General features: G+C 35.4%; 2 protein-coding genes and 2 non-coding genes across 6 annotated transcripts; 3 read left to right on the top strand and 1 right to left on the bottom strand.

Moving 5' to 3' along the window:
- Positions 1-75,359: 75,359 nt before the first annotated feature.
- Positions 75,360-168,599, bottom strand: Orco (odorant receptor co-receptor). 3 transcript variants are annotated; one of them, XM_069835281.1, is made up of 8 exons: positions 161,819-161,963; positions 151,396-152,004; positions 134,053-134,263; positions 129,222-129,405; positions 98,650-98,749; positions 91,880-91,984; positions 88,212-88,367; positions 75,360-82,168 (listed from the first exon to the last, which is right to left on the bottom strand). In XM_069835281.1, exons 2-8 carry the CDS (start codon positions 152,002-152,004, stop codon positions 82,118-82,120), a joined length of 1,416 nt encoding a protein of 471 aa, XP_069691382.1. In that variant the 5' UTR covers positions 161,819-161,963; the 3' UTR covers positions 75,360-82,117. The 3 variants fall into 3 exon arrangements, with proteins under 3 accessions (XP_069691382.1, XP_069691380.1, XP_069691379.1); XM_069835279.1 differs by lacking the exons at positions 75,360-82,168; positions 161,819-161,963 and adding an exon at positions 168,466-168,599 and having other exon boundaries at positions 88,158-88,367; XM_069835278.1 differs by lacking the exon at positions 75,360-82,168 and having other exon boundaries at positions 88,158-88,367.
- TRNAS-GGA (transfer RNA serine (anticodon GGA)) lies at positions 132,323-132,394 on the top strand. The gene has a single exon. It is a non-coding gene; the product is annotated as a tRNA-Ser (tRNA).
- A 3,769-nt stretch (positions 168,600-172,368) lies between the features above and the next one.
- Positions 172,369-199,655, top strand: LOC138705679 (serine-rich adhesin for platelets-like). Its single transcript, XM_069834260.1, has 10 exons — positions 172,369-172,464; positions 172,544-172,625; positions 178,187-178,308; positions 180,113-180,272; positions 183,702-183,817; positions 184,698-184,806; positions 188,711-188,835; positions 191,624-191,801; positions 197,174-197,269; positions 197,661-199,655. The coding sequence occupies exons 2-10, from the start codon at positions 172,547-172,549 to the stop codon at positions 199,427-199,429; spliced, it is 2,754 nt and encodes a 917-aa protein (XP_069690361.1). The 5' UTR covers positions 172,369-172,464; positions 172,544-172,546; the 3' UTR covers positions 199,430-199,655.
- Positions 175,335-175,407, top strand: TRNAT-CGU (transfer RNA threonine (anticodon CGU)). Its single transcript has one exon. It is a non-coding gene; the product is annotated as a tRNA-Thr (tRNA).
- Positions 199,656-203,903: the final 4,248 nt, after the last annotated feature.

Below are 203,903 nucleotides of genomic sequence, written 5' to 3' on the forward strand. Positions count from 1 at the left end.
TCTTGTTTAATGCATATACGCAATGCGTTGTATCTGGAACTCAGGCGGCCCATTTATTTTTTCTGGAACTGCACTAAAGTAAAATTAGTCGGCCTATTTATTCTTTTCTGGAACTATAGTCTACAAAAGTAAAATTAGGCTGCCCATTTATTTTTTATGGAACTGCATGAAGTAAAATTAGTCGACCTATTTATTTTTTTCTGGAACTATAGCCTATAAAAGTAAAATTAGGCTGCCCATTTATTTTTTATGGAATTGGACTGAAGTAAAATTAGTCGGCCTATTTATTTTTTTCTGGAACTATAGCCTACAACAGTAAAATTAGTCAGTCCATTTATTTTTTCTGGAACTGCACCAAAGTAAAATTAGTCGGCCTATTTATTTTTTTCTGGTACTATAGCCTAGAAAAGTAAAATTAGTCAGCCCATTTATTTTTTCTAGAACTGCACTACCGGTAAAGTAAAATTAGGCGGCCCATTTATTTTTTTTTTGGAACTGTACTAAAGTAAAATTAGTCCGCCCATTTATTTTTTCTGGAACTGTACTAAAGTAAAATTAGGCGGCCCATTTATTTTTTCTGGAACACTACTAAAGTAAAATTAGTCGGCCCATTAAGTTTTTTCTGGAACTATACTACCGGTAAAGTAAAATTAGGCGGCCCATTTATTTTTTCTGGAAATGTACTGAAGCAAAATTAGTCGGCCCATTTATTTTTTCTGGAACTGTACTACCGGTAAAGTAAAATTAGGCGGCCCATTAATTTTTTCTGGAACTGTACTAAAGTAAAATTAGTCCGCCTATTAATTTTTTCTGGAATTGTACTGAAGTAAAATTAATCGGCCATTAATTTTTTCTGGAACTGTACTAAAGTAAAATTAGTCGGCCCAATAATTTTTTTTGGAACTGTTCTAAAGTAAAATTAGTCGGCCTATTAAATTTTTCTGGAACTGTACTAAAGTAAAATTAATCAGCCTATTTATTTTTTCTGCGTCTGTACTTAACTTAGTTGGCCCATTTATTTTTTCTGAAACTCTACTAAAGTGAAATTAGTCGGCCTATTTATTTTTTTCTGAAACTCTGCTAAAGTGAAATTAGTCGGCCTATTTATTTTTTCTGAAACTCTACTAAAGTGAAATTAGTCGGCCCATTGATTTTTTCTGGAACTGTACTAAACAAACCATTTCACAATTTTCCTGTAAACACCACGACCCAGCGCAGTCATAAAATATTTTCTACTATTCTTTCACTTGATACAGCACATGAGAAGCCAATTTTCTCACAATAGGTCTGTTCCACATGGAAGGCAAATTCAGAAGTACTAAAATTTTATGCTCCCATTTAAATGAAACCTCGCATCATGTAACAAAAATGATTATCGCGAATGTTCACACTGCTACGAACGATATTCTGAGACTTTCTGCAGCAATTTAAACGGATGGCAGCGTCTGATAACTTTATTTCCTACACCTTCCTTCAACTCGATACTTGCGTAACTTCACACATTTTGTAGCTCTGTGCACTGATCCAAGTAGTGCTGCAACATCCTACGATAAACGCCTAAAGATTCCGTGGAGATTTAGCAGTCGAGCAGTCTTCTGAAAATCTGGAGTAATACACTATGTACCTCCCATTTCCCACCCTGTCTTTCACAAACCCAACGTATCGGCATACAACTAATACAACTATTTGGTATTAGAATATTATGATTTTTTTAAATTAAATGTTAACTCTCTTGCATCTCTTAGTACTTTCTGGTTGAGCTCATGTTTGGCGCTAATTGTTAAGAATGTGACTTCCCAGTTACAGTCCGACATATTGTATTTTATTATCAGACTAGTTAATTAATAACCTGGCACAGTCACATCCATACAAACTTCCAGACTCTAGATAACCAGAAAATTCGCCGAGAACCGAGCCCCAGAATCGAACCCGGACTTCTCGATCTGGAAACCAGCATCCTGACCATCAGATCATGGAGGCAGTTATCACGATATTTGAAGTGTCAAATATCTTATAAGAATTAGGCCAATATACTGTAAGAGTGAGAGCAGAAATATACTTGCAATAAATATACAGAGTGGACCGTAAATAATATCACTAATTTCAGAAGATTATTCTTAGACATTTTTCAAACAAAAAACTTTCGTACAATTTTGTTCGTTTTTTACTCCCTTTTCGAGATAAAAGCTTGTTTCATGTGAAATATTACACAGCGTGTTTTGGAAAAGCGATTGATTTGAATTCCCAATATGCTCAGTCAATTTAAGAGAACAGTGTATTATGATGATAAATGATTGAAAGAATGGTATCTCCTTAGTACAGGCTGTCGGAAGGAAATAAATGCCTTCTCCTATCCGCGCGTTTGGTAAAACCCGAGCAGAACATGGTACGCGCAGTACACCATTCATAATTCTTGTGTTCGCTTCGTCTGCGATGTCCGTCGCGCTGACCACATTACCCCATCCTTTCAAACTCTAAACTGGCTACGGCTTAACTAACGTAGAAATTTTCATTCCCTTGTTCTCCTTTTCCAAGTCCTTCACACCTCTACGCCTACCTACCTTGCCTCTAGTTTGAGTTACCTGTCATTATACCATATTCTGTTCACACGCACGCAAAATAGCCGCATACTAGCCATACCAACATACAAGACATCATCATATTTATCATCATGCACAATCTCGCTATCGCGCATGTGGAATACCCTACTCAGTGACATCAGAGACTGTCGGAATTTAGCAGTGTTCAAAAACAAACATACTAAGCATTTTCTTAACTTCTACAATAAACTCTCTAGCCTTTATTAATCAGTTAATCTTTTAGTACTTTGATTTTTATTGCTTTTAAATTTAATATTAATTGTAATTATAATTGTAATTGTATTCTTAATATTGTAGTTGTAGTACCCTGCTAGAGGGAAAGAGAAGGCCTGATAGCCTTATCTCTGCTAGGATAAATAAATAAATAAATAAATAAATAAATAAATAAATAAATAAATAAATAAATAAATAAATAAATAATATTTCTTGTGTAACGGCTGGTGGAAGGGAGGAAGAGCCTTCCTCTCTGCGCGTGTTTGGCTCAAGTCTAATCTTCCCACTTAAACATAAGAGTTTTGTTACGAAGAATTGTACATGTAATAGATATCACTATTTAACTATTCTATTATCTATTTAACATACGCAATTCTTGTTAATGTTCATGGTATTGTATTGGTTATGGCACTATACAAAAAAAAAGGGGGGGGGGAAGTTACAAGTTCGATTCTATATTTTTCCAATTAGCATAACCCTTCCTGCCGTTCTATAGCTAATTATAGGATCCTTCAGTCTCGAACACAATGAATTACAAAGGGATTTTGGTGGAGCTGAAGATGGCACGTACGTAGGATCGAGGTCCCACTACTACTAATGCTGACTGTTGAAAAAGATGCAACTCTTTACCTTATACTACTCTGTGGACCTGCAATAATGTTATATTTAACTTCCTTCTGTTGATTTAAATTACAAAAACACATTCCAGTTTCATTCTGACTAATGAATAGTAGAATAGTTGGCGCAAGAAACGATTACCGAAAAGCAATGACGGCGTTGCTGTCTGTTTTGACGTGTGTATGTAGGCACGCCGAGGGAGGAGAGGTGCGAGCCGATGGAAGTACTGTCTCTTCCAAGAAGATGAACATATGAGGACATCGCAGTGGAAATAAAGGACGTAGCAAGAGAACAACTCGAAGCTAATTAAACGCGCAACATATGTTTACGAATGAAATAATAATACCGTGCGATACAAGACACGTATTCGCATGGAATGGAGCAAACTGAAGTCGTAATGTAACAATCACAACGCTAGACTGATTATATCGATGTCATTTCTCTTCCGACTGTACTCTTGAATATCATTCAAATTATCTCGTGACCTTTCCTGTCGCCCGCTCTTCCTTATCGCAGTGTTTGATTCGCATTCCTACCTCCGGTAATCCGTATTTGCGAGACCTATAGTAGTACTGTACTCCAACCAAGAAAAGTCTCAGAGGAATGAGACGCAGCGGGGTAATGCTGTGAATGAATGTTGATGTCATAAGATGTCATAAGGTCACACATGTGGTTACACGCATCTCCACTGGCTAACTCTCTAAGCACGAACGATAACACTGATACACATATGCTTGTACTACCCTAGTTACAAAATTAGATCACGGTTAATCTCCTGGTCTTATAATCCCTCCATACAGAAAATAACATATGCAGGAGAGCGCATGTTTCTAAACTGACGTTATAACGATAATATTATCTATCTACTGAGGTCCAACAGATGACGCAATAGCAAGCACATTCCTTTCACGGTTAATCACCTGCTTGGAGAACAGTAGTAGTAGTAGTAGTAGTAGTAGTAGTAGTAGTAGTAGTAGTAGTAGTAGTAGTAGTAGTAGTAGTAGTAGTAGTAGTAGTAGTAGTAGTACTGTTCTTTACTCAGTAGAAGACGAGCGGAAAGAATGTGACCTTCTTGACTATCGCTGCTGATTATTATAAACATCGCTCAGATAAGCATCCCAGTAGCCAGGTTATTACTCGTACAGGAAACATAAGTAACAATGCGTATGGAAATTAAAGCTAAGTTGAACAGAAGGAGACCTAATGTTTCCGCTTACTGCAGTACAAATATTGCACGTGTTGTATGTTATCTGTTCACATCCCTTCCTCTTAAGTCCGCTCTCGTATTCTCCTGAGTCACCGACAGTAGTAGTAGTAGTAGTAGTAGTAGTAGTAGTAGTAGTAGTAGTAGTAGTAGTAGTAGTAGTAGTAGTAGTAGTAGTAGTAGTAGTGGTAATGATAATAGTAGTAGTAGTAGTAGTAGTAGTAGTAGTATCAGTAGCAGTAGTAGTAGTAGTAGTAGTAGTAGTAGTGGTAATGATAATAGTAGTAGTAGTTCTAATAAAAATAGTAACAGTACGGTAGCAGTAATTTTTATTTCTTTCGTTTTAATATTAATGTGTTTCACTCATATGACATTTCTTTATTTTCGTACTATGATCTTTTGTTTCATCACAATTTCATTACTGCATGTCCCATATTATATAAATTAAATTATTTATATATTTAATTTAATTACTAAATAATAATAATAATAATAATAATAATAATAATAATAACAACAATAATTCTACGCCTTATTCCAAGTTTCACTGTGCAAAATAATACTAAAAAGAATGCAAGTGAAAAATCCTTTGCAGAGAGTTATGTAGCGGAACTCTCCATGACATCCAGAACTCGAGGTTGTAAATATTCAGTAGAAAGTAGGCGGAAAGCTCGGAACGTGACACAAATCGAGATTCTCATAGCGGTTGGAAGTTTAAGAGCTTATGAGAACAGCATTTACACTTGTTCTGATAAGCAAACAAGTCGGACGTGCAGTATGGAGTTTATGATCTTTCCTCTTTTAATTCAGTACTTTTTAAGAACCTCAGATTTATATTAGCTCTAAAAAACGAGACATGAATTCTTAAATCAAGCTCAATGCTACTGGAATATAAATGAAGCATTAATATACTACCTACATAACAACATTTATTTACCGAAATATATTATGCGCTATTCACACTAACGACTGAGAGTTGTTACACCATGGTATCTCCTGCAGTCTACTGTTGAACTATTTCTATTTCACAAGGGAATTTATCTGTGTTTTATACAGGGACATCATTTTATTTTTACTTCAATTTTTATTGTACCTGATTTTTTGAATGCATTTCACTCCCACCCCTTCTACTAATGAAGTTCAACCGTCCTCCACACAGATCCAAAACCGCATATACAGTCATAGTACTCTTATGGTCATAGTAAACAGTACGTTTCAAAAATATGTTCGCGTTTCCCAGTGAGCTTTCAATATTGCATCATTTTCGCACAGGTACTGTCGTCCATTTGCCTACGTCACATTCCGGTTTTCCACACCTGCTTCTATTCGCCTCTCTGTAAAGGCTAGTGGCTGGACTGTCTTAGCTCTTTTCTGAGAACATTAATTTCTGTTACGAATTGGACGTCTATGTAACATTATACCCATACAACTTTTTAAAATAACTTAAATAAAAGGGCCTTGTTAAGTAATTAACTGTCACGTGATTTCCCCCCTTTCTACGATCCTGCGACATAACCACTTGGACGGACAGTAGATAGCATGTCTGAGTAAGTTTATCTTTTCGGATCGAGGAGAAGTGAAGATTGAATTTACAGTACGTAAGGTACTCTTTTACAGAGTAGGTACAGAATTATTTCAACATGAGTTACTGATACGAAGTACGAAACTGGTAATTGGAATTACACACATTAGAACTGAAGTCTGTATCGAAATGAACGGCCACCATTTTGAAAAATGTGTTTAAATACCCATATTATGATTATTTTTCGTTTTAACTTCATTCTCTATATTGTACGCTAATGTGCTGTAGACAGTATAATATACACTACATAACGAATACTTCCGCATGGACAGCTCAGTTCGTCAGTAAAAACACTCATTGTTAATACTGTACTGTATTTTTATTAAACAAAAACCTAATGAAAATTATCAAACGCAAAAGGGTGATATTTCCTAGTTTACGTACATGGATGCACTACTTTTCTTCCCTCCTATACCTAGTAAAGTGATTTGTTTGTATATTACGCCAGTATCATCGAACTCCAGTCGTGGAAGGGGGTAGCAACATTGATCCAAAGGTAGGCCTATAGCCAGGTTAATATTAGAAATGTTAGTAAAAATAAAATGATGTCCCTGTATAATGTTATCATGCAGGCTAATGATTATTTACGTGAAGTAATTTTTATCTCATTATATTACATGCCATGACCTCATGAGAGAATTATAAAATTTCCATGTTTTAACTCTCAAATCTCAAACCTCAATCGGTTCAGTCATAGACTGATTTTCGAATGATTATTAATGTTGTTGTTGAATCAACTGTCCAAAGATAGGTCTGAACCTCACAAGCGGTACCAACAAGGCACCGTTCATGCTGCAACTAAGCCAGGAGATAATTAGGTTGACTAGTTCCTTTTCCTCTCCATTGCATAAATCGTCGACTCGCTACATATTACACTATTTAGACTTCAGATGCCTACAAACATTATTATTAGGAGGCGGATTCATATACACTTACTTACTTACTTACAAATGGCTTTTAAGGAATCCGGAGGTTCTCTGCCGCCCTTATATAAGCCCGCCATCGGTCCCTATCCTGAGCAAGATTAATCCAGTCTCTATCATCATATCCCACCTCCCTCAAATCCATTTTAATATTATATTCTCATCTACGTCTCGGCCTCCCCAAAGGTCCTTTTCCCTCCGGCCTCCCAACTAACACTCTATATGCATTTCTGAATTTGCCCATACGTGTTACATGCCCTGCCCATTTCAAACGTTTGGATTTAATGTTCCTAATTATGTCAGGTGAAGAATACAGTGCATGAAGTTCTGCGTTGTGTAACTTTCTCCATTCTCCTGTAACTTCATTCCTCTTAGCCTCAAATATTTTCCTAAGAATCTTATTCTCAAACACCCTTAATCTCTGTTCCTCTCTCAAAGTGAGAGTCCAAGTTTCACAACCATAAATAACAACCGGTAATATAATTGTTTTATAAATTCTAACTTTCAGATTTTTGACAGCAGACTAGATGACAAAAGCTTCTCAACCGAATAATAACACGCATTTCCCATATTTATTCTGTGTTTAATTTTCCCCCGAGTATCATTTATATTTGTTACTGTTGCTCCAAGATATTTGAATTTTTCCACCTCTTAGAAGGATAAGTTACAATTTTTATATTTCCATTTCGTACAATTTTCTGGTCACGAGACATAATCATATACTTCGTATTTTCGGTGTTCACTTCTAAACCTATGCACTAAAAAAGGCAAAATTGGCATGGACGTTTGCATCTAAAACCAAGAAAAAAAGCACTAAAAATAACGAAATATGCACTATTAAAATTTAAATATATAAATATATATTGAGCAATTTACTATCACTGATGGTTTTCCTGTTATACATAAGAATGCTGAGACAACATCAGTTGCTGAAGTTCTTTGCGCTTCAATCCACTGTTTAAAAAGTCTTGGTTTTTTTGAACCGACCCATGCAAGGGCCTCACACAAATTCGGACTACACAAGAGACAGCGAGTGGTAGCCTATCTATAGTTGCGAGGTGCGAGGTCTGCGCTTGTGGTCCTTCTTAGAGACATGGGGTGCTGTCTCTACCAAAATTTTTGTGTGTTTGGTCCTAGGAGAGTTCGCAATCCTTCATAGAACTTCTTAGTGCCATTTTTCCGTCTATCTGTTTTTCTCTCAGTATGTGTGGGTGCATATATGAAACTACTCTTCTTCCATTGAACCAATCTTAATTGTATTTTATATTTTAACTTTATTTCATATCGAAAGAATATGAAAAGGCACAACTCTCGATACAAATATGAAAGGTCAATTAGTTCGGCATATCCTTCGCCTTGATTCTTAAGGCTATATTGATTAAGAATTAATGACGTCAGAGAATTGACATCCTGGCATACTGCAGGATAACATGGTTGAGTACGACCTGTTCTAGCCGAAAATTGATGTGAAATTCGCGTTGATTAAGGTATTACCACTCCCCAAGAACACTGCAGACACCATCTGCACAAGGACATTTAGGCTTGCCTAATTCCTCACCTATGATACTTCCTTCGAAGAACTGTCACCAGTTCCACTGTTGACACTTCCATCTGGTGGTAAAATAACAAGAAAACTGCAAGATTCAGACTTAATGACGTCTGAGAACTATGGGCAACAGGTGAAGGAAACTAAACAGCAAAAAAGTCAGGCTTTCCTACTACAGAAGGAAGTCATCTAAAGCTCGGAGTGTAGGAGGAGGGAGCTAATTCATCAGACAATTTGGACAAACCAAAAAAATTACCAATTGTGCCGCGGGTATTACTACGATGACAAAGGTAGAGAACTTTATGTTCAGTGTGTTGGAGGATACCAGAAATGGTTTCACGGGGCATGTGTAAAAAATTGCACAGATGAAGAATTTACATGTGACCAACTTTAATAAGAATGTTATAAAATATTTATATTTTGTAAATGTTTGATTTCAAAGTGTTTCCTATGTTTGTCATACTATGTCAAAATCTCCCCCATTATGGGAAACGTCTACACTTCGGCATCAATTTGTATTTTTTTAATGTAGTGATATAAAATGATCACATTGGCATCAGATTTGCGAAATGTACGGAAAACATAGCATATATACTAGGGAAAAGATTTGAATAAAATAATAATTATCATTAATTGGTCCCAAAATTAACATTTTTCCTTAGAGAATCGAAATGTCCCTAAACGACCCTAATTGTTTCCTGTATGAAAATAGATGATTTACAAATAATGTATACAATGCTTACAACTTACATCTCGAAAACCAGACGGCCGCAACCGTGCTGCCACTGCTACCTCTGTTACTCTCTGCAATTATGTTATGTTCTCACAGGAGACTCATCTTTTAAGTGGCTTTCCCGCTTATGTATTTCATGTAGAATGATATTTTAGAACATCTCTTGGGATTTCTCTACCCGTTCGTGACGGCTTGATGGCTTGGTATTAATAGAAATAATTGATTTGAACCTGGGTACTGCAATAGCCAGACAACGAGACCTTTTCTTCCGTATATTATTCAAGGAAACAGATAAAAATATGTAGAACTGCTACCAAAAGTTTGGGAAGCTGGTTTTGCAATTAATGACTACAGGAAATGTCCCAGACACAACTGCAATAATTACAGAGGAATATTATTGCTCTTGACCATCTCAGAATTATATGCAAATATTTTGAAATACAGATTAAATAATAAAGTATTTTTGTGAAACTTTTAAGAAGAAGATAAATATGGCTTTAAGAAAGGAAGAAGCACCACGGATGCTACTTTTATCCTGAAACAATTCTTAGAAAAGAGACGTGAATTCACTCTCCCTGCATATTACTGTTTATTGATTTCGAAAAACTATACAATAGCACGAATCTTAAGAAGCCATGGAAAATTCTGTATGTTGAAAGTGCCACTCTAAAATTAATCTAAGGGGAGTGGGTAGCGATGCCTGTGCGATTGAAGATTTTCAGTACAAAAGTTTAGTTCAATATATCTAAGCTTTTAGGGTTCTAAGTGGAATAGAAATTTCCATGGTTATACGTACAATCAATCATTCTGAATTCTGGTATAAAATACAACTAATTATTAGTTTCTTATCCAAGTGCAAGAAAAAAGTCTTAGCTGATAATGTGTTTTTACACTTCGCTAAATATACCTCAAACTTCCGGTGCACATTACTTACTACCAGTGGCGCCAACTTATATGGGCCCGTGGGGCCTCAGCTCATCCAATAATTTGTCGTCTTATTAATTTATTATCATCATCACCATCATCATAATTTCCTTTTTCATTCTTTCCTGGCTTAGTTACCTCATGAATGATGCCTTACTGGTGTCATTTATGAGATACAAACCTGTCTTCGGACAGTTGACTAAACAAGAACATATGCGACGGTTGCTTAATGAAATCAGTAAATTACAATAAGTAAAATTTCATTAAGTAAGGATACATTACTGTGCACTTTATTCACCTCTCCTGCCGATAGTCAGGTGCCACGTAAGGATAGAAAATGTTTGTGGCGAATTTGTAGGGAGAAAAACATTTTCATCACTCCGTGCTATATAATAGTGAGTCCACTTCCGTATTATCAAATTATAGTTAGAAAGAATTCAAATCCCTAAGTTAAAATGTTTATATAATTTGTAAAGTTCTATTTAATTACTAAAAACAGATAATTGAGGCACTCAGAAGCAAAGTAATATAAGTGACATTTTTTTACAAAGTGAGATAAGTATATATTCTAAATCTTTAACGTCACTTCTGTTCAGAGAAAAAGTAATATAAGTGCAGTTCCAGTCAGTGCTGCTCCATGTTGGCCTTACACTTGTATTACAATGCATACAGAGTTTTGACTGAGAGGCAAACTAATACAAGTGCGTTGTTTACATATTGTTGTTGCGTTTCTTCTGTGTATGACTAATTCATTTGCCATAATGGAGAGAGGTAATAGATTACATATTCGAAACATTTTCGTGGAAAGGCTGCACACATTGAGCTGGACCAACTATACAGTGATCCAATAAGGATAACTTTTGCTAAGTGGAGCAACTTGCAATAGCTAATGAAATTCATCCCACTCATACACCTCTCTTTCTTTGATGACCTGAATCATTAGGATGGGCCTATAATAAGGACTGTAGGACGTGGAAAAGTGCGTGGAAGAGGAAGTTGAAGGAATATTCGCTGTAGGAGCACTACAGATGCACTTCCTGACAGAAACATAGATGTTTCAGCAGAGAGAGATGTGACTTCATTAGATGAGGCTAGTGACGTAATGATCAGCGACTAAGGCTGAATTTCATTTGAAATTTGCTTAGCCCTCTTCTTTCGGAGTACCAAAAACCACAGTAACTGTTGCCCTAGAAATTGAATATAATATTCAACCAATCAGACACTATGTATTAAAAAAGGATCTAAAAATACATTTAAAATTGCAAGCCTCATCCAGACCTCAGATATTCTTCAAAACTGTCAGATAATACCCTATGTAATTTCTACAAAAGAAACAAAGAAGAAATACCAGTCTATATTACAGACACACTCATTGCTAAAACTCCAGTTGTAAATGAAATTCCTCCACGAAAATGGATAATTCCAGAACATAGCCTACAAATTCCACGAAATTATTTCAAAAATGATTCTTCGTACATTCTTAAGTTAGATGCCACGGAACTACTCTGCAGACATATAAGGATTTCCTTCAACTTTATACAGATGGATCTCTAAACCTTGATGATGGAACATCAGGAGCAGGGTATTATATTCCAAAATATGAAGAAAATTACTTCATACCATATTCAGCCTCCTCCAATCTTGACACTGAATTGCTAACTATTGATGCTGCTCTTTAGTGTGTTAGTCAAATTTCTGAAAGATCTATTTGAATACTTACCGACTCCAAGGGGGCTATATTTAATATAATCAAATATGTACCACACCTATACGCACATAGAATTTATTACAATTCAGAAACAAGTAAGTGAACTAAAAAAAAAACTCCAAAATAAAATAAAATTTCAATGGATACCTAGTCATTGTGGTCTACCTGGCAACATATTTGCAACCAAGATCTCTTCAAGTGATATCTATATCCAATGCCTTTACTTCAGTAAAGTTTCATTTTATAAACTTATGGATCAACAATTGGCTCTCTTCTGACAAAGGAAACATTTTACAGTCCGTTAAAAAGAAACCGAATGACCTGGAAATTTACAAAAACTTGCCCAGACTTGTTCAAACATTTTTAACAAGAGCCAGAAGGTCACATTGTCACATAATTGTACCTACACCTAGAGATGGGGGAAATAATTTAAATACCCATATATTGATATTGCAATATATAGCAAACCTAATTTCGATAAACGATATATATTGCAGAAAACATATCGGTATATCGAAACGATTCGATATATCGCTATCTCGTAAGCAAATTAATAGATAAGCCTACTAATGCAATTACATTTGTAGGCGTACATTTATTAGAATAAACTTAAATTTTAATAGCCTATTCCTTATTAGAATTGAAATTAACATCATAACAATCAAAAGTTTAAATGTAAAATTGCAACAATAAACAATACATTTTCAATATCATAATTTTATTATTATGTAGTTCCTAACCTAAATCAAAATTATGGTGGAGGTAAGATGAGATCAAATGATACAATGGGAAAGTGTTAAGTGAACTCTATATGGGTCAGTATTTGACAATGAAACATTTATTCATTCATAGTGTTCTGCCCAAGGGCAGATCTTTCACTGCAAATAGAGCATTCTCCAGCCTTTCCTATTTTCTGCCTTCCTCTTTGTCGCCTCATATGGTCCATATATCTTAATGTCGTCTATCGTCTGATATCTTCTTCTACCCCGAACTCTTCTCTCGTTCACCATTCCTTCTAGTACATCCTTCAGTAGGTAGTTTCTTCTCAGCCAATTCCTTTTCCTCCTCCTGATCAGTTTCAGCATCTTTTTTCTTCATCCACTCTTTCCAACACAGCTTCGTTTCTTACTCTGTCTGTCCAAATTACACGCTCCAGCCGTCTCCATATCCACATTCCAAATGCTTCTATTTGCTTCTTAGTAATGTCCATGTTTCTGCCACATACAATGCTACACTCCACACAAAGCACTTCACTAGTCTCTTACTTAGTTCTTTCTCCAGAGATCCGCAGAAGACGCTCCTTTTTCTATTAAAGCTTCCTTTGCCATTGCTATTCTCCTTTTTACTTCTTGGCAGCAGTTCATGTTACTGCTTATAGTACACCCCAAGTATTTGAAGCTGTCCACTTGCTCTACTGCCTCATTTAGAATTCACAAGTCCACCTTCTTTACTTCTCTTCCTATGACCACGGTTTGCGTCTTGTTGGCAATTATCTTCATTCCATATTGCTCACAGCTGTCATTTAGTTCCAATAGCTTATCCTTTAGTATTGTCTAACAATGCCATATCAGCAAATCTTAAACACTTTATTCTCATTCCTCCTACTATCACTCCTCCCATGTTCTGAAAACAGTTCTTCAAGTAGATGTTGAACAGGGTACGTGATAAAGGGCATCCTTGTCGTACTCTTCTTCCTATTTCACTTGCTTCTGACATTTCTTCTCCTTTGACTCGTTTCATTTGTAGGTTACTGAAAAATCTTCTCTCTTTCCAATCCACTCCAATTTTCTTTAGGATCCCCATCAGTTTTTCCCAATCCACGATTCAATTATTCTAATTTTATATAGGATTCAATCGAGGATACAAATATAATGCTCTTTTCTATATAACAACGTCATTTTAAATGTAAGTAAACAGTACTTAGAATGTTACAAGTTTTAACAAACTTCACAATTGATTTGATACAATCCTTCTATAGTAAGTTCCCATTGCAAGTTATTGTTACACTCCAACATTCAAAATCTGAATGGTGATGGTGGTGATGATAATGATGATGGTGATTATAATAATGATGATGATGATAATGATGATGGTGATTATGGGGATAAAATGTTTATGTACTAAAATATAGGCTATAATAAGAAAACAATGTCAGTACTACGTTGTGCATAGAAATCCTAGCCGTAAACAAATCTCAAACCATATTACATCCTTGTTTCTCTTTCCATTTAAAAACACAGAAATAAAAGTTTTGAAGTCAAACGATTGCTTTTCAGAGTGGCAGTTGCTCCTGCCTTGGATAAATTAATATTAAAACAGCAGTAGGTAAAGCTCCCGTCTCAGTCTCACGTTCGCACACGTTGGATTTTGAATTTGGTACTGCATATTAAATAGTTTGAATTCGAATTCTAGACCAGCCAATCAGAGAAAGGCATTGATTGGATTGGATATTTCAAGATTGCACAATTATGTAACTACCCATTTTCATTAACGCTATCTCTCAGGGAATTATCGGAGTTAACTAGTGTGGACTTTGTTGTTCATAATAATTCCACAAAAACAAAAACAAATATAAAAAAACGATAAATTTATGAGAAAACCGATATATTATATGATATATTGAATCAAAATTTCGATATCGATATATCGATATATCAAAACGAAAATATCGGTATTTCGTAAAAACCGATATATCGTTCCCATCTCTACCTACACCGATTTCATCTTTCTGATACTCCTACTTGTCTGTGGTGTAATAATCATGGTGAAGATCTGGAACACATTCTTCTATACTGTCCATCCATAAACCAGAAAAGAAGTAAATTAAAATCATCAGTACCAGTTGCAGAAGACACATCTCTGCAGTATATATTGACTATACCCCAACTCTGGCTATTAGGAACAGGCGTCTATAATGAACACCGATCAAAATACCCCTAATTTACTATGAAAAATAAGAACTGAAAATACTACAGTGGACTATAGTTGACTTTATGTTGTCTGCAAACAACTGGACACATTAAGAAGATTGATTGATTGATTGATTGATTGATTGATTGATTCTTTCGGTTATACAGATACATGTTTTGTTATAATATGATAATAAGAAAGCTCAAGTGCTGTTAAGACAGAAATGTTTCAATGTTGTAAGCAATGTCCTTGTTCTTGTTTTAAATAATATACAAATACTGAAAACCCTTGCACTTATATTACTTTTCCACAAAAATATTTTCGTGGCAAAATAATACAAGTGACTTTAGGACCCTATTTTACCTAAACTGTTTAGAATAGATAATTTCTATTTAGAAGTTCAAAAATATAGGTACCAACATATACAACTATAAATTTACAGCAACATATTCCTGTAACAGAATTTTTAATTTCCGTTTCAACTTCAAAGTCACTTATCTCAAAACTTACTCAATGTCACTTGTATCACTTTGCTTCTGAGTGCCTCAATTGTGCAGAAGAGCTACGCACAAGATAATGCGCATATTTTTTTTTGTATATAGTTACTATTATGGGGGACCAAATTGATATTCACATAAAATCCAAAAGAATGTTTCCTACAAGTAAATGGAACATAGCTCCTGGACCTTACACTAACTACATACATTATAAAATCGTTCTTAGATCTCCATTTTGTTATTTTTAGAATTCTACAGTATAATATTGTACAGACTTATACTATCCGTAGTTACATCAATATTACGAAAAATAATATTATTAAAGGGAGGATTTATGACATTCTTTTGGGAAATTATGATAAAGTTTTTGAGTCTACCCAATATTTTTAAAAAGTTAGCGCCACTGCTTTCTACCATCTTTACTCATATGCCTTGTATTTTTTTAGTTATCAAGTAATAAATATTGTAAATTCTAAAGAAAAATTTAGTTAAATAACTTTTTTTAATGTAAGAGAAAACTAGAAGCTGTACGTACGAAATTTTTACTACCCTTACTGGGGTACATCAGGCTGTACAGGAAAAGAAATGAACATAAGTTATTCGAAATATATTACGTACTTAAAGTTCATGACATAATTCAATATTAGAAAAACTGGAAAGACCTATCTATAGGATGAACAAAAATCGGCTTCCTTATGCATCTATCCTTTGCTTATCAAGCACAATGGCACCGAGATCTGAGAAAATGACATAGCGTTGGAAAAATTAGGAACATCTTGGTATTCACAGGAACAGGCCGAAACGATCGTAAGTCTGCACATTTCATGATGATGATGATGATGATGATGAGAATTACGAAAATTAAATGAAAGTAGAACAAATAGACATCATATCACAACCTGATGTGTCTAAGAGAAATGAATGTTACCGAGGTATCGCCTGCATAATTAACAGGACAGATGCTTCATTCGTTTTAATATATTTTTATGATCAAGATATCTAGTAAAAGATCTCATTTCCTGTCACCTCCAAGGTGTTTCTGATTACCTCAGAGCTACGGTTGTAATTATTTACAACTTCTGAGATATAGAGTATACTGTTGTCCTGACACGACACATTGCAACCCAGTAAACCAGACTAAATATAAGAAACTAGATTCTTGCACACAGAAGCTGATCCTTTCACTTCCACCGTCGTAGTTAACTGTCATAAACAACATCGTAATAATGTTCACAATCTTCTGCCCTTATAAATTATAATAAGGAAAGCGAAAGTTGAGATAAATCTTCTTGCGAGGCAAATTACATGTCTGTATGACCCGAGTTTCTGACTTTAATTAGAGAGGAGACCGATGTTCGTAACTTGACGGAAATTATAACGCATTACAGGTCGTAACTATCAATTAACGTTTCCTACTTTCGTAATTAGCAGTTTCTTTTAAACAACACAAACTGCGCAATGAAATCAAATACATACTAATTTAACGAACCTGCTTCAATTTTATTCCAGTGAGTGTTAATGAGTCAGCAAGATGAAGAAACCGTTAACAGTGGTATACAGAGTAATAATTTAGAGCACGTTGACCTCGATGGCGCGGTGGTTACAGTAGGGCTACTTCTAATTCTATTGTCAAAGTGGTGATGGGTGTTTAATCCTTCAATGCTCGGGCCATAATTTGTGGCACCAATACTCGCACGGATTACATTTGTAATCCATTTTTAATAAACTAATTTTTTTGCATATATGATTATGGCCCGGTTTCTTCAACCTTTGTTAAATTAGAACTGTAAACTTAACAGTTGAAGCATTTCTTCAACTACTGTTAGTATTATCAGGCTGTTAAAACCCATGTTAATTTAACTCTTCAATTTCATGCAATTAAATCATTTAACTCTCTGTTAGCATAGAAGTATTCAATATGGCTGGTGCGTTAGATGCTGAACTTCTATATCTTGATTATTTAGAAAATGATATCCATGAATACAAAAAACTGAGCGGATGATTTCTGTGATTTGACAGAACAGATGTTCATATAAAGGTATAGGCTACTTTCTGCCAAGCCTCACTTTTCGCTTTCAACGTAGATCCGTTTGTTTATTAGTCTGAATAATTGGTTTATAATGCGAAATTGTTTCCAGCAGAAGAGAAATTAGTCCCATGATTTCTTTCTGTTCTAGTGTTTTCCATTTCACAACAGCAATACCAACACGGCAATACGCCGCTCCATGCTACTGTGATACAGACGATGGAAAGAAGCATAAGTCAAACCTGAGAGAATAGAAAGACTTCTATTCTCTCTGAATCAAACAACGGGAACAAGCGAGAATCGCAACTGTCAGAGTTCAGAAAACATAATTGAGCCTATACTTGGTTATAGGTTATGGTTAAATTCTAGAATCTCTGGTCCCAGCAGAGTGTTAACAAACAGAATGTTAAAATGTGAAATGTAAAGCTGAAGAAACGCAATATTTTTAACAGCTTTTTATATTAAAAACTGACAGTTAATTAACGCTATGTTAGGTGCATTTTAACAAAGGTTGAAGAAACCGGGCCTATGTATTTTTACAACATATGTACAGTAGTAACATTACTTTACTGATTCCTTTAACTGTTTGTGATATAACAGTGTAACTCTATTTGAAATGTAAAATTTAAATCAATGATGTCAATATAATATCATGAGTAGCCTAATATTAAGATGCAAATACTGTAATTAAAAACTCTCTTCTTATTATTGTAGGCCTATATATTTAATTATTAATTATTAAAAAAACACTCCAGATTTATCTCCTACTATTAAATTTCAAGTCGCTATTGAGTTTAAGTACATGCCTATTTCATGCGAGAAGAAGTCATTGTTCTGTATTATAAAATATTTCCATGTAATCATTTATATTGCAGGACAAAATAACCACTGCAATATTAGAAAATACGTGTAAAAAGTCTCATGAATGGCTTATTGGAATAAATCAAATCGAAAATACGCGCTTGTATTCACACCTGTTAAAAAACACTAGCGTCAGCACTCATGCGGATTACAATATTCACCCTAAAAACATATATATTATTACAGATATCAGGGCTAAACTGTAAAAGGAAGGTACTGAAAATTTCACGCCATCAGCATTGAAAGCGGAGATGTGATAACGTAATAAATAGCAGTGGATTACTAAGTATGCCGCGCGAGTACTGGAGAGTTAAATGGGAAGTCTGTAAATTTGAAATTCATCGCTAACGATGTACTGTAATTTGTATGATCTCTCTTCGTCTTCACTTTACTTGTACAGTCTATGTTAACGATGCTGTATCAACTACTAGTTTATTTAGTGTCGATAGAATTTGTGGTAGCGAGATAGTATTTGGAGATATGAGACAGACGATGCTGCATGTGATTACCTGACATTACTCTTACAACTGGGAGAATTTCAGAAAATTCTAATCTGGTAATCACTCCAACCCACGCCAGAGAGCACTCCGTATCAGCAGGTACATGCGCTGCAACAGCCCTGGACACAACAGGGAAGTGAAACAGAACTCAGTAACCCTCGCCCATGTGATTTTCGATTACACTACCTTATAAACAAACGCACAGTAGGCACTGTGCATCATGATTGATTTCAGGTGACCAGTGAGAGACGGAAATTCGTAAAAGCTATGATGCCTGCCTTATACAATCCGTCATTGAGCAATGCTTACCTTCCTGTCTACTCGTCTTAGTGGGGAAGATGTAGTGGGGAGTTTAGGAAAAATCTGCAGTGATTCGATTGTGGTATTAGTGCCCAGGCCTGCGCTACTATTTGAGCTATGCTAGAGGTTCCCTTCGTTCTGAACGCTGGGTAGCAGACATTCCAATGACTAAGAATATGGAGGTCTCTGATGGAAAAGAGCAGGAACACAGATTTAGTGTCTTATTGTTTTGCGGTTTTATGAAATTTCAACGAAGTCACATATGAGACACACGAACTTAAAACTTATACTTACACCACAGTCTAGTATATACAGTCACGAAGCTTGAGTTGATGACGGTATTAGGAATAATAGTATACTAGTATACTATTTCACATTGTATGTGATGAGGCGATAGTAGCGGTCCTAGTGGTTAGTAACTATCTCTGGATGCATATTTCCTATGTATTGAGATTCGTGACTGTGCTTACACGGAACTCGTAATGAGAAACCAATTATTTCAGTTATACATTTTTATAGAGCGCTATTTAACTACTATGTATAAAAAAGGTATCCCCGTAACATGCCATGAAGGCACTTGGGGAGCATGGAAATAGAGCCCCATGCTTTCCATGACCTCGGCACTAGAATGAGGTGATGTGGTCGGCACCACGCTCTGACCGCCTTTTAGCCCCGGGAAAGACCTGGTACTCAATTTTATAGGAGCCTGAGTGAACCTCGGGGCCGTTGTGAAAGTTTGGCAACGAGAAAAAAATCCGGTCACCACCTGGGATCGAACCCCGGACCTTCCAGTCCGTAGCCAGCTGCTCTACCAACTGAGCTACCAGGCCGCAACTACTAAGTATAAACTTAAACTTTTCATTTTGTATGTTTTAATTTGTTATTTTAAAATGTTGTATTGACTATTAGATAATTGGTGAGAGGCAGATGATATTTCATGAGATAAGGCCGAGAATTCGCACTATAATTACCTGACATTCGCCCTACGATAAGACAATATAGATGAAAATACCCACTCAGGTAATCAGTTCAGGCGCAAATCGAACTTATGCCCGAGCGCAGCTTCATCGGCAGATAAACAAGCTATTAACTGAGCTAAACCCAGATTTCAATCTACCGAATCAGTATCTGGGTACCTCGGAAGTTTAGGGACTGAGTCCGTGAATTAGCTGTTCCACCATTTGTAGCGTGGGCAAGAAAGCAAGTACGTACGAGTATTACACATGCAATGGTGGTTTGAGCACACAAAAGCAGCACATGACATCAGTGATTTGTGATTACGTCACACTCAATATGTACTTGAACTTCGTTATACAGACTTCGAATGGACTGAAGAAATGATGCTGGAATAAACGAGCGTCGTTATAAGAGAAAATAAATGAATACAGAAAATAAACTTAAAAGACGATATAGACACAATATTGCATATTCTGTACTCCACTATAATTTAATTTGTAACTTTATACAGACCCACGACTTTTAAATATAGTTAACATCGTTTTCCTTTTTCCCCATTTATGCCCAAGACTTTTTTTGTTGAATATTTTCATAATTTTTCCACCGCCACATGAAATTGAAATGGAAGTTAATTATTGTGCTGCAGGCTCCTTTGATTCTTCTAGTATACACAGCAATGAAATAAAAGTTAATTTTGTAATTCATTCCTTTGCATTTTTGCAGAACAATAGCTAATGCGGACTGTTGCGAAAATGCAACACTAGGCAGATATGGGTTAAAATGGAACTACCGTACTCGATCACTGGAAATAGTGAATTACTTACTTAGTTACAAATGGCTTCTAAGGAACCCGAAGGTTCATTGCCGCCCTCACATAAGCCCGCCATCGGTCCCTATCCTGTGCAAGATTAATCCAGTCTCTATCATCATATCCCACCTCCCTCAAATCCATTTTAATATTATCCTCCCATCTACGTCTCGGCCTCCCCAAAGGTCTTTTTCCCTCCGGCCTCCCAACTAACACTCTATATGCATCTCTGGATTCGCCCATAAGTGCTACATGCCCTGCCCATCTCAAACGTTCGGATTTAATGTTCCTAATTATGTCAGGTGAAGAATACAATGCGTGCAGTTCTGTGTTGTGTAACTTTCTCCATTCTCCTGTAACTTCAACCCTCTTAGCCCCAAATATTTTCCTAAGCACCTTATTCTCAAACACCCTTAACCTATGTTCCTCTCTCAGAGTGAGAGTCCAAGTTTCACAACCATACAGAACAACCGGTAATATAACTGTTTTATAAATTCTAACTTTCAGATTTTTTGACAGCAGACTAGATGTTAAAAGCTTCTCAACCGAATAATAACACGCATGAACATAGTGAATTACGCATTAAAATAATATAGCTAATAAAAATAAATTAAAACCCATACAGTAGGCCTACTCACAATTAAGAACGCAGATTGAAGAAATCTCTAATTTTTGCTTCTTTCGTTTTCAAAAGTACTGCATATCGATGGCTAAAAAGTGGTGACTCGTATTTCTATGTTTGCAAGTGAATAAAAAGCTGTTATGTAATTCATTATTCTTAAAATACACGAACTTTTTCTGTATTTTGTTGCTTTGCAAGTTTTTATACCCGAAGACAAAATATTATAAATTGTACAGAATTGTGAATATAATAAAAATGTAGTTAAACTAAAAGACCATTTCTGCAGATATGAGGTTCACTACTTAGCCATCGATATGTAGTTTAAATCATTATCAATCCTTCTGAACCAAACAAAATTAACGGCATACATCAACTTTTTTTTTTTTATTCTCGATTTGTTTTCCTTCATTGTAACCTACTATATGCAACAATTTTTGCAAACATGATGTTTGAAGTTAGAGTCTAAACCGAATGTCTGGATTACAATACGGTACATGACTTGACCTACTGTTCTTTGTCAAGGAGAAAGTTTGGTCTATCCCATATTTCACCATCTTATCTTCTGTTATAAATCCAGATTCTGGCCCATAAAACGGTTTTGTAACATTAAAAACATTATTTTTCGCTAATGAGATTAACAGCTATCTGCGAATTCCTCTCAACAGTCTATGTATAATGTACGTACGTAAAACATTACTTTTTAAACAACTGGCATTTTGTTCAAAATCCCTACAAATGAGTTGTGTTTTAAAATATGTCGTTACAAAAATAATAAATAATATTTCTTTATTCAAATAAAAAATAATACTTCTCAATGGTTGTAGCTGTAAACAAGATGTCGCAGTAAAAGTGGTCGCTACAAACAAGTTTAACTGTACTGTCTACAACTACTTGTAGACAGTACTTTAACAGAAATCTAAATCTGTGGAGCCAACAAATGTTCTTGCCCGCTATAAATATGGCGACTGCCGGCCTTGCTTTCGGAATGCGAAGTTAGCGAACTAGATAGCACAGAAACCTGTGGCTACGCCAGTGGCCCAAATAGTTGCCTAGTCCTCCATTGAACCATGATTAAGAGTTATGTAGCAAACACAGGTTACACGTCATATTCCGCAACGTACGAAAAGGCGATATTCTTAGAAAATTATAATCTGGAAGATTATTTTAAATGAGTTTCTTTGTATGTGACAAAATTCTGCAAGGTGAACTAGGCTGCTGGTAAAATGAAAGGGATTGGGACAATTCAGGAAAGATTGACATTGACTGAGTGGAGAAACCGTTATTGTGGGAAATGTGTGAACTTTCATCCGTACGTTGTACGGAAAGGAGGAGTTCTGGAGTATTCATTTTTATTCCATAACATCTCCAGTTAAGTTCTCGGAAGTAACTTTCCGACTATAAACATAGAGAAGTTTTGTATGCAAATGTTGCCTTGTTTACTTCTTGGAATCCTCCAAAAATTCTCTATACTGTGTACATGCTTTCTCATGCCTAATTTCATTTTAGATCGGAATATGTATGATAAGACTTTCTTTTGTTAAATTCTAACGTACCTTGTTTATATGTTTCGACCTATTATGGGTCATCTTCAGAACTGGTCGTTGCTGGTCTTGGCGCCTCTTGTCTTCTTTCATTTTAGACTTCAAACTGTTTCCTCTCTCTCTGCAATAAGTCTGTTCTCTGCTATTCTTAAAAATATATAGAAGGCAAACATAGGAAAATTATAGGTAGTCATGGTAACTGTTGTAATTTGTTGAATACATATTTTTGTGTGTACTCTCGCACTTCTAAGTGAGAATGTGATGAGGCGCAACCTTGCTTATAGAAAAAGTCATCCTCGTCATTTGTAGGTTGTCTCTTCAGCCTTTTCGTCACTATGTCAAGATAGGAGGCCCTAGTGAAGCAAAATGATCCGTAATCCTTTTGGTATGACATTACGCAGGATAAAATGAACTTCGTGAATTGCGCTCTACATAAACATGTAGATTGTCAGATAAACTAATACGTTGTGGTGATTGATCTTACCAGTCAGATGAAAGGTCGTCTTGTCATTGAATAAGGGGATTGGGATAATTTGGGTATAAGTTACAATTTACTGAATAAAACTTTATCTAATTTTCAAACACATGCCGATTTAATATTGTCTATTTCACAATTGTCTATCATGGAGAGTTAAAAATTTGTGTTGATCACACTGATACTGCCTGGTAAAAAAAGTGTTTTTTATTTACCATTATATGAAATGACACGTCACATTCAAAGCAATATTGCTGGGGAATCAGCTGCGCTACAGTAACAAAATTCATGCAAGTGTAAGTTATATTACACATGTTTAAAACATGTTTTTAATAATGTAGTAATATCATTAAGAGTTTGTTAGTAAATGCAATTTACAAACATGGGGTAATTTGGGTAGAATTTCTATATTTTATAGTTTCTCTCTTATTTGATGCCTCTTTGTATTCATACTCAGTGTTACGCAGTCATTTGATTTTCGCGTTTTCTACTTGTTCCCTAACATTTTATCGAGATCACGCCTCACATGGATATTAAAAGTCTCAGCTTATCCATTAACTTGTAATTTTTTTCCTGCTTTTCTGTTTTCCTGCTTCACGCCTTTGTGTTGGTCTTGGTATTACTGACGTCCTCGGATCCCTAATAACACAAGTCGCTCTATCCACCCACTCAAGGTCTTGCAGCCGGTCTTTGTTATACCGTTGTATGTATTCCATTGCTCAACGATTTTACTGCTTTTCCCTCATATCTTCTTTACTTCATCCACCGTAACAACGCACTGTCATTCTGTTTTTTGCATGCTCTGCACGTATCCATACTGTTTTGTTTGAATATAATGATTGAATAATTAAAGAGTGAGATTCCAAAACGCGTTAAGCCCATTTTTTAAAGGATTGGGCTAATTTTTTATCCACCGTTCTATGGACAGAGCGAGTTTTCAAGTGACATGCACAATAACATAATCTTTTAGACAAGGATTGACGTTGTTTTGGAAGAAAACACGCATAAAATAAAATGATAGAAGTCTCAAACAGCATATGTAGATTAAAGTTGCCTAATGCCGTGATACCTCTAATCCGTTGATACTTTTTTTTTCAATGAATGTCAGTCAAAGCTTTGCCGTTCGATCATAGCGCCAGACATTTTTCTCGAAAGAGTGCATCTTTCAGCTATTTTTGAGACATCGGTGAACTTACAAGCAAGATACCCAATCCCGAGAGAGTCAGTGAAAAAAACGTATCACGGAATTAAGTGTGTCACGGCATTAGGCAACTTTACCCTACATATGTATGAATCATAAAAATGGTCAAATGGACTGAACGAGTTTCCGAATCACTCTCTTCAATTGTAGTCATTTTGGTTAATTCATTATATACATTTGCAACTTCTTTCATATTCTTAATCTTCTCGTACTCCACACTGTATTTGACATAAACGCAAATTTATCTTCAAATTGTATTACTTAAAACAATTTGTGTTCTTCAGTATGGCCCTATGGATGGCGTATGAGTTTTCCAGTCAAACCATGTCTAGTTCGATTCCAGGAATAGGTTGTGATTTAACTTCAATCCACAGCGGTGAATGCGTATTGCTTGCAGAAAAAAGTCTTGGATTTCAGGAGATATCCGAAATGGTTGTATCACATCCACAGGTATAAAGGAATTTGGAGTAATTTCCCTTTTCTCCTTTCAGACTTATAACTATCAAAGAAAGAAAGAAAGAAAGGAACAAAGAAAGAAAGAAAGAAAGGAAGAAAGAAAGAAAGAGCAAATAAAGTAAAAAGAAAAAAGGAAAACATTGCATCCCTAACGACATATTCTCTTCAAAGCTTGAGATTCATTACCGATACTGATATCGGATTTACAAATGCCCGTCAATACAGCTTTCTTGCACCCTACATATTTTTACAATAGTTTTCGGTCTTCCGTCTATCTGTGGAAAGTGATTTCTTTTAAATTGGTGAACATGTTTTGCTTACACACAGTATCTACCAGTCAGCTTAACTTAGATTAATACACATTAAATATCATTTTCATGCGTAAAATAACTTTTTTATTTCAAAACTGAGGAGGAGGAGGAGGAGGAGGAGAAGTAGGTTATTTTACGATGCTGTGTCAACATCTTAGGTTATTTAGGATCTGAATGAGATGAAGGTGATAATGCCGGTGAAATGAGTCCGGGGTCCAGCAGCAAACGTTACCTAACATTTGCTCAAATTGGGTTGAGGGAAAACATCGGAAAAAACTCAATCAAGTAACTTGCTTCGACCGGGATTTGAACTTTTTCAAGTCTGAAGTAGACTACTGTATAGATTTAAACAGCAAATTAATCCAATTTCTCCAAACTTATATCTTGTACATTACTGATAAATTGTTCACCCTTGTAAATTAATCAATGAGCACGTTATCCACAATATATTTTAATGTGGAACGTTTAAGTGGTCGTCTACTTGGGAAAAGTGTCCGTTACTCTTTCTGTAACATTCGACGCGCATCTTTCTCTATAACGAAAGCGCACCGATGTAACAAGCAACATTTTACAACTCTTTGTGGCAGAGGGGCCGATGCAACCAGCAATATATAATTATAGGGAACAAAACATGAAGTTGAAATATCATCGTATAAATATAATAATTTTATTATTACATTCAAGATATTACTATTGGATTGAGCAATGAATGCAGCATTTATTTTCTTGCACATGGTTACAATAGTCATTAAAAGTTCAAGTTCTTTGTTTTATGATTATGTTAAGACGATACTCACCAAGCGGTGACGTACGATTATTCGAAATAATTCAACCAGCAACAACTTAAAAGCTCCACGCGATTATAGGGATTCTACGAATCACCTGCCTCTTTTTGTATATTGTTTTTCTTGTTTCACATCTCAAAGCTACAATGCTAATGTAAGATCAATAGAATACAATAAATGAAGTGAAATATAAAAAATTCCAATTATGGTTTTGTCTACTAAATCTAATTTTAATTCAATTTAAATTGTCCTTTAAATCGCCACGAATTTCCTTTACCACAGTGTTTTTTTTTATAATTAGGCCTACACCGTATATTGACAACTGAACTTTCGAACAAGCTGCAGCGTGTGCACAATATGTGTGTCAGATTCATCAGTAATGCTCGCAAATTTGACCACATTACACCCTCGTTCATATATATTATCCTGGCTGCGACTCAATAACCGTAGAACACTTCATTCCCTGTCTCTTCTGTTTCGAGTTCTCCACACTTCTATTCCAAATTATTTATCTACGTTCCCGGTTTAATTACTTATCCTCCAATCACCAGGTCACAGAAGATCCGATTCCTAGCAATTCCTCCGCATAGAACATCCCACTATTCATCCTCTTTTACTTTCTCAGTCCCCCGTGAATGGAATTCTGTACCTCAGAAGATGAGGGACTGCCAGGCAATAACTACTTTCAAGAAAAAGCTAAACGATTTCTTACGGACGCAGTCAATTTGAAGTTATAATTATAATCATGATCGAGTTTAACAATTTAATTATATTTAGGTATGACATTATTATTATTATTATTATTATTATTATTATTACATAATTATTTTCTTGGTGTGTTGGGAAGATAATTGTCATTGTATTATATTAATTATGTATTGTATTGTATTAATTATGTTTTGTTTATAGCAATGTAGTAATTTTTTTATCATAATGGTTGAGTGGAAGAGAAGGCCGAATGGCCTTAACTCTGCTAGTTAAAAAACATTATTATTATTATTATTATTATTATTATTATTATTATTATTATTATTACATAATTATTTTCTTGGTGTGTTGGGAAGATAATTGTCATTGTGTTATATTAATTATGTATTGTATTGTATTAATTATGTTTTGTTTATAGCAATGTAGTAATTTTTTTATCATAATGGTTGAGTGGAAGAGAAGGCCGAATGGCCTTAACTCTGCTAGTTAAAAAACATTATTATTATTATTATTATTATTATTATTATTATATTATCTACAAAACTTAATAATTCATAAATATTAGTTACAGTTCTTGCTATTCCGTTCACGTCACGCGAAAGATTGTTTTAAAAGAGCTATTTTACAAACTAATCCTTCAACTTATTTTTTAAATTATTTCCTTTCGTTATTTAATTTACATGCAAATTAGATCAAACTTACGTAAGGCTATAACAGACCTTCACTTCCTAATTTGGTTTCTGTCTAAGTTCTTCTATTTATATTAAAATATTATTTTTGTTTAATTTTTGTACTTTACTTTCATTGTTTCAAGATTTTATTTTACTTAGCTAAATGTGATCATAATCATGTTTAGTATAAATTATCATATAATGTTTTCCAAAGTTAATATACTTTATTCCGAAACAGCCTGTAACAGACACATTGCCTTCATTAAAGCGGCCGCCTATATGCAGAAGGAATTAATGAGATATTAGTCTTGGTTTTAATTTAATTTCATTTCATTTCGATTGCCGGGAGAGGTTTTTGTGGCTTGAACATTTTGACGCAACTACGCTGAACGCGTTAGATTTGCTTCCTCTCTGTTTCATATTGTGTGTATGGCACTGGCAGTACCATGGACACGCTGACAGAGCGCGATAAATGTGTATGGATTTGGCACATTCCTCCTCAGAAATTTTTCTGCTTAAAGCCTTTGAGCTACACCAGACCTACATCTTGTTTCGCCGTAAATGAATAGGATGTTGAGGTATTTCGTGTTCGTAAATTTTGGCATTGCATTGCCCGATACACACCCACACTGAATATCAACAATAGATGTGAAGACTGCCAAGACACTAACACACATTGTACTGATTCTCCTCATAATACTTGCGCAAGGAGGAAATAAACTCTGCTCTATCAGGCAATACAGTAAACATCTCCCCCACTCCCTCTCTGACTGCAATGATGCAACCCCTTCGCACTGTATGCTAAATTCAAATATGTGGTTTTATAAATCAAATTTACACGAAAACCGTATGTTCTATTGAAATATACCAAAGAAATAAATAAAATCTTTATTAGAATTTCTATCGACATGGATAAAATTCACGATCCTACTCCCATTAGATATCGAATTTGAGGGTGTAAACATTTCACAAAAACATATTTTTTACTCAGAAAACTACGAAATTTCCACAAATATGGTGTGAGCTGTTTTTGTTATAAACAGCATGAGGAATTCGCTCTGAAAATTATCGTGGTTATTTCACTTCCACCCTCCATATTATGTTTATTTCTACAATTAGCAAGATTCGACAGGACAGATATTAGTAAATAATAAATTAATTATTCATTTCGCATTATTCGCCATATTTGTAAATAGACACTGCTACGGCTTGTTTTAATTCATCTGGAAAATGCCTTGGAGAAAACATTAATTAAAAATAAAGGCCATAGGCTTAACTATAGTAGATAGAATTTTTAAAGTTTTTCTAGGCCTAAGGATGCCATCTATTTCAAGGACGCTTTTTTACATTTTATTAAATTAATAATTTAATTTTCACATCTAAGAAACACAAACATGTTCGAATACAATTTTGAATTATTGTAATAATTACAAGCATGGAAACGACTTTTTAAAATTTTAAATAAACAGGTAAATATCATTTAATACAGATTGATATTAATTTATGAACCATATAAATTTTCCTGTGCAAAATTGTGCATAGAATGGAAGATTACATTAGTAACGTTTGTCTACGCGGATGACGTGAGTATATTAGGAGAAAATCCACAAATGATGAGGGAAAATACGGGGATTTTACTTCAAGCAAGTAAAGCGATAGGTTTGGAAGTAAATCCCGAAAAAACAAAGTATATGATTATATCTCGTGACCAGAATATTGTACGAAATGTAAATATAAAAACTGTAAATTTATCCTTTGAAGAGGTGGAAAAATTCAAATATCTGGGAGCAACAGCAACAAATATAAATGATACTCGGGAGGAAATTAAACACGAAATAAATATGAGAAATGCCTGTTATTATTCGGTTGAGAAGCTTTTATCATCCAGTCTGCTGTCAAAAAACCTGAAAGTTAGAATTTATAAAAACAGTTACATTACCGGTTGTTTTTATGGTTGTGAAACTTTGACTCTCACTTTGATAGAGGAACAGAGGTTAAGGGTGTTTGAGAATAAGGTGCTTAGGAAAATATTTGGGGCTAAGAGGGATGAAGTTACAGGAGAATGGGGAAAGTTACAGAACGCAGAACTGCACGCAGTGTATTCTTCAGCTGACATAATTAGGAACATTAAATCCAGACATTTGAGATGGGCAGGGCATGTAGCATGTATGGGCGAATCCAGAAATGCATATAGAGTGTTAGTTGGGAGGCCGGAGGGAAAAAGACCTTTGGGGAGGCCGAGACGTAGATGGGAAGATAACATTAAAATGAATTTGAGGGAGGTGGGATATGATGACAGAGACTGGATTAATCTTGCTTAGGATAGAGATCAATGGCGGGTTTATGTGAAGGCAGCAATGAACCTCCGGGTTCCTTAAAAGTCAGTAAGTAAGTAAAGTTTGTTTTAACTTTCTGAACCATTCAATGCCAAAGAAATTTTATACATAATATACACCATTATTGGACTTACAATAATTATAATTAGAATTAGAATGGCAATACTGTATGTATTTTCAAATTTATTAAAATTATTTTTCGAACTTTGCTCGATAATCCTTGATGATTATTTCATGAAATTTAAAGGCATAACACATTCTTCCAAATATTGTCAATCATAGCCTATTTGGGAGCAACATAATGCAATTGTTTTCAGTTTCGTTTTAAACATCAGTCAGTAGTCACAGAACTAATTTCATCACATACTTTAAGGAGCGTTATACGCCAGTATCACAATAAAAATGAATCCCCATTCGTGCAGATATAAATTATTCGAATCCGAAAAACGGTGCTGTATTACATTTTTCTCTCAATAGGCTTTGAGACTTGGCATAATTGTACTTACGATCTTCAGAATTGGACACAGTTCACGGTGGCACTGTTATGTGATGGCTGGATGTCTACCAACCATATTTACTTCATACAGGATTCGATACAGTTACCATGGATACAAGACTGCTTAGGAGACAATACCTTGGAAGAAGGGAATTTCCTGGTAACGAAGTTATTAGTCATTGTGACATGCTAATGAAACGCTTTCTGACTCGAGCTTAAAGCTCTCAGTTGGATGCGTTAAATATTTCTGAGTGACAACAAAGCTGTCTGACAGAACTCGGAGAGACATTAAATTATTACAAATACCTCAATTATTGAACATGTTTAGAATTCGGTCTGCTTTCGAAGCCCACTTCTGCTTACTATCTGATCGAGTTTTCTCCTAAGATATTTCCAATTCATAGATAAATGTCAGGTAAGTCACAGCGAATCCTTGGCCTCATCTCATCAAAATGCCATCTCGCTATTACCAATTAAATCGACACTTCGCAGTTAATACTGCGTCGGTAAGTAAATGATCGGAAATAATGTTAAGGGGACACTCAACTTAAAAATTGCAGAAAAAGTGTCATAGAAATGAAAAATTAAATTTCTACACTAATTTACGTGACACAACTAAATTAATATGCAGAATTCTTCCCCTATTCATCGAGAAGTCACAATCAAATGCACAAAGCCAAAAAATAAAAAATGATAATTAAAAGTGATATTTCAATTAATGATTGATTAAAAATTGAAATATATATATTTTTTTTAATTTTGGAAAGTATTGGATCTAATGAGCTGAGATTTTGCATGTTACTTTCCATGTGTATATTAAACTTTTCCAAATTTGAAAAAGATTGGTCAAATAGGAAAAAAGCTCCAAAATATAGTTGAGTGTCCCCTTAATTCATTTAAATACATTAACATTATTTCCAGGAGAGATAGATAAAACAAGACAGACAATGAAATAATGTAAAATCAATTAGGCCTACATAGCAGAGGAGTTCTCCTGTATTGGAAAAAAAAAACTGGGATAATCAAAGCAAACGAATTTCCCTAAAATAAAAGCAAGTGGGATGAACTGTGTGAAAAAAATAGCTAGTTGCCCTTGCAAAGACCGTAAAATTAACAAAGAGAGCAGGAGAATTTTTTTTTTTTTTGTGGGTTACTTTACGAAGCTTTATCAACATCTTAGGTTATTTAGCGTCTGAATGAGATGAAGATGATAATGCCGGGTGAAATGAGTCCGCGATCCAGCACCGAATGTTACCCAGCATTTACTCATACTGGGATGAGGCAAAACCCCGGAAAAAACTTCAACCAGGTAACTTGCCCCGACCGTGAATCGAACCTGGGCCACCTGGTTTCGCGGTCAGACGCGCTAACCGTTCTCCACAGGTGTGGACGAGGAGAATTATTTATATATATATATATATATATATATATATATATATATATACATGTATATACACACACTGTATTTAGATACAATCGCAGATTATAAACCTAAACGGTGACAATTAGTGGGCCGAATAACAGGAGATAATTATTATTCAATTTCTCATGTTAAAGTCAGTGACTGCAATGATGGTTTCTTTTTCAGGGACAGTGTTCTCAAACGTATCGTAAATTGAAGACCCGGGATCAAATTTCACTTTCCTTTCAAGTCATGTTCAAGTTTGTACCGTCCTTAGTTTAATTTTTTACAACTACTCATTGCTCTGCGGCAATAAAGAAGCAATGTTGGAATACGACTAATAATCCAAACAAGTTCTCAGAGAAAATTTACCATGTCAAAATATATGCATGATGTCTGAGTATGACAAAAACTTCTAGGGTTATTTAGAGAGGAGAAAGATGTATTATCACATTACGAACCTAACTTCGATTTCGCCTTTGTTAACAAATTGTAATGTCAATACCACAAACTGCTATAACACATTTTGGGATAATTATTTAGTAAAATTGAACGTGGTAGCGTGCAACTTCTTTTCTTACAAATAGGCTACTTTCTAATTTACTTATTTTGAGATGACACTTTTATACCAGACATTGCGGTGTCCGTGTCATGATATTCCTGTTGGTTTTTGACCTTGTCAAAAGTGTGGAAACATAAAGTAATGGATATGACTGTGTCGGGAACACATCCATGGGTTTTACGTAAATACATATCGACAGATTTACAAGAGATATTTCGTTTGTCACCAAAATCAGGGAGTTAGTACATCGGAATTGCGAGATATAGACCTACAACCACGAAATTTTCGCGCATGCCAAAAATGGCTGACAGTCACATCAGGCTTTAGGAGCCTCATGCTCGCATCGTAGTAGTGTACCCGATCGAATGAGTCCATATATTATGTAAATAGTGTTATGTAGTTCCGGAACGATGATGTTAAGTTCTAGATCACAGTGGTATGTCCTAATATCTTCTAAATTTAAAGTAGAGCTAAATGCTCAAAACTGCCATCTCCAGCATTTGATGTGAACTATTCCATGTTCTGTACCACTCCTGGTATAATTAGGATGAGTCACAGTTAACTGAGATTATCGCTAGAAGTTTCTCTGTACTGTCTACTTTTAATGCATAGAAGACAGGTTTCCCCAATTACTCTGCAAGGTATTTCTGTCAGTTCGCATTAATTTCCTAACTAAACTAAATTAATTTACTTACATAAATATTTATTTTATCCTTTTTGTTCTACTGTTTCATAATATATTGCATAATTTTCATTGTTACAATTACATTTACTACATGATTCTGTCAAGACCTCTGTGTCACATCGTGACGATTCTGCCGCCAGATGTCAGCTTATTTCCCTGTACCTCTACGATCACGTAGGTCGTAGGCAATGACCAATACTATAATGCTGTTTTCATTTTATACGATGTGGGACATAAAGTCTCCACAGAACGGCATGATTCAATATTACCAACATTAATGTAATAAAGTAACTTACTGTTGTATTGAACTAATGACAACATTTAACATAAAATCACAATAAATTTGATTTACTGTCTTCCATGAACAGAATCCCTTATACTCCTTATCATACCTCATTTTTTATTTGTTTGGGTTAATTTTCTCACCGCTTCGTTGTATTTTTCTAATACTTCTTTTGAAAACTCACATTCCTCTCTTAAACTTGCCGCCATGATTATTCGCAACAATTCTCTCCTTCTTGTCAACTTTTTGTTCAATGACCAGAAATATGGGCCCTGTATTGAGCATATTGTCTATCTATATTTATTGCATCTCCAACATACAATAATTAACAAAATATTAAATATTTTTATATAGTATGAAACAAAATATTGTACGTAACTCCTTAAGAAAGCATTTTAACAATACTCGTCACGATATTAGGGACTCGCCTTACGGCTCGTCACTCGTACCGTAAAGACTCGCATCCTTAAGGAGTTATGTAAATAATAATTATTATATTTTCTATCGATATGGTAGAGGGAAAGAGAAGGCCTGATGGCCTTATCTCTACCAGGCTAAATAAATAAATAGATAATAAATAAATAAATAAATAAAAGTCACGTTGCTACTCGCAGTAGTTATCGAATAAGAGGATGTTAAACATTTGGAAGGAAAAAACGTTTTTTCTGATAAAACTATGAACTTTCCACCAATATGGTGTTAAAACTTTTTTGTTGCATACATCATGAGCTATTAGCTCTGAAAATCTTCAGGGTTATTTCACTCCCATTTTGTACACTTATTTCAGGTAACAGATTGGAAATTCCTGAGGCCTGTTAACTAAAGCGTTGTGAAGGTTGTAATTAAACATTAAAATAAAAAAATAATAATAACAACAATAATAAAGCCAGTAGTTTTAATTTATTTAACGTTGTTTTGAATTACAGAGTTTATTCAGCATGGAAATTCAAATTCGACGAGAAAATGGTGAACAAATTTAGTCCAGAGCCCTTTCTGAGAGAGACAGGATTTCTTTTACGTAGGCCTACTGTAAATATACGACACGGAATTCATAACTTTACGGTCAAAGGAAGCTGTGCTAAAGATTTTATCTTGTTTTAAAAATACCCTTCGCTTCTTCTCGGGTTTGAAGCCATCACCGTCGGATCCAACGGCTAGCATGGTAACTATACCAGCCCTGGGGATTAAGAAGTCGAGAGGAAAGTAAATTTCCTCTTATTTCTTCTCTTTTTCTGACAAGCAAATCCACTTGCAGCATATCACGAGTACATATTTGCAGATGTATCAGTGACGAACTCATACTTTAAATAAAATACAACATTATATACATATTTCTTGCAAAAAATAATGACTAAAAATAACAAAATTTTAAATCTGTAATACAAGTAAGTTTTATTACATTTTAGTAAAAATTGAACAAAATAAATACTAGAATTCTTCTTTTCCTTTCCCAGAAATTAGACCTAACGATTTGTTCTGTCCCCATGTGAACGTGCCGTTCCATCTTGTTTTCGGTGTGCTTAACTTCATTATTCCTTTAAATTACAACTGGAGCACTCTGAAACTGAAAAATAGTTCTTTGTCCCTATCTAAATATAACATTATCCGATGTTGGTCACTTGAAGACAGACACTTTCTGCTTGTTAAAAGCTGAGTATATTTAGTTAGCAAAGGACAGCATTGTTACTTACAGACCTGTTACTAAATCTATGTATTATTCTGTGAAAAGATTCATTAAATCTACATACTTAGACTTCAACAAACAAAATTTGATAACACAATCTCAAGGGAAAAAATGGAACTTTCTGCATCATAATCCACAGTAAATCCCCGATTCATCACGCAAATCGTCTGTAGCTGCATTTAGATTGGAAACAGGCCATGACAGTTTGGCCAAACACCTGCATAGAATTGGAATATATCAGTCCCCTAACTGCCCATTGTGCAACTCAAACCAAGAAATGGATTCGGAACACCTCAAAATCTGCGTTTCAGTGACTGACCATGACAATATCTTTGAAAAATATTGGAGTGCAAGAGGTCAAATGACTTTATTGTCAAACGCCTGGCATTAGAAAACAATAACTCTTTAACTCCACTCTCAAACTTCCCTAACAGAGACAGTAGTTAATATTATGTTTCGAAAAGAATAGAGAGAGAAAAGGAGAATATAAGAAACAGGAGGAAATGAGGAACAAGAGGAGGCTGAGTTGTGAAGGTGAAAGAGAAAAAGGAAGAAAAAAAGAAAGCAGAGGAGGAGAAATAGTGAGATACTGTAGTAATAACCTATCGATAACTTTTACACAAAAATTAATATCAGAATAAAGGGTTTATTGCCGAAGATATAGGATTCGTTTCGTAGCAGATCCTGTAAGATTATATTTTGTGCAGAAGTATACTGTTTCCTTGGTAGAAAATGTTCTCCTCGGAAGCCAATCTAAAACAATACTCAATGAAGTACAGGTACCTGGCAGGATGTGACGTCAAACCGGGAAAAGAACTCCTCTCAAGTCTAGTGATGGTTTTGCCCCTGAATGTCAGATGGGAAGCAAGGCAATTACATAGTACGTCTACTTGGAGGAATGCAATTCAGGCTGGTAATTACTGCCAGAATCCTCACAACACAGTCTGTCTCTCTTCCATGAAAACAATCTTTAAACGTATTCAGTGCGTATACTGAACATGGTTTCAGCAATTACCTGTTTATTCGTTATTATTCACGTGATTATTTACATATTAACCTACTCAGTGGTTCTGCATTTTGATGCAAGCTTTTACAAATATAGCGTATTCGAGTTCGATTTTCGGGAATAGGAGGGAATTTCCTTAAATTTCTTCGAGGCAAAACCATCCTTAATCTAACGAGAGGGTTAAGTCGGTAACGTTTGAAACTCGCATTCGGGAGGTCTCAGGTTCAAACCCCGTCACTGGCCAATGTGACTGGGATTTTTCATGGTTTCCCTCAGTCCCAAAGGCAAATGCTCGATTTATCATCGCCTTAGTTACCAATTTGCCTATCATAAACATGAAAACGAAATCTAAATCAGTTACCTGAAGAACAGCCACCTACAACACACAATAACAGAAACAGAAACTCAACGATAGCCAACGGCCTACTGATATCTCCAAAGATCCTACACACGCAGTATGACCATATGTTAAAGGGTAATAAACTTAAAAAAAATAACCTTGTTCCCTGATTGTCCTGCATTATCTTGACATTGCACTATATTGATCATAGGACTAAGAATTCGCTCTATTTTTAAACGTCTGTACATAATGCTTACTACAATGAAAACAATATAGCCCATAAAAACTAATGCGATGATGATAATGACGAAAACGATTACGTCATTGATGATGACTCTCTTCTACAACGAATGTTTGGATCACTGCTGGGCACAAGATTAAAAGAGCTCACGGGACTGCATTTAATCAATCATTCCGTATGAGATTAATTCTTTGGAAGTAAGGTTACATCTACAGTAAAAATTTTAAAATATTAAATCTAACCTAAACAGAAACATAAGAATTCCCTATGCCCCGCGACCCGAGGTCTATTGTGCGCCCCTGGGATGAGTTGTAAGCGGGGAATCGAACTCTGGCCCGCTGAGTTCGGGAGCGAACACGCTACCACGAGACCACAGCGGTGGACAAATTTACTGTTAGAAATAGTACAATTAAAAAACAATACATTAATTAATTGTGACGGGAATGTAGGACTTCATTTATACAAATCATTCTCAAACAAGTCTTTTCCTGAAATGCATTCATTTGCAAGACGTATATTTTGTACATTTGGCTCAACGTCTTCAAGTGATACAATGAACAGTATCAAAAGCGCGTTGCATGCTACTATAAAAATCTTCATTTGGTTCGTGCTTTGAGACTAACATCCTTTGGTCTTTTACTGGACATTGACAAACTGGTGAAGAGAAAGATATGTCAGAAAGAACATTTAGCACGCCACAAGATTCATTCGTGGCTATTTATTTACTTACAAGGAATCTTTTTCTATTTATTTTCAAGAACAATTGAAATACTATGTTACATTTCATATGAAGTGCAAGTCATACAACAGCAACAATGTCAAGTAAATAATTTATGATATGATCTCAATGTATGTATCATAGTATAATCACGGTCTAGTATATACAGTCACGAAGCTCAATATGTAATAAATATGCATCCATAAATAGTTGCGAATCACTAGGATCGCTACTATCGCCTCATTACAGACAATGCGAAATAGTACCGGCACAGTCTATTGTTCCTAGCACCCTCAACAACTCAAGTTTAGTGACTGTATATAATATTAGACTGTGGTATAATAATATAATTTATGTATTTTGCTGAAATAAAATTACAAAATAATGTAATGTCAATATACAGCAAAGTCCGCTACTGACATAAAACAACAAACAAATATACAAAGTATATCTACTATCTTCCGTTATGTAAGTTTGTTATTCCTGCTCATGAATGGCGATAGCGTGACCTATATTTTGGACGACTTTCTTGAAGAAGAACAAGAAGATGATTGATGATAATGATGACGAGTATGTATTTTTAGCAACGTAATATTATTATCGATACTTCGCAAGGTGAGAATTTATAGGTTTAAGTCCAGCCTTGGATATATCTTCAATAATGGCCAAGACCTTACATAAATATATTCTCGCTTTTTCTAATTATTGTTACTACATAGATAAGCCTTCAACATACATTTTATTACAAATATTTTATTAACATCTAATATATAGAAGAATGGACAAGACATTTAATGTTCCCATACTCCACATAGCTATACAAATCAAGAACATTTTATCACAAAGTAAAAAGTACGAATGATTTACTACGTCACTAATTAAACCAACTGAAGGACAGCGTCTTCATTAAACGATACCTTTCTTCAAATGAGCCCTCATCATTGTTTAGTTAACTGCTTTCTCACACAGATCAAGGTTCTTCCTACAGATACTCTTAGCATTTTTACGATGAAAGGTGTACACCAGTCCAACAAAATCCAGAGCATAAATTTAACTTTGAAATTCTGACGGACAATATATATTTTATTTACTTGGTTATTTAACGACGTTGCATCAACTACTGGATTATTTCAATTACATCTCGGAAATAACCTAACAACCAGAATCCAACCCGCGATCGAGCGCAACTCTGGATCAGCAGGTAAACGCGCTACCGCCTGAACTACGCTGGTGGGTTAATAATCTATTATCAACCAGTACATCTCTCTTTACGATATGCAACAGTGGAAGAACAAATGTTTTTATACGTATGAAGTCTGATTAGTGTAATATGTATTAGTCAGCGATGTATGCAATGGAGGGGGAAAGGAACTGGCCACACTACCCCATTGCCGGACACTGTCACAGTTTAAAAGAAAATCAGAAAATTATGTTTTATCTCACGAAATCAGTTTCTGAGAAGTTGCTAGATTTATGCCGAAGTTTTTATCTTTAGTACTTTGGCAATAATTTTCTTTTGTTAGATTAACCCTTCTCTTGTCTTTGTGCCAAAATACTAGAACAGCTTATTGTCCCTTAGTTAATAAAATGATGCTGAATGACACTGTTATTTTGTGTCTGTATTTTTTGTATATGTTTTTACTTTTTGTTTGTTCTTTTTTCATCATTTAATATGTTAGACTAATTATTATTATTTTCAATTTGTATTTGTATGTTCAGTTGTTTTGTTATGGCATATTCATTCTGTCACTCCTTATACTGTAGATTAATTGCATTGAAGTATAATTTTTCTTGTAGTTTTCTTGTATTTCTGGTAGTGTGGAAGAGAAGGCCTGATGGCCTTAACTCCACCAGAGTAAATAAATAAATAAATAATCTCTTGGTTCAGTTGCCTCATGAGTGGTGCCATTTTGGAGTGATACCAGTCTTCGGGCAGTTGATTAAACAACAAAATTACGTTATTTAATCCAAATTAGATATCGATCTGGGAGGGTTATGTAACCAGAATGAAGTGAACTATCAAATACCGCTACGAGTTAAAATCTAGAGAATAAAAAACTACTGACTTTCAAGGAAGAGACGGATGAATTTATTTTGATTGGCACCAGAAGAGATCTCCTAGCTTAATGAGTAAATATCATGATATGAAAAGAAGCACGCCAATGGAACATGCAGGAAGGAGGAAACTAGTGTTCCCATGTTACCTGGAACTAGACAGAAGAATGAAATGCGACCTCGGGTTTTTAAGCTCGAATAGGATACGTTTCCACAATTTTATGTGACAATCCATAAATGTATGCAACACGAGGAACTCTCGAGCGATGATATTGCCTAAAACTGGGTGCATTAAAGAACGTATATTTCAAGCTACGCTAAAATCCGAGGTCTAGTGATCAGTATCAACAACTCAAGCTTGGAAGGCTTTCTGGTGACTGAAATTCATACTTCTAGACAAAGATCTAAACCGGAAACTGAGATTAGAGGCACTCAACACTTGTGTTCTACCAGTGCTGCTATATACAGATACCCTTGGTCCCTTACAGAAAGATAGCGGAAAAACATGGAAGCATGCCAAGGAAGAATGGAAAGGAAGATATTAAACATAACGCTGAGAGACAGGATCTTCAATAAGGAGCTCCAATTCACAGCTTTGGGGTATACATCGTGCAAAAGGCTGCAACCGTGGAAGTGGAAGTGGGGAGGACATATGGCTAGACAACACCACGACAGATGGGCACAATCAACCACCATGTGAGATTCCTACACGGGCAAGAGAATCCTGGGCAAGCCTTGAAGAATATGAATATTCTTTAACCAACTAGTAGGACAGTGGTCGTTAAAACTCGCTGAAATGGGTAACGGGTAAGGAATGTATCGCAATATGCACCGTCGTGCAGAAGGGAGAGGTAGAAAGCATACCCGCCAGCAGCCACGGTTACACGCTAGAGCCTTTCTTATCCGCGGGTAAAAGACGCTAGCCCGAGGGTGCTCTGTGCTGATGACCGCTGTAGTAGGATCTTTCTGATCTAGGTCGTCCGGTGCAGAAGCATTAGGAAGAAACTAGAGCACAAACTCAAAAATGACAAAAAAAAAGTGAAATATGTTATGTACACTAACAGTAGACTAAAATAGCCTGTATAGTTACTCCACTTTCGTGGAGTGGCTTATCACATGAATTATGTATGTGATCTTATCCTTTTCTTAGGAGGCCATAGCTCTGTATGGAACACAGAGGGCTCATTCATTCATTAATTAATTCATTCATTCATTAAACCTTCTTTTTACATTTATCCAATAGTAACCGCACAAAAACCGAAGGCGATTTCATATCTTATGCGTTGTCTTTTTCCTTATCATAGTCATAATCACGTTTTTTTCTTAATTGTTTTTCTTCAACGTTTTTAATGATCAAGATTATTAGGGTGTTTGAACTTCAATCAAATTAATATTCTAAATAAAAAAGTTTAGCATTTAAACTAATTCCTGTAAGAAATTACCGATCCTCTTCAAGTAGACCTATATGTTTCGCAGTTAATTTAAGACGAAGATGTCCACACCTGTGGAGTAACGGTTAGCGCGGCTGGCGGCAATGAACCTCCTTAAAAGTCAGTAAGTAAAATAATAATAATAATAATAATAATAATAATAATAATAATAATAATAATAATAATAATAATAATTCATACGCTTAGATAGAATATTGTAATCGTACAACGATATACTGTATTGAAGTGGCGATAAGAAAAATTATATAACTCCTCATTCTGAGATTACATCCATTATCCAAACCTGGACACACTGCAACCTAATGGCTACTTGACCTCTTTCTTACAAATTGCTACTACTCTCTTGTTTTGTCCGTGAGAGACCTCTTAACATCCCACGGGAAATTTTTCTGTAGAGGTCTACAGTCTCAATCAAATCTTGGTCTTTTCTTTAGTAGGTTATTTTACGGCGCTTTATCAACAGCTTAGGTTATTTACCGTCTGGATGAGAAGAAGACGCTAATGCCGGTGAAATGAGTCTGGGGTCCAGCACCGAAAGTTACCCAGCATTTGCTCATATTGGGTTGAGGGAAAACCCCGGAGAAAAACCTCAACCAGGTAACTTGCCCCAACCGGGATTCGAACCCGGGCCACCTGGTTTCGCGGCCAGACGCGCTGACTGTTACTCCACAGGTGTGGACTCGTGTACTATGAATTGCTTCCCAGTAATATAACCATAACTGCTGACACAATATTGCCATCAAATCAGACGACTTGTGGCCGCAATTGAAGAAAAACTTCCGGGAAGACTGCATCAAGTGCTGGTGCAACATGATAAATGCACGTCCGCATTTCGCAAACATGAAGAAAGCGCCTGTCCAGGAGTTCGATTGGGAGATGATTCCATATTCCCCATATTCTCCCGACTTTGCGCTCTCAACTTTCCACACTTTCCGTTCTCTATCCAACAATCTTCAAGGGAACTCCTTTGATAACGTAGATGATTTACAAACGTTGCTTGACAACTTCTTTAACTCCAAACCAGCACATTTCTTCAGATGAGGAATCAAAAAACTACCCCAGCATTAATAGAGAGTAATAGATAATGTTGGAGGATATAATAGATACTTATTATTAATTTATATCTTCTATTCACCTCAAATAAAAACTTTTGTCACAGCGAAAAAACGCTACGAACTCTTGCATTAAACCAATAATTGGAGGTATCCTACCAAGGATATTTTCTGAAGTTTGCGTAAAATTTTCAAACAGTATCACAAAGCCTTGGTTTTCCACCGTAGCTCCATGATCTAAGGCAAAGCTGTCAAAGTGCTTGCACTCCGTGCTCATTCTATAATACAAATCCAATAAGGTTCACTTCTTAGTGGGATAAAATACAAACATCACTCTTAAGGAAATGTTGTGTGGATTCTTGCCTGGTCTAAGGCATTATATTCGAGTGTAGGCTTTCACCAAGGTCTCTATATGTCGCTGTCGTACAGCTCCTAGTCAGGTCCTCTCATCCCATTCCACTAATTTCCGCCATCTTTGCGCCATTGGTTGCTGTTATCAAGCAGAACGTTCTCCGAAAGTTATCGAAATGTGTTTTGGAATATTATATTATGAAATATATAAATTTAAACACAAATTCCTTCCACAACCCAATCATAGCGCAATGTAAACAAACCTAAGAGTTGGTGCAAATATGGCAGCGTGGGAAGACCTGACTTATCGACGGATCTTCGGCTTTCACGCCGGCGTCAATAGGAGAAAAGTTTTTCGAGCTATCAGGCCGTGGTCCGTTGGTTGTGTGACCAAACGTTTCGTTCACGATTCTGGTGAACATCTTCAGTGGTGTAAGTACTGGTGCGGCCGCACTTTTCATGCTTAAGACTTGCGTTTCGGAATGCGCGCTGGTTTGAATCCTAATGGGAAGAAATTTTCTCATGAGATTTTGGCCAGTGCATGAGATCGGTGTCCACCTAGCATCGTGATGAATTTGAGGCAATACGGTAAGTAAAGAAATCGATTACGGAAACCAGCTATATCGGCTCAATTCTGACGTGAGGTTTTGTTACTTCATGAGCTGTCGCGCCAAGGATTTATTATTTTTTTATTGTAAGGCATTTACAACCGCTCGTTTAACACATTAGCACTGCTCACTTATAATGAGTTCCTTGTAGATAGATTTTCCTTTCACGAAGAACCTCTGCAACCTGAATATTCAAATGCATTTTTATCTGAAATCTTCCTAATCCGGCAGTGAAGTTTCTATCGCATTTAAAATCACACTGTACCAAACTTATTCTAATTTGAAGATTTAATACTACTTTCTCAAACTTGGAAAATGCGTGTAATAAACAAGCCAAATGGCTAACAAACTTATGTTTAGTTTTCAAATCTTATTTACTATATCATAACGATGGAAATATTTTTAGCACGAAATAACAAAATTCCGATTTCCACATACTCCATAGCTGCTATTTTTACCTTGATTGCTGAACTTGTTTAGAAATTATATTAGTTGTAATTATATTAGTTACTTTATGATAACTCTATATATGAATGGTTGACCATAATAAAGCTGTAACCATTTTTTCGTTAATTAGTTAAGCACAGAACAAGGCATCAGTGTTTTATCACTAGAGGATTTTATTACATTTCACTTTATCCTAGTATATACATTCCAGTAAGTAATAATAATAATAATAATAATAATAATAATAATAATAATAATAATAATAATAATAATAAAATAAGGGTTTCCCAAACCATTAGTCTTGGTTTACCAAAAAACAAACATCTGCTAGTTACAACCTTGTTCTGGCCAACCATTCATATATTAATCTTCCATACAGAGAAACAAATGATTCCATAGAATTTGTAACTACAGGATAAGCGTGTCCGATGGGTGAATTCCAGTGACACCCATGGATTCGATGCTGACAGGCGGACCATCCTGCCTTAGCCCTAACAGATTTAGATCCCATCCCAGAACATTACCTGATAAACCACAGGAACCGAAACACCAAGTCCTTACAACATACATCAGCGTCGTCCTACTCCCAAGACTTTATCATAGACTTTTTTTTTAAATATTGCGAATGATAGATGAAGTAAGGGGGAAGTGAAGAGTGTTTGTCGAATGAAAGACACACGAATGCCAGGGAAAAAAATCCCTACACGTCTTTGTCCACGAGAAATTCCATAGAGATCTATATGTTGAACAAACCCGGATCGTGTAGATGGGAAATCAACGCTCTAGCGTTGATCCACAGACAAAGCTAATATCCAATTTTATACCTACATTCGAAGATAGATTCTACATACTGTACATGTATAGACACATACTTCATTGGCCATGCAACTAGTAGACTCAACGTTATCCCAAAGAATCGAATCTAGGTTCAGTATTATTATTATTATTATTATTATTATTATTATTATTATTATTATTATTATTATTATTATCGCTATTTGTCACTATTAACATTATAATTATTATTGTTATTATTACCTACTACTACTATTGTTAAAGTCATTATTTATAATTAATATTTGTAACTTTTAAAAATAATTCTCTGCTTATATAGCAAATATTAAATATTATAAGATCCTAAAAGGGTGTTGCATTGTGATTCAATTAAATTTAAAACCATTAGCTATGTCTCGCGCCGTGGTGTCGTGGTCTAAGTCATCCTGCCTAGGACTCATGTTACGGAATGCGCGCGCGCTGGTTCGAGTCCACATGGGGGAAGAAATTTTCTCATGAAATTTCGGCCAGTGTATGGGTTCGGTGCCCACCCAGCATCGTGATGCACTTGGGGAGCTACGATAGGTAGCGAAATCCGGTTGCGAAAGCCAGCTGTAACGGCTGGGGGATCATCGTTCTAACCATACGATGCCTCCATTCCGGTTGGATGATCGTTCACCTCTGCTTCGGCATGTGAACGTTTGGCCAGCAGCCGGCTGGTCGGTCTGGGCCCTTCATGGGCTGTGACGCCACGGATTATTATTATTATTATTATTATTATTATTATTATTATTATTATTATTATTATTATTATTATTAGTTTACTATATGAGTTCCATCACTAAAATTTGATCTCGAATTATCAGCTTATACGATATAAATAATTATTTAACTCTTCGCTGTGGAGAAAATTATTTCGTTAAAGATACAATGTCGAAATTTATAAACCATGGCAGGTCCAGTAGTTCCGTATGCAATATTACTGAGACATGGACAATTAAAAGTATAGAAAAGAAACAAATTGCATACAGCAGAAAATAAATGAAATTTCTGAAAACAGTTTTAAGAATTACAAGAAGAGACAGATTCAGGAATGAAGATATAAGAAATAAATTACAGATATTTATCTTAGTCCGTGTAAAGTTGGTATAGTTGTTGTATTTAGTTAGTATAATTTTCGTGTGCAATTTGTATAGGTTTTTGTGTGTTTAGTTTGTGTGAGTTAAGACTGTATATGTGTTCAGTTTGTATATATATATATATATATATATATATATATATATATATATATATATATATATATTTTGTGTTTAGTGTGGATAGTTGTGTGTTCAGATTATAATTTATGTGTCTAGTTTGCATAGTTTTTTTTTTGTGGATGGTTAGTTTGCATAATTTGTGTGTTTAGTCTGTATAGTTTTTCGTGTTTAGCTTATATAGTTTATGTGTTTAGTCTGTATGTATAGTGTAAGCTCTCTTGGACTGGCTCCCCAAGTGTTAGTAAACTTCAGCTCACCCTACACTCCTGTAGGAGGCCGTTGCTCTTATGGGACTTCAGGCTTTTCGTATTTTGTATTTATCTTAAATTAAAAAATGGAATGTTATAAAGGAAACTAGCTTGAACATGTAGATCAAAGGAATGATGAAAGATATCCAAAGAAAATACTCTGTTACATACCCAAAGGAAAACGAAATATTGGCAAACCCAAAAAACGATTGATAAATCAATGAATCTGCCTATTTCGAGCTCCACCATTAAAAAAACCTTATAACCTGAAGCATAAAAAGAAGAAAAATAATTCTTTGACGTTCTAATAGGTTCAAATGTTTTTTTTTTTTATTTTTTTCTTATCTTTCTTTCTCTACCATTATTCTTTCAAACATTTATTTGTCACTGTCTGGAATATTTTCACGCACTTTCAATTTCACACATTTTGCTTACACGTTACGGACTCTCCCTTTGTGAAGTCATAATGCCGGATCTAAACCATAGAAATCACGAAACATGAGGTTTATAACACACTAGGTGGAATTGTGTTTTCCATAAAGTATTCAAAACTATATCTGAACTGTAGTTCAAACTACGCCACAAACAAACTAGTTAAAACACTATTGCCTCGCTTAAAAGTTTCTTCATTTCTCTATGTAGCTTTCACTTTTGTCTACTTCTGATTTTTTGTTTTCTCCAATATATTTCCGTATTACACATTAGACTGCCACACGATGAGTACAACACCGAAGAATCTCCATCTAAGGCAACACAGGACATCAGAATATCAATGGACACACATCACTGTCCTAAAACGTACTGGAAGCCATAACTGCGGCTTCCACGTGTCATGTAACTCTCTCGCTGCTTGCATCAGAGCACGAAAAACAATGAAAGCAGGTTTGATTAAGATTTTCCCGCCAATTCTATAAAATATTACAATTAATAACTTTTCAACAAAGTAACTATGGTAACTGCACAACAGAAACAAACGAAAACCATCCAATAGTATTTCAAATATCTTTGTTAACAAATCCATAACTTGAACAAGCATTGTTGGAGTGGCACATGCCAGACACTAAACGAGACTCTCAACCACACAAATCAGCTGACGAACACGTTTTTGCAATACTCACAGCTGTCCACCTGTCGGCAGCCTGCTTCCTTCCGGACACTGTTTACTTTCACCCCCACCACTACTTCCGGTTCGTCACCATCACGGTCCGCGGCTAGCCTCAACAATATCCCGCGATCGTGTGTTGTCTGAGGCCGCGGCACTACCGCTCCTGGTGGCGGCAGGCTGAAGGAACCCCAATTTGAGCCGGGCCGGGCAGCCAGCTGGATTCCCTGCGTATCGATCCCTTCCCCCAGTAATGAGCGCGGATGCTGCCCTAGTGCCTGCGATATCCAACAATTCACCCCAACACCTGCACACGCATTTCGCGACACTGCTTCAAATCTTGGCGCGTACGTGCCTATAAAATTTAGACGTTTGTTCTTATTCACTAGTCTTTTTAAAATACAGTTTCACTGCTGAAAATAATATATCGTGACAATGATGAAACTAAGGTGAAAAAAGCAGCGACGAAAGCGAGAATGACTGTAGACCTTATCCCATCAAAGATCACAGACATTGTTGGAAATCGAATTCCATTATTAAATATCCATGATTTGGAGAGCTTGGACATATCCTTTGGCAAAATATTAAAGATTAAAACAATATATAATTAAAACAGATTTTTAACGTCATTCATTTATACAAAGAACAAGAGAGTTCACAACACGGGCATAAGCAAGGGGATTTTACCGGGTTTGAACCCCACCTTGAACTTTTTGAAAAAATAGCATATTCAGTTTTGAATATTTTTTATCCATAATCGTCCCTTCTCTAATTTTTCACTGTTAGAGTAACAAATCTTCCTACCCCTCCTTTAATATAATTCCTGTGCTTGATTCTGCGGTACGTTCGAATTATAACAATGCTGTCTTTTTTATAGGGAGACCTACAGCCTAGTATCGACGTTGCAATAAAATGATGCGGACACAATATGAAATTTAACTTGTGAAACATATTGAAAAGGTTGTTTTGACACTTCTGCAGCGAAAATGTAAAATACTGTCCACTGTAGATTTTTAATTCATTTTAAGAACGGTATTCACCCATTTGTTAGATTTCTGACTTCATTGTGAAAAATTCGTTTAACGTCTTCTGTATTTGACAGTTCATGTTTTTACAAATTGTATTTAAAAAAAAAGTCGCGTAGTGGTTCTCGCGAGGTCAGTGACAATTTCACATTGGCAAATTTTTCTTCGCAGCCGCGGCGTATCGATCTTGTCGCCAATGTTCTTTCCGGAACTAATCTTACATCCCTTTGTGAAAACGCAGCTAATGATGGTGGTAATAATGATGATGATGATGATGATGATGATGATGATGATGATGATGATGATAATAATAATAATAATAATAATAATAATAATAATAATAATAATAATAATAATAATCATAATGATACACAAAATTTTAAATACCTGTAATACAAATTTTAAACAATTTTAATAATCACCCCCCTTGACAAAATTCTGCGTACGCTATTGGTTCACAAATTGATAATATTGCTACAATGAAGCAATAGGGAGAATATAATTACTCAGAAAAATCTGACATCGTAACACTCAAATTCGCACGATCCGATTTCTTTGATGAGAGCAAAGGTTTCGAAACGTTTATGCTATGACAGAAAAAAATCATTACATATAAAAGAGGTACAAATGATTATTCAAAATAAAGTCCATCTTTTTCGATTGTTGAGTGGACTCCATCAAAGTTATTGAAGTGCCGCCCACGCAGAAACTGAAGTCTACGACCAAAGTAAATCGTAAGCGGGAGGTGGAATGTCTGGGCTAGATGCAATACGAACACAATGTCTTCCATTTCTTCAATATCGATTGATAGATGGGCTGCAGCGTTATCATGCAGAGTAAGAACTCTGTTTCGATTGAGAATGACGGATAAAAATTACGCAGAACGCCGTTTGTTATTATAATCACGTATTCACCCCTAACTAGCTTTAATATGAAAAATGTCGTATACACGTTTAATTTATTTCGGCAGCTGCATCCTGACATTCTGGACTAATTTAGAAGTGAATTATAATTATGTTGAACATTTCAGCATAATTACACAAAATCTAAACTTGCGCGCAAAGTTGTTTTACTGAAATACGATTTGTTTCTTTTTGTCCCGCGAAACAAAAATGAGAGCGAAAATTTGTCTCACGATCGTGTCAAAAACTGATTGCCTCTGCACGTAATTGCATATCATTATCTTAGATCTGGATACATATTTGGCATTCTACAATTGGATGTATGTATTTAAATAAAACAGTGGTGGCCTATTTTAAACAACTATCGCTGTATGTTACTGTAAAAATGATAGAAAAACAAAAAAAAGTGTCCATGCATTTCGAGTGAAAGGAGTTTATTTAACAATATTATCCCCCATTTAAAAATTAATTCCTTGAATAGTCTAAATCAGCCATTTTTAACCAATGTGCCGCGACATACTAATGTGTCGCGAATAATCAGCTGGTGTGCCGCGAGAAAACGAAAATAGTAAAGGTTCTCGTAGCAAAATTTGGAAAAGTAAATGTGAAAAGAGTAGTAAAAAAGTGAGTACAAAAGAGAAGAGACTGGCTTACACGCAATCAAGGTTTCCAGGTCAGTAAAGTTGGAATATCGTACGATCCTTAAAAAAAAATATATATCGTATTTTACTTGTCTTTATGAAAAAAGAAAATCTTACATTAAATATCTTAGCAAAGCATGTAAAAATATTATATGTTAATACTTTCTTTATTATTTTTTTACTTGGTTATTTAACGACGCTGTATCAAGTATTAGGTTATTTAGCGTCGATGGGATTGGTGATAGTAAGATGATATTTGGCGAGATGAGACAGAGTATTCGCCATAGATTACCTGACATTTGCCTTACGGTTGCGAAAAATCTCGGAAAAAACCAACCAGGTAATCAGCCCAAGCGGGAATCGAACCCGCGCCCGAACGCAACTCCGGATCGGCAGGCAAGCAAATAGATAATAAGAAACATGCATAATACCGTAATATCATACAAATATTGCATTGTAATAAAATTTTACATTTTTCATAAACTTTAAATAAAAATACAAAAGTGTGTTAGGTCTATTTGTAAATAATAAATATTGTGGTTCTCTTTTTTTGAACATTTTTCCTCATGTGCTCTTTTCCCATTCACTATACTATCACACCCTCCTACGTTCACTAAAAACAATGGATATAAAATTGAAAATATTTTATTTTATATGTAAATGCATGCACGTATATCTCACTTGTTTAATTTTCTAATCCTCAGTACATTGTAAACCCTCGAAATTCCCAATTAGTTGGAAACCACAGCTTTAGATTATATGAGTATCAAGGGATTTTTAATAAATTACACTTTTAGTGTGCCACATGTTGAAAGAGGTTGAAAAACTCTGGTCTAGATATTCAATTATTATAGAAAAACTGAATTAATAAAATCACATATATCTAGGAAACGTTAAAGGGGCACTGAAAAATAGTAATATTATGTTTTAGACAACATGGATCTGATGATAGCACTAAAAACAGCAACTCAAAATATCAAGTGGTTCTCAATATACGAAGGGAAGAATTTGTCCACCACTGCTGCTGACGTCAAACTGCCGCACCCGTGGTTTGCGTTGTGTAAGCTCACAGCTGCTTAACACTTTGTTACGAAAAGAACGGTATTCTTCGCAATTTATATATGGATTACAGTGAATGTAACGTGATTAACTACAGCAAGAATGGACTTGCTGCGGTGCGAAGAGGCAGCATGATGTCATGCGAAAGCCAGTATTCACGTTTAGAGATAATGCTATTTGGAAATCATTAGTCGTAGAAAGGTCCAGTTTACGCCTATGTGTGAATTATTATTATTAAATGCATGTTGTTTAGAAGATATCATTCCAGAATGTGATTTTTTTTTTTTTTTTTTTAGTTCAGTGCCCCTTTAAGGAATTTTTAGGAAAAACTATTCGTGTGTGCATATACTGTATACATTCATTATACGTATATTATGAGTATAAGTTTGCCTATATCACATGAATTGTCATACAGGCTAAAGTTTTATCATTCACAAACCATGGAATTTGCATGTCTAAATGTTTTAACCTATAAGACAGTATACAGATCCTAGTATTTTTCCTTTTTTAAGAAATTTGTTCATGATTTTTAGCATCAATGGGCCTATTCATTTTGCAATGTGGAAAAATGATAAGCCTTGAAGCGGTACATTTCAGGTAATGACTCTCCTAAAACAAACCTACATTTACAATATAAATTGGATAAAGTTACGTGAATGAACTAAACTATTCGTCTTTTTTAATGTAGTATTTTCTTTCCACTTCATTCAGTCTTACTTCATAGACTTATTTTTTCTTCAGAGGGACGATTCATAGATTCTGAACATCACTTTCCATACCCTTTAGAGCCATTTCCCGTCAGTTGTAAACAAAATCGCGAAGGTTAAGGCCTATGTGAAATAATGACAGTGATAGTGTATAGTCTGCATACAGTGGTTGCATCGTTATGTACTTGTAAGTAGCGGTACGATGTTAGCAACGTCATGGTTTTGCGAATTACGACATTACGTCATTTTGTAAACTTATTTATTTAACCCACAGAATTAAACGGAAAAGATTTTAAAACGTATCCTAATTGTAAAATATAATAACCATTACGAAATATTGTACACTTGTCTATTTTGCAGTGCTCTAGTTGGAAACAAATTTTAGGGGCTATTGTTGAAATTTCCTTGGTCAGATTAGACTCTGTATGGACTCGTACTGCATTTCTTTTCAAGGTTACTTCTTCGTCATGCATTCGCCTCTGCAGACCTCCTTCCAGATCGCAGCCACAATTTCATATAAGACAAAAAATTAAACTCTGACATTGGTGGCCCAACACGTTTTAGGAACAAAAGCCTAGGAACTCTTTTAATGGAAGAGTATTCCTTTTCTTAGCGCAAATATAGTTTATTATAGTAATGCTCGTTCACATCTCTTAGTTGAAATTGGAATAGAATCTGTAGTATGTAACTGGACTCAAGATTCATGAACGTACCAAAAGTAACAATAAAGCCCTCCTCTAGCAAACTGCTAGCATTACGTCTGAACGAGTTTTAAAATTAGTGAATTAGTGCAGCAGAATTCTTGAGGCGCCACATCATAAAATTAGTGTTATGCGAAGGTATCTACGCAAGTTTTGAAATTAGCGAATCAGTGTAGCAGATTTCTTGAGGCGCCATGTCATGAAGTTAGTGTTAATTATATAAATATACGACGACAGTATACAAGCTTGAAATTAACCAATCATAACTACTCCTAAAGTGCCAGATCATGGTCTTCGATAAAAACAACGAATAGACATGCGTTTAAGCCCAACTACAGCTCTGCTATTTTGCCTCACTTTTTCTGCAATTCGACTGTAAACTGTGATGAAAAATACACCAACCCACGCCAAAGATATTGAGAAAACTGAGGCATCATGGTAATATTCCACAGTTCTCAAATAATGTAAAAAAAATAGCGTATTAACGAACATTTTCATGCACAGTACTGTGATTTAGAATTGTTGCGATTTCGCAGACTTCATCCTGTATGCTACTCCCACTCGAATGTACATTCACTGGCGGTAATGAAACTGGATGACAATGTGAGAGGAAAGCGAATTATTTAAAGGAAATATGCCACAAAAAGCATCCAGCAACTGCACATCCTACAGGATCTGCCCAGAATTAAATCTCGCTTGGTATGCAGAGAAGTCGTAATTAGATACGATCGATCTATTCTGAGAACAAGACATGGCACATTTTAAAGCACTGGTTCCCAACTGACGACACATTTTATTGAACGCCCACGATATCGCGACACAATTATTTGTTTTTATTAATAACAAAAATAGTGTTTTTCTTCTGAAGAAAAAGGTTGTGGAACTCTGTGCAGAATATTTTATAGCGGACGGGGAGATGATTACTATTCACTACACGGGAATTTTGTCGTTTTTAACCTCCTTTTAGTCCAGCTAAAACTTTCAGAGTGCTATTCGTAGACATTTCGCAGCACGCGCTACGAGCGTACTAAGCTAGCCCCGGCTATCCACTGGTTACTTGTACAGAATTCAAATCATATCATATCGCTAACACTGGTTTATGAATACGAAAAACGCTGATCATCCACCGGAAGCCCGCGCTAAAAATGTCTATGAATACGGCCCTATAGATCTTAGCGGTATTCAAAGAAAAATTATATTAAGAACATAGTTATTCACATATATTTTGGTTCCAAGATGAAGAATGCAACGAAAAAGTACCGGAACGCCGTTTCAGCGCGTCCGTCAGAAAGAAGAATTGATGACTTCTATGTAGTGTCGGACATCCACCCAGAACTTGATTCAGATTGTTTTTTTTTTCGAATTAAAAATTTGTCCATGATAAAATATAAATAAAGCACTTTTGATAAAATAACCTAGTCGCGCTCACACGTATATACTGAAAGTAATCGATTTGTTCTGACGATTCTAAACTCTGTTTATTAATAAGTGGGAAGAGTAAACGAATTACTAAGCATTGCCTCAGGTTAAATGGTATTCATTTTCGTTCGAATTATCACCAGGCAGAAAAAATTAAACTGAGTATTGTTTCATTGATAAAGTCTGTCTCAAAAAATTATCATATCAAAGACTTCGTTGTAAATAAAAAATGTGCTCTAAAGAGACTTTCTGGGTGGCATAAAATTTATTTTTCAATTCCAAAATTTCGCGACACACACTGGAAATAGTAAAATAAAATTGGAAATACACTGCAAACCACACAAAGCACGACAAATGTTTATGTTTACACATGAAACAATTCCCCGAGTTTTCTTCTATTTATCGATAGATATATTACCAGGCTGGACACAACACTAAATTTCTCAACATTGAAGCTAAAAATATCTCTACAAAATAATAAACCCGCTATATTCATATGCCTATACACGTAATACTAAACGGCAAGCTTACGTAGCAGGTGACAGAAGACATCACATTTGAAGGGTCTGGAATCATGTGCGCGTGGCTCTTTAAAAAGTCACGTGATGGAGTTTAAATGCGTCATAAATCAAAAAAAAAAAATTGGATTACCAAAGTAGAGGGTCTGAAGTTGGTAAAAATCATGAAAACCAAAAATCGCATTTTTGTCACATTTTTGCCAAAATTTCACCTACGCCTTCCCTTAGGAAAATATTTGGGGCTAAGAGGGATGACGTTACAGGAGAATGGAGCACGCACCACGAGACTACAGCGGTGGACAAAGCTGTATTTACTAGAATTTGTAAGTTGGTCGACGATTTTACGTGCATTTCATGTGCACATAAATCTATATCTGAGCGTGATGATGTTTTACAAGCATATTTTTCGCTCTTAAAAACAGCAAAATATGTAACGCTGACCTGGGTGTAAAGGGAAAGTGAAAAGGAAAGGAAATCCCCCATCCATGTCCTTTTCTCTTACTCCGCTTTTGAAACAAACACATAGTCACGTAGTGTATATCAGTGGTGGATTTTAGGCGACCAGCGAAAGCCGAAAACTATGATGCTTGTCTTTTACAATCCCTCGCCCAGCAATGCTTGCCTATCTGTGTACTTGTATCGGTCCGAAACATAACTGTCTCTGCCGGAGATGGTGGATTGGGGAGTTAAATGGTAGTCTGCAGTGACTCCATTGAGTGAATAATGATTTAATGTTATATCAACTTTCAAAGTTTCGATGTACAGTAGTGGCAAAGAAAACCGGACCGACCCTTATAGCTGATTTCAGAGCCTTGTTCACTCCAGAGCACGATAGACTGGTAACTAAGACTTTCGTGGTTCGAATCCTGCCTGAGAAGGAAACTTTTTTTTGTTCCTTATTCAAATTTATTCCCAATACTTTTCGATTGCAGCGATATTTTACTATTTAATTAACTTATTATTCCCAGAACATGAATTTTACCAGCAATCGAAAAGTATTGGGAATAAATTCGAATAAGGAACAAAAAAAAGTTTCCTTTCCAGACAGGATTCGAACCATGAAAGTCTTGGTTACCAGTCTATCGTGCTCTGGAGTGAACAAGGCTCTGAAATCAGCTACAAGGGTCGGTCCGGGGTTTTTTTTTTTTTTTTTTTTTTTTGCTACTAGTCTACCTATTAAGAATGTGACATTTTATCTTATAGTAATGGATACTCAAACACATTATATTAATCTTTTTTACAATCGTACTGTATTTGAAAGGATTTCGCAGCCATAATTATATTGTTACCATTCCCAATAGTCTGGATATATACAACGTCCTGTCATGTACACAGAAATAATTTTCATTACATTGACAACATTGTTTTACGATAGACTTGCAAGTTTCCTGGCAGGTTTAGTGTTTCTATGAGGATTCCATACGACTGAACCCCTATATGAGGATAATACTCCACTTACGACTCATAAAGCGGCACATCATATTATATCCTTTATATGAGGATAAAATTGATATTGAAAGTGAAATGAACCGGACAATCGGTCGCCTAGAAGCTGCCAGGCACTTGCCATAAAATCAGTGAAAGAAGCTTTTCCCTACTGGGATTTAAACTCGACCCCGTTATTTTCTTGTCATTATTTCATAGTGATTTATAGGCTTATTATGTACTAACTTATGTGAAATTAATGCAACTCCCAAAGAAAATAAGCAAGCAATCATTATTGACTAAGTGGTTATGGAATGTGCTAAGAATGGGATTTAGTATGTGAATGTTGATTTGCTGTTGTCATATTCTACAATTTGTGAATATTGACTCTACAATTATGAGTAAAGTATGTCTCATCTCTACATAGTATTCGAGATGACCATTCCGGTTCAATTCCCATCTGAGCTAATACATGTAATTGAAAGTTGTACCTCTTTTCATAATCAGCTTCTTTCCATTTACACATCATTCTCAGTTTATAAAGATACAATTCAGAAGTTTACGTACTATTTTCCGAACAGTGATCTACGATATTTTGGAGTGTTTACTTAACATATTGGTACTTCTGACTGGTAACTGCTTTTCTCTAGCTAGATTTAGATTTTTGTAAAAGAGTTTTAGAACCTGAATATCACTAATTAATTATTGGTCTTACAGATTTCGATTGGGATCTAACCATAACTCTCTCTCCCTCTCCCTCCCCTCCTCCTCCCTCTCTCTCTCTCTCTCTCTCTCTCTCTCTCTCTTTAGTACGGAGAAAGGAACCGAAGGCTTGCACTGCAGCCTGAGGTTTATTGTGCTTACCACTCCTATTCTGTGAATGGGTAGCCGAATGCCGCGCTCTTGTACAAGTACAACACACTGCACCGTGAACTGAATCCGGACTATGACATGGATAATGATTATGATGATGATATGTGAATTAATTACGGCGAAATGAGTCTGAGGTTGAACGCCGAAAGTTACCCAGCAATTCTTCAATTGATTGAGGGAAAACTCCGGAAAAATCTCAACCAGGTAACTTGTTCGAACCAGGATTTCAACCAGGGCCCGCTCGTTTATAGTCAGACGCGCTGACCGTTACTACACAGCGATGCACAACCACAACCTTATTTTATTATTTAACTCAACTTATGTAACTATCCGGGTTTCCTTGATGTAGGCCTACTATAATGGTTCTTTCGCTTCACAGCAGTCACTCTAATCGTTACTTCACAGCGGTGGCTTCCGTTATAAATATGAAGAATAGTTGTATGTATTTCTACACAAATTACCACGTTGTAGCTCTTGGGATGTTGTGTTCACTTATAGACTTAACATTATTTGCCTATTTACGAAAAAGTGTATTTAGATTTCAAAGAAATATGAATTCTTGTTTCAAAGTCTATGCTATTATGTTCTGTCCCGATATCAAGAGTTAAATTCATCTTTCCATCTTGTAATGTCTTCTTGGAAGTCTAGTTCCTATTTCATGTAATTTAGGAGGATTTTAGGAATACCATATTTTGACATTCTCAGTACCTGTTGGTACCAGTTGTTCTATACTTGGTCCTCTCTGATTTTTCCCTTAGCAAAAATACATTTAATTCGTCTTTATTTTCCAGTTATCGAACATTCTAGTTGCTCACTTTTATATATACATTCTCTGTCACTCCAAGTTGTTCATCTCTAAGGTTTTTTATTCATTTTCCTCTACTTAGGTACTCAGCCGTTTCAAATCTACTGCACATGTATAGGCTATTTATAACAAATATACACAAATGAACACATTATCCTGCCATCTATACTAGCTCTGCATCTTCCATACACTCGTTTCCATGGAAACTTGCAATGGATAGTGTGTCGTGTTTGCTGGAGGAGTCATAACGTTGTACAGTACTATAAAAACATTTGAATATCTAACGGATTAAAAAAAAAAAAAAAAAAAAGAAAAGAAAGGACGCATCTTTACTCCATTGTGTTTTTCTTATGGCACTTTCATTGATGTATGTATTTTGGTACTATAGCAGATTACTAGGTACAGCCCGGAAATGTTATAATAAACATTCGTCGTTGTTCCTGCAATAACTCCTATGTGCAAAATATAAAATTTTTCAGTAGGAAGAAAAAACACATTTATTCGTCCTATGACAGCCGTACATAGGAGACTGTGAATTCTTACATTTTCAAAGCAAAGAAATATAATTACATATAGGAGACTTTATTATTTGCTGTATCACTATTTATGTTATTTAATAGAGCAAGAATCTGAAAATCGATAAATACGTCACATAGGAGTTATTGCAGGAACGACGAGGATCCTTGTAATAATTGCGTATAATGTTTAGTCTCTCGGTTGAGCGTTACTGTGAAACCAATTTATATCATTAATGAATGTTCTTATTGATAATAATTAAAAAATAATATGATTGAGGGTGAAATAAATTCAATATAATTTATGTGTTGTATTAATTATTATTTTTAATGTAGGCCTAGTTCTTTATTATATATCATTATGATTATTATGATTATTATTATTATTATTATCATCATCATCATCATCCGTTGCTAACTAACTGAAGTCGGAATAGTGTGACGCAACTCGTTGCCACTGCTAAGCACGTGACATCAGATATTGGCATTTTCGTACAATTTTAAACATTTGGCACTCGAGCATTAACGTTTCACGTTAAAATACGAGAGTCATTCATTCATTCATTCATTCATTCATTCATTCATTCATTCATTCATTCATTCATTCATTCATTCATTCATTCATTCATTCATTCACTCATAGTGTTGTGCACAAGGGCAGATCTTTCATTGTACTCCAATCTTTCGTATTTTCTGCATTCCTGTTAGTTTCCGCATAAGATCCATATGTTAAGGTTGTCTATCATATGTTATCTCCTGCCTGAACCTTTCTCCCGTTCACCATTCCTTCCAGTGCATCCTTCAGTGGCAGTTTCTTCCCAGTCAGTGAGTAAGCATTATAAAATGTGACTATAAGAGCCCTTTCAGACGAGGCCACTTAGCAGCTCCACTAGTGGCTCGTTAGTGGCGCTGTGAACTCGCATTAGTGGTGCTACAAACGCGCGTTAGTGGTGCTGCAAATGTGCATTTGAAGAACTGCTTAATACACTAAATTTTTGTAGAGAATTTTTCAGCCTTCCAGTGAACATAGACATAGAGAGAGATATACTTTTGGCAACTTTGCTCATACGGAGAAAGATAAACGTAAAACTAGAAGAAGAGTCTGGATCCATCCATTGGTTTTGGAAAGACAGAATCCAGTACTGTTTCATACTTTAATTATTTACATCAGGAGTATAAAAAGTTTCTTTTTCGCATATTTAACAAATTTTTTCAAGAGCTTCTAGCAGGAATTGCCAATGAAACTCCAAGAAAAAAAAAAAAGACGTCATGGTACAAGGTCTTGGCAGTGTAGGAATTGGTGGCCCAACAGTCGTTCATTAGCAGTGCCACTATTTAGTGGCGTAGTTGTGGCCCCGTCTGAAACCTACAATTTAATTCCATGTATCGCGACGGGAAGTAGTGGCCACCACCAGCGCAGCGGCGAAGCCAACCCCTCAGACCGTCTGCAGCGCCACTATTCTGTGGCTGCGTCTAAAGGCTCTCATTTATATGCATTATTCACAAGCGTCAGCGCTTCAGCAGCACTTCTAAAAGTGGACACGTCTGAAGGGGCTCTAATTATATTATTATTATTATTATTATTATTATTATTATTATTATTATTATTATTATTATTATTATTATTATTATTGGTTTGGATGTTAGCTGAAATGACTTGACCTGCCTGCTCAATTCTGTCTTCGTTCAGAATGTTGGTGTTCTTCCTAATATTATGATCGAGTAGTAGGTATATTTTCGTTTGGTTTGTAAGATGTTAAATTCTAACTTCTAACAGATCCATTTTTGGCAAGGTGGTCCGCAATATTACTGTATTTTCCGTGACGTTACAGTAAGACAGTAACTACTGAAGAGCGATATACTTGCCGATAGCTTGAAGGTAGACCTAATGTTTCTATAGTATTGGTATTTGGCATTTTCTGAATGGGAGCTCTAGAATGACAACTTTAACAAATTTGTCAGTATAGTTCAGCAAGTGTTTTAGAGACTTTTGATGGCAAGAACTTCTCCGTCGAAGTTGGTTGTCTGAGATCCTGTGTGTTGGTAGAATGAAAAGAGATGACATGTCCCAACAGCTACAGCTCTACGTTCAAAGTCAGATATGAAGCCATTCTTCGGATAAACATGTTGCGTAATATGTCTAAAGATGTATGATCTAAGAATGATAGAATTAGTTTCAGACTTTTTGTCGACGCTCTGAGTCAGTTCCAAACTGTAGTTAACGTTGGGAATACATTAAAATGGGTTAACATTAACAGTCACCAAAGTCAAAGTCAAAAGTCGCTCAATTAAATTGATTATGTGCCATTAAAATAGGAGTGTGATACTAGTTTTTCTTCTAACCCACTCGGGGGAAGAAGAGTAAAAAATTAAATTTACATAACTAATTCGCAAACGAAGATTTCCTCATCCTCTTCGTCTCAGAATTCTCTACAGATGTTGAAGTTTGAGATGTACTAGTGGCGTATCATGAATGTTCGAATTCTATACAGTACTTTTTACGCAGTGGCGTATACTGGTTAAAGGGTTTGGGCTACCGCTGACCCTATTATTACACAAAATATATCTAACAATTACTTTAATTTTAATTACTATAGCAAAACTAATAATACAAAATTATTACATTATGTTACATTATAAACTTTTTCTTTTGTAATTTCCTTGGGCTACCGCCGGTAGCCCGCAAAATACGCCCCTGCTTTTTAGGCGTTCATAAGAACAATAATTTTTGTATAAAATCTAAGAGAATTACTAAAATTGTGTATTGCTGCAACGGTTGTATTATTCAGTCGATTTATTTAGCTTTGTTGCTCTGGTACACCATGAATACGGTTTTAAACAATCTGTATAAATTACGTGTTATGCTGTGAATTTTAACTTCTATTTTTCAAATTCATGTGAAAAGAATAAATATTTTCTAAATTAGAATCCGCTAGAATTGTTGCTAAATTAACTATAAATTTCTTAGAAAACTAACTCATCGATTTTATAGAGATTTTAACAACCGATATTCAAAATCCCCTGTCTAGCGACTTGCAGCTAATGTTGGTAACCTCGTTTACCAATAACATTCACTAACTCTCTGTGGACCGTATTCATAGACATTCTTAACGCGGGCTTCGGATGGATGATCAGCGAACTAACATTTTTCATATTCATAAACCAGTGTTAGCGATATGATATGATATGATATGATATGATATGATATGATATGATATGATATGATATGATATATGATATGATATGATATGATATGATATGATATGATATGATATGATATATGATATGATATATGATATGATATACGATACGATACGATACGATACGATACGATACGATACGATACGATACGATACGATACGATATGATATGATATGATATGATATGATATGATATGATATATGATATTATGTTACATGATATGATATATGATATTATGTTACATGATATGATATATGATATGATAGGCTATATAAATGAAGTGTTCGCGTAGGCTTCCGCGGCTGGTGTACATGGTGTGTAGATAAGCTTCAGGGCTTCTACCGCGTTGTCTATTTCCTTATCCAACAACTGCTCTGAAGATGGCCACAACACAGCGGTCGAAACGTCAGCCAATAACACCAAGGCAACGCGGTAGAAGCCCTGAAGCTTATCCACACACCATATATAAATGAATCCTGTACAAGTAACCAGTCGATAGCCGGGGCTAATTTAGCACGCTCGTAGCGCGGGCTAGCGAAATGTCTATGAATAGCAACTTTGTGTGGAATTTTAAGGGACTAAAACTGTATATTTAGAGTTCTAAAATAGTCTTTAAATTATAGAAATAGGCTCACAAAACAATGAAATAGGCAGTTAAAGTATTGGGACACGCCCTCGAAACACTGATTTGTTACTTCTATTGAGGAACATGATACGCCAATTTAAATAATTGATAAAACAATGAACCAATGGATTAATACAATTATTTAGATTAAATTATTAAATCGACAGAAATAACAATGACAAAAATAATACCAATTCATCGATAACAAAATATTTAATTAATAGCTTATTATTATTATTATTATTATTATTATTATTATTATTATTATTATTATTATTATTATTATCTCCAAATTGCAAACTTCAAATCTTTGTCTTTTCTCAGGCAATAGCATTTTTCTGAAGCAGATGAAAAGCTGAAATAGTTGGAACACTTAGAACAGTTGGCACTGATGTTTTAAACATATTCTTATGAAACTGTGTCTTTGAAACTGTTATTTTGGAACAGCTTCGTTCATGAAGCAGTTACAGTCGAAACTGTTTCTTAAAAAGAACAGTTTATCCTATTTCTACAAGTACCATATATAACAGGCAGTTCCTTGTTCCTTTGTATGTACGAAATAGGCCCATATACTGAATATGTTTATTTACTCGTTCTGTTATGGGGTCCTCAAAACATTACAACCAACTTATTAGGTATTACATACTTACGTGGCTACCGTAATTATGTTTAGACTATCGAGAGGATTGGCGAGACCATTTCTCCGAGATATTTGAAAATAAACAAAGGGATGTTTGTCAGCATCATTTTTGAATAGCCACAAGTAGGCCTAATGGTCACTACGTAATTTCTTGTCGCTATAATAATGTTTACCAAAATGAAGTTGTCATGTCACCTGGGCTTCGAGACATAGGAGAGCAATGTTTATGTTTTGCGACAGTCGACTTCTACAGTAATTGTAACGCAGAAGTGCTACATGCAGAAACTACTATAAATGTATAGGCCTAAATGAAATATACCCGTAATACTGGAGAAATGTATATATAAAATTTGATTGTAACAAATATTTAAAATCCTATCCTTTTAACATGTTTTACCCTCTTTGCGGATAAGATCCTACATTTTACGCACTATCCGCGGATCGCACGATCGTACTTGACACCAAATTATCGGACATGCACGATCCATATTGTATGGTTGGCAACACTGCTTCGGAAGTATTTTATACGTAGTGGTAGCATTGTGTGTAATTTTGAAACATGGAAACTCCGTCTAGGAAGTCACCGCGGGGAAAAATACGTTCGCAAAGTAGAAAGATAAAATGTAATGTATTTAAGTTCTGTAACGAAGAAAAAAGAGTGGTCTAGGAACAGCGAAAGCAGTGGGGAAGAGTGAAAAATAAGTGAGAAACATAGCAAAAGAATGCGAGAAAGCATTTCGGGCACGCAATGCATACCTATAACAGCGCATTTTCCCAGCTATGGATAACATTTTGACATGTAATAGTACGTAGTATCTCCCTCCGGGCCCTCTTCTCTGCTACGATTATAATTAGAGCTAGGATTTATATGTAGTAAGAGTTAAGAATGACGCCGAGTATAGTTGAGTCGATGTGATGCCGGTTAAGAAGGTTTTAAGCCTAGTTGACAAGACTCGAAATGCAAGAAAAATCACAAGGACAAGACAATGCAGCTTTTAAACCCCCGCTGTTTTGTAAGTGGTGATTAAGAGGATTAAAAACCCTAAGCGCTAACTAATGGAAGTACTGAATAACAAGAATGGAAAGTATAAGGAGTGGGGGAGGGGCATGGCTTGCATGTTTATAAACTATACCGACTAAAAATATTAGCTTTTATTACATACATACATTAGCTCTAATTATAATATATTCTATTTAAGTTCACGCTCCGAGTTATTCATACGTGTCTCGGGTAGGTAGGCTACTGCATCTTTGCAGGTTGTGTACATGCTTTCTCTCTCTTCCCCTCCACTCCCCGTTTCCGCCTAACATGCATATAAACATGATAGGGCGCCCTCGGAGAGCAGCGGTATTGCTATTTGTCCCTAGTAATATTTGCTTATTTACTTATTTCCTTGTTTATTTACTTAATTATATTAGTGACAAAACAGAATTTCACTCTCAGTAAGAAAGTAGCTAAGGTTTGATCAATAGATATAGTAACAAGATACGATTTCACTAACTGACAATGTTTGAGGAGACAGATTAGCTACAAGATAGGATTAAATTTTTGGTGAGAAGGTTAGGTAAGGTTCGATGTGGAGATTGATTAGTGAGAAGTTATGATGTACTTAAAATAAGCATTTTTTTATAATTGATATTTTCTTGTATTGTATTCTACACTTGGGCAATAGAACTTTGGTGTATTTTACGATACTATGTTTTAAACATTTACATTTTTTCGTATCACAGACTTAATGCGCTCTATATTTTGCGGTGTTATATTTTTAAGTTTTATACTTTTTTGCATCATATTCTACAGTTCACCGTAAAGACTCTGCTGTATTTTGCGAGACTATGCTTTTAAGATTTACATTTTTTTTATCGTATGCTACAGTTGAGAGGAAGGGTTCCACTGTATTTTACGATACCGAATGAATTTTTTTCAATTGAAATTGTCTCCTCCCAGAACCTCTATTTACCATGCTGGTACTACCTGACAAAGCGAACTTCCAACTTCGCCTTGTAAGTCAGGGCGCTGCAGTAGAACAGCTGTCTGATTATATTACGATACGTCGACGTCACAGCGTTGTTGTTGCACATATTTTTCGCGTCAGAAGTTCTCTTTGCCGGATAGTACCACAATGTGTTTTGTTGGCGGGAATATTATAGGTATTATGTCATCAGATGGGTGTAATGCAGCCATTTCGCATTCTTCAGTAATCCCCATCGTACACAATTGACATACCAGTATCCAACTTTCTTACCAATCTATGTCACTGATCATCGTACGCAGTTAACATACACCAATAGGCCTAATTCGTTTTCCCTGTATATATTTTAGTTCTTGATCTCCTAAGCCATATCCTAGGTAGACTCTGACGATATTATGCTACTACTGAATGAAAGCTGCAAACCTCTCCATTTGACGACAAAAAATTTCAAACACATGCAGATAACTACTTTCGCCCGCCCTTTCTATACAGCTTTTAAGGTCTGAAGACTAAACATTTTGAGTAAAACAATAACTACTGTGCCATGAGAGACTTCTACCTCAAAACAAGCATTGGTACGGAAATACTTACCACTAACAACCATAAATAAACTAGCGATGAACTCTGGAACACAGTTTGCTACGCTCACAGTATCTTTCACTCATTTTTACAAGCTCTACACTTCATACAACACGAAAAATTGAGATTCCTGGATCTCTTTCGCCAGCTAATTGTTTTTATTCTACCACACGAAACACTACTCTTCGATTCTTCTTGATAAATAAACCGTTTGTAACACAGTACTCTATATCTCGATCTGTATTTCTAACCGCAGGACATAACCTTATAAAATGCATTATAAACTTTAGTACGGTACATTACTCACCAACACACACGTTTAAAATGACATGGCAGAACAGGTGCTGCCACCATGCGACATATACCCAAATCACATATTCCGTCACAAGTTATGGTACCATATGACACGCGCAACTCCAAGATTGCGGAAGATAGGGAGGTCGGTACGACGATATTCCGAAAAGAAAATAACAGAAATAATATAATTTCGGCATGCCAAAAAATGCACTAATTATATACTGTATGTATCTGTGCTCAAGAACTATGTTACTAAGAACAGAAATCTAACACAAGATATTAATATAAAGTTCTTATGCTGGCTGCAAAAAAAAAAAAAAAAAAAAAACAAACTATTCAGTAACGTTAAATAAACAATCTTTGAAGTTAGTGGGTCACTAAATATTATATAGAGTACTCGGGCCCGTGTCGCGCGCTCATGCGGGAAGAAATTTTCTCATGAAATTTCGGCCCAGTGTATGGGGCCGGTGCTCACCCAGCATCGCGAAGCACTTGGGGTGCAACGATAGGTAGCGAAAATTCGGCTTCGCAAACCAGCTATAACGGCTGGGGGGGATCATCGTGCTAATCACATGATACCTTCATTCTGGTTGGATGATCGTCCACCTCTGCTTCGGCATGTGAACGTGAGGCCAGCAGCCGGCTGGTCGGTCTTGGCCCTTCTTGGGCTGTAGCGCCACAGATTTTTATTCGGACCCGTATTTAGGCTTGGGCCATATGTGCCCTGGTCGAGGACGGCAAATTCGTAGGGGAGGCAATATTTTGAGAAAAGAAAAAAATTAGCTCAAAATAAATGTTCGATATTTGCTACTTCTCAGATGGCGACTGTACATAGTTGCGTATGTTAAATTGTTGTTACATGCTACTTTTTTACATTTTGTTTAGGGCCTAAGATTAGCGTCAGTTGGTTGGAGGGACGCAAAATTGTTTCTGGCCCATTGCCGTTGTACTGCCTAAATAGGGGCTGTCGGTACTTAAGTAACATTTAGCGAACTACGATTTCATTAATACCGATAATTAACTCTGTACTTCGAGATGCCTAGTCGTCGACTGTAGTCACAGAAATTCCATAATAGAGCCGCAGCACCGTAAATTTTCAATTGAATACAAAATATTTACTAAGTAATGTATCCTTCTACAGACTAAACCGATATCTAGAATCTTCGAATATTTCACGAGTTCCTAATAAATTAATCCTGTAGTTCGGACCTGAAAACGGACGACCTCATCTCACTACATCTCGCCAGAAAATTGTAGAAAATTGTGAAGAAATTGTAGAATATTGCAAAATTGTAAAAATTGTAAAATATTGTAAAAAATGTGTAAAAATTGTTATTGTAATCTTGTAAAATTTAGACTTGTTCCATACCTTAAAGCTTCATTGCTAATGTAAGAAATATGGAATATAATAAATGAAACGAAAAAAAATGTCGTGGAGCACGTACTATACTTATGAGATTCGCCACTAGATATCTCTACCCTTTACCGTTGGAATTTTATACGTAGGCCTATACAGTTTGGATATCATTTAACAAAAAAGTAGTCTAATATGCAAGACTCCGCAAGCTGAGTAAGCTATCATATAGAAATGAAAGCTGAACTAGCGTTGAATTAGTTCCTCGTACTCCGCTTGTACACCTTGAACTGTTTAGAGCCATTTCATCAGTCATACCAACTTAACTTTGGTGACTTTACGTTGCGTTGCATATACTAATCTGAGGTAGGTTAGGTTAGTAGGCTATACCTTGCATATACTCTGGGCAAAGGCTGGTGATTTTTTGTTATGTTGTCAGTATTGGTTTCTAGTAAGGTACTGTAATGGCGAGTTTTCACTTTCGAAATCACCAGAACTAGCTGTGCGCTAGTTTAATCGAAACGAATGTTTTCATACAATTTTAAATATTGATTCTATTGAAGATTACTTGATTACTCATAGAAATTACAGAGGTAGTTCAATCTTTCATTTCTAGCCATGGAAATTACTGTTAAATGCAAAATAAAATATCATTACTTCAGCCACAACTATAATAAAGTAGCAACAACGTAAAACGTCCAGTAATATATAGGAATAAAACAATTTAAACGTAACAGATTAGCTTCCAGTAGGATTCAATGCTGTACAGCTTGATTTCTACGATCAAACTCATCAGTGAAAAAGATGCTGGCTGGCTCTTTAAGGGAGTAAATAACCTAAAATATTTTCATAAACATGTATCTCCATACATACGTGTGATGACAAGAACGTAATTAGTTTTCTCGTTTTTGCTGAAATGTCAATTTGATTCCTAACTAACCTTGAACTTCAAGGAATCAAAACTTCATTTTTTTTTTTTCAGAAGCTGGTAGTTCACTTACTTCATTTACTTTAACATCTTACAGGACTAAAATCAGGCCTATATATCAGAAAACTTTTTGCCAATAAATATGTTCTTGTAATCAATTATAATTAGGCCTATAGCTCACTAATTTTTGGAAGAGAAGTGTGCTTACATCACACTGAGGAATTTAACATGTTTTCAGTTTTCATCGTAAGTAACTACTTTGAACGTACCTGTTGATCCCATACATGATGAATTGCTCGTAAATGGCCACATCACGTAATAACTTTATGAAATTTATTATGATTAAAGTTGTTCACTAACTGTAACACAATACCAAATCTGATGCATACATATTTTATTTATATCTCAATTAATGATCAACGCGTACAGTAACAAATAAAACTCCGAACCGCCATGTTAACTCAAGTATAGTTACAAATTCTTCCGGTAGTATCGTTAAAACGGTTATCATTGCTTACATTCCTACAGAAGGCTATGAACAAAATGTTTTTTTTTTTATATTGGTCGACCAGCAAAATTGCTATACAGACCACTGGTGAACAAGATGTACGTTATAAATAAGGAATAGTCACTTCAAAATTACATCACTAGGCTCACAACTTAGGTTCAGGTGCAGCATATTTTAGAATCTTATTATGTGTAAACAGGATGGAGAAGAAATATATACAGAAAATTAAGGGAGTCCCGCCGTATAGCTTATAGTTTTTTTTTTAATTGATGAAAGCTCAAAAATAGGAGGTATAAAATATCGGCATATATAAATAAATAGTACCGACAATAAGGACACATTTAAATAATAGTAAACTGAAATATTTATATTTAAATTTTTCTTATTGATGTATAAGAATTAAACAGGTATTTTTAAATTTCATTTTTGCTCCTAAATTAAGTTACTCTATTTCTCGTAACAACTAAATTAAATTATCTATGACGACAAACTTTTTAAACTTCCTTCATATTGAGGTTTCTGAAGACCTATTGGTTCGCAATTTTACTTTGTTTCTTCCTTTGTCCTTATGTGCAGTTGTCTTTAAGATACAGCTCGCGGTCTCAGCCGATAAAATAACAGCGTATGCGCTGGATTATTTCTCTCAGACTACGTAACAGGAAATGACGTTATGTACTGAACAAACAAATAAGTGTGGGACAATTTCATATCATACGAGGGGAGTATCGTCAAAAATAAATGAAAGCATAGGGGGGGGGGGTCCAATTCATATGTGGGGAGTATTGTGAAAATTGACTTCACTTTCCAATCCAAAATCCAAATAGTGTACATCTAGATTAAACCTACATACTGACATGGTTTTTGCTAGGCGGGAAATATTTTCGTATATGAATTATGTTACATACATGAACTATCATAGACACATAGCCTACCAATAGTTAACAATAAACCAAATTGTGATGAAGACGAAAGTTGTTCAATAACTAAAATATATAATAATCGAATATAGTTAATCTCTACAATTATAACGTACTATCAATAAATGTAATCTATGGTACAACAGGATGTTATATTAGTGTAATTTAATTTTTGTAATCCTGTCATTAAAATTAAATACAATATAAAATCAGTAAAATAATTACTCATAAAATAATGACGTCATGCAACTAACGGCTTTTAAAAATTCCCTGTTATTTTTCCTGCACCAGGATTCTTTAATGATCTTTTAATTTGTTCCAAGGATACAATAATAAAAATTGTTATCACTTTTAAGGGGGAATGTAAGCAAAAATGTAGTCAGTTACAAGTTTTCCATTAATACAGTTTTCATTGTAGAGATTTGCTATTTTCATGTATATTATGCGTTGTGTGGCTTTTATATTATATATATATATTTTTTTCAGGTCACCTTTTCAAGAACCTTTACCCTTTTGGGGTAAATACATTTTAATACACTTAAAAACTCATTCTCGAAAATTATTTAAGGTGAATACTTAAAATGTTGTACACAAATTCCTCTCAGATACATATGTAACTGGTCAGAAAAAATGCATATATATCTTAAAAAATTATTACTATTATTTCAATGTTGAAAAAAATAGTTCTAGAAGTAATGCTGATGACAGATAAAAAATTACTTCTAAGAAAATTATTAAAATATCCTTGTATCATCTTATGCCAATACATCTTGGTTACATTAACATTTATGCAAAATTTCATGACTGTAGCCCCAGTAGTTTTGGAGAAATAGTATCTAAACAGGGACTATTTAACGTTTCAGTAAAGTGACATCAAAGTATACTATGTATGTATAAACCTTCACTTGATTTTTTTTATTAGAAGCCTCAATGTCTGTCAGCATCATCTTCATCTTATTCTCGCCTCTTTATTTTTGCACTTTACTTCACAGTAAATTGTGACATGTTTTTCACAGCTTCTTCTTATTTTGCCAAATGCATGCTATTAATGTTTTATCAGCGATCAAGAAGTAGGCATGGCACTCGCAACTATTCGGTATTTAAATTCAAAGAGCACTTGTGTTTACTTTAGTACCTAGCCTTTGATATCATGACATTTCCTTATCTACGTACAATATAAAACGTTCACCATCAATAACACTTACCGGTATTTATAAACCTCACTTATAATCTGTATGTTAAGATAAGTCATGTCGTTTTCTTATAGTCTCTAATTCAAATATATTTTATTTTGTGAGTTTAAATTCGAGACTTAAGCAATAAATTATATCATTAAATTTCGTGCTTTCTATTACAAAATCTTCCTAAGTTATACATAACTATTAAGAGACTAATCAATATGTTACTCATTTAAGATTTGAAAACTTTATATATTTTATAAAATGTATGATATAAAATTGATAAAATGATTTATTATTATTATTATTATTATTATTGCTGCAAGTTCTTATATAACACCACATGCTTAGTATACTGTTTTATATGAAATGTCACTTATACACATGAGTTTTTCACCGAAAACTTATTTAATATTTTAAACGTTTTCTGATTTACACCACTCATATACGTATTGTAATCTAAATAAAGAGCGAAGGAAGCTTTTCTACGCCGTTAATCTAATATTTTTTTTATTTGCGGGAGGACTATCACAAGATAATATATAAAACCTGTCATTGTACGTTTCTTGTGTTAGTGTATCTACCGATAGAACTATTCCCTCATTAAGGCCCGTAACACACTTGCAGAGTTTTCGCCAGCGAGAAATGTGTTGCGAGAAAGAGGCGAAGAGCCTTCCTCCACACACTTGGAGAGTTCTCGTTATCACAGATCACACCTCGCTATGATCATCTATGCACTGCCTTCATGCAGAAAGCATTTTTCTGATTATAGTAATCACTCGTTGGGGGAAATATTATAGGTTATGTATTTACGTATATTGTCGTACTTAAATATATAACCTGTAAGTAGTATATTGTCGTACTTTACAAATTACGTACGAACGCTATGTTGAATCTGAGTATTCAAATGATGAGGAAATGGAGTTACATGAACATATTTTGTTAATGAAAAGAAGAAGTAGGCCTAAAATTAAGGCCAAAAATATCTGAAAATCACATTGTATCTTACGAAAATAAGGGCGACTTTTGGACACTGGTTTCGATTTGAATGACGATACGTTTAGGCGTTATTTCAGGTTCAATGGACCACAGTTTTTTTTTTTTTTTTTGCCATTCATATGATAGAGAATTCTTTGCTATATTCTGATTAAAATTACGTAAACTGTTAAGATATATAGATACATTATTTCAAATATTTAATTAATACCATTAAATCTCATCAAAATAAAATATAGCCCTATTTATTTTAAGATAATCTGATATTTGTCTCCAGATTTCTTCTTTAAGTTTCGTGTTTTTATAGTTTTCATCCCGTGTATCATATACAGTAAATAGGTCTACGGGTGACATCGTACAAGTTCGATAAGTTTCCGACTGCAATTACCAGCCATATTTCCTCATTTTCAAATAAAATCAATACAATTCATCGCCACCTGTGGTATCTTTTTCTACATTCAATCGTCATAAAGAGTATAAATGTCAAACATCTTTGATAAATGTGTCAAGAAAATTCGCTGAGCTGCCGATTCCAGCGAGAAACTCGCGCGAGGTTTTTGCCTCGAACGAGAATCTCTTCCAGTGTGTGGACGTCCATTTGAACCATGTTACCAATTTTTTAATTTTTTCGCAAGACATTTCTCACTGGCGAAAACTCTGCAAGTGTGTTGCGGGCCTAAGAGTATATAATATGTTCTCTATGATTGATATAAAGCAAATTGAACTTAACAGAAAATCAATAAAAATATGTTATATATATGAAAATAGGACTCATTAATATTAACATTTCTTCAGCGATATTATTTTAACTTACTGTAAACAGGCCAATATTTAAGAATTTTGCATTATTTTCTTGTCTTGGTTTTCACACAAACATAGTCTATTTCGCAAAACTTTTGTGAATGTGAGAAATGTAGCCCTTTTAATATTCTGCTATTCTTAGTCCCTGTAGCTATAAATACCAACAGTGGAATGAGACCTTGTACCCCTATCTATATTGGAATCTACTCTGCATGCATCGAAAGGGCAGGCAACCCTGACTCAGCTGTACTGAAAAGTCAAACAGCCATTCCTCCCTCACATGCTTTCATAACCTCTCTATCCAGTTGATCGATTCTTTCTGATGTGTAGGCACGCACACACACACGTGCACAAGATACAGAACATCACTGTCTACTGTACTATATGAAAAGAAAAGTATTTAAGGTCATGATGTGAAGTCAAGAAACTTTGCAAGTAATTCAGTTCTATCTATAAATCGAAAGACTGCAGACTGACAGACATTTTATTCAAACACATTCGGAGGAGAGAATTTTTATGTTGTCATAACATACAGAAAGACAGTAGGATTCCCTCAAACTCGTATAAGACTAAGTTTCTTAGGCATAAAGATGATTTTGATGAGATGATATTACAGAAAAATGAGTTGATAATAAAAAAGGATAAACATGAAGATCATGATAAAGAGGAGAATGAAAAAAGTACTATGAGATAGATGTGAATATGTTGAAAAGAATTAGGGAGGTGACCACGAAAGTGAAATTTTATTAAAAAGGATTGTCAGGAAAAAGATGAGGACAAAAATGAAAACATCATGATGGGTATGAGCAAGTGGATGAAATTGAAAAGCATAATCAAGAAGAACATTAGAACGAAAATGGAAAAATTGAGAAAGATGAAGAAGAAAATTGAAAGAATGATAAGGTGGATGCGAGTGGGAATACATTTTTAAGTGATTATCAGGAAGAAGATTAGGATAAAAAGGAAAAGGATAATGAGGTCTAGGATAAACATAAAAGAAATGATGTGAGGATAGGAGTGTGACTGAACTTAAAATGATTATCAGGAAGAATATGAGGATGAAAATAAAATGATGATTGGCTTGAGAACAATATGATAAGATGACTGAAATGAGTGTGTAAATGAAATTTATAATAAGGAGAGTGAGAGTGCAAATTAAAAGGATTATGAGTATGAAAATGAATAATTAAAAGGATTATGAGGAGGGTGAGGGTGAAAATATGAAGGACTATGGGAGGGTACAGTGATAATTAAAAGTTTTATGAGGAGGATGATATTCAAAGTAATGAAAAATAAAAGGATTATGAGGAAGGTGAGAGTGAAAATTAAAAGGATTTTGAGGAGGGTGCGGGTGAAAATTAAAAGAATTATTAGTATGGTGTGAACGAAAGTGAAAAGTATGATGAGGAAGGTGAGAATGCACATTAAAAGGAATAAGAGAATGGTTGATATTATGAGCATGAGGCTGTGAATTAAAAGTATTATGAGGAAAGTGAGAGTGAAAATTAAGAGATTTATGATGAGGGCGAGGGTTAAAATTAAAATGATTATGAGGAGAGTGAAAATAAAAAAGTTTATGAATGGGATGAGGATGACAATTAAAAGGAAGATACGAAGGATGAGGGAGAAAATAAAAGTATTATTAAGAACTGTAATTGTGAAAATTAATAGGATTTTTAAGAATGTGGCAGTGAAAATGAAAAAAAAAAAAATATATGGATGGTGAGACTGAACATTAAACGAATTATGAGGAGGGTGAAGGTGAAAATTAAAAGGATGATAACCAAAGTGACAGTAAAAATAAAAGGTTTATGAGGTGGGTGATGATGAAAATTGAAAGGATTATGAGAAGAGTGAGACTGAAAATTAAAAATGTAATGAGAAGGATTAATAGAATGGTTAGTATGAAAATGGAAATGGGCATAAGGAGCTTCAGGGAGAAAATAAAAAGGATAATTAGAAGTGTGAGTGTGAAAATGAAAAGGATAATGGTGAAAATATAGAAATTTACGAGAAGAGTGAGAATGAAACGAAAAATATTAAGAACAGAATGAAGGATAAAACGAAGAAGATTCTGAGGTTGAGAGTGAGAATAAGAAGATTTACGAGGAGAGTGATAGAAAAAACAAAAATGATCAGGAGGAGAACGAGAGCGAAGTTAGGAAAGATTATGCAGATAATAGCAAAATTTGAAATGATTATTATGAGGATGAACCTGAAAATAATGAGGATTACAAGTTAAGTGAGAGTAAAAATTAAAACAATTATGATAAGAACGTGATTGAAAACAACTGTTAAAAACATGAGAATAATATAAAATAATTACGGATGAGAAGCAGTTAGATTGAAAAGAAAAGTTTAAGAAGGATGAGAATGAAAATGAAAGAGGTAAGTATTATAAAAATGAAATGGAGATAAAAATGTTTAAATAAAGATGACAATGATTTCAAAAGGGATGATAGGGAGAATACTCAGTAGTGTGGCTGAAAATAAAATGTGTAATTTTTAGTAGGTTATTTTACGACGCTGTATCAACATCTCAGGTTATATTTTAGCGTCTGAATGAGGTGAAGGTGATAATGCTGATGAAATGAGTCCGGAGTCCAGCATCGATAGTTACCCAGCATTTTCTCATATTGGGTTGAGGGAAAACCCCGGAAAAAATCTCAACCAGGTAACTTATCCCGACCGGAATTCGACCCCGAGCCATTTGGTTTCGCGGCCAGACACGCTAACCGTTACTCCACAGGTGTGGACTAAAACGTGTAATGAGAAGTATTATAAAAAGGATAATTACAAAATAGAGAGGAACTATGTATGTAAGAAAATGAATTAGTAGATGATGAGGATGAAAAAAAAAAAAGAAAATTATGAGAATGAAAATAAAACTGATAAGTAGCAGGATATTACAAAGAGACAATAAAGAATTGGTGATGATGATGATGATGATGATGATGATGATGATGATGATTATGGAGGAGGGAAAGATAATGAGATTAAAGAGGAGAGTCACGAGGAGGATGACGGTTTTAATAAAGAGTTGGAAAATGGAGTTCAAGATGTATACGAATATTTTAAGAATAATGATAGAATGAAACATAAGGATGAAAAATAAAAAGAAGTTAGAGCTAATAATATAAAGAAAAATAATGATGAAAGCTATTATAATGGTAGTGTTTATAACGAAGAGGCCGACGAAAATTATGAGCAATTACTGTAGAAAGAAGAAAGAAAATTGAAAGAAGACAAGAGTGGTTATCAATAGTAATATCATAGAGAATTTTATTTATCTAGAGAAACTCAAAACTGGAGTGGGATTTAATTGACTATTACACGATTAGAAGAAAGTATATAAATATTAGAAGAAATAAAGTACTCTAATACAATAAAATATTAATTGACTTACTAAAATACTAAACTGGCTTCAAATGATTATTGTATCATCTTATCATTACAAATATTTTGCTAGATGTTAGTAATTTCTTATGATGTGCTGTTCTGTTGTTAGCAATTGTGCCAGCTATACAATCTTCGTTGAACTCTATGGGCGATTGAAGGTCAAGAAGGCTTTGTTGATTCAGTTTAATTTTTATTAAAACAGTTGCATTCCACTTCAATTATCAATACACATATATTAAATAATCTCTGATACGTAACTATTCATAATCTCACATAGCAGAAGTTACAACATAACATAAATAATATAAACAAGATAAATAATAGAAAAGTTTTAATTAAGGATGATGAAATAAACATTAATCATTTTAAAATTATTGAAAGTATAATGTTGGCAAACAAAGAAACAAATGCTAGGGAGGTGATAAAAACCAATACATGTTAGAGAGGTGATAAAAAACAAATGCTAGAGAGGTGACAAAAATTTTAGGATAAGCAGCCATGATTGGTTGAAACACATTGTTCCGTACCGTTTTATTGGTCAAAAGTAGTATGACGTAGTAAAAGTGTAATAGTCATAGTAAAATTTTCCGACATTGTATAATAATGTTCTCAAATAGAGTAAACTTTATTTAGTGAGGAACATTACATAAAGTGTATACACATTATAAACTATATATCTTAAAATAGAGTTATAATAAAAGTTAATATTCACACTTCAATTGTCTCAGGCATCCTGAATGCCATCACAAAATATCAAATTTGTGCACGCCTAACCTATACACTTTGCGTCCTTCATATATATATATTTAAAGATATGTTCTATATTTCAATTATAAATGCTTATTAACTGCATTTGTATCTTCTAAATAATTGGACAGCTGAGATAAAATATACCGGTAATGAGTGTTTGCAGTCATAAGAAATTTAATTACGTTATTTAAATCTATTATTCTAGAAACAAGTCACAAAATTTGATATCTATGGAGTTTGTAGTACAATCAATGTGTAGCATCAGATACAGCTATAAACAGATCAATAAGACGTAGATTCTTGAAAATATTTACAAGTTCATCTCTATGTACACATATAAACACTTTACCTGGCCCACTGCACTTAGATCTAACTGTTTAGTAATCTAGGAATAAACTTTGTGCGCGATTTGAACTATAGACATAAGTGGTGTTAATTGTTTTCAACTTTAACCTCATTCTTCCCATCATACTATCTCACACACCATGTTTCCTCAAAGATATTACCTCACAACACGCTCTACTTCATCAACTTTGTCACGCACATCATTCAGAGTGTATTATAACACGTGTGTACTACTTGCGAGGTGGATTAAGGACCCAAAATCAATCAAAGGTATACATGCAAATGATTTGATTTTCTTTCTATACAGATCCAGAAACAAAATTTTTGGGTCTGTAAAAAATTACGCCCATATCTCTGCTCCAGAAACCATTTCATAGGTAGTCAAATTCAAATGTTTACAAAGGATGCTTTATGTGTTATAGGAGGTCTTACTGAGAGTAATGTAAATTATATCTAATCATATATGTTGGCTCTCTTGATAGAAAATTACGAATTAAGCTTACTACTATTTTATAAAAATCAGGGAATTGCAGGTATGCATCTCATCTGTAGGCTTGAATAACAATTACAAGACGTGTCGTCTACCAAACAATAAAACATTTTAAAAAGTATGTCATCAGTCATCTGAGGTCCACCTTGAGACGAAGTCGATCTATGAGCCTACAGTCAACTATTTCAAGCTGAAATATGCCTTAATTCACGTTGAGGTATTCGGCTTGCTCATAGGTGCTCGAGGGACTATACTAGCTTTTTTCGAAGAATTTCGACGGAAATTTGTTCTGCCAACATCTTTGAGGGATGACATTGTGATAATTGTGTTAAAAAAATCCTGCCAAATCCTAATTAATCACATGGTGCCACATTAATAGCAACTGGAATGTTTCACGCCCTTTTCTTTGTTCCCCCCTTTTCTTTTAAATTTAATACCTATGTTTACATATGTATAATAATTTTTTTTAGGATATACTGAGTCCGTAAGGGCTACCCTCAATGGGGGGCAGTTTAGTATTATTATTATTATTATTATTATTATTATTATTATTATTATTATTATTATTATTATTATTATGTACATATTTCAAGTGATTTTTATTACACGCCAATCTGTAAGACTGAATAATTTCTCCAAAGATTTCAACAAAGTTGCATGCGAATTCTATTGATACCTGTTATATTTGAACGAAGGAGGAGTTCTTTCATCAAGTGTTGATGGGCTTGCATTCATGTAGGTCAATCTAAACATTTCTTATACAGATAGAACATAGTGGAACATATATCAATGAAACTTAGAAACAATGGAAGATCATTATGTTTACTTACACCATTTTGATTGCTTCTAGGTTCTGAATCCAATTCATGAGTTATTTCTCTGTCATGATGCAACCAGAAGATGAAAATATACGTAGATCTCCAGCAACTAGGAACTAAGGAACAAGCCACAAGCAGCTACAAGATGTATGAAAATGAAATAAATTGCAATATAATAGAGTACTGTTATATTAAATGTGCTATTATTATGAACTCATCATAAAAATATATTTTAATCTGACCAATTTCATCTGAGGACTTGTTCACGACCAATTCAAATACTAAAATAATACTAGTAATGAAAATACTCTGACAAAATATAGATTAATCAGCCAAATCGAGGCCATTATATATATATATATATATATATATATATTAGTTCTTAAGGTTATGTTTTTCGCTTTCAAAATCAACAATGTACGGTATTTGAGTTAAAAAATATATGCTCATGAAAACATCCAGAAATTACTGTGTTTACGATGTATTTCACAACTTATTAAATGTTTGTAATAAAATATCTCCCCTTCCCATAACTGCCAGGCAATTCTATAATTTTTTTCTGGACTATGGGTAACTCAACGTTTCATGTGATTATTAGCTCCATTTCATGAAAAACTGTATCAATATAAATCTCAATACAAAACCAAATTTTGTGAATAAAACAAAGTTTAATTTTCAAGCATCCTTTGCACAAGTCTTCATAAAAATAAAAATAATGTGAAACACGTAAGACTCTAAAAAGAGAAATAGTAGATAAAATATGATTAACATTAGCCTATTCAATATTAACAGCTGGGCACGAAAATAAATATTGCTGAGGTAAAAAATCACCCAATTAAAACTGTGATGCTCCATGATAACAGCACATTTAACTGACCCGGATTCACTTCAGACTATAGGCTTATTATGAGCAGCTATGTTTTCCACTGCTTTCTACATTGTTTATCAGAAGCTTTTGCGGTTTCATGAGGCTTTCTGAAAAGATATCTTTCTGTAAGCAGGCGACAAACAGACACGTAGGGTTCCCTCTTTAGTTTCTTTCCGAAGGATTTTATTGTCCCTGAAAATTTCATCGCCTTTTGTAATTTAATGTTTTATAGAAGGCCACTTTATATAATTTAAAAAGGGAAGTTAAGTTTTTCTTTACTGTAACAGTCAAAGTTTTCGCCTTGCACTCGGCTACAGTCACATTAAGTCTCCAAAGAATTTATCCCTCTGTCAGGCTATTGCATGTTTTTTGATAATGCATGATTAGTATTGCTTTGTTACACGATTGTTTTTATTTTTTTCCGGAGTGCTGGTACGTACTACAACACAGGTAGCTTGTGAAATTACATATTTAATCTATTATTATCACAGATAGTAAAGATAAGATTATTGATAAATTATTAAGAATATTATCTTATAATTAATATAATAATTTATCTCATATGTTAATAGTTAATTAAGTTAATATATGCTCAAACAGTGTATGTTCACAACAGAATCAGAAAGTATCATAGTGAGAGTATAGGGTCTAACTTATATCTCCTCCCTATTTGTGCTTTCTGTGTATGATATTGTGTGAACTCATTCACTGTTAAATTACAAAACATCCGGTTGTGATATAATAACAATAAAATACTTAAAATTCTAAATTCTTGTGTAACTCATGTTAAATGTTATTAAGTTATAAATAAATTAGTCTAAAATACATAAAACATGTATCTGTAATTAGTTCAGCAAATTTGGAAAGGCAGTGAATACATAATATCTTTATTTATTCATAGTGATTTTTCGTACGCTTTATTACAACAGGGAAATTTTGTAAGAAAATAATTAGCGAATAAATTTTACAAATAAACACAAATGAATAAGTAAGTTAAATCTAATAAAAATAACTTTCTATCAGCTAAAATAAAAGTTTAAATTTTACTTTATTAAATAATTTACTTCCATGGTCAGAACATTATCAGAGTTATCATTAATGTACATTTAACATCTGATTTCATACAATAAGTTCACTATTATGATCACCAAGTGTTTTTGAACTTGCGAACAATAATTCCGTGAACAAGACAGCTGCATTTTTCATCTTGAAATATGTTTCAACAGAAAGTTCTATTCAACGGAGGCAGTAATGAATAATGTTCGATTTAATTTTGGTTCCTCAAAAAATTACTAATTATAAATTTAGACTTTCATGCAAGAAAGTTACATGTTATGGCTTGGAACACTGATTTGTACTTATCAATTTTCATTTTTCAAATTAAAATTATATGTTTAATTAATCTAGATATTTGTAAGGATAATCTCAATTTCCCTCGTCTTTTTGTCAATGGAATGTCTGATCTCTTGCTTGCAATTGTCTGCTTTATAATTACTGTATGTTTTTGTCGTAACACAACTGTACCTGATACTGATATTATAGAATAGCTTGTGGAGTATTGTTTTAGTACCGGTAAAATTTTTTATTCTTTATTATACTGTATATGCTTTGTCGCCAATTGGCTGTAATATTAATTTATTATTTTCAGAGTATGTAGTGCTTAAAATATTGAGAGGTTCTATTATTATTACTATTATTATTATTATTATTATTATTATTATTACTACTACTATTATTATTACTATTGTTATTGTTATTATTAATTACTATTGTTATTATTATTATTATTGTTATCATCATCATCATCATCATCATCATTTTACTGACATATAAAGCCAAGAAATATTTTCCTTGTTGGACTATTAGTTTTATTACATACTGTTCTAAGTGTTTGTTTCGCCAGTAATGTAATAACTATGTAACCAATTATTGTATTTAATTAGAATTAGAGTCTAGCTGGGAGGAAGAGAAAGCCTACTGGCATTAGTTCTGCCAGATTAAATTATTATTATTATTATTATTATTATTATTATTATTATTATTATTATTATTATTATTATTATTATTATTATACAAATCTGACTTTCAGGTATACACGACACCGTCACAATTTATCCTTTGTATCCACACGACTCAAATGAGCTGACAAGACGCCAGAACTCAACTATTAGTGCACACAAATACTTGTGTGACTTAAATTGTGGTTTTCTGTTAACGTACCTCCAGTAACGAATGTATTATACAAATCTGGCTTTCAGGAAAAATTGTGACGGTGTCGTGTATAGTATCTGGGATAGCTCAGTCGGAAGAGCGTTCGCGCGCTAAGCGAAGGGTCCCGGGATCGATACCCGGCCCCGGAACAATTTTTCCTTGAAATTATTATTATTATTATTATTATTAGTATTATTATTATTATTATGCTTAGTAATGTTAGATTTCTTCAACATTATTACGTCAATTATAACCTTGCTTGTTGTCTTTAACTTGAACGCTTTTCTTTCTTCTTGTGATGCTATATTCACATGTTCAATTCTTCTTAATTTAATTTCAAACATATAATAAGGTTGTGAAAGTAAGAGTGATTATTCACTACGTCAATACAATTTATCTTTAATTAAAATAAAGTGATTCTAATTAAAGACTATGGTGACGCAGAGGCGAGAGAAAAGTTAAGGCTCCCAACTTTGCAACAGCACATTAGCATTAAACCTACGTGCTTGCCGCATTTATCACCAAAGAAATTCCCCTGATACCGTATTCAATTTATATTAGAGGCTGACTGAACCTAAGGGCCATACTGAGACCACAATAATTTTATCAAGGGAGAGAATCCAAGCAGAATCGAACCCGCGACCTTCCAACTTGCAGCGCAATGCCTTAACTACAGCGCTATTGAGCGTTCTCTCCTATTTTTAATTCTTCCTATTATTTCAACCTTGACTTATACAAATAAATGACTTATGGCTTATTGTAGTCCTTACATTAGTTATGCTCTCAGGTGACCTAGGAATTAAAAAAAATCACTTATAATGTTGGAGCACCTGTGTGCAGAATTTCATTAACCTCTGAAATAGAATGATGACGTGGAGAGAAGAATTATTACATGCTGTAAATGTTTCTTTACGATTATTTTAAATGTCTTTATTTTATACGGGCCGTAAAAGTGACACATGTCTTCCGACCTCAGTTTCTTTTCCAAAGAAGCTTTCTAAAGATTGTTTTTGTTTGAGATTCTCTCTACTTTTATCACATTTTCATTACCCTTATATTTCTCCACATATATTTCGTGCTTTCAGCAGATTTTGAACACTTTCGCTAAGCAGTACAGTTTTTGGGTCAAAAGCGGCCCGAAGATATCTCATTCAGGGCCAAGTTTATTTCACGCTTCTACGAGAAAGAATTACCTTTCTTTATGGAAGAAACTATGCAAATGATTTTTACTCTAAAAATCTGTCGTCCTGGATCGAGTTTCAACCCATAAACATTAGTTCTAATATCGATATTATTATGTTGACCGTTGAGATGTTGTTAGGCCATTACTAATTTATGTTATAATAATGGCTGAAAATGCAAAGCAACATGATATCTGAAGATCTATGAAGATATATTAAGATTTCTGATCTATCTGGTTCCATAATTCCATTTTTGATGGGAAGGAGCATCTATAGTCTTGAATACTTGACACTGGATAATAGGATAAGGTGCGAAAATTACGATTAGTCGAAATGGGTTATAGCCAAGAACGATGCATGACTTTTAAATTTTTCATGGAGTCTTCCAATTTAAAGACATGCTTCTTTCACATGCCCAAAGTCAACGACACCACCTCACGATCTCTTCCATTCCAACAGGAATTCAGGCTACTGATAGCTATTGCCGTCAACCGAGTTTGAATCTTCGAACCTTTGGTCTTTTGGAAAGCATGGTGACTACATTACCATAGAAATCAACTATTTTTTGTGTCATATTTCCTACTTAATAGTCGACATCTTCGCAATATCATTGCCTTTCAGAATTTGCAGAAGAAATTACTTGTAATACTGAAACGTAAAGAATATTGTAGAATGTGATGTTGTAGGTCTAGTTGAGTTGCACCAGCACCATAAAGTATGTCACCACGGCACCCAGCACCTGCAACACATCATCAAAATAATTATACTGGCATGCAACTTTGTCAGGCAATTGAAGAAATATTCTGGGAACCTCCTGTACAAGTGCAACCATTTTTATAAATTCCAGGTGATATACAGGGTGATTCAAGAAGAACAGTAAATATTTTAGGTTGTGGTAGTTTGTAATATTCTGAATAAAAAAGTATAAATAAACATGTGTTCAATTTTCAAAGGATGTGGAAATACCACTGTTTCAATATTACTAATAACAAGAGTTACAAGTGGCAAGAAAAGAACACAAATGACGTAATGGCTAAATTTGTTTCTCTACTTTCATTTACCTTATTGGTATGGCTACCTTAGTATTATCTTCTCTCCTGCTAAAAACAAGATATCAGCAACAAATCTTATACACTTTATTCTTCTTTCTCCTATCATCCCTCCCATGTTCTGAAAACAGTTGTTCACCAAATCCTCCATGTAAATGTTGAAGAGGACAATTAGTGATAAAAAGCATTCTTTATGCTTAAATTATTAATATTGACACTTTGGTTTAAAATTATTTTCTTGTTTAAATGGAAAATATTGAATTTTATATTGACTGTTTTGACTAGTGAGTTGATAGAAAGTAGACTGAATTAAAAAAAAAAATCTCGGTTTGCCCCTCGATCCTTGAGGATGAGGGTTTTCTTCAGCTCAGCAGTTTTTGAAAGGTGGCATCATTTCAGTGATGTCAAAGCAAGCGCATTTTTTCTGACCTTGACGTCGTGCGCGGGCATCAAGCGCTAAGTATAGGAAGGGGAAGGGTTATGTATATGAATAAGCAGCCTGTTGGATTAAGAAAAACAGTGGTGCACAAACTTCAAATGGAATATGAAATTTTATGTCGTTATTTTTATATGGCCTCTTTCTGTTTGATATTATCTATATTGTCTGTAAAACAAAAGTGCTAATACGAAATTCTTAATATTGCAGTTGTGTTTTAAATGTTAATAACATAATAAAGAGTTAAGAAGGAATATTCACATAAATTCCATAGTAGTGCAACTATACTGTACTAAATGGACGAAAGACATCATTCATAAAGAAAGTGATATCCCAAAAAAAGAGATTGAGTATGACATGATAAGTTGGAATTGATATTGATGGTACCTTCAGCCTTATAAATTAATCAATAAACTAATCAAAACAATATTACTGTACAAAGCAAAGTTACCTAGGTGCTGTATATGTTTTAAGTGTAACTAATATTCCATAACAAAATTCTTATCGCATTATGCTTTCAAGGTGATATTGGTGAGAAACTTCCTATCATCAGAATATTAAATTATTTTCTCGAAATGTGCTGAAGCTATAGAGCTGACATTTTTATTTTACTTTGTTAATTAATTAACTTATAGACAATTTCCATGCGAATATTTTCAAAATTTTCAATACACCATCTACAGTAATACGTATTTACAGTATATTAGATTTACGAAAACATTCTGTAAGGCTAAATAAATAGGCATATATCTGAAAAATTCACTCTTCTATAAAAAAAGTTGAGAAAATATTTATTTTGAACAAAACAATCAAACTTGTGAAAAATGAATATTAAAATTAAAACTGGCATTCATGTAATGCACTTATATTTCTCAGACAAATTTAAAAATTAACACGATTACAATTTTAATACGTTCTCTTCCCTTTATCTATTGAATCAGTGCTGGCCATCCCTGAATATAGCTCGACCAAGCGGCATATACTACCTCTTTCGTCTGTCTCTTTCCTTTCCGCTGTAAAGCGCTCAGGCTCTCCTGAGCTCTGAAGCGCGCGCTTGCTCCTATGGGCATCAATTGACATGACTGGCACATTTAATGGAATGGTTCCTAGGTTTCACACCAACTCTATATTGACGTTATAGTTTCTATTTTGGCTCATACCTTACAGTCACAAAACTTTAATTCATATTGAAAGATGAACTAAATATATCGTAGGCTAGGTTCATTAAGTTTTCTGTCCAAAAATGATGCACTGTTATTGATCACAGTTCTATCATCTTTCAATGGCGAAACTCTACGTAAAAGCAATCTTTACAATAGAGTCGAAGATCGTGGTAAGAATTGTATCACTCTCTGCTAGCTTTGAACCCGACAACCTTTAATTTAATATCAAGCATGGTTGCAATGATAATGATATTGCTTGTGGTAGTTGAGGTAGCGATGATTGCGGTGTTCATACTGATGTCGGAGATTGTTAGTATTAATGATGATTCTAGGTAATAGTGGCGATGGTGGCTGTGGAGATGCTAATGGTAATAGCGGTTACCCCTGTGCCCTTTGAGCTGCGCATCATCACGGTAGTGGATAGACTTGGCCCGACATGTATCGACTAGTCCCACTTTCCGATATTGCGTCCCTGAGCTGCCGAACGGAGTGAAATATCGTTTCGAGGAGGGGCTCTCCTCGCTTGCATAAGCGGGCGTATGATGCAGTATAAAAAACATTCCAGACTAAGTACGCTAGTATGTACGTCATACGTACTTCAAAGAAATTAAACCGGAAACCTGGGTGTAGACACCAAAGCTGCTTTTCGAAAAAAATGATGTACAGCTTCCAGCATATATTCATTATTGAACGTTTTCGTATTTCGTCACTATCTCATATGCAACTATACAGTAGCAATAGCAATAGACTTTCTTCTTTCACCAGTGATTATTTCAAGGAGTTACCACGACAAGGGATTCCCTTCCATGAAAAATAAATCCCCTATGAATAGGGTTATAGCTCGCGCAAGAAACGATTACCGAAAACCAATGGTGGCGTTGCTGTCTGTTTTGACGTGTGTATGTAGGCACGCCGAGGGAGGAGAGGTGCGAGCCGATGGAAGTACTGTCTCTTCCAAGAAGATTAACAAATGAGGACATCGCTGTGGAAATAAATAACGTAGCAAGAGAAAAATTCGAAGCTAATTAAAAGCGCAACATATGTTTACGAATGAAATAATAATAATACCGTGCGATACAAGACACGCATTCACATGTAATGGAACAAACTAAAGTCGTAATGTAACTATCACAACGCAAGACTGATTCTATCGATGTCATTTCTCTTCCGACTGTACTCTTGAATATCATTAAAGTTATCTAGTGACCTTTCCTCTCGCCCGCTCTTCCTTATCGCAGTGTTTGATTCGCATTCCTTCCGTCGGTAATCCGTACCTGCGAGACCTATACAGACGTCCGGATTTCGCCGGACATGTCCTGCTTTTTAGGTGTGTCCTGCATCCTGCCAGGCATTGTAAAAAATCATACATGTCCTGATTTTTAATGCTACTGGACATAAAATAGAAATTTTCGCGCGATGTTAGTTATAACGTAAGTGATACATTTTATCACATATCGCAATCGAATCTATGACCAAAGAACCTCGAAAGAAATCGTGTGAATTAGCCACCGTGAGAGAGGTAGGAGACTAGTGTGGCTGTTTCATTCTGTATCTACAACCCGTAGATTTAGATTTCAACTGCCAAAAAACTGATTTCAACATTTACCACGAAAATAAAAACAAGTCAGTACACGAAGCTCTAAAATATATAATAAATAACATTCTGTGAAAAACATCTCCGAGCTGAAATCTCTCAATGCGTCAAAACGTAATCCCCACACGAAACAAATACATACAATGGCAACCATTTTTTCTGGGGAAAGAACATCGGAACTATTACGACCACCTTCTTAAAAATTAAAGAACGCTCTATAATTCAATTAGGAAAGTTTTTCTGGCAATTCGCACACGAGTTATTCCCACAATTTTATATGCGAGGAATGTCAGAAAAATGAGGTTCGTTGACAAGTTAGTTATAATGGAGATTTCTTGTCTGATACTGCTATTTCATTGAAGCAGACTTGTGAATCCAAGTCCCGGTGGAAGAAAGATGCTTTACCCAGACGTAGCTAACGTTTGAACGTCTTTTGTTCATGTCCAACTGAATGGCAAAAAGGTCTCATACATGTTTATTCAATTTCGGAAACAACTGAGAGTCCAATAATAAATAAGAAAGAATGCTACTGTCGAGCTATAATGTTTGGCAACATAAAATTTATATTTCTTCACTCGGCACTAGGGTATTTAGTACCATCCTATCTGTATTTATTCATATACAGTATGTCATAAATCGAAGTAAAGGCTGGTTCACAATAAACCGGGAACAAGAACTAGAACGAGAATTGGAAACGGAGGACGTGAAAGTGAAGATTTTTGATTCAGAATAAACCAAGAATGGAAACTGCTATGCATATCGATGTATGAAAATAACGATATGTAAAGTCGATATTACGCACTCTGATGTTTTATGTGTACAATTGACCAATGACGTTGTTACATGAGAACAAACCATCCAACGTAAATATAGGTTAACCAACTTGAGAATTCATGACACAGAATATTTGAGAATTCAATTCACGTGGTAATCTGGTCACATATACACGTTAGCATATATTGAAAGTGATTCTACTGAATTTTCGAGTTAGTTAGAAACCATGCATGAAGAAGAAATTGTCATGGCTTCCGTGCTACAAGATAGACGACGATCAAATAGCTTTATCATAGCAACAGAATGAATCTAGTAGGATGTGATCGGAAACGAGAACGACAAAGTTGAAACTTGGGGAACCTCACGTTCCCGTTCCCGGGCTCCGGCAAGCTCCTCGTTAATTGTGAATGCTCACATTTAAGAGAAGAGGATGGTATTTTTTTAAACTTTTTTCCTATTTCGTGTAAAATACTAATTTTTTGTATGTAGAGAGCTCATAGCTGTAGCAATTCAACCAGATATAAATATTTTGAAAAAAAAAATATTTGGGGGCCTAAATTTGAAAAAAAAATATACCTAATGCAGGATTGTACTAAAACCGATATATCTAAACCGTTTTTAAAGATAGTTTCAAACAGTTTTTTTCAATGTATTTGCAAAAGTAAGTTCTACAAACTGTCTGTAACAGAATTTTGATATTGGTCCCTACATTTGTAAAATAAATAATTAAAATTTAATAACAATTTTCTGATTTCCTTTCTTGCAAACAAACGGACGTATTTTTAAAATGAAATCAACTAACAAAATTATGTTACAGAGAAAAGTTTCCTAATCGTCTAAAGAATGTGTGTTTTAAATTTCATGCATGTATCTTTAATAGTTCAGAAATTATATCCATTTTTGTCTGGCAATGTAGCAAAAACGTGAAGTTACTGGAAACCGATAAAAGGGGGCGAGTGATTTAAAAATCCATAGCGGAGGGAGTTTAAAAATGACGTCTCAACATCCGATAAGGGCACAAATACCCTCAAAATGTTATGCAATTCATTCCACACATATCAAAGAGTATTTTAAAGAATTTTTTTTCAATTTAATTTACCGGAAACAACAATAAAAGTGGGCGAGTGATTTAAAAATCCTTAACACAGAAAGTTTACAAATAGTGACTCAACATTCGATAAGGACACAAATACCCACAACATGTTATTCTATGCATTCCACATATATCACAGAGTATTTTAAAGAAATGTTTTTTTTAATTTACTCATTTTTCACCAAAAAAAAAATACCATCCTCTCCCCTTAAATATATACGTTTTAACAATTTTTCCGTTCTCGTTCTCGTTTCCGGTTTATTGTGAACCAGTCTTAACACATGTGCCTAAAACATGCGTATGTGTATGTTATATGTATGTATTTATAATGTGTATTTGTCTACGTATGTAGGCTGTATGTATGTATGTATGTATGTATGTATGTATGTATGTATGTATGTATGTATGTATGTATGTATGTATGTATGTATGTATGTATGTATGTATGTATGTATGTATGTATGTATGTATGTATGTATGTATGTATGTATGTATGTATGTATGTATTTATGTTGTATGTATGTTTGTATGTTGTATGCATATATGTATGCAGGCGTGCTTGTATGTTTATCACATTATATTTAATATTAATTGCAGTTTGTACGAAACAAAGTGACTTTCAGGTACTCTGCATAGTGCAGACGTGATACAACTTTCCAATGATCTGATTTACCGAAGCGAACAAGTCGAGCGACACAGTGAAGAACTTGGCTCCGGAGATGCTCATGGCCTTCTGACACTGCTGACACACGATCTGAATGAACGTCTTGGCTTCCTCCGATCCGTCGTACCATTGACAGCTGTAGGCAGCTTCCATCACAGACGAGCTCTGGGGACAACACCATTCAATTACTTATCTTTGTGACAGAAAGTGGAGAGAGAAATTGTGAATTCGTCACTGGCAAAAAGGTTTAATGATAAACACTGCTAAATTATGTAGAATGTAACATTAACATTAGTGAAAGTACTTGTAGCCACTGATTGTTTTTATATGCTATTCACTTATTGAATGATTCATAATGAATAGATAGTCAAATGAAGGTTCTTTTATCATCATTTATTTGTTTGTATTGAGTTGTTTTGTAAATTAATATTAGTATTTCAAAGTTAAAACTGATTAAATACACGAGTGTTGGTCACAATAATTATTGTGATCCAGTGACGTCTCCACACCAAGACTACAGAGGTTTGATTTCTAGTTTATTCCGTGAGGTTTACTGTATAATGGGAAACTTAATATAGAGCATGTTCCCTTCGATAATTCGCCATTCTCTTTGACCTATGTTGTATTAGCTCCATAATTATCATTGCTATATTGGTCCCTATTTGAATAAGCTTAATGTTAAATTAAAGCTACAATTAAATCGTGAATATCAGAAACCCCACAAGTCACAATTTTTCTCAAATTCAGTATGTCATATGGTTGTAATATGCAGACATAAGTCTTCCAAGTGGTGCAGATCTCCCACATGTCCAGTGCTCGGTGAAGATTTCACACCAGCAATAACTTACAGTGAACTGTAGGAAATTACAGAAACACCACAAATCTGTCAAGAGTATATGGAATTTTTTACAAACAAAACATTCCAGTTTGCATTTCTTTTTATTTTATAGGGTTAGGGTGAGTAATTGAATATACTGTTCATATATAATTTTCTATTATTGAATGTTTTTCAATTTCCTGATTAAAAAAATTAAATTATGGTTTGTTTAACGACGCTCGCAACTGCAGAGGTTATATCAGAGTCGCCGGTGTGCCGAATTTCATTTCTTTTATATGCTAGTAAATCTACTGACATGAGCCTGTCTCATTTGAACACACTTAAATGCCATCGACCTCGGCCGGGATCGAACCCGCAACCTCGAGCATAGAAGGCCAGCGCTATACCAACTACGCTACCGAGGGCGACTCCTGGTTTAAAAATACTGTACATTTAAAGTTATTTATAAGATAAAAAATTGTCCTTCTCCGTCTTCTTCATCTAAAATTTGTTTTAACGAAATAAAACTTTATTACGAGTCAAGAATTGCAGAAACCCCACATGTCCAGGCAATTCATCTTTTTTCATAAAATACAAAGAAAAAATTTGAAGTTCATGCATGTCAAACAGTAGAACTTATTATTATGCTTTATTTAAAAATACCAAACGCTTCTTAAGATAATAAGTTTTTTGTGCCTCCTGAAAAATTAACTCAAATGAACATTTGGAGTTTCTGTAATTCGCGATTGAATTGTGACATCATTTTCATACTAGATACTGGAATACATTCTAAATGAGAGATAAATTTGAAGTAATCCATCAAACTGCCATTAACTACAGTATGTTTGAAAACATAGACGCTATATAATTTTGAGGTCAAATATATTGGAATACACATACATGATTTATGTACACACAACAGTTTACAATGTATACAGGATGATGAACCGGAAAGTAATGTCATTAATTTCAAGGGATTATTCTTTGAGACATTTCAAACAAAAAAAATTAATACAAGTTTGCTAGATTTATCTTTCTTTTCGAGAAAGAAATTATTTTATATGAAATATTTCATAGCGTATTTTGGGAAAGCTATTGAATTAATTGCCAATATGCTCAGTCACTTTAAGAGAGCAGTGTATTATAATGGTAAGTGATTGAAAGAATTTTAGTTTCGTCCTTTAAATGTACAGAAATTTGATCTGAACCAATGTAACTTTTCGTTCTGAAAAGGAATTTTAAAATTTTACATTTATTTGGATCAAATTTATAAACATTTAAAGAATAAAACTAAAATTCTTTCAATTTTTTTATTATCATAATACCCTGCTCTCTTAAACTGAATGAAAATATTTGAAATGAAATCAAATTCTTTCCCAAAATACGCTAAGAAATGTTTCATATAAAATAATTTATTTCTTGAAAAAGAAGCAAAAAAGGGAATAATATGGTATTAAACCTTTTTGTTTGATGTATATAAAAAATAACTCCCTGAAATTAATGACATTATTTGCGGTTCACCGTGTATATTTACAAGAATGCATTTACAATTAATGTAATTATAATAGTACAAACATAATATCGAACTGAATTTACATTTTTCTATGCTGTTGCATTATGGAATGAAAATCATTCTGAAAATGTCTTCCAAATTTCTACATTTGTCAATAAAAAATATTTTATATAATGAATATGTTCCTATTGTCACAAGTATTTACCTTTTCTTACATATTAACCCTCGACACTTATCTGGGGTCTTTTTTTGACTCCACATCACATTTTATTGTTAATATCTACATCCATATTATATTCCGAAACGTTCCAGTAAGATAGATGTGATATACTTGTTTTTTTAGTTTTCTTTACAATTAAAATTATTATTTCACAATTATATATTGATTATGCTTTTCATATTTATTCCTTGAGGCATGGATGTCCCAAGCTATAGAACACGTTTTTATTTTGTAATTAGTTTTATTTTGGATTTAAACTTTTATTTATGACAGTTACTGACAGAAATAAACCCAAATAGCTACAGCATATACAGTCTGCAATGAGTAAAAGTTTGTAGGTTCAAGAGTAATTTTATTGATTGTATTTTTAAAATAAGGTTCTTGTACTTTCTACTGCAGCAGGTGATGAGAATAAATTAAATAATTAATTAATTACCTAAATATAATAACTGACACTAGATGTTATAATAATTTCCTTTTTGTTTTGTTTTTTATGTAAAATATGAACGTGTTTCCTGATAATTGAAAAAATAGAACCAAAGATACAGAATAAATAGTCTTCCATTACAATAATTAAAATAATAATTCATTTATTCTTTTTTAAACATAATGAGTAACTCTAGATGCAAAAACTTCGAATATTCTTATGTATGTATAAAAAATTCATAAACCTGTAAAGTGTCATACTTAGCCTATTTATAATAAATATGCTTTGGGTCAAAAAGACCCCAGATAAGTAGCATGAAATTCTAGAGCAGCTAAGTTGCGAGGGTTAAGAGAAACGGAGAAGACCACTATTGATAAATTTACTTATTTAATTAATACAATTACTAATATTGTTTCATTGTAGCCATTACTACAAAACAAAGCGCCATTACTAAATAGATATGAAGCTTAAAAGCAAGATACGTGTTAAAGTACATTTGTTATAAAAATGCTAAAATTTACATGCAAAATATTTTAAATTGAAATATGGTTTTGTGAACACAATCTGATATATTAGAATTCTCTGTCGAGCCATAATTGTCAATTTGAATACATAAGTTACAGCTTGTTAAATGAAAGAAGCAGTTTTTATAAAAAGAGAAATCCGGACTTCATTTACTGTCCTATTCGCCCTTTATTACCTCTTCAATAAGTCGGTTGCCATAGAAGCAGAAGAGGAACACCTGGCCCAGGGTGTAGACCAAGTAGCCTATCACAGTGCAGGCGTACACGTCCACGCCTTCGATCTGCGGACACAACAGAACACATCATCAGATTGCACCCTGCATTGTTGCTCTATTCCATGGCTCCCCTTAAAGCTGATGTACTAGAGTTACATTCAACATTGTCAAACCTAAAGAGAAACAAATGATTACGCAAGCAAATAAAGTAACGAGTGTAAGAAAGTGGGAAAGTTCTGAGAAACAAACAGAGGGAATAAAATGGAGAAAACATAATAAGGAATGAAAAACAAAGGAAGGAAGAAATATTAATAACTACGTAAAGAAGGGAAGAAAGAATAAGAGGGAATAGAATTCGTTTAATTAAAGACAGATAAAAAATGAGCTTTTAAAAATATAGAAGAAGTAAATTATGAAAGAGAAAGCTAAAAAGAAAAGAAAATCAATAATTTTACAAGGGAAGAAGTAGTAAGGTTAAGGAATAGAAAAAGATTCAACCGATGACAAAAAAGAGAGGTACGATAGGGAGACAGGAAGGAATTACAAAAGAAATAACTAAGAAAGAAATATGGAAAAAGAAAGGAGATGTATTATTATGCAGGGAAATCATTATTATTAGTGAAAGGGAGGCGTAGACAAAATGTGAATAGATCGATTGCAGAAGTTCAAGTTACACTCTATGAGGAGAAGGGTAACAAAAGACCTCCACAGGAAATTTTAGGACACGTTCTAGTGAATGAATTGCAGTGTCGGAATGCGGATAATAGTATCTAAGAAAAAATAAGAAAAGAAATTAAATAAGTAGTTTAAGAGTGCGAGAAGCATTCAAAGAATGAAATAAATAAAACAGGGGAGAACGAAAACTTCAAAGGTAAGAAAAAAGTAAGAAAAGTATAAAGAAACAAAGAAAGGGATAAAGACAAGTAAAAAGTTACAGAAGAGAAGAAAATTAAGGTTTTGAGAAAATATCAGAAGATAAAATGTAAATAATAAGGAGAAACTTTGAAAAGTATGAGAAAGAAAGTAAAACATGAGGAAAGGAGGAAAGGGAAGGAAATAGTTCCACATGAAAAGAGAAGCGTAAGAATATTGAAAATGTAAAAGAAAAATCAATACTTAACTAATAACATGAGTGTGAGAGAGAGAAAGAAAATATACATACTGTATATATCAGTAATTTTGCTAAAGTATATGCTACTGGATCTAAATAACAGCTGTGAGCAGTATGGAATAAAAGTAGGAAGAAAAATAGAGAAGGTAAACTTGCGAATTTTAAGTGAGGCAGTAGAGGAAGTGAATAGCTTCAAATATTGGGTTGTACTATAGCTAAGCAATAACGTGAACTGCTGCCAGGAAGTCAAAAGGAGGATAGTAATGGTTAAGGAAGCTTTTAATAGGAAAAGGAGTATCTCCTGCGGACCTCTAGAAAAAGAACTAAGAAAGAGACTAGTGAAGTGCTTTGTATCGAGTGTATAGTGACACAAATATTGTTACCGAGCAACTGTGATTAATTTGAATATTATGTGAAGAATGTAATTATAGCTATTTTCTTCTGGTTATTGATATAGTAACAACTGTCAAGTGTTTTAAAAACATAATGTGGTGTACCTATATTTCTGTTGAAGTTTAATCATATTTTTGTAATAAAAATTACCTCTCCTTACATCTAAATAAATCTTCACAAGATTTGTTCTAAAATCCTTACTCAGGTAAAAGCATGAAGGGCTGGGAGAGGAGTGTAGGAGAGGTCAACGAACTTAAAAAGATCATAAAAGGGACAAGACCGAGCGAGCGAGCGAGACAGATCCGCTTCTTCAAAGCAGACTTCGGTTTTTGTCACGCTCGACAAACTTGAACCGAACATAGAGCTTGAAATGCACGACACTACTTTGTACACTAGAATACGCAATTCCTCCTATTTACGTTATTATAAGGAAAAGTATAGCATACATTGATCAAACATATTTACACTATTATGCACTATTTACAAAGTAAGTAGGCTATAGTATTATTAAATAAAATACTGTACAGTACCTTGCATTACAATACATAACTCCGTACATAATAGTATAAATAATGCTTGATCATTTTTTTTTTTGTTTTGGTTTTTTTGTTTTTGTTCTTTTTTTTTTTTTGTTTAATGAACTGTCCGAAGACAGTTTTGAACCTCATTAGTGACACCAATAAAACATCACTCACGAGGCAACTAGGCCAGGAGAAAAGGGGTAGAGTGGCCAGTTCCTCCCCCCCCCCCATTGCTTGCAATGCTGACTACATATTATTACACTAATCAGACTTCAGATGCATACAAACAGAGGGGCATTTTCACAAAACTCGTTAACCTAACTACATTTTTTTTTTTTCGATTTTGAGGTTTTAGCGTATCCTTATGTTTTTGGGTCAGGAGAATCCAATGGTGCTATCAGAATTAAGCTAAAGTTGGTAAGTATATCAGTAAATTGATCTTGAAATAAAAGAGATTTTTCAAAACTCGGTATCTACAGTTGTGTAATTTAGAAAAGAGCTCTCTTGAAAAAAAAAAAACAAGATTTTGTAGATAACGAGTTTTGTGAAAACGCCCATTTATTGTTCTTCCTTTGACACATATCGTAAAGTGAGATGGACTATATGATTAAAATGGCTTGCTCGATATAGGCCTATATTCTTTATGATAGTGTAAATAATAAGAATAGCGTATTCTAGTGCACAAAGTGTAAATAATTCAAATTGTAGATATTAGTGTAATTGCTAAAGTGATCCAAGTTTTGTTCTGTCCAACTTCACCAAAGAAGAGTCGCGTGATCATTCCATCAATGCTAGTTGCACTCGCGTCGTCTACTTAAAATTCCAGTAATGGTTAATCTTGTAGCCTCGTGGGACAAAGTACGATCTCTATATGATATAATGTTTGTTGTAAGTACTGCAACTTTGAAATTAATTGCGCAAATTTTTACTTATTTAAGATTCAAAACTACATCGGTAGCTCTGCATCATGCCGATCCCATGACCTTGTGAATTTCCTAGTACGATCAAACGAATATTCTTCCCCAAGCGTTATATCTGTACGCATTGGGCCAGAATACGGTCCCTAATTATACACAATGAAAAGGACAGATTTGAAACTCTTTTGCCGCAAAATTATATGTACTGCTTGAAGAGGAACATACTGCACTACAATTCAAGGCTGTGGTTTATTGCTGTATAACTTCAAACTGCTACTGCTTAGTTTATTACTATGAAGCTTCGAACTCCTACTGCGTACCATTTCATTACTTTCTACAAAACAATTTAATAACTGCTAAGTGTGCTTTCCTACATTTCGCAGTCATTTGTCACATGCTTTAAATTTATAGTCAACATAACCTCAATTTCCATATGTTTACTAGACACGATACATATACTTTTTTTAAACGTGTCTGCATCTACGAGTAGTAAATTTTTTTGTTTGTAACTGCTTAAAATTAAATAATGTTGTTTGTACCACTGTTTTATACCTTCATATGCACGAAAAAATTAATAAACACAGTTGTTTATATTTCGTCGGCGCTTTATGTCGCTTTCAATTTATAAGCTAGGTTATTTATTCTTTTTGTAATGGTAGGTACTTGCAACTGCGTTTTAGGTGACATACTGACCATCAACATTTAAGGAGACTGGAGAATATAATCATTTCAAAACTTTCTAATTGCCTGTTATATACTTCCGTAGAAAAGAGCATAAAATTTCACCTGTTTATTATGCATAATCATAATCATCTTCATCTTCATCTTCATCTTCATCTTCATCTTCATCTTCATCTTCATCATCTTCATTCTTCATCTTCATCTTCATCTTCATCTTCCTCTTATTCTTCCTTTCATTCAATAATATCGTCACTTTCTTTTATTTTCCTTTGTTTTAATAATTTTATCATTCACTTTCTTATCATAATCTTATCACTGTAGGTGATAACGTTCTTATTTATTTAATGTTATGTTTTATTTAACGACGCTCGCAACTGCAGAGGTTATATCAGCGTCGCTGGATGTGCCGGAATTTTGTCCCGCAGGAGTTCTTTTACATGCCAGTAAATCTACTGACATGAGCCTGTCGCATTTAAGCACACTTAAATGCCATCGACCTGGCCCGGGATCGAACCCGCAACCTTGGGCATAGAAGGCCAGCTATTTATTTAATTCTCATAATTTTCTACTCTTTTTAATCGGTATCGCAATCGTCGTAGTCTTAGTTTCAATCTTTACCACCATCACCACCATTATTACCGTCACCAGCATCATCATTATCGCTCGGTAAATTTTCTAGTCATTTTGTTGTTCTTCGTCTCCTCTTCATTTTCATTTCCATCAATATTACGACTACCATCATTATGAATATCACAACCACCACCACCAGCACCACCACCAATACCATCACCACCACCACCAACAACAACAACAACAACAACGTTGCTCAATATTAACCTATGCTTACATATTTCTGAAGAAGGTTTAACTTTATTCTTTACAGTGTTAAGCTTTAATATGAAAGAAGCTCGGCTTATAAAATACTAGGAATTAAAATAGCTTAAATATAAATGGATGCTTTACATTTTTAGAAATGTGTAAACTTTTCTCACTAATCTAAAATGTGTAATAATAGAAAGATAGTTACGAGACTGACATTTTCAATTTCTATAGTTTCAAAATTAAAGTTCTGAAATTTTTGTCACATGTTTATGCAGTTATCAGTAGCTACATATTATAACAAATTTAATGTATTTTTCTCTATTGATTCTGAAGTTATTTATTTGCATTTAATTTCTAGTTTATATAAAAGTCTCTTGCTGAAGAGTTTTAATAAGATTCGCTTAAAATTTTGAAAAAAAAATATATATATATATATATATATATATATTTCGTATGTGTATAAATAAAGTTTGCACCGGTTTTAATATCGTACGCAAATTTTTATTGTGAATAAATTTTTAAAATGTAACTTTTTTATATTTTACATTATTATTTTAATTTAGCCTATCAACATTTATACTAAAACTCAATAGGCATAACTCAGATCAAATTTTAATCCTTGTACTTATTACAACATTCTTAGAAATATTAATTTCATTCGTATAAGAAATGTGTCACATGACGCACATAGAAAAATGATGATGGTGATGGTGATGATGATGATGATGATGATGATGATGATGATGATGATAAATAAAGAACAGAGAAAACATACAATAGAAAATGTAAAATAGAACGCAAGAAAGTACCAAAAAGTGTTCAGAAACAAAATGTACGGTTGAAAGGAAATAAAAATTTCAACTCTGATTGCGATCTATACTTGAGACTATGCCAGACGGTTGTTGAGTTTGAGGCACTCGTCATGTTTATATTAGGTGCGGTTTTAAACGTGACTCTACATTGTAGTACAGTAGACAACTGTAACCTATAACAGATTTTGAGGGATTGCTGGTTTTACTTTTCACAGTCTCTCTTATATTCATTTCATAAGGTGAGGAAATGTATGTCGACTTCCTGAACGGTCAACATTTGTTTTTGGTCGTCAAAAATTAAGATCAAGAAGTAAATTGGTAAACTGATTATTATCTATTATCTACCCTACAAACATGATATTTTGTTAGACTAAAGTGAACATGAGAGAGAAAGAAAATCCTTTATTAAACGTTTCTGTACCATATACAGCATGCGCCAAAACAAACAGTACTGAAAATGTTTATTGAACTGAACATTTATACAATATATATATATATATAACATGAATACATGAAGATGGCTCACTTTTCTGTAACGTTTTCTATAAAAAAACATGTTCAAAATGCTCTCTATTATGTTCCAAACAATACTCATAACGTTCGCGTATATTTCGAAACATGTTTGCAAGTATTGGTTGTTGCAACTGGCGAAAAAACTCTTATAATTTTTTCTCGCAATTCCATAACTGTTGTCGGCGGGTTCTGTCGAAAAATTGATTCCTTCAACATAACCCATACATACGCATCGGGTAGTGTAAAGTCAAGTGAATGCGATGCATACGGAAAATCTGTTCCACGTGAAATTATGCGTTCACCAAAATGTTTCCGAAGAAAATTGAGTGAGTTTCTGACAGTGCACTGTTTTTATGCAACCGAAATCTGATTAGTGTAACATGTAGCTAATCGGCGATGAATGCAATGAAGGTGGAAAGGAACTGGCCACCTCACCCCACTATCTCCTGGCCTAAGTGCCTCATGAGTGGTGCCATGTTGGTATCACTTGTGAGGTTCAGACTTGTCTTCGGACAGTTGACTAAACAAAATAATGAAGAACCTGCTGATATTACGGATAGTAGTGTAAGTGTTGGTGCACCTGCTATTATTGCGAGTGATGACATTGAACCTAAAAGTAATGACTAATTACCATACAAGAAGCGGACAAATATGAAGCATCCTAGAGAATCAGTAACGGCACAGCTCTCTAGTTCACTACATGTATAGAATCTTAGGACCTTGTTAACAAAAATTGATAATATTTATTTTATATTGGTGACATTTTGCTGTACTTAACTAAGCAAAGTATATGTTTTTTGAGGACACAGGCCTTAATGAATGTTTATTTTTTCGTTGTATATGTAAATGTATGTACTTGTCCTTATGCGTGTGGGTGCATACGTATGCTCATGATAACACTTATTTATAAAATTAGTATATCATACCATTGTGTGTTCTATCTCCGCCTATGGTTCCATACCTTAGTAGCCTGGTACGCCAGAAGGGTTAGTGTGACTGTACTTGTCAACATGTGCAGCAGGAGGGCAGCACCATAAGTGTCTCCGATGTTGCTGACAAACCTGTAATCATAAAAAAAAACATCATGGACAGATAACTATATACAGTCAGCCAGAGTTAATTTCTGACAGTAGAAAAACACGTCGTAGTATAATTTATGTGAACATCGTAAACAATCAACCTGCGCACTTGAATTTGTCTGTTTTTCCACAGAACATAATATTACGATAATGCCATATTTACACCAGTATTACCACTTGGTTTGTTTTACAGAAATATCTACTTACATCTTTAACTTTCTTTATACCGTACCCCTGAATACAAATTTTCTTACAAGAGAACTTTTAATGAACTCATAACTAAACCTCTTTTCAAACTGCGAACAGGGTTAAACCACTAAAGAACACTATAGACGCCACGTAAAAAATCGACAAGTGCGTAACTTTACTATGTGGCATATCTTTACTTATAACTATATGTACGAGAAATAAAACAAGGAGAATACAAGGACAACAAGGGTAAGACAAGAGAAATATGGGCTAAACAAGGAGAACAAGGGTAAGACAAGGATAACAGGAAGAATATATGAGAACAAGGGTAAGACACGGAGAGTAAAGGGAATAAACGAAGAATAAGGGGAATATAAGAAGAACTGGAAGACGAGAGCATTCTTAGAAAACAAAACTATTTGCATTAAAGATTTCTTTACATTTGATGTAAACTCAAAATAACAACTACTGTAACTCAAGCCTCATTTAAGTTATTATTTTTGAAGAAATTAAAAATTACTTTATAAAATAAATTAAGTTTACAGTAACGTTAAGCACTCTGATTGAGGTTCTGCCTAATCTTATGTACAGTCTTAGGAAAAAAGACTTGTCTTACAGATTTTTTTAAGTCCCAGAAAGGAGGCAGTGCGCATGATCAGAGGACGTGCGATCTGGTTCACAAGAGAAGAACTAGTTGAGGTAAAAAAATCAGTTTTGTTTCATTATATCTCTAATCATGTGCACTCCTCCTTTCTGGGACTTATAAGCTCTCTGTGCGGCAAAACGTTTTTCTAAGACTGTACATTTAGGCCTATTATATATCACACACAAATATATGTTTATATATTTACACACCAATTTTAAATTTCGGGTTTCGTAAATATAATTAGAAATTATTACAATATGTAATACCCGTTTATTAGTTACATTTTATTTTATCTACATATTTCTTTTTTTTTTTCTTTGTTATTTAACGACGCTGTATCAACTACGAGGTTATTTAGCGTGATGAGATTGGTGATAATGAGATGATATTTGGCGAGATGAGGCCGAGGATTCGCCATAGATTACCTGACATTTGCCTTACGGTTGAGGAAAACTTCGGAAAAACCCAACTAGGTAATCAGCCCAAGCGGGAATCGAACCCGCACCCGAGCGCAACTCCGGATTGGTAGGCAAGCGTCTTAAGCGATAGAGCTACGTCGGTGGCTTGTACCTATTTCGATTGCAGAGTTATAAATTTTGGGATTGTGGAGAAGGAATGGAATGGAATATAATTTCGGGAGGGGCACTACGACCCAGCATTGCAACCTTTCAAGATCTATTGCGCTAACTCTCAGGTAGGTGAATTCCAAAACCCACACCGGCTGATTATACTAAGGCTCGCTGTGTGCCCCTTCCAAGCTGGCATTCGGGGATTGTTATGAAATGACGACGGAATGGAGAGATGTTGACGGAATGATGTAAATGCCTAATATGAGGAAGCGGGAGAACCCCAAGAAAAACTCGACTGCGACCTTGGCAGCCATAAGTGTCACTAAAGATTTTCCAATTATAGAGAAGGCTCCTGTGTGCAACAGAGATAAAAGAAAGTTCATCCTCCTATTGGTGAATGTTAAATCATTTAGGTACGTATATGTAAAAATAATACATAAACGATAATATAATTCTCAACATGATCCAGAACCTCAACGGTTGTGAAGTGTAATGAAAAAATAAATTCACTTTCCTGGAACGTATTTTCTGGCCTGGGTGTCTGTCTTATTGCTATCAAACTTCTCATAATATCCTATTGACCGCCGAATATAGTAATCCGTGGGTCGCCTTGTGTATAGCAATGGAGATTAAAATGTTGTACGGCAATCGATAAGCCAGGATATTTCGTGCTAATTCCTTGAACACTGCGAGAAATCGACTCGAGGTTCATGAAAATTTCAGACTGACATGCCGCCACTTGAGCGGGTCCCATAGTGGTGGTCATAAGCGAGCGAGTCGAGACGCGGCTATCAAATGGAATTCGAAATGGGATCTAGCAGCGGATAAACTGCAAAAGTCCAACTAGATAGAAACTTCGTGCGACACGGTTATGCTGTTTTAGATTGTTCGTGACGAAAGAAAGACATTCTTTGATTTGCTTCTGTTTCGCTATAAGTAACTATGCGTGTTCAGGATTTACAACCGACATCAGAAAATCTACGCAAAGAAACCACAGAACAAAATTATTTCCTCTATGAATTCATTCATGTGATGACACTTCCATGTGCTCTGGTTATTCACATCATTATTATTGTTGAATTTCTTTACACCATAATAAAGGGGACTAAAGAAATGACTTCGCAATAAACGAATGCAGACATGAAAATTAATAAACATTCAATCATCCATTCATACTTTTCTGCCCCAGGGCAGATTTTTCGCTGCAAACTCAGCATTTTTCAATCTTCTATATTTTCCGCATTTCTCTTAGTCTCCGCAAATGATCCATAGGCCTATATCTTAGGGCCATATTCATAGACATTCTTAGAGCGGGCTTCCGGTGGATGATCAGCGAGCTAACGTTTTTCGTATTCATAAACCAGTGTTAGCGATATGATATGAATCCTGTATAAGCAATCAGTCGATAGCCGGGGCTAATTTAGCACGCTCGTAGCGCGGGCTAGCGAAATGTCTAAGAATAGCACCCTTAATGTCTATCATCTGATATATTCTTCTGCTCCGAACTTTTCTTTCGTTCATCATTCCTTCTAGTGCATCCTTCAGTATGCAGTTTCTTCTCTGCCAGTGAACAAACAAATTCTTTTTTCTCCTTCTGATCAGTTTCAGCTTCATTCTTTCTTCATCCACTCTTTCCAACACAGCCTCGTTTATTATTCTGTATGTCCATTTCACACGCTGCCTTCTTCTCCATGTCCACATTTTAAATACTTGTAGTCGTGTTTCTCTTCACTTCGTCGTAATGTCCATATTTCTGCCCCATACAATGTCACACTCCACACAAAGCCACAAAGTACTTAATTAGTCTCTTGCTTAGTTCTTTTTCCAGAGGTCAGAAGAAGATGCTCCTTTTTCGAGGCTGAAGTCAAGTTGTAACAGCGACATATGTGAGTCAAGAAACGATATAGGCCTATTCCCTATGAAGCCTTTATGGCAGCGGTCGGCAAATGTAGTATTCAGTATTTAGTACTGTGGTCGGTATTTTATATCTTCAGTGATCGCAGCAACCTATCTAGCTTATTTCCCTCGTATACTAGATGTCATCGAACCTTGCCGGTACGGGTAAAGTAGATTGTGGAGGTTGAGAAGTCGCGTTCTACAAATAGGCCTACTAAATGTACCTACTAAATGTGCTACATTAGCCGACCGCTGCTTTGTGGCTTAGCGATATAGCTCTTTCTTATTTCAAAACAACGGGCTTCAAATTTAAGTAAAACGCGCGCTTGTCAACATGGTCTACCTATACGTTGATTCCCGAGCTATTCTGAGGTGGGACTTAAGGCTGGTTCACAATAAACCGGGAACGGAAACGGCAACAAGAACGAAAACGGAAATAATGTTAAAATAAATGTATTTAAATGTGAGCTTTCACAATAGTTAATTGTGAATCCTCACATTTAAACACATTTATTTTAACAATATTTCCCTTCTCGTTCTCGTTGTTGTTTCCGTTCCAGGTTTATTGTGAACCAGCCTTTAGTCTCTGAACAGCGACCAATTCCCGTATCAAAGGGTGTACATAATGTAAATACTGTATCACTACCACTACAGATAACTACAAATAGCTGGACTAAGAACAATAACATTTTTGTGTTTCATATAACTAGTAAAAATATATTCTGAAAAAAAAACACATAACTTAATAATGCACATACTAGCAACATTAAACATACTTCGATCTTCGTAAAATAGTTATACAATAGGCTAAATCATAACTTTCTTTCTACACAATAAAAAAGTTGTAATTAATAATAAAAATAATATCAATAATAATGATAATAATAATAATAATAATAATAATAATAATAATAATAATCATATGAAAAACATAACTGACCTTCCAATACACAACACAACACAATACAAGCATTGGGACGATCGCTCTCGCATACTGCTCGTATGCAGCGAAATGTGCTCTTGTACAAAGGACACGAGTTGGTCACCATTGCACTAATCAATGGTATTTTTTACTTTAAGAGTTTTCTAGCTATAAAAGAAGAACATTATAAAGCATTTTAAATTTCTGTTCCTTCAGAGAGCGCTATTTATTGTTACTTATTTCCGATTACATCTTTATAGGAACTCTTTTTCTAGTTTCGATCAATACTACCTCCTGTAAAATTATGCAACACTTTTTTAAACACCCTGTATATGTATACGAAATTTAGACAAAATTGGGGCATGAGTATAAAATTTATCGAGGACAATCTCTCTCTCTCTCTCTCTCTCTCTCTCACACACACACACACACACACACACACACACGACCATCTCTCTTTCCTTTTCACTAATAAAAAATGCAGGCGAGCACGCTATTCCTATTCAGTGGGTTTTTGTAAGCAATTTTTATTACGACACAAATGTGCACCGAAATTACCTGAATAACACTGATGATATTATTATTTATTTATTTATTTTTTTGTTGTACTGTACTTCAAATATTAGATGAGACTTAATCACAGAACAATAATATAATGACTCATTAGATGAAACGCAGACTCTGGAAATAATAATGACAACGATAAAATTGTAGATTTCAACTGTTCAGGCCGCAAGCATATACTATAACCACAGTCTAGTATATACAGTCACGAAACTTGAGTTTTGAGGGTGCTAGGAACAATAGACTGTGCCGGTACTATTTCGCATTGTCTGTAATGGGGCGATAGTAGCGATCCTAGTGGTTAGCAACTATCTATGGATGCATATTTCCTCCATATTGAGCTTCGTGACTGTATATACTAGACTGTGCTAGTATAACTATTATTTCAAAATCTAGTGGCCAGCGAACGCGTTAACAAAAAGGCCAGGATTGCCAACTTGGTAAGTTAGTATTTATAGAGAATTCAATTTTTAAATTCTGGTTTCTGATTGAGTACTTCACTGGCATATTCAGCTGTGGCGAGAAATGTCACGAAGACAGCTCGCATGAGAATAGCCCCACAACAACAAAGAATAAGAAGTTAAGATGCTGATGACTCTTACAAGATAATTTTTGAAACGACTTTCACATAACTCTGCTAAACTGTTTATATTACTTTTTGTTTGTAATATACTATATCAAGTAATTAATACAATGTAATTTTCACGAATATTAGGCTATTTTTTCATGTATGACGTTGTATTTTTTATTATTGTACACAGTTTATATTATTACTGCACAAATTGTGCACGACTGCCCACTAAAAAACCCTATGCTATTCCATACATACACATTAATAGGCCTATATAATATAATATGTGTGAGATAGCCCCATATCTATGCAAAATTCTATTATCTGTCCACATACTTCAAGGATCGAACCCACTATCAGTCTCCGAGCGAGAGTGCCTTTCCTGGCCTGTAGGGTCGTGACTGTACGCTTCTCCATATTTTATAGGGACGATCGCGGCGGTGTCGTCTACTGTTTAAAACTGAATGAGCCTAATCATCGACAGTGGGAACGAGGACAGGTGCTGACATCTGGCGCACGGAACACCGCTCACAACATCTCCACACAAACTGACAAAACAAACTGCGGTGATGTGGCCGTGAATAAGTCAAACGACCGTGGCCCAGTTGGGATATCATCTTGCAGGCTTCGGTGTAGATATCTGTAACTGCGATAGATTTTAATGTAGCAAGGACAACCTAATAAGAAAATAATTAATAAAACCAGGAAGATCCCTGACTAAGTATTTTGATACGTGATTTGAAACTGAAGAATGGTTCAGTCTTAAATTTATATATTTTAATTGAAAAGTTTCAAAATATTCAGGGCCTTGCAACAAATTTTTACGATGCATTTAAGTATCGTAACATAACATATTACAGTACGACATGGGAATATTTTCAAACGAGGCAAGAGATCGAATTTGATAACTCACAGAGTATAATATTATGATGTTACAATAAGCATGTTGCCCAACGTTTCATCCGCTTTTAAATTTCACTGTTAGGTGTTAGTAAAATTTCAATATTTCACGCTCCACTATTTAACTTTTTTTTTGACAATCTCTCTGGGGAAAGAATCACCAGGATTTATTTTATAATCTGATTATTATTGAAACAACTGAATTTAAATTAATTATGGTAACTAAGTCATTATAAACAAATTCGTAGATAACAAATATTTTATTGGTCTCTCATAATTTTTGCATCATTCTAAATAAAATAATAAATTCAAATGGCGAAGAGAGGTATAATATTGTAAAATATTTGTAGTTAAGTGTACAACAAATAAATAATTACTGTTTATTTATATCAACGTGTTTCACTTTATTGCACTAGTACGATAGACTATGTCATTACGAAATTTTTATGAATATCATTAATTTTGGCATTACGTAACGAAAGAGAATAAAATAATATTTCGAAACAGGCATTGAAACTTCTTTATTTTTATTTTTCTGTCCTAGATTTATTTCATTTTCATTCTCTAACCTTCCTTTCTCATTTTCCTCATTTTTGTCTTCTCCTCTGGGTCGATATTATTTCTTTTGGTTTTTCTCTTCTTTCCTTCTTCAGTTCTTCTCTATCATCTCCACTTAACCTTGTATTCCTTTATCTTCTCTCTTCTTTTCACACCTCTTCATTAACTTATCCTCCCATTTTAATTTTTCATCCTACTGTTCTTTCCGCCCCTTCTTTATTTTCTATCTCCTTTTATTCATGTTATTTCTTTCTCTTTTCTTATAAATTCCGCTTATTTTTATTCTATGCAATCTCAACATATTTCTCTCTTCTCACTTGCACTCTCTCACTCTCTTCACTCAATTCCACTCCTTCCTTTTCTCTAACCTTCCAATTTCGTATTATCTCTTTTCTCGACTCCTCTTCGATTCTCAAGGTCTCTATCCAGGGTGATTCAAAAGTCACGCGACATAGACAAACTCCGTTATTAGTGCAGATAGCGAAAAATGGAAAGAGGAGAAAGTTGTTAGAAATAGGTGTTTTCAATTTAATGTGCTTGAATTTTCAACGTAGAATGCATCGTTTAGGCTGTACGCTAGTACGACACACCTGCCAATTCCAATACTGTCATACTAGTGGCTTTTCGGCTAGTTCTGCCAGATTTCAGATACGTATTATTTAACGGAGAAAAATAGTTGACATGCTGAGTTTAGCGGTTATTTAACTTCTCACAGCGCAAAGAAGCATTTCTTTACATTGATGGCATAAGAATGCATGGGAATTTCATTCTTGCTTGGAGGTTTTCCCTGAACTTGTATTGGCTACACTGCTAATAATCGTCATTTCGTAATTTACTCGATGCACTACGAATCTAAAATCCGGTAAAACTGGCGGAAAATCCACTAATTTCGCAACATTTGGTTTGGCGGGTGTGTCGTACTAGTGTACAGCCACATCGGTGTATTCTACGTTGAAAATTCAACCACATTAGATTGTATACTACCTATTTCCAACAACTTTCCCCTCTTTATATTTTTCGCTATATGCACTAATAACGGAGTTTGTCTATGTCGCATGACTTTTGAATCACACTGTATATCACTGCTTTCATGTCTTGTCTTCTCCACACCTCTGGTTTGCCCTATGTTCTCCCCTGCTATTTTTTCCTTTCCTCTTCTTTGTTCTACTGTATTTTTATCTCCTTCCCTATGCTCTCTTCTCTTATTCACTCGTGTCCTTTCCTTTCTCTCATCTTCTTTCCTGTCCATTGTTCTCCTCTCCTGTTCTCTCCTCTGCTCTTCTGTTCCCTTCTTCTGTCCTCTCTTCTTTTCCACTCCTATCCTTTTCTCTCCTCTCCTCCTCTACCTTCCTTTAACTTTTCCTCTCCACTCCTGTTCTTTTCTCTCATGTCCTTTCCTCCCTTTTCCTCCTTTTGTTGTTTGAATCTAAGGATTACGACCTGGCTTCGTAAATTCAAGATGTGAAACCAGCCCCCAACTGAAGCTTTTAGTAGTTTTCATCATACCTAGTAATTTTCAGTAGGACTCAAAATCTTTCTTTTCAAATTTAGTTTGCTGTTTCATAATCTTAGATCTACAAAGATGCTGAATAACCAATGGGTGCACATGTAATCGTGTTTTAATATGCTCCAACATTGGTACTATGATTATTGTGGATCTATTATTATTATTATTATTATTATTATTATTATTATTATTATTATTATTATTATTATGCACTTTTGTTCAATTCTTAATTTTTATTTTTTCTACTTTAGTAGGTTATTTTACGACGCTTTATCAACATCTCAGGTTATATAGCGTCTGAATGAGATGAAAGTGATAAAGCCGAGGAAATGAGTCCGGGGTCCAACACCGAAAGTTACCCAGCATTTGCTCATATTGGGTTGAGGGAAAACCCCGGAAAAAACCTCAACCAGGTAACTTGCCCAGACCGGGAATCGAACCTGGGCCACCTGGTTTCGCGGCCAAACGCGCTAACCGTTACTCCAGAGGTGTGGACATTTAATTTTTGTCATTATTAATTTTCATTTTGTGTGATTCTTCGACAAGCAAGTTGTAATATAATAATATTAAATTGGGCTAACCGTCTATACTTATCTAGTTTATATTTGGAATAAAACATTAACGTTTTCGGCACTTATGTGCCATTTTCAAATGTATGGAATTGCCTTATTACATGATCAAATAGATACACTTTATGTGTGTGAAATATATGGTATGTACCCTTCATGATCTACCATCGTTTACAAAATATATAAATTAAAATTAAAAACACTTACTAATAATTAAAAGCTACACTAATTTACATCTACATTAAAAGTCCCTTGTTTTATGTAACATTATGGTTATCTTGAAGTTGTTATCACATGTAGTTCCTATATTTATTAAAATGTTTTTGAGTTGCACTGTGTTGCACGTATTAAAATGTTAAAATTATGTTTGTTATATATTAACACACCAAGGATTCATGTTGTTTCACTTACACAAGTCGAAGCACTATACCACGATGAAATGTTGCGTAATATCAGTTACATTGGTGCTTGTTATTGCTTTCCTTCGGTTTGCCAAGGTTAGATGTTACAAATTCATCATTGTCACCATACGATTTTCAGTTAAGCCTTTTACACTGCGAACATAAAATGTTGTTGTTACGTATGTGAATATACTGGTGGTTAAATGCATTGATTGAAATTATTAACTTACTTACATTGGTTGGACGTGTTGTGTGCTCGACGTTGGTCAGGCTGTTACTGAGAATCGTTAGGTGCTCACATAGTTCTTATTTTAATGAACGTCTGGCGGAACCGGAAGTGATGTGGGGGTAGGGGGATGTGATGTAATATTATGGGATGATGTCCGATTTTTCGAGATTAATTTAAATAAATTGAATAGTGGGTTATTGGGATTAACTATTTGTTCGTTTAAAAGGTGTTTTCCTTCATTGAAATTCTTTGCAATATAAAATTGCCCTGCTATGTCTATTAAGGGGCTGCTAATGGCTTTTATAACTTTTAGTATATCTTTTATATTACATAATTCATGTCCTTCTTCTATGAGGTGATGGGCATATTTCGACTTGTTTCTATTGTATTTGAAATCTGTAACGTGTTCTTTATATCTTATTTTGAAATTACGCCGGGTTTGACCGATATATAATTTGGTGCAGTTTTTACATTACAATTGATATATACCACTATTTAAGAGGGGTTCATTATTATTGGTTTTATTGGGAATTATGTTATGAAGCTTGTTGTTGGTTTTGAAGGCTATGTTGATATTTTGTTTTTTGAAAAAAATATTGATTTGATTAGAAATTTTCCCGAAATAAGTCATGGTTTGCCATTTTTTGTTCGGTTTTGCATTTTCTGGTTCTAATGTAGTATGTTTTTTCTTAAGTAATATGGTTTTTCTGTTTTTAAGTAGTTTATGAATTAAGTGTTTTCCAAAGCCATTTTCTTTTGCAAGTCGACCTGGTTGGCAAGTTGGTATAGCGCTGGCCTTCTATGCCCAAGGTTGCGGGTTCGATCCTGGGCCAGGTCGATGGCATTTAAGTGTGCTTAAATGCGACAGGCTCATGTCAGTAGATTTACTGGCATGTAAAAGAACTCCTGCGGGACAAAATTCCGGCACAACCGGCGACGCTGATATAACCTCTGCAGTTGCGAGCGTCGTTAAATAAAACATAACATTTTTTTTCTTTTGCAAGGTTTGTCACATAAAACAAGGGACTTTTAATGTAGATGTAAATTAATATAGATTTTTAATTATTAGTAAGTGTTTTTAATGTTAATTTATATATTTTGTAAACGATGGTAGATCAACAAGGGTATATAACATGTATTTCACACACATAAGGTGTATCTATTTGATCATGTAATAAGGCAATTCCATACATTTGAAAATGGCACATAAGTGCCGAAAACGTTAATGTTTAATCCAAATATAAACTAGATAAATATAGGCGGTTAGCCCAATTTAATATTATTATATTATCAGTTTTGCCATATTGTATTTATTCCCATTTTGTGCTGAACTATTATTGGCCTCTAGCTGTTGTACAGCACAATAAATATTAGTAAAGAAATAAATTATTATCATTACAGGAAGATCTCTGAAGTATATAGTCCAAATCGTTACGCTGCATGTGTAAACTTCGCACTTTCTGCACAGTCTCTCTCATGACGTCATGAGCCACGGAGGTCTGCTATTATATTGTCCATCGGCCCTAAACCATAACAAATCTTTACGGAATGCAATCTTACTGAAAATTAAGGCGCTGGGAACATTTGTGTAGGACAGAAAATAACGGTGCAAAATATTCTCACCATTCCAAATTTTTATCTTCGTTGTCATTCTGTATTTGATAATTCATTACAATTTATAAAATAGTCAATTCGTAGCACCTCTGCAGGTGGTTAGTTGCTGTTGAAAGTGATACGTCCATTTTCTTTCTAATTTCTAGACAATGTTACAAAGAAATTTGTTCTGCCTGGATATTTACGTTTGATGTAAGATACACCCAAAAAAAATACTATCACTGTTACTCCAAGTACTTCCTCTGTATTAAACATATGGAATTTCCAAGAGATAATGAGTTTCTCACAAACATTCCATGCTGAAATTGTCATTTATTTGCGTAATTAATTTCAGAGTACAATTTCCGCCTAAAGAAATTACTAACTTAATGTATTTTAACAGTCCATATTTCTTTCATAACAAACTATAAATCGCTACTTTTTTTTTCAACAAATACGTTGCAGTGCTGAGTACAAAGTCTTTCATAATATATGAGAGAAACGTAAGTTTCTTTCCGCTTTCAAATATAAAACTTCATAGGAAATGTTAAAAAGATTTTATAAAGGAATTTATAGTGATAACTGTAGGCTATAAGCAAATTACCACTAAATGTGTAGTATAGTAGTAACTAGTAGTAGTACCGGTAGTAATAGTATTAAGTGTAGTAGTAGTAATAGCCACCGGCGTAGCTCATGCGGTGCGTGAGTTTATATTACCGTAAATGTACGAAGACTGGTAAATGTTAGAATTTACCGGTATAACCTAACATTTACCGTTATAGTGCGGTAAAACGCCGAAATATCTTATTAGATTAATACATTTTGAACTTTTAACAAGAAATGTTGGTAAATCTCAGAATTTGCCGATGCAAGATGGTAAAAGCTAGATCGAAGAATCCAGAACGAAGAATCCTGCCTCCGTTGTACAGGTTCAGACATAATTACAGGATCGATGAAGTGAAGCGGCTCCGAGAGGCTGCCAAAGAAGGTCTTGAAATGCAAGCGAAGAAAATAAAAGCAGCCACTTGTAAAAAAAAATTCTAAAACTTTCAGTGGGACATAATTTGAGAATTAAAGTACCGTATGTAGACCGAGCAAAATTGACGCAAAATCATAAAAATTCAAGATGACGAGTTTTGTAAACTTGGTACCAAAGCTGGCAAACTGAAGTCATTGTACATTAGGAACCAATTTACATTGTGCAAAGAAAATTTTATCATCATCGAAGAAGTAAGAAAAGGAGAAATTAGTGTACAGGAAGTGATTGGCAAACTATCTTTCGTTGGAGGTCAAGGGTTCAAAAAGTGTAATTGTTTAAAAAACTGTGGAACAAAAAAAAAGTTTGTGTAAATCATCTTCAATGTTGTGTAATTCTAAATGTTATAATAGCCAACCTTGTTGTAACAAGAATTAACATTCTTAATGTTTGTTTTACTTTATTTGTGGACCTGGACTGTTTGAGGGAATATAAAGGCTTTGCTAATTTTTGTACGGAATACTATAACAGACAGGGTTAAAATTATAATACTTTTCACTATTTTTAATACGGATTACAGTTTATTATAATCACATTGTAATGTAAAAATATTTAAATAACTTCAATTTAAAATAAATATAAATTATTTCAGTCATTGCTGAGGTATTTTTATTTATGCTTTTAAATAGATCCTAAAACAACAATAAAAAGATAAATCGGAAATGGATATGTAAAAGTGCGAAGAACGGCAAATCTTAGTAAATATTTTTTTTATTAAATTAATACGACATTGCCACAACTGATCGTTAAATCCTGAGGTTTACCACCATCATCTCTTGGTAAAAGTTCAAAATGTATATATCTAATAAGAAATTTCGGAGTTTTGCAGCACCATAATGGTAAATGTTAGGTTATACCGGTAAATTCTAAGATTGACAGGTTTTCGTACATTTACAGTAACATTGTAACTGCGCTCAGATGTGGGTTCTATTCTACCTTGGTCTGATTATCTGGTTGGGTTTTTCTTCCGTGGCTTCCAACTATAAGGCTAATAACAGGTAGGGGAGAGTTGGGTAGTATCGGACATCGGGTAATATCGGACAGTGCGTTTTTCTCATCTACCACCAGATGGTAGTACCTGAATGACATGGTTACGTTTCTGTATGCGACATCACAGAAACGTAACCATGTCATTCAGGTATTATCATCTGGCGGTAGATGAAAGAAACTCACTGTCCAATATTACCCGATATCCGATACTACCCAACTCTCCCCTAATCATAAGGCGAATTCTTAGCCTGATGTCGCCAAATACCATACACATTAAATAACCTATTGATTGGTAGAGTGTTATTAAATAGTCGATTAAGAGCAATAATATCATCATCATTAACGTGCCGAATTAGACCTCTTCTGTCTACAGAAAAATCTACGTTTCTTCTGCTTTGTGTTGTATAATAGAATATTTATAAGAGAATACGCTTTTCTTCTATTCTCAAAAGTTATATATAAAACGTTTTCTATAATAATATTCCGTGACGCGACAGCCCATGGAGAGCCAACACTGACCATCGACTTCTGACCTCACGTCCATATGCCTCCGCAGAGGTGAGCTATCATCCAGCTAGTAAGGTGAAAACGTGTGATTAGCACGATAACGATCCCCCAGTCGTTATGGTTGATTTTCGGAACCGCATTTCTCTACCTAGCTTACAAGCAAACTTTCTCATTGGAGGCAGATAAACAAGTTATTTTCTTTTATTCCGCCACGTTAATAATGTGAAAACAAGTAGGCTACTTGTACAAATTTTTGCCACTCGAACGCAATTACGAGGGCCGACTAGAAAAAAAAGTTTCCCTGGGACTGTAATTCGCTTAAATCCCCTGTCTTTGTTTTAATTTAAATTTTATTTTCTTATTCAATTACTTATTAATTGTAATGTCTATGTTGTGGGATTACGCCATACGTGGACGTTCTACGAATGTTACACACTTAACGCTTCTTCACAACCATCTTCTATTTCGACAGCAGTATTGCACATAAAGAAAATTATGTAATTTCAAGCTTTTCAAACAAATAAAGAGGCTTCACAGTACCTGATTTCTGACGTAACGTGTAACGCGTAACCATCGTTATCGAAGTTACAATGTCTCTTTAAAAGTTTGGATGTCAAATCGATCGCATTACCGGAGAGAAGAAAATCATTAGCTGAAACGCGGGTGACGTGGAATTTGTGACGTTTGCGGCTGACGAGCAAACGCTTCATAAATAATTTTCATAAACATGGCGACGCAGTTCAGGAACAATTGAGAAACATGAGGCGTTGTATCAATGATTCAACTGTTCCGCGGGCGCATTTAGAAAGTATCCTGTTATGACATACAACATTAGAGCTTCTTTGAAGTTCCGATCAATCATTTTCAATATAAGCCTACTTATTACAATGGAACCTTCGTATCTTTATAATACAATTTGGGGAATATAAGGTTTTTCAAGTTGAGAGACAATAAGTTATTATTCGTCCTTTTGTTTATGTGACAACTATCAACTCTTGGAATCAAAACGCAAATACTTAAGGTAGGCGCTCACTTACCGAAAAAAATTCTTTCGGTGCATTCGGGTTTTTGTTATAGTGTTGCTCACTTGTCCGCGTTTCCGAATTAATCATCAAATAGTATTGCAATTTACTGTCACAGCGCATTACTTCATTGTAGTGTTCAAAGTCCGTGGATATCCAGAATGCCGCAATCCTTTGCGCCAGAAATGCCGATAAATCAGCCATTGTTATTCCAGCGCGCGCTGTTTGCCGTATACAGTTGTATAGGGAATGAATGTAGCTTATGTAGTCTAAATCAGAGACAAATATTTTTAATTTTAAGGGCCACGGACACTGGCCTAATTTGAGTTTTACTTTAAATGTTCCTATCCCAAGCGTGTTGAAATGGAATAACAATGGCGGCCGATTCCGCTACTCTGGGTATAGGTACACGGACTCTGGTACTGTTCTGAACTGAACCTGGAAATAAAATGAATAGCTCTGTACCTTAAATAAATTATTAAGAACATACCCTGGTTCATTCAATATTTTCCCAATCTCATCCATATGTTCTTTATACATATTACATTGCTATAATTCTAAGTTGGTAAATTGTAAAGGTCTTTGTACTCTTGAACTAAGAAAATAAGCTTCAAGTCATCCAATTCAATTACACCTTCAACATTACCGCGATTGGGGGCCTTGTAATCGATATACTTGTCATGACATCTTTATTCGAACATAGAACGTTCCGAAATCCGTTTAGAATTCTTTGGCCTGAATTCTGGAAGGAATCCTGTCTTGCGGACAGAGGGGATACAGCCAAGTGAGCGACGATCGATTTAAAATAATGCAAAGAATAAAAATCCGAACGTGCCGATCGAATCCGTTACAGAAAGTGTACTACTATCTTTACAGCAAATGTTGTTGTATAAAACAGTTTCTTATTTTTAATACTCGTTGCCAATTTATTGTTTAAAACTCATGCAGTATGTGAGTGATGTGAGGCGTCATATTTTAGACTGGCGTTACGGAATGAGCGCTGGTTCGAATCTTCATGTGAAAGACAAACAAATTTCGACCTGTTTATGGGACTGGTGTCCCATGCCGTGGGATCGTGGTCTAACTCTAAGGCAGGGATGTCAAAGCGCCTGCATTACGTGCCCTCAAAAACCCGCACAACATTTCCTTAAGAGCGATGATTGGACTTTATCTTGCTGAAAAGTGAATCTTGTTGGATTTGTATTGCTTGTAGTATGAGCACGTAATATAGGCGATTTAATACCCCCTCCGCAACTGTCCCTGGTTTCCCAGTCTTCCACAATATCTCTGCTAGGATTCATTCCTTAAGAGCACTTCCAAGGGCGCTTCGACATCTTGGAAGGGTCGTTGGAATGGATCCTGTGCTGCTTGGTCATCTTGGCGATATGAACTTTTTTATAGGTTATTTTACGATGCTGTATCAACATCTTGGGTTATTTAGCGTCTGAATGAGATGAAGGTGATGATGTCGGTGAAATGAGGTCGGGGTCCAGCACCGATAATTACCCAGCATTTGTTCATATTGGGTTGAGGGAAAGACCCAGAAAAAAAAACCTCAACCAGGTAACTTGTCTCGATCGGGATTCGAACCCAAGCCACCTGGTTTCGCGGCTAGACGCGATAACCGTTACTCCACAGGTGTGGACGCGATATGAACTTGGTGGATGTAGGGGCCCCCCATTGGGTGAGCGGGAGAGAGGTCACATGCGGCCGGTGGTCTGGTACACCTCATCCTCATTCATCTCATAAAATTCGGGGTGCACACTAGCTTCAGTATGATAAAATACACGTTTTTGGTCAATTTTATAACAGTGTTAATTAAAATTGATAAATTGATTTGTTATTATTATTATTGTTATTATTATTATTATTATTATTATTATTATTATTATTATTTTGATAAATATAGAAGCCCAATAGACATAGTGCTCATACAACTATTACATTTTTTTCAATTTTATTATATATTAGGCCTCAGTATGGCCGACGTCCAAAGGGTCGTCCCTAATCAGCCCCTAGCCACATGACATCCCTGGTCTCAGGCATCCTGCCTAGGACTCACGTTACGGAATGAGCGCTGTTTCGAGTCCTCATGTGAGAAGAAATTTTCTCATGATACTTCGTCCAGTGTATGGGACCGGTTTCCTCCCAGCATAGTGGTATACTTGAGGAGCTACCACAGATAGCAAAATCTAGTTACGAAAGCCAGCTATAACGGTTGGGGGGATCATAGTGCTAACTACATTATTCTGGTTGGATTATCGTCCACCTCTGCTTCGGCATGTGAGCGTAAGTTCAGCAGCCGGTTGGTCGGTCTGAACCCTTAAAAGAGCTTAACGCCACATATTATTATTATTATTATTATTATTATTATTATTATTATTATTATTATTATTATTATTATTATTATTATTAAAATCGTTACAAAATATCTTTGTAAATAGGATTGCCCTGTATAACAGTTTATAGAACTAAGAATAATATTACGTTTCTACACCGTAGAGACGATAAGTGATGTATTTACGTCTGTTCTTCAGGAGAACATTTAATGCTTCCTTGCTCGGCCTGTATTGCTCCATCTAACTGACACGATATGCGTGTGAGGGGAGAGAACTGTCTTGCCAGCTACTTTGTAAACACTCTATTATCCTGTGTGTACTTAACTTCAGAGAAATGTGCCTCAACTACTAAGTCTACTGATAACTTTTTTTATTTTTATTTTATTGGGTTATTTTACGACGCTGTATCAATATCTAGGTTATTTAGCGTCTGAATGAAATGAAAGTGATAATGCCGTTGAAATGAGTCCAGGGTCCAGCACCGAAAGTTACCCAGCATTTGCTCGTATTGGGTTGAGGGAAAACCCCGGAAAAACCTCAACCAGGTAATTTGCCCCGACCGGGATTCGAACCCGGGCCACCTGGTTTCCCGGCCAAACGCGCTGACCGTTACTCCACAGGTGTGGACTCTACTGATAACCATTACCGATCTGTGTAGTCCTTCTTATAGCACGGTTCGGTTATGAACGACAGACAATCGATGTGCACTGTCTAAATATCATTTTTAGCACATTCCATAGCCACTAAGCTACTCAACTTGTTTGGTAGTTATATTAACTTCAACTAAGTTAGTTAATAAGCTTATACGGTATTCTTTCATCCTTTCTACAACCTTGAGAACGATTGGTCGTCAGAATTATCCTTGAGCCTACATGCTTGTTCTTTCCGCCACATATTTAACGTCAATTCGCTGTGTATCCGTGATTACTCAAAGTGACAGCAAGGATGCACATTTCTCTTCTTATTTTATTGTCAAACTTACTGATGGGACTTTGCGTGCTGGTATCGTACATGAAAAGCTGACGATTCCAACTCACTGGCCGTCTTCAGGCTACGTTTTTAGCCTTGAATATAGGAACTGTTTTTCTCCACTGTAAGGATGTTGAGAATTTGCCTTTTTTGTCTAAGTTGGATCTCATATCATAATCGAATCTGTTATTTGAGAAATCACAGAAGTCCATTTTTAGCCAAAAGGAGTTTATTGTGTTTCTGACATTAACACTATCCGTCCAAGTAATCGTACCGCAGTGTCAATGAAACGTGGGAAATTACGTCACAGTTACATCCTTAATGGGGTACTTTTCATTAAGTTATTTCAAACAGTTGTATAATATTACTAGTCTTCGAAGGTCAAGCACATTTACTTTTAAGTTAAGTGAAGTACAAACAGAATAATATAATATTTACATAGCAGCTGGCAAGGTAGTGTTCTCCCTTCATTCAAACTTTATGTCAGTTAGATTGGGCTTTTGCATTACTGACCCAGCAATGAAAAAAATAATAAATGTTCGCCTGAAGGAAAAACGTAGATAATGATAATATTAATAATATTGTACAGGGACATCATTTTATTTTTACTTCAATTTTTATTGTACCTGAGTTTTTTAATGTACTTCACTCCCACCCTCTCTACTAGTAAACTTCGAACTGTTCTCCTCACAGAACGAAGCGTATATAGTCAAAGTCGAATTAAGGTCGTAGCAAACACAAACAGTATTGAGTTATTGAGTATAGTACGTTCCAGAAATATGTTCGCGTTTTCCAGTGACGAAAGAGTTTTCAATATTGAATCATATTTTTGCACAGGTACTGTCGTCCGTTTGCCTACTTCGCATCCCGGTTTCCCTCACCCGCAACTGTTTAAAATAACTTGAATAAAAGTAATTAACTGTCATGTGATTTTCCCCCTTTCTACGATCCTGCGACATAACCACTTGGACGGACAGTAGATAGCATGTCTGAGTAATGTTATCTGTGCGGGTCGGACAGAGGTGAAGATTGAATTTACAGTACGGAAGGTACTCTTTTATATAATAGGTATATAATTATTTCAACATGAGTTACTAGTACGAAGGACGAAACTGGCAATTAGAATTAGATGCAGTAGTCTATAGTGCGATAATATGCACAAAAGAACTGAAGCCTGTATCTAAATGAACGGCCACCATTTTCAAAAATATGTTTAAATATCCATATTATGATTATTTTTCAATTTGACTTCATTCTCTATATCGTACGCTAATGTGCTGTAGACAGTATAATATACACTGCATAATGAATACGTTCGCATGGATAACTCAGTCCGCGATTAAAAACACTTATTGTTAACACTGTACTGTATTTTGATTAAACAAAAACCTAATGAAAATTATCAAACTCAGAATTACGATATCTCCTAATTTACTTAAATGGATGAACTACTTTTCTTCCCTCCTATACTTAGTAAAGTGATTTGTTTGTATTTTACGCCAGTATCATCGAACTTCAATTGTGGAAGGGGGTAGCAAACGGTGTTTCCGGCTATGAACCATTAATTCAAATGTATAGCCAGGTTAATATTAAAAATGTTAGTAAAAATAAAATGATGTCCCTGTATTATTATAACACACTATTTGTAATTGTACAAAATACAACTGGATAAGATTTTTTCCTTCTTCGCGAATCTGTTTACAATGAACATTGAACTACAATCTAGAGTTGCAACAATTCAAAGTGATAGTGTAAAGATTTTGTTGGTATTGATAGGCTATATTTAGGAATATTGATGCATGTAAATACCCGTGTTTAAGGTACTTTGCTTTGAGAATCTCAGCTATGTTTGGTTCCACATATATTTGTGAACAGTTTTTTTTTAGAAAGTAACCAACATAAAATCATGTAAAAGATCTCATATGACAGATGAAAGCCTTCGTGCGCAGTTAATATTGGCTGCTTGCGAAACCACTTCTAATCTTGAGAGCTTAGTAACGTAAATGTTTTTTATTTACAAAGGAAGCTTCATAGTATGTCAAAATAATATACAAACGTATAATATTCCTTATTCTTTTGATGTTATTATTTGTAAACATAAGCAGACCGTTGCCGTGATCCCCCACTCATCACTCCAATTTGATGAGGTACGAGTCTCTCCCCTTCTCCCTGTGTTCGGCGGGCAGCATCGGGAGCATGAATGACTACACGATTTTCGGAGACCTCTGGTATAGGCCATGCAGAATCTCGTGAAACCTACCTGCGCGTAAGGGGAAAGAAGAAGTGGACTGGGAAACTTCCCTCCCTAGCTACACTTACACTTACAGGTTGCTAGCTAGCTTACTGCCACCACGAGGTTCTTACTGCGAACTACGGCGCATACAAGCATTTGGTTTCACGAGATAACGACTTACCTAAATCAGTGTTTTTATTTTCAAACGTTTTAGAATTTTCTTATTATTTTGTAATATGAAGGACAAATACATTACGTATAAAACTTGTACTGAAAAAACGTTTGCTCTCATTAGCTTATACTATACTATTATAATTTTTACCGCAAATATATACCGTATTTCATGTATTTGAGAAACAACACATGGCCAGGGTACTCTGGCGCTTCAAATATAATTCAAAGTTGCTTAAAATATTTAGAAATATTGGAATTCAAATGGAAAATTCACTCTTAAAAGAGAATTTTTTGCAGTTTTCTCAAAACGTATAGCTAAGAACTGGTGTGGTTTCTCAAATAACCGATTCAATTATTTCCTGAAAAATGACCTTCATCTGTGCAATTTCAAAATAATAGTCGATATCTTCAAACATGAACACGTGTAAGAGACAATTGAACAAGTAACATCTGATGATCACATCGATAGTGAGAAAAATCACTGAAGCCAAAATGCCTCAGAAATGAGTTTCCATTCGGTGGCTTACGTTCAATCTTTAAGGGTGCTATTCATAGTCATTTTGCAGCACGCGCTACGAGCGTACTAAGCTAGCCCCGGCTATCCACTGGTTACTTGTACAGAATTCAAATCATATCCTATCGGTAACACTGATTTATGAATACGAAAAACGCTGATCATCCACCGGAAGCCCGCGCTAAAAATGTCTGTGAATACGGCCCTAAAAGACTAAATCTAACTCTTCAACATTTTCTAGTTTGTAAATCCTTATGTCCACACTCCGAATTCGATTTATGATTACGTAAAGTGTTCCATATAAGTTCTGATTTAAATATTGAGAACTTACTGTACAGTGATAATCGATTAGAACTATTTTTAAATACAATCCATATGTTCGCTGATACTGATGAGCTATAGATTCTTCAAATATTCACCAGTTCAATCTTCGTATCAAGATTTGGAACATTGTTTGCTTTCACATTAACGTGTTTGCTCTGCTTAATTACGCATGCAGTGAACCATGTCCCTAGTCCCTGCAGTGACTGAATGATGTAGACCAGTCAGTCCATGTGCAGTACTTGCTTTCTGGGCTTGGGGCATGTGTATTGTCATAGGGCATAGATACAGACGTATTAGGGAAAGGGATGGGGAATAGTATCAAAGAATAAGCAAAGCAAACATAAGCATTTACATCAGTGGTGAGCTTCGATTAATACAGCTACATTATTTGCAACGCTAGAGTTAAACATAGGTCCACTGCTCCATTCAAGATGTTTGAAATATTATTTCGCATGGAAATTTGTTCAATAAAAATAATAGAAAATATAAGGCTATTTTAAGCAAAGTAACAATGGATTCCTATTTTCCATGTTCTTAAAACTAAGATGGAGTTTCTGTCTGACATGTACAAGCCTTAAACACAAAAAATGACCGATCTCCTGTAGAGTGAATTTTGTCAAATCCAGTTCTGACAGCACCTAGTTCACAAGACAAAAGGCAGGAAAGATCAAATATTGTATATTGAGTCAACTGTCATTATACAAGGAGCGCAGTTGGCAGTTGACTCAATATACATATTATGTCAATATGTATGTCGAACATGGAGTAAGGCCACAAAGGGAAAAACACTAGAAGAGATGGTTTCGATCCGGTGCTGTGGATTGAACTTCGGCGTAGCTCAATGGTTGGAGCGCTTGGTACGTAGAACCAAAGACCTGGGTTCGATCCCCGGTGCTGGAGCGAATTTTTCTCCTCTAATAATTGTTACCATAACAGATATATTCTGTAGGTCCAAAAATTAGATTCTTATTAAGTTTCGTGTGCCGATACTCTTCAATGGCTGAAGACCTGTATAAATACAATCCTTTTTCACTAGCTAAATATAAGTGAACGAATAATATGTAATAACTTATAGGTCTATATAGTCTTATAAAGAAATTATGAAAATTTAAATCTTACAAAAATTGTTCGAGGATGTGCAAATATTTACAGTATTTGTAACTTCTCAAGATTCTTTTATTAGGTGTATAATAAATTTGTGTCTCGTTTTAATTAATTTAAACTACGTAATGAGCGCTTCCTTAATCTTAAATACCTTTAAGTGAATCAAAACTAAAAGTGACTGTTGCAATAAAAAGAGCTAAGTACGAGTTGAGGAAGTATAGGCCTTTATTACATTTTATGCACAACTTATAATGCTGCATAATTAACTTCAAGATATGATACTCATTTCAAAGAATCACTTAGACTAGCTGGACAGTATAGCGTCTTGTTTATACCACTCAAGGCATTAATATTCCAGATAAATGTGCATCTACCGTGACAGAATCACGGATATTTCTCTTTTAGCGACCACGTCTTGCAAAACCATAATTGCTATTCCACGTCAAGTAACCCGCCAAGGTGTGAAAAATGAGCATAATACTTAACACAAAAAACAAATAATGAGCTTGAGAATAACATATGAGTAATATTAATTATGGAACGACTCCAATGAGGAAATAATGGAGTTCCACAAACAAGGCTTTGTATAATAGTGTCAGTTAATATTTGCAAAGTAAAAACCTGAAAAGCATTGATCAGAAACCTGTAAAATTAAATTTCTTTAATGTAATTTCATTTTTCTAAATAAATTTACACGAATGAACAAAATTATATTGTACAGTATTACTAAAACAAGAACACATTTTTATTACCTGCTTATTTAACGACGCCCTATCAACTACTAAGTTATTTAGCCTTGATGGGAGTGGTGTTAGCGAAATAGTATTTGGCGAGAGGAGGCCGAAGATTCGTCGTAGATTACCTGACATTCGCCTTATGATTGGGGAAAACCTCGGAAGAAACCTAACCAGGTAATCAGCCCAAGCGGGAATCGAACCCACGCCCGAGCGTATCTCCGGATTGGCATGCAAGCACTTAGCCGATTGAGCTACGCCGGTGACTAAGAACACTTTCAAAAATCGTAGTATTTAAATTACTCAATTCATTATATCCCATGTATTAATACTGATATCATTAGTTATTTAATGTATGTACTCTGTTTTATACTATCCTGTGTTGAAAACTCGTTTACAAGTCAGACTTAAATAAATAAATATTCGAATATTTTAAAACAAAGAGCTGAACACTGTAATGTGGCTGTGTATTATTCATGTTAATTTCAATTTCATATTCAGACATTGGGTACACGCCGGTATTCTCTCAACTATATTTTGGCTCTTGAAAGTGAAACAAAATTTACTCGTAGATATTCTCTGTAGTTTGTCTTTGTCACTTCTTTTAAACGCATAAATGGTCCTTTTCTTCATATAACAGCAAAGGAACAAAAAACAAATCTCCTTACTTCTCTGTTTGTGATTGGGCTAGAAATCTGAAATTTTATTAACAGAATTATCTGTACTACTACTTATAAATTAAAAAAATGTGAAGCCATCAGTTTCTTGTTTAAATTTATAATACAATTACAATTTATAAACACCTTAGGCCGGTATTCATAGTCAGTGACTTATTTGTTCAATAAGTATGTCTTTGTTAAGTTATACTTATTGGAAAATCTTAACTTATATGATTACGGTATTCATAGTCGGCTAATAAGTCGTACTTTGTTAAGTTTCATTCAATAATGTCTACTCAAAACCTATAAATAAATAGTAATTCATTACGTGCTATTTTGTATATGATCAGGATAGACAAGTAACATAAAATATATTTAAATAATTTTTTGCCCTCAGATACTTTAAAGCGTTTAATTAAACATTACATCTGTGTATTATTTTTGAGGATCTCGATACGGTAGAGCTCCGATTATCTGTCTCCCTATTAAGTGATCAACGGATTATCCGGCTGTCTTTCTTTCGCTCTTTTTTTTTTTTTTTTTTTTTTTGGTTTGCTGCAGAAAAGAGCATATATAAGTGTACAGTACCTTTCATTAGTACGTAGATTTTATAGAATGTGTTATTACAAGCCTTTACCCTTACACAGTATTGCTGCCGTTGCTGCCAATAGGAAACGTTACTTGTAGGTGTTTTTTCCCCAACTTGAATAAAAATCACTACACATGTCTTCAAAGAAATGATTCCAAGAACTTACGTACAACTTATAGCAAACTTCTGCACAATTCAGTCTTGGTCCTACTCTTCTGCGTTACTTCTCTGCAAAATGTCTTCTACGATTGTCAAAAGAAAACATGTTTGATAAGTATCGAAAAAAGTGCAAATAATTGAGCTGTTTGGTAAAAGGGCAACTGTAACTCGTCTCGAATCAGAGTACGAGTTTGGTATTACAGCCGTGAGCGATTTAATAGAAAGGACAAAGTGTATACAGTATGTAAATCCACAACACGCGATCTGTATTATTCCTATCTTCTCGTAGATAGCAATCACGAGGAATTTCCTTGGCTCTTAAAAGTCCATCGCTGAAACCCGACTTAAATAGTCAACTTTTGATCCACTATCTAGCACGAAGGAAATTACGAAACTGTATGTATTATGCACAGACTTAATTTATGAAAATATGTTATCCTACGGATTATCCGATTTTTTCGATTAACCGTTCAGTCACTCCCTTCATTATCACGGATAATAGAGGTTCTACTGTCGTCACAAAGTCTGCACACATGGGGAAGAGCTGGGTAACAGGACGAGAAGCAAAGAAAAAGAAACAGATTAGAAAAAAAACAAGGAAAAAAGTAGATATAAGAAGAAGAGAAAGGTAAAACAGAATAAATAAAGTAAAGATAAAAGGGAATGATGAAGAAATAGAGAAAGAAAAAGGAAATGGAGAAAGTGGAGACAAAGAAAGAGACGAACAGAAGAGGAATAAAAGAAAATATGAGAAAAGGAGAGAAAAAAAAAGAAAAGCAGATAGAAAAGAGAAAGGAAAAGAAAGAGGAGAAGGTAAGAAAAAGGAAAAAGAGAAGAATGAAGAAGAAAAAGAAAATGGAGGAAAATAAAAAGCGAAGAACGTTATCTAAGTAAAGAGGAAAGGAATTGAAGACGAAGGAAAGAATAAAAGAAAAAAGCAGAGGAAAACTGTTAAATTTCTACAGTCATCTCACAAATGACGTAGTAGTATCAGTCACGGTAGTATTTGACTGTCAACAGAATCAACCACTTCCGAATATCTGTGAGTGATGTGTCTTGGAGTCAACAAACTAACAGAATTTTATAACATATTCATGACCAGATTCAATTTAGACTTTGGAAATCCTCGTTCTTACGTACGGTATGTTCCCACTGTGAAAAACAGAACGCAAAATTCCAGTTAGCGACACTATAAAATAATAAAAAAGTTATTGTGATTGCAAAGCGAATACAAAAACTAAGAGCTAAGAAATTCTACAGTCATGTCAAAAGTGACTCACCGGGATCAGTCAAGGTAGTATTTGACTGTCAACAGAATCAACCACTTCCGAAAATATCTGTGAGTGATGTGTTTTACAACAGGCAGGTGTGGGTGTATAACCTTACTTGCATGGTATGTCATGGCTCAAAGGAAGAAAAGAAAGAAGTGAACATAACATTTTTATACATACGTAGTTTAAATATTAACAAATTTATAATGATCTTTTCGTACAACCACTTGAAGTCACCTTAAACTGGAAGATATTGCTTCGACCTATGTCCCTGTAGTATTAGGCTACATCTCTTTGTTTTAATTTCAGCCAGCAAATTAATCTTCCATTGCCATTATTATATTATCATAATTCTCTCTGTCTAGTAAAAGATCACAGAAGTAGGGAGGATGTTCAGAAGTTCAAATTCAGGATTGTGAATTACATCCACAACAGAGAATTTTGTTAACCAAAGCGCTTTATTTCATTCTATTGCGAATGTGTATGATTAATGTTGCACAATAATCGTCTGATCTCTGTTCAAATATTCATCCATTAAAATTCCTTCAGCATTTCAGAATACTATCACCGTAATCTTTTCCGCTGAGACCTGTATCCGGAACTTGCGAAGTGAGGGAGAATCTCGATACGGCACTCCATGCTTTGAATGTTAGATTCTGAATTAAAGTGGTGAACCCATGTTTCATCAACCGTTACAAATCGACCTAGAACACATTTCCTTGAATAGCAATTGAACAAAGCGGAATTGGTTTTAGAGCAAAGCAGTCTTCCACGGATTTGTTCCAATGTCAAGCTTCTAGACTGACATTAAATGAAATTTAAAATACTAATTTAGATTGGTTGTAATTGTACGATTTGAAAATTTTGTTAGCTCATCAATACGTCTAGCGAACAATGATCTCCAATGATTAAATCATGCATTCGTTCAACCTTCTCTTCAACTTCTGCACATTGGCATTTTATTAATCCACGTCTATGGAGTGACATCATCTTCCGTAAAATCTATCATATCTTAATAGATTGCGATAGAAGCTAAACTATTTTCTGCATGTTTTAATAACAATATGGAAATCACTTTCAAAACATTCCTAATAAAAATCACTGCTTTAGATTTAAAATTCTCTAAAACTAAAAATGACAATTATGAAATTCTAAATAAAAACTCTTGAACATTGAGTAAAGAAAAGTGCACTTATATGGTAATATCATGCTAAACAAAGTAAGTTTAAAGACAACATAGTATAATCTCTATTAAAGACCACTCCTATTAGGAAATCACCCCTTTTAGAGGACGATTTTTCTTAGAACCGATGTAAAAACAAATAAAAGAAATGTATTTTATCTTCAATTAAAGACTTCACCTCTCACCAAACAGCGACCAACCAACGAATGACGTTTTCTTCATTTTACCCCTTTTAAGAGTACAGATTTCAAACTTAAACAATATTATAATTTTAAATTGCAGTAGTTTAATGCATTAAATTAAATTCTTGAAAAAAGTACTGCACTGCATCTTCCAAAGTAAAAATGAAATTTGACAACGTTGTTAACTGTTCGTGCTGAATGCTCGGTCCTTTAAGACCTTGTCAAACAGAACGCGGACTGTCCGCGCGGACCCAGCGGACCGTCCGCCGCGAACTCTGTATTACCACAGTCTAGGTCTAGTATATACAGTCACGAAGCTTGAGTTGTTGAGGGTACTAGGAACAATGGACTGTGCGGGTCCTATTTCGCATTGCCTGTGATGAGGGGATAGTAGCGAACCTAGTAGTTAGCAACTGTCTATGGATGCATAGTCCCTACTTATTGAGCTTCGTGACTGTATACAGAATATTTCAAAGATACGGGGCATAATTTCAGGTATGTATTTCCCACATGTAGACAATCAAAATAGTTCATTACAACATGTGTCCGGAAATGCTTCATTTCCGAGTTATGGCCTTCACAACATTGAAATTCACCGGAACGTTTTTTTTTTTTTTCCGCAGGTCGTTGTCATTACAGAAGATGTTCAAAATGTACACCTCCTGCTTGAATACAGACCTCACATCGATGTCTCATTGACCTGCGAACACGATCCCAAACTCCAGGAGTATTGCGTATGTCCTCAGAACATGCCACAATTCGATTCCGAAGGGATTCCAAATCAGGCACCATAGACGAATAAAACAATGATTTTAAATGGCCCCACAAGTAGAAATCGAGAGGGTTCAGATCAGGTGAGCGTGGAGGCCAAGCAATTGGGCCACCTCTACCTATCTATCGATCAGGAAACCTTCGATCCAAGTACGCCTACACAACACTGAATGTAACCTTCGCCTCGGAATAAACTGTCAGAGTGCCCTCTTTATGTCTCCTTTGACGGCAACGACCTGCGGAAAGAAAAACGTTCCGGTGAATTTCAATGTTGCGAAGGCCGTAACTCGGAAATGAAGCATTTCCGGACACATATTGTAATGAACTATTTTGATTGTCTACATGTGGGAAATACATACCTGAAATTATGCCCCGTATTTTTTAAACACCCTGGATACTAGACCAGTGATGTCAAAGCAAGCGCTTTTTTATTCGTTATAATTATTTTAGCAAATATACTTTATTGTACTTTTGGGAGATTAAGATATTTTCATTTTATTTATTTTTTGAGGGTAGACTTATTCCAACCCTTTTTTTGATTTTAGGTTGAGGATACCAGCCCGAACGACATTTTTCTGACCTTGACGTCCTGCGTGGGCATTAAGCGCTAGGTATGCTTGGGGGAATAAGCAGCCTGTTGGATTAAGAAAACAGTGATGCACAAACTTCAAACGGAACGTGAAATTTTATGTCGTTATTTTTATATGGCTTCTTTCTGTTTGTTATTTTCTATATTGTCTGTAAAACAAAAGTACTAACACCTATTTCTTAGCCTAATATTGCAGTTGTGTTTTAAACGTTAATAACATAATAAAGAGTAAAGAAGGAATATTCACACAAATTCCATAATAACTACAACTATACTGTACTAAGTGAATTAAACACATCATTGATAAAAATAAGTGTTATCCCAAAGAAAGACACTGAATATGACATGATAAGTTGAAATTGATATTGATGGTATCTTTAGCCTTGTAAAAGTAATCAAAACAATATTATAGTACAAAGAAAAGTTGTCTAGGTATATGTTTTAACTGTAACTAATATTACATAATAAAACTCATATCGCATTATGCTTTTAGGTGATATTGGTGCGCAACTTTCTGTTACCAGAATATTAAATTATCTCGAAATCTGCTGAAGCTATAGAGCTGACGTTTTACCAACACATAGGCACATATCTTTTGTTTGTGATGTAACAGTATTTGCTTTGCTAATTCATTTCCTTACAAACATTTTCCATGCGAATATTTTCAAACATTTTAATACACATCTTCAGTAATATGTATTTACGATATATTAGATTTACGAAAACATTGTGTTAGTACCTGTAAGGCTACTAAACAAACGTCTGAAAATTTCACTTTTCTGTAAAAATTTTGAGAAAATAATCCTTTTGAATAAAAAAGCAAACTTGTGAAAAATGAACATTAAAATTAAAACATACATTCTTGCAATGCACTTACACTTCTCAGACAAATCTAAAAATTACCATGGATACAGTTTTAATAAGTTCTCTTCCCTTTATCCATTGAATCAGAGCTGGCCATCCCTGTATATAGCTCGACCAAGCGGCATATACTACCTCTTTCGTCTGTCTCTTTCCTTTCCGCTGTAAAGCGCTCAGGCTCTCCTGGGCTCTAAAGCGCGCGCTTGCTCCTATGGGCATCAGTTGACATCACTGTACTAGACTGTGGTATTACGTTAGATTGCATCATTCTAGTCAAACAGCACTCGGCCTGACGCCGCGGTCTAGTCCTGTTCGCGGCGGACTGATTGGGAGTTGTGTTTTTCCACAGAGTTCGCGGCGGATATCTCGTAAAAAATGGCCGATGAAACGGAAGCGTTATTTGAATTTGTGAGATAATATGTCCATTTATATGAAACGCAGCATCCAGACTATAAAAATGTGGCGAAAAAGTCAATCTTTAAAAACAATTGCACAGAAACTCCATCAGAGCAGAAAGTTATTATAGCTATTATATAATTACAGAATTCAAATTACTTTACAAAGGGTCTTTGATCAATGTAGTTAACCTCACAACTGTTCATAATTACCTATAGTTGAAATCATTACACACCTCGTCGTTCTCATTGAATAATCAAGACTATAATAAGTAGTCAACATGTAGAAGCCTATTATTGCAGAAAAAATTGTTCCGGCACCGGGAATCGAACTCAGGACGATACAAAGGAGGAGAGTTCGGACGGCATTCAGAGGCATTATTGTTTACGCACCGTAAAATAACTATTACCTTGCGATGGGACGATATGTTATTATGTTATCGTACTTAATTTATTTGGGCCGGATTTTAACCCGCAAACTTGGATCTACTAACGACTGTCGTAATCATTACCCATACATTCAATCATACTCAATCTAGAGGGCAGAACGTTAACTTCCATTCTGATGTTACGTAATCTAAGATAACTGAAATCGACCTAATTCTTTACCACACAACACTGAACTCGTCCGACAAAAATTTAATAGAAGTTATGAAGAAATGCGTTTCCAAACTGTGAAGTTATTACTGATAAAATAGTTATAATTCGGTGAGGATATAGGTTTTCCTGTCTTACCTGACGACGTGCTTATGGCGTTCCACCCAGTACTTGATGGCTGACCGTACCAGAAGCTCCTGTTTCTTCGTCAAGCCGTTTGGTCCCACGTTACCAGTATTGACGTTCGCCAATGTGCCAGTATTTAGCCGGAAATTCGAGAAGTCGTGTTGATTGCTGTATATAGCACGGATGCCGTCATCGCCTGAAATCCATATACGTTCATAGATTTGTAATCCGATATATTTTCACTTTCAAGTCTCAAAGAACTTAATTTACATTTACTTCAATTATCTGAATAATTATTACTGCCCTGTGATATGAATTAGTAATTTCATCTCCTCTCCGACGAAGATTAACTTTTGTTTTATTTGAAATTATTGCGTTTCATGAAAATTTATTTTAAACACATTAATAATGTTCTATTAACCTATTTAAAAGAGAAATATATACTATATATAGTATATATTTTTTTAAACGTTGTGAGAATAAAATTATATATATATATATATATATATATATATATATAATACTGGTTTCAAAATTTACTTATGCAACCTTACCCGACTGAAAAATCTCGTGGTGCATGCACATCACATCACCTAACCTGTTCAACATCTACGGGGAGAATTTAGTAAAGAGTTGTTTTCAGGACATGGGAGGCGTGATAGCAGGAGGAAGAAGAATAAAGTGCATAAGATTTGCTGAAGATATGGCGTTGTTAGCATTATACTGAACTAAGGGATATGCTGCTGGAGCTAAATGACAGCTGTGAGGAGTATGTGATGAAGATAAATGCAAACAACACAAAGATCATGGTCATAGCAAGAAGAATAAAGAAGATAAACGTACGAATCCTAAATGAGGCAGTAGAGCATGGGCAGCTTCAGATACTTGGGGTGTACTATAAGCAGTAACATGAGATGGTGCCAGGAAGTCAAAAGAAGCATAAGTATGCCAAATGAAGCTTTTAATAGAAAAAGAAGCGTCTTCTGCGGACCTCTGAAAAGAACTAACAAAGAGACTAATAAAGTTCTCTGTGGGGAGTGTGGCATTGTATGGGATACAAATATCGATATTACGACGAAGTGGAGAGAAGTAACTAGAAGCATTTTGAATGTGGATATGGAGAAGAATGAAGCGTGTGAAATGAGCAGATAGAATAAGGAATGAAGTTTTGTTGGAAAGAGTAGGTGAAGAAAGAATGATGCTGAAACTGATCAGGAAGAGAAAAATGAATTGACTGGGTCACTGGCTGAGAAGAAACTGCCTACTGAAAGATGCACTTGAAATAATGGTGAAGGGAAGAAACGTTCTTGGCAGAAGAAGATATCAGATTATAGATGACATTAAGATATATGGATCGTATGTAAAAAGAAATCTGGGTTTGCAGGAAAATACCTCTTCTTGGGCGGAATACTATGAATGAATGAAAATAGGGTGATTCATGAACATCGTGCAATATTCTAGGATTAGATTTAAATGAAATTATGTTTGTCTGCATAAAACGTTTTTGAAATTGTGAATTTTCAAAATTTGTCTTTTGCGATTTATACCAAACTGCTATTTAAAAAATTACTTTCAACATTATAGTACTCTTTTAATTTAAAGATAACAGTCATATTAACATTCCTTGCTCATTGGTTACAATATCTGTACTACAAGGGGAAGAAAATTATTTTTAAAATTTTCAAGAAATTTTCATTGATTTTTTTATTTTAAATTCTGTTAAATATAAATTAAAAATTGAGCTATAGTTTGTTTACTTTACTAAGAACAAGAGCCATGCAAAATTTCATGCAGTAATATAAATGTAATTGTGTACGATATGATTTAAACTAGCGGTCATCAAAACACTGCACGCTCGGGCTAGTGTCAATTACCCGCGGACAAGACACAGCCCTAGCGTGCAATCGTCGCTGCTGGCGGGTATGCTGTCTCTCTATTCCTTGTGCACGACGGAGCAGAGCTCCTTATCCTCCATGCACTCTACCCATTTCAGCGATTGCTGACGACCACTGAGTTAAATAGTTTGGGAAAATGAGCAATACAATGTCATATTGCTGGCTGATATTATGTTTTTGAAAGGCAGGACATTTTAATGCATAACTTTGTCAATTTTATAGATATAGGCCTATTCAAATTTCTTCACAGATATAAAGCTAAACGTTTATATTAAATTACTGTAAGAAAAATGTAAAATCAATTTTTTTTTTAATCTCGAAGATGCATGTTTGAGAAAATGAGCGATATAGATTGCTGACTGGTATAGTGTTTGCATGGATGAACATTTTAATGCATAATATAATTAATTTTATTGGTACCTCAAAATTTCTTTCAGTTATATAAAGCTAACAGTTCATATCAAATTTATAAGAAAAATGTAATTCCTTAATGTTGACTACAAAGACATAAACGGACTATAAACAGATTAAACCACCCATGACGACCCGCGACTTAACCTCATATATGTAGTATCAGCAGACTAATGAACTAATAATATTAGTGTATGTATTTTATAAGTTGTGTACTGTGCTCCATTATGTCGCATCCCGGTTTCCCCCACCCTTTTCTGCTGGCACCTCTGCAATGGCTAATGGCTAGGCCAGTCTTAGCTCTTTTCTGAAAACAATAAAATTGCTCTTCTGAACTGGAAGTCTACGTAATATTATACAGCTGTTTAAAATAATTTGAAGAAAAGGACCCTATAAGTAAGTAACTAAGTAAGTAAGTAGGTGAGTAAGTAAGTAAATGTCACGTAATTTCCTCCCCTTCGACGACCCTGCGACATAACCGCTCGGACGAACGGTAGAATGTCCGTGAAACAGAATTTAGTCATATTTATTTTGATGTACCGACGTACATATGATATTTCCATGCAGATATTCTGCTTTCTCAGATGATGAGAGATATGCGTAATAAATCACTTTGTGATTTAAAGACGGCGCCCATACCGTCGGACCCCGGCCAACCAGTCACTCATCTGAGTGCACCTCTACACATATATGGACTTCGGTCCTGCGTGCATAGACATCTATGACGTAGTGCAGAGGGCGGCCACCAGAGGGAACCCAAGAGATGGAGCTTAATCTGAGACGATTCTCAACGGTGTCGGGATTGTATCCGGCGTGGCTTAGTGGTTAAAGCATCAGCACGGAGAGCTGAAAACCCGGGTTCAAATCCCGGCGCCGGAGAGAATTTTTCTCCGTTCCATCTCTCTCTCATCATCTGAGAATTTAGTCAGTTAACGAAATAGTTTTCATGAGTGTAATAATATTAGGTAATATTATGTTCATAAAACTTGTCCCAGATGTCATTTAACTACAAATCAGCGGTGACCAGAACTCGAATGGCAGTGATTACACGCGAGAGACAGTCTATTAAGTAAGGAGTCGGAGGAGAGGTACTTGGAATGAAAACTACAACCAGTGGTGGTTCGTGCACTAACATTGAGTTCTTCATCAACCCGCTAATAAAAATCGCAAGCTTTGCTGTATCAGTAATGTCACTACTGTCATGAAGAACCAATAAAATATATATATACAAATTCTCTTGCTTTTTTAAATATTCCTCAATGAACACAATCAGAAATCTCCTGAATTCTCTTCTGGATATTTAGTCGAGAAATCCGCAGTTTTTACAAAATTAATTAACAACTTTCATTGGACAAATTATTTCAGCCACCTTGATGATTACGCTTTTAAAAAACTCTCCTCCATTGGCAGGCATAAAAGAATGAGCTATTTCGTTCGGCACTAGATGGCTGGCTTCCATTTATTCATGTAATCTTTCTCTTCATGATGATGATTTACGGCTGATTTCAGTTCTGGGAGTTTAATAGCTCGTGTCATTACTACATTAGCACGTAATATTCAATCAGTTTTTCTATATTATTATTATTATTATTATTATTATTATTATTATTATTATTATTATTATTATTATTGTTGTCCACACTTGTGGAGTAATGGTCAGCGCGTCTGGCTGCGAAACCAGGTGGCCTGGGTTCGAATCCCGGTCGAGGCAAGTTATCTGGTTGAGGTTTTTACCGGGATTTCCCTCAACCCAATATGAGCAAATGCTGGGTAACTTTCGGTGTCGGACCCCGGACTCATTTCACCGGTATTATCACCTTCATATCACCTAGATGTTGATACAGCGTCGTAAAATAACCCAATAAAATAAAAAATTATATTATTATTATTACTACTACTACTACTACTTCAGCTACTGATAATGTCATCAGTATTGTTATTAGTATTACCATTATTATTATTACTATTATTATTATTATTATTATTATTATTATTATTATTATTAAATCAATAAGTAGTAAATAACTGGTAATAATCATTTAAAGATTAAAAAAAATAAAATGGAGATATAGCGTAGTCTAGTAATTATTTTATCCTTCAAGGGAAGATGTAGGCGTGTATATTCAGGCACGTATATAAGAAATATGGTAACACTTGCTGATAAATAATAATAGTAATAATAATAATAATAGTAATAATAATAACAACAATACCTTTAATGCCTGTATATTCAGCGTAATGCCCTGTAATGTCGCTTCTATAATTATACTACTATTAATTGAACCGTTGAGCAAAACAACATATTAAATTTTCTCCGACAGAACAACGAATAAATCCTCTTTACATTCTGTACGAAACCTTGTTTCAGCTAGAGACAGAAGGTTTGTAGAGCGACATGGTACCGACACTGCTTACAGAGAGCAATGTACAGGAAATTCCCCTTACCAGTATGAATGTCTTTGATTAAACGATATAATCACGGTACCCAGTTTGGTCACCGCTGAACTACATTGATCTTCATAAGCATACGCGTGTACCTGTAGCCGCAGGGTTGTTGGTATTGGCGCTGACTGCACGGAAGAGCTCCGCGGAGTGAGGCACTACGGTGTCCAGAGAAGCGCTCAGCTCCATGAGAGGTTTCATGATCTCTTTGAGGTGAATCAACTGCTCGCAGGTGTAGATCAGCCAGCAGCAGAACATCGTGTCCATCAGCATGGCGTGCAGTAGAGCCAGGAACAGCCAGATCAGCTGAATACAATAGACAATACTCAATTATTTATTCAATCCTTGGCAGAATTAATTCCTTCAATTCATCAGTGTTTTGGAAAAAGTCGTACATATCAATTCACAACTGTTTTCAGCAAAAATTAATAACCTTACATCATTGTTATGAACAAAATCATTTTTCAGGGAATTTATTTGGGAAAATGAATTCCCTCAACTCATTGTTTCTGAATAAAATTTATTACTGAAATTCGTGGTAATAGGTGAATGATTTCCTAATGCAATGTTAATTTTTGACAACATTAAGGCTATGGATCTGTGAAATTTATAACTTCTACAGTTGTAGACTAATAACTGTAACTTTTACTACATATTTCTCACAATGTATACATGGCATACACAAATTTTCACTTTTATATTCAAATTAATTTACTTATAATTAAGTTGTGTTGTTTTCTTTTATACTGAATTTTAATTGTTCCAATTTTCAAAGCTCGCATGATTTTTCTTAAAATTTATATCTAATTTATTCCCAGATAGATGTAATGTAAAATATGACACACGGTTTTCATATTTTTCCAGTTACTTTCTGAGAAAAGAAAATATATACCCTTTTAGTTGTTCTTTTTTCAGTATGTTAAAACTTATCACATCCTCAACATACGGTGATTATCTTAAATACCAGAAGAAAACACACGTGTCAGTTTACATCACATGTTTTTGTAGACTTTTGTGTAAAATTTTACTAGGATTGGAGAAAAACTGCATTCATTAGAGCATTTTGAATGTTACAAAAAGTTGAATATTGGAAAATCGAGAAAACGAGTATCAGAGTACAGCGTGTATGATAATATATATTATAAACATCCTCCCTTTCTATACAGGTCTACCACATATTTTCTTAAACAAATAAAAACTCAGTACAGAAACAGAAATACAAATTAATTTTCAATTAATCGTTAAAAGTAAGTCCTAGATCAATTTTTGTGATTTTATTCGGTTTATGATAGGTTTACTTAAAGAGCAACGATTTGTGTTGAAACCCTACATGTAACATTTCTCTAGCTCTTATAAATAGACAGAGTACCGTAAACTGGGGTAAAGAGGATCACATGTGGTAAAGTGGATCATATGTGTATTGCTTAGATAAGTCAGCGCCACATGGATCACACATGCAAAGAAAACCTTTCTTCTATAAATGCTACTAAAAATAGTTTTCTTTGCATGTGTGATCCATGTGGCGCTGACTTATCTAACAATACACATATGATCCAATTTACCACATGTGATCGATCCTCTTTACCCTAGTTTACGGTACAATTTTCCCTTCGAATCTCAATTAAAATGATTCAAGGTATATGGATTTACTATAAGGTAGAGCCACTCGGCAATTTCCGCTAGCAGACGAACTCGTGACGTCACTTCGGAAGCTCGTTATCCACGGGATGCATTATGGCCTCCAACACCGAAGTATTTGTAACAAGTTATCGCACAAAATTCTTTTAAACGACAATTTGTTTTTTGTTTAACTTTTATTTGTGAGGAAAAATGTACCACTCACAAAAGGAAACTATATTAAGCGTGTCTTATCCCTATGTGTTACAAGTAATTTCATCTTCTAAACTGGAGAAGAGTTCGTACGAAATAACATTTTTGTATCAGAAAATATAGTTACCCTTCATAAGAAATGTTCGTTATTAAATAGAACAATTACATAGTGAATGCTAATAATTTCCTAACATAATAACAATGACAGAAAACATAACACATTAATAAATATTATTAGAACATACAGAAATAATAAAGCCATGGGTAGGCCTAATTATTTCTGATAGTAGGCCTATGCATTTTAATTAATATAGGCACATAATTTTTCCATATATATTACTATATCATTAGTCCTATATTTTCAAATACTCGTTATAATACACATTAAGCTGATTATTAACATAACTCACTTAAAGCTATAAACTATATTAAATGTTACAAACATATTATGCTTGACATCTTTGGACCTAGATTGGCTCTAGAACCCTTTCAGCCTCATTTAAAATTACCATGACTCCACGGGGTGAAGTCGGTTGGAGAATAAAGCTAGCCACCTCATGCCATTCATTGACTATGAATATGTGAAGTTGTGAACACTTTATTATGTTTGAAAATAGGCTGCATATTTTCAAACACAATAATCATTAAGTAGGTATTTATATCACATACCTTTTTCCTCCTCCCTGAAGATTGGAATGAATTCTTCTCTCTTGTCAGCGCCTAGCAGAAGCTTGCCATTTACGTGCCTTCTTTCTTTGTAGTTCCGCTGCTCTTGCAGTCTTCGCTGCCGTATTCAGTGAACGAATGCGGATAAACGTCCTTGTTCTTGTATATATTTTAATTATTAATGGATGTACATGTGGAAACTTCTGTGCGAGAATGTTACACATGCCCTTAATGACGTTGCAGCAGTTTAATTTATCACCATGCACTCCTACAAACACTACTTCAAACTGTTTCACTGTGCATAGCCATTCATCTGATGGTTTGAGCAGACCTCCTCGAGACAGTTTTTCAATCCAGCCCTGATGTACCGGCAATGCATCTGGTGTAACACTAATTAATTGGCCTGTAGGATCCCCTAATGATCTATCTACTTCACGACAGCGAAAAGCAATATAGCCAGCCAAATATCGTAGACCTTCGCTGGAAAATTCAGAAACATTTTGTATGACTCTTGCTTCAGGAAGGTTTTCAACAGTAATTTCTGAAATTTCAGAATCATTTTCTATCATTGCCAATGCCTCTGTCATGTCTGGTAGAAGTCCTGCAAAAAGGTTAGAAGTAAGATAATCAATTGTATCTGCTTCTAGTTCAACAGTTGAGGAATTGAACGAAATGTCTGAAATGTTGCGACTCATTATAAGCAGCCTCAAACGGTTTTTAAATTCTACTGGAAGGGGATGGTCGTAAGTGCGTCCCAATGCTCTTATTTGAGAGAAAAGATTTTCAAGGCAGTCTTGGTTCAGTCTAGCAGTTAAGATGTAGCTTAGCCCATACAATTTTCTGAGGTCAGAAAAACAACCTAATAAAGATCTAATGGACATTATAAAACCTTTCTGAAAAGGAAGCAGTGAAGTGTTCTTGCCAACTCTCATTTTTTCACACATGGTATGAAATGTCCTTAGGATATTCTCTTGGTCTTTAAAATGTATGCCAAAACCACTTGCAATGGGAATTTGTTCACTGTCCGGAATCCTAGAATTGAAAATATCAAAAACATCATTAACAAGTTTGAAATATTCTGATGCTTCATGTTCATTTGGCAAGAGGTAACTAATGGCTTTTGCAACGTGATTTGAAAATAATTCACATGCAGGACGGACACGCTGTCGGTCTCTACCTGATACCATTAGATGGTTATATTTCAGTTTCGGGCAGATTTTTATTTCACCTCCATCCATAGATAAAATATTCTCAATAATGGTTTTGTTAATTATCTTCCCACTGGGTAAAGTAAAACCATCGTAAATGAAGTGGTTTCTCAATAATTTTATTATGTGTGGCACATCTTGGAAAACCCATATGCGCTTGGTGTCATCACTGGGGTTATCAAAACAACTTTTCTTGTGATCTACTTCCAAATCCTTCCAGACTCTCTTGTTTTTCCCACCCATGTCACTTACAACTCCCACAATAACAACACCCACCTTTTGCACTTCTAAAATGATTTCTTTTAGCAGTGATCCTGTCATTGTAACGTCAAAATCAAAAAATATTGGCTGCTTCCAATTACTGCATAGCGCTCGAACCATTACGACTTGTGCCTGGCTGTGGGGCCCATAAACTTTATCCTCATCTTGGTCATAGCACACTCTTGCATCCACATTCATTTCATCAAAACTCAGGATACATAAAAGTTCATTTTTTGTTAAATGCTTGCATTGAGTTTGCATCATAAATAAAACATCACTTAATATGCCAGGCCTGCACTTAAAGGAATTGGAAACCCAGCGCCTTAGAGTTGACAGTGATGGTAAGGGGATTCCTACACTTTGCCTTAAATATATGTAGCATTTCCTCGATATTGAGCGGAGTGTCAAGGCTCTGCTTATATCTTCTCTTGTCCATTTTGGCTTCTTTTTTGTCACCAACAAGTTCTTGATCTGGTTTTCTGTAAAAATTTTTCTCAAAACAATGGAAACTCTCTTTTTTACCTTTGCATTAATTCTGTTCTCAAGTTGCTGTATATGTTTACTTTTCCTGCTCAGAGCCAAGGTCAGTGACTTATTTTTAAGTTTTAACTTATTCATTTCAGTCTGCATTTGTTTATTATCTTTCTCTAATTTGTCTAACCGTGCTTTCAAATGTCTTTCTGAGTCACTAGTGCTATCTGTAATTGTACCAACATCAAACTTCTTCTTCTTGGGTGATAGTGTCTTCAATCTCTCAAGCCCTCGCTTTCTTGAATGTCGATTAATCTGCCTTGTCTGTCTGTCACTTACCGTAATTTGTGGTGACTCTGGCTGGTGTGAAGATGAAGCCTCTATATTCATCTTGTTTGGTCTTGAATCGATGTCCAGATGCAATGAAGGAACTGCAGAAATTTTAAGCATCTTTTTAGGTTTAATGTTCAAGAGCTCGGCTTTCAGGTCCCTCTCATAATCTGCTGGTAGAAAATGAACACTACACACGGTGGCATTTTTAATGTTGATTTTGTCTTTCCTTCTGCACGCATGAATCCATTGCTTACAAACACTGTCATCCTTGGGAAAGGTGTGGTAAATCAAATCTGAACCTTTAGTCTTACGATTATAATTTTTACACGAAAACACTGCGCAACCGGGCATGGTAAATAATGCAATATGTTTTTAGGCACAAAATATTTACAATAAACTAATTAACTTAATACCACGTGGGCTAACTTAAATACATAACCTATATACTACGATTATAAAACACGTGAAAGCCCGAATTAACAATAGTAACTGCTATAAATATAATTCAGTTCATTATAACACATTTTTATTTGGAAATATTCCACTATGAGTGCAGATTTGTCACATTTAGGGCACACGTAACCAGAATCACTGCTAGAAAACAACTTATAGCTTGCTTTTAATTCATACTGCCAATTGTTTAGCTTCCTCGGTGACGTCATGCGTCAACTGTCTAAAATTTACGTGTCTGCGCATAGCCGTATGAGCACCCCCTGAAAATGATTGTTGAGAATGAGATGTACACCGTGTTTAGCATTTTCAGTCCTAGGTCTAGGTAGCATGTGAAAAGGCTCCAACATAGCAGTGAGTTTTCGTCAATAATATAATATTCTAAGAAGATTAACACAGCCAATTTCTAAGGGTTTCCACACAATATCATACGCAGAAAATTACGCACCAAGTAAAAACAATGGATGAACAATCCAGGTAAGTATATGCTTTTTCTAGTAGCAGTGGTGTTCTTTTATGTAACCAAACCACAGTATAGAGAACATACAGTAAAGACACCTAGGCCATTTTGTGTGAACAAATTCTGAGTGCGCATGTCACGAAACCGGGTGTATTATCTGGATCCTCCACCAGATGGATCTCCATCTACGACAGGCTGGTATAATTTAATATTAACTGAAAACATTCATTACTCATCTTTTAACAATTTTAAAGACATGAGGCAAAGGAATGGCAATATAACCATAATAATAATTACTTCCGTATGCAATCATCATGAAAATATTCACTAATTGACGCTAACGTTCAAGTCACTGTTTGAGGATTATGTTGGTAAATTGATCAAAGTACAACATAATGCATCATGGCGTCCGTTGCGGTGAAGTGCGAACATGAACGTCAACAATGGATATAAGTATTTTGATTTCCTAGCGACATAATACTAATGATAGGTAATATACATACAAGATTATTCGTATTACTGACCAATAAAATAAATAAATAAATATTTTACTAATATTTTGATAGTGGTTTGATACTAGCGACATAGTTGGATTGATTGAGAACTAGAAATTACTGAGCTTGAATTTAGTACCAACAACATCAAAGGTGCCGACAAGAGTCGTCCCTACTGATTCTTCTTATACTGTGACCAAACGATGTAATACATTCTAATACAGTAGTTCAATAATTCTTGCTATAGTCGCGACGCTGTTATTCCCGGCGTGACTCCTCCTCTTTGCTTACGATTTAGTAAGTGAAGGCTCTATAAAGTCTAGGTAGGTAGTATCGTTCGCCATTTTTGTTCTTTCGTTGCCGAGCTACCATACGAGGAATCTATTTGCCACACTGTTAAACATTATCATGTCGTAGCTCCTATGATAATAAATCAAACGCACTGTAATTCAGCAAATAATTGAGCGGCAAATAACGTCTTCGTGTGCTTTCTGCGAACGCCAACGAAAGAGCCAAAATGGCGGGCGATTATATTAAGTATTTATCGAGCCTTAAGAAATGAATAACGTCTTTCTCAGCGAATCACAAGACGCACACGTTTAAATGTAGCCGCCCTGCAACGCGATTGGCTGCCGGAAATTAGAGCGACGGGATTTTAACATATTTTTTAAATGAAACCTTGATGGTGAAGTAATAAATTGAGATATCTTTGAAACGTTGATGCCGAATCAGGTAATAGAAAGAAAGAAAGAAAGAAAGAAAGTAAGAAACTAATTTTAATATCAAAGAAAGAACTATTTGTGAACTTAAATGTCACACTTCAAGGGTGTTTCATACGCATTTTGCTGCTGCAAGGATAAATCATGGTAGTGAAGTTTTTAAACTGATATTGAATGCCCACAAACAAGACGAAGGCCATGGTTATAGGAAGAAAACTAAAGAAGGTAAACTTTCGAATTCGCAATGAGCAGTGGAACAAGTGGACAGCTTCAAATACTATAAACAGTAATATGAGCTACTACTAGCAATGGTCAAGGAAGCTTTTACTAGAAAAAGGAACATCTTCTGCAGACCTCTGGAAAAATAACTAAGGAAGAGACTAGTGAAGTGCTTTGTGTGGAGTGTGGTACTGTACGAGACAGAAACTTGAACTTTACGACAAAGTCAAGAGAAGCGACTAGAAACATTTGAAATGTGGATATGGAGAAAAACGGAGCGTGTGAAATGGACGGATAGAATTTGAAATTAAACTGTTATAAAAAGAGTGGGTGAAAAAAGAATAATGCTAAAACTGGCCAGGAAGAGAAAAAGACACTGACTGGGATACTGATTAAGGAGAAACTGCATACCGTCATTAGGGGTTACTTTGATATTGGGGGCTACTTTGATAACCACTTCGATCGATTACTAAAATCGAATTCACGCGAAAGATATCAGAATGTGGCCAGCTTTGGAACTCGTGTTGGCAGTTCTGTTAAACTAGTTATGAGATAGCGACGGTTATATATAAATGCTACATGTAGATTTTTTTTATTTTATTGGGTTATTTTATGACGCTTTATCAACGTCTAGGTTATTTAGCGTCTGAATGATATGAAAGTGATAATTCCGGTGAAATGAGTCCGGGGTCCAGCACCGAAAGTTACCCAGCACATGCTCGTATTGGGTTGAGGGAAAACCCCGGAAAAAGCCTCAACCAGGTAACTTGTCCCGACCGGGATTCGAACCCGGGCAACCTGGTTTCGCACCAGACGCGCTGACCGTTACTTCACAGGTGTGGACATGTTGTAGAGGAGAAATTAAATATTTTGTGGTTTATAAAGTGAATGAGGATTTCTGATACCTGCAAAACTTTGAAGCTACACAAGTGAGCGTACTTATAAATGAATATTCAATTCTATTTTCAAATAAAGTTGTTCTTTGGCATTTAAAATGTTGCTTGTCGTTCACTTGAATGTTGCGGTATGCACACCAGTTACGTTGAAGAGTCACGGGGTAACTTTGATAGAGAGGATGGGGCTAAATTGATAATCTAGTCAAACATTTAAAATTACATTTATATTGTTTTAGACGTTATCGTTGTCCGTCCAGAGCTACTATGGTGCGAGATTATAAAAAGGAACCAGGTTCTCGCCAGTACAACAATTTTTCAGATTCTTCAGAGGAGCCTGGCGAAATATTTTGATGGAGTGGAAAGAGAAAATCCTCGATTTTCAACTGTACGAAGGCTAATTTTCCAAGCTTGTTGAAGAAAGCATTGATCTACATGGATAAGAAAAAGTTACAGACACATAATAATAAACAATCATTTCCCGGAGATACAGAAAAGTCTGAAATAAAACACATTTTGATAAAACAGTTCCTTTTCTGCGGGAATTTGTCCTTACAATAAGAAAGGAGTCCTCAAAAAATTCCGGAGCCTGTAGAAGCTGTTGAACAACAGGTTGAGAGTTGCCTCATGGCATTTGTTCAAGAACACTGATTTGGGAATTCTAGAATTCTCTATGATGAGAAAAAAGAGACGACTCAATGTTGAATCAGGGAAGAGTATGGTTACTGCGTCTACTTCAAACAACAAATGCAGCAGTGATGACGAAGAGCCTCAGGTGATTTGTGTAAATAGGCAGGTCAAAGTTTCAGGCCTCAAAATTCCAGAAGATGCTAACATATGAAATAGAATCAGAAAACCCAAAAACAGGAAAATTCATCCTTGCTAAATTTCTTTATAGTAAAGATAAGAAAATCTTCACACGTCTTTGAAATTGTGGACATGGCATCAAATGGGATAGTGATTCATGGTCTCAAAAGAACTCATGAGAGTGAAACAAAATTTAAGCCAATTGACAGAACATTTCTACTATTTCAATGCAACACATCATCACGATTTTACCTTCTTCGGTCGCAGAACTAACTGACAATTCCATGATTTAGGCCTATGTCTTCCCTATTGTTCTTGAATTCAAGTAAATTCTAGTTTTGTTTCCATTATTTTTATGAAAAATTGATTTAGTTTGTAGTCTAGATTAATTATTTATGAGATTCGTAATGTTTTGGTAGAACAAATTTGATTTCAACAATTTATATAATTTTCTATGTCTATTATAATGTACAATGAGCCTTTGTACTTTACTTGCAAATGAAATACTAATGTGGTATTTGAAATGTCCTTTAAATATAATTTCATTTGCTTAATTTGCCCTGATTCACCTCTATAATAGCAAATCCCACAACTTTAGTTTGACTCTATTATGTCATCTTCGGGTTACTACGGAAATCTGGCTTTAAATAATGGTATATCAAAGTAGCCCCCATCACAGTTTAGCTTTGATAGTATGGTCTTCATTTTTTTCACGGGTACAAATCAACACATTTATTTTCTTAGAAATAGGATAGCAAGTTAAAGACAATCTGATATCTACATATTTTTTATATGTTAAAATACTAAAAAATTAAACTGTAACCATAAAAAATGTAAGTTAAATCTATCAAAGTAGCCCCACTTGACGATACTTAAGGATGCATTGGAAGGAATAGTGAACGGGAGGAAAGCTCGGAGCAGAAGAGGTATCAAATAATACACAACATTAAGATACATGGATCATATGCGTAGACTAAGAGGAATGAGGAAAATAGGAAAGATTGTAGAATGCTGGGTTTGCAGTGAAAGACTATGAATGAATGAGCGAAATGAATGCTCGTATCATGCACATTCACAATAAAATGCCTAGATTCTAAAATGAAGTACAATATATATTACATGTACCACAATTTTCCCAACCAAAACTTCAGTTACACTTTAGACACATCTCAAATCTACGTCTGTAAGAAGAACTTTTAAATGAATGAATGAATGAATGAATGAATGAATGAATGAATGAATGAATGAATGAATGAATGAATGAATGAATGAATGAATGAATGAAGGGAGGGAGGAGAGAAGGGACGAACGAGAAAGTCAGAAGAAAAACAATATAAAGGTATGTGATCGCGAGTCCTTGTAAGGGAATTTGGGGCTGCGGAGAAGAACCTACGTCAGCTCCAAGCTGTTTGGTCACTTGTCTGACTCCGTTCTTCAGCGTTGCTTAGAAAGAACTTAAGATAAAGTTTTAAGTAAACAAATCCGAATATGAATATAAACTAATGGATACGGTATAAGGGAGAGGAGAAATTTCGTAGAACACAAACCACACTGCAGCTGTACAACAGCAAGGCAGGGTCACCGAAAGTGTTAAAAGCCTGGGCAGAGCGAGTGGCGAGAGGTGAACGTCGCTATCTCCGCTAGACAAGGAGTCCGGGCCTTTCGGATAAGCGAGTTACATTAAACAGGTCACATTTAAATGGAAAAGAAAAACTTGTGGCGAGAGTTGATTTAGCTGTCTATAAGAGAATCTTTTCTAAATTCTACACATCATTAAAGGATACCAAAAGAAGAGTTAATGCTGAAGAAACTGTGTGAGCCAGCGTTTCGCAAACTTTTTTGAAGTGGGGACCACTTTTTAAAGTCAGAACTGCTCCGCGGACCACCTTACTCTTGTTCCCTTCGAAAGCAAATTTATCATTTTCGTAGCATATTTTAATACCAATAGGCCTATATTTAGGCTATATTTTAAAATTGAATTAAGGTTCGGTACTTTGGTCTTCTTTATGAATTCGGGTGGTCCCTGGCTGGGTTACAGGCGCGGCGCCAGATGTGCAGGAAAAAGATGTCGAGAAATACCACGTATATAGTGCTTTAAATCACTCTTTTGTTGCTGAGAGTAGAGTGGGAAGTCGGTAGACGGGTAGGATAATAATTTCATAAAATGTCAGTACTGGGAGAAAAAGTGAAATTCGATTGCCATGTGTCATTTCCAAACTCTGAGATTTTAAGCTATAACGTGATACGCAATTCGTTTGAATTTTATTTTTTCTTCTGTCTTTTTTGAAGGACCACAAGGACAGACCACAGGTGGTCCGCGGACCATAGTTTGAGAAATGCTGGTGTAAGCCATAGTTTCTAACTACATGCAAAATCTGTCCCTACCACATGTCTTAAAATCTTCCTATTTAAGATAGTTTTGATTTATTGCTTTATGTCCATGACTTGAAAAGAGAACAGTCGATCGTATATTTGTACGACGGAGGTTTAGGCAAGAAATGTGCGAAGGAAATTGCATAATGTTTTGAGATGTCATCAGTGGTTGAAAGAAAAGAGTAATAGAGATGCACTTGTCCTCTGTGGATGTATTCATCAAAATAACAACCACACAATCATACGTATGTGTATAGCTTTATTACGACCAGGGATACTGAAGATACACAGAAATTCAAATAGAAAGGTCACTCATTTTTACCGTATAATCGTGTCTTTGGAATTTCCAAGAGAAAAATAATTCATACACTAGATCAGTGGTCGTCAGCACTCGCTGAAATGTGCATTGGGTACGCGGTGCCGTCCAGTGTGCACCGTCGTGCAGCAGGAAGAGATAGAGATCATACTCGCTAGCAGGTACGCACCATAGTGCACTGCGTTTTCCGCGGGTAACGGACTCTAGCCCCAGCGTGCTCTGTGCTGACGACCCCTGCACTAGATCACTATTTGTAGGGCCTATCCCGTATTTATACATCGAATCCATAGCCAATAGTAAGAAAAGGTTAAAGTGAAGTTTATTGATGGTATTAGACTTCCATGCTGGCTATTTCTGATAGCAAGAGTGTCTCGAAATAAAACGTATGTGTCACTCTAAAATATTTAAAGGAGTTCCGGTTTTTTTTCAAGTGCAGAAGTAGTAGGACTTCTTTTCATTGATTTCGTAGTAATGCACTTTTTGATCTTAGAAAGAAGTGTAGAAATCTATCTTCCTAGACTATTAAATAACATTCCCTCAGCTTGCCGGAATGGTAAAATCCTTATTGTAAGAAAGAAAATAAAACAATAGAAAAATGTTCTCAAGTAGACGATATATCATCTGGACTGATACTCTTCTGAGAAATTACTTATTCCTCGGCCTGTGGTGGAATCTGATGACTGAAGCTTAGATATAAGAACAGATTTTTATGTTAATAAAAAAGATATAGATGAATATAATAGAGCACGAGAGTTTAAATTCATTGACTAACAGTTGAAATGGAAGAAGTAAAACGTTAAAATACGAGTATTACTTAAATCAGTTTGAAAAAATTGAATACAATATAGTTTTATATTAGAAGGATATAGATGTCCTTATATTTACAAGAAAAACTTACAGGGAAATACTTGTAACTGAAAAGAAAATATAACGTTCTTTGTTTCTCATGAAAAGCAGGAATAACTAGCTTGCTTATAATCCCGTCTCTCTAATTACCGGCAGCCAATCACGTTGCAGGTCAGCTACATTTAAACGTGTGCGTCTTGTGATTCGTTTATGAAGATATTAAGCATTTTCTAAGGCTGGATAAATACTTAATATAATCGCCCGCCATTTTGGCTCTTTCGTTGGCGTTCGCAGAAAGAACACGAGGACATTATTTGCCGCTCAATTATTTGCTGAATTATAGTGTGTTTGATTTATTATCATAGGAGCTACGACATGATAATTTTAACGGTGTGGCAAATAGATCCCTCGTCTGGTTGCTGAGCCAAAAATGGCCAACGATACTACCTACCTAGACTTTATAGAGCATTGACTTCCTAAGACGTAAGCAAAGAGGAGGAGTCACGCCGGGAATAACAGCGTCGCGACTATAGTTTCAACAATCGCACAGAGTTGCCATGTTTTGGCGCCTTACATGACGAAGGGTCATTTTGAATGACTTTTTCATGCTCTCTACAAAAATAAAATCCGTTGTCGCCAAAAACCCACTATATAATTCCTTAAGTGCCTTATATTTAAATTTCGCGCGTAATCTTATGCTGCATTCGATAAAATCTGTCGTAAAGTGATTTAACACGATCGACTGTGAAACAATCGCTACTTCTCGAGTTGTCTAGGAGTACACGTAAGCATTACAGTCATATAATTATAATTTTGAAGTGAAATTTATATGTGTAAACGTTATCAGGTAATTTAAAATCGGTCTAATGATGGCGACTGCATCACGACCCTAACTTGGGTTAGAAGAGAATGGCCTGCTAGAACAACAATGAATCCTGGGAATAAAAAAATCATTAGAGAATACATGGTGAAACGAGAGATCATCTTGCAGCCCCTTCACATTAAACTGGGAATAATGAAACATTTTGTGAAAACATTGCATAAAGAAGGTGATTGTTTTAATTACGTAAGTTCTAAATTTTCTTTTCTCTCTGGGGCTAAACTTAAAGAAGGGATATTTGTGGGAGCGAACATAAGAAGTTTGATGAAAGATCAATACTTTGAAAATTTAATGACCCATGAAGAACGACTGGCTTGGACAGGATTTAAGAATGTGGTTGACAATTTCTTCGGGAATAGGAAACACCAATATTAAAAAAATTGTACAAAATATGTTGGTAGCTATGAAAAATTTAGGATGCAATATGAGCATTAAAATTAGTTTCCTTCTTAGCCATCATCCTCTGATTGAGGTTATGCTGATATGTACATCTATTATCAGGCAGCATGACGATATATATCAGAGGAAGAACAATTGTTTGTGTGCATCTGAAGTCTGACTAGTGTAATATGTAGCTAGTCGGCGATGTATGTAATGGAGGGGGAAAGGAACTGGCCACCCTACCCCATTCTCTCCTGGCCTAATTGCCTCATAAGTGGTGCCTTCTTGGTATCACTTGTGAGGTTCAGACCGGTCTTCGGACAATTGACTAAACAACAATAACAGGGCCATCTTGACTTCTTTCCTGATTGCCTTGGAGATTACAGCGAAGAACACGGAGAAAGACTTCATCAAGACATGAAAAAAACGTTATCAAGGTAGGTGAGATGAAGTGATGGCTAAGAAGAGCTTTTTTTAAAAGTGAACAAGTCCAAAAATTATGAAATTGTGTTATAATATCGATTATGGCAGATCTATCTGATATTTAACTAGATTTAAATTTATTTTTCGAAGAAAGTGAATATATCCTATTGAAACAGCATTGTGAATATTGATTTTTGCATCAAAGCTGAACATATCCATCCAGTTTACTTCTTCCAGGCATTTTTTCTAAAAACTGAACATCTCCAGTAATTGTTTAGTACACTTTTTAAGCAAAATAGCACATGTCCAACTTAGTTCTAACAGTTGTTTAAATTTCCCGCTATTTGCAACTGTTGCCAATGAGTGTGCAAGGTCATTTTAGAGCACTTGAACCTCCCAACAATGGGCTAAAAATTTCTAATTATCTCAGCAGTCTGCGGCACAGCGTTTCTGCGAATTCCAGTTAGCTTGCACTGCATTGTGAAGTGTTGCTGTTATCGGAACTATTATAATGGATGTTTCTGTCGGAGAAACGAGCAGAAGATCAAGGAAAAAAGGGAAGATCAAAATCTTTTATAGCACAGAAGAGAAAAAATGAGAAGTACGGCAATCCTGATCCTCAACTAATTCAGTTAAAAGAAAAACCGAAATCATACTCGCACAAGAGAATGTAAAAGAATGTAAATATAAGGTGTTCAATGTGTAAAATAATTAATAAATACGAATTACTATTAATAATTAATAATAATTGTATGATATTCAAATTTTATTTTAGCAAAACTCGGTATATCCATATTTTTATAGCACAGCTGAACATGTCCGAATGTTAGCTAAGGCGAAATCAATTTTCCTTGTGAATATTAGGAGTACTATCTTCTTATACAGTAAGTATACAACACTAAATTACAAACTAAATTGTTAGCCACTACCTACTTCACTGGTAGGTATATTGTACATGATACGATATTTCAGTTATATTTATTTTAATGGCAATTAAATAATTTATATTATTTATAGGTAAAATTAGTTTTATTCAAAGACAGTCTCACAAATTTACAGGCTGGCATTTTAGACAAGGTCAAAACGATTTCAATAAAAGAAAAGAGCTTGGTAAATGAAATGTTAAATAATAATTACTTGTTAATTTTATCGTGCGAAAGATTTCCTAACTATATAGGCGATTCCTCAAAATTCTAGCCGAAACCAGTAGAGCTATAACTTCTATTTCACAGACATTGAGTATTGATTATAATTTATAATTCATAAACATATGAATATGTTCCTGTTCCTGTTTGGATCGGTATGCATGCACGTATATTAACTAAATACTCCCTTTCATTTTAAGTCATAATTAATTTAGGGGAGAGTCGGGTAGTATCGGACATCGGGTAGTATCGGACAGTGCGTTTCTTTCATCTACCACCATATGGTAGTACCTGAATGACATGGTTACGTTTCTCTATGCGACATCACAGAAACGTAACCATGTCAATCAGGTACTATCATCGTGTAGTAGATGAAAGAAACTCACTGTCCGATATTACCCGATGTCCGATACTACCCGACTCTCCCCTACGTAAATATATTTTTTAGTTAGCTATTTAACGACACTGTATAAACTACTGAGTTATTTAGCGTATATGGGATTGGTGATAACGAGATGGTATTTGGCGAGATGAGGCCGAGGATTCGCCACAGATTACCTGATTTTCACGGTTGGGTAAAAGCTCGGGAAAAATTCTATCAGGTAATCGGCCTAATCGGGAATAAAATCTGTGCCCGAGTGCAACTTTGGAATGGATAGGCAAGCGCCTTAGCCGACTGAGCTACGCCGGTGGCTATGTAAATATTGTCTTGTTTGTATTAATAACATCTAAGTATAACTGTAACTTAATATTAAAGAAAGAACGGGCGTTCATAACGACAAACACAAACACTGATAAAATACCGTATTATCGCCACGGCTTCATGCTTAACATGCCGGCATCATAAAATAACATGCGGTGTGTTTTTAAAACATAATTTTGCCGACCGATTGTTGCTCTGTAGGTTTCACTCTAAGCGTCACGTTGTCACGTCTACTTTTTCGATAAGAATAAGCACTAGTTTGTTATATAATAAACATACAATATATATATATATATATATATATATATATATATATATATATATATAGTATGTTTATTATCTAACCCATGAACACTGTTTTAATTGACCTTACATGTGTGAGTTAAATGAGGCTGCTCAAAGACCTGTTAAGCATGAGACCGCGGTGATAATATCTGATATCGGTACTATCGCCGCGCTCTCATGGTTAAAATTCGACAAGTTTGAGGGGCCTCGTGCATAACATTCGGCAGGTCTTTGAAATTTAATTGCATTATTGTTTTCAATTTTTTATGTCGCCGCTCCAATCACTCGCCTCAATTTCAATATTGCAACCAATAAGCTGCTTCCATTATTAAATGACACCTACTTGTCTAATCCACGTGAACTAAAACCGAGGTTGCAATGTCTTGTGCTGAGGACGAACATTAAGGTATGTGATTAAAAATTATTATTAAAGAGTTATTATTAAGAGTTAAGAATGTCAACGTACTCGTATATGAAATAATAATAATAATAATAATAATAATAATAATAATAATAATAATAATAATGATAATGATAATGATAATAATAGTCATTTAACAATGTAACAAACTAGTGCTTATTCTTATCGAGGAAGTAGATGTGACAACGTGACGCTTAGAGTGAAACCTACAGAGCAGCAATCGGTCGGCAAAATTATGTTTTTAAAGCACACCGCATGTTATTGTATGATGCCGACATGTTAAGCATGAGGCCGCGGCGATAATGGCTGCTGTGTTGTAACTAGAGTACGTAGAACTTAACGTAAAGCATAAGCAGTAAGTACCACCCACTTGCAGTTTAACGGACTCTACCGCTCAAAATGTACCGATATACCGCGAGAAGCGTACCGTTTTTACCAATCCCAATTACCCTCTGTTAAGTTTGCCTACATTTATTTTTTCTTCCGAATACACTACAGGCTAATGGCTTAGACCTATTGGGCCTGTAAGTGGGATTGGTAACAGCAAAATTGGTACTTAAATGAAATGAACCAAAGGATTCTTCATGGAATTATCTGAAATTAGCTTTACCGTTAGGAAAAATCACGATAAAATCCCAATCAGGCAATAGCTCCAAGCAGGACTCCAACCCACATCCGAGTTCTCGAGTCCAAATCGCTAATGTTACAGTAATTCGAGTATAGTCGTTCTGATTGAAATTTCTCTAAATCTCCTGTCAATATTAAAACTGCATTTCAGATATAAGTATTACATCTCTGGCTTCCGTTTAGCGTTTGACTGATTCATGACATAAAAGCATATTACTTGTACTCACCTGTATTATGAAAGAAACGAAGTATCCTCCTCCTGACATGGCGTTCCAGGGGTACCACGATCTCACCATGAGACGCGGCAACTCCTCGATAATCGTCTCATTAGCATTCTCGGGGTCAGCAATCTCATGGACACTATCTCCTACGAACGTGATGCCAGTCCAAGCAAATCCGCTCAACACAGTGACGGCAACCACGTACATAACCAATCGTCTCATGCTTCCCACAGCCGTGGCGTGATGTCTGGCATGGTTCTCAGCAAACAGAGGATGGCTGTTCGCGTTGTTCCATGTGGCCAGCGTCCTGTAGAACTTGTTTCTTCGGATCGCGAAGTAAAAGAACTTGGTAATGGAATGAACGAAGAATAGCACGGTGATTGTATTGGCTGTGAGATCGTTTACATCTTCCGCTTGGTGCATCAGGTTCAGAAAGAGCAGCAGGAACTGTATCACCATGAGACCGGAGACGGTTCCCGAGTAACCCGCCCTGATTGAAGTCCATCCGAAGCTCATGTCCTCGTGGTAGTCCAGTAGAAAGAATCCGGTCATCTGCATTATCCGAATCAACGGCCACAGGTCCGCGACCAGGCCGTGGAGCCGTGCCTTGTACATCTGCAAGAATAAGAGATACTTTGAATATTACTTCGTTCTCTGCAAAAATTCCGAGATACCTATGTGTGTGAATGTAGACAATACTGAGTGAGAAAAAGAATTCAGAGCGTTGATGAGCTATGCTGCAAGCTTTTAAACTTAGAACTACGTCTGGGGCTGCATACTAATCTGAATCACAGAAATATCTGAATAGCATTTCATGCCAAAGTAGGGTGACCAGACGTCCTCTTTTGTCCGGACATGTCCTCCATTTCAGAGCTTTGTCCGGGGTCCGGGCGAAATTTAAAAAAATCAAGAAATGTCCTTCGTTTCGTAACTTGTGTGCCTGATATTTTGAAATTATCTGATTTGACGCCTTTTCAAATAATTTCAAGTAATAAGCATTGACGGAATATACTTTTTGTCAAAGATCATAACTCCCTCTACTCCTCCTTGTTATGGTCGTTGCTCAGAAGTAGCTAGTAAATCGAGGTGCGAATGTAAATCTAAATAGATATTTTCTCTTCTCTTTAATAATTTTATTATAGTTCCCATGACTTTCATATGTAGGTAAGTGTAAAATCATTATTATTAAGTTTTTTCATAATTATTTTGTAATAAAGTAGATATTAACACACTTTTAATATGATATAAGCCTAAATCTGTACTATAAATATTTTGTACTGTAATAACATAGATATTGACGTAATTTAAAATATAATATAGTCCTAAGCCTAAATCTAAGTGTATATTTGTTGTCCTCTTTTTTCGAGCAATGTCCTCGTTTTTTTAAGCTTTGTGTCCTCTTTTTTTATCGAAGTGAATCTGGTCACCCTATACCAAAGTCACATGTATTTACAGTAGCTCTCTTTCCACAACACGCTGTAGCGAATTTCCACTCTCTCATGCTGCCTTCAATTATAGTGAGGCAACAGACTAAACACAGCATTTTCTTTCTTGCACTACGCATGATGTCTAACTTTCACACCCACTAACTGATAACACCAGGCATGACAGAGAGCTAGACCATTCTAATTTTAAAATTAGGCTAAAATACGCTAACAAAGTGGAACAGTAAGAACAGTTCCGCTCAGTTGAAGAGATTGAAGCCAAATTACTTAATATCCAATACAGTATGACAAGTTTCTGGGCAATTTGAAACGTTTGTTGCTGAGCTATCATAGGTCCTGCATTCACGTTTTCGTTCGACTTTCGGCTTATGTGGTATTTTCTGAATCTTTGTGCCCACGGCCACCCCTCTTGGTGTATTTCACCGTTCGCAATGGTATTCTGCTCAGAATTTATTGGGCATGTTTGAAATGTTTACAACTCTCAAAAACTGGGTCTCGTAATACTTGTAATTTCACTCGAAGATAAATTATGGTTCTATCTAATGACAGAGTTACTTTTATGCTACAGAATGAGATACAGCGCCCGTACAAATCTCAAGTCACACCGGCGCAATCAGTCCTGATTCATATCGCGGCGCTGAGCCGAGATCACTAAAGACGACAATTTCCAGCGCGCCAGCCCTCGCCCCTCACGCATCTGATACAACCAGATTAGCCTACATATTGTACAGAAGTGACATCTGTTAGTATTAACCCTTTCTGAATCCATTTGAAATCACTAACATTTCTGTAATTTTTTACTCATGAGTTGCCTGATGATTCCATTTGGTATCCTCAGAAGTAGTTTCGCTCTTTACCGATAGAGTGCAGTACCAGCCATTTCCTTGGCCAGCTGTTATTAAGAAGAGGATTGCTTTGTTTCTTTTTGTTTCTCCATGGTGTCTCCAAAAACAAATTCAAGTCAGAAAGGGTTAAACTGTAAATACAGAGTGTTAAGAAAAAGTATCCAATATTTTAGGAGGTGATAGTATGCACCAGAACAAGAAAATAGTGTCTAATAAACAAGGGTCCTACAACATATACTTTCTGAGATCTGAACACTTGTTCATAGGAGGTGCTCAATGTGACGTCCATTAATGACAATGCCCTACAATACAGCAGACTACCGGATAATCATACCGTAGTTGACACCCCTGGCATGAAATAATGATAGGTCGCAAGGAATACTGAAAACGAAAGTCTGGTTGCGGATATGAGCGGGGTTCAGCAGAGATGACGTTGTGAATTTTCGTAATCAGCATGTGTAGGCTGATGAAAATCCCCATGCAGTTGAAGAAACAAGGCATCAGCACCGATTCTCAATCAACGTATGGGCAGTCGCTCTTGGTGATAAATTAAAGTGGCCATACGTGCTACCACAGATATTAACTGTGGATCATTATCAGGACTTCTTATTAACGTATAAAAAAAATTCAAAGAGTGCATGATTCCTTACGCCGAGGGGCAGAGGAATGCATTGCCATGAATGGACGTCACATTGAACACCTCCTATGAACAAGTGTTCAAATCTCAGAAAGTATGTGTTGTAGGACCAATGTTTATTACACATAATTTTCTTGTTTTGATGCATACTAGCACCTCCTAAAATATTGGATACTTTTTTTAACACCCTGTATATTATTAACATAGCGGTTATACTTTCCGTACGACTAAGCGTTTCAAATTTTGAACTTTTTGGAACATCCAAAACTCCGTACGTACCTGCTTATCCCCACTCGAGGAAAAACGTAGTTCTACGTCAAAATCATAGTATTTGAGAATACGAGTAGTGTGAAATATGAACGGACTACCTAGAATCCGTGGCAGAAATGTATGTAGAAATTAATTAATGCTTCAATATTACATTGCCACAATCTAATACCCTTGACACAAATAAAAAATACATATTTTTTACTTTGTTATTTAACGACGCTGTGTCAACTACTAGGTTATTTAGCGTCGATGGGACTGGTGATAGTGAGACGATATTTGGCGAGATGAGGCCGAGGATTCGCCATAGATTACCTAGTATTTACCTTACGGTTGGGGGAAACCTCGAAAAAAACCGAAGCAGGTAATCAGCCCAATCGGGAATCGAATCCGCGCCCGTATCGGCAGGCAAGAGCTTTAGCCGACTGAACTACGTCGGTGGCTATAAATAATATATAAGGGAATCTGTAAATGAGGAGCTTGTATCAAATTTGGACAACTCCACTTTTGCTTTTCTTTACAGGAGAGGCGAAAAACTAGATCCTTGGAAACCAATGTCACCGTTATACGTACATTTCTTTAACATTCTCATGGGTCATATAAATATTTTTTCAGTCTCAAAATGTGATTAAAATTAATATTCAGGTCGAAATTTGAGTTTAAAAAGTGGAGTTGTCCATCTCTGAAACTAAGTCATGGAGTTCTCTGTTTTTCAAACCAAATGAAGCCATATTTAAAGTGGAGTTGTCTGTTTTTGAATCAAAACGAAGCCATATTTAAAGTGAAATTGTCTACTTTTGAATGTAAGCCTCTTCTAATTCGGTTTCAAAGCAAATTTACGTAAAACAGTACTTATTCATCCACAAACCGATTATAAAACAATCAGCCATGTTGGATTCGCGATGCGTGATGGGAAAAGATGGTACGAATGTGGGCTTCTCATTGGCTACTAAAGGAATTGTGTTAATTTGAAACCAAGCCAAAGTGGAGTTGTCTAAATTTTTATTCTAAAGCGCAGAATTAAGTGCTATTTTCGCTCTGTTCTGTCCGTTTTTTAGCCTAAACAGTTCCAGCATCGCATTCAGCACACAAAATTCTATGAGAAACGATCAATATCTCGAAATCGCAAATAATGGAGTTGTCTAACTTTGATACTATGCTCCTCAAATATTTAGGTCTAGAATCTATAACACAAATGTTTGAAGTTGTAGTGAAATCTACATTACCCTACCGATACTCAATACCGAAGGCAGACTATAGGGATTTTACTGTCTGTAAATATCTGAGCATATTTAAGCATTGTAATATCAAGTTCTGAAGTTGGTGGCAAATTTATGTAGGAAATAGATATGTTTAAGTATTATTTAATCAATTCACTGATAATAACATTCGATTTTCTCCATTTAACGTTAACGTCACTTAACTTATGTGAAGTTCTCAATTAATACAATGCCCGAAACAATAAAATATATAAATATCGGAGACAAATATAGTAGGGAAATTAGAATTGTTGTATATTACCCTAGCAATAACATATTTCCCGTAGCAATAAACTATGTAGAAATCTGAGAATGTTTAAAAATGTTGTCAGAAATGTATCCTATAGCAATATGAGTACTATGGAATCTAAATTCTGGGAGTGACAGCCTATAGAATACCAAAGCCGACTAGCCGATTGCTGGTCTTACGTCCACATGCATCAGCAGAGAAGAACGATCATCCAACCAGTACGGAGGTATCATGTGGTTAGCACGATAGTTCCTACAGTCGTAATAGCTAGTTCATGGAACTGGATTTCGCTATATAAGAATCTGTAAATGCCATAGCTCCCCAAATTCATTACGATGTTGGGTGGAAGGGCCTCATACACTGACCGAAATTTCATGATAAAATGTCTTCGCCCATTAGGACTCGACCCAGCTCTCATTCTGTAACGCGAGTTCAGGCATTACGCCTTAATCCACGACGCTATGTCGCTAGACGAAAATGGCTATAGCCCTAATCAATCCGTACATATATTTATATAAAATTGTAATATTTTTCTTCGATATTTCTCTAACAGTACTCTAATGTCCGTGACAGGCATATATGTAAAAATCGGATAATATTTAAATATTACTCCACCAACTATTTAATGCTCGTGATATCAATACATAAAGGAGTACCGGAATATACGAATAAGTATTACGCTATCGAAAATCTAGTTTTCAGAAAGATAATGTCTGAAAGAAGAAAATAAAGCTATACCGGGTGTATCTCTTGTCCCTAGACGTCTGGTTGTAGGCCAACACTTCATTTTTATGGGATGACAACGGAATTTAGGTAAAAGGAGTGATTCCATTCAAGCATTAATAGTAATAAACTGCGTAGTCACGGAGACTAAAGCTCTTGGTTCCTAAACGAACAGGCGGATTTCTTTATAATGCCAGGCTGATGGATACAATAAAGAATGGCAATTACTGGACGTAATGTGAAGTGCGTAACATGTACCCAGTGTCAATTAACTGTATCTTAAAACACGTCCTCACATAGGCTATGTAATTTTGTTTTTGATAGAAGTTCTAATAGCCATTGCAGAGGAGAGGGGAAGAAATATACACACATGAAAATTGTCTAAGAAACAGATGATTTTATTAATAAAATTCTTTCCAAATCCAAATAAGTACTAAGCATTGTGGACGCCATAGCAACCAATGTTTTGTTTTATTTACATTATTACATTGTAATTACTTATTTTAGCAAATACCTTACTATAATAATACCGGACAGCTGTATACTAGCAGCATTGGCGTGAGTGCGAAATATCGCGGACTTGACATCTAGCGGAGAGGGATGGAATTACGTCCACATACAAATATTAACATAGCGAGATTCGGATTACTGTTTAAAACGTGAGTTACTAATGTGGAATTATATATGACACACTTAAGAAATGTTGAATAATATTTAATGTAAAATTATTATCTTATATCAAAGCTGCATATTATGAGAAATACTGCATACTTCATATTACTTTCCGTAATTAATTGTTACATATTTTTTCTTTGGTTTACCGAGACAAAATCAATCTGATATTAGGAATGAATTTACAGTAATGTTTTATATACGCATTGCTGACAACTGCAAAGATAAAAATGATAGTAATCTGATGCTTGTAATAATTAGTAAAGGCATGTGGACAACAATAAAACTTAATTTGATAAAACCATAAAATCCAATACATTTTAACTTCTATTTATTTATTAGGTCTAAATAAAAAAACTAATTTTTATATTTCTATCAACACAAAGACGAAGGAATTAGGCCTACTAAAGAATGTTGTTGACTTACGTTTTATGAACTGTCGGAAATCGAAAGTACGATTTGGAGCAATTTGTAATGCTGCAATTGTCACAATTATAAACAGCACATATACACCCTGACATTTTAACACTAGTACTATTTCATAAAACTATTAACAAATTAACTACCCCAGCAACAATATACATTGCAGTTGATTACAGCTTGTTTCCCGGCAGGTAGTTAGCAGCACCATCTTCGTTCGCACGTAAAACTGCTAGCTGTCCAGTATTATTATAGTAAGGTATTTGATTTTAGTGCATCAGATTGATTAGTTCATATGTAACGAAGAATTTGGGTAACGTCAACAGTGTAAACATTAAAAAATATAAGAAAAAAATGCTCAACGTTGTCATTTAAGCCGCGATGACATGTTTAGAGGAATTGTTGTAATTGAAAATGGTGGAACACAAGCTGACACGATATCTTGAATTTGGTAGTCCAGAAGAACAACATCCAGGTAAACCGAGAGTTACAACTGCCGCACAAGACAGATTTCAGTGCCTAAGAGCCTTGAGAAAAAGGACTTCAACTGCAAGCATGTTAAGAAGTGTTTTGCAGAATGTTGGGAATGTGGTTGTACCAACCCATACCTATAGGAACAGATTGCACGAGATAGATCTTAATGCCCGTCTCCAATTGAGGTGTCCAGCTATTCGACATGGAAATCGAGAACCTTGTGTTTTTGTGTTTTGTGGTGTCAGCAACATGAAGATTGGACAGATGATCAATGGGATCAAGTACTCTTTACTGATAAATCACGCTTGGTCTACACCTAGATTCCAGAAGAATACGATGGAGACAACCAGGTCAAGCAGAAAGACTAAGATATGTACAGGGGGTTCTATCATGATATTCGGAGGAATAATGGCACACAGGAAGACTGACCTCATTTTAGTTGAAGGAACACTAGGAGCAAATCGTTACATTCAAGAGATACTGCAGCCTGTAGTCTTTCCCATCGCTGAAGAAATTGGTCCTGAATTTCTTCTAATGCACGGCAATGCCACTGCATATGTTGCCAGAACAACAACACAATAGCTGAGAAGACACAATATTCAAATTAAAGGGTGGCCTGCTCAGTCCCCGGATCTTAATCCAATTGAGAATTTGTGAGATAATCTTCAAAAAAGAGTTCTAGAGGACATTGAAAACATTGAGACTCTCGATCACCTGGTCGCACGTCTCCAAATCCACTGGCAGAACATTGGTCAAGATGAAATCTTTCATCTCATAACTTCAATGCCAAGAAGGTGTTGAGCAGTATTAAATGCAAGAAGTGGTGCTCGTTATTAATGACAAAAGTATTGTGTGAAGTTGAGAAAAACAGCAGTAAAGATTTCGAAACACTGAAATTTTAAAACTTTAATCTTTTCATTCTGAGAACAGCTTATGCGTGTTTTTTTAACATTAATACACACTTTCATACAGCGAAGAATGTTTTTCTATACATAAATAATACATAATAATACTAGCATGTCATGTAATATGTTTCTTCATTGAGAATTAAATGAAAAATACCGTGTTGCTTAGACAATTTTGATGTGTGTATTTTAGTTCTTTTAATTTGTGACTGGATACTTTTGTATTGCATTTTATTATTCTATGTATTACTTGTTGTTTGCTGTCTGTTTGTAAATTAAAATTATTATGGATATTTTACAGGAGGTAATAGTGTTTTGTTTTAATTTGCTCTTATGTGAAAAATGTCTCCTTCTACAGCAATTCCTACTCTAATAATTGGAATTAATCTTGCTCTTATTCTCATTAAGATTTTAATTTGTATCTGGGTACTATTCGTAATACTTGTTTCTGGTAATTCACACTCCAAACAAATCAAGTACAGAAAATGTGTCAATATGTATACTACAGAGCTGCCTTCACTCTATGATGCGCGCTGATTCAACGAGCACAGAATCTTACTTACGGTATCACATATGAATATGCGCTGCTATGTAACTTCAAAACGGCTAAGAGCAAGATAATAATGACGCTTTGAAACATCGAGTGACTGAAACATATTCCGAATAAATGAAAGTCATGTCCTTAATTTTGGTGGGTGATTCTCTTAGAAAAGAGTAGCAAAAAGATCAAATACTATTTTCTGAGTTTTGCATAGTTTTCCAGAAAAAAAGTGCCATCGTCCAACGTTGTAATCAGTGGTCGAATGCACAGTAGTATGTTATTTTCAGGTGAACAACCCCTTCATTGGACGTCTTTTGAATAGGGGCGTGGGAAGACATTGCTATGTATATTGTTTTTAAACGCCGTAAGAAAAAATACAGATAGCCTAATACAGCTGATGGTGTACTGTTTAATTTTTCTATTAAACGTGTACAGGGAAGCTACAAGCGGTATTTTGCTTCATAGTTGTCTCCCACTTCAATTTTTAAAGTAGTTAATTGGTAAACGCACATAACGGAAAGTAAATTTCCACTGACATCTTTAAACGCAATTATTTCTTTACATTTCTTGTTCTCTCCTTTATCATTGAAACGCACACGCGATCTGTAGTAGCCTATATATCTGTTGACTCCAGGCAATAACCGTAAAATTTAATTCCTCTGGGAAAGGAAAATTTGAATTTGTTCGGATCAAATTCTGTAAATTTAAGGGACAAAACTGAAATTCGTTCACTCATTCATTATTATCAGAATTCACTGCTCTCTTAAATTGACCGAGGATATTGGGAATTTAGTTAATAATTTTCATAAAATACTTTTATATTTTCTTTCATTTTTTACATTATTATTTTCATTTTTGGTAATTTCTATCTTGCATATAAACATTTGCTGAATTTTCAACTATATTAAAATATTTTGAGAATATTTTGGGGGATAATATTTCAATTATGTACACGTAAGGTTTGAATTCATTTCACATATTTGCGGTAATTTACCAGTTTTCTTTCATTAAAATTGCTAAAATAATTTAACTTTTAATTTCACTTTTCACCCCCTTCCCTTCCTAATATTTTTCGAGTTCCTTCAGTTAAGAAAATCATTTGTGAGTGTGACAAACTGTTCACTATTTTAGAGTTCCCATAGCTATTCAATCAAACCCGATATTCCTACAAAGTGAGCGAAAAATTTTGCCAAAATTTTACATTATTTTCTTTCTTCTTCTTCTTAGTATTATTATTTTTGTCTTTTGTCATGCAAGACATGCAAGAAATTAAATGATGTATAAAATATACCTCACGGTTATTGTACTAATTTACTTTATAGTTATTGCTATAAGTTGGAAGTTTATTCTCCAGCAGTTTCAAATAAACCATACACCACCATTAAATGAGGGACAAAATCGTCACTCTTTACCGAACTTATTGTTAAACATTTAGAATACTCACTTCTTTTATAATTATACGCACTATACAAAATAAACTCTTCCACTTTTTAATTTTCCATACGGTAAATATTATCAGAATTTTCTTAAAAATAAAATATAAAACCCGAGCAAGCATTCACAGTTCCAGATTCTGTACGGTCGTAAACACATCTCAAGACTAAAGTTCTTGCCGAAATTCAGTTTCACATTTTAAAATATTACATAACAAGTGATTCGATCTATATAATTGTTTTATTAAATATTCACATATGAGAAGAGAAAATAAAATCCGGTTTAAATTTAAAATGGCAGTTTCAAATTACATAATTTTTGTAAATAAATATACATATATAATGATGTTCTTAATATTAATAAGTATTTAACTGTAAATACTTCCAAGAGCCATCTGGTGAGCAATTCAGAAAAAGTAAATGGCGACAATACTTGCACGAAATAAAAAGAAACACGACACTTTTCTTTAAAAATATTAATAATTATGCAGCTATACTTATTCCTACGAATCTTATAAAGAAACCACATGATTTATCCACAAAAGCCTAATCACTAACCTTTATATTGTTGCAGAAACTTCCTTCTCTAACACTAAATCACTTCACAGATCTTACTCAGAAGTTATAAACAAAAAGAAATTAAAGAAACCAATTAACGCTGAGTAATTTTTGACAGTTAAACAAAAGACAATCATGAGCTTGATGCTTATCGCTACATGTCAGAAGGCTATGTCTACGAAGCTATGAGTCGTCACTTTAGGGGTGTTAGATGGATACGTGGACCAATGTCAAGCCGGTCACATGACCCGGCCTCTTGACCTATCGCAGGTCCGCCAGGTGTTTCTGTCCACACGGCATACATCTTCAACTCATCATTATAAAAGTTTCTTGGTGCAGGCGAACTACAGAGTATAGTCGTTTTACAAAAATATTGTCAATTTGTAACGATTTCTTACTATGCAAACATAAATGTTTTATTGCAGAACTGAATATCCCAAAACATGGAGTTAACGTGAAAATTGTTTGATTACATAATAGTATTATGTTCGCCCCCCATATTCATTCTGTTTTCAAATATGCTTCATAATAAATAAGTCTTGGGGAGCTAAAGTAAGTGCTTTATTGATTTGTAATTACATCATATTCAAGTCACTATTTCCCACTAAAACAAGTACTTGTAATCCAAGACTGCTAATTTACTTTGTATGATCATCTATCTTATTTAAACCAGTTGTTTTTATATTTAAGATGTATGAACATACATATGTTGGAATGAATTGACATTTCTACACTAGTCACCACAGACTTCCTCACATCTTCCAACGTAATGTTTGCGTCTCGATTAACATATATACTTCTTGAAATACATTAACGGGATAAGAAATTTATTGCCAATATCGTTATTGTTACAACCTGTACCTCTATGGATGTTGGATGTTTATCCATTATGAGTTTAATGTATTATATTTCGGACTCCATTTTTACTGGAATGAGTTTCTTTTCAGTACAGTTACATTTGTATGAATGTGTGTGTGCCAGGTTAATATTATTTAACCAATCATCACAAATATAAAAATACAGTACATCAGGACTGTCGTTGGGCAGTAACCTGAACACACGTTTCAGCGTCACATTGTTGACAAGTAACTCCATCTGTTAGCACAACCATAAAGCACCTAATAGATGCTACAGAGTTACCAACAACGAAAAAAAAAGTACAGTTACATGAAGAAAAATTGTGCAAAAGATGCATAATTTATCAGTAAAATAAAATTTTGTTATACCAAATTCAAAGGGATAGACGAAAAAGATTCATCATAGTCGAATGGAATTTCGTTAAACAGATATTGAGGTGAAAATGAGTTAGAATTAATGCATCAAGTTTCGAGAATTATAAATACTCACCTTCACTAGGCTATATTGAAGATTTATTGTTACTTTCAAATACATAGTAATACAGGAATGAAATTAAAATGAGTACAGCTTAATTGAAGACAAAACAAAAACTGATTATATTTATCTAAAACTAACATTATTTTAAAGAGGAAAAATGATTTTCTGATTAAAAATAAGATAACACTTCACAATTTTTTCGTCAAGAATGTATATTCATTCATTCATTCCCATTGCAGATTCTTTTTTTAAAAGAAGTAGCCAATACTTTTGTTTACCTTAGATTGATTGAAGTGTAATGTGCTTTACATTAGTAATACATTAAATCATATTTTGTTTGTACTATCGCTCTGTAAATAAAAAAGCGAGAAGAATAAAACTAAGAAAACTAGGATAGATTTTACATTTTGTTTTTGATATTTGGGGGGAGGTCATACAGTATGGAAATCATCACTGGTCTATTGTACTATTTCCACTGCTAGACCATTTCCAATCCACAGCAACTCTTGTGTATTGGACTGAGAGTAGGCACGCCCCATTATTTTCCGAACTAAACTCCTCTATGCCATCCCCAGCCGGAGAACGAAGACAACTATGAAATACTTTTGGTGTGGAAATCTTGACGAAATGGCGTTGTTGCCCAATATGAAGAAATGGGAGAACTCGTGAACAACCCCAACTGTGTACCTTGTCTGCCGCTAGGGTCACTATTAATTTCTCACATGAAAATTTCCAGGCCTAAGAGGGACTCAGACCCAGACTGCCTACGTGACAAGGTGAAGATTTGACCACTTAGCTACCGCAGGGATTGAAGGAGTTGACTACGGTGGAACTAGCAAACCCTCGCAGACACAACTTACGTGTGAGAGTTTCACAATTTGAGTGCTAGGTAAATGTAATCTCGAAAAGAAAAGCAAAGGAAATTCAGTGGTACATTATCCTGAAGGTAGAAGATGAATCCCTAGCTCTACGTCCATCAGAGTGAACCATTACGTCAACCCCGGCTAGGCGATTCTCGTCCGCACCAGTTGACTGTACTAAAGTTTGTTGTGCATCCAGATTCTATGCAGCCAAACCCTACATGTCTAGACGAGTCCTCCAGCACGTTACCAACCAATGATGGGAGTAATGTTATGAATATAATAACGGAATGGAAATCGGCGAAATTGTATTAATGACTAACACAAGGACACGGAGAAACCTCGAGGAAACCCCTCACTACTACACTGTCACAACAAAAGTAAAAGTGCAGAGTTGAGCACCGACCGCCCAGACGACAAGCTCATGCTCTAGAACAGCGGTGACCAAAGCGGGTGTCGTGATTACATCGTGTAATCTCAGACATTCAAACGGGTATGAGGAGTTTCCTGTACATTGCTGTGTGTTTCATTCACGTACTGAAGGCAAGTAGTGGCGGCATCATGTCCCTCTACAAACTCTGTCTCTACAAGCAGTAAGAAGTGGTTTCGTAAAGAATGAGAAGGAGAACTTTTTTGTTGTTCTGTCGGACAAAATGTAATATGTTTACTTTGCTCAACGGTTCAATTAGGAGTAATAAAGAAACATTAATTGCTACGCTGAATAATATATTACTATTATTACTGACTACTGAGTATGTGTTTCTATAATTCTTCTGTACGTGCATGAATATTGATAAGTTTAGATGTTCCCCGTAGAAGGATAAAATTACTAGGTTTTATCTCAAGATTAATCTTTTTAATCTTTAGGTGAGGGTAACTATTTATTAGTTATTCATTTACTAATAATATTGTAAAAAACTGATTCAATATTATGTGCCAACGAACTGTTAAATGCCAAAAATTGACATGGCTTAAAGCTAGTAACAGAAAGATGACATAAATAAATGTAAGGAAATCAGCTATCTAATGGGGTTTGAAATATCTCATGCTCTAAAGCCTTTTAATAGAACATAATTTCTCAAAAGAGTAATGATTAAAATAGCTTAAATAACTTGTCCAAAAAAAGTTTTTAATTTTGAAAAACTATGAATTTCTCGACCAAGTATGGAGAGAAGAATTTAGAAAATTCCTGATTATATTCAAGAGGAAGGTTAAAAAAAGAAGCAAGAAAAATCGTGTATTATTCATTGGCTCTTGATAACAGCAGTGACATTATTGATACAGCAAAGCTTGATATTTTTATCCGCGGGATTGATCAAGATGTTAGTACAGGAACCATCACTGGTTGTAGTTTTCATGCTAAGTACCTTTCCTCCGTCTCCTTAATTCATAGGCTGTCTGTCGCATGTAATCACTGCAGCTCGAGTTTTGGTCACCGCTGCACTAGAAGTTTAGACAATATCTTCAACCCTTTTGATGATGAGGCCACTGTTTTCCTCACATTGTTTAAGTGCGGTCCCCTCGCCTATAATGTGGAATAGGATACAATAGTTTGAAATTTGGTATTAACTGAAAAAACAACAATTTGTCTTTTTGTAATCAAATGTTTAAATTTTCACAGAAAAACTTTTTAAAATCATTATTGTTATTATTATTATTATTATTATTATTATTATTATTATTATTATTATTAGTGTTGTACTATTACTACTACTACTAAACTTATTATTTTGTCTGAGGTCCTCCATTATCTGCACTTCGGCCTTCCGATTGAGTACTGCTCTAGATCACGGAAATACCCTAGTGATATAGTCTTCTGGGACTGTTAGAATTTTTTATATAAAATTTATTATCCCTTGTAATACAATTCATTATTGTGAGTGTATAACTTTCTTAACGGCACTATTTCTGTAATCGCTAAACAGGATAATTCGACATATTGTATTCGTCTGACAGACATTTCCTTAAAGTCATGACCAAATGAACTTTATGAAAAAGCGTGGATGAAGATTCTGACAACTACAGACCGATTATTTAGTTCTGACAGCTCAGCAACGCAAAAGAGGAGAAGTAATAGGAGTAGTGGGGAGAGTTCCGGAGTCAGATAAGAGCGAGCGATCGGTAAAGGAATGCAGTACAACTTAACTGTACTGGAAACACAACGCTCTACCGCATGCGTGACATCCGATCGCTCTGACTGCAGGCGACAGACTAACCTGAACGTCGCTTGGTGTAACTTAATGGACTCGCCTGACCCAGGCGCACATTGCCGGCGACTGTCAGGATTAAATAATTTTACTGTACTTAACACCATCGATTGTTATAGCATTAGACACATCGTTTCCGAAAGTTAAAAAGTCGACAAGTGCATAACTTTACTATGCTGCATATCTTTACGTAGAAGTAAGTGTGGATGCGATCAGGTCCTGTCGATGGATGCATCATAGTTTTACTCTGCTGCTTATCTTTACCTAGAAGTAACGTGTTGGTACAATCAACTGTCGGCAGATACATAGATAAGAGAATCCAAAAGCACTACAGTACTAGAGACAAATGAAAAGCATGAACTCAAGTGTTTTCTGTGTTATGCCAATAAATATGGGCTGAACATGAATAATTTTTGTTTCACGGTGAAGTTAAAATAACTTTCATGTGATTGTGTGTATATTTTTAAATTGAGGAATTGTTTTTGTTTTTGTATGAAATAATAATTTCAATGATTGTACCATGAAATCCGGCTGTGGAAGGTGGTCTATGTAGCTGACAACATCAGCAGACTCGATGACCTGAACATTGTAATTCAAGGCGACAACACAACTCTTGTTTGCCTTCAGATATTTCTACGCGTGGTAAGAAAAATAAAATTAATGTAGCTTACTTGTGTTAATGTTCTTAAGACCTGTTTTCCTAGAACACATCTCCAGGATTTATGGATTCAAAAAATTTGTATGAATCACTGGCTACATAACCATAACAATTTTTTTGCCTTCAATGTTAATATAATTATTTTATAGGGATTACCTGATTTCCTTCTTTAGTGTTTTCAAAGAACTAGTAAGGAAATAGACTTCATATTGAGCCCGACTTAAGGTTAAAACTTTAAAAAATCGTACCTGAGACTGAGAACCTAGTGTCATCAAAATAAGCTCATGCAGCTCATTAAGAACATGGTTTGTAAATGCAAAATCTAATAAAAATTTAATTATGATAATATTTTAATTCGGGCTAAATTCATAGATTGCATCTGATAAGAAGTACTTGAGGCTTCATTATATTGAATTACTGATATTCGAAAAAAATTGAAATCCCATGCTCTGGAGAGCATTTAAGCGCTAAAGAGTCGAAGATGTTTCGTATTCTAGTCGACGTAACTTATATACTTTACACATTAGAGTCATAAACAATGAAAGAAAAATCCATTAATTGTATTATTAAAAATATTAGGTTAAATCTGAATATGTACTGTCAACATAAGTATCAATTTATAAGGAAAAATTTACAGCAAAAGAAAGTTCAACATTTGCACAACAGAAGATATCGGTTTATACACGCATATCATAAAACAGATTAGGCAAATGTCCGGTAATCTTTTGGCGAATCCTCGGACCTCACCCCACTTCATCTCATACATCTTGCCAAAATATTGTAAAAAATTGTAGAAAATTACTAAATTGTGTAACTGTAAAAATTGTAAAATATTGTAAAAATTTGTAAAAATTGTAATTGTAATATTGTAAAATTTTGACTTGTTCCACATCTTAAAGCTTCATTGCTCATGTAAGATCTATGGAATATAATAAATGAATGAATGAATTCAGATTATCAGGAGTGATCTCACTAGAGGTTTTGATTTGTCTATTGAAAAGTACGAGTATATAAAGATTAGAAGAAATAAAGTACTCTGATATAATAAAATAGATCTTAATTGACTTGCATAATCCGATTTCTCATCTTGCAGATAAGTTGTGTGGTTTCTACTGTTTTTGAGTAAAATTGTGTTGTGTTAAACGTTACAGGAATTTGTATTTTTCGAATGGGGTTAAATTCCGGTATGGTAATGGGGATCGCAAACGGAAGTCTTGCCCAAATTGGATCGTACCTCGAAAAGTTCGGGAACCATTGCTTTAAGGTGAAACATGCGATGTAAGTTCCTACTGAGTTAAAAAAATTGCATCTACTGTTGAGTAGATATACACTTGGATAAAAAGAAGAAAAGTAAAAAAAAAAAATGGAAAAACTTAATGAAAAATTACAAATTGCTTCCTTCGAAAAACAAGAGCAAATTTAGAAATCAATTCGTTTGTCTCGTGAATACGTGACGTATTAAAGTATTATATTAATGTGATATAAGAAGCATGGCAACTGGAGAATGTGTTGTATTAACCATGGTATATAATTACAACTGCCGTGGTCTGATTGTATTCGTAATATCTGTACAAATAAAATGCTCACTCCATTGGAAGTTGGATGAAGGCGGATCCGAAGGGGGAAAGTTCAGAATTTCTCCAACCTGCATTCTGCATATTTGATGGACTCTCGAGTCAGGTGGTGTACAATCCGTTCCGATGAAAACTTGGCTGATTATAGTAGTATCTGAAATTTAAGAGAATACACAATCACTCAAACTGACGTAAATTCAAAAAAATTCGCAGCTTGTAGGATAAATTTTCAACAACTTCAGCAAAAATAATTATTAAATTTTTAATCATTATAGTAGTTAGACGTTTTTAGCAGAATAAGAGACGATATTAAAGGGAGCAGTGCGTATGGGATGAAGGTAAATACAAATAAAACGAAGACAATGGTTGTAGGAAGAAAAATAAAGAAAGTAAACCTGAGAATACTGAGTGAAGCAGTAAAACAAATGGACAGCTTCAAATACTTCGAGTGTAAGCTACATCTCAAGTACCGTATTTGCTTACTATAAGCAGTAATATGGGCTGCTGCCAGGAAGTCAAAAGGAGGATAACAATGGCAAAGGATGATTTTAATAGAAAAAGGAGCATCTTCTGCGTAGCTCTGGAAGAGACTCGTGAAGAGCTTTGTGTGAAGTGCACCATTATATGAAGTAGAAACATGGACATTACGACAAATTGAAAAGACACGATTACAAACATTTGAAATTTTGATAAGGAGAAAGATGTAGTGTGTGAAATGGACAGAGAGAATAAGAAATGAACCTGTGTTGGAAACCGTGGATGAAAAAAGACTGATGCTGAAACTGATCAAAAGGAGGAAAAGGAATTGGTTGGTTCACTGACTGAGAAGAAACTGCCTACTGAAAGATACACTGGAAGGAATGGTGAACAGGAGAAGAGTTCGGGGGAGAAGAAGATAGGCCTATCAGACAATAGACGACATTAAGATATATGAAAAGACTAAGAGGAAGGCAGCAATAGGAAAGATTGGAGAATGCTGGGTTTGCCGTAAAAGACCATCATTTGGCAGAACACTATGTAGGCCCTATGTATATGTAGTTACATTGTGAGATTTAAGAGAATATATAATCAGTAAAAGTGACGTAAATACAGAAAAGTACGCAGTATAGGCTTATAGAGTAAATTCTCAATATATGTATAACTTTATCACAAATAAATAATATATTAAAAATTAATATTGTAGTTTCATTGTGAAAAATTATTTGGGATTATTAGCACTGTTTTTGAATTGCGGGAGGGTGCACTACGATCCAGCACTGGGACCTTTTAAGATCTGTAACCCTCAAGCTAGAAGCATTCCTAAACTCACAATGGCTGACTTCACAAAGATTCGCTGCGTAACTACAGTCTAGTAGACCTACTGTCTTCGCACTACGAGTTGGCGCGGGCAGTAGATAGGCGGGACGGGGGAACTTTACGCTACACTCTGACCTGAAAACTTCGTCCACTTACTTGGCTACACGGGAACGGAGTCAGACATAAAAGATTCCGCATCTTCGGTGCTGTCGCTATGACTATCATTATCACATTTTTCAAAATTTCTGGAGTATGATCTGTCCATGATAATCGTCTGTTTATGTTCCAGCCGTGTATATTAATTCGAATCTCTCAACAATGCCATTAGCCCCACCGCCCCCATCCTGATGGACAACAATGAGTGTTCTGGACACATTTACGGTAGTCAAAACTCCGTAACATTTTTATCGTGCCAGAACTTGGGAAACGTTAAATTGGTAGGCCTATCTATCCGCATTTCGTCCAGATAAAAAATCGGTTTTTCCACTTTCCTAAGATTTCTTATTTGCTGTAGATAACTTCACGTATTTTAATTTACAGTGTTTTCCTCAATTTTTTTGCTGCACACTTCTTCCACCTGAAATCCTTTTTCTTCAGTATTCGTCTTAATGTTGTCTTTCATTTCAAATCAATTTTCTCTTGTAAAAGGGTAGACGTTTGTTGCAGCTTGGTACTATTTTTTTACTTGTTATTTAACGACACTGTAATAACTACTAGCTTCTTCAGTGTCGATTGAATTGATGATGGCGAGATGGTATTTGGCGAAATGAAACCAAGGATTCGCCATAGATTACCTGACATTCGCCTTCCGCTTGGGAAAACCTCGGAAAAACCCAACTAGGTAGTCAGCGCAAACGGGAATCGAACTCACTCCCGAACACAACTGCAGATCAGCAGGCAAACGCGCTATCTCCTGAGCTACGCCGGTGGCCCTCCTTCTTTTTCAAATAAAAATTCTCAATTATATCATTTTTGTCAATCTCCCGTCGAAGTCATCTACATTTGCGTTTCGGTACTCTGGACGTTTACATTTTTTTTCTCCCTCAGGTGTCGACAACGCACTTTCTTCTGTGCAGTCTTTCATTTCATTCCTTATACGCTGTATTGTTCTTGTGGATAGATTAGAGTACTTTTCTACCTTTTCTGTAGGTTTAGTAAGAGGAATGCAAAGGCACTGTTGTTGTTTTTCTTCATCACAGAATTATTTTGCACTTCTAATAATATTCCTTTCTTCGCTATAGATTGTCAATCCTTGTTTCCTCTTTGTCGACATATTTACAATAAACAAAAAACTGCTATAAACCTAAATAACAGTATACAATAACATAAATTCTATTAACTATATTATTATCAACACTATTAACACGAAAAGCAAAGGATAACTAAAGCAATACAAGATTTGTGGTATACTGAAAACAATTGTCTTGTTGAAACTAATAAAACACTACAGTAAAAACCCCACTATTATTTTCACAAAGTCGCAAAGACTCATAGACACGTGCAGTAGATGTTTGTGAAACAGGAATATTGCAGTGAACAGCGCGGTGCGCATGCGCGACTGTTTCCCCTCCGCCCCGTCTAAGTACTTCAGCCGCCTTCTCCTGGCGTGACAACAGTATATACTGTCACGAAGGTTGAGTTTATGAGGGTGCTAGGAACAATAGACTGTGCAGGTACTATTTCGGATTGTCTGCGATGAAGCGATAGTAGCGATTCTAGTGGTTAGCAACTATCTATGGATGTATATTTCCTACGTATTGAGCTCGTGACTGTATATACTAGATTGTGGCGTAACCAAGTTTCGAGCAGGCAATCTTACTTGTCCCTGGGCCAGCCCCCTCCGTGCGTCGCCAGACGGCGTTCGGGAAATGCTATGGAATGATGGCGGAATGGAGAGATGTTGACGGAAAGATTCAGTTAGATACCTAATATGGGGAAAGGGAAGATCGCAAGAAAAATCTCAAATGCGACCTCATCCGTGATATCATAAATGACTTCGAATTCGCATCAACTTATTTTAGATTATTTTGGTTCTAGACGATTATCTTCCTTGTGAAGATTCTCTTTAATACAGAATAAAAAGATAGAAAGAAACATAATATTACTCATACGATGTTTACATTTACATGAAGTAACAAAGGAAAGCGAAGAAATTGCAATATTTATTCTGTAAAGGATTCGCGGCACCGAAATCTAGACCTCTGCAATATTACTTTCCAAATTCGTACATTAAATCATGTGCACACTGCACAGCGAGTTCTGCGAGCAATTATTATATCTTTAAAGTAAGATGGCCTTCATATTCGACAACGGCCATGCCTCAACAATGTCAACAGAAATATTATCATTCCTAAATTAGAATAAATGCGTAGCTGCGAAGGTGTAAGAAAATATCTAGAAATCTCTCAATTTTTTGTTACTGCTTTGAATATGTTTCGGTAATAGCATCATAATAATATAATTAGTCATTAATATTACCACTGAACCACACCGTGGTCTTTAAAGCCTCACCTGAAGGAACTTTATTACAGATTATTCCATCTGTCGTTGATTTATTTCATGTCCATTCGTCATAAACGGTCCATTGTTGTTGATTATTGCAATTCTATGACAACGGATATGAAATATTCTTATTTACTTCATGTTCAATTATTCGGATGAAGTTTGTGTGTAATATACTACATAATATCATTCGTAAAGTTGTTTAGCTGCCACGGTAAGTGTAATCTGCACTAGGAAGTGGTTGTGAATACGACTTTTTATGGGTTTGATATAATAATCACATTCTATTGTAGGAAATGGCTGTTAAAGTCATCATTGTGTTGGCGTTAAGTCTCCTGAGCGTTTCTTCATGTTATGGTCACGAGTGGAGTTCAGGTAATAATATTATTACCTTAATCTGATTTACTCTAATCTACTGTGAAATTAGTATTAAATTACATAACATAATTAAGTTACTCGTATAAAAATATGGCCTCATAGTTATATCACAGTATCTTTAATGTGTTATATCCACAAATATACGCAATAAGGGTAGGAATGGGTAAAAATTATGTAATTCGTGGTCAAAAATCACATTAATTGGAACTTCTTCAGAATACCGCGTAAGTACATATGTCGTTGTTGATTTATTGAATCATTTATTTTTGGTCCAGGGGAAATATAATTTTTATGTACTTATTTATTTATCTACCATTTGTGCCATCAATAAAAAACATGCGTTTTAATTATTTTTAATTTGCACAGTCTTTGTACATAAGTAAGCTTATTTACGCGGTATTCTGAAATATAAGCGTAGACTATTTATTAGGTTATTTGAGTGATTTTCAAAAAAATGTAAGGAGTGAAGTTCCTATGATTTTCAATTCCTTTTTTCCCACTTCTCTGCATTCACTTTACTAATGATTCCACACATTTTTCTGCTAGAAAGCTGACATTTTTTACTGTATGTTCTTTAGGGTACACTTAACAAAGCCATGTTGGCATTTTTTTCAAAAAGAAAAATAGTTTTTGTATATTTAAAAAATGTTTGCTTGCATTCTGTACATTTTATAAATTTCAATATCAATAGATTTAGTTTCCCCCTATGTTTACAAAATAAAACTAAAAAATATGAGAACAGAAACTTTCTAAAGAGATCAAAGCACCTATGAAGACTGCGAGATCGTTTGCATGATCCTTCACATCCCGTAAAAATTTCCTTCATATTGATGTTTTGCTAATTAGGTCATCGGCTAGATTCTTTAAATTGTTGCACCACCTTGTTGTTTAATGCATCATGCTCCCGCATTTTGTATAGATTGTTTCTTTTTCGGTTCGGCACTGCTCGGTACGGTCATTAATGCAGATGATTTATTGAGGTTGTATTCTGAAGCCACTCTTATCTTAATACAATTTCAATAATACTCACTGTAATACTAGTAACTAACAAAATAGTAAAAGGAAAAACTATTGAAAATTGGGTAAATTGATAGGAGACGTGTCGATGAGATGTCGGTTTTGCTTTAACTATCGGTAATATCAAAAAGAAAACTCTGTTGATTTATGTTCTCTGGTCAAGGGCAATATATTTGAATGCAATGCAAACAGGCCTATGTAATTTCTTAAGTTTGTTCCGCAAATTATCGAATGATTCTTAACAAAGAATGCACGTACGGCCTTGACCAAATAATCGAAAATAGATGCTTTTAGGTCTAGGGCAATTCATTTGAATGTAGACAAGGGACTTGAGATATTCCTTGAATTTATGCGCTCGACCAAAAAACAGAAATCAAAGAAATTTTTTATACTCTTTAAAGAAAAACCGATACACAATTTCTAACGACATTGTCGAAAATCATATTTTTAATTTACAGCAAAAGCTAATTGGGATTTCCCGGTCTATGATCGGGTCAAAAAAACCCAGATAGAACTGATTTTTAAATTTAACTCTTGCTGTGAATTTCGGTGAAGTTCGGAGGGCCTAATTAGTCAGATCCACTCTCCTTACCTCCACGCTGGGGTCCCTTGTCTCTTTTTTTAAATGCGAAAGAGAGAGTGGTGTGCGGAAAGCAACGGGAAGTTACCCATTTAGCTTTTTCAAGAAAATCTGCAAACATGGCATGATGTGAATGCTGGGAATGCTGAATATGCACCGTCGTGCAGAATGGAGAGAGACAAAGCATACCCGCCAGCAGCCACGGTGGCACGCTAGTGCATCTCTTTTCCGTGGGTAAAATACACTAGCCCGAGGGTGCACTGTGCTGATGACCGCTGCACTAGGGTCTACTACTGTACTACCAAAACTTCTGTGGCTTTGACCTAGAAAATCGAGCGGTAGTTCAGCTTGTCACTTATCAGCTCTAGCGTGGGAGTGCGATTCTCCTGATTGCGTCACTTTCTGTGTTGCCACGTCTATTGCCATTAAGAATGGTGAAAACTCTGTTATGTCGATCACTAATCGAAAGTAAGTGACAACAATGGAGACCCCGGAGAGAGATTCAACAAGTAAATAAAGACGAGTTGGGACTTAGCGGCTGAGTGAAAAGTCGGCCAGATGATGTCAGTAGTGGTTCGCATATTTTTCGCGTCGTCAGAAGTTTTGGCACATCAGTACTTGATAATTATGAAATTATAATAATTGTATTTCCAGATGGCTAGACATTTAATAGGCGGCCGGATAGCTCAGTTGTTAGAATATTATAGATTATATTAATTTGTCCTACAGAATTTATCTGTAATATTGACACTTAATATCCGGTGCTGTGGATTCAATTCGGCGTAGCTCAATGGTCAGAGCGTTTGGTATGTACAACCAAGGACCCGGGTTCGATCCCCGGCGCCGGAGCGAATTTTTCTCCTTAAATATTAAGTGTCAATATTACAGATAAATTCTGTAGGACAAATTAATATAATCCATAATATTCTCTTAGCTAGCAGTGCATAATAACTGCGGATTCCTGGCCAACAAGTCACTCAGCTGAGTGCGCTCCTAGTATAATGGCAGTTGACATTGGATATACGTCAACACATATATGCCTAACTTGGAGTCAGGCCACAAAGGGAAACATCGAAGGATGAGAATTCGATCCGGTGCTGTGGATTAAATTCGGCGTAGCTCAGTGGTCAGAGCGCTTGGTACGTAAAACCAAGAACCCGGGTTCGATCCCCGGCGTCGGAGCGAGTTTTTCTCCTTAAATATTAAGTGTCAGTACTTAGAGCAACTTGCTACAGACTAGAAGGTCCTGAGTTTAATCCTGGACGACGACAGAATTTTCTCGATGCCAAAGCTTCCAGAACGGAGACGTGGTTCATTCAGGCACCTATGAAATTGAATACCGGTTTTTTCAGAAGTACTGTGGAGATCTCACGAGATCATCCCTGGTAGGAATGTGGAGTACTGTCAATCATACACGCAGGCAACAGCCAGCGTAACGCCACTCTTGCTCGCAGAAAAGACATAATGCCACACTACTAACTACATTACAGTAATTGACCAACGTGACAACATTGATCAACTTTTAAAATATAAACTAACAGTTTGAACTTATACAACACACCGACACACAGCTAGTCTCAAACTACCTGATACGAGGCCTATTCATAAAGTAACTTCCGTTTATTTTTTACAAACCTGCGAATGACGTTACAGAATTGGATTACAATATGTTTGAAAGTATACACTCTAGTTTATTTTTCCACATAGTTTCTAGTCACATTGAGACACTTGTCGTAGTGTTTGACGAGCTTTGAAATTCCGCAATCGTAGAATTCGGCCGCCTGCGACTGAAGTCAATCTACGACGCTAGTTTTCAACTCTTCGTCATCGTCAAAGCGCTTCGAGCCAAGCCACGTCTTCATGTGCATGAAGAGATGGTAATCGCTAGGCACCAAATCTGGGCTATAGGGAGGAAGATCCAATACTTCCCAGTTGAACTCTTGCAGTTTGGTTGCAGTACGACGCGCTGTACGCGGCCGGGCATTGTCATGCAGGGAAATCACCCCAGAGCTCAACATACCACGACCTTTGTTTTGAATGGCCCTTTCAAGTTTGTTAATGTGTTACAGTAACGCTCAGCGTTAATTGTGGTATTCCTCTCCAAGAACTCCACTAGCAAAACCTTTCCTCTCGCAGAAGACAGTTGCCATGAGCTTCCTCGTGGAAAGTGTTTGACGACACTTTGTGGTTTTTTTCGGGGAGTGAGTATGGCCCCACTACATTGATTGAAGCTTTGTTTCTGCATTCACATACCGCACCAAAGTCTCATCTCCTGTCACAATCTGATCGAGAAAAGCATCACTTTCTCTTTCGTAACGCTCAAGAAAGGACAGTGCTGCTCCCATCCGCTGAGCCTTTTGTTTCTCAGAAAGGAGTTTAGGCACCCATCTAACAGAAAGTTTCCGGTAGCCCAAATCTTCGGTAATCACTTTGTACAGAAGAGTACGACTAATCTGTGGAAAATCCTCGCTAAGCTCAGACATGGTGAACCTACGGTTTGCTCTAACCCTTTCGTCAACCAAACGAAACAGATCTGCAATCACGATACTCGGTTGACCACTTCTCTCTTCATCATGGACATTGATTCGTCCATTTTTGAACATACGACACCATTGTCTTACACCACCTTCATTCATCACGTCTGGCCCATAAACTTCACAAAGTTAGCGATGGATTTCACTAGCTTTACAGTTTTTGGCCACAAGAAATCTCATTACAGAAAGTACCTCACACCTGGCGGGACTTCCGATTGCAGTACACATTTTGAGAGCACATGGCTCAGAGAGGAACAAAGACACGACCTTGACTCTACTGCTGCTAGACGCGTACTGATTTAAGGTACATTCCACCGCAAGAGCGGCGCCACTGTCTCTGTTGTTACGCACGCTATATGAAAACGGAAGTTACTTTATGAATAGCCCTCGTATTTTCAGCCACAGTATAATTAAACATCATGTGCTGACAGTGATGTCATCTGTTTAGTAATTAGTGTCATAAGGGTCATACTCATAACAAATTATCTCCGGTCAGTTCTAGGAAGAGCGGTGCTCCATGCATCAATACCTCCCCGCACCGCACCTAATTAAAATACAACTCGCAGAGACTTTCTCGTCAGCTCCCCGCAATAGGAAGATGGTCGGAGCGTGATGTCGCCCACATCACCTCATTCTAGTAAAACAATTAAGCTCTGTTTTCAGGCCCCACCAGATATGTAAACGGGATACCTTTGTCTATTATCTTCAGTCTCCTAAACTGAAGCAAAAAATCTTTAGTTTTTCTACGCGTTCAGACAAAAAAGTCGAGGTGAACCCTAAAGGAAATGGACCATGGACTGTACCTATATAAATTTCGGAGTTTTCAAAATTAACGCTATCAAAAATCGAAGCCTTGATGTTCGTGTCTCTCCTTGGGTACTTCAGGGCAAGCTTAGGCCTACTCGAGCGACACTCGCCAAGGGATCGGATTCTTGTTCTAGCGAGGACAGTGACTTCCTCCCGCCATTCGCTTTCTCCAGGCTTTTAACATCTTCGGCGACTCTGTTCTGCTACTGTTCAGTCGTGCTGCTGATTATCCTTGTGATACTCCTCCCCTTAATGAGGTAAATATTAGGTTACATCCATTTTTAGTTTTTTTCTCTTTAAAATTTATGTTATGTTCCTTCAACGGAACATTGAAAAACGGAGTGAGACAAGTGGCCAATAGGCTTTGAGCTCACATAGATACTTCCTCCAAGTTCCAAACTCCGTTGCAAGAACGCGCGATCGCTTACCTTTGAATTGTTTCTCTTCACATTTTCCAATTCTATCATTGTCACTCGGAACAGGAGTAGGTACTTGCAAGAAACGTTAGTCGTTTTTTCAGCAAAAACTTCACAGAAATTTTCGAGAATCGAATCATTAATATTTCATCGTGCAAATTTGTTGACATTGTATGAACGGCAAGCGTTTTATTCTTGTTGCAGATGGGAAGCCTCGAAATGTGGTGCTGGTTCTAGGGCGAATGCCACCAAAACGAGAGCATCAAGCTGAGAGATCCGAAGGTGTTTCCGCTTACTATCATTTCCCAGTCAAATCCTCCTTGCAAGTAAGTACCATGCACACAATATATGGCAGGCGCCAATCTGCGTCTCTCTCGGCTTCTGAATCGATCTACCAAGGATTTTATTTTATTATTTTAATCTGTAAAGATAAGCAGTAACATAAGCTACTGGCAGGAAGTGAAAAGGAGGATAGCAATGGCAAAGAATGCTTTTAACAGAAAAAGGAACATCTTCTGCGGAACTCTGGAAAAAATAACTAAGAGACTAGTGAAATGCTTTGTGTGGAGTGTAGCATTGTATGGGGCAGAAACATGTATATTACGACGAAGTGAAGAGAAGTGACTAGAAGCAATTGAAATGTGGATATGGAGAAGAATAGAGTGTGTGAAATGGACAGACAGAATTAGAAACGAAGCTGTGTTGGAAAGAGTGGGTGAAGAAAGAATAGGCTAATGCTGAAACTTATCAGAAAGAGAAAAAGGAATTGTCTGGATCATGGGACGAGAAGAAACTGCCTACTTAAGAATGCACTGGAAGGAATTGTGAACGGGAGAGGAGTTCGTGGCAGAAGAAGATAACAGATGTTAACATTAAGATTTTAAATGGATCATGTACGGCGACTAAGAGGAAGGCAGAAAATAGAAAAGATTGGGAAAACCTGCCCTTAGGCAGAACACTATGAATGAAAGAATTCTTTAATGAATACTGAATGTCACTGGAAATAAGGCGTAATATTATAATATGCATTCAATAACTAAACGAAATTTCCATTTGTTTGGATTGAAATTATTAGTATACAAAATTCAAAATAATTCTACTTGTGTAATGTCATACCCGTACTGTACAACATTACAAGGAATTTTACTAGCCAGACCAGTTTATATTTTTGTGCGCTTCGTATTTGTACTTATTCCTTCTTTTTTTTTTCTATATCAAATTTAAAGAAATTGTCTATGAAAACTATTCCTGCTGTAAGAACTGTCACATGGAAATAGGTATATCTGCTGTATTCTGCTTATGTGCAGACATAATTCTCGTCAGCTGTGTACAGGACACGTTTTCACACATCACAATATAAAGGACTTCTATTATGTAATGACCGCTGGCGCGGGGTTTTGCTTCTCGGCGTCTAATGGTGAACATAAAGAACAACATGAAGCCGGCTGCACTTGTACGTTAACTCTGCTACTTAAAACATGTATAAAATCGTAGCCTACCTTATGCAAGATGCTGGAAATGTCGTCCTCCCTCGGCTGAACAGACGTTGTATCGGGGAAACACATTGTGATTGACAGGATTAAGTTCGGCCACTGTAATGTTTCTGATTTCATTTATTCTACTACTTAGCACATTTAGAATATTAGGTCCTCAAATTACACTTATTTTGGCCAATGAAATAAATGAATATTTAGAATGCAGTTGCTGTTTTGAATTTGTATTGTGTTTGTACACACTTTTTCTACTGCAACTCCAAAACACTTAACAACAAAATGTGAACTAAAAGTGAATGTCCGTGTCCCTGAAATTAATTTTAAAATATTAGGTTAGGTTGCATTTATTAGTCACTGTTTGAAGCTTAAGTTAAATATATTATAAAACAATATTCAGGTAATATTATGGAAGTTTTACTCGTTTGTAACGTAAAGACAACAGTTTTGCGTCTGTTACCAGAAATTTCCTACACCAATCCGAAATTTGCATACATGTTGACGAAATTTGGGGAAATTTTTGGCTGAGGAAATTTTCAAATTGGAACTGGCAACTAGAAAAGTATTACTATGGTCTCTTGTCGCAAACCAATTCAAATGTTTTCATGCAGCTAATTAGAGTTTCCTTGACCTGGAATAGGGCTGCGTGAAAGGCAACGCATCTGACGCCAGTCCTGTAACCCTACTGGTGCGTAGCGCCTTGGCAGATGACGCCGTCCCTTGCAAGGTTTGCATCGAGGCGCTGCGGGAAGCCTTCTCATCTCTGTTCGATTGGGCCAGATCTAGGTACATGAGTACAGGTATGTCTTGTCTTTTAACAAACCAGATATTTGAAACAGTGGCCTTTTTTCAACCAATAATACCATTACTGGTACCGTACTATAGATGATTTTTAATTTATTCTTGCAGACAAAGTATCGTCATGTGACAAAAATCAATTTGAGAATATTTTGAAGAATCTATTTCACTAATTTTGGTATCGGAAAAGTTGTTCTTGGTATAAGATCTTCCTGTCTGTTTTTCCGCATATGTAACTAACTTCTCATAAATTGACTGATTTTGGTTCAGATTCAATAGATATGTGACAATTCATATGGAAATATTTTTTATTAAAGTAGTTAAGAATTTTATTTTGAAGTTATTATTTTGTTTTTAGGTGAAAATTAAATTTTATAATAACTTTTTAGTTTGCGGTAATAAATATTTAAACTACATAGCCTACAGTCTTAGACAAAAAATGATCGGCTACCATACACTAAGTCCTCTTCGGAAAACTTCGGTTGATTCCGTGAGAGCTTAGATTTACACGTAAAGGATTTTCTTATGCATGACTCCTTACTGTTTTTCCTTTATTTTGTTTATTTTTTTCCCTTATCTATTTATAGGTCAAGTGTTATGAATAATCTATAACAAAGATGCAGTAAATTATGTACAAAATAAACATTCTTTCCCTACTCGTGTGAACCAGGCGCTGCCCGAAGTGGACTTCGACAAATTCACGCTACAGGAGAGCAGTCATTTTTTGTGTGTAAGGCTCTACATAAATATACTTAGTAAACTAGAGATTAATCACCTTTAGGGTAGAGTAAAGCAATTCCCACATCGAGTTTAGTACTTCCGATCCTTAATACAGGCTGAACCGTACGTAATGTCATTAATTTTAGGAGTTTATTCTGTGAGATATTTCAAACAAGGGAGTTTAATATAATTTTGCTCATTTTTGCTTCCTTTTTGGGCTAAAAATTGTTTCACATGAAACATTTCATAGTGTATTTAATCAAGAAATGGATTCAGAACACCTCAAAATCTGTGCTTCAGTAGCTGACCATGACAATATCTTTGAAAAATATTGGAGTGCAAGAGGTCAAATGACTTTATTGTCAAACGTCTGGCATTAGAAAACAACAAACGACATAGTGTATTTTAACCACTGATTGAATTCCAAATATGGTCAGTCAAGAGAATAGTGTATTATCATAATAAATTATTGAAGGAAATTTGATCTGAACAAATGTAACTTTTCGTTCTGAAAATAAATTTTAAAAATAACTCGTACTGTAGCAATGAAAAATAAATGAATCTTAATGATGCGTGAGCTCTATTGTTTTCAAAGAGTCAAAGTCAGGAGGATAGGAAGAGAAATATCAAAAGGAAGTGGAAAAGGGAGAGAAGCACAATAACGATGCCCTTTATCTCATACCCTGTTCAGCATCTACTTGGAGGATTTAGTGAAGAACTGTTTTCAGAACATGGAGTGTGATAGCAAGAGGAAGAAAAATAAAGAACATAAGATTTTCTGACGATAAGACCTTGTTGCAGAAAAGGAAACGATACTAAGATATGTCCAATGACAAGGCAAGCGTTTAATAGAAGAAGAAACATCTTCTGCAGACCTCTGTAAAAAGGACTAAGAGAATAGTGAAATGCTTTGTGTGGAGTGTGACATTGCATGGGGTAAAAACATGGACATTACGACGAAGTGAAAAGAAACGGCTAGAAGCTTTTGAAATGAGGATGTGGAGAAACCTGGAGCATGTGAAATGGACAGACAGAATTAAAAATGAAACTGTGCTAGAAAGAGTGGGTAAATAAAGAATAATTCTGAAGAGAAGAATAAATGGCTGGGTCATTGGTTAACAAGAAACTGTCTGCTGAAGAATGTATTGAAAGGAATGGTGAACGGAAGAAAAGTTCGGGGCAGAAGAAAATATATTATAGACAACATTACCATATTATACTGTATATGGATCATAATTGAAGACTAAAAGGAAAATGGAAAATAGGAAAGATAAGCGAATGTTAGGTTTGCATATTGTCCTTCGGCAGAACACTTTGAATGAATGAATTCTTTAACTTTTCAAAATGATAAAGTTGACATGGGGCTTTGTAATATTTCACTTCCCTTATTAGAAAAACTGCAGCTTCATACCAGACAATCCATAGTGTTGCGGTACCCGTAGGAAAACTATCCTTTTTTCAATCGTCATCAGATCGTGTATAATTTTCAATAATCAGTTTTTGTTTTACTTTCAGACGATAGACTGGTTATTATCTGCTTTGGAATCACTCAAAATAACAGCTGGTTGAAAATACAGTACAACAGATTATAAAGTGTCGAATAAATGACTTCAACTTCGCCATCAAAATTTGTAGCTCCATAAACTAAGGATTATAAAACGAGAGAAGTGAGCATGTAGCACCAGCACCTGATAGATACATTTTGATTGGAGAGTAGGAAACCATCAGTGAAAATATGAAGCCATTATTTCTGAGGGAATCTACTAACAACAATTTCTAATACTAGTAATTTTAGGACATTTTTGGAGTGCCACTTTTTTATACCTTTAATCTGGTCGTTAAATGAAGGAAATATCATATGTACTCCGGTACATCACAATAACAGGTCGTTAAAACTTAAGTGATGAATATTGCTGGAGACTCTTTTAAGTGTATTGTAAATATTCATAATTTCAATGTGTATGTCACTATTGTATTGATTAAGGCTTGTTGAGTGGAAGAGAAAGCCTTCTAAGTCCTTAACTCTGCCAGCAAAAATAAAACATTCTATTCTATAATACTCTATTTCCATTGTTTTACATAGGATTAGCTTTATGAATTAGATTTTCTTTCATTGTGAGATTTATATTTTTCTTAGTAGTTTGGATAGACTTATCGCGACGAAATCAAAAGCTATTTGAGGAAAAATGCACCAGTCTTTACTGCAATTTCAAAAACGTACTGTATGTAAACTAACTTAAATTTCTATTTTATAAACGTTTCCTAATGCGTTGCATGTCCCATTATAAAATCTTTATCAATCTCTAAATTTTATTTTATGCCATAATTATTTTGTGCCTGTTTCTGACTTGACGAAATTAATGTACAGATTATATGAAGTGACTCTGGAAGCTTCAAGTACTCGACACTGTATTGTGCATTATACAGTGCGATCGAAAATTTCCTCCGCAGCTCTATTAGTTCTAATAACCCTAGAATACAATCCTGTAGAAAGTTGGCACTGCCCCATTCATTCTGGTTTGACAACCTCACACCCCCAGTCTATCATATGCTCAGCGGCCAGTGCTGCCACTTGAATTGTCTACCAAATACACTTGAATCCTCTGCCTAGTAAATTCTCGGCTACACAAGCACTGCGGAGAGACTTGTCGATCGCACTGTACTAGCATGAAGTCAATGTCATTTGGGCTAACAGAGTGTTTGAATTGCAGCATCAATTTCCGATCCCGATATCTACCAAAGGAAAAAATACCTATCAGACAATATGGGACCTCCGTCCGAGATTGATAGACGCAAGAGGGAACAAACTGTGGACAATAAAGTGCAGGTAAGGTGATAAACCTGTCACACGTGCTAAAAAGTAAATGAGAATCTACACTTCGGGAAAGAATTTCGTAAACAATTCAGAGCCACACCATTCTCCTGTGGTCATAATTTGTTTCTGTTACATTTGTAAAGCAATAATAACCAGTTCCGTTTTATATCTTGAATCAATGTAAACTAGAGGTTATTCTCTATTCCATTATATTTTATATGCCTCCCTTGAGGAGGGTGGCACACGCTGGGGAATATCCTTCCATGTAAGCGGCTTAAGTGGGCCCATTGTATTAACCGGGATAAAATGATGTGCATACTCTAAAGCTAGCCCCCCGCCCTACAGATTTCCCTGTAGGCTGCCCCCAAACTCTCCTACAACCTGCTGGGGATTCCATTTTACATTTCCATATAGATATCACCGTGGTCTCTCGACCTCGATCCCACTAGCTACCATGAGCCCTGGGGCAGCCTACGGTGCATCGCACTACCACTGGCAACTAATGACCACATACCACGGTTCCAAGGGGTCCAAGTTCGGTGCGGCCCGCAGCCGACTCTACATTGGACACAAGTGTGAAATAGGGAAAGAAACCGAAATTATGAAAGAAGGGAAGTTTAATTTGGTGGCCAAATGAGTCCGAGATCCAATGCCGAAAGTTACCCATCAAATCTGTTTCAACTGGTTGAGGGAAGAACTCGAAAATAAAAACTTGTCTCAACGATAATTTGAATCCGGGCCCGTTCGTATCACGATCAAACATGCAAACCGCTACTCCACAGCTAATAGGCTAATAATATACTGTATATGTAACAGTTCAACATTCTCTATATACCCGGACTATCGGAATAGCAATGCCGTTGAGATAAGTTATTTGAATTCTATTTTTTAGACCGAAGACCTGTCGGCGATGAACTCCAAGAATGACACCTTCCTGCGCTTTGTCGAGACAATGATGAAGGTGCGCGAGACATTGCTGAACAGCCTTATGCGCACTTTAGGTAAGATGACATCAATCCTTGATTGTTTCTTCAGCATAGCAAATCCTGGATTTTAGTTATCTATCTTTGAGGCCTAGATTCTTGGCCAAAATCCCTCTAGTTACATTATTGCAGATAGCTTATATAAAGAGGGAGGGAAAAAATGGGGAAGATTGTAGAGTGCTGGGTTTGCAGTGAAAGACCTACCCTTGGGCAGAAAACTCTGAATCAATGAATGAACGGGTAAGGAAAGGAGTTATCGAAATATGCAACGTCGTGCAGAAGGCAGAGGGAGAAAACATATCCGCTAGCAACCCCGGGAGCACTATAGCACATCTCTTATCTGCGGGTAAGAGACGCTAGCCCGAGAGTGCACTGTACTGATAACCGCTGCTATAAAGCTTCTGAGAAATACGTCTCGCGATAACCGCTCAATAACTGAAAAAGGAATGGCTAGAACACCTTGACTATTATGGATGAGCTTTGTAGTAGTGACGGAAGTACAAGAAGTTCTTCATATCTGTGCAGGTGGATGGCGTTTAATATTTATCTGTTGGAGATTAATTACAAAAAGCAGAAAATTCAGTGTTGTTGTTGGCCTGTAGATAATGAAAAAAAAAATCTTCGCTTTATCAGGAATATACGCCACCTAGTTTCGGGAATGAAACTACAGTTGTGTTGTTTTGAATGTAAATTTTTTCCTCGGTGGTAAAGTTGGAATTATTTTCAATATACTGTCGTAATAAATGTGATTTCACTAGTTTCACTTGATTTCAATACATTTCAATACTACAACTTTTTCGTAATTCATTCATCTCAACAGAAAGTTCGATCACTTCATACCCTTGTACTGGCGTGTCATATCTGCAATCTGTGGAAATTCCAAAATACATACATTCTCAAACAGTGCCCTTCAGAGGGTGAAGCCTCTGAAGTTACGGCCCGCTAGACAAAGAAAGATGGCATTACCTGTTAACCATTTTATTCAAAACAGCAAAAGACTGGAGGGGAAAAGACCGCAGATTGGATCGCTTTCTCAAGAGCACAAGAGAATAAAAATTATAAGATGTATTGAAATTTCTAAATATATTTATATAAAACACAGTAAATGTATAAAAATATATATTAATTATGATTTTGTTTTTGCTTTAGTTCTTAATGTCCAATTTAGATTTTTTAGGTTCAACAGAATTTAGATATACGACTCTTATGACAATGACTCGGGAAAATATCTAAAAAAATATATAAGTTTAGAAGTAAGGAATAAAAGGTAAAAACCTATAAATCCGGTCCCTAATTATAAGTAAAAAAATAAAGCAAAAATAAGAGTGTTGAAACATCGTGGTGCAACTTTGTGTCAACGCCACTGACTGTCACAATGTTGTATCATGTATGTCCACGTTTTACTTATATTCGTGAAAGAAGCAAGTTAATAAACACTTATTTAAAATTAATGTTATACAATATTATCACAAAACATAATAGGGTAAACTAGGGTCTGTTGGACACTCTGTATTTTAACGTGTTACCTCGCCACTTGTGGGCACCACATTCTGCTAGAAGTCAATGACGGAAGTAGCCCCACTCGTGGCTACTTCCGTCATTGACTTCTAGCAGAATATGGTGCCCACAAGTGGCGGGGTAACACGTTAAAATACAGAGTGTCCAACATGCCCGACTGTCCAACAGGCCGTAGTTTACCATATATTAAAATAAAAATATCTTCAAATCTTCTGCATAAAGAATTTTTCTGCATCAAAACAATGTTTCAACAGTTTTCTCAAAACCAAACTCATAAGCAACTCACACAATGTCTTCACGAGACCACTTGATTGTTGCACTTGCAAATTTTAATCATTCCAACAGATAGCAGGAATATCTGAGGACATGCTGATAGCAAAAATTTCTTTTTGGACGTTTACACAATGTCTGGTAAAATAAGAAATAAAGTCGCGTGGTGTAGATGTCACAAAGTTGTACTCACTGTCACAAAGTAGCCCCAGTTTACGGTACGTTACGTTGTTTCCTTAGACATGCGAAAAAGAAAACTTTTTATCTTCCTGATGTAAATCATCAAACACAGTACGAAACAGTCCTCGATTCAGTCTTTTCAAAAACAATGGCTGGACCCAGTCTCTTCTTTTAAATTTACGTCTACTCTTTCTCCGTATGAACAAAGTTCTCAAAAGTGTATCTCCTTCTATGTCCGTGTTCACTGGAAGAATGAAAAATTCTCTACAAAAATGTTTATATTAAGCAGGAATTCAAACGCGCGTTCACAGTGCCACTAACGAGCCACTAGTGACGCTGCTAAGTGGCCTCGTCTGAAGAGACTGTTAAACTTTATAATACCAACGGTAAAAAAATCGACAGTGTTGAAAAACAATGTGTTAGTATTTGTTACATTTTTCATTTCCATAGTTTTACATTATGATTTTATAGGTATTGCTACAAGAATTTTGAAATATCGAAGTAAAGAGTACTAACATTAAATGTCAAAATATAACTTATTCATTGCTATCACGAAAGCAATAGGAGTGTTATTGAAGGTTTGAGAAAATTTAGAATACTTAAGAATTTGATAGAAGGCTCATATTTTATTGGTATTTACGAGGATGTAATTAGGAGGTTTGAGGAAACTGGTTCTGTTGCTGATAAAAAATCTGGAAGCCTAAAGATGATGAATCATGTCATTGTTGAGGTATTTCAGGTAAATAATGATAACCCACATATACAAATTGCATATATTTTAATTTTTACTGCAAACACAAGAGGATTGCCATATTTTTCAAGCAGGATAATCCAGTCATTTGTTAACATATTTTCGTAAGTATTTAACCAAATCAAAGATAATGTGGCTTATAGGATGTTAACAACCAGAAAACTGTCAATTTTAATTTTGAGGGTTATCACTATTTACCTCCGAGGTCTTCTATTATGGAATTAGTAGTTTTAGTCATATTTTCCCGTACGTTCCAAACGATTAGAACACATTTTGAAGAATTCTAAGAAAATATCTTATTTTGTACTTATATAAACTACTTACTTTGAAATAAGGTAACAACGCTTTAGGCGCTCAAGAAGGAGAAAGGCGTAGCTTCCATTGCCTTCTTGGTCTCCACACTAGCAGAGATGTAATGGTTAGCACCACATGTCGGTCAGTCTTACTATCTAGAGAGTTTCGGTAGTGAGTTTTAAATAAGGATGAGTATATCTCTGAAAGTTGTGACAAGAAACAATTCCTACAAACTTCTTTACAAATGTTATAACTTGTTTCTATTGTTATAATTCCTTGGTTAGTAAGATTCTTAATTTAAGTTTGTAATCCATAGGCATAACTATTTTCACGGTATTATATAATTTCACAAAATTATATAAAATAATAATATAAAGAGTGTAAATAATTTTATAGGCTTACTATTATTATAATATATGTGTATGTGTGTATTTGATGTGATTGTGTTTGTTCAGAACAAAATATCTAGATTATGGGATCTACGAACGATAAAGATAATTCGGACTGCCAGTTATAAAACATTAAGTTACATGTTTTTTGCCATATCGAAAATAAAAGATCACTTCAAAAGGAACTACAGCGGTAACGCTTAAAATTGATAAGAAAAGAAGCACAACATCATACATACCTAGGTAGATACTGTTTTGAAAAAAAAAAAAAAAAAACATGAATCTCAAGAGAAACAATAATGTCTAAGTGGTGTTACAGTACAAAGAATGCTTATCAGGACACACGTTCTGTGATTCAAAATCCTTCCTTTGGTACTTCCACCTATGTCAACTGTCCAAACTGTGTATTATACTGTATTGAAATAGATAGACCTTGCTCATGAACAGACATTTTGAATCGATGATTTCAGTAGTAAAGATGGCATTGAAAATAATACAGGATTTCATTGTTATAATGCAGGAATAAAAACTCCTATGGATGAGAATGAGCTACATTCTCAAACAACAGAGAAATCCGTAACGGCAACACTGGCGAAGGAATTCATGGAGCGGATGAAGGAGAACGAAAACGGTTTCATACTGGTGGTAAGTATATTAGTTTGCGTTTATTGTTCCAAGGTGTAATTATATTGCATTATCGCTTCCATCACACCAATTTCATAAGTAAAATATGGGGCGTTCAGAGCACAAGGGAATCAAGTCCACTTTTGTTCAATTGGGAGATATTTCGTCTGTACATATCTTAGATGAGGCTACTTTCAAAGTATAAAAGATTCATGTCCTCACAATCTTTGCAATGGTGCAGATGATTAAAATCACACTCACCTTTAAAGGGTAATTAAATGTAAATAAAATACTTTAAGTCTAATTTTCTGAAAAGTTTATTTTCGTGACTTGATTCCCTTGTGCTCTGAGCGCCCCATATATGATATTATGAAGTAACTAACGATGCTGAAATTACTGTTCTTTCTAAATAAATTCATTAGTCATGGTAAACTATGCGACTATGGGATTTGAAAAGAACGGGATATAATTATTTCGTGGTGAAGTAAATGTTTCTATTATGATGAAACAATATTCTTTAAATAAACAGACATCTGTTAGCTATTTAAACAAGAGTTGGTTTAGTGCAATGTTATTAAGAATGTGGTAGAAACTTTAGTGCCGAATTAAAATAATTTCGGACAAAAATGAAACTGAGAGATGATCGTTGTATCATTCTTTCTTATCGTGAAATAAATAAGAAGAAACTGGTTTAGTTCATAATAAAATGATCTCGGAAAGATTAAGAATTAACGATATCAAAGTTACAGGGGTTCTTCACGAAAACCAAAACCTATTTAGAGAAAACCCTTCCTCAGTCTGCAGTGCTAATGTTTTAAGCAAACGCTTGCAAATGGCATACATCACTGTTTGGAAACTATTAAGCAAACCCTTGAAAACATAGCCTACAAACCATAAATTATGTATGAATTCAAAGATGCTAACTATGAAAAAAGATATTTTTTTTCACTAGTAGTTCAGATGAAAATAGAATCGGAATGGTTATCTCAAAAAGTATGGACAGATGAGGTTCAGTTTGCTCTCAGTGGTGGAGACAATACAAATTGTCGAATATGGACAACAGACAATCCATATGCACAGGCTAAATCCTATTCTTAGCATATTCCATAGCTTATTTCATCTTGATTCCTCAACTTTCTCCGCTCTTATGTCAATTTCAAGTACATTAGTTACTTTATAGGTTTTAGCGCTGTATTATTGATCGTGGTGCCTAGTGAAAAGTATAGATAGGTCTATAATAAACTTCAGACGCTACAACTGTAGTTCCACTTTCATCCAACGTTATCACTTTCTCGTCGTAGCCAGCACAGAAATGTAGAAGGTGAAAAAATTGCAGTTCGAATTTTGGTACGGTATTGATTGCCAACGGAGATAAAGAATTTCAAACCTACTTCCATATCCCGTGTCATTTTAATTGGAAATATTGGATCATGCTGAACCACGCTCCTGGACTCCCGCCGTGTGTCATTCTAAATGTGTTAGATCTCAAGTTTGAGATATAAAATTAGATAGAGGCTTTCATGAGTTTCCAATCGCTATGAAAATGTTGACATTAGAACATATTTTGAAAATATTAATTGTAATTACTAAGTTCTGTAACAGCAAATCTTGAGGATCACTTTCGTCATCATCATAATGATCATCAAGCTTTCATCGATACTGGGCATTACTGACCTGTTTCGTCAGTTTCATCATTGGACGGCCCTGATCTCTTCTTTCATTTCGTGTATATTTCGTGTATCGTGATCTGTATATTCAGTTTACATGTTCAATTCAATTTGTTGGCATACTGCTACTTTTTATAAAATGGAGGTCATTTTCCGTCGAAAATTGTCGTTTTGTTTGAAGTCTGATCAATTATATCCGAATATTGTTCGCATAAATTTCATCTCGGCAGTTTTAAGTTAGTGGGGTTTAAAAAGGATGCCTCAGCTGCTATGGCTGTTTGCACCCTTATCTAAAATCCTTTCAAAAAACAAAAACACAGGCAATCCAAAAGCCGAACGTTAACACAAACTAAAAAAAAGTAACATTAAAACTGAGGTACACAAATGCATTATCAACAAGGTGATTCATAAAAAGTCTTAAAAATTAGTGGTTCTTCCCTTAGGTTGTAATTAAAAAAAAACAATAAAATAATAAATAATGAAACAAATACTCTATGGACTCTAGAGCAGACTTGCAGAACTGGGAGAAAATTGTGGTGTAGCGTCACTCATCGCATACGTCACTCACCCCTTCCTTCCATCCCTGCGTCATTGAATTGGTAGGGGAGGGGATTTGTATTCAGTGTCTGTCTTATGTGATTGCGTACGGGCCACAGATACGTCATTCAACGCCGGTGAGCTTTCCCCATGCTTTCCACCCCTCTCTCGCCAGTTCTGTACCCCTGCTCTAGAGCAACACCACCACCTTTGGATAAATGCAACACAAGGAAAGATCCCAGATTCCCGGATTCAATCATGACCGGAGACGATGGTTTTTAACAGAGATAAAATCATAAGCATGATCTCCTTCGCAGGAAATCAAAGCTGGGAGGCCCATGTTGTAGATTTACGGACGTCAAAATTTGGAGGCAATACAATGAACTCCTAAATGCGTGTGATATCGTCCATTCCTCTACCTATAACCCGTTCATCCAAGTAACACATGCCCAATTCCCATGCAAGGGGAATAACTTGCCAACTGTTCACTTCCGTACCGGAATAATCGCTGAATTTAACGGAAGCTATTACACGTAGATAAATCTCTGATAGAGTTGCTTGAGCAGAAAAGTAGACCTATATTTTGAAATGTACTTGTGAACCAGATTTCAGGATGGGATTTGGAAGACCCGAGTTCCTCGCTGAAGAGCTCTGCCCAACAGGAACTCGAAAACATTATAGATGCCGTGACCGCTACCCGCGCGATGGACACTCTGGTCGTTGTCACCGGGCTCTGTCCTATAGACGAAGAAGACGATCCTATAGTGCCGCTCTTCGGCATAGGTAAGTTCCCTGACTATAACCACTAAATGCAATTCTGACGTAGTACTAAGTCTACCTCCTCATTGATAGGGGGTGGAAACTTGAGAACTGATGGTCACAAAAAATGCAAATCCCCCTTCCTTGCCTTTCCCTTGTTCACCTCCTATTCCACTCGTTCGTTATATTCCGTTTATTCTCCCTGTATTTATATTATTCTCGTTTCCTTCCCATTCTCACATCCCGTTTTTTCTTTTTCTTCCAGTTGTATTCCTTCGGTTTCATTTGTTATCATTTTGTTCTCTTCGTATTCCCCTTGTTGTCCCCTTTTTCTTTAAACATTCCACTTCTTATACATGTATTCCATTTGTTATCCTTATCTCCCCCGTGTTCTCATTGTGTTCCTCTTGTACTTCTTGTATTCCCTTTGTTCTCCTTATCTCCCCCGTGTTCTCATTGTGTTCCTCTTGTTCTTCTTGTATTCCCTTTGTTCTCCTTATCTCCCCGTCTTCTCATTGTGTTCCTCTTGTTCTTCTTGTATTCCCTTTGTTCTTATCTCCCCGTGTACTCATTGTGTTCCCCTTGTTCTTCTTGTATTCCCTTTCTTCTCCTTATCTCACCGTGTTCTCATTGTGTTCCCCTTGTTCTTCTCGTATTCCCTTTGTTCTCCTTATCTCCCCGTGTTCTCATTGTGTTCCTCTTGTTCTTCTTGTATTCCCTTTGTTCTCCTTAACTCCCCGTGTTATCGTTGTGTTCCTCTTGTTGTTCTTGTATTCCCTTTGTTCTCCTTATCTCCCCCGTGTTCTCATTGTGTTCCTCTTGCTCTTCTTGTATTCCCTTTTTTCTCCTTATCTCCCCGTGTTCTCATTGTGTTCTCCTTGTTCTTCTTGTATTCCCTTTGTTCTCCTAATCTCCCCGTGTTCTCATTGTGTTCCTCTTGTTCTTCTTGTATTCCCTTTGTTCTCCTTATCTCCCTGTGTTCTCATTGTGTTCCCCTTGTTCTTTTGTATTCCCTTTGTTCTCCTTATCTCCCCGTGTTCTCATTGTGTTCCTCTTATTCTTCTTGTATTCCCTTTGTTCTCCTTATCTCCCCGTGTTCTCATTGTGTTCCCCTTGTTCTTCTCGTATTCCCTTTGTTCTCCTTATCTCCCCGTGTTCTCATTGTGTTCCTCTTATTCTTCTTGTATTCCCTTTGTTCTCCTTATCACCCCGTGTTCTCATTGTTTTCCCCTTGTTCTTCTTGTATTCCCTTTGTTCTCCTTATCTCCCCCGTGTTCTCATTGTGTTTCTCTTGATCTTCTTGTATTACCTTTGTTCTCCTTATCTCCCGTGTTCTCACTGTGTTCCCCTTATTCTTCTTGTATTCCCTTTATTCTCCTTATCTCCCCGTGTTCTCATTGTGTTCCCCCTGTACTTCTTGTATTTCCTTTGTTCTCCTTATCTCCCCCGTGTTCTCATTGTGTTCCCCTTGTTCTTCTTGTATTCCCTTTGTTCTCCTTATCTCTCCCGTGTTCTCATTGTGTTCATCTTATTCTTCTTCTTGTATTTCCTTTGTTCTCCTTATCTCCCCCGTGTTCTCATTGTGTTCCCCTTGTTCTTCTTGTATTCCCTTTGTTCTCCTTATCTCCCCGTGTTCTCATTGTGTTCCCCTTGTTTTCTTGTATTCCCTTTGTTCTCCTTATCTCCCCGTGTTCTCATTGTGTTCCCCTTGTTCTTCTTGTATTCCCTTTGTTCTCCTTATCTCACCCGTGTTCTCATTGTGTTCCTCTTCTTCTTATTCTTGTATTCCCTTTGTTCTCCTTATCTCCCCGTGTTCTCATTGTGTTCCCCCTGTACTTCTTGTATTTCCTTTGTTCTCCTTATCTCCCCCGTGTACTCATTGTGTTCCTCTTGATAATCTTGTATTCCCTTTGTTCTCCTTATCTCCCCGTGTTCTCATTGTGTTACCCTGTACTTCTTGTATTCCCTTTGTTCTCCTTATCTCCCCCGTGTTATCATTGTGTTCCTCTTATTCTTCTTGTATTCCCTTTGTTCTCCTTATCTCCCCGTGTTCTCATTGTGTTCCCCTTGTTCTTCTTGTATTCCCTTTGTTCTCCTTATCTCCCCGTGTTCTCATTGTGTTCGCCTTGTTCTTCTTGTATTTCCTTTGTTCTACTTATCTCCCCGTGTTCTCATTGTGTTCCCCTTTTTCTTCTTGTATTCCCTTTGTTCTCCTTAACTCCCCGTGTTCTCATTGTGTTCCCCTTGTTCTTCTTGTATTCCCTTTGTTCTCCTTATCTCCCCGTGTTCTCATTGTGTTCCTCTTGTTCTTCTCGTATTCCCTTTGTTCTCCTTATCTCCCCGTGTTCTCATTGTGTTCCCCTTGTTCTTCTTGTATTCCCTTTGTTCTCCTTATCTCCCCGTGTTCTCATTGTGTTCCCCTTGTTCTTCTTGCATTTCCCTTTGTTCTCCTTATCTCACCCGTGTTCTCATTGTGTTCCTCTTCTTCTTCTTGTATTCCCTTTGTTCTCCTTATCTCCCCGTGTTCTCATTGTGTTCCCCCTGTACTTCTTGTATTTCCTTTGTTCTCCTTATCTCCCCCGTGTACTCATTGTGTTCCTCTTGATAATCTTGTATTCCCTTTGTTCTCCTTATCTCCCCGAGTTCTCATTGTGTTACGCTGTACTTCTTGTATTCCCTTTGTTCTCCTTATCTCCCCCGTGTTCTCATTGTGTTCCCCTTGTTCTTCTTGTGTTCCCTTTGTTCTCCTTATCTCCCCCGTGTTCTCATTGTTTTCCCCTTGTTCTTCTTGTATTCCCTTTGTTCTCCTTATCTCCCCCGTGTTCTCATTGTGTTCCCTTGTTCTTCTTGTATTCCCTTTGTTCTCCTTATCTCCCCCGTGTTCTCATTGTGTTCCTCTTATTCTTCTTCTTGTATTCCCTTTGTTCTCCTTATCTCCCCCGTGTTCTCATTGTGTTCCCCTTGTTCTTCTTGTATTCCCTTTGTTCTCCTTATCTCCCCCGTGTTCTCATTGTGTTCCTCTTATTCTTCTTCTTGTATTCCCTTTGTTCTCCTTATCTCCCCCGTGTTCTCATTGTGTTCCCCTTTTTTTCTTGTATTCCCTTTGTTCTCCTTATCTCCCCCGTGTTCTCATTGTGTTCCCCTTCTTCTTCTTGTATTCCCTTTGTTCTCCTTATCTCCCCCGTGTTCTCATTGTGTTCCTCTTATTCTTCTTCTTGTATTCCCTTTGTTCTCCTTATCTCTCCCGTGTTCTCATTGTGTTCCTCTTATTCTTCTTGTATTCCCTTTGTTCTCCTTATCTCCCCCGTGTTTTCATTGTATTCTTCTTGTTTTCTTTGTCTCCCCCTAAATGTCTGTCTTCCTTCTCCTCTCCTTGTATTCCTTTATCTCCCCTTGTATTCACTTTGTTATTATATTTCCCTTGTCCCTGTATTTCACTTGTTCTCCTTCACTTTCCTTTGTTTTTCTTGTATTCTCCTTGTCCTATTTATATCCCCCTTGTTCTCCTCATGTTCGCATTGTTGTGCTTGTAGTTCCGCTCTTCTTTTATTTTCTTGTATACCCTTCGTTTTGCTCGTCTTCCTCTATTCACTTTTCTTCCGCTTGTTGACCTTGTTTTCCTCTTGTTCTTGTTGCTTTCTCCTTTTTCTCCCCTTTCCCTTGTTCTCATTGTCTTCTTGTTATACTTTCTTCTTTTTTAAGTTCTCGTATTCTCCTCGTTTCATTTCTCGCATCATCCATACCTACCGGTAGTTCTAGGTAAATATATGCAGCACTGGAAAGATATGCAGTTTAGTAAAGTTATGCGGTAATTTTAGCACCAGTTTAAGCAAAATGAGATAATCAAGGACTACTAGTCATCAGCTATTGATATTAAATTAATTTGCAATTGTTCAATACTATAGTAAGTAGGTCTCTATTTTCCCTAATTTAAGATTTAGCCACAGTGAAGATTCCTATCAACGAAAGTACAACAGAGAATACGGAGCACATTTCATTTTTAAAAGCATTCTACGATTTATAAATAAGCGTATGTTATAATACAGGTTGAACCAAAAGTCTGGAACCATATAAATATCTTCCATAGGCCTATGCTTGATTTTCGATTGCTATAGGTGTTACCATTATTTGTAAGACCAAATGCTCTGCCAGTGACGCATTCCATTCTAGCCCTTAGCTATCTCAAAAGCCGCCATTTTGAATGCAACTTTGATATTTTAAACGGAAAGGGGGCCATGTAGGTACTCATAATCATGTGAAATTTTCTTAGAAAAACAATGTTGCAATTCGATTTGAGTTATCTCTAATCGTTTTCAAGTTATTTAATGATAACTGCCATAATGACACAAACATTAGTTACGGTACTGCATCTACAGATAATTTGTAACATGGTACAGTACTAAAGAGGCTTTGGAAAATATATTTTATGCAATTCTGGTAACTGGCTTTCCCTGCTTTACTGTTTGGTTAACCTGTGACAGTTTCAATGCATTGTTGTGATTATGTGAAGCGTTCCTATAACAAATTTCTTGATTTTCGTGATGGCATTATCGAAGGAGGAAAGAATTGATATCATTCTTCATTCTAGTAGGTTAAGCCACAGAAATGTTGCAGCAGACTGGATGAACAGTTCCCTGGACATTGGATTGATCGACGTGGATCAGTAGAATGGCCGGCCAGGTCTCCAGATTTGACACCCCTTGATGTGGAACATTTAAAGAATCGTATCATTGAAACCTGTGCTAAAGTCAACCAGGAAATGCTACAAATGTTCTATCCACATTATCAATTTTCTCTTCATATATCAAGCTCTTTATGTAACTCCAAAAAAAAAAATCGAGGGGTGTTAAATCTGAAGACCTGGCCGATTGCTTCTTCAAAGCAGACTTCGGTTCTTGAACCGAATATAGCGCTTGAAATGCACGACACTAGTCCCTAACGGCAGATACTACCTCCCACAAATCCACTTTTATATTATCCTCCTAGCTACGTCTCGGCCTCCGCAAAGATTTTTTTCCTCCAGGTCTTTCAACTAACACTATATGCATTTCTGGATTCACGCAAACATGCTACATGCCTTGCCCACTTCAAACGTCTGAATTCAATGTTCTCAATTATGTTAGGTGAAGAATACAATGCGTGCAGATCTGTTATGTAACTTTCCTCATTCTCCTATAACTTCATCTCTATTAGCCCCAAATATTTTCCTAAGCAACTTATTGTCGAACACCATTAACATCTGTTCCTCTCTCAAAATGAAAGTCCAAATAATAATAATAATAATAATAATAATAATAATAATAATAATAATAATAATAATAATGATAATAATAATAATAATAATAATAATAATAATAATAATAATGTGTAATGAAATTCGTTTTCATTAATTTCAGGACCTGGCAGTGACACTGTTGGTAAAACCAAGACCTTATGGAAATTGCCTTCCTACATCCGCAAAGTGCTGTCTGCAAATCGTCGTAAACGTTTCGGTGAATATATTTATTAGCAGACAGCTGATTTTCGGTCCGATGCTGAACGGGAGATGTATGTCAGTTGCTAGGAGGTCATTCAACTCCTTGCTACGCTCCCAGTACGCCAAGGAACGTGACGTATTGTCGTTGTGTAGGGATCGAAAATCCGCTATCTGTTTATTAGAAGTAGAGCTTTTGGAAATAAGGTTAACATGCCATACCAATAAGAATTGGATAAAAGGTTCGCACTATACGAACATCCATTCACTTGTTGAAATGACTGATAAACAATTTCAAACAAGAAATGGACAAACAACAAAAAGCATCACTATTGATTAATTCGTGAGGCCTGTTTCATGAAACATGACAGACGCAGTTTAATGAGTAATTCTTTTGTTTCTTTTCGCAGGATTTCTTCCAGACGTCCCATTCTTCGCTATACCACCGAATAATAGGGACAATGAATTTGATCGTCCAATATTTCACAGCTTGCGTAGTTCTGAAAGTGCACTGAAATTAGTAAATAAACACGGCAACAATGGAAAGTCACAGAAGAAGCGAAGATCTGTCGGAGACAAGCACGTACCTCTTGACAACAACCTCGGTCTCTCTGTTATTGACCAAAAGTCCTCAGTTAGCAAGGCCAATCCGGATGAACAAGATAGAACAAATATGAAAGTCGAGGTAATCTCTAAGAACGATCTAGATTTTGGGAAACCGTCTGCAAAAATTCACAAAGGTTCCAAAAGCGAAGTAAATCTTACAAAGGAAGAAATTCATCAGATAAAAATTAACATTATTTCTACAAATCAAGGAACACCTGCTGCAGTCCATCATATCACCGGAAGTACACCCAGCATGCATGAGGAAGAAACTGTTGCCGATGTAACAATAAATTCCATGACTAAAATTGATTCTGTAACTACTGAAATAAGTACAGAAATGCCTACAAAAACATCTGGATCTCAAACCACGAAGGACAACATGGTACAATCTGAGAGTCATCGAAAGTCAACAGAATTAACACCCTCATCCTCTATTGTTACGGCCAAATCAGAAGTGACTGACAAGGTAACTACGGATGGAACTCACAAGAATTATGGCAAAGAAGAAACCGATACAATTACTGCGACTGTCACCAAGAAAATTCAAACAGAAGACGTTAGTGAGACGGCAAATATGATCTTGGTATTGACTTCAAACATTTTATCCTCCCCTACATCACCACAATCTTTAGAAGCCCCTACAGAGAGTATTGCATCAACTGAGTCGGAGAAAGAGCTGCTGTCGTCTGATACGAAATCGTCAATAGTGATCAAGAAGGAAGAGAAATCTCCAAACGCAAAATATATGACTACTCATTCTCTTGGACTTAATTTGTCTTTCGATCAGGAAAAGACGCAGCTGAATCGAGAATCTGAGTATAACCAAGTTGAGAATGACATAAGCTCTGATACTTCCGCCAAAATTTCTTTCTTGAACTCATCTATGAAAGAAGAAGCCCCTACAGAGAGTATTGCATCAACTGACTCGGAGAAAGAGTTGCTGTCGTCTGATACGAAATCGTCAATAGTGATCAAGAAGGAAGAGAAATCTCCAAACGCAAAATATATGACTACTCATTCTCTTGGACTTAATTTGTCTTTCGACCAGGAAAATTCGCAGCTGAATCGGGAATCTGAGTACAATCAAGTTGAGAATCATATAGGCTCTGATACTTCCTCCAAAATTTCTGTCTTGAATTCATCTAAGAAAGAAGACAAAAATTCAAATGACATAAACTCGAGTGAGAAATCAAATCCCAAAGTTGTAGATAGATACATCGTTATTGATATGATTGAAAAGAATTTAACGGAAGATCTACTTCAAATTCCTTCGAAGATCAACAACGTGATTTCCAACGAAACTCTGAAAACATCGAGTAATAAATCCATAATTCTCACTCCAAAAAAATTTGCAAATGGATCTCAGCTCTTCGTTTCGTCTAACGGTTCCAAATTTCTTTACGACATGACTGGACAAGAGACTTTGGAGCTGCGACTGAAGGAAGATAAATCTCTTCTACGCCAACGTTTCAACGATATGCAAGATATTCGAACAGCAAGAAATTCTGCCCTTTTCATAAAACTATATTATTCCCTTTGTCTTCTAGTGGAAATTATTGCATGTTTTTCATGAAATCTTCAATACTGATTTTACTTTAATTTACGTTGTACCTACATTTCAGGAAAACATTTTAATTTGGTAACTGTTTAATAAATGTTGTAAGTTTTATTTAAGAATGTCAATTATAAATTCTATGCTTAGTTTGTTTTACGTTCCTGAAACACAAAATCACTAATGAAAGTGATAAAGTGTTTATGTGTACAGTATAATATTAATAAAATTCTTCAGTAAACTTAAAAATGTTTTCAAGTTATTAGTTTTATTATTCAGGTAATAATAGACTAAACTTCATTTGCATTTCTTCGAATTATTAATAAAGCAAGTAGTTTTGTGTCAATTATAGTGTCCTTCAATGAGAGAGCTCCAGAAAATTATAGGTCAATTGTCGCCCACATAAAATTAAACTTTCTTTCATTCTTCTAGCCTGTTACACTACCGCAAAGGGGTAATGAATTTCACCCTACGTATATCGCTACATTACAGAAGAAATTAACCACACTACTAGACAAGAACCCATGAAAATCCACTTCTATAATATCTGAAGGCGTTAGAAATGCACTTTTTAAAATTAGTTTTCTGTTATTTCACTTTATATATGACTTCATTTAATAGAAATTCTTCCGAATATGTAAAAATAAATGAACAAGATTAGATATTAGTAGTAGTAACTTTACGTTGCCAGGAGAAGTTAAGGCCATAAGACAGATATGAGAAAAGACGTTTCCTGGGAACACCTGTCTTACAGTTGCTTCTGTCGTCACAAAACTCACAAAATCTATTGTGAACAAAATTCTTGATAAATTTACTAGTATAATTAAAAAATCTTTAACAGACTGATAGCTCTACGGTATCATAATGGTGGAAGAAGACAACTTGTGCAGGAACTAAAACTACTCAGAAAAGTCCTATTAGAGCTATATAGTCACTTTGACCATTAGAATTCTCAGAATATCCACGAGGTCGAATTTCGAATACGAAGATGAGAGACCAAATTCTGATCGAGAAAATTTCTATCTCCAAATACCTTGTAGGGCAATGTTCACTGTCTTATACAGAGTGATTCAAGAAATTCTTCCCCGGTTTATGTAGTTTATTCCTTAGATCAATTGGAACCAAAAATGTAAATAAATTAATGGGATAACATTCATGGAGTTACAACTCATTTTCGAAATGCGTCGTAGTGAAGGGAGCGCATAGGCATGTTTGTTGCTATAATCTTTAAATTACTGCATCTGGGAGTGGATGAAAGACATCGTGTATCAGATTAAGGTACAAACACGCGAAGAGTTGCTTCAACGCATTCTGGATGCCGAGGCGACAATAAGGAACAAACGTGTGAAGTTGCGAAATGCTACACGTGCGGTTCACACCCGGGCGGACCGCTGCCTTGAGAATCAGGGAGGCATTTTCAAAAATGAGATTTAAATCCATTCTAAAAAAGAAAAAGAGGCTGCTACATAAATAATCAATTGTTTGTATTTTTGCATTTTTGCTAGTGAAATCCAAATAAAAGTTTTTTTTTCTGCCGTTTTGAAATTACCGTAACTCCGTAATTATTAATGTGACCCCCTTTAATTTATTTATATTTTTTTGTTCCAAATACCGTCAGGAATCGCCTCCATAAACCGGGGGCAATGCAGTTTACAGGATGCTATAGTTTTTACTGTAGGACTATATTGCGAGCATGTGATAGCCGTCAATTGCTAATACAAAGGATATAAAATACAGGTGATAAAGTATAGGATTAGAGCCTCCTAAAGCAAGACTCGAAATAAGATTATAAAGTTGCTGCCGCTGCTCAAAAAACATGTAAAGTCGAGAGTGAAGGTGTCGTTAGTGAGCTTGTAACACAACAATGGTTCCAGTGTTCAGCATATCTTGCGTTTACTCTGTTTCGTCGTGTGCAGTGATCTTCGCCATGCTGATCGCATGGTCAGAGAGTCCGCTTAATAAGGAATGCAAGAAGAATGCCTCAAAGTCCGGGAAGAATTAAGGTATGGAATAATGGGAGTACACACAGAGTATTGAGGAAAAGGTGACCAAAGTAATCATAATTTGTCAGAAGAAATTGGTGCTTCAAATGATACATTATTACATTAAGACGCTTAATAGTACATTATGCAACGAGCCTATAATGGTAGTAATTAAGACGCGAGTTTCATAATTTTCACACGAGCGTCTTAATTACCATTATAGGCAAGTTTCATACGACATTTATGCTCGACCATATTTCGAACTTGAAATTATTCATAAGTATTCATATTATTCTTATCTGACTGGGGAGCGGAAGTGACCTTGTGCAGTCTCGTAAATTGTGAGATGTGCGCAGACGCGAAAGTATTGATTTTTTTCGAGGAACAAATGTCATTGACCTTGATATAATCTAGAGAGTAAAATGAACATTAATCTTGATGTAACCTGGAAATTGATTTAGACATTGAAAAACGAGATGACAAATTGAATTTATTTGAATATTATTTACAATTAACGCTAATTATTATCGTAACAGAACATAACCTTCTGCGACAGTATTGGATTTCCAGCCTCTGTGAGGTTCCGCTAGTTGTCTTTCGATTGCATATCCGAGAAGAATCGATACTTGCGCTTTCATATTGCTACAATGGTGCTTTCTGATTGGTTGAAAACCTGAACTTTAATGAATAGGTGTACTTTAATGAGGTCCATTAAAGGGCTACTACCAGGATATAATTACTACATTTCGGCATGGTCGAGCATAAAAAATCATACAAAATATACCTGATAAGTGGAAAGAAGCAGTAGTGATTCCAATCTAAAAAAATGGCGGTACTGGAGTTAAACTAATTACAGAATTCAGCCTACAAGCTTTATACAAAAATAACTGTTCACCATCTGAATCCAATTAGTGAAATGAAGTTAGGCGAAGAACACTGCGGATTCAAAAAGTGAAGATCTTGCTCTGATTGTGTGTATTTTGTACAAGAAACAGTTTTCTGACAGTCTTCTCTGATCATGTTCCTCCGTATCTGGATTGTGGAAGTCATTGGTACCATCCCTAGATATCCTTCGTATGAATGCAGGGGCTAACGTGGCAGTCTGTGTGTGTGTGTGTTTTTTTTTTTTTTTTGTTACAAACTTAATACCTCATACGGCTTACATTTATGAATAAAATTCCTTTAACTTCATTTCTTTGGTATTGAGAGCAAAATAAAAATAGGATATTTCGTTGTAGACACTCTGTTACATAGTTGAATAGTTTCCTCTACTTTTCCTTTTCACTTTGCGAACCAGTTTTTAAAAGCGATATTGGAACAAAAACTACATTGAAAAGTTCAGACTACAAAGTGAAAAGTTGAAAATTTTAATGGTGGAATAGGCCCCTGGGCACATCATTTCACGATTTCGAGACATCAATTTTATTGGCCTCCAAGATCCCCTGATCTAACAGCACTAGACTACTTTCGGTTGGGGTATTCGAAAAGTAAAGAGTATCGTAATAGGCACACACGATCATGGAGTTAAAAGAAAGCATAATGAATAAATTCAGAGACACTGACCCCGCTTTATTGTGGAGAATTATGCAGAACTTTCAAAGCACATCAGAAGAATGTGTTGTTCATCATTGAGGATACTTAAATAATATATTTTTTTAATGGATAAAAATTAATAAACTGTACAGTACTGTTATTTTTTTCAGAATATCTTTTAATTCTGTTCAGTGTCCTACAAGAAGGCTATGAAAACCGTCACATATCATTGCCGCATTCTAAAATGCTACAACTTCGAGTTTCTATAAGAATGTACGAAATACATTTGGTGAGAAAGAACGGTTTTGTGTTCTGTTAATGATACACAATAAGTTGTTCTTACCCTTTAATATTTTTTTCTGCAACACGAATATTATAAGTAGAATTTCATGTGTGCGCTCGGGGGCGATCTTTCGGAATTTTGGGTTAGTCTTTCCTACTTCCTCTTCAGCTGCATTTGCTTCATAAAGATGTGCTACAGTTCCATATTTAACACTGGCAATATTTTCAACATCGGATTTTGTTATACATTTGCAGTTACAGATGCTCCATTCACAATATCTCCATTAAAATATTCGCTCACTTCGTTCACGCGAATGGAAATTATAGGTGATTTATGCACAAGAATTTTTTTCTATTTTTGTGAAAATGAAACTTGGACCATTTCCTATTTCGGTTCATATTATTATACTTGCCTAGCAACGCATATATCATTGTCATTTAGAATACATTATTACTAATAACATTGAAATATTCTCTATGGTTTTGATTACTACAAGATAGGAATTTTCACAGAAAAATGTTTAAATATTTAAAGTTGCAAACATTATGACATTTTCACTTTTATGCATTTAATTGTGTATATATTCATGTACCCATGGCAATACTGTGTGGATATTTATGCACTCTGAGACTTTCGTTAATTTATTAGACAGTTTACAGTGAGACAATCCTATGGACCTTTTCAATTGGCATTATTT

Source organism: Periplaneta americana, chromosome 9, assembly GCF_040183065.1.
Source record: "Periplaneta americana isolate PAMFEO1 chromosome 9, P.americana_PAMFEO1_priV1, whole genome shotgun sequence".
Lineage (NCBI taxonomy): Eukaryota > Metazoa > Arthropoda > Insecta > Blattodea > Blattidae > Periplaneta > Periplaneta americana.

Bases quoted from the DNA above. Each gene is read 5' to 3' on its own strand.
- LOC138705679 (XM_069834260.1), top strand. From the start codon at position 172,547: ATGGCTGTTAAAGTCATCATTGTGTTGGCGTTAAGTCTCCTGAGCGTT. The intron at 172,626-178,186 runs GTAATAATATTA...TTCTTGTTGCAG, and splicing joins TGGTCACGAGTGGAGTTCAG to ATGGGAAGCCTCGAAATGTG. The intron at 188,836-191,623 runs GTAAGTATATTA...CTTGTGAACCAG, and splicing joins AAAACGGTTTCATACTGGTG to ATTTCAGGATGGGATTTGGA.
- Orco (XM_069835279.1), bottom strand. From the start codon at position 152,004: ATGTACAAGGCACGGCTCCACGGCCTGGTCGCGGACCTGTGGCCGTTG. The intron at 134,264-151,395 runs GTGAGTACAAGT...TATTGTATTCAG, and splicing joins TCGTTTCTTTCATAATACAG to CTGATCTGGCTGTTCCTGGC. The intron at 88,368-91,879 runs GTAATAAAGGGC...TGTTGTCCCCAG, and splicing joins GCAACCGACTTATTGAAGAG to AGCTCGTCTGTGATGGAAGC.